Source organism: Pleurodeles waltl, chromosome 3_1 (assembly GCF_031143425.1).
Source record: "Pleurodeles waltl isolate 20211129_DDA chromosome 3_1, aPleWal1.hap1.20221129, whole genome shotgun sequence".
Taxonomy (NCBI): domain Eukaryota; kingdom Metazoa; phylum Chordata; class Amphibia; order Caudata; family Salamandridae; genus Pleurodeles; species Pleurodeles waltl.
The window spans coordinates 534,184,256-534,472,613 of NC_090440.1; the positions used below are offsets into that span (position 1 = coordinate 534,184,256).

The following is a 288,358-nucleotide window of genomic DNA, read 5'->3' on the forward strand; positions in this document are numbered from 1 at the left end:
TTGTTAATTGTGGGGGAGGAGGTTGGGGTCCACCGCCAATCCTCTGTACAGCTATCTGGTGTCTTGCAACCACGAAACGCACCTTCCCCCGTAGGTCGTTCCACCTCTTCCTGATGTCATCCCTTGTTCTTGGGTGCTGTCCCACGGTGTTGACCCTGTCCACGATACTCCGCCATAGCTCACTCTTCCTAGCAATGGATGTCTGCTGCACCTGTGATCTGAATATCTGTGGCTCTACCCGGATGATTTCCTCCACCATGACCTTTAGCTCCTCCTCTGAGAATCTGGGGTGTCTTTGTTGTGCCATGGCTGTAGTGTGAGTGGTGTGTGTGAGGGTGTGTGGGGCGATGTGTTGGGGTGTGTGCTGTGAGGTGCGTGGATGGTGTATGTGTGATGGTGTTCTATGGCTCTGGTTGTGTGGGTGCTCTTGCTGTCTCTCTCTGTAGTGGCAATTGTTTGTAGTCGTAAAGGGTTGTGGGTATTGTGGGTGGGTGTTTTATAGTGGTGTGGGTGTGTGGGTGTGGTATGTGTATGTGTGTATTTTGAATTGTCCAATGTGGTGTTGTTTTGTATGTGTGTGTGTATTTTGAGCACGCCGGTATGTACCGCCAATGGTTTACCGCGGTTGAATGTCCACTGCGGTGATTCGTGGGTCATAATGCTGTGGGCGTAGTTCTGTTGGTGTAACGGTGTGGGTTTTGGTACTGCCAGTTTATCACTGACCTTTGGGCTGGCGGACTTATGTGTGTGGCTGGATTGTGACGGATTGCTATGTGTGTGTCATAATATGGGTAGCGGTAATCCGCGGCGGTATGTTGGCAGCAGTCAACATGGCGGGAAGTGGGATTTACCGCCAATGTCATAATGAGGGCCATAATGTTTTGTTAATTCATGTAATGAGGAGATAATAATTTCCAAACTAATACTTTAGAATGTTATTTTTCTGTTATTTTCCGCTTCCCCTTCAACCTCTGAGTTGGTGGTAGGCAGGTTGGTTAAGAATCTATTACACTACCTTGCTGCTAAATTATGGGTACTGGGAAGTAACATTTTCCTTTTCAATATAATTCGGCTATGGATACAGATGCTTTGCTTAGATTTTCAAGTAGCATTCACATAACCAAGGTGGTGGGTGAATGACTGAAGTACATAGACCAGTCAACAATCCTTTCATACATATCTTAAGTAATCAACATATCAAATGGTGTTTTTGTGCCAAATACAATTAGGGGGTTATTCCAACTTTGGAGGAAGTGGTAATCCGTCCCAAAAGGGACGGTAAAGTGACGGATATACCACCAGCCGTATTACAAGTCCATTATATCCTATGGAACTCGTAATACGGCTGGTGGTAAATCCGTCACATTTGGGACGGATTACCACCTCCTCCAAAGTTGGAATAACCCCCTTAGTCTTTCAACTGGAATTCTGTACTAGAATATTCATTTTAGATTTTATCCATCTCAAAGCCTTTGTCGCTAAGGCTGTGCATTTCCTCCTGTCTTGACAAATGTTCATCTGCTGTCATGTGTTATCCTACCACTGAAGGGGACAAAGGTTTTGCCTTTCGTACACTTTGTAAAGTTGTTGACTAAAGGTTTCAAAATACCTTCTGTGCTCTTTGTACGGTATATCTGAAACCACATACAACATTCAATTAGTTGTTTGCTAATATGGAATTCATTTTTCAGCAGAAATTAAAAACATTGTAGACATAAACAAAGTCACAGTTGTAGTATCGTAATCCCTGTCTCTTGACAATATTGAATGAGATGTGTACTTGAAACTCTGTATGGGGCCTGCTTCCTGTTTAAATGATAGGCGGTGTCTATGTACATTCAGAGGTTTGGGGCACCTTGTGTAGTGTTTCATCTTCACTGCTTAGCAATTGATTTTTGTACTAGTGCTGCGCGTGTGTTTAGAGGCCCCCAATTAGGACACTAACCAAGGTTTATGCTGAGGCGCATATGAAAACCTGGCACCCAGAGAAAAACAGCAATTAATATGGAGCTGTGCTAAACAGGACTGAACGTTTATTATGGCTAATGTTGGCCTGTCCGTCTTATTTGTTGTATAGTTTACAAAAATTCCACACATTATCGTTTGTGTGCTGTATGCTTTTATCAGTTAAAACTGTATTTCTGTGCCATTTCAATTGAAGCTGTGTGCAGTGATGCATAGTAGAGTAGAAAGAGGTAAAGTGGAGTATGCATGGTGTAATAACATATTTCAATTTACCCCTCTCCACTCTACTATGCACCATTCCACACTACGCCGCTCCACACTGCTTCACTGCTCTATACTCTGCACCACTCCACTCTACACCACTTCTCAATACATCACTCAATTTTATGCTAAGGCACTCTACCCCACACTACTCTTCTATGCGCCGCTGCACTCTGCACCATTTCACTCTGACTCATTACACTCTACACCATTCCACTCTGTGCCATTCCCCTCTATGCCACTCTCCTCTGCATCACTGCACTCTTTGCCACTGCACTCTGCGTCAATGCACTCTACTCCGTACCACTCCACTCTAGACCAGTGTGCTCTATGGGAATCCACTCTATGCCACTATAATCTACTCTGCACTCTACGGCATGGTACTCTGCCATGCACCACTGCGCTCCACTCTGAAACAATCAACTCTGTGCCACTTCACTCTTTGCCACTGCGGTCTTCTCTGCACTGTGTGCCAATGCACCCTTCACCACTTTACTCAAAACCAATGCATTCTATGCCACTCTCTGCACCACTGCACTCTATGCTGCTATACTCTACTCTGCAACACTTTACGCCACTGCACTCTATGTCATTGTACTGTACATCACTGCACTCTATGCCTCTCTATTTCGCTCTGCATCACTGTACCCCAGGCCACTGCTCTCTACACCATTCTACTCTGCACCACTCTACACCACTACATTCCATGCCAATGCACTCTACGCCCATCAACTATAAACCACTGTGCTATACGATAGTCCTCTCTGCAACACTGTACTCTCTGCCCTGCACTCTCTGCCCCTGCACTCTGGCTCTGCACTCTGCACCCCTGCACTCTACGTCCCTACACTCTACAACACTCCACTCTGAGCCACTGAACTCTACTCTGCAACACTCTACTATGTGCCACTGCCCTCAACTCTGCACCACTGTACTCTGCGTCACTCCAAGGCACTGTAGGCCAGTGGTTCCCTACCTTTTGACTTATGTTAACCCCCACTTTATCATTACTGTATCCCGGGGACCCCCACTGAATCATAATTTGAATCCGGGGACCCCCAATGAGTCATTACTGAAAGCTGGGGACCTAATATGTTAACATTATTTAATTTTCTAAGCAATCGCGGACCCCCTGAGGAGGCTTCGCCGACCCCCAGGGTCCCCAGATCACAGGTTGGGAACCACTGCTGTAGGCCACTACTCTACACCAGTGCACTCCACACCAATCCACTCTAATCCACTCTGCACCATTGCACCACTGCACCACTGCGCTATACACCGATCCACTCTAACCCACTCTAATCTGCTCAGCACCATTGCACTCTATGACACTGGAATCTACCCTGCATCACTTCACACCACTCTATTCTACGCTGCTGCACTCTATTGCACTGCACTTAATGCTAATGCACTATACACCACTTTACGCAAAGCCATTACATGCTTACACCAGTCTGGTTTGCACCACTGCACTGTACACCACTGTACTCTACTCTGCAACAGTCTACGCCACTGCACTCTATACCATTCCGCTCTACATCACTTTACTCTGCAGCACTCTTTGCCACAGCACTCTATGCCACTCTGCTCTTCAGCACTGCACTCTACACCACACTACACTGCAACACTGCACTCCCTGCCACTGAATTCTCCTCTTCACAACTGCACTATATGCCACTGCACTCTACTCTACAAAGTTCTACTGCACTCTATAAAAATACACTCTATGCCACTCTAATCTACTGTGCACCACGGCACTCTATGACAATGGCACTGTACACCACTTCACTCTATGCTGCTCTACTCCACACTGCACCAGTGCACTCTACTCTGCAACACTCTACCCTGCACTACTGCACTCTAAGCCACCTTACTCTACTCTGAAACAATCTACTCTATACCAGTGAACTCTACACCACTACTCTATGCCACTGCGCTCTACCCTGCACCACTCCACTCTACACCACTTCACCCTACTCTGCGCCACTCTACTCTATGCCACTACATTCTACATTGCACCACTCTACGCCACTTCCTACTCTGTGCCACTGCCCTCTACACAACTCTACTCTAAACCACTGTACTCTACGCCACTGCACTCTATGCCAACTACTCTGCATCACTGCACTCTGCTCTACTGTACTCTACTCTGCACCACGCTAAACCACTTCACGCTACACCACTGCACTATACGCCCCTCTGCTCTGCCCCATTCTACTCGTGCCACTGCACTTTGATTCTCTACTCTGCAAGACTGCACCCTCTGCCACTGACCTCAACTTCACTCTACTCTGCACCACTTCACTCTACGCCACTGCAAGCTGTGCCACTCTACACCATTGCATGCTATGTCACTGCACTATAAGCCTCTGTATTCTACTCTGCACCACTGTTCTCTATGCCACTCTACTCTGCACTCCTCTAATCTGCACCACTCTACTCTACTCCACTGTACTCTACCGCACCGCACTCTACTCTGCACCACAAAGTCTATGATACTCTATGGATTCTACACCACTATGCTCTGCAACACTCCATGCTACTCCAATCTATTCTTCATCACTGCTTGCCACGCCACTGCAGTCTACACCAGTCTACTCTATCCTGCTGCACTCTACCCTGTACCCCTCCACTCTACCCTGAACCACTCCACTCTATGCCACTTCACTCTACTCTGAAATAATCTACACCACTGCATTCTACTCTGCACATTCTACTCTATGCTACTCTACTGTACATCACTGCATCTATGTCAATGCACTCTCTGCCAGTCTACTCTGCACCACTGTACTTTAGCCCACTTCACTCTAGGCCATTCTAAGCAAATCCTTCAAGCCACTCCATGTCACTTTACTCCACTCTATTCTACGACACACTGCTCCACTCTATGCCACTCCACTCAACTCTACAACACTCTACTCCACTCTGCCATTCCACTCTCCTACATGACTCCACTCCATGCCACTCCACTCTACAACAATCTACTCTACAATACTCTACTCAACTCTATGCAGCACCCACTATGTCCCCTCCACTCTGCACCACTCCATGACACTCTGTGCCACTCCACTCTCCGACACTGTACTCCACTAGGACACTCTACTCCACTCTACTCCAATCAGCTCTACTCCCCTCTATGACACTCTACTCCCATCACTAAACTCCACAACACTCTATACCACTCCATGGCACTCCACTACATGGCAGTGAACTCTACTCTATACCACTCCATAACACTTCACCCTACTGAACTTTACAACACTTCGCTCCATGCCAGTCCATCCCCACCATGTTTAGCCTTTGTGAACACCAGCCACGCTAGTGTACAACATGGCTGAAACATAGTGGCAAAGCCAAGAGCTTTTCCATTGGAGCGACCTATTGGCTTTGCCAATGCTTGTTGGTTCTTAACTATTTAGTTACTGGTTGAGCTATGAGGAAACCGTCATATTTAGGAAGGCCTTGTATGTTTGTAACAAACGTCCATCCTTTTGGGGGGAGTCAAATTAATTTTACACTAAATACTAATGCACAATAATTGGTCCAAATTTTCTATTCCATCAAGCAAACTGAAGTTTCGTTTATAATATAGAACGTACAGTTTGAGCACTCTCACCAACAGTGGCAAGCACAAGTTTCACCAACAAATGCAAAGTTAAAAAAAACATTTTTTAAACTATTTAGGATTATTTGTTTATGTTTATGGCCCTCATTGTGAGTGGTCCAGTATTGGAAGTGATTATCGCAACAAAATAATCTGATCTTGCGGGGATGGCAGGTGGGTGAGGCAAGGTTTTAGCCTATTAGAACATATTGTGGAAAAACATGAGGATTTTGGTGTGTATTGACATTTTTTCACAGTTAATGTCCAGAAGGTTTTAAAAAAAAATATATATATACTTTCTTTTTATAGTTTTCAGACCACCACTTGCATCAGTCAATGAGTTGTTACAGACAGCAAGAGTTGAGCTCTTAGATTTTGGGTTCCAATATCTGCATAGTCATACACACTTATATATTTCTCAGTAGCATCCATTGTACAGCATCACATAACATGCCCCGATTGTAGCCCTCCCCACCCTTCCTAGTTGCCTCCACGGGCCCCAGCGAAGTCCGCCTCCTCACTAGTAACTGATTCATCACCACTCTCTGATAGTTCTTCCACGGCCGGGACCAGGAAGGCCATGCACATTTCCCGCCACGTCTGGAGGTGCTCCGCTAATTTCTCATCCAGCCTGCTCTTCCTCATGTGAGCCTCTTCTGCCAATGCCCACTCCTTGACATCCCCATGCCAGGGTCCCTCTGTCCCATCCACATGATTGCCACGTGAAGCCGGGCCAGAACCAAGGCCAGCTGGAAGAACTTATAAGCCACCGCTGCATTTGGGTTTCTTGATAAGAACTAGTAGGCACTACAGCAGGGTCCAGTCCACGGGTATTCGTGTTTTATTTAATTCTGCCACTACCTGTGTCCAAAATGACTGAACTGCCTGACAATATCATGCTATATGCATGAGGTCCGCTCCGTCCTTGCTACCCCCGGGCATCTATCATGCCTAGTAGGTGTCATGAGGTGCAGCTTCTTGGGTGTGAGATACGTTCTGTGGAAAAAGTTATAATGCACTCATTTGAAGTGGGCGTTACTTGACCCTGCATGTCTAAGGCTGAAAATGTTAGCCCAGTCCATGTCACCCAGAGGTTTTGATAAACGTGTGTCCCATTCATTGCGTGCACGGCAGCCCTGACATGTCTTTTCTCATTGCCCTATTGTAGGAAGTTGGCTCTGTATGTGCTATTTCAAAGTAAGGAATAGCATGCACAGAGTCCAAGGGTTCCCCTTAGAGGTAAAATAGTGGTAAAAATAGATAATACTAATGCTCTATTTTGTGGTAGTGTGGTCGAGCAGTAGGCTTATCCAAGGAGTAGTGTTAAGCATTTGTTGTACATACACATAGACAATAAATGAGGTACACACACTCAGAGACAAATCCAGCCAATAGGTTTTTATATAGAAAAATATCTTTTCTTAGTTTATTTTAAGAACCACAGGTTCAAATTCTACATGTAATAGCTCATTTGAAAGGTATTGCAGGTAAGTACTTTAGGAACTTTAAATCATAAAAATTGCATGTATACTTTTCAAGTTATTCACAAATAGCTGTTTTAAAAGTGGACACTTAGTGCAATTTTCACAGTTCCTAGGGGAGGTAAGTATTTGTTAGTTTTACCAGGTAAGTAAGACACTTACAGGGTTCAGTTCTTGGTCCAAGGTAGCCCACCGTTGGGGGTTCAGAGCAACCCCAAAGTCACCACACCAGCAGCTCAGGGCCGGTCAGGTGCAGAGTTCAAAGTGGTGCCCAAAACACATAGGCTAGAATGGAGGGAAGGGGGTGCCCCGGTTCCGGTCTGCTTGCAGGTAAGTACCCGCGTCTTCGGAGGGCAGACCAGGGGGGTTTTGTAGGGCACCGGGGGGGACACAAGTCCACACAGAAATTTCACCCTCAGCAGCGCGGGGGCGGCCGGGTGCAGTGTAGAAACCAGCGTCGGGTTCGTAATGGAAGTCAATGGGAGATCTAGGGATCTCTTCAGCGCTGCAGGCAGGCAAGGGGGGGGTTCCTCGGGGAAACCTCCACTTGGGCAAGGGAGAGGGACTCCTGGGGGTCACTTCTCCAGGGAAAGTCCGGTCCTTCAGGTCCTGGGGGCTGCGGGTGCAGGGTCTCTCCCAGGTGTCGGGACTTGGGATTCCAAGAGTCGCGGTCAGGGGAAGCCTCGGGATTCCCTCTGCAGGCGGCGCTGTGGGGGCTTAGGGGGGACAGGTTTTGGTACTCACAGTATCAGAGTAGTCCTGGGGTCCCTCCTGAGGTGTTGGATCGCCACCAGCCGAGTCGGGGTCGCCGGGTGCAGTGTTGCAAGTCTCACGCCTTTTGCGGGGAGCTTGCAGGGTTCTTTAAAGCTGCTGGAAACAAAGTTGCAGCTTTTCTTGGAGCAGGTCCGCTGTCCTCGGGAGTTTCTTGTCTTTTCGAAGCAGGGGCAGTCCTCAGAGGATGTCGAGGTCGCTGGTCCCTTTGGAAGGCGTCGCTGGAGCAGGATCTTTGGAAGGCAGGAGACAGGCCGGTGAGTTTCTGGAGCCAAGGCAGTTGTCGTCTTCTGGTCTTCCTCTGCAGGGGTTTTTCAGCTAGGCAGTCCTTCTTCTTGTAGTTGCAGGAATCTAATTTTCTAGGGTTCAGGGTAGCCCTTAAATACTAAATTTAAGGGCGTGTTTAGGTCTGGGGGGTTAGTAGCCAATGGCTACTAGCCCTGAGGGTGGGTACACCCTCTTTGTGCCTCCTCCCAAGGGGAGGGGGTCACAATCCTAACCCTATTGGGGGAATCCTCCATCTGCAAGATGGAGGATTTCTAAAAGTTAGAGTTACTTCAGCTCAGGACACCTTAGGGGCTGTCCTGACTGGCCAGTGACTCCTCCTTGTTGCTTTCTTTGTTCCCTCCAGCCTTGCCGCCAAAAGTGGGGGCCGTGGCCGGAGGGGGCGGGCAACTCCACTAAGCTGGAGTGCCCTGCTGGGCTGTGACAAAGGGGTGAGCCTTTGAGGCTCACCGCCAGGTGTTACAGCTCCTGCCTGGGGGAGGTGTTAGCATCTCCACCCAGTGCAGGCTTTGTTACTGGCCTCAGAGTGACAAAGGCACTCTCCCCATGGGGCCAGCAACATGTCTCTAGTGTGGCAGGCTGCTGGAACCAGTCAGCCTACACAGATAGTTGGTTAAGTTTCAGGGGGCACCTCTAAGGTGCCCTCTGGGGTGTATTTTACAATAAAATGTACACTGGCATCAGTGTGCATTTATTGTGCTGAGAAGTTTGATACCAAACTTCCCAGTTTTCAGTGTAGCCATTATGGTGCTGTGGAGTTCGTGTTTGACAGACTCCCAGACCATATACTCTTATGGCTACCCTGCACTTACAATGTCTAAGGTTTTGTTTAGACACTGTAGGGGTACCATGCTCATGCACTGGTACCCTCACCTATGGTATAGTGCACCCTGCCTTAGGGCTGTAAGGCCTGCTAGAGGGGTGTCTTACCTATACTGCATAGGCAGTGAGAGGCTGGCATGGCACCCTGAGGGGAGTGCCATGTCGACTTACTCGTTTTGTCCTCACTAGCACACACAAGCTGGCAAGCAGTGTGTCTGTGCTGAGTGAGGGGTCTCCAGGGTGGCATAAGACATGCTGCAGCCCTTAGAGACCTTCCTTGGCATCAGGGCCCTTGGTACTAGAAGTACCAGTTACAAGGGACTTATCTGGATGCCAGGGTCTGCCAATTGTGGATACAAAAGTACAGGTTAGGGAAAGAACACTGGTGCTGGGGCCTGGTTAGCAGGCCTCAGCACACTTTCAATTGTAAACATAGCATCAGCAAAGGCAAAAAGTCAGGGGGCAACCATGCCAAGGAGGCATTTCCTTACACAACCCCCCCCCCAAACGAAAGAGGATGAGACTAACCTTTCCCAAGAGAGTCTTCATTTTCTAAGTGGAAGAACCTGGAAAGGCCATCTGCATTGGCATGGGCAGTCCCAGGTCTGTGTTCCACTATAAAGTCCATTCCCTGTAGGGAGATGGACCACCTCAACAGTTTAGGATTTTCACCTTTCATTTGCATCAGCCATTTGAGAGGTCTGTGGTCAGTTTGAACTAGGAAGTGAGTCCCAAAGAGGTATGGTCTCAGCTTCTTCAGGGACCAAACCACAGCAAAGGCCTCCCTCTCAATGGCACTCCAACGCTGCTCCCTGGGGAGTAACCTCCTGCTAATGAAAGCAACAGGCTGGTCAAGGCCATCATCATTTGTTTGGGACAAAACTGCCCCTATCCCATGTTCAGAGGCATCAGTCTGCACAATGAACTGCTTAGAATAATCTGGAGCTTTGAGAACTGGTGCTGAGCACATTGCCTGTTTCAGGGTGTCAAAGGCCTGTTGGCATTCCACAGTCCAGTTTACTTTCTTGGGCATTTTCTTGGAGGTGAGTTCAGTGAGGGCTGTCACAATGGATCCATATCCCTTCACAAACCTCCTGTAATACCCAGTCAAGCCAAGGAATGCCCTGACTTGAGTCTGGGTTTTTGGAGCTACCCAGTCCAGAATGGTCTGGATCTTGGGTTGGAGTGGCTGAACTTGGCCTCCACCTACAAGGTGACCCAAGTAAACCACAGTTCCCTGCCCTATCTGGCATTTGGATGCCTTGATAGAGAGGCCTGCAGATTGCAGAGCCTTCAAAACCTTCTTCAGGTGGACCAGGTGATCCTGCCAGGTGGAGCTAAAGACAGCAATATCATCAAGATAAGCTGTGCTAAAGGACTCCAAGCCAGCAAGGACTTGATTCACCAACCTTTGGAAGGTGGCAGGGGCATTCTTTAAACCAAAGGGCATAACAGTAAACTGATAATGCCCATCAGGTGTGGAGAATGCTGTCTTTTCTTTTGCTCCAGGTGCCATTTTTATTTGCCAGTACCCTGCTGTCAAGTCAAAGGTACTTAGAAATTTGGCAGCACCTAATTTATCAATGAGCTCATCAGCTCTTGGAATTGGATGGGCATCTGTCTTGGTGACAGAATTGAGCCCTCTGTAGTCCACACAAAACCTCATCTCTTTCTTTCCATCTTTGGTGTGAGGTTTGGGGACTAAGACCACTGGGCTAGCCCAGGGGCTGTCAGAGCGCTCAATCACTCCCAATTCCAGCATCTTGTGGACTTTCACCTTGATGCTTTCCTTAACATGGTCAGACTGTCTGAAGATTTTGTTCTTGACAGGCATGCTGTCTCCTGTGTCCACATCATGGGTACACAGGTGTGTCTGACCAGGGGTTAGGGAGAAAAGCTCAGGAAACTGTTGTAGGACTCTCCTACAATCAGCTTGCTGTTGGCCAGAGAGGGTGTCTGAGTAGATCACTCCATCTACTGTGCCATCTTTTGGGTCTGATGACAGAAGATCAGGGAGAGGTTCACTCTCTGCCTCCTGATCCTCATCTGTTACCATCAACAGATTCACATCAGCTCTGTCATGGAAGAGCTTAAGGCGGTTCACATGGATCACCCTCTTGGGGCTCCTGCTTGTGCCCAGGTCCACCAGGTAGGTGACCTGACTCTTCCTTTCTAGTACTGGGTAAGGGCCACTCCATTTGTCCTGGAGTGCCCTGGGAGCCACAGGCTCCAGAACCCAGACTTTCTGCCCTGGTTAGAACTCAACCAGTGCAGCCTTTTGGTCATACCAAAACTTCTGGAGTTGTTGGCTGGCCTCAAGGTTTTTGGTTGCCTTTTCCATGTACTCTGCCATTCTAGAGCGAAGGCCAAGTACATAGTCCACTATGTCCTGTTTAGGCTCATGGAGAGGTCTCTCCCAGCCTTCTTTAACAAGGGCAAGTGGTCCCCTTACAGGATGACCAAACAGAAGTTCAAAGGGTGAGAACCCTACTCCCTTCTGTGGTACCTCCCTGTAAGCGAAAAGCAGACATGGCAGGAGGACATCCCATCTCCTTTTGAGTTTTTCTGGGAGCCCCATGATCATGCCCTTTAATGTCTTGTTGAATCTCTCAACTAAGCCATTAGTTTGTGGATGGTAAGGTGTAGTGAATTTATAAGTCACTCCACACTCATTCCACATGTGCTTTAGGTATGCTGACATGAAGTTGGTACCTCTGTCAGACACCACCTCCTTAGGGAAACCCACTCTGGTAAAGATACCAATGAGGGCCTTGGCTACTGCAGGGGCAGTAGTCGACCTAAGGGGAATAGCTTCAGGATACCTGGTAGCATGATCCACTACTACCAGGATATACATATTTCCTGAGGCTGTGGGAGGTTCTAGTGGACCAACTATGTCCACACCCACTCTTTCAAAGGGCACCCCCACCACTGGAAGTGGAATGAGGGGGGCCTTTGGATGCCCACCTGTCTTACCACTGGCTTGACAGGTGGGGCAGGAGAGGCAAAACTCCTTAACCATGTTGGACATATTGGGCCAGTAGAAGTGGTTGACTAACCTCTCCCACGTCTTGGTTTGTCCCAAATGTCCAGCAAGGGGAATGTCATGGGCCAATGTTAGGATGAACTCTCTGAACAGCTGGGGCACTACCACTCTCCTAGTGGCACCAGGTTTGGGGTCTCTGGCCTCAGTGTACAGGAGCCCATCTTCCCAATAGACCCTATGTGTTCCATTTTTCTTGCCTTTGGACTCTTCAGCAGCTTGCTGCCTAAGGCCTTCAAGAGAGGGACAGGTTTCTTGTCCCTTACACAGCTCTTCCCTTGAGGGTCCCCCTGGGCCCAAGAGCTCAACCTGATAAGGTTCAAGCTCCAAAGGCTCAGTTCCCTCAGAGGGCAGAACTTCTTCCTGAGAAGAGAGGTTCCCTTTCTTTTGCTGTGTTGCAGTTGGTTTCCCAACTGACTTTCCTGTTCTCTTGGTAGGCTGGGCCATTTTTCCAGACTCCAGCTCTACTTTTTCACCCTGTGCCTTGCATTGTGCTCTTGTTTTCACACACACCAGTTCAGGGATACCCAGCATTGCTGCATGGGTTTTTAGCTCTACCTCAGCCCATGCTGAGGACTCCAGGTCATTTCCAAGCAGACAGTCCACTGGGATATTTGAGGAGACCACCACCTGTTTCAGGCCATTGACCCCTCCCCATTCTAAAGTAACCATTGCCATGGGATGTACTTTTTTCTGATTGTCAGCGTTGGTGACTGTGTAAGTTTTTCCAGTCAGGTATTGGCCAGGGGAAACCAGTTTCTCTGTCACCATGGTGACACTGGCACCTGTATCCCTCAGGCCCTCTATTCTAGTCCCATTAATTAAGAGTTGCTGTCTGTATTTTTGCATGTTAGGCGGCCAGACAGCTAGTGTGGCTAAATCCACCCCACCCTCAGAAACTAGAGTAGCTTCAGTGTGGACCCTGATTTGCTCTGGGCACACTGTTGATCCCACTTGGAGACTAGCCATACCAGTGTTACCTGGATGGGAGTTTGGAGTGGAACCTTTCTTGGGACAGGCCTTGTCTCCAGTTTGGTGTCCATGCTGTTTACAGCTATGACACCAGGCCTTTTTGGGATCAAAGTTTTTACCCTTGTACCCATTGTTTTGTGAAGAGGCTCTGGGCCCTCCCTCCTGTGCAGGTTTTTGGGGGCCTGTAGAAGACTCTTTACTATTTTTAGTTTTGGTTGTCTCATCACCCTTCTGCTGGGGAGTCTTTGTGACCCCTTTCTTTTGGTCACCCCCTGTTGAAGTCTTGGACACCCTTGTCTTGACCCAATGGTCCGCCTTCTTTCCCAATTCTTGGGGAGAAATTGGTCCTAGGTCTACCAGATGCTGATGCAGTTTATCATTGAAACAATTACTTAACAGGTGTTCTTTCACAAATAAATTGTACAGCCCATCATAATTACTTACACCACTGCCTTGAATCCAACCATCTAGTGTTTTCACTGAGTAGTCAACAAAGTCAACCCAGGTCTGGCTCGAGGATTTTTGAGCCCCCCTGAACCTAATCCTGTACTCCTCAGTGGAGAATCCAAAGCCCTCAATCAGGGTACCCTTCATGAGGTCATAAGATTCTGCATCTTGTCCAGAGAGTGTGAGGAGTCTATCCCTACACTTTCCTGTGAACATTTCCCAAAGGAGAGCACCCCAGTGAGATCTGTTCACTTTTCTGGTTACACAAGCCCTCTCAAAAGCTGTGAACCATTTGGTGATGTCATCACCATCTTCATATTTAGTTACAATCCCTTTAGGGATTTTCAACATGTCAGGAGAATCTCTGACCCTATTTATGTTGCTGCCACCATTGATGGGTCCTAGGCCCATCTCTTGTCTTTCCCTCTCTATGGCTAGGATCTGCCTTTCCAAAGCCAATCTTTTGGCCATCCTGGCTAACTGGATGTCCTCTTCACTGGAGTTATCCTCAGTGATTTCAGAGTTGTTGGTCCCTCCTGTGAGGGAACCAGCATCTCTGACTATTATTTGTGGAGTCAGGGCTTGAGAAGCCCTGCTCTCCCTAAGTAGGACTGGAGGGGGGGAATTTCCCTCCAAGTCACTATCTTCATCCTCTGAGTTGCCATCCTCAGAGGGGTTGGCCTTTTCAAACTCTGCCAAAAGCTCCTGGAGCTGTACTTTGGTAGGTTTGGGGCCCATTGCTATTTTCTTTAGTTTACAGAGTGACCTTAGCTCTCTCATCTGTAGATGGAGGTAAGGTGTGGTGTCGAGTTCCACCACATTCACATCTGTGCTAGACATTATGCTTCTAAAAGTTGGAATTCTTTTTAAGAAACTAAAACTGGTTCTAGAATCTAATTCAAACTTTTAACAAACTTTTAAACTCTAAAAGAAATGCTAAACAGGATCTAACACAAGGCCCTAGCAGGTCTTTTAAGAATTTAGAAAACTTTTCAAATTGCAAAAATCAATTTCTAATGACAATTTTGGAATTTGTCGTGTGATCAGGTATTGGCTGAGTAGTCCAGCAAATGCAAAGTCTTGTACCCCACCGCTGATCCACCAATGTAGGAAGTTGGCTCTGTATGTGCTATTTCAAAGTAAGGAATAGCATGCACAGAGTCCAAGGGTTCCCCTTAGAGGTAAAATAGTGGTAAAAATAGATAATACTAATGCTCTATTTTGTGGTAGTGTGGTCGAGCAGTAGGCTTATCCAAGGAGTAGTGTTAAGCATTTGTTGTACATACACATAGACAATAAATGAGGTACACACACTCAGAGACAAATCCAGCCAATAGGTTTTTATATAGAAAAATATCTTTTCTTAGTTTATTTTAAGAACCACAGGTTCAAATTCTACATGTAATAGCTCATTTGAAAGGTATTGCAGGTAAGTACTTTAGGAACTTTAAATCATAAAAATTGCATGTATACTTTTCAAGTTATTCACAAATAGCTGTTTTAAAAGTGGACACAGTGCAATTTTCACAGTTCCTAGGGGAGGTAAGTATTTGTTAGTTTTACCAGGTAAGTAAGACACTTACAGGGTTCAGTTCTTGGTCCAAGGTAGCCCACCGTTGGGGGTTCAGAGCAACCCCAAAGTCACCACACCAGCAGCTCAGGGCCGGTCAGGTGCAGAGTTCAAAGTGGTGCCCAAAACACATAGGCTAGAATGGAGGGAAGGGGGTGCCCCGGTTCCGGTCTGCTTGCAGGTAAGTACCCGCGTCTTCGGAGGGCAGACCAGGGGGGTTTTGTAGGGCACCGGGGGGGACACAAGTCCACACAGAAATTTCACCCTCAGCAGCGCGGGGGCGGCCGGGTGCAGTGTAGAAACCAGCGTCGGGTTCGTAATGGAAGTCAATGGGAGATCTAGGGATCTCTTCAGCGCTGCAGGCAGGCAAGGGGGGGGTTCCTCGGGGAAACCTCCACTTGGGCAAGGGAGAGGGACTCCTGGGGGTCACTTCTCCAGGGAAAGTCCGGTCCTTCAGGTCCTGGGGGCTGCGGGTGCAGGGTCTCTCCCAGGTGTCGGGACTTGGGATTCCAAGAGTCGCGGTCAGGGGAAGCCTCGGGATTCCCTCTGCAGGCGGCGCTGTGGGGGCTTAGGGGGGACAGGTTTTGGTACTCACAGTATCAGAGTAGTCCTGGGGTCCCTCCTGAGGTGTTGGATCGCCACCAGCCGAGTCGGGGTCGCCGGGTGCAGTGTTGCAAGTCTCACGCCTTTTGCGGGGAGCTTGCAGGGTTCTTTAAAGCTGCTGGAAACAAAGTTGCAGCTTTTCTTGGAGCAGGTCCGCTGTCCTCGGGAGTTTCTTGTCTTTTCGAAGCAGGGGCAGTCCTCAGAGGATGTCGAGGTCGCTGGTCCCTTTGGAAGGCGTCGCTGGAGCAGGATCTTTGGAAGGCAGGAGACAGGCCGGTGAGTTTCTGGAGCCAAGGCAGTTGTCGTCTTCTGGTCTTCCTCTGCAGGGGTTTTTCAGCTAGGCAGTCCTTCTTCTTGTAGTTGCAGGAATCTAATTTTCTAGGGTTCAGGGTAGCCCTTAAATACTAAATTTAAGGGCGTGTTTAGGTCTGGGGGGTTAGTAGCCAATGGCTACTAGCCCTGAGGGTGGGTACACCCTCTTTGTGCCTCCTCCCAAGGGGAGGGGGTCACAATCCTAACCCTATTGGGGGAATCCTCCATCTGCAAGATGGAGGATTTCTAAAAGTTAGAGTTACTTCAGCTCAGGACACCTTAGGGGCTGTCCTGACTGGCCAGTGACTCCTCCTTGTTGCTTTCTTTGTTCCCTCCAGCCTTGCCGCCAAAAGTGGGGGCCGTGGCCGGAGGGGGCGGGCAACTCCACTAAGCTGGAGTGCCCTGCTGGGCTGTGACAAAGGGGTGAGCCTTTGAGGCTCACCGCCAGGTGTTACAGCTCCTGCCTGGGGGAGGTGTTAGCATCTCCACCCAGTGCAGGCTTTGTTACTGGCCTCAGAGTGACAAAGGCACTCTCCCCATGGGGCCAGCAACATGTCTCTAGTGTGGCAGGCTGCTGGAACCAGTCAGCCTACACAGATAGTTGGTTAAGTTTCAGGGGGCACCTCTAAGGTGCCCTCTGGGGTGTATTTTACAATAAAATGTACACTGGCATCAGTGTGCATTTATTGTGCTGAGAAGTTTGATACCAAACTTCCCAGTTTTCAGTGTAGCCATTATGGTGCTGTGGAGTTCGTGTTTGACAGACTCCCAGACCATATACTCTTATGGCTACCCTGCACTTACAATGTCTAAGGTTTTGTTTAGACACTGTAGGGGTACCATGCTCATGCACTGGTACCCTCACCTATGGTATAGTGCACCCTGCCTTAGGGCTGTAAGGCCTGCTAGAGGGGTGTCTTACCTATACTGCATAGGCAGTGAGAGGCTGGCATGGCACCCTGAGGGGAGTGCCATGTCGACTTACTCGTTTTGTCCTCACTAGCACACACAAGCTGGCAAGCAGTGTGTCTGTGCTGAGTGAGGGGTCTCCAGGGTGGCATAAGACATGCTGCAGCCCTTAGAGACCTTCCTTGGCATCAGGGCCCTTGGTACTAGAAGTACCAGTTACAAGGGACTTATCTGGATGCCAGGGTCTGCCAATTGTGGATACAAAAGTACAGGTTAGGGAAAGAACACTGGTGCTGGGGCCTGGTTAGCAGGCCTCAGCACACTTTCAATTGTAAACATAGCATCAGCAAAGGCAAAAAGTCAGGGGGCAACCATGCCAAGGAGGCATTTCCTTACACAACCCCCCCCCCAAACGAAAGAGGATGAGACTAACCTTTCCCAAGAGAGTCTTCATTTTCTAAGTGGAAGAACCTGGAAAGGCCATCTGCATTGGCATGGGCAGTCCCAGGTCTGTGTTCCACTATAAAGTCCATTCCCTGTAGGGAGATGGACCACCTCAACAGTTTAGGATTTTCACCTTTCATTTGCATCAGCCATTTGAGAGGTCTGTGGTCAGTTTGAACTAGGAAGTGAGTCCCAAAGAGGTATGGTCTCAGCTTCTTCAGGGACCAAACCACAGCAAAGGCCTCCCTCTCAATGGCACTCCAACGCTGCTCCCTGGGGAGTAACCTCCTGCTAATGAAAGCAACAGGCTGGTCAAGGCCATCATCATTTGTTTGGGACAAAACTGCCCCTATCCCATGTTCAGAGGCATCAGTCTGCACAATGAACTGCTTAGAATAATCTGGAGCTTTGAGAACTGGTGCTGAGCACATTGCCTGTTTCAGGGTGTCAAAGGCCTGTTGGCATTCCACAGTCCAGTTTACTTTCTTGGGCATTTTCTTGGAGGTGAGTTCAGTGAGGGCTGTCACAATGGATCCATATCCCTTCACAAACCTCCTGTAATACCCAGTCAAGCCAAGGAATGCCCTGACTTGAGTCTGGGTTTTTGGAGCTACCCAGTCCAGAATGGTCTGGATCTTGGGTTGGAGTGGCTGAACTTGGCCTCCACCTACAAGGTGGCCCAAGTAAACCACAGTTCCCTGCCCTATCTGGCATTTGGATGCCTTGATAGAGAGGCCTGCAGATTGCAGAGCCTTCAAAACCTTCTTCAGGTGGACCAGGTGATCCTGCCAGGTGGAGCTAAAGACAGCAATATCATCAAGATAAGCTGTGCTAAAGGACTCCAAGCCAGCAAGGACTTGATTCACCAACCTTTGGAAGGTGGCAGGGGCATTCTTTAAACCAAAGGGCATAACAGTAAACTGATAATGCCCATCAGGTGTGGAGAATGCTGTCTTTTCTTTTGCTCCAGGTGCCATTTTTATTTGCCAGTACCCTGCTGTCAAGTCAAAGGTACTTAGAAATTTGGCAGCACCTAATTTATCAATGAGCTCATCAGCTCTTGGAATTGGATGGGCATCTGTCTTGGTGACAGAATTGAGCCCTCTGTAGTCCACACAAAACCTCATCTCTTTCTTTCCATCTTTGGTGTGAGGTTTGGGGACTAAGACCACTGGGCTAGCCCAGGGGCTGTCAGAGCGCTCAATCACTCCCAATTCCAGCATCTTGTGGACTTTCACCTTGATGCTTTCCTTAACATGGTCAGACTGTCTGAAGATTTTGTTCTTGACAGGCATGCTGTCTCCTGTGTCCACATCATGGGTACACAGGTGTGTCTGACCAGGGGTTAGGGAGAAAAGCTCAGGAAACTGTTGTAGGACTCTCCTACAATCAGCTTGCTGTTGGCCAGAGAGGGTGTCTGAGTAGATCACTCCATCTACTGTGCCATCTTTTGGGTCTGATGACAGAAGATCAGGGAGAGGTTCACTCTCTGCCTCCTGATCCTCATCTGTTACCATCAACAGATTCACATCAGCTCTGTCATGGAAGAGCTTAAGGCGGTTCACATGGATCACCCTCTTGGGGCTCCTGCTTGTGCCCAGGTCCACCAGGTAGGTGACCTGACTCTTCCTTTCTAGTACTGGGTAAGGGCCACTCCATTTGTCCTGGAGTGCCCTGGGAGCCACAGGCTCCAGAACCCAGACTTTCTGCCCTGGTTGGAACTCAACCAGTGCAGCCTTTTGGTCATACCAAAACTTCTGGAGTTGTTGGCTGGCCTCAAGGTTTTTGGTTGCCTTTTCCATGTACTCTGCCATTCTAGAGCGAAGGCCAAGTACATAGTCCACTATGTCCTGTTTAGGCTCATGGAGAGGTCTCTCCCAGCCTTCTTTAACAAGGGCAAGTGGTCCCCTTACAGGATGACCAAACAGAAGTTCAAAGGGTGAGAACCCTACTCCCTTCTGTGGTACCTCCCTGTAAGCGAAAAGCAGACATGGCAGGAGGACATCCCATCTCCTTTTGAGTTTTTCTGGGAGCCCCATGATCATGCCCTTTAATGTCTTGTTGAATCTCTCAACTAAGCCATTAGTTTGTGGATGGTAAGGTGTAGTGAATTTATAAGTCACTCCACACTCATTCCACATGTGCTTTAGGTATGCTGACATGAAGTTGGTACCTCTGTCAGACACCACCTCCTTAGGGAAACCCACTCTGGTAAAGATACCAATGAGGGCCTTGGCTACTGCAGGGGCAGTAGTCGACCTAAGGGGAATAGCTTCAGGATACCTGGTAGCATGATCCACTACTACCAGGATATACATATTTCCTGAGGCTGTGGGAGGTTCTAGTGGACCAACTATGTCCACACCCACTCTTTCAAAGGGCACCCCCACCACTGGAAGTGGAATGAGGGGGGCCTTTGGATGCCCACCTGTCTTACCACTGGCTTGACAGGTGGGGCAGGAGAGGCAAAACTCCTTAACCATGTTGGACATATTGGGCCAGTAGAAGTGGTTGACTAACCTCTCCCACGTCTTGGTTTGTCCCAAATGTCCAGCAAGGGGAATGTCATGGGCCAATGTTAGGATGAACTCTCTGAACAGCTGGGGCACTACCACTCTCCTAGTGGCACCAGGTTTGGGGTCTCTGGCCTCAGTGTACAGGAGCCCATCTTCCCAATAGACCCTATGTGTTCCATTTTTCTTGCCTTTGGACTCTTCAGCAGCTTGCTGCCTAAGGCCTTCAAGAGAGGGACAGGTTTCTTGTCCCTTACACAGCTCTTCCCTTGAGGGTCCCCCTGGGCCCAAGAGCTCAACCTGATAAGGTTCAAGCTCCAAAGGCTCAGTTCCCTCAGAGGGCAGAACTTCTTCCTGAGAAGAGAGGTTCCCTTTCTTTTGCTGTGTTGCAGTTGGTTTCCCAACTGACTTTCCTGTTCTCTTGGTAGGCTGGGCCATTTTTCCAGACTCCAGCTCTACTTTTTCACCCTGTGCCTTGCATTGTGCTCTTGTTTTCACACACACCAGTTCAGGGATACCCAGCATTGCTGCATGGGTTTTTAGCTCTACCTCAGCCCATGCTGAGGACTCCAGGTCATTTCCAAGCAGACAGTCCACTGGGATATTTGAGGAGACCACCACCTGTTTCAGGCCATTGACCCCTCCCCATTCTAAAGTAACCATTGCCATGGGATGTACTTTTTTCTGATTGTCAGCGTTGGTGACTGTGTAAGTTTTTCCAGTCAGGTATTGGCCAGGGGAAACCAGTTTCTCTGTCACCATGGTGACACTGGCACCTGTATCCCTCAGGCCCTCTATTCTAGTCCCATTAATTAAGAGTTGCTGTCTGTATTTTTGCATGTTAGGCGGCCAGACAGCTAGTGTGGCTAAATCCACCCCACCCTCAGAAACTAGAGTAGCTTCAGTGTGGACCCTGATTTGCTCTGGGCACACTGTTGATCCCACTTGGAGACTAGCCATACCAGTGTTACCTGGATGGGAGTTTGGAGTGGAACCTTTCTTGGGACAGGCCTTGTCTCCAGTTTGGTGTCCATGCTGTTTACAGCTATGACACCAGGCCTTTTTGGGATCAAAGTTTTTACCCTTGTACCCATTGTTTTGTGAAGAGGCTCTGGGCCCTCCCTCCTGTGCAGGTTTTTGGGGGCCTGTAGAAGACTCTTTACTATTTTTAGTTTTGGTTGTCTCATCACCCTTCTGCTGGGGAGTCTTTGTGACCCCTTTCTTTTGGTCACCCCCTGTTGAAGTCTTGGACACCCTTGTCTTGACCCAATGGTCCGCCTTCTTTCCCAATTCTTGGGGAGAAATTGGTCCTAGGTCTACCAGATGCTGATGCAGTTTATCATTGAAACAATTACTTAACAGGTGTTCTTTCACAAATAAATTGTACAGCCCATCATAATTACTTACACCACTGCCTTGAATCCAACCATCTAGTGTTTTCACTGAGTAGTCAACAAAGTCAACCCAGGTCTGGCTCGAGGATTTTTGAGCCCCCCTGAACCTAATCCTGTACTCCTCAGTGGAGAATCCAAAGCCCTCAATCAGGGTACCCTTCATGAGGTCATAAGATTCTGCATCTTGTCCAGAGAGTGTGAGGAGTCTATCCCTACACTTTCCTGTGAACATTTCCCAAAGGAGAGCACCCCAGTGAGATCTGTTCACTTTTCTGGTTACACAAGCCCTCTCAAAAGCTGTGAACCATTTGGTGATGTCATCACCATCTTCATATTTAGTTACAATCCCTTTAGGGATTTTCAACATGTCAGGAGAATCTCTGACCCTATTTATGTTGCTGCCACCATTGATGGGTCCTAGGCCCATCTCTTGTCTTTCCCTCTCTATGGCTAGGATCTGCCTTTCCAAAGCCAATCTTTTGGCCATCCTGGCTAACTGGATGTCCTCTTCACTGGAGTTATCCTCAGTGATTTCAGAGTTGTTGGTCCCTCCTGTGAGGGAACCAGCATCTCTGACTATTATTTGTGGAGTCAGGGCTTGAGAAGCCCTGCTCTCCCTAAGTAGGACTGGAGGGGGGGAATTTCCCTCCAAGTCACTATCTTCATCCTCTGAGTTGCCATCCTCAGAGGGGTTGGCCTTTTCAAACTCTGCCAAAAGCTCCTGGAGCTGTACTTTGGTAGGTTTGGGGCCCATTGCTATTTTCTTTAGTTTACAGAGTGACCTTAGCTCTCTCATCTGTAGATGGAGGTAAGGTGTGGTGTCGAGTTCCACCACATTCACATCTGTGCTAGACATTATGCTTCTAAAAGTTGGAATTCTTTTTAAGAAACTAAAACTGGTTCTAGAATCTAATTCAAACTTTTAACAAACTTTTAAACTCTAAAAGAAATGCTAAACAGGATCTAACACAAGGCCCTAGCAGGTCTTTTAAGAATTTAGAAAACTTTTCAAATTGCAAAAATCAATTTCTAATGACAATTTTGGAATTTGTCGTGTGATCAGGTATTGGCTGAGTAGTCCAGCAAATGCAAAGTCTTTTACCCCACCGCTGATCCACCAATGTAGGAAGTTGGCTCTGTATGTGCTATTTCAAAGTAAGGAATAGCATGCACAGAGTCCAAGGGTTCCCCTTAGAGGTAAAATAGTGGTAAAAATAGATAATACTAATGCTCTATTTTGTGGTAGTGTGGTCGAGCAGTAGGCTTATCCAAGGAGTAGTGTTAAGCATTTGTTGTACATACACATAGACAATAAATGAGGTACACACACTCAGAGACAAATCCAGCCAATAGGTTTTTATATAGAAAAATATCTTTTCTTAGTTTATTTTAAGAACCACAGGTTCAAATTCTACATGTAATAGCTCATTTGAAAGGTATTGCAGGTAAGTACTTTAGGAACTTTAAATCATAAAAATTGCATGTATACTTTTCAAGTTATTCACAAATAGCTGTTTTAAAAGTGGACACAGTGCAATTTTCACAGTTCCTAGGGGAGGTAAGTATTTGTTAGTTTTACCAGGTAAGTAAGACACTTACAGGGTTCAGTTCTTGGTCCAAGGTAGCCCACCGTTGGGGGTTCAGAGCAACCCCAAAGTCACCACACCAGCAGCTCAGGGCCGGTCAGGTGCAGAGTTCAAAGTGGTGCCCAAAACACATAGGCTAGAATGGAGGGAAGGGGGTGCCCCGGTTCCGGTCTGCTTGCAGGTAAGTACCCGCGTCTTCGGAGGGCAGACCAGGGGGGTTTTGTAGGGCACCGGGGGGGACACAAGTCCACACAGAAATTTCACCCTCAGCAGCGCGGGGGCGGCCGGGTGCAGTGTAGAAACCAGCGTCGGGTTCGTAATGGAAGTCAATGGGAGATCTAGGGATCTCTTCAGCGCTGCAGGCAGGCAAGGGGGGGGTTCCTCGGGGAAACCTCCACTTGGGCAAGGGAGAGGGACTCCTGGGGGTCACTTCTCCAGGGAAAGTCCGGTCCTTCAGGTCCTGGGGGCTGCGGGTGCAGGGTCTCTCCCAGGTGTCGGGACTTGGGATTCCAAGAGTCGCGGTCAGGGGAAGCCTCGGGATTCCCTCTGCAGGCGGCGCTGTGGGGGCTTAGGGGGGACAGGTTTTGGTACTCACAGTATCAGAGTAGTCCTGGGGTCCCTCCTGAGGTGTTGGATCGCCACCAGCCGAGTCGGGGTCGCCGGGTGCAGTGTTGCAAGTCTCACGCCTTTTGCGGGGAGCTTGCAGGGTTCTTTAAAGCTGCTGGAAACAAAGTTGCAGCTTTTCTTGGAGCAGGTCCGCTGTCCTCGGGAGTTTCTTGTCTTTTCGAAGCAGGGGCAGTCCTCAGAGGATGTCGAGGTCGCTGGTCCCTTTGGAAGGCGTCGCTGGAGCAGGATCTTTGGAAGGCAGGAGACAGGCCGGTGAGTTTCTGGAGCCAAGGCAGTTGTCGTCTTCTGGTCTTCCTCTGCAGGGGTTTTTCAGCTAGGCAGTCCTTCTTCTTGTAGTTGCAGGAATCTAATTTTCTAGGGTTCAGGGTAGCCCTTAAATACTAAATTTAAGGGCGTGTTTAGGTCTGGGGGGTTAGTAGCCAATGGCTACTAGCCCTGAGGGTGGGTACACCCTCTTTGTGCCTCCTCCCAAGGGGAGGGGGTCACAATCCTAACCCTATTGGGGGAATCCTCCATCTGCAAGATGGAGGATTTCTAAAAGTTAGAGTTACTTCAGCTCAGGACACCTTAGGGGCTGTCCTGACTGGCCAGTGACTCCTCCTTGTTGCTTTCTTTGTTCCCTTCAGCCTTGCCGCCAAAAGTGGGGGCCGTGGCCGGAGGGGGCGGGCAACTCCACTAAGCTGGAGTGCCCTGCTGGGCTGTGACAAAGGGGTGAGCCTTTGAGGCTCACCGCCAGGTGTTACAGCTCCTGCCTGGGGGAGGTGTTAGCATCTCCACCCAGTGCAGGCTTTGTTACTGGCCTCAGAGTGACAAAGGCACTCTCCCCATGGGGCCAGCAACATGTCTCTAGTGTGGCAGGCTGCTGGAACCAGTCAGCCTACACAGATAGTTGGTTAAGTTTCAGGGGGCACCTCTAAGGTGCCCTCTGGGGTGTATTTTACAATAAAATGTACACTGGCATCAGTGTGCATTTATTGTGCTGAGAAGTTTGATACCAAACTTCCCAGTTTTCAGTGTAGCCATTATGGTGCTGTGGAGTTCGTGTTTGACAGACTCCCAGACCATATACTCTTATGGCTACCCTGCACTTACAATGTCTAAGGTTTTGTTTAGACACTGTAGGGGTACCATGCTCATGCACTGGTACCCTCACCTATGGTATAGTGCACCCTGCCTTAGGGCTGTAAGGCCTGCTAGAGGGGTGTCTTACCTATACTGCATAGGCAGTGAGAGGCTGGCATGGCACCCTGAGGGGAGTGCCATGTCGACTTACTCGTTTTGTCCTCACTAGCACACACAAGCTGGCAAGCAGTGTGTCTGTGCTGAGTGAGGGGTCTCCAGGGTGGCATAAGACATGCTGCAGCCCTTAGAGACCTTCCTTGGCATCAGGGCCCTTGGTACTAGAAGTACCAGTTACAAGGGACTTATCTGGATGCCAGGGTCTGCCAATTGTGGATACAAAAGTACAGGTTAGGGAAAGAACACTGGTGCTGGGGCCTGGTTAGCAGGCCTCAGCACACTTTCAATTGTAAACATAGCATCAGCAAAGGCAAAAAGTCAGGGGGCAACCATGCCAAGGAGGCATTTCCTTACACCTATACACTAACGTTATAAGGTGTCGCCCCAACCTGCAGTTCAGAATGATGTCCAATGTGTGTGTAGTTGGAGGTGTGTCCAGATACGAGGGCCAGTTTCCTTTTGCCACCTCTGCAATTCCAGCATAATTTTGGAAGTTTCCTGGGCCTAATGCAAAGGCCTCACATGCTTGTTCATACGTAAAGTCCAGGAGTGTTGACCTGCCTAAACTTAACTCAAGGATTAGACTTTATCACACCCGGTAATTAGTACTTGTAATGAAGACCGCATTACCCATAGTTGTGAACCTGTGCATACCCCAAAATTTAACGGGCCACTTAAAATGAGAGCCCAAGTGTTTTTATTGTACAAAACATTTAAGCTGTGCTTATTCTGCTCGCTGTCATAAGCCCAATTTTTAAACTATATTTTTTCATAAAATTTCATAAGTGCCTTGGTACTTTCTATTTATACGCTTGTACTATCATCTAATTACCCGTGGAATCACTGATTACACTGCCCAGAATTTATCTCAGCTTACTGTCCATAACCAGAATAGTCCTTATACAAATGGATTTCTGAATAAATCTGTCAATGACCAATTCGGCATGGTTAGTCTTGCTCACGTAGTGCAGTTCTGATGCCTCCTAGAGAACCCGATGATGAAAACATACTATCTAAGGAACGACCCAATGATAAGGAAATTCTGAATCCTTGTCAGCATCAGGGGTGAGCCTTATTTCAGACACACCCACAGTCAACGCCCAAAATATTGAACTTTTGAGCAAAGTCACTTACAAGTCTGGGGCCAGCACTCTGATGGCAGAACATGTGTAAATATAATAGATTAGGTGTCTCCAACCAGTCGACCGCCAGCTACAGGTAGCTCGAAGACACTTAGAAGTAGCTCACACCCTTGAGTTCATTTTTAAATAAGCACAGGGTCACATTTCCCTTTTAAAGTTAAGGGAAGGTTGCGAATATTTTACAATACTATCTTCAGGCTGCAGATAGCAGGGCCTGATAATGAGCAGTGCTGGAGTCAGATTTATGACCTGAGGGCACAAAGGTGAAGAACTGAAGCACTGAGGCATTTAAATCTTAACTAAAAGTCACTGGCTACTAATGTGAGAGCAAAATGATGTTTCTGAATGCTTTTAAATGGGAGAAAATTAAAATGAAGTGTTAAATTAATAATTAGGTTAACATTTCATTTTACCTTTGTCCCATTTCAAAGTGTCACATTTGAAAACAGCAAGCCTCTTGCTTCTAGTGGTCAGTAGATACTGTGCTATATTTATAGCTAAAAATGAAGGAAAGTACCTTCTTTTGGCATGGTTACCCCCACTTTTTGCCTGCAGTCAGTATGCTTTGACTGTTTTCACTGGGATTCTGCTAACCAGGACCCCAATGATTGTGCACTCTACCTATACATTTGGTTGCCCAGGACTTTGCACACTCCACAATTGACATACTGATGCCCTCATATAAGTACCTAGTATATGGTTCTCAGGTACCCAGCTCATTTAGGCACCAAGGGTTCCTCATGGGCTGCAGCATGTATTATGCCACCCATACAAGCCCATGCAAAAGGTGTCTGTGGAACTACCATTGCGGCCTGCGTGAAAAGGTGCATGCACCCTTTCACTACTGGTCACTGCACCATGTCACTGTAAGTCACCCCTACAGTAGGCCCTCCTAGCCCAGAGGGCAGGGTTCAGGTACCTGTGTGGGAGAGCACCCCTTCATGAGCAAAGATTCCCATATGAACTCCAGCTCCATTGCACTGGACTTCATAAGTGCGGGGAAGCCATTTTACCCTTGTACTGGACACAAGCCACTACCTGTATCCAGCTACAGAATGGTAACTCCGAACCTGGGCATGTTTGGTATCAAACATGTCAGAATCATCCCCATGATTCCATGCACTCTGGGGGCTCCTTAGAGGAGCCTGAGCATTTCTCGTATCAGTCTTCTGGGGTTTTTGGGCAGCCCACGCTGCTGCCACCCCCCAGACAGGTTTCTGCCCTTCTGCTACTTGACCAGCCCAGGCAGAGGAAGGGAGAACAAAGAATTTCCTGTGGGAGAGGGAGGTAACACCCTCACCCTTGGAAATAGGTGTTACATGGCTTGGGAGGGGTAGCCACCCCAAGCCACCGCTATGCTTTAAAGGGCGCATTTGGTGCCCTCCTTACATAAAACAGTTTGCACCAGTCCAGGAACCCCCAGTCCCTGGTCTGGCGCAAAACGAGACAAAGGAAAGGGGAGTGACCAATCCCCTGTCCATCACCACCCTAAGAGTGGTGCCCCGAGCTCCTCCAGGTGGCCACTTGATTCTGCCATTTTGAATCCAAGGTGAGCAGAGGCCCCTGGGAGCATCTGAGTGGACAGGTCAGGTAGGTGATGTCACAGTCCCCTCCTGATAGGTGGTCACCATGATAGGTGACCAATCCCCCTTCCTGGCCTATTTAGGGTCTCCCTCCAGCAAGGAATCTTGCATGTCGAAACTTTGCAAGCTTGGAAAACTTTTACATTGTTTTTTTATATGACAGAAACGTTCACCATCTGTGTTAGCTGCCATGTGTTTTTGATTGTGTCTGACAAAGGTAAATGGATTATGCATACTACTGATTTCCATGACTCTACGTGTCTTGCCTTAGACCTTCATGCACGTGTAGCTTCAAAAGCATCGGTGGTGAAGGTCACCTGGTGAAAAGGTCAAGAAAGGCTTACCAGGCAAGAGGTTGTTGCTGTTCCTTCTAAGCAGAGAGTGCTGGGCCCTGCTCGTTAAAAATACTAGATCCTTTCAATATCCTTCCGCTTGTGTCCGTTTATTTTGCATTGAAAGTGAAACTTAGGTTGTAATGCAGCTAAGAGTGCTTTTGGAGTGAGCATGAGGCACTGTCAATCGTTACTTCTCTTGATCAGCCATTCATTTAAGCATGGAAAGACGTGTATGGCATTGCCACACAGGTGCGCAACTACCACTGCTAAGCACCATGTTAACACCTCTGGAGCTATAGTGACTTCAGAGAAAAACACCTTGAACTGGTAGTGTCATCCACTCACCAGGAGCTGAAGGTACTGGTGATGCACTGGGTGGATCGAGATGTGAAAGCACTTGTTATTCTGATCCAGCGCTGACATTAAATCGTCTTGGCACAGCAGTGGGACGATGTTCTGTAAAGTGACTATATAAAAGTATTCATAGACGATTAATTTGTTCAATGGTCGGAGGTCGAGGGTCATCCAGATGGAGCTTTCCTTTATGGGAATCAAAATATAGAGGGAATACACCCTTGCCCCACATTGGTGTAATGTGTATAACGTCCTTTGTTAGAAGCTCTTGTACTGCTTCCTCCAGAAGGTGAAGTTGGTCTGAACTAAGTATAGGGTGGCATGCTGGGAGGGGTTGTGTGGAATTCAAGGCAGTGTCCATCCTGCACAATGGATAGGACCCATTTATCTGAGGTGACGTTTGCCCAAAGAGCAAGGAGGTGCCTCAACCTTCTCCTGAGAAAGGGACGGGGAGTCATTGCTTTGCAGCAGAGGCAACACTTAAGGAGACACCTTTGCCTTTGCCAGATGTATGTCCCTTGTAACCCGCATGCAAGGTTTTAATCTGCTGGGGTTCCAGAGAGGATTTCTGGTACTGTTGATAAGGGGGTCTCTAACCTGAACCACCTGGCTTGCCTGCTCCTCTGATCTGCTGCTTACCAAAAGTAAACTTGGGACTGGGGGACTGTAGGGCACCCATGAATGTGGAGATGTTGGTGTCATTTTTGATTTTTCAGAGCATCTGGTCCACTTGGGGCTGAACAAACCAGCTGCTTCCCATCAAAAGGGACATTTAGCAGGTAATTTTGAGCCTGTGGCCTAAACTCTGACACCCTCAGCCTGGCTCACCTGCAGAGGAGGATGGTGGTGTTAACACCTCTTCAAGCCTTATATCCTGCAAACCCCCACAAATGGTGTTGGGCCAGTGCATGGCTGTGCCACCCGTTATCTGCATTGTTTCGCTTGGACTGCTTGTCAGAAGGAGTGGCATCACCAGTGGCCGGTGCTGAAGCCCTTTAACAGGTAGTATCCACTACCAAGGAATCTGTCAAAATCTGTCACGCATATAAGATGGGTCATCTTTCCTATACGTCGACTAACCACCCTGTCTTTCTCTCTCTTCTTGAATTATAAGAAGCTTATTTGAGCATGCACCTCAACACAGGGTAGTAGCGAACCCTATGCTCAGTTTTATATAGGGTTTTGATCATGAAGTCGCCCTCATCTACCACAGTGTAGAGGTTTACCTGGTGGTGTTGGGCATCCCCCGTACTACTGCATGGTAGTCTTGTTGGGGCGGCCCAAAGTATGGCTTTAGATCGGGGCCATCTTAGTGGTCTACAACATAGTCTTCTGAGGGATCATTGCCATTCTGAGGTCTAAAGAACCCAACATAGGTGTCCTGCGAGTAGTAGGTGCTGCCTGGTCCTGAGTGGCGGAGATTGAGGAGAGTGTGGGGGTTGGAAGAGGTGTGGATGGCAAAGGTAGGAAAGGTATAGGGCTGGTGGTCGACGCTGAGTCTTTTGTAGGTAGGAAGGCTTGTCTGGTGGCTCCTCTTCGAAGGTCAGCTGGGGCTTCTTTGGGATGCAGATAAGTCCTGGAGCTAGAGGTTTTGCCAAGATTGTTACTGTGTCGGATGAAGAGTATTCTCTGCTTTTCATCGAGGACCTCCGACACCCTTTCGAAGACAGACCCTGCCATGGTGTATGACCTCGACTGCAAGGTGTGCTTCAGCACCGGTGTCAGGGCCTGCAGCGACTGTGGTTTTAGCGTTGAATGAAGCTTTGCAGTTCTTCAGGGTCGAGGCTATGTGGGTTTCTGCTCGCAGTATGGCATGTCAGAGCCTTGGAGCCGAGCCAAGTACCCTGGCCGGAGGTGTTGAAGGTTTGTATTGTTTCTGGCTCAACTTGAGAGTCACTGCAAGACTACTGCGAGAACGGTGCGCTGTCTTTTTCGAGGCACATTTTGTGACTCAAGAATTACCTTTAGGTGCCATCAAGGCATGTGGACTTGGCTTTAATTTTGGTACCAATAGCTTTAGGGTTTTTGTGGGCTGCCTTGAATGCCACTGACCACACTGCATCTGGTCTGTACAGGGGGAAGGAGGGGCTATGTCGCGCTGTTAAAGCGCTTTGACTCTCCTGCAGCATGGGAATGGGTTTGATCTTTGTGAGCTGCCTTGGACTCCATTGCCTAGGCTGCACCTGGCCCGAACAGAAGGAGGGGGAGGGGCTACACAACACTATTAAAGTGAGTTGGGTTTCCCACAGTGACAGACATGCCTTGGTGCATGCCTGGGAAAAAAACGGGACAGGCCTATCGGCCAGCGTTTGAGGCTAGGCCACCCTCTTAATGGTGAAGATTATCATCAGGACAAAAGGAGATTTGGATCATCATCCTGAAACAGTTGGCCTGCCACTGAGCGGAAACTGGGCATCTCTGATATTACAGTATTGAATAGTGGCAAAAAGAAAGCGGCATGCCCTAACAAGGTAACTGATTAAAACTGTATCTCCCTGTATTATTTTCCAGCTGTAGGGGCAATTAAAAAGGAAATTGATTTGGCGTTGGGGTGACCCTCACCAGATTCATTGTTTGCACAGCCATCTCCAATCACTTTAAACGATGCTTCCAACAACTCTGCTTCCCAGCCGCCAGCAAGCCCTTCCTCACTCCCTACGGACTTGGCAACACTGTCAGATTTTCTTGCCTCTAGTAAGCCTCCACCCCAGCTTGATCGTATTCAGCCATTAACTTACCACCACATGCATGCCCATATGTTTCTATTCTTAGTAATGACCCGTCACTGAGGTCCTGCATGCCCAGGACAACCTCTCAATTAAAAAAGAAGGTCTATCAATGGCTCACCAGCCATCTAAATTTTAACATCGCTAACTTCCAGAACACCATCTACATAAGGAGGCTGGGATGGATAGGCCCTACTAGGAAGACTTTGTATGGGGATTGTGTGATAACTGCAGTTACCCAGCCTTGGCTCACATTATTCAGCAAAGGGAAAGATAGTGGCATTATGCTGCTTTTTTTTGTTTTTAGTTTGTAATTTAATTATAAAATCTCACTCAAAGTCCCTGGACCTTAGCAGGCTAAGATGCATTTTGACAAGGGGAGTCAGCAACTCTAGTTGGTGAGATTAGGTAATCACATTTCACTATTATCAGGTTTAACTGTGATAGATTCGCAAAACGTTAATGCTGACGGACACGAGGTTTTGCATATTGAAGTGGATAGACCAGAGTTGGATGTTCCAATATCAGCCGAGAGACCGTACAGTGAGACTCTATGCTTTGACCTGATATGATGCCACATTGCTGGTTTTGTTGCTAAAATCTCAAACGAGGACTGGGTAGATGATATTGTAACGTTCGATGTTCAGTTTCTGTTCTGTGCAATGAAAGACAGGTATGATGGATTTTACAGATTTTGTCTGCCGGCTGTTCCTTCTAAAGCGGGCAGGCCCAAGGTTGGGCCGTCATATTCTTACAAACTTGTTTCCAAAGGTTATTTTTCAATTACATCTATAATGTTCACATCCAGAAATAGAAAGAGAGCAGCAATGTTGCCCTGCTCCGGGTTCATGGTATCCTGAGACGGAGATCTTCTCTGGTACGTAACTGTTTCAGAATTATCCCAGGGGGAGATTTGAACTCTAAAATCGGTTGAGTACCACCGGTCATAGCCCTTTTCTCTTTAGGGATCTGATCATCCAAAAGCAGACCATGGTCACTAGAGGGGCAAAATGATATCGGAAGTTAATTACACGGAAATTGTAGTGGGCGTGGATCGCCAAATCCCTACTTTTATTGAGTGGGGTAGGACAGCATAATTGGCTACATTTTTATCTCAGGGCCTTTGTTTCCGTTTATTGTGTCAAGGGGCACAGTGGAAAACTGTTTCAGTGATCACAACCCCAATATTATGAGAGTTAGGGTCCCGACCCAGGACTATGCATCTTCCAGTGTTGGGCCCACGGGCCTGGCCGTGGTGGATAAAGGGTTCTGCCTTGAATGGTAAGCAACATGCACTAACTACTGATTCACAGCCTTCTTTGGGTCTAACCTGACCTTATTTATGATACATCTTATGTGTGGTTCTAGTGGATGCATCTGTTATCTTAAGGAAATTTATTTAAAAACTTCTTATGATTCCATCTGCTCATAAGTATAATCGGCACCCAAGATGGTTTAATAGTAACGATGTAATTGCTTATAAACGCTTACATAATGCACTTAAAGTTCCTAGGAACAGGGCTGCCATCTCTCTATTAAGAGCTGAATATTGTAGACAGTTTAAAGTGAGAAGCGTGCCATTAAATCAACACCTGGAACAAACTAATGAATGCCTGCACAAGTAGGAATACTGGGAGTTTCTAGAAGATTGTGAACTATGGTGATCCACTTATTAGACAGCATGATGACCTAGGAACGAAGGGCCAGATGTAGCAAAGGTTTCTACCCATTCTGTGTCTATGGGAAAAAATGTTCGTACATATGGCCCTAATATCCCAGATGACAAGAGGGTGTCGCAATTGAAATCTATGGATTAAATTCCTTAGCTGCTACTAATTGGGAGGGTACCACTTGTAGTAAACCCCTCACTATCTGACTTACAGATAAAGCCATGAGTCCGAATGGGATCCTGATGGACCAATACAAAGCTAGGCTGGAGTTTCGGGCACCTATCATCAACAATGTTTTAAATTCTACTGCTTGCTCATGGCTACTGGGTTCCTGGCACAGATCCATTTTCATGCATTTTTTTAATTTATTTTTTATGAAGGGCAGTAAACAAGACCCGGGGTTCTACAGTTTGGTTTCTCTACTGGTTACTCCACTGTCAAATTTGTTAGAAGTATAGTCCTGCAGAGAATTATGTCTTGGTTAGAGGCCTCTTGCATTATAGCACCTGTCCAGTAAGGCTGCAGAAAAGGCCTCGGTATACAAGAACAGGGCTTTAATTTAATGTTGATAATTCATAAAGACCTTGAGGTGAAGGGAGAGAGGGGTGTACTGTATCTCTCATTCATAGCTCTCAGTTCAGCTTTTGTTCGAGTGAACCGATCAATGCTTTTGGCTATACTAGAGGAAATAGGCATGGACCCAAAACTGATCAATTTTCGTAGAGATCTTCAAACAAGGCCTTAAAGCTTTTGTGCATTGTGGTCCTGGGAGGGAATGGACCACTATATTTAAGTTGGAACGGCGAGTGAGGCACTTAATGTCCCAAAGAAGAGATCTCCCAAAAATCAAATATTGACCTGCAGCAGCCTTATTATATGGAGAAGATGCTGTCCTGTTTTTTCTGACCCCTTCAGGTCTTAAAAAACAGACTGATTATTTTGTAACCTTTATGGATGGTCTCAATTTAGAGACCTACTTTACTAAAAGTCATACGGCTGTTGGGAGTGGTCCATCAAAAAAATACATATTTTTGTTTTGGGAAGGCACTTACAATGGGTGTATAGCCTCCTATATTTCAGCATTACTTTTCACTCCTGGTGTAACTGTGGCTCTTGTTTGATTACTAGGACCAGTAGATTCTCACAGGCAACTGAGGCACTTTTCAATTTCGCCAGAAAGAATTCAGTCAAAACCTGTCCGGCCATGATTGAAGTATATAAATACAAGTGTATGCCAGTTTTGACCTATGGGGCCCCTATTTGGGGATACTGTCCATTTGGTAATTTCCAAGTAGAGGAGAATAGATTCTGGGGACTTTTAGGGCTACCCATTTCATCATCCACGAGGACCTGGGATTAAAATATGTTATAGATGATATCAAGGTGGCACCGTTAATGTTATGGTAATCTGTATGGACAAACAAGAAAGCCAGTTGTAACACAGAGATTATAGAGGACTGTCTGAAATGTGAGCATGGCCACAACATACATTGGCTCAGTTACATTAAACAGTTGATTCCTGAGCTTTGAAGACTAGATTTGTCTTTCACACCAGATAAAATCACCATTAAAGGTAAAAACAAAATGGTTAACGAGATGTTATTGGGAAAGGATGGTGATGGGAAGAGTAAGTGTAAAGGTGCTCAGTTCTTCTGTCCTGGATTATGGTATTATTCATTCTTGCTCCTTTCACAAGCCCTATTTATACTGGGAAAATAATGCTTGGGCGAGAGACGTTTTGACGCAATTTCGGCTTGGCAGCATACGATCGTTTTTATCATTTCGTATGAGACAATACGGTATGTCTACAACTTTAACTTGTACTTGTGATGAATTTTCAACACAATGTGGGCATTTTAAACAGTTTGTTACACAATACTTGATTCCAGTGCTCAATCGTATGTTTCTTTTTCAATGTCGACTAGCTCTTTATTTTTTGCAGTCCCTCCCCAATGATTATGTTTGTCATGCTGTTGGATGTTTTTTAAAGTCTGCTGATCATCATCAAAAATTTACTTTATTTTGATTTCATGTCTTACCTCTTATGAATATTCAATCCAAATGTTGCTGTACTTTGTACTCTTTGCCAATGTTATAAACAGCTTACACAATTTATTTGATTTCAGTGCTGAAACAGTGTAATGTTTGTCAGTGTAGACCGGCCCTTTATTTCTTGCAGTTCCTCCCCAATGAATTAGTTTGCCATGCTGGCTTTTTCTTTTTCTTTTAAAGTGTGTTGTCCGTCACTATAAATCTATTTTATTCAGATTTTATAGCGTCTATTTGATGCCCGTCTTCTGTTTTAATTTGATGAAACTGCATTATTAATGTATGTATTTATTTATTTATTGTGCCTTTAGTGCTATGATTGCCGAATAAAGATTGATTAATTGAACTGTACCTCTATCTCTCTCTCGATGGCAGAACCCTTAGAGAAGATGGCCTCTGGACTTCTTTCTCCTTGAGCTGCTACAATGCCAGAGGGCCTGGTGTCTTCTTCTCCAAAATGTCGGAATTTCCCAACAACGTTTGCCTTTGAATCTTGTGATGGATCCATCTTCTTTCCCTCCAGTACCTCAGTGTTTTTCACAGTGGAAAGCTAGGCAGGCTTCACACACATGACGAGTTCTGGGGAGAGGCAGTGGTTACACATCTTTTGATGGTCACTTTACAGAAATGTTCTTCTCAGGGGCAGCTCTCGTCAGCGCGTCGGGTGCCACCACACTGGGTGCTGACTTTGGGTGGGAGTGCTGTGTTTGAAGGTATTTTATGGTTTTAAAAGCACCTGCTGCAGCATTCCTTGCCTCCAGCAATTTTCAAATGTCAAGATAACTTTGGTGATTAATGTTCTGTCTGGAGAGAGATCCGAGTTTTTTCTAGTGGTATTTTTAAGGTAGCCGAGAGGGTTAACATTCCTGCTGCAAAGAACGTGTACCGCAAAGTTCAGTGGGTTACTACTTTTGTAGAGAGGTCCTTTTGGTACAGTTTATAAGTTAAAATCCTGATATAAAGCAGTAAGCTATCAACTGCCATCAAAGAACTGCATGTCTACTGCAAGGCATAGATTAACAGCATTATGATTTTCCCCAGCCTTTCATTATCCTCATGTTGCAAAAAGGGTTCATTTAGGTAGAAATCAATTATTATTAAAGAGAACCTCCAACCATGGTGTTAAATTTTAAATTCTGTGTGTGTGCTTCTCCAGACCAAGCACTCTTAAACTAAACAGCCTACCAGTATGGATGATGTATGACTCCTACACCATGTAGTCCCCTGCCTTATGTAACATTTCTTGTACACTGATTTACACACCCATGACTGAATGTCTCTGTCCAATGTGTGTGCAATGTAAAGTGCTCTGAAACCCTACACCGGTATGAGTGGCGCTATAAAACTAATGAAATGCATCTGAGAAAGAGGGGTTATGGAGACTTGAGTGGGACTGTTAAAGCGTGGTAGTGAGGGAATCCATAGCGGAGGTGGTCATTGGGGAGCACCAACAAACATTGTCGCACAGGGCGCCACCAGCGCTAAGGCTGGCCCAGTTTCCATTACACCTAGGACTGAAGTGAAAAAGAGACCATTTCATTTTGCCGTCCTGAATGCATTCTCGAAGTGCGTTGTGGACCAAGGGTGGAGTTACAACAGGTCTTGTGACTCGGACTTCTTCAAAGAAAAAACAAGTTGCAAATGTCTGGACCAAGCACCAGATGTATGGGGTATGCAGATCATGAGTGTCTACTGTCACACATGCTGCAAACATGTATTTTACACTTTATTACATTTCAATTATTCCAGATTAAAATGCAGAGTGCATGAAAATGGTCGAGGTGTTCCAGCTTCATAGCCTTCCACTGGAACATGGAGTCACATGCACATCTAACCTTCCTTTAAAGAGCACCAGTGCAAAACTGTTTTCTCAGTGTCATTTGAAAACAACTAGGATGCTGATCATAGCTTGCCGAAGGTAAGCCAGAATCAATGCCATTGATGAGATGTGGCAAGTTCATTAAAAATAAAATGTTTTCACTGTTACTTTCATTTAATTGATTGGTTTTCTGTATAGCTCATACAATGCTCTTCTCAAGTGAAGCCTGATTGTACTCTGATATAGTAGCCTTACTGCAATCAGAATTGATTTTCTCAGCATTCTCATTACTGGATTATTACTCGTCATCCAGTTCAAGGACATAGCATTTGTCTAGTTAATCATGTGTATTCACATTCATGTCCATAAAGTGCTGTGGCCCTTTGGGTTTGCTATCTTATGTGACGGTTGGGACAAGCACACACTCCTGTCTCACCGTCAACATGGCAGTTCATTGTGTTTGCTGCACAGCCCATAATCCCTGAACATCTCACTGATGATGTAGGCCAAACAAGACAAGGCACCTTAATCGCACATTTTCTTGCGATGAATAAGGCTATGTTATCAAAAAATGTGGAGAAATCCACACAAGCACAATAAACAGGACCATCTCTTCCCTACGTGGCAAGACTCACCAACAACATTAAGGCTGCCGCACTGTGTATCATGATAGTCTCGGCACAAAAAACAGTTTACTGGCTCTCTAGATACTCCCATAGTTTAGTCATCAGGACTTTTATATAAGGCTAAAGATGGATAACACATGGCATTTTGAAGGTACATTTACGCAGTTTTTTTATGAATCAGCACTAGGACGGCCCATTGCCATAGTTTGGGAACATGACCGATTTCAAGAATTCCTCTGAACAGCACAGTCAGCATGAAGGACTATGGGGTAGCATGCCTTTTGAGATCATTGTTACAATTTTCTTATAGTTGTTTGTGTCTGTCCAATATACTTGATTATGCTGTAAGGTTTTTACACAATTGTTGTATTTGTATGGTTTGCTTTTTAAACAGTTGACAACTATTCCTTAATGATGCGCCAATGAGTGTACCAATGCAAATCTTAAATACATTTGTCCAGAAATATTACTTTTACTCTTTCCCTTTCAACATATCTCCAACCTCTCTCTAGGTTGATTGACCACCTTCAACAGGCACGTTTGGCAACTTATTTAGTACTGTAAAGCTACACCCTTCATCTTGTGGCTTGATATGCAAGGTATGGCCTTCCAATTAGGTTTTAAGTCTCTGGTCCTGTGGACCATCCAAAATGCTAGTGGAGCTCACTGTGCATTTTCACAAAGGACCAGTACTTGTATTATATCAAATATTTACAATAATTGCAACTGGAATCCTATTACGAAAAGAGAGGAAGGATCAGACAAGATGCTAAGTATCCTCCTACTATGCTCCAGGAGGGTAAACTTCCATTCCAGTTCAGAGCCAGCAGGCCCCCGCATCTCTTACACTTCCGAAAAGAGCTCATGAATATCTTCTTCAAGCAACTCCTTATTTTAGCCCACTCTTACAAGTCTTGCACGTCCTCTTTCTCACTATGTTGCTATATCATCCAATCTCCAAATTGAAATTCCCTCTTCCTTTGTGAATCATGATTTATTTTCACCTAATAAGTGTACAGTGTAATATTCTCTTTCAATATCACTACGAGACGGTCTTTTTAACCTCTGTGGGTCTACTTTCCATGCCACATGAGGTTTGCACATGACCACTACATACGGTGCACCTGGTGTTTTGCCAACCAAGTAAAAAGCAGGGCCCCCAAATCAATATAGAGAGAGATCAAGGGTAATTTACCAGAGATATAAGAACATCCCTCTCTTTCATGGTAATATGCACATAAACAAATAAACTAAAGATAACACTATCAAAACAAAAATCTAATTTATTTATGCTGAGAAAAATGATATGACACTTTTAATACAAAAGGAAACTAGAACTAGAAGGAGAACATGCCACACAGGAGAACAACATAGATAACACACATAGACACAGACACATCCCAAAAGGTCAGAAGATAGGACAGAAAGAACAAAAGAACAAATAAACAACTTCACAATAAAACATTATTTACAATGACCTAAACGTTTGCACATAATATCAAAATAAATACATAAGAAAAATAGCATACGGTTTATAACTATATATACACACAATTATTTTAATGAATCATAAGTGAGAGAACAAACTGCTCATTAGCTTAAATGTCCATATATTCCACAATATTATTCCTCCTTTGTCACACATCCAATAATCATATTCAAGAAAAAGATAGCGAGAGAGGTCATTCTATGTTCTTCCTAATCTAAAATTCTTTTATCCAGTCTGTTATGCAAGAACAAATTCGCCAAATTATTTCATCCAATCTGGTATGTAAGAAAAAGTTCACCGACGAGCGTTTCGGTGGATATACACAGACAATATGTTTGATTAGATTGACTCCACCTTCCTCAGGGCGTTTGAAATTCCAAAACTCATGGGGTCTCCTTCATACCAAGTAAATATGTCAGTCAAGGCTTCACTTAATGGCTCAACCATGCCCCAATGGTTAGGATGGCTTCTTGTTGCTCTGTCATAACTTTGATGCCCAAACTCAGAATATAAAAATATGAAATTTCTCATAGAATGCTGCCGGGCCTGCCAAAATGCTGTCTGAAGTACATTCAAGCTCTTGAAGTAATCTCATGATGTTTCGTTGTGCCTCAGTAGAGCCTCTCTTTCATCAACAGCAAAACGTAAGACACATCTGGCATAAAAAAAAATTGACACAGAAAGAATGAGGCAGAAGTAAAGAAGACAAAGCCTTTCTTCCCACTTATGATGTCAGGTCAATGAAGAACGAAGAGGTTACTCTCGAAAGGTTTACTCACAAACAAGGAATAACTGTTTGAAAACTTTCAAAAGGCATCCAGAAGACAAACGAAAAACACTTAACATTTTCAGCTTTTCTGGTGCTAGTGCACCTGGTCCTTAGTAAGTAAACTTACAAGGGGACGCATATAGGTCGATGAACCTTTTCAATCGCATTGAGTATTCTAGTCATGCAGTGACCACTGGACCAATAATCAAATCAATAATCATTGCAACATTTTTAGAAAAACACCTTAAACCATCTACTCATGAATAACCACAACTCATAAAGGAGTTAACAATTTTTATTTCCCTATTGATTGCAACTCTAAGTCATCTGTTAGTTCAATCTTTATTCAGTCAACTTAATTTATTAATTTATTAATTGTAAACATCATCTCTTGGAGAAAACATATGCGACAATGCAATTTTCATAAGCTAAGAATACCAACATTAACAGTGAAGTTCAGCAATTAAGTTCGTCAGTCATTGTCACTGTCAACGTCACCCTTAATAGCCTTATCTAACCAAGATTAGCATCAGCATGTGGGTCTTCATGCGAAAAACTATTTTAAGAAAACATCAATTTGAAAAAAATCTACCTAAGTGAGAATTTCTATAATCAGCGCAGTTGGTACCTAGAAGAAAAGGCATACAAATCGTCAGTCACATTTTCATAGCTACCTATCCAGGATGGATCAGCAACAAGTCAGTCTTCGTCTTCAGGTCATCACTTTGTCAGCCACGGATCAGGCTTACAAAGTATGAGCCCAATATGAGCACCTCGGACAGCGTCTCCTGATGTCATCAATTCTCTCCCCGCAACTCTTGATTTCTGCCCCTTGTCATGACTTTTTATTAGGGTCTCCCAGTCCGTCCCCCTAATTGCTAATTGGTCAGTCAGTCAGCAGATATGGCTTTAACCTATAGTATTTGTTTACTGAATCTACAAATTTTCATATGTCTGTTCACAAGATGTGGATTGGTTCTTCATGCGATGTTCTCATCATCCGGCTCATCAGGTATCAAAATTATTGCATATCCCTCTTCAGTCAGTGCTTCTATTGTTCAAGTCCTGGGAAAGTACATTTAGCCTGCTCTACACATAATTGTATCAAATTGTCTTCATCATCTCCTGTCCGCCGGTACATTGCAGAAAATTCTAGCTAAGTAACTTTAACATCGAGCGGGTCAGGATCATTGCAGGCTTCCAGTCCTTTTCGAAGAGTTTAGTATTTCAGTTTTTTGAGTGTGCGAGGTCCTTTAGTTCAGCTAACTTAGCACTACAAATTAATGCAAAACATAGGTTATACATCTCATTATGACATATTATTACATATTTCTCATATATTTTCATTATTTCACATAGATACAGTCATTTTAGTACACATGGTAATCTCACCCCGAGGGCACATTTTCAAACGTGCACATTATTTTCTTTATGATTAATTTCTCTACACATTTTCTCATTAATAATCACATATATATCATTAATAATTTTCGCAATTAGAATATCGGTTCAACACTGGTGTCATCATATATGGCGAAATGGATGGAACGGATCAGTGATTACATCACAAAAGGCACCAGTGAATTTGGTGCCATGACACAGGATTCCATCCAGGCACAAGTGAACATCATATGAGTGGAACTTTGCCATCAGGCAACGAGCAACAAACACTTCAAGTAATGTCCTCAAAAAGGGCCATCCACTGAACTCGTACTGCAAGTGGAATGATGCAGTCCTAGAGAGATGTGCATAAACACTCCACACACAACCTGGTAGTGTAGGTGAAACAGAGAGCAGAAATAAAAAGTGAATTCAAAGCAATTAGATTTAGAAAATGTAAACAATCAGTGCAGCTTCATGCAGGGAGTTGTGCTGTGGCACCAGAAGACCACACAGAAAAGTTGGATCTGGGGATTTACTTTTGTGCCCGAGGACCCACTGTAGAGCATTGGACTTCACTGACGTGGAGGACCCTATTAGGAAACTAGATTGCTTTGAATGAGGTAACACAAATTATTTTAATTCTAAAAGATAGAGTGTAATATTCTCAGGCATCTGCACAGCAGGTTCTACCGTAAATGTCTTACGTGGATTTTTTCAAATTTTCTGTCATTCCGTGTATTTTTTCAAGTTTTCTCTCATTCCGTGTTTTGCCCTTGATACCCATTCCTCTCTGATAAGGTACTAAAGCATAGTCAAGTAGGCCAACCTAACCAATCCAGACTATCTTGTGAGGTGGTGAAAAGGCATGTGAGCAGCCTTGCATGAGTTTCTGAAGGATCCCTGGTGACATCGAGGGCTGTATACTTCAGCCCTGATTTATTCAAAAGTGGTGCAACACAGTGCTGCACCAACAATAGCAGCGTGGCGCAGAGTCACTTTTGAAATGCAGGGAAGCGCCGTATTTACAGGAATACAGCGCATCCCTGCATTTCCCCCTGCGCTGGATTAATCTTCCTGCACCACCGCAGGCATCTTTTCACCATTGCGCAAGGGTGTCTACACTGAGGGGATAGATTGTTTATGTGTAGGAAGGTGCACATAAACAATCACCCATGGCATTTTGCTCTTTCTTTGTGTGCTACAGAATACAGCACACATGGGAAAAACAAAAATGAGGAGGGATAAAAGCATTCCTCCTCATTTTGCCAAGCTAACGTCACCCCTAGAGTGGTGTTATTTTTTGGCGCTGCCAAAGGTTTACTATTACTCATAAATCTGAGGCAGCATCAAAAGCAATGGGTGTTGCGGTGGAACGCCCACTGCAACACCCACTGCACGCCCCTCTGAAGCAGAAAACTGCATTGATGGGGCCCATATTTACAAGAAGGCGTAACGCCACAAACACTCGCGTTACACCTCCTTGTAAATATGGAGCAGGTGTTAGCGTCACCGGAGCATCATGAAAAGTGACGCTTGAGTGGCGCTAGGGGCTGTTAAATCTGCCCCTAAGTCCTCGGGCAAAGCCAGATCACTGCAATCTAAGAACCCAGTTTCTTGTAGGTAATGTAAAGGAGAAGAACATAATGTTCCTCAGACTCTGGAATCCTAATGCTGTGTCGTTCCTGGGGATAGATAAAAAAAATTGTCAAAGGTGTGTCAGAACATGCTTTTGACAAAAATGCCTTTCAAAAAGAGGATGTATCATAGTTTTTAAAGATATATAACGAGGTTTGCCCTGTGGTGGAATATGTATCGGGCTCTTACCTGTAAATGATTAGTCTTCCCCATCTGAACTAAAAAACTCAGCAATATACTATTGGAGCAAAGTGAACATTCTGGTCTAAGAACCTATGGAGGACCAGCAAGCGGTTCGGTCTGTGTAGATTAAAGGAGAGAGAAAGAGGAAAAGCATAGTAACGGAAAGGAACATTGAGTCCTGTTTTATCCTTTTATGCCTCAGTCTGACATTGTCTGGCAAATCTGAGCTACCTTCATAGTCTTCTGAAATCATCAAGTGATGAGATTAATCTCTTCCTTCCACCCTGTATGACTTTGCAACAAATAGATTACATCCCCCATGTAGCAATGAATCAAACTACCCAGAGAGAGTATGTCTCGCCATTAAGTGCTGCTTCCCACCACATTCACCACTAGACCTTATTCTGCTGGTACAATTAGCCTCACCACCCAATTATTAACCAGCAGACCAAACTCACTCAGAGGGTAACTTCTCAGCTTACATAGCCACCGAGCCCAAGCAGTATCCTTACTCATTCTGCTCTGGCTTGTCCATGTAGCGCTCAGTGTAGCCAGGGTTGTAGAAGTGCCACAGAGTGACGGGAGCTCCAGCAATAGCCACCTTCAATACAGGGGACAATGAACAACCAATGACATACAAGATGTATATAGAGATATACACACAAGCACCCTAACCTACACCTATCCCTGGCTGACACTCTAACCCATGGCCTCACCCTTCCCATGCTTTGCTGGACCCTTTAAAGTGCCCGTACCCTACTGACACCACACCAGCCAATTCAAAGTTTCCCCATAGATGCCATACCTAGCAGTGGCCACAATGTCCACCTTGATCATGCACTACCCATGGCTGCTGCCCTGCCTTTGCCCCTAAAGAACATCACCCATTATCCTATTAGCCAAATTGTGGAGTTGCTCCGCTATCTCCACTCAGGAACAACTGCAACTGTGAGGTGTGGGGCGAAGGGGGAATGTACGGAATCCTTTGGGCAAAGTAGGGGTGTTAGACAGGGGTGTGTTTTGGTCCCCACCATTTTTCTTTTATATACAAGTGGGCTGTATGATTCCCTAGTGGGAAAATGTAAGGTAGTCCCCATAATAAATGGAAGGAGTGTTCCGGTCTTGATCTATGCTGATGATGTGGTTCTTATGGCCCGCACTATGAATGGCCTTCGCAAGTTGGTTAAAGCATACGGAAATTTTAGGTCTGACCTAGATCTAGAGATTAATAGTAGCAAATCACATTTTATGGTTTGTGGCAAACCTCTGAGTAGGGTGGGTGTGCTAAAGATAAATCCTGCAGAAACGGCTCACCCATACTTCAGGGGCCATTTTACAGCCCAACCCTTCCGTCGTTTCTGTCCCATAGGTACCCCTATTAACAATCTTCCAGAACAGGCCTGGGTCCTTGGTGCAGGAAGCACGTTCCAAGTCTTCCCAGGCCTGCTCCTTAAGCTGCTGTTTCCTTTCCTTCAAGATATGTTTATATTGAGTCTTGCTCGGCTCACAAGGGCCTGGTCTCTCGGCTGTGCCTTTAGTGCCTTCTTCAGGGATTTCCTCGCCTCATGACAGGGCTTATTAAACCAGCCCCCCTGATGCTTAGCAGTGGGCTTTACAATGGTAGTCACACAGTCCTTAATGGCTCCATTCACACTATGCACGGCTTCCATAACATCCCCGGATACGGGGGATTCAGCCAGGAGGGTCTCTATAATCAGTTTTAAGTTTTGGCTCACAACTCTCTTCACTATTTGCGGGATATTCGCCTGTCTGCATCCAACTCTCCTTCCCTGATCTTTTATTCTCAAAGAAGCCGGTCCTCAAACCCCCGGTTTACATATATTAGGTGGGAAGTTAAAAGGGTTGCAACAGGGTTATGGTCACTAAAATGTTGCTCTACCACCTCACCATACAGGACGAGGTTTTTCATGGCTGGGGACACAAAGATATAATCCATTATCGACCCAGCCCCTCTCCCAACAAAAGTTGGCACCTGAAAATCACCTACCCCTTCCAAATCGCATATATTTACCAGACACAAGCTCTGTAGTCCCTTAATAAGAGACCTTCCCCTTGCATCCTGTATTCCCTCAGAAACATATGCCATATGGTCCTGCTCGAAGGGGTCCACCACAGTGCAATGCCCCCCTATCTTCGCATTTAAGTTCCCAGGTACAACAGCACAGAATTCTATGCCACACACCTCCAATCTACACTTTAATATCTGCAGCACTGAGAAGAGAACCCCAATTTGACATCCAGAGTCCCATACAGCATTGTAAAAATTAACCAGAAGGACATTACATTTATTTGGGAAAATTACCCAGATAATAAGAAGGCCCCGGTTATTACAGTTTATTTGATATGCTCTTGCTATCTTAGAAGACCAGATCAGAGTAACTAAACCCCCTTTTGGGTGTCCACCTAATAGTCGCTCAGCCGGAACTGCAAACCTTTGGAAGCTATCCCACACTGCAAGCCCCCAGACCAGGTTTCCTGTAATAAAATGAAGTCAAAATGTATCAAAAAATTTACCCATAGCCCATCCTGTAGTTTGGTATCATACCCTGCCACATTCCAAGAAATTAAACGAGACTGAGAAGTCTTCCCAACCTGACCTCTCAGGCCTGTAACTACATTGGCCGAGTATGCTTTTAGAAAAAACCAAGGGGGACCATACCAATCTTTTCTTTCACCTCGGGCACCCAACATTGCGTCGCAAGAAACCGTTGGGCCACACCTAGGTATCTACAGTTCACAATTATACAATCCCCTTTGCCTTCCTTTTCCCGAGGCCCAACCCACCCAATTCTTCTAACAAACAAAATATCATTAAAATCTTCATACGTAAATCACAGTTCTTGTCCAACTAGTGGCACGTCTGTTTTTCAATTGATCCGTTGACTCATTTACTCCTGGCATTAGAGATGGAACATTGGTAAGCACCACCACATAGGGGGCACCATCCGGAGGGAGCTCCAAGTTGACAGATGATCTGCCATTTGCCAGAGGCAAATTTTGTCCCCTCCTTTGTTCTTGAGATGTCGCTACTTTCTCCCTAAGTCCGCTCTCGCTTTTTCCTACAGCTCCAGACCTGCCCATCTCCCTTACAGCAGCAGGCAGATTTGTACGGGCTGACTCTGTGCATTCTATGCATCTGTCCGAAATCCCTAAATTGGAGCGATATATTGGCTGCTGAACATCACTTCTGAAATGTAATCACGTATGGAAAATATCTTCTCCCATTACGTCTGAACCATTTTGTCTATCGGGTGACATACTGGTTTACAAAAGATACCAAAAGCCGACATGACTTGACAGCACAAGTTTTTTGCAGACTCAGGTGGTTTAAAGTACAGCAATTAGCCTCAATAGGAGGAGCCGGAACAAAGGCACATATTGGCCCTCATTCTGACCCTGGCGGTCTTTGACCGCCAGGGCGGAGGACCGCGGAAGCACCGCCGACAAGCCGGCGGTGCTTCAATGGGGATTCCGACCGCGGCGGTAAAGCCGCGGTCGGACCGGCACCACTGGCGGGGTCCCGCCAGTGTACCGCGGCCCCATTGAATCCTCCGCGGCGGCGCAGCTTGCTGCACCGCCGCGGGGATTCTGACCCCCCCTACCGCCATCCAGATCCCGGCGGTCGGACCGCCGAGATCCGGATGGCGGTAGGGGGGGTCGCGGGGCCCCTGGGGGCCCCTGCAGTGCCCATGCCACTGGCATGGGCATTGCAGGGGCCCCCGTAAGAGGTCCCCTAAATGTATTTCACTGTCTGCTGCGCAGACAGTGAAATACGCGACGGGTGCAACTGCACCCGTCGCACAGCTTCCACTCCGCCGGCTCGATTCCGAGCCGGCTTCATCGTGGAAGCCTCTTTCCCGCTGGGCTGGCTGGCGGTCTGAAGGACACCGCCCGCCAGCCCAGCGGGAAAGTCAGAATTACCGCCGCGGTCTTTCGACCGCGGAACGGTAACCTGACGGCGGGACTTTGGCGGGCGGCCTCCGCCGCCCGCCAAGGTCAGAATGAGGGCCATTGTCTGTTTAAGCAGATTCCTCAGTGCTGCTTGCTCTATAAGAGTGGCTTGGCATTATCAGAACTTAATGGCTTTTCACAAAGATGCACAATGAACACCGCAATGCTACTTTTCAGACTGCAGCTAGTGCAGTGTCTCCCAGGAGACCAGTTCTTGCTCCTATTCTTGTTTGGAATTTGCTCTTGTACTGGCAGGCAGAAGCCACTTGCCTCGCTGGTAGCAATAATTGTCACATGCCGTAATCTACTGTGTCAGACAGACTAAATGGCAAAACAGACATACCACTTGCAGTTAGTTCAAGGCCTTCAAACTACTGTTTTGTATTTGTAATCCTCCGTGCGCTGTATGCATCTAATGTCAGTGCCTCTCTGCAAGAGAAGCGTATGATTCAACAGTCTGGTTGATGTGAAAATTAGAGCTAATGTTTGATAAAATGAATAGGTGTAAAATAAGAATACTTTCATTTCTGTTAATGATAGCAGAGAGTTAATCAACCAAAAAGACTTGCAACTAACAAGCTACAGGAAGAGATTCACAAAGGTAAAGTTAGCCCAAAAGTATTACTTAGCCCAAAAGTCTAACTTTACTGCTTTTCGGTACTCACAAATGTAAAGTTAGACCAAAAGTCTAACTTAGACCAAAAGTCTAACTTTACTGCTTTTCGACACTCACAAATGTAAAGTTAGAGCAAAAGTCTAGCTTAGACCAAAAGTCTAACTTTACTGCTTTTGGACACTCACAAAGGTAAGTTACTACATGACAGAGGGCCACATCGATACCAGCAGGGTGGCGTTTGGGGTTGGGGAGGGATTGGTGATAAAGTGAGCGTAAGGGAAGCAAGGCAAATACATGTAGTGTCTGGAATTAATCCCGGCACCTCCACTTAAAAAAATGCCTAGGATCACACAACCAGATTATTTCACTTTCTCTCCTTTACCTTCATTATCACATATGATGACCTCTAAATAAATGACTTCAGGATGTGTGCTGCACAAAACCTTCTCCTGTGTTTGTTTTAATGAACTACAACGCTGTTCGTGTATAATAGAATCTCAGGACACCCAAGGAGTGCACACAGCAAACCTGCCTCTTAGTGCACTACTGGCATTGTTGTCAGGGTAAGGGGCAGAATTCATGTTTGAAAATACTTTTCAATGCAGTGATATAATCTGATGTAATAAGGTGACACAGTTCTGCATGTGAATAAAATACACAATTTGAATTGTGAACATACTATCATATTTTTACACTTACTTCAAGGTGTCTTTAAAAATGAACTTGTTGCTAAAGCTAAGCTTTGCAAGACATCTTAGTTGCTTCCTTTCTTTAAATTCCATTAACATTTGAATAAAGGGGGGAGTGGCCTGTGAGGCAAGATGGCGGCCTAATCTGGTCTGGATCCGACTGATGCAGCATTGTCCTGGAGTGAGGTGATCCTGTAATGCTATCTGTATTTAACCATCTATCTTGACCACTGACTCCATTTTGTTCTTAGCTTAGCTTCAGATGCCATCACATCGGTGGCTCAGGTATTTTTCCACAAAGGTTGTTTCCTGCACTGAACGTGTTTTTGCTTCTTCTCACTAGCACCGGGTTGCACCGTGCAGGAACATAACATGAGGGATGTGAACTTAGAAATGATAAGTGAGTCTCAGCCTGGGAGTGGTTTCAATGTTTTTACTATGGAAAAGTACGGCTCCTCTGCCTCTGGAATGTGCATCAGGGCAGGCCTGTGCCTCCGCATGTTTTCAACACAGACTGAGCACAGCCAGCACTTGAATTTCACAACTTAACGCAAAGGGAGGTTGCCATAACCTTTCTCTTGGGTTTGTTTAAGGTATATAAGGTGGGGAGGCTTGGCACTGGGTTGGAAGGAGTTCTCCTGAGCGTGGACGCACGGTTCAAGTTAAAATATCTCATGTTGGAAGAATCTCCTAATGCCTCAGCCATCCAGGGCTCCTCAGCTTGATGCTGGCAAGGATGAAGAAGTCAACCCCCATGGTGATGCATTTTAATTCTTAATTATCTAGCTTTACTATGCATATATACATATGCACTGCACATATTAATTTTTGATGTATTGCACTCTTTCTACCTATCATTGTTTAACTGCTGTGATTATTTTAGTATCTACACGTTTTCCTGCATTGAAGTTAAATGCTCATGTTCGTATTTTTGTGTGCTTTCGTTTGAGATCTGGGAAGTGCTTTAATAAATGAATTACTCAGACTAAGAGTGCTGCATTCTTTGGCTTAGTTCCTTCTTAGTTTGAAGCTAAGCAGATCAGATCAGGATGCACGGCCTGACATCGAGGTGGGACCGAGGCTGGACTGCCGAGGAGGACCTAAGGGCAGTCCCTGCCCCACGTACACCTGGAGCTTCATTCATCCCCCCACCTCTCAGTTGTATGGCGATCATCCAATTCGGCATCTCTGATTTATAATTACTAGGGATGTGGCTGAAGAGTGACAAATACTCGGCACCTGGACAGTCGGGTCCGCTGAGACTTCTGCTCCTGGTTTTTAGCAGGACATCCGGCCCTTCCCACTGCTGCTACGAACATTTCATGTCTGGATTAAGTGCGATGAATATCAGCTGGAGTGCAGGGGAGACATGTTGTCTTTATTTGCTATAACCCAAAGAGCGCAGTGTACACAACCTGTGGACGCCCTGCTCCTCCATTGTGCTAATTCGGGACATCTACCTGCATGCGAGGGCATATGCCGATATATATTTTATTGCCTTGTTGGGCCCCACTGGGCTATCAGCAGGGAAGTAAACAGGGTACTGTTAACATGGGGTGCCCTCTTCTACATCTGCCGGCACCAGTGGGACATGCCGTGGAGGTTGCTTGGTGTTCGATGTCTCTACTCACCACCCTGAACCGAAGTGTACTTGTAGTCGGTCTTTTGGCCTCTGGGGGGCCCTGTGAAGATCGCCCTCATGAAACTACTGAGTGACACTCACTATCTACCACTGAATAATGGAGGGGCACATGCTGCTACACCAATTGCTGGGGTTCTCTCTTCCTCCACTGTACCGTGGGAGACCTCTGAGTGACTGCTCCGTCCAGGCCCACAGAGCTGCTCATGCTCCACTTTACCCAGGGCACAAGTGGGCTCTGCTTTCTGCTGGGGTTAACCCACATGCCATCTGGGTATGCTGTGGACATCAGGAGAAGCCCTTGATAAACATGACAGAGCTGTTGGTGCTGCACTCACTTAGAGACCGGGGAGTGCAAGCGGGTCCCACTCATGACTGGTATCGTCCGTCACACTGTGACCAGGCCCAACCGGGTTGCCCATTCTAGCAGATACTTGCCATGGGGAAGGACAGCCACCAGAATGGGGCTCAGCAGACTAAGATAGACCAATTTACAGCCCCAGGATCAAGCACAGGGTTCAACCCTCCGTCACAGGAGTACTCGGAATGTATGTTGGAACCACGGGGTCCAACCAGTGCCCAGATACTAGCCGCAATAGAGGCCTAAAGTGTGGTTGTTCAGACAGAAATTGAGGCTGTTTCCCAGAATGTGAGTTTCCTGCGTGCGGATCTCTATGGAGTGGTGGAAAGCACATTGTCTACTGAGCAGGAAGTTTCCAGTTTACAGGCAGAGGTTGCCTTTCTGTGGGCTGAGTTAGTGTCCTTATCAACCAGAATGAACATGTTGGAGGCCTGAGCTGAGGACGCAGAGGGTTGCTCGTGTTCTTGCAAACTCCGCTTCATAGGTTTCCCGGAGGGTGTGGAAGATCAGAGCCCCGAACTCTTTCTTGAACGCTGGATAACAACAATGGTCCCATCGGTCCAAATATCCACAAGTTTCGTGGTTGACAGAGCTCACTGTGTATTTGCACCAGGCCGCTGCAGAAGCCTTCCCAAGCACCCTCATAGCAAAACGACATAATTATAGAAACAGGGATGCTATCCTTCAAGCTGTCCGCCAAGATGGAGACCCCAAATTTGAGAACCATGTGATCCACATTTTCCCTGACTATACCCGACAGGTGCAACAGTTGTGCCAGATATTTGGGGGAGTTAAACAAAAACTGAAGGCTATGGGACTCTTCTATATGCTCCTTCAGCCAGCAAAATTGAAGGTTTTGCATAGTGACAGTTTGCAGTTCTTTGCCAGCCCTAAGGTGGTGTGGGACTCGCTGGAGATCCATCATGACGGTAGAATCCCAGCATTGGTAGAGGCTGTGACGGCTTCTGACTTGGACTCCAGCGCTGTAGATGTGGTGGAGGTGACACCGGACATGAGGCAGACTTGATTCTAGTGAATGGCTCGGCTGTTACAACTACCCTTATACACGATTACACTGGATGGGGATTCCCCCCTCTCCTATCGGGGGAAAATATACACTCAGCAGCTGGGAAGAGATATGGGGCAGATAGCCCCCCAGGGATCGGCAGTTGATACCATTGAAGAGCTCGTAACGTTGACAGTTGGTGATTGCCAGTGAGTGGGCTGTGCTGAGTTCAATGTGGCAGGTTGGACCCACGCCTCCCCCTCTTCGCTCCTTCACTTTGTAATTTTCTTTTTATATATCGACTCTTGAGATCGTATACAAGAATAGGTGGTGTGAGGGGTTGGGTGTGGTGTCATGAGTGAGTGTACTTGATGTGAGGTAGGTGTATGTACGGGGCTAAACAGGGTCTGGCATCGGCTGCCAATGTGATTGCCAGGCTCTGACTCCCCATTTATATTACTGTGGTTGAAAGTTGCTTTAAGTCTGTGTTGTTTGAGTTCTAGGATGTTTACAACGAGGTGAACTAGTGTTCGGGTGTGTGTAGTGGATTTGGGGGTATTAGAAGACACATGCTGTTCTGGAGTGTTTACCCAGTGGGAGGGATGGGTTATTTCTGTTTGAATTGTTTTTATGTTGCAGCTGTGACACAACGGTGGGTGGTGGGAGAGGCGGACAGGGCGGGACACTGAGGTTCACAAGGTAATATGGCTACACACTTTAAAGTTGTGACTTGTAATGTGCAGGGACTCAACTCCTACGTTAAGCGATACAAGGTTCACACATACATCAGACGGTAGGGTATACAGATTGCTCAGTTGCAAGAAACCCACCTTTTGGAGTGCAAGGCCTAAAAGGTGCAGAAGAATTGAAGGTGGCAATTTTACTCTGCTACATACTATAACTATGCCCATGGTATCTCCATTTGGGTTGCACGAGAAGTAGACCTCAGGTCCCCTTCCAGATGCAAAGTTTTAAGGCAGATATCGAGGGTAGATACCTTTTGTTATATAGCCTACTAGACGGACACAAACTGTTTTTACTGTATGTGTATGCACCCAACACAGATGATGGGGAATTCTATCATGATCTAGAACACAAACTCCTCCCCTACCTTGGAAACCCCCACTCTAGGCTTGGGACTTTAACTGTGTACTGGATGGTGATTGGGATAGTTACCCTCTCAGCTTGGGTACGAAGCCCAATATGGTGGCTGCGCTGAATGAGGTGATAGGCCGAACAGGCTATCTGAATGTCTGGTGCACGATGAACCCAGGTGACAAGGAATAAACATGCTATGTCCCAACACACAACATTTATAGCCACCTACACAGGTTCTTAGACACAGTGGACATAGCCACCCAAGTGGTGCGGACACAGATACTATGTAGATTCCTTTTAGATCATGCAGAGCCGCTACTGATCTAAGAGATGGGTGGCGAGAGACATTTGGTGCCCTTGTGGAAACTTCAGCCGGACGCGCTTATAGACCCCCTGTTTCGCAAGGAGCTCAAGTCGGTGACAGCCAGCTACGTTGACTGTAACTGGTCAACGTCGACCCATGGGGTATAGAGCTGGATGCACCTAAGGAGAATGGTTGTCACGTATTGGTGGCTCCAGGCATCGTCTAGAGGCTCAACTGCTGGAGGAGAGACATCTGACGGCCCTCCAGCGGAACGCTCCAGTGTTGAGGACCCAGAGTGAGACACACTGTCAGCCCATTGAGCGGTGGAGGGGATCTGGGGTAGGGTGGACCGACTGATTTGGCAAGACTGTCTCTAGTTACTGCATTGAGAGGGTGATAAATCGAGACACTTACTGACGTGGTTGCTCAGGAGGGAACAACCATCCCCAGTGATCCTCTTTTTGAGACGCCATGATGGCATCCTTGCTGGGTGACAGGATGCAGTTAGTCCCCTTCTGCGGGAATACATTGCATCAGTTTATGATGCGCAGGGAGTTAATAGATTATAGGGGGCATGCATCTTCCTAGATCTGCTACCACTCCCTTGCACTAAGGCTGAACCGACTGAAAATCTCGAGAGTGAGATCTCATCGGAGGGATGGCGCGTTGTAAGATGCCAGGTCTGGGTGGTCTGCCAGTAGAGTACTACCAAACATATCCGGAGTTGCTCCTCCCCCACCTGTGACAAATGCTCCTAGAGGTGCAAAAGCATGGGATACTGCCGCAGAACATGCACATAATTATGCTCCCTAAACTGGGCAGGGACCCTCTGGATCCCAGCTCTTATCATATCTTGTCCATGGTTGGAGTTGATGCAAAAATTCTTTCAAAAACCCTTGCTAAAAGACTACATGGTGAGGTCACTCATCTAGTGCATGATGAGCAGTGTGCTTTTATGCCACGATGGGGGACTCACACAAATCTGCAGAGGCTGTCACATGTCTTACACTCGGTCACTGATAGTGGGATAAAAGAGGCTTTGGTTACTTTCGATATCGAAAATGAGTTCAACACCCTCGATTGGGAGTACCTCTGGGATGTTCTTCAGAGAATGGGGCTTTGACTGATATTTTTGTGAAACTGCTTTATGCTAGACCAGTTGCGGACAGGCCCCGGGGTGCCAGAATGATTCCCCATTGAGAGGGGTACTAGAAAGCGATGCCCCCTGTCTCCAATCCTTTTCGCTTTAACAATGGATCCACTGGCAATATGCCTTCACCACGACAATGCTGAGTGGCGGATCAAACTGGGGGGCGACCACCACGTTGTCTTCCTCTACACAGACAACGCACTAGTGTATGTCACCTGCCCCAAACAGTCAGTAAACTGTTGCACACCATGTCTGAATTTGGAGTAGCGTCGGGCCTTCAGAACAATAAACAGAAGACAGTACAATTTTAATTTGCTGCACTGGCAAGGAAACGATTAGCTGAACTCCCTCTGACTAAGCTTCAGCTGGGAGAGGGCTCACTTTCTGTCCCTGGGGATTCAGATAGCAACTAATCTGGTAATCCAACATACTTTAACATGGGCTGGGTCCTTTTGCCTGTCACTGTCGGTGATGGGCAGGGTCACATTATGCAAAATGGTTTTCCTCCCCCGCTGTTTATATGCCCTGCAAAATGCCATGTACAAAATTCCACCATACTCCTTCCCTATACTCAATAAACACCTAGGGGCAGACTTAAGAAAAGTGGACCTGCACCCAGTGCAGCGTCACTTTTCTTGCCCCACTTAGCGCCCCCTACCGCCACCATGTGTGTGCCGTATTTAAAAGACGGCGCATCATGGCGCAGGGTATGGTGCAATTGCATCATAATTGTTTACCGTTAGACCTGGCAGCTTTTTGGCGTGTCTCCCCTGTCTTTTTGCCTTCTGACCTCCTGGTTTTGGACTCTGTTTTTGCTGGTTTATTGTCTCTGCGCACTTTACCACTGCTAATCAGTGCTAAAGTGCAAGTGCTTCCCATATAAATTGTACTGTGGACTGGTTTATCCATAGTTGGCATATTTGATTTACTAGTAAGTCCGTAGTAAAGTGCACTAGAGGTGCCCAGGGCCTATAAATCAAATGCTACTAGTGGGCCTGCAGCACTGGTTGTGCCACCCACATAAGTAGATCTGTAATCATGTCTCAGACCTGCCACTGCAGTGTCTGTGTGTGCAGTTTTGACTGTAACATCGACTTGGCAAGTGTACCCACTTGCCAGGCATAAACCTTCCCTTTTCTTACATGTAAGACACCCCTAAGTTAGGCCCTAGGTAGCCCCAAGGGCAGGGTGCAGTGTATGGTTAAGATAGGACATATAGGGGGTCATTCTGACCCCGGCGGGCGGCGGGAGCCGCCCGCCTGGAGGGAACCGCCAGAATACCGCTGCGCGGTCAAAAGACCGCCGCGGGTATTCTGGGTTTCCCACTGGGCTGGCGGGCGACCGCCAACAGGCCGCCCGCCAGCCCAGTGGGAAACACCCCTCCATGAGGATGCCGGCTCCGAATGGAGCCGGCGGAGTGGAGGATGTGCGACGGGTGCAGTAGCACCCATCGCAAATTTCAGTGTCTGCTGAGCAGACACTGAAATTCAGGGTGGGGCCCTCTTACGGGGGCCCCACGACACCCCATACCGCCATCCTGTTCCTGGCGGCCGAAGCCGCCAGGAACAGGATGGCGGTATGGGGGTCAGAATCCCCATGGCGGCGCAGTAAGCTGCGCCGCCATGGAGGATTCTACAGGGCAGCGGAAAACCGGCGGGAGACCGCCGGTTTTCCCTTTCTGGCCGCGGCTGAACCGCCGCGGTCAGAATACCTTGTGGAGCACCGCCAGCCTGTTGGCGGTGCTCCCGCCGACCCCGATGACCCCCATAGTAATGTGTTTTATATGTCCTGTCAGTGAAATATTGCTTCATTCGTTTTTCACTTTTGCAAGGCCTGTCCCTCTCATAGGTTAACATGAGGGCTACCTTTAAATTTGATTAAAGTGTAGATTCCCTTTGGGAGCGGATGGACATGTGGAGTTTGCGGTCTCTGAGCTCACAATTTAAAAATACATCTTTTAGTAAAGTTGATTTTAAGTTTGTGGGTTTGAAAATGCCACTTTTAGAAAGTAGGCATTTTCTTGCTTAATCCATTCTGTGACTCTGCCTGTTTGTGGATTCCCCGTCTGGGTCAGTTTGACAGTTGGGCTGCTCACACCTCTCCTCTAGACAGTGACACAAAGGGGGCTGGGGTGTAGCCTGCATATCTTGATTAGCCATCTGTGCTGGAGGTGGGGGGGAGTGGTCACTCACACCTGAAAGGACTGTGCCTGCCCTCACACAATGTTGTCTCCGACCCCCTGGTGAGTATCTGGGGCCTGGCCTGGACAAGGAAGGATCTTGCAAACACTTGAGACTTTGCTTTGAAGTTTGGAAACTTCAAAGGCAGAACTGGGTATAAGAAGAAGACCCAAAATCCTAGACTTTTAGAATCTTTCGGGAATCAAGAGGAACCTCTGCCCAGGAGAACAGCTGAAGAGCTGAAGGAGGAGTACTGTCCCTTACTGTGTTGCTTTGCTGGACTTGCCTGCAGTGGCTGCTTCTGCCTGAAAAGAGTGCAAAGGGTGAACTTTGCTGTGTGTCCTGCTTGAGAAAATTCTCCAAGGGCTTGGAGTAGAGCTTGCCTCCTGTTGGAAGTCTCAGGGACACCAAAGACTTCAGTTTCCTCGACCTGCAGCACTGGGAACTGTGTGTTTTGTGCTGTCCAAGAGGAGAAACCACTGCGACGCCGCCAACGATGCCGCAGGCCTGCACCATGACCTGCCGACGCCACACGGAGTCGCATTGCCCCGCTTCGCACCGCGACCCCGGTCTCACCGACGCCATCATCGGACGACTTCACCGAGCCGCTGCTCGCACCGCGACCTGTGGGCCCGCACTCTGGCGTCACCTGCTCACACCGCAGCCTGGGCATCCCCGACGACATCGCTCCTGCTGACACCGCTGCCTGCACCGTGGCCTGTGGACACCGCTCATGAGGAGCACGAAGCACCGTCCCGCGCCGCAGCCCCGGTCCACCGACGCCAGCACCATCGGCTCCAGTGTTGTCACCAGGCATCCTTGCCTGCACCGTGGCCTGTGGACACCGCTCGTGAGGTTCACGAAGCACCGTCCCGTCCCGCACCGCTGGCTTGGGCCTACAGACGACAGCGCTTCCACAATGACGCCGCCTGCACCGTGACCTGTGGATAACGCACATTGCACCGCCTCACTTAACACCGCAGCCCTGGTCTCACCGACGTCGCTGGACGCCGTCACCGAGCCGTTGCCTGCACCGTGACCTGTGGGCACTGCACGTCGCATCGTCCCGCTTCGCACCGCAGCCCCGACGCCATCCCCGCCAGCGCACCTGATTTCATCAGCCCAGAGTTCGATCCCCGAGGTGCGTGACTTCAAGGGCCCGACGACTCCTGCACCGACTAAGCCGCACTCTCGAGCTCACTGTGAGGATCAAGACGCACTGCGAATCCAAGGTACTGTTTGTGGGTCTTCCCGACACCGCAGCTGGCCCGCGACGCTGAGGCCAGCCTGAACTTTTGGGTTTTTTTGTTCACGACGTCGTGATAGCCCCAGGTGGAGTTATCGACTTCAAGGAACTGTATTGTTAAGTACATCTTGCAGCATTCATATTTTTATTACTGTATGTTGGATTTATGTCGTATTTGTTCTTGTTTTATATAGATAAATATTGGCTATTTTTCTAAAACTGGTATGGTGTCCTTTTAGTGTTTTCACTTATTACTGTGTGTTATGTGCAAATGCTTTACACATTGCTTCTGAGACAAGCCTGACTGCTCGTGCCAAGCTACCAAGGGTGTGAGCAAGGGTTATCTGAGCGGGTATCTCCCTTATCCTGACTAGAGTGAGGGTCCCTACTTGGACAGGGTGCAAACCGACTGCCAGCTAGAGACCCCATTTCTAACATTTACGCTATTGATGTACTGTTCAGGGTTAGTGCCAAAAGTTTGGTACACAGGGGCCCACTGTAACCAAAGGGGTGCCCCCTTTTAACGCCTGCTCTGAGCAGGCATTAAAAATGCAGCAAAAAAATGGCACAAAGAAATCTTTTATATTTCTTTGCGGCATTTTTTGGCCCCCTAACGGGGCAAAGCCCCCTTGCATCCATTATTCCTGGCACAGGTAGACTGTGGCACAAGGGGTTATAAAGTGGTGCAATGCATGCATTGCACAACTTTGTAAATCTGGCGCTGCGATGTTGGCCTTGTTGGGCCACATTAGCATATAAAATTACGCTAATGTGGCGCAAGGAGGAGCTAGGCCCTCTTAAATCTGGGCCTTAGTGTCCATAGTGTGGGCCTGGCAAACTCAGCAGAGTCAAGCTGGATCTACTGAATTTGGACACTGACCTAGGGGGTCTGGAACTACCGAACCTCAGACTGTACTGCTTTGCAAGCCTTTTGCAGTATACTGCTCAGCGGTGTTCTGATGGCCCAAGCATGAAGAAGACTCTATTGGGTGCGTGGGGTGCTGTGACAGACCATGTGCACAGCCTGATGCTGGGGACGAGTATACCTAACAACAATCCCTTTATTGTCCACCAGCTGGCTGTAGCATGGGAGCAGGTGGTGGCGCAGATGTTACGTCGGGCCCCTTATGCCAAACTCTTGCCCCTTTGGGGGCTGAAGCCCATCGGGGATGGGTCTGACACAATAGTTTGCAGGGGGTTAATACCATTGGAGACCTATACCTTAACAACATTTTCTTCATGATGGCAGAGGCTCAAGGTGTGTTTAATCTTCGCCAAGGGCAGTTCCTACAATACGGAAAGGTGTTCGAACAATTTGTGAGATCTGGTTGACCTTCCCTGCTGAGCCTGTGGAGTCTCAGACTCTACAGGTAATACTGGACCCTGGGTCGTCCCGAGGCCTGATCTCGCATTTTTCCAGAGCCCTTAGAGGGGATTGGCATACCAACATGATTGTGGTCAGCAGACAGATAGGTGGAGACGCTGACAGCACCCCTCATGGATGGCACCTGGAAGAGAGCATTTGCTCAGGTCAGGGAGGTGGCAAGGAATGTGAGGTTCAAACGACCGCAGATCTGTTACTTACACCAAGCCTACCTGACCCCTCTGCACTTACACAGAATCAATAGAGCTCTCTCAAAAGGCTGCCAATGCTATGGGGCGACACCGGCGACCTTTCTTCATATAACTTGGGATTGTGGCACTCTACGAAAGTACTGGGAGGAAGTTTTGAGGGCATTACGGGGAGTCACACGGGTGTCAGTGGAGGACTCTGTGGCACATTGTTTGCTTGGAGTGCTCCCGACGCCTAAACGTGGGGCCCAAATCTTCCACAGATTTGCCCACACTGAATCTGGTGTTGGCCAAGCGAAGGGTGGCAGTACACTGGACACAATCCACAACCCCTACGAGTAGTAGTTGGCTAGCTGATGTGCAAGAATGGGGAGTGGCAGAAGAGAGACATCTGCGAGCTGTATGCACGAACGAAAATGCTGAGCAAGATCTAGAAATGCGGGAGGATATGTTGAATAGCCTGTCGAAGGTTGAGTTGCTGGCACCTGTTTCTCACCTGGTTTCAGGGTGCCAGGAACAGGAGGCACCCTGCACAACTGACTCGAGAGCTGGGTCAGATTTTGAGAAAGGACGAATGCCTTCATGTTGTGGGCTTTGGGGTGGTTGGTTCTAATGTGTGGGGGGTAGTACAGCTGAGTCTGCCACCCCTCCCCTCCCCAGGCTGATTTCCCCTGTTCTACCCCACTCCCTCCCACTTCCGTGCCTGATCACAGTTGACTGCAGTTTCTTTTAACATAAATGTAAGATGTTCACGGATATGTTGCATTTTCTTGTTACAATGCTTATTCCTGCAATGCAGTTGATTCCTTGAACATTCTGTATTCTGTTGACTGATGCACTGAACATATGACGCCATGGTGCACATGATATCTATAAAAACCTTAACTCTGAACTAACACTAATAAAAACATGTTTTAAAAAAAACATTTGAATAAACACTTCCCTGTTTATTTTTTGTTTGCATGTTTGTGCTTTACTTTTGTGAATATAGAAAGGTAGTAAAGTTAGACTTTAAGTCTAACTTTACCTTTGTGAATCCCAAAAAGTAGTAAAGTTAGACTTTTGGTCTAAATTAGACTTTTGGTTTAACTTTACTTTTGTGAATTGGGAGCATAGTTGTTCACATTAACACAATTTTTTAAAATAAATGTCATGTTTAGAATCATGCAGGAACTCAGAATGTGCATCCATAATTTAGGAAACTTTCTATTTTTTCCAATCCCTTCACTAAAGAAGGTATACTGACACATAACTAACGAACAAAGTGCAAGGTTTTCACCAATTACACCTGTAATTGGGTGCTACCAATGGGTACACAATTGGGTTTTATTGCACGTAGTTGCATTGTTAGCCCTTCTCAGACCCTTGAAGAATAGACAGAGTGCTTTGCAGGCAGGTGGCACGCTAATGTGTAGATAGTACTTGGTTAGACGGATGTGAGCTTGTAGAGTGGTCCACTGCAGATCTGATGGCTCAGAGGACTAATGAAGGAATCTGAACTGCACCTCATGTCTGAAATTCAGTCAACCTTTCATCCTCCCAAGAGTCATATTATGAGTATCGTAGAATTGGTAATATTAGACCCCTGCTACTTAGCACTTAGATACCCATTAGGGTGAAAATGAACAAATCCACTTTAAGAAGGAGGCTTATGATCACCAGAATATTGGTCTCATGAGATGTCATGGCACTTGAGGGTGAAGTGGAATTATGACCGAATGCTTAAACCATACATTATTGTTGTGTTTAAGTGGAAGCATGTGAGTAAGGCTTATTTATAGTGTTTTGGAGTAATGATTTTGTCATCCCACAGCAATTGCTAAGTTCACTTATGCATGCAGTATATTAATGTAAAGTGAGAAGCAGCTACCAGTCTTGTGGTAGTCTTGGTTCCTGGTCCTGGATGGGTCTGACCCTGACACAACCAATGTCCATGCTCTCCCTTGTGTAGGATACTGGTTCTGGCTTCATGTTCAGTGATATCACGGACCACTATTGTGGAAGAGCCAGGACTTAACTGTCTTCCTGAATTCTAAGTGGATTGGCTGCATCCCCTCTTTCCTGGGAGGGAGGGCGTTCCATAATTTAGCTGTCTTCAAGGAGAAGGAGGTTCTATTGGTGCGTGCCTTCTTGAAGATTAGGTGGACAAGGTGTGAAGGCAGTTTAGAGCAGGTGTCCTATTCTACACCTGTTTAAGCTAAATGTGCTACATTGGCACACTACCAAAACACTACACAATGTCGAAATGCGTTATCCCTTGAAAGCATTGTCTTTAGGAAGGCTTACTCAGCATCCTTTAGCATTTATATAAAACCTGAAGAAAAATTAAAGGGACCAAAGACTCAGGAGCAAAAGGAGCAATGTAATAAGGAATATTCAGGTCAGAAATGGTGAAGTTCACCCTGGAATGTTACTCCTGTATTGGCAATAATTATTCTTGAGAAGGATATTCACATTTTGAAAAGTTTCAAAAACTACAACTTCTAGCTGCAGTAGTAGTGATCAAGGGCCAGATATACTGAAATGCAATTTTGTATTTCGTAGATAACAACTACATAGAAATCGCTATTTAGGAAATGCAATATGCCATGTACCAATACACCCGTTTCCTAATAGCGATTCCTACAAGGTAGGAATCGCTATTAGGAAATTGCAAATAAGAAATCCCATGCCATTTGTGTCAATGGGCTGGTTTTGCATTTCCCAAATAGCGATTTCCTGTTAGGAAATCGCTAATTGGGAAATGCAAAACCAAGGATGGCTATGGGCAAAAGGCCCGCCGAAATGCACCCCAAAAATAGTGATGCACGTGTAGAGCACACATATGACCAAGGGGCATGTGTGTGCTCTATTGCACTTTAAAAAAAAAACATTTTGGGGTGCCTTTTCTTAAATTACACATAGCTACCATTGACTTGAAGTCAATGGTAACTGCATTTCCTAAATGCCAAATTTGCATTTAGGAAATGCTTTGTACATCTGAAAAAGAATGACAAATAGTTCATTCCTATTTCTGATTTCCTATTCAGAGGATCGCAAATTGCGATTTCGACTGGGTAGAAATCGCAATGTGCGATTCCCTAAAGGGCCTTGGGCCAGATGTACGAAAAAAGCAATTTGCGACTTGCAAATTGCGAGTCCCTGCGACTCGCAATTTGCAACTCGCAAATTGCTATGCAGTACGGTGTCTCAGACACCGACTGCAACTCGCAATGGGGTCGCAATGACCCACCTCATGAATATTCATGAGGTGGGTCGCAAATTGCGGCCCCATTGCGAGTATAGGCACTCGCAAACATGGAGGCCTGCTGTCGTCAGCAGACCTCCATGTTTGCAACCTGCTTTTCAATAAAGCAGGTTTTTTTTTTTTAAAGTGTAGCCCGTTTTCCCTAAGGGAAAACGAGCTGCACTTTAAAAAAATCCGAAACCTTTAGTTTCGGTTTTGCAGGGCAGGGAGTGGTCCCTTGGACCACTCCCTGCCCTGAAAAATTAATATCTGGTCCAGTCACAAAGGGGAAGGGGTCCCATGGGGACCCCTTCCCGTTTGCGACTGGGTTACCATCCACTTCAAGTGGATGGTAACTGCGAGTCCATTTGCGGCCGCTTTCGCGGCCGCAAATGGAATTGCATACCAGTGCGAGTCGCTAATAGGAAGGGAACACCCCTTCCTATTAGCGAGTCTGAAATGCATTTTGCGAGTCGGATCCGACTCGCAAAATGCATTTCTGCATAGCAAACCCACGTTTGCGAGTCGCAAACGGCGATTTTCGCCGTTTGCGTCTCGCAAACGGGTTGCTACATCTGGCCCCTTGTGCATTAGGAAAGCCCATTTTGCCTTTCGTAACACCCCGAAAAAGCGATTGAGGCCATTAAGAAATGCAAACTGGCTTTGCACATCTGGCCCTGGATCATCAAAAGCAAGTATCATGTTTTACCGCTCCATTCTCTCCTGAACACCGTCAGGGGAGAACGTGTGCATACAAACATGTACCTCAGCTATTTGTTTAAGAGAACTTTCCCCAGAGACAACTTCTTTATGAAATAGGACATGTAAACTTGACATTTTGTTCTTCTCTAGGAGTCAAAAAGACCTGTACCTAAGACTTCACCACTAGCCCAAAGCTTGAAGTACACTACCTGTAGCCACACAATTCTGGAATGCTTGGAACTAACATCGTGGCGATCTCTTAGAGAGGCGATGTGTCAATTTCACATTGTAGTCTATCTAAATGACCACTGTTTTGTATATCACTACTAGGACAAATAACAAAAGTTAGTCTCAGCCCTCCGAGCAGAGCAGTAAGTAATCAATTCTATAATACTTTCTGTACATAGCAACAGAACCACTATATGAAAGGTAATTTGCATTTAGGTAGTAATCGCTTTTTTGAATGTGATGTACCTGATGGCTGTAGATTGTGGAAGAAATACAGACAAGACTAACCACTGCTACACAGGCTAGACAACTAAGGGCCAGATGTAGGTAGATTCTGAATTGCGACCCGCAAATTAAGAGTCAGAGCAACTCGCAATTTGTGAGTCGCAATTCAGAATGTTGGATGGTGTACCTTGCGAGTGGCGGCATTCACAGGGATTGTGGCCTGCTGCGGACAGCAGACCACCACGTCTGTGACTGCTTTTCAATAAAGCAGGTTTTTTGTTTGTAGTGCAGCCCGTTTTCCTTAAAGGAAAACAAGATGCATTACAAAAATGAAAAATGAAAAGTTTTCGTTTCATTTTTTCAGAGCAGGCAGTGGTCCATGGGACCACTGCCTGCTCTGAAAAAATGTTTGCAGTGCCATTCACAATGGGGAAGGGGTCCCATGGGGACCCCTCCCCTTTTGCGAATGGGTTACCACCCATTACAAAAGGGTGCAAACTGCGATTGGTTTGCAAACGCTTTCGCGGTCACAAAGCAATCCTGCATTTCACTGCGAGTCGCAATTAGGAACACCCCTTCCTAATTTCGACTCGCAAACCCGTTTTGCGATTCGGTAACCAGGTTACCGAATCGCAAAACGCCGTTTGTGCATTTCACAGTGCATTTTGCACGTGGCAAACAGCGAAATTCGCTGTTTGCGACGTTCAAACTGCTTCCTACTTCTGGCCCTTAGAATACCAACATATCTACATATTTACATTGGTGGGCGATGAGAGAGTATAGTAATGCATGATTATGGCCCTGATTCTGACCCCAGCGGTCTCGGGGCCAGGGTCGGCGGGAGCACCGCCGACAGGCTGGCAGTGCCCCGCAGGGCATTCTGACCGCGGCGGTTTGGCCGCGGTCAGATTCGGAAAACCGGCGTTCTCCCGCCGGTTTTCCGCTGCCCTTGAGAATCCTCCATGGCGGCGGAGCGCGCTCCGCCGCCATGGGGATTCTGACACCCCCTACCGCCATCCTGTTCCTGGCGGGTCTCCCGCCAGGAACAGGATGGCGGTAGGGGATGCCGCGGGGCCCCTGGGGGCCCCTGCAGTGCCCATGCCAATGGCATGGGCACTGCAGGGGCCCCCGTAAGAGGGCCCCACTCTGTATTTCAGTGTCTGCTTTGCAGACACTGAAATACGCGACAGGTGCCACTGCACCCGTCGCACCTTCCCACTCCGCCGGCTCAATTCTGAGCCGGCGTCCTCGTGGGAAGGTTGATTTGCCCTGAGCTGGCGGGCGGCCTTTTGGCGGTCGCCCGCCAGCCCAGGGCAAATCCCAAAATACCCTCAGCGGTCTTTCGACCGGGGAGCGGTATTTTGGTGGGGGAAGTCTGGCGGGCGGCCTCCGCCGCCCGCCAGACTTAGAATGACCCCCTATGTGTGTAATCATTAACTGTGACCACTTTCAAACTTAAGTACTTGAGAGATTAAGGCAGTTTTTAAAACTAAAAAGGGAGAAGACGGAGTACAGTTCAAGTGGGAGTCGAATCCAGTAATATGATCTGAGTTGCTCGAAAAAGTAGAAACATAAGGCGACACAGGGAGGTTTAGGCACAACAAGAAGATTTAAGGTTAGTCAAATGAAGATTGTGAGGCAGCACATATCTTGTTAGCAACCTAGTTGGTCATTCAGGTGATAGATCAGCTATAACTTTAAAAATCAGGATAGTAGCTCGTAAGTTGCCACATTTTTTCACATAAACAGACAATATGATGCAGAAAGTAGGATGTAGGAGCGTACTTCATGAGGATGTAAAGGGGTCCTACACCATTTTATATTATAGTACTTAGTCTAATGGAAGGAACTATTGTCAGAACCGACCAACTGATAGGCTACTGCAGGTGGCTTACTTTTTCAGAATAAGCAAAAAGGCTAGTGTTTTTGCCGGATGAAAGGTGATGTGGGGCAGTTTGTAATTGAGTCTTTGAAATCAGGCAGTGGTGGCTGTGAAGATGATGGGATTTAAGAGTGCTCACTGGGTTGCAATATACAACTGGGGAAAAGTGGAGCGATGAGAGTGTTGGGGGAAAGAGGAGAGCAATCAACAAATATGATAGTTCTGATTTAGCAGAAAAGTAGATTACTTCTGTCTTGGAGGACTTGAGCGTAATGAAACAGATAGCCATCAAGTGATGAATGGATATGAGGCAAGAAGATGGATGGCAAGATGATGTCTCCTGGGAACTTTGGGTCATATGTCCTACAATGCAATTGTGCATCTCTTAAATAGCGACTTCATAGAAATTGCTATTTAAGGAATGCAAAATGCTTTGTACAAAAGTCACCAATTTCCTAATAGTGATTCCTACAAAGGAGGAATCACTATAAGGAAATCGATATTACGAAATCCCATTGCATTTGAGTCGATGGGCAGGTTTTGCATTTCCTAAATAGTGATTTCTTATTAAGAAATCGCTAATTAGGAAATGCAAAACCAGGGATGGCAATGGGAAAAAGGCCCCCCTTGGTGCACACCAAAAATAGGGGTGCACCTCTAGAGCACACATATGACTAAGAGGCATGTGTGTGCTCTATTGCAATTTTAAAAAAACACTTTGGGGTGCTTTTTTAAAATTGCATCTGGTTACCTGGTTGCCGACTTCAAGTCGGAGATAATTGTATCTCCAAAAAGCCCAAATCGCATTTTGGAAATGCATGGTACATCAGAAGAGGAAATGCAAATAGGAAATTCCTATTTGAATTTCCTATTCTGTTTATTGCACATCGCCATTTCTACAGGGTAGAAATCACAATTTGCAACTCCTTAAAGGTCTTTGTACATTAGAAAAGTCCAGTTTGCATTTCTTAACGGCCGAAATACCAATTCAGGCCGCTAAGAAATGCAAACAGGCTTTGTACATCTGGCCCATAGAGCAAACTTTGGGGGTTATTCCAACTTTGGAGGAAGTGGTAATCCGTCCCAAAAGTGACGGTAAAGTGACGGATATACCACCAGCCGTATTACGAGTCCATTATATCCTATGGAACTCGTAATACGGCTGGTGGTAAATCCGTCACATTTGGGACGGATTACCACCTCCTCCAAAGTTGGAATAACCCCCTTTGTTTCTTCAAGTTTCAGTTACCCTATGACTGCAGGTCCTTCATGTACTCCCTCTTATCCAGTGACTAGTGTGAGACCCAAAGCATGATCATCTTAAAGGAATTCCCTCTGGATTTCACCGATGATATATTGAGCAAAATTTGGAAAACTATGACCAGCTTTTTTCAGTTTAGGACTGCCTGCGCCTGCAGAGCATTCAGGCAGTGATTCCATCCATAGCCTTGGCCTTGTAACCAGAACATCCTCACTCTCACAGCACTGCCACCGTGGACCTTAAAATGACCACAATGGCAGGCAATATGCTTCTCTGGGACACTCAAGTAATGGCTTGTCTGGGTCTGAGATGGTTTGTAAAGTCTCTTTTTTTGCGGAGCTACAACGCTGGCTTTCCTACAATGATGGTGAAATAACATGCAGGAGTGTAAAACTCTGCTTTTTGGCTCAAAAACATACATCTGGCGATGTGCCTCTAAACAGCAAATTATCTAGAAGGGAGGTAATGTGAATGCCTCATCTGCATTTAAGTGGGGTAAACAAGGCTAAGCATGCGGTAAAAACATTTGGTGCTGACCTACTGCAGAAAGGCTTATCATCCACATGGTATTTAATCTCTTTCACCACAAACCTGCAGTACTTCTGGAGACAAGCATGAATAAGGATGTGGAGGTGAAAATGTTTTAGATCTATCACTGTGAAATGTTTTCTGACAATTAAGTTATAGTCATATATATTGTTTATGAACAATCTTATTCAATTAGTAAAGATCCAAGAAAGAACACAATCTAGTGGTTACAGGAAGCGAAAATATACATTTTCCAACCCTATGGGGGTCATTCTGACCTCGGCGGTAAAAGGCTCTTACCGCCGGTCAGAAGTCCGCCATTCTACCGCCGCGGCAGCGGTAAACCGCCACGGTCATTCTGATCCACAACTGCCAAGCTGCCAAAAACCCGACATCCACGGAAGGCCGCCTCATCAGCGGGCAGCGATAAACTGGAGATGACCAAACCTCCACCGCCACGCCAACACAAACACGCCCATGCCATTACGACCCACGAATCTACGCGGCGGTCATTCAACCGCGGTATTCCATTGGCGGTACACACCGCCGCAGTCAAAATACACACCCAGCTCTAAAACACAGCCACATTGGACAATTTGAAATACACACACCTGATACACATACAAACACCACCCCCACACATCCAAGCAACTATAAAACACACACCCACATCACCCACAAACCCCCACTAGTTGGAAATCGGAGAGAAGGCGATAGAGAGAGAGAGAGCGAGCACAGCAATCGAAAACCCCAACACACACAGGAACCCAACATCATCAGCCACACCACATCTACGCACACATCACCACACACCACCACTCACATCACCACAAACACCACCCCACACCTCATCCACACCACCCCATGGCACCCCAAAGACACCCCAGGTTTTCGGACCAAGAACTCAGGGTGATGGTGGAGGAAATTATAAGGGTAGAGCCCCAGCTCTTCGGCACACAGGTGCAACACACCACAATAGCCAGGAAGGCGGAGCTATGGCAGAGGATCGTCGACAGGGTCAACGCTGTGGGACAGCATCCCAGAAACCGGGAAGACATCCGAAAGCGCTGGAACGACCTACGGGGGAAGGTACGGTCGATGGTCTCAAGACACAACATCGCTGTGCAGAAGACTGGCGGCAGACCACCACCCACTCCTCCCGAATTCACAGCATGGGAGCAAGAGGTCTTGAACATCCTGCATCCTGCGAGCCTCGCTGGAGTAGGCGGAGGAATGGACTCTGGTAAGTCTAGTCTCAACTACTCCCCCCCCCAACCACCAGCATGCCAACCCACACCCCAACCCTCACCCCCAACCCCCCAGCACACATCCTCCCTGCCAATGTCTCACCAGCACAACCCACCCAACCCAAAACCAAACCCTGAATGCCAACACAAACCATGGACACCCATCACCTATGCATGACCACTGCACATACCCATCCCCCCCCACAAACCACCCTCACAACTCCTGCCACAAGGGAATGCCAGCACTGGGGGACAAGGGCACCCACAAATCGCACGCCATGGAACACACAGAAGCAATAACCATACTCTTTCACCCCTGCAGGGCCCGAACGCCAACACACCGGCCAGGAGGGTCCAGATATGTCCATCCCACCCCCAGAACAGGCCCCCAGTGAGGACAGCAGCTCTGTCGACCTAGAACCTGATGACCAGCCCGGACCATGGGGGACCTCTGGACAGTCGGTTCCCCACACACAGACACAGGCCACAGCAGACCTAACCCCCTCTGTGAATATCAGCACAGCTCCCACCCAGCGGGCCCATGCCTCTGTCTCCAGGACAGGTCAATCAGCGGTGTGTCCGCCACTACAGGGCACCCAGGCTGATCCAACACCCCAACAACAACAGGGACCTGGGGGCAGTGGTAGTGGGCACACCGTCCAGGGGACAGAGGCCCGGGGAAACAGGGCAACTGGGAGGGCTGCAGTGCGACGGGGGGGAGGACAGGCCCAGGGAACCGACTCTCCAAGAGGCCCTCACCACCATCATGGGAGCATACCACCACTCCCAGGAGACGATGGCGACGGTACTGGCCAGGTTCCAGGAGATCCAGGCACAGCAGGAGGAACGGTACATGGGGTACAGAGAGGAGCTCAGGAACATCGTCCTGGCCCTGAACCTAATAGTCACCACATTGCGGGACCATGTGGCACCCCAAAGGGCCCCTGTCACCAGCCCGGACCAGGAACAACCTACCACCTCCGCCGGCGCTAGTGGACAGGAGGCCCCCACACAACGACGGGCCACCAGAACCCCCCCTCCTGCTGAAGATCAACCACCCCGCAAGAGGAGCCTGAGATCACAAAGGAAGACAGAGTAGGATGCCAAGACCCCCGCCAGCGTCAGATACCCCCGGATGTCATTCCACTGTCCCACATTGTCACCCTGTCCAACCTTGAACTGCCCCTGCTCCATCCTTCCACAGGCATATGGACAATGCACCTGTGCGACCGAGAACTGGACTCTGCCATGGACATCACTCCACCCCCACCCATCACCGTTTTACTATCATTGACCTATATGTAGCACTTTAAATAAATCACTAATTGCACTTAAAACACTCAGGAGTCTGCTTGTATTCTTAACAAATGTATTACATATAACGGTTCAAAAATGTTCAGTTACATTGTGATGACAACATACCAATGTCAATGTGCTTTACTCCATGGGCGAACAAAGCAGAAGTCACGCAGTGGGTCATACAGCTCTGAAAAGGGAAGGGAAAGTCACAATGCAGTTGAAAGGAACTGGGGGGAAACACAGAAAGTAGAGATGCAGGAGGCCAGAGGTAAATGTAAAATGGCGTGGGGGATTCTTACCTGGGTGCTACTGAAAATACTGTTGTATGACTGTGTCCCTGTTGTCCGTGTCTTCCCCGTCGTCTTCCTCTTCTTCACTCTCCACAGGCTCCACAGCTGCAACAACACCACCATCCGGACCATCCTCCTGCAGAAAAGGCACCTGGCGTCGCAATGCAAGATTGTGAAGCATACAGCAGGCCACGATGATCTGGCACACCTTCTTGGGTGAGTACATTAGGGATCCCCCTGTCATATGCAGGCACCTAAACCTGGCCTTCAGGAGGCCGAAGGTCCTTTCTATGATCCTCCTAGATCGCCCATGGGCCTCATTGTACGGTCCCTCTGCCCTGGTCCGGGGATTCCTCACTGGGGTCAGGAGCCACAGCAGGTTGGGGTAACCAGAGTCACCTATTAGCCACACACGGTGTCTCTGTAGCTGTTCCATCACATAAGGGATGCTGCTATTTCACATAACATACGCGTCATGCACTGACCCAGGGAACTTGGCATTTACATGGGAGATGTGCTGGTCAGCCAAACAGACCACCTGGACATTCATGGAATGGTAACTTTTCCTGGTTCTGTACACCTGCTCATCGTCTTTTGGGGGTACTAAGGCCACATGGGTCCCATCAATGGCACCAATGATGTTGGGGATATGTCCAAAGGCATAGAAGTCAGCCTTCACAGTGGCCAAATCACCCTCCTCAGGGAAAATAATGTAGCTACACATGTATTTCGTCAGGGCAGACAACACTCTGGACAAAACCTTGGAAAACATAGGCTGAGACATCCCTGATGACATGGCCACTGTTGTCTGAAAAGACCCACTTGCCAAAAAATGGAGGACTGACAGAACCTGCACCAGAGGGGGAATTCCTGTGGGTTGGAGGATGGGGGACATCAGTGCTGGCTCCAGCTGGGCACACAGTTCATGTATAGTGGCTCGGTCAAGTCGGTATCGAAGTATTATATGACGTTCCTCCATTGTCGACAGGTCCACCAGCGGTCGGTACACTGGAGGATTCATCCTTCTCCTCGCAAGTCCCAGCGGACGGTGCCTAGGAAGGACAACATGGAGTACAGAGTCAAGCAACCCACAGGTACGTAACTACAGCTTGCACAGTACACGATTCTCAATGCATTGAATGGCTTGTATGAGTGGCAATGCAAGGCCTAGGCCTGTGTGACGCAGTAGAAATTAAGCCATGTGGGCCCTTGAAATGGCGGCTGCCTGACCTGAGAAGTGTGACAGTGGGATGTGAGGTCAATGCGCTTGGGTGACACACCGTGGCGGTAGGCGGTCGAAGACCGCGGCGCCAAGCCGCATTGTTTAACATCGAACCCTATGGGTTTCACGAGCCAATGACTAGGTGCGCCGGCGGTCGCGTGACCGCCATTTTCTATCTGGTTAATCACTCGAGACCTGATCATCCACAGGATAGGACCTATACTGCAAGTGCTGCTGTGACCTCGGTCTGGGAGATACAATGGCTGCTGCGACTGGGGAAAGGGCCCCTGCCTTCACTACAGAAGAGTTGGAGAAACTTGTCGATGGGGTCCTGCCCCAGTATGCGCGACTCTACGGTCCTCCAGACCAACAGGTAAGTACACTGTGTGCACGTTGAATGGGCTATGCCTGGGTTGTGTATGTTGGATGTAAGATGGTGGGGTGGGGAGACAATGACGAGTGCAAGGCACGACAGATGAGAGCATGCGCCACATGGCAAGGTTGGGGAGGGGGGGCCAATCGCATCTATCATGCGGAAAAATGATGATATTTCAATTTCCACCTTGTACATGTCAAATAGGTCAGCGCCCATCAGAAAGTCGACATTTGGCGTGCCATCGCCAAGGAAGTCCGGAACCTGGGGGTCCACAACAGACGGGGCACCCACTGCCGCAAGAGGTGGGAGGACATCCGCCGCGGGACCAGGAAGACCGCCGAGTCACTGCTGGGGATGGCCTCCCAACCTAGGAGGGGTGCCAGTCGTACCCTGACCCCCCTGATGTCCCGGATCCTGGCGGTGGCCTACCCCGATTTGGATGGGCGCGTGAGGACATCACAGCAGACACAAGGGGGTGAGTAGCAGCACATTCAGCTATCTTTACGCGTAGTGGAGGTGCCTGGGTGGGGGAAGAGGGCTGTGGGTGACATTAGGCCAGGGCGCTTTCTGTAGTGTAGTCCTCTCCTTTAGCCATGTCCCTGTGCCCCCACCCCCCACCTCTGTAGGGTGACAAGTACAGCTATCCATGGTCCTGCATCACCCATGTGCGCGTTTGTTGTCCCAAGACCTGTTGGCCTAGTCACAAGTACTGAGTAGTGTACCCCGATTGCGCGGCTTAGTGCATGAGGCTCCTGTATCTGTCCTCTCCGCCAACGGTGTTGACAATGCATGCACTCAACCTGTTTTTATGTCTCCCCCCACCCTTTTTCTTTATCTTCTTGTGCGTGTGTGCATTAGCATCATCAGGTGGAGGAGAATTGGCACCGGAGCACGAGGGAGCTGCAACTCACAAGGCCCCGGTGGGCCATGGCACAGACACCGAGGCCACCAGTGATACGGAGGGCGAGGGGAGCTTCACAACGGGGAGCCGTGGTGACACCAGCGACACCGACACGTCCTCGGATGGGAGCTCCCTAGCGGTGGCGGCAACATCCGTGCCCCCCGCCTCTACAAGTACAGCCGCCACCCAACGCACCAGCTCCGCCCTCCCAGCAGCCCCTCCGCCTTCGCTCCGTGCCCGCTCGCCCAAGAAGGCTGGCGTCTCCTTCGCCCCAGGCACCTCAGGCCCTGCCCCTGTTACCCCTGCTGCCCTCAGTGAGGAGGTCATTGACCTCCTACAGACCATCATTGTTGGGCAGTCTACCCTTTTGAATGCCATCCAGGGGGTAGAGAGGGAGGTGCATCATAGCAATGCATACCTGGAGGGCATTCATTCGGGTCAGGCTGCCCATCAACGATCGTTCAATGTTCTGGCCTCAGCACTGACGGCAGCCATTGTCCCTGTTTCCAGCCTCCCTCTTCTAACTGCCTCCAGCCTGTCTCTGTCTCCTGTTCCTCTGCCTATCCCACCCACACCATCAGACCAGCCTGCACACACCTCAACACCCAAGGGCAGCTCATCCAGACATAAGCACCACAGATCACACAAATATTCACCCAAGCAACACCCAGATGCAGACATGCCAACAGCCACTACCACCTCTGTGTCCCCCACCTTCTTGTCTCCCTCCTCCCTCCCTGTGACGTCTCTACTCACACCTGCATGCACACCACCAACAGCCAGTACTTCCATCACCAGCACACCCTCCAGTCCAGTCCGCACACGTGCAGTCACCACCCCCACTGCCATTTACACGTCCCCTGTGTCCTCTCCCACTGTGTCTGTCACCCCCTCTTCCAAGACACACAAACGCAGGCAGCCACCCACCCAACAGCCAACCACCTCACGACAGCCTCCAGCCCATGGACCTTCACCCAAGGACAGCACACCTGACTCTCCTACAACCACCTCCTCTTCCTCCACTCCCATAACCACTACACCTACCCTTTACCCTGGTCCTAAAAAACTTTACCTCTCCAATCATGACCTCTTTCCCTCACCTGACCCCCCCCCCTCCATCTGCTAAGAGTCCCAAGAGCGCCTCAGCCACCACCAGCCCGGCTTCAAGGGTCACTGTAGTGCATGGATTTTGGAGTCCCCCCTTTGCCAGCAGTGATACATCGGTCAGCAGCAAGGGGACAGCCAGCCCCCCCCCCTGGAAAGAGGACCCGTAAAGTAAGGGGCCGCCGCGGGAAGACTGACACGGCTGCCCCCAAGGACCAAAGTTCTGCCACTTCACCTGCCACAACATCCAGGGGAGGCAAGGCACAGAGAGCCACATCGAAGGAGGGCAAGGGCAGCAGGGCGGAGAAGTCAGCCAGCAGGAGCGCGGAACAGGAGGGCCCCACAAGCCCCATCCCGGGTGTGAGGGAGGACACCCAGGTTCCCAGGACACCGTCACCGAAGGGTCCAGCAACTGCACGGTCGGAGGGCGACTGAGCAGGGAGTCGTGGCCAGGTCTGACTCCCTCCACTTACAGAACAAGCACCGCTGAACAGGGCCCCGCCGCGCAGAAAGGCACAGCTGAACAGGGCCCCACCGTGCAGAAAGGCACCACTGAACAGGGCCCCGCCGTCCAGAAAGGCACCGCTGAACAGGGCCCCGCCGCGCAGAAAGGCACTGCTGAACAGGGTCCCGCCGTGCAGAAAGGCACCGCTGAACAGGGCCCCGCCGTCCAGAAAGGCACCGCTGAACAGGGCCCCGCCGCGCAGAAAGGCACCGCTGAACAGGGCCCCACCGCGCAGAAAGGCACCGCTGAACAGGGCCCCGCCGTGCAGAAAGGCACCGCTGAACAGGGCCCCGCTGTCCAGAAAGGCACCGCTGAACAGAGCACCGCCGGGAGGAGCACCGCTGAACAGGGGCCCTTCATCTCAAGCACCGCTCCGCTGGGCCCCGCCGTCTCAAGCACCACTCCGCTGGGCCCCGCCGTCTCAAGCACCGCTCCGCTGGGCCCTTCATCTCAAGTACCGCTCCCCTGGGCCCCGCTGTCTCAAGCACCGCTCCGCTGGGCCCCGCCGTCTCAAGCACCGCTCCGCTGGGCCCTTCATCTCAAGCACCGCTCCGCTGGGCCCTTCATCTCAAGCACCGCTCCGCTGGGCCCCGCCGTCTCAGGCACCGCTGGCCCAATGACAGTGCCGTTTCTGTGTCGTGCAACTGTTCACGCTGCACTCGGGCCACCCTGCCTCCTCCATTGCCTGTGGAGACTGTTATCCACTTGATAGACTGTGGCTTTGCACTCCCCAGGATATGACAGTGGGCAATCCACCCACTGTAGAGACTTGAGAGACTGTGGCTTTGCACTCCCCAGGATTGAACAGTGGGCATGGTGGCCCCTTCTTGGATCTGGCGTCGTGGACTCATGTGGCTGTGGTGCCCCCTCTTCCCTTCCCCCTGAGGTGCCTGTAGTTTTATCATCTGATGCCCCTGCAGTGTTCTCTCCAACGGACTCAGGTCTCCTGTGTGGGCTTTGCCCATGTGTTGATACACTTTGGCCCACGGACAGTTGAAATTTCAGTGACTGTGCTGGACTTATTGCCTCTATTTATCGGTTACGCAATGTTTACACTTGGATTTCTTTGATTCATTTTCCTATTTTACCATGACTTCAATGAACCTAATTTATTCATAAATTCATTTTCGCACTTTAATTATATCTTTTCGTTATTCCGGGGGGTTTGGGTGGGGTCACTTTGACTTGGTGCTATGCATTGGTGGGTAGATAGTTGGGGGGTGGGTGTGATGCGTATGTGTGTGCCCGTAAACCTTCCTCCTCCCCCCCTCCCCTGTGTCATAGGTGCGGTACTCACCGTTGTCATCTGCGCCGGAGTTCGTACTCGTGGTAGATGAGCAGGTAGACGAGAGCAGGTAGGATGTTCAATTCGGGCTCCATGCTGTCCTCCGTCCTCGTGGAGTGTATAGAGGTGAGCGTTTTCCCGTTTGTAGTCTGTTTCCGCCGTGTTTTTATCGGCGGGGCTCCCGCCCCGGAAAAGGTGGCGGATTGGTGAGTTGTGATAGGGTGGGCGGTACATTGTCTGCCGCCTGCCTGTTGGCGGTGAGCGCCGCGCTGTTTGTGTGTCCCGCCGTGGCGGTCGGAGTGTTAAAGTGGCGGGCTGTGTTGGCGGTTCCCGCCAGAGTCAGAATTCCATTTTTTGGACCGCCAGCCTGTTGGCGGGTTGGCCGCCGCTTTATCACCGACCGCCAGGGTCAGAATGACCCCCTATGTGTCTAGTCTCTGAACTTTGCACCATGTAATATTGAATACACAAAATTCTGATTCAGTGAACTCCTGTGTAATGGTACTGCTGAAAGAATATTAGGTTTCGCTGCCCCCTTTCGACCTAGTGGCAATATTCTTACTGAGTGGTGAACTTTTTTATGGCAGAATACCTTTTACAAAATGTGACAGTGCCCTGGAATTCATTCTGTTCCAGTGGTAGGTGTTCCATGTCCTGATGCCTGCAGTCTAGCCGCGCCTTTACACCATTTCTGCAGTTGTGCGACAAGAGGGCTAGCACTTGACCTCTTGTGATGGGCACTTGACTAATTCTAGCACTTCTGCACATCTACAGGACACTTGCGCTCCACTTGTTGTCAGGAACTCCCTGCTTTTAGGTAACATAAGCAATCCTGGATTTGTGGTTACTTTCAAAATAACTCTTCCAGTTTGCTTCCATCAGTCATCATGTTCTTCGTTCCTATATCCTCTCACTCTGTGGTCCTGTGTACTCCAACATCTACATACCAGAAAAACAAGTTTCAATCTAGCTCCATGAGTACACTGGTGACTATTAGGAAGCTAAAGTTTCCAGTCTGATCAATGGTCACAGGCTTGAAGAGGCTGTGAAGACTTGCCCAGTTTAAAGGACTTGCACCAAGAACACCGCAAATACATTTCTCACTTGTTCTTCCTTTTCCTACGAGGCTCGGTTTTATAATAATGTATCCGTACATATATCCATCAATACCTCCTCTGAATGTACAATGTTCAAATATTGTAGTTTAGGTTATGTTGTGAGACCTTCACCTTCTAAGGAGGAGTCTAATACCTGAGTGTTAAAGTACAATGCAAGATATCAAATTCTCCCAACACACAACCTAAAAATGTATGCATCAACTTTGAATGGGAACAACTAAAGAAAGCACATGACAGGAGTAAGATAATCTGACGTTAAAGATTAGGAACTCAGGTAAAAGGATGGAGAGTCTTACGTTTGTTAAAGTTTTGACCTATTTGGTAGGTGGTGCACAGAAAGCTGAAGTTCTCAACTTTGAAGACCCTGAATACAACTTCACTTCAGAAGAGCATATAGAAAATGGAAACAAAGAGGAGAATGGAAGGCAGCCTCCTAGGCATCAGACTCCTAAACTGAGAAGATGGAAAATATAAACTCTTTTTTCTAGCCACTGCTTCTTGTCTTCTAATCTAGAAGTTGATACAGGCTTTACGTTTTTCATCTTGCCTGTAAGGTTTGCATCCAACTGGCACTCATTAGACACAATTGTTGTCACAATGACATGCTGTCTCCATCATAAAATTCTTGATAATAGTTCATAACACATTCATCTTTTTTTTGAGTACCTCAAAATTGATCTCAAATCAAAAAAAAACTTTCTTGAAGTAAGGCATTTTCCTGGGATCCTAGGATAGTCAGAGGTTACTGGGCAGAAGGCGGCAGGGCTATTGCCCTATCTTAGTAGTGTCACAGGGCTATAATAATTTTGAGCTCCAATTTTAGCGGCCAAGCATGCCCTGTAATAACTTAATTCTCTAAGGGTATTGAGGACGATCAGTAAAGGCTTACTTACGTCAGGAAATGAGGAGGCTAAGAGACTCAGAATATACTATAACATTTGACATAACACTTTAATTGAATATACAGTCAGTTCTTTACTGTATGAAAATGACATTAATATCTTAGAACAGTTCCTTCAGAATGTATGTCGGAACGACGCCTGCCGGAACAACGAATGCCGGAACAACGAGGTCGGAACAACGACCTCGTTGTTACTACTAATGCCTTTACCATAAATGCCTTAACAACTATTTTTCGTTGTGCATTCCTGTTAAAGGCATTAGTGATATGCATGCATTGTTCCTGCATGCGTCCCCCCTGGCCCCCCACACCCACCCCTAAAAATTACCACAACCCCCCTAAACCCCCCTAAAACCGCACCAACCCCCACCCTTGCCCCTAAAACTACCCCACCTCCTCCCTAAAATTACAGCGACCCCCACCCTACCCCCAAAACCTAAAAGAACCCCAAACCCCACCCCATCCCTGAAACCTAAAGTACCCCAACCCCCACCCCTAAAACTACTCCGAGCCCCCCACCCTGCCCCTAAACCTAAACCCTCCCAACCCCCCATCCAGCCCCTAAAATTACCCGACCCCCAACCCACCCCTAAAACCACCCCAACCCCCACCCCTAAAGCAACCCCAACCCCCACCCCACCCCTAAAATCACCCCAACCCCACCCCTAAAACAACCCCAACCCCCACCCCGCCCCTAAAACTAAAACCCTGCCCCCACCCCGCCTCTAAAACTGAAAATACCCTGACCCACACCCCGCCCCTAAAACTAAAACCCGACCCCCCACCCCCGCTCCTAAAACTGAAAATACCCCGACCCCCCACCCCTAAAACCCCAACCGCCCACCCCACCCCTAAAACTGAAAATACCCCGACCCCCCACCCGCCCCTAAAACTAAAACCCCAACCCCCCACCCCCACCCCTAAAACTGAAAATACCCGACCCCCACCCCGCCCGCCCCGCCCCTAAAACTGAAACCCCGACCCCCCACCGTCGCCCCACCCCTAAAACTGAAAATACCCGACCCCCCACCCCGCCCCCTAAAATTAAAACTCCGACCCCCCACCACTGCCCCCACCTCTAAAACTGAAAATACCCGACCTCCCCACCCCGCCCCTAAAACTAAAACCCCGGCCCACCACCCCACCCCTAAAACTAAAACCCAACCCCCCACCTCCTCCCCACCCCTAAAACTAAAAATACTCCAACCCCCACCCCGCCCCTAAAACTAAAACCCCGACCCCTGCCCCGCCCCTAAAACTGAAAATACCCCGACTCCCCACCCCGCCCCTAAAACTAAAACCCCGAACTCCCACCCCGCCCCTAAAACTGAAAATACCCCGACCCCCCACCCGCCCCTAAAACTAAAACCCAACCCCCCACCTCCGCCCCTAAAACTGAAAATACCCTGACCCCCCACCCGCCCCTAAAACTAAAACCCCGACCCCCCACCCTGCCCCTAAAACTGAAAATACCCCGACCCCCACCCCCGCCCCGCCCCTAAAACTAAAACCCCGACCCCCCACGCCACCCCGCCCCTAAAATTGAAAATACCCCGCCCCTAAAACTAAAACTCCGACCCGCCACCACCGCCCCACCCCTAAAACTGAAAATACCCGACCTCCCCACCCCGCCCCTAAAACTAAAACCCCTGCCGACCACCCCACCCCTAAAACTAAAACCCGACCCCCACCCGCCCCTAAAACTGAAAATACCCCGAACCCCCACCCACCCCTAAAACTAAAACCCAACCCCCAACCCTAAAACTAAAACCTTGCCCCCCCACCCGTCCCTAAAACTGAAACACCAACTCCCCCACCCCCGCCCCACTTACCTGAGTCGTCGCCTCATCGCGTCGTCCTCCTCAGCCGACTCCCTTGTTTGTGCCTTAACCACGCATGTGTGTTGTTCAGCACATGCATGGTTAAGGCACAAAACAACGAAGTCGTGGTTAAGGAAAGCGTAGTTCCGCTTTCGTTGCCCACGACTTCGTTGTTCCGGAGTCAGGCTCCAGGGCGTTTCCTGTTCCTTCATGCTAGGTGCAATAAAACTAGATAACATTGACTTAAGTGCTCAATGTTGATTAAAAGCGATGCTTCAGACTGTCTCAGATACTCTTAGAAGCATTTACATGCCTTGTAAAACTATGAAGAGTAACTGTGTCTTACTTTGAAGTACTTATGAATGTGAAGTCCCTAGATTAAAAGTGTGAAAACCTAAGCATCCCAATGCTTACGTCCAAAAACCCTCCACCCAAGGAACAAGGTCCCCAACCACAAGAAAAGTCCTGGATGCTTCACATGGCATACCAGTTGACACACTACCTCAACAATGGTGCCAGGTTCAGGCTGAACAGCCTACTTAACTGGTAAGCAATAGGCATGCTCCACTGTAAGTTAACAAAATGTCTCACAAGCGATAGCACAAGTGCTCCCCCAGGAAAGACCTTAAATTATTTACCTTTGATAACGCTTTTTCTGGTGGATACTCTAGCCGCATATTCCTCAGCTTTTGAATATTCCCTAGGGGTCAAACTGGATTCGGAACATTTCAAAACAGTATCTCTGCACACCAGTAGGTGGGGTCATGTGGCTCTGCACCAACATTGCTCTGCTTCAGAAGTGAAGTGGGGAGCCATATGTAAGAGTATAAGTGCTACTCATGAATGCTGATGTCAGTTGCAGATCAGTCCATACCAGTGTGTAGTTCTCTAGCCTTGAGACCTTTTTATATGAAAAAGAGTCCAGTTCACAAAACAAAGCGGATGGAGGATCAGTGAGGCATCTGCGGTTTAGACAGATTATCCACCAGAAAAAGCATTACAGAAAGTAAGTAACTTGTTCTTTTGATGGATACTTAGAAACACAGATTGCTCAACTTTTGAATAGATATCAAAGCACCCACTAGCAACCTTGATAATGTCCAGAACAGGTATTTTATGTGGAAATGCCATGGTTGCAGCCTTGGCTCTGGTGGAATGAGCCTAAAAGCTTTTTGAGTGCTGCTTCTTAGCAAATTTGTAGTAGATTTTGAAGCAGAGAACAATCCAGCGAGAAATTGTACTTTTCTGCACTACTCTCCCCCACTTTGCTCTGGCGAAACCAACAAAGAGATGAACAAATGTTCCCTGGTATAATCAATGTAGAAGCTAAGAGCTCTTTTGGGATCCAGTTAATGGAGCCTCTGCTCTCAAGAGGGGAGAGTTATGTTTTGCTTGATGTGAAAAGGAGTTACCACTTTCGGAAGAACGGAAGCTCATGTTCTTAATGCCAGCTTGTCTGGAAAGAATGAGATATATGGCAGGTTGACAGAGAGGCCTTGTAGCTCATCCACCCGCTGCACCAATTTTATGGTGATGAGGAAAACTGTCCTTAAGGTGAGGAGCAACAAGAGACAGAGCTGCATCGGGTCAAACGGAGTACACATTAGGAATGTGAGGACTAAGTACAGGTCTCACTGAAACATGATGAAAAGGATTGTGTGAAAACATGCTGCAGATCTTTCAAAAAATGAATCATAACAAGTGATTTAAACAAAAAAGGCTGGTGTGACAATCTCCAAAAACCCAACAGGGCAGATAAATAACCTGTAACTGTGCCCAAAGTCCTTCCTGGGCTAGGGACAACACAAAAAGCAACACTTTGGATAGTTTGGCTTGAAGTGGATTAATCTGCCAAGTACTGCACCAAACCACAAACTTTTCGCAATGGCAAGCATATACTGATTTCATTAAGGAACGCCTGGCTGCCAGAATGCCATCAAGGACTTCAGGAGGAAGGCCAAACGCAGTGAACTGCTGTTGCTCAATCTCTAAGCATAGAGATGAAGATTGCATAGGCCCAAATGTAGGTCCTTTTGTCCCGCTGCTTCAACAGAAGATCTTCTTAGAGCGGCAGCTTGATCGGAGCTTGTGCAAGGAGTTTCAGGTATCACATTCTCCTTGCCCTGTCCGGTGCTACTAGGATGACTTGCGCCATTGGCCTTGATCTTCTACAGAACTCACGGCAGGAGAGCCAGCCATGGGAACATGTACAGGAATCCCAAGCTCAACTCTAGGCAGAATACAACTCCACGAGAGAGAGAGCTATCTTGGGAACTTCAACATGCAAAAATGCTATCCAAGGATTTCCATACTCATGGAAAATACCCCTACCACATCCAGATATAGCTGCCATTCTTAAACTGCTAGGTGTCAGCACCTGAGTTCATCCGCCCTGGTGTTTAGAGATCCTGCGAGGTGGTGCACTACCAGGAAAATCCCTTGGTGATTCAGCCAATGGCAGATTCGTTGTGCCTCCTAACACAGCGTTCACAACCACACCCCTGTTCGTTGCAATACCACAGAGCAGTGGTGCTGTCCGCGGGCACATGTGCCAAGACCACCTTCGATGGATGGAAGAAAGACTTTCAATGCCAAATGGATGGCCCACAACAGGTTAATGTCAAGCTATGCCTCTGCCAGAGTCAGATGCCTCTGATCTCCACATCTCTCAGATGGCCTCCCCATCTCAGGAGATGCATCCATCCTCACTGTTAGCTTGGTTGGGGTAAGGAGAAGACACAATCTTAGCCCAGCAGACAATCGTGCATGTCTTTCGCAGTCTTCCCTGAAATCTGCACATAGATGGAGAGATTCTCCTTGTACTGTGCCCCAATGGACTTGAGATCCCACTGCAGAGCACACGTATGCCATCTGGCAGGCTTAGCCAACAGGGTGGAGTTGGTCAGCAATCCCAAGAGGTAGCCAAGGGACCATCGTCACCAAGACCCAGGACAGAGGTTGAAAATTGGGATCATAGTCCAAATGTCCTGGACTCTCACTTTCTGGGGAAGGCACAAAATTACACTCTCTGGAACAGCTCCAATGAAAGGAAGCATCTGAAAAGGAGTCAGGTGTGATTTCAGCATGTTGATAGTGATCCCCAATGTTAGGAATTTCGCTCTAATCTGGAGGTGGGTGTCAGCTGCTGGGGTGAGCTCGCCTTCAATAGATAGGGGGTCATTCCAACCTTGGCGGTAAAAGCCGCTTATCGCTGTCAGAAGACCGCCAACATACCGCCGTGGCCGCGGTAAACCGCCACGGTCATTCTGACCCACAACAGGCAAACCGCCAAAATACAGACATCCACAAAAGTCCGCCACACCAAAGGCCAGCGAGAAACTGGCGATGACCAAACCTCCACCGTCACGCCAACAGAAATACGCCCACACTATCACGACACACGAATCCACGCGGCGGTCTTTCAACCGCGGTATTCCATTGGCGGTACACACCGCCGCGCTCAAAATACACACACATTTACAAAACACATCCACATTGGACAATTACAAATACACACACCTGATACACATACACACACCACTCCCACACACCCAACACAATATAAAACACACACCCACATCACCCACAAACACCCACTTCTACAGAATCGGGGCCACGCACTGAGAAAAAGAGAACTGAGCACCCAGACGAGCATTTAACTTTCACCCAGCAATATTTCCACGCACTTCACACAACACACCAATACACATCACCACACAATCCACCCCACACATCACCCACACCACCCCATGGCACCGCAAAGACACCCCAGGTTCTCCGAGGATGAACTCAGGGTCATGGTGGAGGAAATTGTACGGGTAGAGCCACAGCTCTTCGGGACACAGGTGCAGCACACCACAATTGCCAGGAAGATGGAGCTATGGAGCAGAATAGTCGATAGGGTCAACGCTGTGGGACAGCACCCAAGAAATAGGGACGACATCAGGAAGCGGTGGAACGACCTATGGGGGAAGGTGCGTTCAATGGTATCCAGGCACAACATCGCGGTGCAGCGGACTGGCGGCGGACCCCCACCTCCTCCCCCAGAATTTACAACATGGGAGGAGCAAGTCTTGGCGATCCTGCATCCTGAGGGCCTCGCAGGAGTAGGCAGAGGAATGGACTCTGGTAAGTCTCATCTTCACTACTTCATCCCCCCCACCCCACCAGCATGCCAACTCATACCCCCACCCTCACCCCCATCACATCCTGATCCTTGCAAATGTCTCCACATCACAGCCCACCCATCCCAACACCAAGCCCTGCATGTCACCACAAACCATGGACACCCATCACCAAAGCATGCCCACTGCACATACCCATCCCCCACCAAATCACCATCACAAAAGCCCCCACACGGGAATGCCAGCACTGGGGTACAAGGGCACCCACCCATTACACGCTATGGCACACACAAATGCAATAACCATACTTTTATACCCCTGCAGGACCCGAACGCCACGTCACCGCGCAGGAGGGTCTACAAATGTCCACTCCACCCCCAGAAGAGGCCCACAGTGAGGACAGCACCTCTGTCGACCTGGATCTAGATGACCAGCCCGGCCCATCGGGGACAGTCGGTTCCCCTCAGACAGCCACAGCCCATAGCAGACCTTCCCCCCTCTGGGAACACCAGCACAGCACCCACCCAGCGGGCCCATACCTCAGTCCCCAGGACACGTCAATCAGCGGTGTGTCCACCACTACAGGGCACCCAGGTTAACCCACCACCCCAACAACAACAGGGACCTGGGGGCAATGGTAGTGGGCACACGGTCCAGGGGACAGAGGCACAGGGAAACAGGGGAACTGGGAGGGCTGCTGTGCGATAGGGGGGGGACAGGCCCAGGGAACCCACTCTCCACGAGGCCCTCTCCTCCATCATGGGAGCCTACCACCACTCCCAGGAGACGATGGCGACGGTCCTGGCCAGGTTTCAGGAGACCCAGCGCATGCAGGAGGAACAGTATTTGGGGTTCAGGGAGGAACTACGAAACATCAGTTCCGCCATGGCCACCATTGTAGGGGCTCTGAATCAGGTAGTCACCACATTGCAGGACACTGTGGCACCACAAAGGGCCCCTGTCACTAGCATGGACCAAGAACTGCCTACCACCTCCGCCGGCGCTAGTGGACAGGAGGCCCCGCCACAGGACCAACAGGCCACCAGCACCCCACCTCCTGCAGATGGAGAACCACCCCGCAAGCGGGCCCTGAGATCCAGGAAGAAGACAGAGTAAGATGCCAAGACCCCCGCCAGGAAAGGATACCTCCCTGATTGTCATCCCACTGTCCCACATTGACACCCTGTCCATTCTTATACTGCCCAGGCTCCACTTTCCACAGGCATTTGGACATTGCACCTGTGAGACTAATAGTCTGGACTCTGCCATGGACAATCCTCCACCATCACCCCTCACCGATTTGCAATCACCCACCAATATAGAGCACTGAAATAAACACAGTTATTGCACAAAACAATCAGGAGTCTGGCTGTGATTTTGTACTAATGTATTAGACATTACCGTCCGAAAATGCATATTTACATTGTGATGCCAACATACCACTGTCACACAGCTGTAGTCCATGGGGAAACAAAGCAGATGTCACACACTGGGGGCCACATCTCTGAAATTGGAAGGGAAAGTCACAACTCAGTTACCATACACTGGGGGAAAAGGTCAGACATTAGAGAGGTAGTAGGGGTTAATTATCTGTAATATGACGGGTTGGACTCTTACCTGTGTGTCATTGAAAATACTGCTGTATTACTGTGTTCCTGTTGTCTATGTCGTCCTCTTCGGCTTCCTCTTCTTCACTCTCCACAGGCTCCACAGCTGCTACAACACCACCATCTGGACCATCCTCCTGCAGAAAAGGCACCTGGTGTCGCAAAGCCAGGTTGTGAAGCATACAGCAGGCCACGATGATCTGGCACACCTTCTTTGGTGAGTACAATAGGGATCCACCTGTCATATGGAGGCAGCGGAACCTGGCCTTCAGAAGGCCGAAGGTCCGCTCGATCACCCTCCTAGTTCTCCCATGGGCCTCATTGTACCGTTCCTCTTCCCTTGTCCAGGGATTCCTCACTGGGGTCAGTAGCCAGGACAGGTTGGGGTAACCAGAGTCACCTATTAGCCACACATGGTGCCTCTGGAGTTGACCCATCACGTAAGGGATGCTGCTATTCCGCATGATGTAGGCGTCATGCACAGAGCCAGGGAACTTGGCATTAACATGGGAGATGTACTGGTCTGCCAAACACACCATCTGTACATTCATAGAATGATAACTCTTTCTGTTTCTGTACACTTGTTCACTCCTGCTGGGGGGTACTAAAGCCACATGGGACCCATCAATGGCACCTATGATGTTGGGGATATGTCCAAGGGCATAGAAATCACCCTTCACTGTAGGCAAATCCTCCACCTCAGGGAAAACAATGTAGCTCTGCATGTATTTCAGAAGGGCAGACAACACTCTGGACAACACCTTGGAAAACATAGGCTGGGACATCCCTGATGATATGGCCACTGTTGTTTGAAATGACCCACTTGCAAAGAAATGGAGTACTGACAGCACCTGCACTAGAGGTGGGATCCCTGTGGGTTGGCGGATGGGTGACATCAGGTCTGGCTCCAGCTGGGCACACAGTTCCTGAATAGTGGCTCGGTCAAGCCTGTATGTCAGTATGACATGTCTTTCCTCCATTGTCGACAGGTCTACCAGCGGTCTGTACACGGGAAGATTCCTCCATCTCCTCGCATGTCCCAGCGGACGGTGCCTATGTAGGACAACAGCGAGCACAGAGTCAATCAGCGCACAGGTACGTTACCACAGTTTGCACCAAACACAATTCCCAATGCATTGAATGGTTTGTATGAGTGTTGATGCAAGGCCTAGGTATGTGTGACGCAGTTAAAAGTAAGCCATGTGGGCCCTTGAAATGGCGGCTGCCTGACCTGTGAAGTGTGACAATGGGATGTGAGGTCAATGCGCAGGCGTGGCACACCGTGGCGGTAGGCGGTCGAAGACCGCGGCGTAAAGCAGCTTTGGTTAACATTGAACCCTATGGGTCTCAGGAGCCAATGACGATGTGCGCCGGCGGTCGCGGTACGCACCGCCGCGGTACGCACCGCCGTGGGCGTGACTGCCATTTTCTATCGGCTTAATCACTCGATACATGATCTTCGACAGGAGAGGACCTACACTGCAAGTGCTGCTGTGACCTCGGTCTGGAAGAGACAATGGCTCATGCGACTGGGGAAAGGGCCCCTGCCTTCACTGCTCAGGAATTGGAGAAACTCGTGGATGGGGTCCTCCCCCAGTATGCGCTACTCTACGGTCTATCTGTATCAAGATACACTGCGGCCACTAGATTCGGGAACGCTGCGGGTGAATGAGACCGCGCGGCGTTCCTCCTTTTTTCCGATATTTAGTCATTCTGACACTCTGATGGAGATAATATTCGATGACTACCTAACGATATGATTATTGTGAATATATGAAGTACAGTAAGCCCTGATGAAGTCCTTAATGAGAGATACTTCTCAGAGGATGAAACACGTGTTGGCTGTTCTTATGGAGGATATCTGAACATTTTAAATAGGCTGTTCTTTTGGAGGATTTCTGAACAGTACTAATAAAACTTGGACTGTGATACAAACACAAGTTTGGTTGATAATTTACGAAGAAGACTGGATATACGTACAACGTCTAACTCTGTTTTTATACCACGAGTGCTACGACTTTTGTTTGTATGCTTTTGTGTTTCTCTGGAAACATTGGAGGATTGAGGGAGATCCTCTTGTCAGAAGCACCGTGCCATGAACTAAATGTGTGATTTATTCTATGGACTTTCTGTGAGCGCCCATATCCTATGAGTATCTTCCTCGTTGTCACTGTTTTGATTACTACTCTACGGTCCTCCAGACCAACAGGTAAGTACACTGGGACCATGCTTTGGGGGCAATGACTGGGTTGAGTCGGGTGGATGAAAGATGGTGGGGAGGGGAGCGAATGAGGCATGCATCAGACGACGGATGACAGGATGTGCCACATGGCAAGGGTAGGGATGGGGGGGCCACTCACATTGAGGGTGCAGAAAGTGATGACTCTTTTTCTCCCCCTGTACATTTCACATAGGTCAGCGCCCACCAGAAGATAGCCATTTGGCGTGCCATCGCCAAGGACGTCCGGGCCCTGGGGGTCCACCAGAGACGGGGCACCCACAGCCGGAAGAGATGGGAGGACATCCGACGCTGGAGCAGGAAGACGGCGGTGGCTCAGCTGGGGATGGCCTCCCAACGTGGGAGGGGTGCCAGTTGTACTTTGACCCCCCTGATGTCCCGGATCCTGGTGGTGGCCTACCCCGATTTGGATGGGCGCGTGAGGACATCACAGCAGAAACAAGGGGGTGAGTACAACCTCATTCTGCTGACTATGCGCGCAGTGGAGGTGTCTGGGTGGGGGAGGAGGGCTGTGGGTATCCCTAGGCCAGGGCGATTTCTGTAGGCTAGGCCCCTCCGTAAGGCATGGCCCTGTGCCCCCGCCCCCCACCTCTGTAGGGTGCCAAGTACAGTTATCCATGGCCCAGTGTCATCTATGTGTGCAGTTGTCGTCCATAGGCTTGTAGGCCATGTCCCACGGATTGAGTAGTGGACCCCAAGTGCGCGGCGTAGTGCAGGGGGCTTCTGTGTCTGTCCTCTCCGCTAACTGTGTCGCCAATGCATGCACTCAACATGTCTTTATTTTCCCTCCCCCCCCTTTTTTGTGGTCTTCCTGTTCATGTGTGCATTAGCATCATCAGGCGGAGGAGAAGTGGTATCGGAGCACGAGGGAGCTGCATCCCACATGGCCCTGGAGGGCCATGCAACGGATTCCGAGTACACCAGTGGGATGGAGGGCGAGGGGAGCTCCACAGCGGGGACTCGTGCAGACATTAGTGACATGGACTCGTCCTCTGAAGGGAGCGCCCTTGTGGTGGCGGCAACATCCGTGCCCCCCGCAACAACAGGTACAGCCGCCACCCAGCGCACCAGCACCGCCCTCCCAGCAGCCCCTCAGCATTTGCCCCGTGCCCGCTCACCCAGGAAGGTGGGCATCTCCTTCGCCCCAAGCACCTCAGGCCCTGCCCCTGTCACCCCTGCTGCCCTCAGTGAGGAGGTCATTGACCTCCTGAGGACGCTCATTGTTGGGCAGTCTACCCTTTTAAATGCCATCCAGGGTGTAGAAAGGGAGGTGCACCAGAGTAATGCATACCTGGAGGGCATTGATTCGGGTCAGGCTGCCCATCAGCGATTGTTCAACACTCTGGCCTCAGCACTGATGGCAGCAATTGTCCCTGTCTCTAGCCTCCCCCCTCCAACTTCCTCCACCCATACCCTATCACCTGTACCTCTGCCTATCCCAGACACACCATCAGACCAGCCTGCACACACCTCAACACCCAAGGGAAGCTCATCCAGACATAAGCACCACACATCACACAAGCATTCACACAAGCAACATCCACATACAGACATACCAACACCCACTGACTCCATTGTGTCCCCCTCCTCCTCTTCTCCCTCCTCCCTCCCTGTCACGTCTCCACTCACACATGCGTGCACAACATCTTCAGCCACTACGTCCATCACCAGCACACCCACCAGAACCCCCAGCACACGTGCAGTCACCACCCCCACGACCATTTACACGTCCCCTGTGTCCTCTCCCACTGTGTCTGTGACCCCCTCTTCCAAGCTACACAAACGCAGGCAGCCACCCACCCAACAGCCATCCACCTCACGACAGCCTCCAGCCCAAGCACCTGCACCCAAAGACACCAGACTGAAGACTCCTACAACCACAACCTCTTCCTCCACTCCCATACCCACTACACCTACCCGCCCCTCTGTTCCTAAATTGGTTTTCCTTTCCAAACTTGACCTCTTTCCTACAACTCCCCCACCCCGTCCATCTCATAGGACTCCAGTCAGCACCTCAGCCACCACAAAAGCGGGACCTGGAATGACAGTGTGCCATGGACTGTGGAGTCCCCCACCCTCAAGGGCAGCCAGTTCAGGAAGGAGCCAAGGCACGGCCAGCCCACCCCCGGTAAAACATTCGAAGATTGTCAGTGGCCGGCGCGAGAGGCCAAAGACACCAGGGACCAAAATACCGACCATGGCTCCGGCAGGAAGTGTGGTGCCACCTGGCACACCGCCAAAGGTGGGGAAGGGCCACAGGCGAACAGGGAAGGCTGGGAAGGGCAGCACGTCCGACAAGTCTGCCAGCAGCCCAGCTGAACAGGAGGGCCCCGCCTGCCCCATCCCAGGTGGGCAGGAGGACACCCACAGGCCCGGTACTGCAGCCCAGGAGGGCCCCGCCAGCCACACAACAGATGGGCAGGAAGGCTCCGCCAGCCACAGGTCAGGTGGCGAATGACCTCCATGCCATGGCCGGATCCGCTGAGCTGGACACTCATCCGAACAGGGCCCTTCATCTCAAGCACCGCTGAACTGGGCACCACCGTCTCAAGCACCGCTGAACAGGGCCCTTCATCTCAAGCACCGCTGAACTGGGCACCACCGTCTCAAGCACCGCTGAACAGGGCCCTTCATCTCAAGCACAGCTGAACTGGACACCGCCGTCTCAAGCACCGCTGAACAGGGCACCGCCGTCTCAAGCACCGCTGAACAGGGCACCGCCGTCTCAAGCACCGCTGAACAGGGCCCTTCATCTCAAGCACCGCTGAACAGGGCTCTTCATCTCAAGCACAGCTGAACAGGGCACCGCCGTCTCAAGCACTGCTGAACAGGGCACCGCCGTCTCAAGCACTGCTGAACTGGGCACCGCCGTCTCAAGCACCGCTGAACAGGGCACCGCCGTCTCAAGCACCGCTGAACTGGGCACCGCCGTTTCAAGCACCGCTGAACAGGGCCCTTCATCTCAAGCACCGCTGAACAGGGCCCTTCATCTCAAGCACCGCTGAACTGGGCACCGCCGTCTCAAGCACCGCTGAACTGGGCACCGCCGTCTCAAGCACCGCTGGCCCATTGGCGGAAGGGGCAGGCCCGCCTCTGTGTCGGGCAGGGCTGCACGAAGCACTCTGGGCACCAGTCCCCCTCCAGAACCAGTGGAGACTGTTATCCACTGTAGAGACTTGAGAGACTGTGGCTTTGCACTCCCCAGGATGGAACAGTGGGCAAGCCGCCCACTGTAGAGACTTGAGAGACTGTGGCTTTGCACTCCCCAGGATGTAACAGTGGGCAACCCACCCACTGTAGAGACTTGAGAGACTGTGGCTTTGCACTCCCCAGGATGGAACAGTGGGCAAGCCACCCACTGTAGAGACTTGAGAGACTGTGGCTTTGCACTCCCCAGGATGTAACAGTGGGCAACCCACCCACTGTAGAGACTTGAGAGACTGTGGCTTTGCGCTCCCCAGGATGGAACAGTGGCCATGGAGGCCCATCGTGGATCTGGCGTTGTGGACTCATCTGGCTGAGGTGCCCCCCCCCTTCCCTTCCCCTGAGGTGCCTGTAGTTTTGCTATCTGATGCCCCTGCAGTGTTCTCTCCGTTGGAGTCAGGTATCCTGTGTGGGCTTTGCCCATGTGATTTGGGCCCAGTGGTCCACGGACAATGCCTGCTAAAATGATCTGACTTTAAAATGTATGTATATAAAGGTTTTAGATGTGTGATATATTTTTAAGCCAGTGATACAATATATTCCAATGTTTAGATTCATTTCCTTTTGTCTTTGCATTCTTTCGGGAGGTTTGGGGGGGGTAACTGTGATGTGTTGCTATGCATTGATGTGTGTGTTGTAGTGGGTGAGGGTGGGTGTGTCGCGTATGTGTGTCCACGTAATTTTTTCCCTCCCCCCTCCCCTGTGTCGTAGGTGCAGTACTCGCCATTGTCTTCTGCGCCGGCGTTCGTGCTCCTGGTAGAGGAGCAGGTAGACAATCGCTGGGAGGATGTGGAGTTCGGGTTCCATGCTGTCCAGATTCCTCGTGGGGTGTATGGAGGTGAGCGTTTTCCGTTCTAAATGGCTGTTTCCGCCGTGTTTTTATCAGCGGGGCTACCGCCCCAGAAAAGGTGGCGGATTGGTAGGTTGTGATGGGGTGGGCGGTACATTGACTCTCGCCTGTCTGTTGGCGGTGACCGCCGCGCTGTTTGTTTGTCCCGCCGTGGCGGGCGGTGTGTTGAAGTGGCGGTCTCTGCTGGCGGTTTCCGCCAGGGTCGGAATTCCATATTTTTCACCGCCAGCCTGTTGGCGGTTTAGCCGCAGGTTTAACACCGACCGCCAGGGTTGGAATGACCCCCATAGTCATTAAGATGGGGGAAGGCTCAAACCCTCATCCCCCAAAAGTATGCAGCAGCCACCATCATCACTTTCAGGATCACACAAGGGGCAATGGGGAAGCCAAAGAGAAGCACTGCAAACTAAAAGTACTTTTGCCCTACTCTGAAACGCGGATTGCACCTTTGGGCCTGCAGGATAGGGATGTGGAAATAAGCATTGCGGAGGTCCAATGCCATCATCCAGTCCCCAAAGCGAAGGGCAGACAAGACCTGGGCCAGAGTGAGCATATTGAATTTGTCCTTCCACAGGAAGGCATTAAGAGGGCGAAGGTCTAATATAGGACAGAAACCTCCGTGCTTGGTCGGCACCTGAAAGTAGTGGGAGTAACAGCTAGTTTCTACTTCTGATGCCAGCACCCTCTCTATGACCCCTTGGTCCAAAAGGGCCTGCACTTCTCCTGTAAATGGGACAAGCAGTTCTTCGTTAGCCGCTTTAAGGATGGTGGAAGGTGGGGCAGGGCAGACAGGAATGGAAGGGCGTAGCCCCATAAGACAGTTTGCAGGACCAGCTTGTCTAAAGGGATTGCTTGCCAACCTGAGAGAAAATGCCGGATCCTGCCTCTAACAGGGTGTCTGTATGCCTGAAGGACACACTGAAGGGGTTTTGAGGCTGTGGCAACTGGAGGGGTGAAAAACTCAGCTGCCAGTCTTTGGGATCCACTGCCTCGGCCACAAAATGGTTGTGGGGTTTGCTGGACTGACAGCATAGGCTGGTGCTGGCAGAATTGGAAGTCCATAGCGTCGCTACAAAGGGAACAAAATGTATGTTAGAACTGTTGTACTGGGGTAAAAATGCTGGAAGAGCGAGCTGTAACTCTGGTCTCTTTAAATTGCTCTAGGGTTGAGTCTCCTTTTTCCCATAAAGGCAAAAGCCATCAAAAGGCATGTCCATCAGAGAAGAATGGACATCCCCGGAGAAGCCTGTGGATGCCATCCAGGTGTGATGCCTAAGTGCCACACTAGTGTCAATCGCTCTGGCTATGCAATCTGTAGCATTTAGCCCTCATCTGATGGTGAATTTTGCTTCATGCTGGCCTTCTTGAGTGTGAGCACAGGAAGTACATCCTCTGCTACTGCAGGTAAAACCTGGGCAACGGAATTCCAAAGTGTGTTGAGTTAACTGCCAAGCAAACAATAGGCGCCAGACGAGCACAAGGCAAGGTTGGGGGAGGACAATACACACTTGCCAAATGTCCCTATTCACTTAGATTCTAGCCCAGTGAGGTAGTAGGGAAAGCATATGAGTAGACTTTAATGGTGGATGCTTAAACCACCAAATGTTCCAGTATAACATGTTGCAATCTGTAGTATTTAGCCCGCATCTGATGGTGAACTTTGCTTCATGCTGGCCTTCTTGAGTGTGAGGAAAGGAAGGACATCCTTTGCTACCGCAGGTAAACCCTGGGTAACGGAGTTACAAAAAGTGTTGAGCTAACTGCTGTTAGACCTGGCAGCTTTTTGGTGTGTCTCCCCAGTCTTTTTGCCTTCTGACCTCCTGGTTTTGGACTCTGTTTTTGCTGGTTTATTGTCTCTGCACACTTTACCACTGCTAATCAGTGCTAAAGTGCAAGTGCTCCCCATATAAATTGTACTGTGGATTGCTTTATCCATAATTGGCATATTTAATTTACTAATAAGTCCCTAGTAATGTTCCCTAGAGGTGCCCAGGGCCTGTGAATCAAATGCTACGAGTGGGCCTGTAGCACTGGTTGTGCCACCCACATTAGTAGCCCTGTAAACATGACTCAGAGCTGCCATTGCAGTGTCTGTGTGTGCAGTTTTAAACTGCCAATTCAACTTGGCTAATGTACCCACTTGCCAGGCCTAAACCTCCATTCTACTAAATGTCAGGCACCCCTAAGGTAGGCCCTAGGTAGCCCCAGGGGCAGGGTGCAGTGTATGTTTAAGGTAGGACATACACTAATGTGCTTTATATGTCCTAACAGTAAAATACTGCCAAATTTGTTTTTCACTGTGCAAGGCCTATGGCTCTCATAGGTTAACATGGCGGCTGCCTTTTAATATCCTTCAAGCACAGATTCCATTTGAGAGCAGATGAAAATGTGAAGTTTAGGGTCTCTGAGCTCAAACATTTAAAAATACATCTTTTAGTAAAGTTGGTTTTTAAATTGTCTGTTTGAAAATGCCACTTTTAGAAAGTAGACATTTTCTTGCTTATACCATTCTGTGACTGTTTGTGTATTGTCTCTCTGGGTCAGTTTGACAGTTGGTCTGTTTTGCACCTCTCCAGACAGTGACACAAAAGGGGGTGGGGTGTAGCCTACATATCTTGATGAGTCATCTGAGCTAGAGAGGAGGGAGAAGTGGTCGTTCACACCTGAAAGGACTGTGTCTGCCCTCCCACAATGCAGTCTCCGACCCCCTGGTGTGCAGAACAGGGTATTAGAAGAAGACCCAAAACCCCCGACTTTTAGAATCTTTCTAGAATCAAGAGGAGCCTCTGCCCAGGAGAAGAGCTGAAGGAGGAGTACTGTCCCTTTGCTGTGTTGCTTTGCTGGACTGGCCTGCAGTTGCTGCTTCTGCCTGAAAAGAGTGCAAAGGGTGAACTTTGCTGTGTGTCCTGCTTGAGAAAATTCTTCAAGGGCTTGGAGTAGAGCTTGCCTCCTGTTGGAAGTCTCAGGGACACCTAAGACTTCAGTTTCCTTGACCTGCAGCACTGGGAACTGTGTGTTTTGTGCTGTTCAAGAGGAGAACCCCCCGCAAAGCCGGCAACGACGCCGCTGGCCTGCACCGTGACCTGCCGACGCCACATGGAGTCGCATTGCCCCGCTTCGCACCGTGACCCTGGTCTCACCGACGCCGTCATCGGATGACTTCACCGAGCCGCTCCTCGCACTGCGACCTATGGGCCCTGCACTCCGGCATCGCCTGCTCACACCGCAGCCTGGACATCCCCGACGACAACGCTCCTGCTGACACCGGCGCCGCTGCCTGCACCGTGGCCTGTGGACACCGCTCGTGAGGTACACGAAGCACCGTCCCGTCCCGCACCGCAGCCCCGGTCCACTGATGCCAGCAACATCGACTCCTATGTCATCACCAGGCATCCTGCCTGCACCGTGGCCTGTGGACACCGCTCGTGAGGGTCACGAAGCACCGACCCGTCCCGCTAGCTTGGGCCTACCGACAACAGCGCTTCTGCAATGACGACAACGCTGCCTGCACTGTGACCTGTGGACACCGCATGTCGCACCGTCCCGCTTAACACCGCAGCCCTGGTCTCACCGACACGCTGGATGCCGTCACTGAGCCGCTGCCTGCACCGTGACCTGTGAGCAGTGCATGTCGCATCGTCCTGCTTCGCACCGCAGCCTGGACGCCATCCATGCTGGCACACCTGACTTCATCAGCCTGGAGTTCGATCTGCAATGCTTGTGACCTCAAGGGCCCGATGACTCCTGCACCTGCTCCAGAACCAACACCGCGACGTCAGCGAAGCCGCTCTCCGCAGCTCACCTCGAGGATCCCGACGCCCTGCAAATCCAAGGTACTGTTTGCGGGTCTTCCCGACACCATAGCTGGCCCGCAACGCCACAGCCTGAACTGTTGGTTTTTTTTATCACAACGCCGTGATAGCCCCAGGTGGAGCTATTGAGTTCAAGGAACTGTATTTTTGAGTAAATCTTGCAGAATTCATATCTATATTATTGTATGTTGGGTTTTTATCATATTCGGTCGTGTTTTTTATAGATAAATATTGCCTATTTTTCTAAAACTGGTGTGGTGTCCATTTGTAGTGTTTTCACTTATTACCGTGTGGTATGTGCAAATGCTTTGCACATCGCTTCTGAGATAAGCCTGACTGCTTGTGCCAAGCTACCAAGGGGATGAGCAGGGGTTATCTGAGCTGGTATCTCCCTTATCCTGACTAGAGTGAGGGACCCTACTTGGACAGGGTGCAAACCGACTGCCAACTACAGACCCCATTTCTAACAACTGCCAAGAAAACAATAGGTGCTAGACGAGCACAAGGCAAGGTTGGGGGAGGACAATACACACTTGCCAAATGTCCCTATGCACTTAGATTCTTAGTCCGGTGAGGTAGTAGGGAAAGCATATGGGTGGACTTTAATGGTGGATGCTAGATGCTTAAACCACCAAATGTTCCAGTATAATATGTTGCACCGCAATACTTGGATCACCTGGAACAAGACAATGCCAACATGCTCTCTGTCTGTTCACCAGGAGCCCTGCACCTGATTTGCCCATGACTCAATTAAGGTATCCAGCAAAGCCTCATTTAAAGTAATAAGAGGCTCTGAATTTATCTGTTGAGGTTTGAGGACCTCCGTGAGGACACTGCTTTTTAACTCCATAATGGGCAGTACTTCAGTCGCCCTCCACATCACCACTTCGGCAGGGGTGGCGTGAAGACTAGGCAAGTGTTTTGTGAAGTATCCATCCCACTGCCATCCTGTAGCTTTTCATTCCAGTTGTCATCTGTGTACTGAGGCACTAAGGGCCAGATGTAGGAAAGCTTTAGCGACTCGCAAAGGCGAAAAACGCCGTTTGCGAGTCGCTAAAGCCCATCTGGTATGTAGAAATGCATTTTGCGAGTCGGAACCGACTTGCAAAATGCATTTCCGAGTCGCAAATAGGAAGTGGTGTTCCCTTCCTATTTGCGAGTCGCACTGGTATGCAATTCCATTTGCGACCGCGAAAGCGGTCGCAAATGGACTCGCAGTTACCATCCACTTGAAGTGGATGGTAACCCAGTCGCAAACGGGACCCTTTGTGTCTGGACCAAAAAATATTGGGGGTTGTGGAGGACATGAACCTTTCCTTGAGGCAAGGGCAAAGTCTCAGAGACCAGTCAGGGCACTGCCTCATCCAAGGTTGGCTTAAAGCCAGAGAGCAATATTGGTAGTGGTTTGTCATCCTAAATTAATGTCATCTGTGTTGATGCTAAATGGTCAGGCACAAGGCACAGCAATGGGATCGAAGGTGGCATCAACAACGATGTGGGAATGTACCCTGTCCAGAGATTTCACCTGAGGCCGAGGATGGACCCACTTGCGAAATTCCAAGTGGAGGACCTTGTGGTTCCTTGATGCACAGAGAAATACCAAAGGGAGCTGGTAGCCTTCCAAAAAGATGCAGCATGGCCTCACAAAATTCTTGGATTTGTGCAGAGTTGCCAGTGGACCAAAAAATGCAGGTGGATCAGGACAAGATTTAGAATCAGCACCAAAGGAGTCTGAGTTAGGGAGCAAGACTGAGAGGCACATTGACTCCTTTGCGCCTTCTCTGGAGGTCAAAAGTGGTGGGAATGGGCTGAGTCATGCTTGGACTTCCTGTGCTTCTTTTTTTAACTTACCCAAAGACTTCAACAGCGGTGAACGTCTTCTGTGGGAATGACTTTGTGAATGGAACCTTTCGACCTGGATCGATCAGGGATAGAGTCTTCAGGTGCTTGACAACATATAACTTCACCTCATTGTACTGCATGGCCTTCAGATTCATCTGGGAGCATTCACTACAGCCTTGGAGACGTGGTCCAACCCTAAGCACTATAGGCATACCTGATGGGGATTTGTCACAGACATTTGCTTCCAACAGTCCCCACAAGGTTTAAACACTGTAGTTTTAGGGGGTGATATTTCCTTTGCCCGCTGGTATTTTGTTAATTTGATCAGTGTTGTCTTGTGAAGAGATGTGGGATAGCTATGGATTTGCATCTGATGAGTGAAAAGAAAGAAAGTGACATCAGCACACATGGGTGGTGCTTGGCTACAGCTCCCCATGTCACTTCCAGAGTGGAACGATGGCAGTTTGATGCCTGGGGAATATTTAAAAGGTGAAGAATGTGAGCTTAGAATTAACCATCAGAAAAACAAGGCACTAATACGTGCAGACTGGATCAGAAGCAGTCCAGGCTTAGGAATAGGAAGATTTTCCGACAAGCCCAACAGTCTGAAAGACAAACATGATTAATTCAATCAAAGACAGAAGGGTTGGGCAGCCTCTCATAGGCCCTGCCTGACAGGAATTCTCCCATTTTATATCAACAGCCAAGTTCCTAACAGAAGAGAGTCATACCCTGAAGATGTCTGGATGCTGAATGAGTGCCATAATGGACAGGTATCCACCATAGGGCCAGCCATGGATGCCCAACCGGTCTCTGTCGATATAGCTTTGCTTAGATGCCAAATATTGCAGACCCTTTACTTGCTCTTTGATCTCCACCTAACCCTGGTGACAGGACAGAAAGAGTTTGATTAACTTACTTTTTCACTGTAAACAGACTTTCGCACACAATATTGAGAATTTCATATCAAGTCCTTCCTCTGCTCGGCACTGTGGATTTCAACATCAGGAGAAGAGCAATAGTGAAAAAGTTCAAGTCACCTTGAATACTCAGGCACTTTATGGAATCCTAGTCACTGGCAAACGGCTCAGGTTAAGATTTGTTGGGAAGAGAAAATAGCTAAAACAAGACACATGAACTTTGGAAACACTGTTTTTTAGTGCCACTAGAGTTATGCTATTGCATAGATATCACAATAATGGGATATGGTGCAATGATTCACAGTTTATTTAACATTGTGCCTCCAGAGTATGCATTATGCTGGAGTGCATAATATGTTATCATGTGAAGCTCATCTGTGTTGTAAACAGAGTTATACTGCCTCAATAGACTGCCTGAAAATGTAGGGCAAAATCTAAGTTACGAGGGCTGGGAGGAATCTGTTGCATGCCCACATATGATTGGCTGTAATGAGATTATGGCCAGCATTGCAAGCATTACTACCTACTGTGAGGCTGCAAGCATTACTCCCTGCAGCAAGGGATGGTACATCCTAAGCTGGATAGTGTGCTTGCTTTCCATACAGAGTAGGTGTTAGTGGATAGCTACTGGTTTGCTTCATCAGTAGACTTTGCTCTCATTCCACCACAACAGTGCTTGCCCCATTGGGCCATATCTCCCATATGGACTTCTTTGACACTGCCCTCATGTCCTTGTGTCTTGCTTATCTTGGGTGTTGTGGTAGCTGCCATCATTACCTTACTCCTGCAGTTGTGCAGCGCCATACAAGGAGTCCCTGCTCCTTGGAGGATGGCTGGTGGGACAGTAGGAACTGTCAAATAAAGCCACGAAGGCTATGTGTCTCAGATCCATTCACCATTTCCATCATTCCTACAAACCCTCTTTCTCTGCATGAGAACATGGGTCTTCAGTACCGACTGTGATGGAAAATACATTACTTACCTGAAACTGTAGTTCTCCAGTATTGGAATCTTTCAAAGATTGCCATTCTTGAATCATTCCCAGTCATCGAAGTGGGAGTCCCAAGGAACCATAGAAAGCAGTACAGGGGCAAATCTGCATAGGAGTTAATGTTAGAGACATTCACTTCAATAGCTTATTAGTGTCATTTAAAAATACCCAAAATCCAGTCAGTCAGGCAATAGCACCCTTTAGAAGCTTCATCCCAGAGGCTCCAGTCTTTCATATTTTATAGCAAGAGAAATTTATATACATCATGAAAAGAAGGTGAGCCTCAATGGGGGGGGAGGGAGGGTGGGTCTCATGTGAAACTTTGAAAGGTACCAATACTGGAGAACTACAGTTACAGGTAAGTAAATTATTTTCTTCCCGTTAACTGGATCTTTCATAGGTTCACATGCGTGAATCAGAATAGTTGTCAATTAACATTTGAAACTCCAAAACATTATAATTATATAGCAGAAGGTGGGAAACAGTATTGGCTCACTTTATTGAAACAGATGTCGTAGAACTGTTTGCCCTACTGCTGAATCACTTGTTTCAGCAGGATCTAACCACTATTGCTGAGTAAAGGTGTTCCTGCTGGACCATGTTGCTGCTCGGCATATCTGTTGAATGGGCTCACTATTAAAGTCAGCTGCGGAAGTGGAGACAACTCTGGTGGAATGCGTCTTGACCTTTGCTGGTCAGTGGTTTTCCTGCCTACAGGTAACAACATTGGATGGCTGATACAATCCATTTGGCTATGCTCTGTTTTCTTAGGTCACCTTAGGCCACAAATTATTGATATGCTTTGCAGATGTGATGAGTCCCATGCAAGTAGAAATTTAGACATCTTTTGATGTCTGAAGTATGTAAAGACTTTTCAGCCGGTGTTTGAGGATTTGGGAAGAATGTTCCAGTATTACTGGTTCATTTAGATGAAAATCCAAAGGGACCTTAGTTATAAACGTAGGATAGGCCCTAAGTATTACACTGTCTGACTTGAATTAGAGGAAAGATTGTTTTATTGTGAATGCTTCGATGTCACTCACTTGTGAGTGCGACCAGAAGTGCTGTTTCCCAGAGAGATATTTCAATTCAGTACTGTAAATGGGCTCAAATGGATGCCTCATAAGTTGGGAAAGCACAACATTAAGATGCCAAGAAGGAGGAGGCAGTTTAACAAGAGGAAACATTCTGAATAGCCGTTTAAGGAATTATTTTATGATCCTGGAAGACCATAATGAAGGTGTAGTAATGGACTGTCTGAATCTTGAAATCACTGTTACATGAACTCTCCTGGAAGAATGGGAGAGGCCAAATCTTGCTAGTTGAAGTAGATACGGAAGTATCTGCTCTGGTGGTGATGTGAGAGGATGAACTTTGGACTCCATGCACCAGAGACAAAAGCATTTCCATTTAAGTTTGCATGGCATTCACAAGGATTTCTCTATAGTCAGATGAAATATCTATTATGGCAAACTCACTGAACTCAGGATCCAGACCGACAAGTGAAGCGATATTTGGTTGGGATGACAGACCTGGCCTTGGTTCATCATCAGCAATTTTGGTATTGGTCTCAGATGGACGTGAGATTGCTCTGAGAGAAGCAGGAGTTCCTGTGAACCAGAACTGTCTGAGCCACTTGGGAGCAATGAGGAGAATCCAGCAAGGTTCTTTCTTCAGTTTCCTGAGAAGCCTTAAATTTAATGGGATTGGGGGAAAAACATACGCATAGATCCCTGACCATCTGATAGCAAACGTACTCTCCCCACAATCCCTCCTGTGGTTGCCACCTTGCCAAGAACTGCCATTTCCGGTTCTCTCTTATTGCAAACACATGTAAGTTTGGTTTGCCCCAGCGATGGAAAAGGGCCTCCACAGTTTGTTGGTTGAGTTCCCATTCATGGCAGGGATGCTGGTTCTGCTCAACCAGCCTGTGAGAACACTGTTAATTTTTGGCACATGTTCTGCTCTGAGCGTTATTTGGTGCCAGAGGGCCCAGTTCCAGATTTCCTGCACATGTTGAGATACTGCTGGTGAGCGTGTTCCATCCTGCTTGTTTTTGTAGTGCATGCTGGTGGTATTATCTGTGTGAATGAGCACCGATGACTGTGCAATTGTGGGCAGGAAAGAATTAAGAACCAAGGCAATGGCTTTCAGCTTTAGTAAGTTTATGTGCAGTTTTGTCTGTAAGAGATTCAATTTTCTGCTGGTTGTCAGGTCCTGAAGATGAGTGCCCCATCTCTCCATGGATGCATCTCTTCTTATTATATATTCCAGAATCTGTGCCAGAAACGATAGATAGTTGGATAGGTTTGACCTGTGGGACCACCAAAGCACAGTCTGGATCATGGTTGGGGTAATTGGAATGACGTTGTTGAATGACCCGTGGGTTTGTAGCTATCGTTTGTCTAGCTCCTCTTGAAGCAGTCCACACGTGTTTCATCACAACATGTGATTTTTTCAAGGCTATGAGACGACCCAGTAAGTAGGGAAGTAAGTAAGGTGTTTCACGAGTCAGACTCCATTTCCTGCATAGATGTGGTCGACATAGACCAGGAACAAGACTTACCACGTTTTGGTCAGCAGGGTTTACCCTTCACCCTGTTCATTTTACTAGTGAATGACCTTACTTACTTCCCAACTTACTGTGTCGTCTCATAGCCTTGAAAAAGTCACCTGTTGTGTCAAAACACGTTTTGGCTGTATATATGGAACTATGCTCAACTGACTTCTTGGCTGTATTTATGGATCAATGTTCAATCGATCTCTTTTGATGCCCATGGCTACTAATTAAAGGAATCCACTACAACCAACTCAGCTGGAGGACATCTATATTGTGAACATTGTTTTGAGTGCTGCGGCTTCTGTTGAAATTTGCATTAGAAGTTATTTTAGGAAGGGAGGTGGTGGTCCTTTTTCGTGGAGTTTTGATGAACTCAAGGGTATGTCCCTGGGCTATGATATTGAGCACCCCCCTGTCGAATGTTATACAGGAAAATTGATGGAGGTAATTGGAAATTCAGCCCCTAATTTGAGTTGACGGTGTGTGGGGGGTAGCCGGCACCATGCAGAGGTCACTGTTTTCTGGCAGTGTCTCTGCCTCAGGAAGATAGTTTTGCCTAGGTTGCATGTTTGTACACCACCACCAGTGGTTTTCTGTATTGCTGCTGGTGTTGTTGGGAATATTGTGGACAATATTGACCATGGTAAGGTTGGTATTGCTACCTAGAGTACTGGTGTCCTCCTCTAAAAGGGGAGGTGCTTCTCCCTCTGATTCCCTGAAAGGTCTGAATTGCAGAGTTCCAACGGATTTGGCTGTGTCTGTGTCAGTCTTGATGGACTGAAGTGCATCATCCACATGTTTCCTGAATAATGGCTTGCTGTTGTAAGGCATAGCCAGTATCTTAGTTTGAATCTCCAGGTGGAAAGATGTGGCCTTTAACCATCCCTTTCTTCAGAGGAGAGCTGCACCTTCTAGTTGTCTGAATCCCATGGATGACACATTGATGGCACAATCTATGATCTCTGCTGAAATCCGTTCTCCCTCTTGCAGAATTTTTTGCACCTCAAGTTTTGTTTCTTCTAGCAAGAGGTCAATATATGTGGTGATGTCTGGCCACATTTGTAGGTTGTAACGGCCATGAAATGGCCAGGGAGTTTGCTGCTCTGACGGTTGTGGCTGCCATTGAGGAGTATCACTTCCCTATGTTGTCCAGCAGACACCATCTCAATCTGGTGCAGAGGAAAGGGGAGTGGATGGGTTCTTAGAGCGGCCCTCAGCCACTTGTGATATAACTGAGTCCAGTGTGGGCTGTCCAATCAAACATGCCAGAGAGTCATCGGGCACTTCATATTTTTTGTCCAGCCTAGGAAGAACTGCTAATACCCTTGCTGGATTCTTCATAACTTTGAGGCCTTCCTCCCATATAAAATCCTCAAAAGGAATTGCCCAAACAGACTCTTTGGTGGGCTTTTTAAAGTCATAAAGAAAACAGTCTGATTGTTTGGTGAGTATCAGGAGTTGAAATCTGTTGGCTGTCCATTCCATAAGATTATGGAAGCCACCAATGACCTCCAGTGGGGAATCAACTGGTGGTGGTTTGGAAAGGGATAGTGTTTGGATGAGATAGTCATTGCTTTTGTTGGTGACTGTCATCAGTGGAAGGAGCATCATCCACTGGAGAATCAGCTAAAGTAGCAGCCAGTGTTGGCAGAGGGTTTGCAGGTGCAGTAAAACGTCACGAAGAACGCGCTACTGGTGAGCGGGCTGGAGGAGATGGGCTTGGTTTGGGCATGTGTAGTAAAGAAGCTACAGCTGCTGAGTCCGGAAATCTCAGATAGTAATCATTTAGCATTTTTTGCAAGTTGGTTACCAGAGACATTGGAATCTGGATTGCAGGTGCATGATGTTCCTGTTCATCATGAATGGAGTATTGCTCCTGGTTGTGTCCAGACTGTTCAGCAGCAGTGTAATGCTCTTCATAATACTGTTGCTCCTCTTCGCCTTTGTCTTGGCACTTCACATGCAGTTTGGATGGGATCTGAGCCACACCAATTTGGCCTTCCTCTTCAGAGTCATTATCATCATCTAACAGATGAGCCTGGGTAACAGGTAAAACCTTACTGGGTGAAGTGGAGATGGTAAAATTGTCTCTGTTGGGGATTTGCATTTTACTGTTATCAAGGATAATGGAATAAATGATGTTTTGCCAACGGGATGGAATCCAATGATGTTATTTTTTACTGTTCCCTCATTGACTGTGCTGTCGACATCGTTGACGGTTCCCTCATTGACGATGCCATTGTCAATGGTAATGTTCCTGTCGACAGACTTTCACATATCAATGGAATCTCTTTCATCAATGGGCCTCTCGTGGATGTTTTCGTTGTTGTAGACAAGGCTGCTGTTGACGGTGATGACACCATCGATGAGGCCTTCTGTTTGGCAAGAATCCCTGCTGTTATGATTGTCGCCTACAATAGAGGTGATGACGAGATAATCATGGGCAAGCACGCCATAGTAAACGTCAACATTGCAGTAGTCAAAGTCACAGTAGAAACTGCAATCGACTAAGTGACCCTTGACGGCTGTGACATCAACAAGAAAGTAAATTGTGAAGTAGAGACTGCCAACAGAGATTTTGTTGACGATGGCAATGATTTTGTTTTCCTTGTATGAGCTTCTTTGACGGAAGGAGTGGATGGTTCAGAATGAACCGTTCCTGATTAAATGTTTTCCTTTTTTGAAAAAGAGGGACATTCTTCATTCTTAGAATGTCCAACAGAACTATGATGGGATTTTTTTCATTGCCTTCTGCAGTGATCTTGGACACCCTTTTCCGCCAGACCTTTCCCTTTTGCAGGATGTTACAGTCTTGGAGGACTCATCATTGTCCTCTTTAGATAGAAGGCCTTCTTTAGATTTTAGCTTCTGGATCGCCAACAGTAGCCTAGCCTCTCTATCCCTCAAAGTCTTGTGGAAAAAAGTGCAGCATATTTTGCAGTCTTTCACCTTGTGCTACAGAAAAAGGCAGTAGATGCAGTTCTTATGTGGGTCATCTGAGTGGTGCCTCACTTTCCCACAAGTGCGGCAGGGTCTAAATAATCCTTTTTCAGTCGGTGCAGACATGTTGATTTAGTCAGAATATGTGTAAAAATAAATAACAAAAGTTGCCAGAAGAGAAATCTTCTCAAGATTTGAGAACAAGGGCAGAAAACTGAGCAGAGCTTAGGGAGACTCCCATCACACGACATGCAGCAGAAAATCTAAGAAACTGGAACCTCTGTGGTGAGGGTTCTAAAGGGTGCTGTCACCTGATCGGGTGGAGTTTGGGTCTTTTTAAAATGACAGGGATAAGCTATTGAAATGAATGTCACTAACATTAACTCCTATGTAGATTTTTCTGTAGTTCTTTCTCTTGTACCATGGGACTCCCACTTCAATAACGGGGAATGATTCAAGCTGGAGACAATAAATACTGTGCTGCACATACTATGCCATGTCTGTTTGTGAGTTAAGCATGCACTGCTGCTGACTGAACTATGCTTATACTCTAGGCCAGACAAGCTTACTGTTGTCCAAACTGTGTCTGTTCTATGTGTGAACAAAGGTTGACTCACTCCAATCTGTGCTATACCCATTCTGTGTATGAAGGAAGCTTGCAATGCTGCTGCTCGTACTGTACTTTCTGCGTGAGGTAAGTTAACCTAGTGCTGCACTTTGTCCCTCTGTTATGTGTGTGAGGGATTTTCTGCTGGTGCCCCTTCTGCAGTCGCTCAGTAAGAGAGAAGCTTCTCTGCAGCTGCCAATGCCCTTACTGATACATGAGTGATGGAAGCTTCTCTGGTGTTGCCTTCCAGAGAAGCTTCCATCACACAAAATTCTGTCACATAACAGCATTTTTTCTGTGCATTATCAATGTTTGAGCTACTGCTGCCTGCTCCGTGTGTGAGAGTGCCATATATGGCTGCTGCCCAAGCTAATGATCATTTGTGTCAGTGAATCTTAGGAAACTTCAGCTGAGGTCAATTCACCTTCTTTCTGGGACACTCTCAACCATTTACCTTAATCACATACAAATCAGCTGGGCTTCAACACACACCATTTTATAATTAAATGCACTTTCCAATGCCAGCCCTTGATGACAGGAGCCCCTGTTATCGATGATGACCACCACATACTCCAACGAAGCCTGCATGTTTGAACGGAATACTTTGAGCCTTTAAAGCAGTTGTTCACCACCTGAAGCTGAAAGAGAAACAGCCATTTGTAAACAAACACAAAACAACATTATTCATTGACTGCGGCTCGTCAGTTCCACACTTGTACACTATGCACTTACTGTGCGATCGGATTTGGTGGTCTTGGAGTTAGACACATACCTGTACCGCATAAACACAGTCTACTCTGTGAAAGTCTCAGGCCTGTACATCATGCGCTTTGTCTATTCGGTTAGCCCCACACCTGTACAGTTTGCACCTAGTGTGGTCTACGATAGTGTCACTGCAGCAGGCAACTAGTGTGCTCAGATGGTTCCACGCCTGTTCAGCATACATTTATTGTCAATCCAGTGATGTGGATGTAGAATTCATAAAGGGCTGGATGACTGTCAGGCAGACACTTTCATGCAGGCGAATGAATGGATGGGGAGTTTAAGGAAGGTCTGAGGTTTTCAAGTGCCTTTTTGCCAGTTGTGGTTCGTGTGCTCTTTACAACAATGTCTGATACTATTTTGGGTAAGAACATTTGGAAATCCTCCCCAATATTGAAGAGCATCTGACAAACGATACCTGATCTTTGATGGGAATTAGATACGCCATTCTGACTCCAAAAGACTGAAAAATGTTGAAGGTTGTTGTAGTGCAGAGCATCACAAACATATTGCTCCTTCTAGGTCATGGTCAAGTGAAATGCAACAGAAGTGTTGTGGGGACACATTCCCACACTGTGAGGAGAGCAGTTCCAGTCTGCCATTTGTCTGTTCTGTACTTTGTTTTATCTCAATTAATTTGACATTTGATTGGGGGTGACACATATTGACTTTTGATGTTTTCCATCAGAGCATCTGGACTAGCTGGGCAGATGGTGCACCAAAAATGCACTAATGTTTGGAGTAGAGTGGAACCTATTGGTTTCTCTAATCAGCAGATACGGAATTTAAAATTTGCCAGTAGAATAACTGATACTTCAGGATCACAGTCATTTTCTCAGAAATTCTGGTAAATTCTACTGAGCCCCATTGCAGGGGTGATTCACTCCAGCTGCGAGTAATTAAGGGCAATATGCTTCTGCCTTGTGGGTTTGGGCTCATGTGCGGTGTGCATGCAGAATGGGAAATGCTCTACTGCTCTGTGAAAATATACTGCATGCAGGACAGGATGATGGTCCTCTTGCACATGGTAAAACCATTACAACTTCCCCTTCTCTGACCCCCAGGCGTGGCTATGTATCAATTTTTCCTCGGTCTAGTTTCTAGCTGTGAGAAACATTCACCCAACCCCTGCCTGAACACAGGCAACTGACAGAAACTGAGCTGGTGCTATTAGTATGCCTGGAGATCTGTTCAGATTAAGGCTGACAACCTCTCAAGCAGCCTTGTTTATATGGCGACCAATCCACTTCCAGTAGTGTCCCACATTGTATTATGCCAAGAACTGCCATTTAAAAATAGTAAGGATCCCACCTAGATAATCTGTTCAGCTCCTATGTGAATGCACATTACCTGACCATTTAGAGCTTGCCTTATCCCTCCTTCATGATTACCTGGGAGAAAGGCTTGAAGAGACACTATCTGCTTTGATTGTGGGGAATGGGAGAGGTTATGATTTTCTTTAGCCTGGCAACCTGGTGTGATTTGTCATGGCTTTTCACTTATTATGTTTTATGGAGTTTCTAGAACACAACCTTAAAATTAGGATTCCTAGACCCCTAGCATAAAGTACTTTGCCAACGTGCTAACCAGAGCCCCGCAATTTACTGAGCAGTGCTTGAATTAGATGCATTTCAAGCAACAATTGTTTCTATTGGCCTCAGTATTATTTGAATTTTTGTGCTTTTCTTTATGAGCACTATAAAACTGTTTCCCATTGTGCCTAGGCCTCAAAATCTGGTTTCACCTTCTGCTTCAGCTTGATTATCATATATTGTCACTGACTTACCACGCCTATATGTAAATAAGTTAAAACAGTTAGCTCTGACCGAAGACCAGCGTTTCTTAAGTGCCATTACTGTGCTACATCCATCAGAGTCCCAAAGCTACTACCACTTCATGGAGGAAACCATGACTGCTTGACTTCACTACCCTTGGGCAGTGAAGTGCATAATTGGAGCACAACTACACCTGGGGGTATCTGTGGTACATAACACGACCCCGCAGCAACGGACTGGTGAAGAAACCAGAGAAAATGTCACATCTAAATGTTAGTGTTTGTGAATGAATAAGCATATTAAATTGTGTCAAGAAACCTAGGGCTGGAACACGTTGATTCCACTTAACCTTTCTATTCAACTGAAGTGGAATGAAATCTTGTATGAGGTTGTAGCACAAAAACTCCACAATCGATGCAAAGGTAAGGAAACTTCTTGCGCATAAGTTTACCTGTCTTTAGTTCTTTTGTCATTAATGTTGGTGGTTTTTATATTTGCATTTGTAAAGTGTGTTAAGAGGCAGAGGTTCTTCTTTAACTTCTAGTTTGTTCTCTTACTTTTTTAACTGCTTTGAAGCATTTTTAGGGTGGCGTAAGCGCCATAAAAATATTGCATGTCAAAATGCAGAGTGCAAAATATTGTAGGGCTAAAGTTGTGAGGCCTACATATCGAGAACCAAAATATCATGAAGATAAATATATGTAGGTAAGTATAGATTTACTGTTCTTATTTCCTTATTGAATATCAGAACAACACAATAGATTCACCATTTATGCTTACATGAGAGCCATCATAAACGTAAGGAATTATCTCAATTTTGTTACAGTGCCACTGGTCACCTTCTGCCACAGTTCAAATAAGAAACTGGTTGAGAAAGAAGGAAAGTAAACTATAAACAAAATAAAAACTACAGTGTACAGTCAGCTATAGTGTGTGGTGTAGGTGTGTCAGGGTCAAGATATCTTCAATCGTCATGGTGGGGGAAGGGGGCAAGGGAAGGGGGAGCACCACTACCAGTGCCAGCAACCTCATCACGTATTTGGAATGCTTCAACTTTTACAAGAAGAGGGGTCCTGTTTAAAGGCCCGTCCTAGACCTGTATGTAATGTACATGGCTGTTGGCATTGAGACCTGGAATGTGGAGGAGAGTGGTGTGTAGGGAGCTAACATTCTTTTCAGAGCGGTCTTTCATCAGTTTTGGCTTTTACCTCCCTTAAGAGTCCCTCCCAATGCAGTGGTGTTGCAGGGTTTCTTGTGGGGGCTGGGCACTTCTCCAAGACGTTGAGTTCAGCGTAAATCCCCAAATATGCACCTTCCAGACACCCGTCGAATGAACGAGGTGAAGGGACTTCCAAGCTATAGCTATATGTCTCTTTGCTAAATATGAAGCGATGTCTAGAAACGTGTGCATGCATTTTGTGGCTTTGTGTGCTTCAAGAGTCCTAGCAGGTAATGCGCTCAATCTACTGTGACCTGTCTGCCTACTATCTCTGACGTTCTCTTTGACACCTTGCCCAGTACCCCGTAATTTGTAGGCAGAGCCACACCACATGATAAAAAAACCTCCATCTATTTCTGCGCATCTTGGGCAAGTGCGGGAGACTTCTGGGTACATCAATGTGAGGTGTGCAGGGGCCAAGTATGTGCGATTCAGGTAATTAATCTGAGTATATTTTAGGCACACATTAGGGGAGGCCCTCAAGTGTAAAGAGGCAGTGTTATGTCTGTCACTTCTTGTCCCAAATCCCCCTCCCATTTTCTTTTTAGTGAGGTCAAATCTGGCTTCTCTGACTCCCCCACCGCTCTATACAAGCAAGTCACCACTTTGCGAGCCCTACCATTTGTCAATAGGGTTTAGAATACCTGAGAAGTGTCTGGTACGTCATGGGTTTTGTTTCAAAGCATGGTTAGGTGGCGTGGCAAAGCAGAGTACAGAAAGAAGCTACCTGGTGGGATCCCTTCCTCTGTCATTAGTTCGTCCAGCCTCCGTCCAGAATTGGACGTTATGCTGGCTGCTCAGGTATCTGTAGCTGGGTGTTACCCACTGGGGGAGTTCGGGGGCAAATGGAAAAAGTCCATTTTTACCAGCCACTCCCTTCCTCCAGCACCGTGCGGCCACCTGCACGAGGCCGTTCCACTCAGAGGCACCACCTTTGTGGAGCACAACAGCCACTCCAATATAGCGTCCGAAGAGGAGGGAGAAAACCAGTTCTCCGGTTCCTGCAGACTGTCCCCTCCTAGCCACCGCATGGCCCATTATAGTTGCGTTGCCAGATAATAATTTGGGCTTCTGAGACCCCTTCCATTTTTGAGAGCGTACAACTGGGTGATACCCACTTTGCGCCTGCCAGAGCCCCATATAAGTGTGATTATTAAATACTGGGGTTCCAGCTGCACCAGGAGCGCCGAGGATGAAGTCAACAGGTAAGGAAGCACCAACATCTTAGGCCGGCAATGCGGCCCTTGAGGGATAGGGAGCGAGTTCCTGACTGCCATCGTGGCTCGACCCAGATTACCAGCTATCAGGCCATTGTTCGTGTTGTACACACAAACGGCCAGGTATTTCAGGGTGTCTAATTGCCAACTCAGTTGGGTAATAGGCAAAGAGGTGTGTTGTATTTCAGCTGGTGGAGTCAGAGGGAGGAGGCAGGATTTATTCCAGTTAATCTTGAGACCGCACACCTTTCCGAACTCCTCAAAAGAAGCAATCATATTGTTAAAAATGTCAACATTGTTTTGGAGATAAAGGAGACCGTTGTCCACATATGGGGATACTATGTGCCATCTTCTACCCATCTGAATGCCCTAGACCGGACCCTTGGCCCAGAGTGCACATGCCAGCGGTTCCATGGCTAATGCAAATGTGATGCGGGAGTGTGGGCAGCCATGGAGCGTGTCCCTACGTATCTTTATGGGATCCAAGGTAATGTTTCTGTTTTCACTTGACCCATCGGGGTTATATGGTAGCTAAATCCAATAAGAAAAACAGTATCCCAAGAGCAACAGGTATGGCCACCTTAGGGTGTCAAATACCTTCCAGAAATCAAGAGAGTCCACCCAGGGTCAGGTGCCCGAAGTGGCAAGTCCACTTCATTATCAGAAACAGGTGGTAGAGATTCAGGAAAGTACTTCTGCTTGTGATAAAGCAGCTTTGGTCCTCCTCTGCCAGGGACTTTGCTACAGGGACCAACCGATCCACCAGGACTTTACCAACGATCTTGTAATCTGGATTTAACAGTAACAATGAGTGGTAGGAGCCTACCAGCAATGGATTTCTGTTGTTTTTTGGGAGGACCGTGATAAACACCTCCCTCATAGACGTATTTAGAGCCACTGTATACACCTGAAGTATATTTAGGGGTTTCTCTGGGCACATGAAGCATAGATCTTAAGTGGTTGCCCATCCATTCCAGGTGTCTTACCTCTCGCCATTTGCTTAATATCTGTGTGCATCTCCTCTATCGCTAACAGAGTATTGAACTCCATCCATTGTAGTGGGAAGGCTGCAGGTAGGTAAGGAACATTCAAGCACACGAATATCATTTTCAAAGGACAGGATTTTGCAGTGCAGCACTCATCTGGCACCATAAACTGATTTAATGCAGATACGCCTGAATACATTAAATTCATCCCATTCAACTAGAGAATCCACTGCCCTGTTCTAATTTTCTAGAAAGCATTGATCCACCGCATTTCCTAGAGTGGTTTTAAAGACAGTGTTGCTGAGCGCTTCCACTGCGAGGCTTCAAATCGGTATGGCTGTAAGCCCATTGCTCCAGAGGGGATTGTGGTCTGACAGTGTGTGCCAAGATATTCAGCAGATCCAACCTTATTTACCAGCTCTGGGCTACAGTATAACAGGTTCATGAAAGTGTGTAGGTCGTGCACTTCTGAGTAGTGGGAATATTCTTGTTGCGTTGGCTCTCATTGTACCATGGGGCTGCTGGATTTGGGCAGCAGCATCACTTGAATTGTGGGGAAATGAGTTTGATTCCACACCATGTGACAACTGTTGGTCTAATCCATTTCCAGCCAGCTAGCAGCGCCTCACCTATGCCCAAGAGCAAAGGTGATTTTGTGGCAACTGAGCGCATGACATTGCGACTTCTAAAGGAAATCGTGGTGGGTGAGATCTCATCCTCTTTTCTCAGTTACATTCCTCTCACACATGCAAAGACAAACAGAAGCAGGGAATGGTTCAATAAGATTTATTGAATCAACTGCGTCCTAGATAAAATGACATGAACTGCAATAATTTGGATGATAAAGCATACTAGAAGCAGAATGGTGATAAGAAAAGTAAAACACAAGAAAGGTCCCACCATATTGTCACTATGCAATATGTGTTTATTCCTACCTACGCCACTAATGTTCTATGTTAGAGCACAGCAGGATAAGCCATAGTCCGCCCTTCAGGACCTTCACGGAAGGCATCATCCCCCATACTTGAGTATGAAAGTATCGAAGAGGGATGTTGTCTAATGAGACACCTTCCCCATATAGGCCAGGGAAATGGCACTCTCAGGAAGCAGCTGTAATCAGACAGCATGCAGTAGCAGTCATCTGGCTGGAACCTCCCTCTAACGTGCATAGTACAGAGAGATGTTTTTATAATAAAACAGTTAGTGTTCTGGGAAAAGTGCCCTGATGTAAAAATACATATGTGTCTGCAAAATGTTAGGGACGCAGTGTACCACTTTGTGCCAACAGCCCTATCTTGTCGCAGCTTTGAATAAAGCACACAGTGAAAGAATATTGTGCTAAGAAATGTAAAATGCTTTCCTAAGCGAAAGGACAGCAAGGAAAATAAAAGGAAAATAAAACATCACCACAAATGTGAGCGTTTCTAAAAAAAAAAAAAAAATTTAATAAATGAAGTGTTACTATGCTAAAGGGCACAGACAGCAGGCCTAATTGCTAAAATAACATACCCACAGGCATCACAAAAATGGCTTCACTACATCCTCCCCTTGTAAGTGGTAAAGCAGCCTTGTCCCTAAGTTAAAAGCAACTAAAACGCAATACTTAAAAACATATTTACATATACCAATTGAGACTAGTCAAAACATACTCAAGCAGGCCAATTAGAAAAAATTTGAAATAGACAATATAAAATTTTAGCAAGCGTGTCAATAAATCCAAATTTAAGTGTCATTTTGAAAATGTCCAATCACAGCCGGGACAATTGAATCAAGGAACTGTTCCACTTTGGCTGATGATAATGTGATTAAATCAGTGCTAAGGAAAACCAAAGAGCACTCATGTGCCAAAGCCTGCGCTCCAACCAAGGCAGCAGCATTGATCTACAAAGGACAGCTCATAAATGGCTTCCCGTAGCAAAAGCACCCTCAGTGGGCATGTCTGATAATGAGCCCTCAGAGAGAACATCAACAGATCAGCGTCCAAGGAAAGACAAACTTCTAGTGCACATGCGAAAAAAGCACCAGAGTCACTGAAACACAGGCTGAAGTCAATTCAAAACCAGATTGAATTACAGAGACCAGTTACACTCCAGTTCTATCAGGAGTGGTGCTCCGAAATACTGTATCATGCTTTCACGACACAGTTGCTCTGGTGGAAGCGCCATCAGTCCTCCTTATTGCAATGGGGCAGTCATTGCAAATAAAAAACAGCAACAGCAAGATACCACCTATTATAGCCAAAGTAATTGGAAATCCCCCGAAAATACTAAAAAATATCAAGTCTACGGCTGAAGGTATTATGCCAAATATAGAGGAGAAGGTGCTGACGAAAACAGAACCAGTAGCCTTAAAGAAATGTACGATCCCTGTAGTACTGGACGCATTAAAAATCCGTCCCTCTAGGTTAAAAATTTCTCAGAAAGTTTGTATTTAAAAGGGATTGTATCTCTGCAGATGACTTCCCCACTTGGAATGCATAGGTCTTGCTTTCAGATGTCAGCGCCACATGTTTTTGGAACAATAGAGCTTTCAATCTGCTTAACTTGTCAAAATTCACATTTTAAGTAATAATGTGAGGCCAGATGTCTGCTGCTTTCATCTGTTGTGTGCGGGAAAAAGAACATTACCACAACAGGTGACAATTTGGGAGACCAAAACTACATACACAAATCTGGCTCGCATTAAGCAACAGCTCTCACTATTAAGAAGCACATAGCTTCCATTAGAGAGGATGCTGGTCTAATTAAGGGCACTGGAACTCTCTTAAGATAGCAAGTTAACTTTGCTGCTGAAGAGTTGCATGCCCGTGCAAGTCAGATACCTACAAACCATCGAATGGCTCAAAGAAATCTCACCTTCCCTCCGCTAAGAAATACCTCATTCATGCCATTGAAACATTTGTGTGAAAAAGGTAGCTCCCACACCTCATGGATGTAACTTTCTCCTAGCCTTTCATATCTGCCCACTGGAATATGTTTTAAGCAAGATGTGAATTGCAGTGTTGAAATAGGCAGGTTGATAACCCTATGTATTAACCATTCAGCAGATAGAAATTCAGGCACAGTAAAAGGCAACTTTTCAAAATTTCAATGTTCAGCATAACATGAGTTGCTTCCTTCTTAGCCATTATTTGTTGTTGTTGGGTCAAATTAAATGCTTAAAATATGTCCTTTGCGCTATTGTGTTGCCAGGGAGCGCAAACATATTTTAATGTTTGTAGTGTCCATCCCAACAGCATAATGGACCTAAGCTGGCTCTATCCATGTTGTAAAAATGACATGTCACTTTGTGAAGATGAAACAAAGTTGTTTAAAGTGTATATGTGGTCGGAGAAAGTGTTAATCCCATTATCTACAATGGCTAATTCTTGCTGTAAATTTTCCTGACCTATTTGCCTTAGCTGGGCAGCGGCTTCTTGTTGGGAAAGCTTCCAAATTTCATTATAAATTGCATATAAAAAGTACTTTTTACATTGTCTCCTGGGGCCTAACAGGAAATCCCGCAAGTCTGTATTGTTTGACAGGAGACTGTGGTGTTCTTTAACACCATCTAGTGAGGAACTTTTTAACCATTGCTTTCATAATTTTCCTACACTGTATGTTGTTACTATACCTGAAGCTCTTCTCCATTTTGGCAATGTGGCTGTTACTTTTTACGGACCCCACTGGGAGGTGATACAATATTTCAAGGCATATGGTTCGAAGGATTGTTGGGAACATGTCTGAACTGACACACTCCTGGACCAATTAAGGAAGGGTTGAGCTGGAGGAAACTGCCTCAGGCTGACAGGAGCTTTGATCCGAAAATAGAAAAGCAACCTGTATCTGCAGGCCCTCTCCTGATCCCTGGGAACCCGCCTAATCATTCCTGCACTCCAGGGTCCCGCTTCACAAAAACCTGCTATCGAGCCTGCACTGCCCACAGAATTGGGGCGGCTCTGCTAAAAGCCACCGGAGCTCCTCTCCCGGCACACAGATCCACCCCTGGCACTGCAAGTTACTCTTGTTTGCCACCATTGGACGCATGACCTGCAGCTAGTCTCCCACTGCGTGGGAAGCTAGGAGTGTGGGGGGGTGGCTGTGATGGATCACAGTGCTCGCAATGCCTTGCAGAAGGAGCCACTTCCACCTCGTTTGGAGCAATTGGGCGCATAAACAGTCTACCGCTGCACTGGACACTAGGACTGTTCGGGGGCCCGTGACGGGCCACATTTCCATAGTGCCTTGTGGCAGGAGCCGCTTCCACCTTGTTTGGCGCCATCGGGTGCATAAACTGTAGCCAGTCTCCCGCTGTGTGGGATGCATGCGGGCCACGTCCAGGCAAAGCCCGGCTATGGGCGGGCCCATCCTCAACCGTCAGCGTCTGGAAGAGGCTGGCTGGGCCACCCCTCTTTCACTCAGCCGAGGACTTCTGTGGACTTTTTGTGGCTCTGATTTTGGGTATGCATTCCTGCAACTGCATTGGGGGGCAGGAAGCTACACTGGTTGAGTTTCTGATAAGGACAGTGGGGGTAATTGCCAAATTCTGAAGGCAGAATGCATATTGTCCTTTCCTCCTCCCCTAACAATGCCCACTAGCATCATCTTGCCCCCGAAGAGTCCTGTCAGGGCCCTGCATGTCTCCTACATACACACCAGGTGAGAGATCAGCTATCTGCAGTAGTAAAACATATGTTTAGTCATTCTAGCTGCCCTAACCAAATTAATCCTAATATTACTATTGCACCAATTACTATAGAAGGAGGGCCTGAGGAAGTGTGTGTGTCAGTGGGAAAAAGAAGGCGCCACCAGGAAAAAGACAAATCTAGGTGCAAAACCTAAGCGATTGTGTACCTCAAACCTTGGCTCTCAATCAGGCTAGCAGACTGGTATTTGCCAGTATAATGGAGGTATAACAAACACAATAGATAAAATGAATACACCCTTGGGTGAGGAATTAAAAACATTTTATGGAACAGTTTAATATGATCTCTGTATGAATGGGAAAAACTGAGACTAGATTGGATGGGTTGGGAACACTGGGTTTAGCACACAAGGTAATGAGCAATGAAGGCACCAATGTCAATGTTGTAACTGTTTGATAAGGAATCTGAGCCTTTACAAAAACCCTCTGATTCCACTCAGACCAATGATATGCTGCGCTTTGCATTTGCCAGTGGGAGGGAGCTCTATAAGCAAGACAGGGTGATGTCTCCATCTAGGAACACCGTGAGGCAGTCTTGTAACATCACTAGGCCAAATGTTGACGCAACACTGAGTGATGCAGCCACTTGAACTGCACGTGGCAGTATTGGCCCTAGGAGGCTTGAGGCGAATTAAAGCCTGCAATCTAATAAAGGGACAAAGTTGATGTCCTTTCTCCGATTGCCACCCGAGTATACACCATATGTACTGATTTAAAAAAATGTTCCAGTATTGAACCCAGCAGTGGTTGAAGACTTTTACAGTCTCAAAAATAAAGCCATGAATTGGCTTATTTGCCATGTGGGGAGTTTTATTAATTACCAGACAGAGATAAAAAATGGTAAGGAGAACACCTTGGATAGGTGTAGGACACAAAGAGGTGGTGGGAGATTGTGTAATGTTTTAAATCCCCCACTTCAGTAGAACTTTCGCTTAATGTCTTGAATTGGAAAGCATCCTAACAGTCAGTGGATAACATCCAAGCAGTCCAGTTAGGCTATTTTTATAAACTGAAGCCCAGAATACATGTATATCGCACCCCCCCATTCCAAATCACTTTCAATTAGAGAGTACTGCATACCCCACAGTTAAGACTTATAATTCATTTGAGCCTTTAGCCACCTTGGATGATTTAGACTGACACCAATATAATGGGTCCTCTATTATTGGTGAAAATGACAGAGAAATATCACACCATCAAGATGAGCCAGTGACTAGGGTGGAGTGGGCCCAGTTTAGTAAAGATAATGTTTCCTCCAATAATATGATTCAAGGCAGTGGAATTTTAGAAATAGGGAATGATCTGAGGGACCAGTGGTGTGGCTCTCTTAAATTCTCTTTGCCCTTAGTTCCTAAGAAGTTCAGAGTTCTTTCTTGGAACTTGGCAGATATTAAGTCCAAGTTAGGTTGTGAGAGTTAGGGAAAGTTTATAGACGGTATTGATGTCTGTATTTTCCAAGAGACATGGTCGTCCAATTTAGTTCATAGGGTTGGTTTTCCTAATTTTAGCACCGAAGCAACCCCCTACCTAAAAGGACAGCCTGTGGGTGGTCTTATTGTATGGGTCAATACTGCCTTATTTTATACTTAAAAAATATTAGATGTTAGTTCTAGAAATATATTGGCAGTTGAATTACATGACCCACGAAGGTCAAAGTCCGCCCTGATTGTTAATGTCTATAATAGATTTGTCTCAAAGCATTAGGACTCATCCACAATCACAGTTTTGGATAATTACTTAGAGACAATTGAGGATCACAAACTTCTTGGTGGCAGGAGACCTTTATTTTTTAAAAAAAATCTGTTTCTTAAACATTATGCATAAACAACAGTACAATACGCTATTAAAGATTTTACAATCTGTCTACACACATTTGTAGTCTTGTACAGTGCAATTGCATTGTGACGTGCTGAAATACAACTTAAAACTGTGCACCTAGCGGTTGAGTACCAAAATGTGTATGCTTATTACCAGAAGTAGTGCGTGCTACACCTGCCAGAGGGCAGGGGGGAAGGGGGGAACATCTGCTATGTATGTGAGCTGGGGAGCCGGAGCCGAGGTTGGGGTCGGAGGGACGCCCAATGCCAATAGTGTAGTGAGCGAGACAAGCTGAGAATTCCATGGGGTCGCTGCCATGGGGGAAGCACCTTAAGGCATTACGTTATTGCACTGAGGTAGGGTGTGAGGGTGTCAGGGCTAAGTGATTGGAGGGCAGCAGGGGGCTGCGTGGTGTAGAGATTAAACAGGGAGATAGCTCCCGGGCACCGGTTAGCTCAGGGAGGGTATGTGTCGTCCCTGGCTTCTATGCCTACCACAAAGATATCCCAGACTTCAGCACCGCCCTGTATCAGACCCTTGTGTTGTAGTTGGCATAATGTCTGCGCCTCAGCTTGCGAGCGACTATGCAGGTCGCGGAGCCAGGCAGTGTGTGGGGGAGCGTGGCGATCAGGAGCTTGAAGACTATGAATGCTAGGTCTATAAATCTGTGAAGATGTTTGTCAGCCTAAGCATGATGGCGTATGCCGAGTAAACAGGATTCCGGAGTGGGTGCAAGAGTGCGGGCCGCGATGTCTGCTGTGGTATCAGTAATTCATTGCCAAGCCGTGTTTATTGAGTGGCAACTCCAGACCATGTGGTAAAAGTTTGCTGCTGGGGTGGCACATCTAGGACATACTGGGTTTGTGTTCAGGTATATCCTTTGAATGCGGGCCAGGGATAAACATGAGTGGTGAATATAATTAAATTGGGTGTACCGCAATCTGGTATTGCTGGATACTGTCTTGATCATTGTGAGAGCTGCGACTCAGGCTTTTTGTGATAATGGTGTAGGGAGGACGGCGTCTCAACGTGCTTTAGCATGCGTCAGGTCCAGGCAGTCCTCTGCTAGCAGCACTTTGTATAGTTTAGTTATAATGCCTTTTGTGTTTCCTATAGTAAGGATTGCAGTGAGCAGATGGGATTCGCGTGGCTCATCGCTGCCGAGCCCCCATAAGTTATTGAGTAGTCTTTTAGTGGCACTGTATGCCAGGAAGGCCCCTGAGTGCATGACCCCTGTGGCCACAAGTTCTTCGAAGGTGCGCATTGTGGAGCTTGAGTAATAATCTCCCACGTTTAATGTGCTTATGTCGCGTGTATCATGATAGTGAGAGTGCTTGGGCTCCCGGTAATTGAGTCAGCGGCAGCATAGGGGAGTAAGGAGGTGAGGGGGCCTTGCCTTGGACGTATCTGCGCCAGCAAAATCTGGCTGCATCCAACAACATGGGCTTTAACGGCGGGCGGCGAGGGCCAGACAATAATGAGGTTAGGATCGATTGTGGTGCTGTGTATGCACGCAGCGCTTGGCTTTCTGGAGGTGGAGGTTCACTTAGCCATATAGTTAACCAGAGCAACTGAGCCGCAGCGTAGTATAGCTCGAAGTTTGGCATGCCCAATCCACCTGCTTCTTGCGGGTATTGCGTTATAGATAGTGCTACTCTATACCTGTCTTTGCCCCAGAGCAGGTCGGTCAGTAGGGAGTGCAGCTTGTGAAAGAACGAGCGTGGCAGGAGTAACGGGAGGGCGGTGAAATAAGATAGGAACCTAGGGAGGATGAGCATTTTGGCTATGGCTACCCGAACCATAGGGGATAGGGGGAGTGAGCTCCAGAACAACAGCGAGCTACGGGTGGATCTTAGTACTCTGTCGAAATTGCCCTATTTCAGGTCAGATATGGAGTGGTAAATTTGTATGCCTAGGTTTTTGAAAGTTGTGTGTGACCATGGTAATTGATATTGTGGCAATGCCAAGTGAAATTCGTTTGGTACGGGGGTAAGAGGAAAGATACTTGACTTGGACCAGTTAATACGTAGACCGGAGGCGAGTGCAAAGGAGTTCAGTATTGTCATCACCCCTGCCATGGAAGTGGTGTGATTACGCAGGTATATCAGGGCATCGTCTGCATATAAGGATATGATGTGATGTGCGTTGAATTCTGAGATGCCCCTTATGTGGGTGTAGCTATGAAGCTTGATTGCTAATGGTTCCATGGCTATTGCAAATAGTAAGGGGGATAGTGGACAGCCTTGTCTGGTGCCTCTGCCTATGGAAAGTGTTTTCGGAGATAACTTGACCTGTTTTGACACGAGCTGTGGGTTTGGAATAAAGTGTTTTGATCCATCTGATGAAGCCGTGTCCAAAGCCAAGCGCTTTAAGTGTGCGCATAAGGAAGTCCCAGCTCAGCGTATCAAACGCTTTCTCTATGTCTAGAGAGAGGGCCACCGCTTCTGCGTCTGTGACATTATGCATTATGTGGATTAATCTTCTGATATTTAAAAAGGTACTTCTCCCCGGGATGAATCCAGACTGATCAGAGTGTATTAAATTTGGTAGGTAGGGGAGTAACCTATTTGCCAAGATTTTTCCTAGTAGTTTGCAGTCCGAATTTAGTAGGGAGAGCGGTCTATATGATTTAACATCAAGAGGGTCACGGCCCGACTTTGGGAGCACGACTATCAGGGCTTCGCGCATGGAGTCAGGCAATTGTAACTTATTACGCGCTTCACTGAACACCTCTAAAAGTGGTTGTAGGAGGTGAATAGCATGGGAGTTAAAATAATCTACTGGCATGCCATCTGAGCCAGGGGTTTTGCTGCGTGCCATTTGTGATAGAGCTAGACGTAGTTCTTCGATAGTAATGGGGCCAACTAGTGTATCTGCATTGTCAATAATGTGTTGGTTTTGGGGAACTAATGACAGAATTCCAGCTAATTGCTGTTCGGTTGGGGGGGAGGAGGCGTGATAAGGCGCGATAGTATGTAAAGAAGGCCTTGTTGATTTCCACCTGGGTGTTGATGATGTTGCCTGAATTCAATCGTATCGCACCTATAGGCGAGGGTTGCGCTGGTTGGTGATTCAGCCATGCTAACAGTCTACCTGACCTATCTCCCTCAGCGTGTTGTTGCGTCATGTAGTGTCTATGATCATGCTTACATAGTGTGTCTGCCTCCCTGTAATCGTCTCTTAGCGAGTTCAGATCCTCTAATGTAGACTCATTCCTGGAGACCTTTACCTCTGCTTTGCGCAGTTTAATCTCCGGTGCTTGTAGCTCTTTGGTGAGTGTCTTTCTAACCCCCACTGTGGCTGTGAGGCAGTGTCCACGTATTACAGCTTTGTGGGCATCCCACTCAATAGCACGAGATGAGGTTGTGTTTTTGTTCAGGGAGAAATAGTCAGACAGGCACTTGGACAATTCCGCATGGAAGGGAGGGTCTGTGAGAGCTTCTGTCTGTAGTCACCATGTTGGTATGCAAGTGTGTGTGCGGCCCCAAACCCAGGTTGCATAAAGCGGGTTATGATCTGAGATGGAGCGGACTAGGTACTCGGATGTGCTTACTTTCTGGATTACAGCCGCGGATGCGAAAAGCATGTCTATTCTGGTGTGTAGCTTGTGCACTGAGGAGTAGTAGGAGTATTCTCGGTGAGTGGGGTGTCCAGATCTCCAGATGTCTCTCAAGCCATTATTGGAGACCCACTTTGCCAGGTCCAGTGAGGCACGATTGGATGGAGCAGTGTCAAGCGGGGGAAATGAGCAGTTTATTTGAGTGTCTAGGACGCAATTCAAGTCCCCCCCATACGCAATCTACCGTAGGGTCACTAAGGTTGCCAGTAGTGAGTGTACTCAGGAAGTCGCGTTGATTTGTGTTCGGGGTGTATAGCGCTACCAGTGCTAGGGGGGAGCCATCTAGGTCGCCTTCTAGTATCATGTATCTGCCATTGGGATCGCATTGCGTACGAGACGTGACAAATGGGACCCCAGGGGCGATCCAGATCCCCACCCCTCGGGCAAATGTCGAAGATATGGTACCGTGCAATTGCCCTTTCCATTTTGAGCGTGTGCTTTCCAGTGTGGATTTAGATAGATGTGTCTCTTGCAGTAGGGCTATATGTACCTGATGTCTCCTGAGAAATGTATATATCCGTTGCCTCTTGCGCAGTGCTGCCATACCTCTTATATTCCATGTGAGTATCTTATATTTTGAGATATATTGTTGAGTTTGAGAGGTCATGAGGTGTTTATAGGTTTAGCTAAGCGAAGGTGGTGCGTGGCCCCCGCCTCACTTGTGGTCGTGATGTGCCAAGTACCCTCCGAGGCTGGCCAGTTTGTGCCCTAGTTGTTGTTAAGCGTGATCCTATTGGCAAGACAAATGTGACGTGGTCTAATGTGAGCGTGGTCCTTATTAAACAACATGGGACATAACCATTGTGTGGGAGTGCAAACAATAACTGTATATAACGTTAACTGAGATTGTGGCAAGGCTAGAGGAATTCTAGCGGTTTCCAGCTTGGGAGAACAGTCCATATGGAGCGGGGGGTGCTGAAGGTCGTTGGTTCCGAGTCATTGGGTTGCCCAGCCCGAGTTGCTCTTGGTGTTGGATCCACCACCCAGGACCATAAATGTCTAGAGTGCTGCATTAAGGGACCTATGGTACTACCAAACAGGACCCAGACATCTGTTCGAGGCAGGCCATGTCATTATGGAATAGGCACGGCGCGAGGTCAGTGTCTTTTTCCATTTCCACCACCCTGTCAGCCAGTGCGTGTTGGTCTGTTCGCAATATGTTGACATCTTCTGCCACTGAATCTATTTTGGTTTCCAGGGTGGACTTGGTGTCAAGGATGACCTGCAAAATCTTTTCAAACTGCGTTGTGTGTGCCTGTAGAGTAAGTTCCATCTTCTGCAGAGCCAGTTGCGTGGCGGAGTGGGCCTCGGAGGAGGGGGGGCGCTGGGATCCATGTTACCCGGGGGTGCACGTGAGGTTTTTGGTTTACCCATTTGGTGTCCGCAGCACCGTGTGGCCACTCCGAGTGGCCGAGTGGAGTTAGCACGGCTAGGAGTGTGGTGTCTTGCAAAGGCCGGGACTACTCCTCAGCCGTTTCAAGGCCAGACGTGGATATTAGTTCTAGTTGAACATACAGTCCAGTTCCCGGTCGTTGGCAGTGTATTTTACCGCTGCACCGCGCCCTCGCCGTACCTCCGGGCCACAACCAGCGGGAGCGCCACGAATGCCGTGCGTCTGAAGCCCCGCCAAACAGCGACGTCGAACACAGTGCCAGGACGCCAGTGTGACAGGAGTGTGAGGAGTGCTATATGCAGCCGAATCAAGGAACGCACTGATACAGTAGTTCAGTTCGCCATGAGTGCTGTGGCCAGTCAGGGCGACAGCAGGCCAGCAATAAGAAGATAGGTAAGGGCATGGAACAGTGCTTATTCCCTGACCAGCTTGAGGTTGAATTGCGCCTTCGAGAGATTATATGTAGGGCCAGGTGGGTCAAAGGTGGTACCTCTTGCGCTTTATCAGAGCCGTGGTCCGCTCCGCGTAAGCTGGTCTAGAGGAAGGTCAGTGTCCCGCGTCCATACCGCGACTCGATTTGTGTCGCCGAGGGGCGCACCTTCTTTTGCAGCGCCGAACCCGCGTGGGCGCTTGGGGCCAGGCAAGGGGGTCCCCTGATTGGCGTTTCAGGCCTGTGGAGTCCTGTTGGCGGCCTCAAACATCCAGCCTCCAGGCCGCGTGTCGCGTCTTCAAGCCTCTGCGCTCGCAGGCCGCACCCAGGCAAGGCATGGCGTCCCGGCGCCTCGGGACCAAGTAGGTATGGTAGAAGCTTTCCCCTTTAGTAAGGGGGAGTTGGGGCCCAGCCGGGAAGGCAGCGCCGTGATGCGGGGGCCATAGGAGGTGGCAATCCTTTGCGGCAAGTAGGGTGCAGCAACGTGTAGGGCCCGGCGCTGCAGCGATACCGCCACTTCAGGAGGGGGTTACGAACAAGCGCTCACCAATAGCGCGACCTCTGGGGCACGGGCCCCCTCAACCTCTGGCGCAGCCGGTCCCTTCGCGGCCCCTCGAGTCAGCGCTGAGCCACAGTAGGCCGGAGGCAGAGCCGGCCTGGGGCGCCGGGCAGTGCACTCACCAGCCGCGGCCGCAGGTGTCAGCCCAGCAGCTCGCCAGTCCTCCCTCGGTGCGGAAGGCAGCATCGGCATCCGGAGTAAAGCCGCTGCTCCGGGTAGAGGTCCTGGGCGGCTGGGTGGATGACGCCTACCTTGGAGAGGGCGATAGGTGCCGTGAACAGGATGATATAGTGGGCCGGGAGCGGAGCTGCAGTTTATGCTGCCGCTCCGGTCGCCATGTTGGCCACACCACCGGTGGCAGGAGACCTTAACGTCACTTGTGAGCCCTTAGAGTTGGTGACCATGGCCATGGAGGAAGAAGATCAGGTGTGGGGTATCCCGGGGCTGGAGGATGACAGCCCGGTTAGGCAAACTAAAGTTGCATTCCAGGTCTACCCGCTGTCCGTTAAGTATGGTTAACGCACCTGTAATGGGCGGTATAAATCAGATAAATACCTTAACCATACTTTTAAGAGGGCTAACTGTCGCTCTCGAATGGACTATATTCTATTAAACCTACAATCTTGGAGACATGAGTGACATGGCCATTTTTGATAAATTAGATAGTGATCACAACACTTTGGTTTTAGACCTGGAGATGGATTATTCACATCATTTAACTGGAACTGCTTTGATTACAGCTACAGCCCACTCCATTGCCACAACTAATAATAGGAGGAGGGTTAAATGGCCTGTGATTGAAAGCTGTACCGAAGACATGGCCAACAATCTATAGGGAGGTGGTAAATACCCTTACTGAACTAAGGGACTGCGGGGATGAAATACATTACACTGCAACTATTTTTTGTAAATTGTTGAGAAACATTATGACTCCTTTTTATAATACTGCAGATGGTAAGGGGAAGGGCAATTATTTTTATAAAAACACTAAGGAATGGTATAATGATTCCTGTAAGGTTGCCAGGAAGGAAATGATGGAAGCTTAAACATTGATAACCTCCAAAAGAAAGTTTTATGTAAAGGCGTATAGGGAGGCCAAGAGGGAATGGGAAGACTTGCATTGGAGAGAATTGCTGCAGGCTGCAAATAATAAGGAGCGGAAATTATTTTGGCATCTTGTGTCTAACGGTTCTAGGAAGCAGGTAATTGAAGAAGATTTCTATATGCAACCACAAGTTTGGGAAAGGCATTTCAGTCCTCTATACGCTGATTTGAATTTTGCGTATAAGGGGATGACAGGGGTCCCAGGCTAAGATGACCTCAGGTCCCTGGGAACCCAGGAGTTGAAAGCTGTGGCTTTTAGACTTGAAGACACTAATGAGCCCTCCTTACATTACAAAGCGACAAGGTAGCAGGCCTGGATACAATTTCAGGTGACTTGTACCTTACAGAAAGAGGGGTCTGGTGTGTTATATTGAATCAATGCTTTAATGCTATCCTGGCAGGCTCACAGATCCTGGACAGATGGTTTGGAGTGGAGGTGGTTCCTATGTATAAAAAAGGTGACAAAACTGATCCTGCAAACTATAGGCCCATAAGCTTGATAGATGTTACCCCAAAATTGTTTAGCATACATGTATTAGGCAGGTTATAGGTTTGAATGGAGGAAAATAATATCCTCTCGTCCCTCCAGGCAGGATTTAGGGAAAATACTGGTACTATAGATCAACTGTTCAGATTCCGGCTTATATTTTCTAAATATGTATTAATTAAGAGAGAACATGTATATGTGGCTTTTGTGGACCTACGGGAAGCCTTCGATCTCATTCCTAGACAGAAATTGTGGGAGACATTGGATCGATTGGGTGTCCTGAAATATCTCTTACAGGTTATCATAAGATTGCATCACATTAACTATGCCCAGATCAGATGGGGCCAGAACAAGGAGCTTACCGATCATATCAGAGTAGAGAAGGGAGTTAGGCAAAGGTGTTTATTGGCCCCAGCCCTTTTAATTTGTATAATAATGGGCTCAAGGATTCTGTGACTGGCTGTAGAGGAGACCCCCCTAAGTTAATTGGTAATTAAGTAGCATCAGTGATGTATGCTGATGATACTATATTAATATCAAGGACACCGGTAGACCTAGAGACCCTCCTGAATAGATTTTCTGAGGCATGTATAAATTTGGACTTAGAGATTACCATTAATAAAACACAGTTTATGGCATTTGATCCACACAAATCCCTCAAGGCTAAGATTATGCTGGATGGAACTTATCTCAAGCAAGTCAAAGAATTTGACTGTTTAGAGGTAAGCACTGTCATGGTCTCCATAACTTGCCAAAAGCCAGCTCTCTCTGCAACAAATATGTTTTGCATTATTAAGAAGATGGAAAGCATGCAGATTTAGACCAGCTAGACTAATTGTTAAAACCTATCGGGCAAAAGGGGTTAGTGTTGCGCTTCATGGTGCAGAGCTTTGGGGCACTCTTCATCTGGGAGCACTGGAAAAAGTAGAGAACAGCTTTATGAGGTCAGTTGTAGATCTACCCCAGAACACACCCCTTACTCCTTTGCTCCTTTACTGCTGAATCATTGTTTGTGCAACATCGGTCATGTTGCGGTTCTGCGACCTTTGGTCTATTAGATGCGAGTGTGGGCTGATAAAACACCACTTCAGTTGCAAGAGTCATCGTCTGAGATTCTGGAGCTCAAATGCAGCAATAGCATCCCGTGGTTGAAATATGTGAAAACTTGGTTATACGCCTTGGGCATGAGTAATTTGCGAACTAGCCCCCATAATATCAGTGCAAACTCTACAGTGCTCCTAAAAGAAAGATTTTGGGCCCATGTGTGCAATACATGGTTGCAGAAGGCTAATAGGGGGAGCTTGATTGAGAGGTTTTTAGTACTTAAAGACCAAGGGCCTGATTACAACTTTGGCGTAGGGGGTTAATCCGTCCCAAATGTGACGGATATCCCACCCGCCATATTACGAGTCCATTATATCCTATGGAACTCGTAATAAGGTGGGCGGGATATCCGTCACATTTGAGACTGATTAACCCCCTCCGCCAAAGTTGTAATCAGGCCCCAAATGTATTATGAGGATTTTATGAGTATGACTGACCTCCCCCCCCCCAGCAAAATCGGTGTATCATAAATTTAAATATAGTATCCTGCCACTTAGCAGTTTCTGTAGTGGCTGGAATGGGTCAAGTACCTCCCCAGAATGACCACTCTGTTTTGGTTCTGAAGAAACAGAAGAGCATTTTCTTTTTTTTTGCTCTTACTATATAAAAATCAGGAGGACTTGGCTGTTACCCATCTGCCGAACCCTTGAATCTAGACAGCTGAGGTTCACCTTGTGGATCCTCAAAAGTGATACTAGAGGCTGGCTAGTTTTTGCCCTGTCTAAATACCTGATGAATGCCTGGAGAATTAGGTGCAAGTTGAGTTGGCCTGCTAATTTTTTTTTTTTTAAATTAAGTATTGTATTTGGCCTACCCAGCTACTGACTGGTGAATACTGTCTGTGGATGAAACATTTAATGGGAATTATTAATGCAATGTATCTGTGTTCTAATAACCAGCGATTACTGTGATTTTGTGATTAATGGATGTATCATATTTATATTTATATGCACATTGTTTTTATGTTTATAACTTACTTTATGTATTATTTTGGGGGGTTGTGTTTGTAATTGTATTTTAAATTACTCTGCTTTTATAGCTTTTTGTGCAACCGAATAAAGACTAAATATATATATATATATATATATATATATATATATATATATATATATAAGTAATGAAAAGAACTTCCACAAAAGGACGCACACTCGGGAAATCCCAAAAATTAATAGGAGTATTTAATTCAATGTGTGAATTAAATACTCCTATTAATTTTTGGGATTTCCCGAGTGTGCGTCCTTTTGTGGAAGTTCTTTTCATTACTTAAATTTTTCAACCGGAGTGCTCTGCCGGTTTATTACGCACCACCTCTCTCGGGCCTTCAGGAGCCCGGTGGTGAGCATTTTTGCAGCATATATATATATATATATATATACACTATACCTGAATGCTCTGATGACACATAGTGAGGATCTGATCTACTAGTTCTAAAAAACCCTTTGTGGAGTTTACAAAATGTGCATCACACTCATCTGTGTCCACTGGCCTCAATAACCACCCGCCACGATGTGAAAGTGATATCATAAATGTTCCATTTTGACCCACCTATTGAGCTGATCTTCAGCTGCACTAATGTATTTTTGCCATTTATGGAATTTTGCAGGAACAGGGATACTGGACGCATTCAGTACCTTAATTTTTGTCAAGCCTAAACAACTTGTCTGTTGTAAGTTTAATTTAAAAATATCATTTGTACAAGTATCAGGCATGCTCTTTCCCCTTATTTGTCAATTTTTAGTTCCCCATACACATTTAAGTCAATCAACTTCAGCCAATATTCATAGCCTTCTGTAGCCAAACGGGAAACAGAGGAATCAGAATAAATCAATTTTGTATCAGTCAATAAAACGTTGTGCATTTCCATCACAGGCAATTTAAAATAATATGACTCAGCATTCTTAACATTGTGCCCAGAAAAATATGCAAACTTTTCACAGTATGTTTTAGAACTCCCCACTGGGGGAGTTGGACAATGTTCCCATTGTGTGTAATTAAAAATAGTCTTTGGGCTACTTGATCTATGAATGAAATGATGTCCATAATAATTGTAACAGAACATATCTCCATAATTTTCTTTTGATTGATAAACATCTTCACTTTCAAACATGTTTAAATACTCAAGTTCAGATAACACAGAATCAACTCTTTTTACATCCCAATCATCAGAAATGATGTGAATGTTGTTACATCATTCACTGAAAGTTTAAATACATGTGGAATTTGAATAAGCTCTATCGGACCATATATATGAAAAGATACTTTATCCCAAACAATCCCATAAGGAATAGGTATAGCTGAAATGTTCACTAGGAACAAATCACGACGGACCTTATGGGAGGAACAATGTGTCAACACCAGAGCAGTACACGCTCTATTGGTGAGAAAAATGCAAAAACCCATCACTCTCAAAACAAAGTAATTTATGCATTGTGCTAATATGTTGTGGTTTAACCTTTTGCATTGCAGAGTTCAATCCTGAAAACGTATTTTTAATATGCTTACAAATACTGTTCCTTTGTAATGTATTGCTGCAGGTTTTCAGAGTGTGATTGGGTGTGGCCCCTTTCCAGGGCCTTCTAGAGACTTTCCCTGCAACATGCCTGGGCGTGGTTCTGGGCTGGGCCAAGACTCTATAAAAGAGAGCCAGCCCAACTCCCAGTGCTCACTATTCAGAGGTCCCGGTGCAAAGCAGCAGCTTCTTCCTGAGCCCCTGTTCCGGCGGCCTATTTGGATTTTCCAGTCTTCTGCCCTTTATCCTTCATTGGTGATCATTGTTCCAGGCGGTAAGACGGTGGTTGAACTGTCCCGACACCGTTATTGCGATTTTTCATATTTTTGTTTAATTCTTAAATGAGTAACAGATTGCTTGCGCGCTACCATTTCTTGACATTTATATGGTAGTTTACAAATAGGCAAGACGCGCGATTGGTTTCATAAAGGTTTGACTTTGTTATTCATTGCGTGCTACCATTTCTTGACATTGGCATGGTGGCTTAAGAATCGGCCAGATGCGCGATTCGTTTTATGGTGTTTAAACATTGTTGTCCATTGCGCGCTACTATTTCTTGACATTTACATGATGTTTTACGAATTGACAAGACGCGCAACTCGTTTCATGAGGATTTAACTTTGTTGTTCATTGCGCGCTACCATTTCTTGACATTTACATGGTGGCTTAAGAATCAGCAAAAGAAGCGCGATTCGTTTCATTGTACTTTGATCTTGTTATTTATTGTGAGCTGTTATTTCTTGACATTTACATTGTGTTTTACGAATCAGCAAGATGCGCGATTCGATTAATGATGATTTGACCTTGATATTCATTGCGTGTTACCATTCCTTGGTATTTTACATGGTGACATTCGAATCGGCAAGACGCACGATTCTCTCCTCAAGTTTATTTCATGTTGTTTATTGTATGCCACTATTCTAAGATATTTATTATGTAATATTCGAGTTGACAAGTTATGTGATTTGTTTCCTGAATCCAAATCGTGTTATTCATGGTGCACAATCCTTTTATGGTGTTTACTATATATATATATATATATCTGCAATATGCACAATTTGTGTTGAAACATTTTAGTACACAGAAGGCCAGAGTTTCTAGATGCAATATTGTATGGTCCTAGTATACATTCTCAAAAAAGGATTTATATGACTGGTTTAAAATTTAGTCAGAATGTTTTTCTGATTCTCATGTAAAGGAAAGTATTTGAATAAGAAAGTTTTCGTTTAATTCATCTTGATTCCTCTACAGGTATCCGGCCATCTTGAAACTTAATCGTTTTAAACTTAACTCTTAGATTGTTCATGTGTTCAGAGTGACTAGGCTTAGAATCACAGTCTAGTATTGATTTCAGGAGATATAATTTTCATATTGTGTGTTCTAACCTTTTTCTTACTACAGGTCTCCTTCCCAGCTGTTCCCTTCCAAATCCCCTCTTCCCCTCTTGAACTCTCTCAGTCTCTGTGATTTATCTATCAGAGTCTTGGAGCTGTTCAGTGGTGGACGTGTTGGGAACGTGCACAGACCCCGAGGATCTGGTGACTCTGACACAATGTGGTTTTAGGACCTCATCCATTAGTTCAACTGCAGAGCGTTCAGGAAGGTAATGACCATGTTCTAATAATAAAAAGACAATGACAAACCCAATCCATAAAAGGAAGGCAAGTACATTTAATAAGAGCCACATATAGGCCCTCATTACAACCCTGGCGGTCGGTGTTAAAGCGACGGTAATACCGCCAACAGGCCGGCGGTAACAAAAAATTGAATCACGACCATGGCGGAAACCGCTAACATAGACAGCCACTTTAACACTCCTACCACCACGGCGGTAGCAACAAACACAGTGGCGGTAACCGCCAAACAGACAGGCAGAAGACTGCACCGCCCACCCTATCACAACTCGCCAATCCGCCAGCTTTTTCGTGGCGGTACCAACGCCATCAAAACCTCAGCGGAAACAGGATTTGGAAGGGAACCACTCACCTCTCGAAAAGAAACGAAGAACCAGGACGCCATGGAGCCTGAGCTGCAGGTCCTCCCCATGCTGGTGTATCGTCTCATACACAACGGATATCAAAGGGGGCGGCGACGACCATGGTGAGTATTGCACCTAGCACACAGGGGAAGGGGGAGGAAAAAGAGAGTGACACACACACACAACACGCAACACCCCCACCCTCACCCACAACACCATACACACAAAAACATGCAGCAACATTACATTTACACCCCGTAGCCCCCTGGAAGAACATAAGGCCAAAGGAATAAAGTCGAATCAGTGATATATTAGAAATAGGCAGACATAGTTAACGTTTAGAAAAACAGTATATACAAATATTTACAATATGTACAGAAGGCCGTACACTGTCCTTTGCAAATGTCCATGGCCCACTGGGCCCAAAAATCATGGGCGAAGCCCACACTTGACTCCTGCCTCAAAACGGAGAGAACACTGCAGGGGCATCAGGTCGAAAACATACAGGCACCTCAGGGGGACAAGGAAGGGGGGGCACCTCAGCCGAAGGATGGTACTTCACCACTGCTCCTGGAGGGGGCAACATACCCACAGCGATGTCCTGGGGAGTGCAAAGCCACAGTCTCTCAAGTGGGTGGTTTGCCCACTGCTTGGTCCTGGGGGGTGCAAAGCCACAGTCTCTCAAGTGGGTGGTTTGCCCACTGCTTGGTCCTGGGGAGTGCAAAGCCACAGTCTCTCTAGTGGATAGCTTATTCCACTGGTTCTGGAGGGGGCATTGTGCCTAGTCTGCTTCATCCTGCCAAGGATAGGGTGAGTGGATGCCTTTCTCCACTGGTTCTGGAGGGGGGCTTTGTACCCAGTCTGCTTCATCCTGCCAAGGATAGGGTGAGTGGGTGCCTTTCTCCACTGGTTCTGGAGGGGGCTTTGTGCCCAGTGTGCTTCATCCTGCCAAGGATAGGGTGAGTGGATGCATGTCTCCACTGGTTCTGGAGGGGGCATTGTGCCTAGTCTGCTTCATCCTGCCAAGGATAGGGTGAGTGGATGCCTTTCTCCACTGGTTCTGGAGGGGGCTTTGTGCCCAGTGTGCTTCATCCTGCCAAGGATAGGGTGAGTGGATGCATGTCTCCACTGGTTCTGGAGGGGGCATTGTGCCTAGTCTGCTTCATCCTGCCAAGGATAGGGTGAGTGGATGCCTTTCTCCACTGGTTCTGGAGGGGGCTTTGTGCCCAGTGTGCTTCATCCTGCCAAGGATAGGGTGAGTGGATGCATGTCTCCACTGGTTCTGGAGGGGGCATTGTGCCCAGTGTGCTTCATCCTGCGAAGGATAGGGTGAGTGGATGCTTTTCTCCACTGGTTCTGGAGGGGGCTTTGTGCCCAGTGTGCTTCTCCTGCCAAGGATAAGGTGAGTGGATGCCTTTCTCCATTGGTTCTGGAGGGGGCATTGTGTCCAGTGATGCTGCACTTGGGGTGTGGCAGTTCACATTCCCTCACATGGGTGTCTGAGGCACGAGATTTGCAGGGAACAGGTAGCATGATACCCCATGGAGGCAAAGCCAGACTCCAGCCTGCGGTGACTAAAGCTACAATCTGGTGGTAGTGCCGGTGCTGGTGGGGGTGCTTCAAGTGGTGGTGGGACGGTCCTGGCAGTCTCCTGCAGCCCCAGACGGCTGCCCACTGGGGATGATGCTGCTCACAGTTGTAGTGGCACCGGCTGGGCATGTGGCGGTGATGATGGCGGTGCAGGTGGCGGTGCTTGCGGCGGGGTCTGCGGTGGGGATGCTGCCGGTGCTGGCCATGGTGCAGGTGCTGGTAGTGGTGGAGGGAGACACCAGGCCATCTCCTGCAGCCTCAGACGGCTGCCCACTGGGGATGATGCTGTTCACAGTTGTTGTGGCAGCGGCGGTGCAGGTGGCGGTGCAGGGGGCGGTGCAGGTGACGGGGAGGTGGCGGTGCCTGCAGCGGTGCTTTCCACGGTACAGGTTGTGGGGCTTTCGGTACTGGTGACCACTGACCTGACTTAAGGCCAGGAACCACTCTGCGCACCGAGCAGCTCCACCAGACTGCCCTCGTGTTCCTGACCGTGCCCTTGCTGATGCCGCGAGGCCCTCTACCACCCGCAGGCACCCGCCTGTGCCTCATCCCTGGTGTCTAGTGGTTGACGTAAGTATTGTGTGTTTGTCTTGTTATCTTGTGTGTTTGTCTTGTTATCTGTATCTGTGCTTTTGTGCCGCCTTCCTGCTTATTGCCTTTTTGCCTGTTTACTTTTATTGTCTCTGCCTGTTTCTGCCCATTTCTGCCTTGCTCTGATCTGTCCCGGTCTCTCCGTTCCCGCCGCTGCGTCCCCGTCCCCCTAGTGCCCCCATTCGCCACTGCCTCCCGCCTCCCAGCTGCTCCTCCCTCCCACCTCCCCTTCTTAATGGCGGCCGCTGCACGGTGCCCAGAGTGACCACTGACCTGACTTAAGGCTAGGAAGAACTCTTGACACCGAGCAGCTCCACCAGACTGCCCTCGTGTGCCTTACCCCACCCTCGCTACTCCTCCCATTCCCCCCGAAGGTCATCGAGAAGATAGTCAACAACCAGCTATCCCGCTTCCTGAAGGACAACAGCCTACTCGACGTCTCCCAGTCAGGATTTCGCTAGAACAACCACAGCACCGAGACCACCCTTATAGCCTGCACCGACGACATCAGGAGCAGACTCAACAAAGGAGAAACTGTCGCCCTCATCCTCCTTGACCTTTCTGCAGCCTTCGACACCGTCTGCCACCACACCCTTCGCACACACCTCTCCGATGCCGGAATTCGCCACAGAGCCCTGGATTGGCTCACCTCCTTCATCTCTGGAAGAACCCAGAGAATCCGTCTTCCCCCATTCCTGTCCAAGGCCAACAAGACCATCTGTGGAGTTCCCCAGGGATCCTCACTCAGCCCCACCCTTTTCAATGTCTACATGGCTCTGCTCACCAACATTGTCCGATCCCATGGCCTCAACATCATCTCCTACGCAGACGACACTCAGCTCATCCTCTCTCTCACGAAGGACCCCGCAAACGCTAAGAACAACCTCCACACCGGACTCCATGCCATCGCCAACTGGATGAAAGAAAGCCTCCTCAAGCTAAACTCTGAGAAAACTGAGATCATCATCTTCGGTCCCAACAGATCAGCATGGGACGACTCCTGGTGGCCTGCCACCTTGGTGTTGGCTCCAAAGCACACCTCCCACGCATGCAACCTCGGCTTCATACTGGACTCTTCGCTCTCCATGACCCAGCAAGTCAACGCCATCTAATTCTCATGCTACAACACCCTTCATATGCTCCGCAAGACCTTCAGATAGATCCAGAGGAACGGTCACACACGCCCTCGTCAGCAGTAGACTGGACTACGGTAACGCCCTATACGTGGGAACAACGGACAAGCTCCAGAAGAAACTCCAGCACATCCAGAACGCCTCAGCATCACTCATCCTCAACCTCCCTCGCCACGAACACATCTCAGCCCACCTCAGAGATCTCCCCTGGCTCCCTGTCAACAAAAGGATTGTCTTCAAGCTCCTGATCCACGCTCACAAAGCTCTCCACGACGCTGGACCGGCCTATCTCAACGAGCGTCTCAACTTCCACATCCCTACACGCCAGCTCCGCTCCGCCAACCTCGCCCTTGCAACCGTCCCCCACATTAACCGCACCACATCCGGCAGTAGATCCTTCTCCCACCTTGCGGGCAAAACCTGGAACTCCCTCCCCGTCAACCTACGTCTGACCCAGGACCTCCTGACCTTCAGGAAGCACCTCAAGACCTGGCTCTTTCAGCAGTAGCATCCCCCCTCCCCACAGTGCCTTGAGACCCTGCCGGGTGAGTAGCGCGCTTAACAAATCACTGATTGATTGATTGATTGATGGTGGGCACTAGTCCTTCACCTGGAGCCTCCGAGGCCTGAGGTTTCTTGGCTTGGGTTTTTTTCCCTTTCCCCACCTGTGCTGATGCTGCTGGGACCTAGGCACTGGCAGCTTGAGCCTTGCTGGGTGGGTCTTCCTTCTTGCCTGTGCTGCATGCTGGCCCCTTCTTCACCTTGGCAGGTGGCAGGATGGGTTGGTCCTTTGCAGGGGTCGGTGGCACACTGGCTGCCCTGACGGGTGACCCCGTTGATCCTCTGGGACTTGCAGGTACCACAGCGGACGGCGACTTGGTGGCTTAGGTGCTGGCCTGGGATCTGGACACCCTGGCCAGAGGGGAAGGACGGGGGAGGGGTAGAGAAGAGGTCAACGTTAGCGAGGAAAAGTTTTTTAGACACACTGGGACGGGAAGATGGAGAAGGTTTGGGAGTGGAGGAAGAGGGAGTGGTTGTAAGAGGTGTACATCTGCTGAGTTTGGGTGAAGGTGCATGGGTTGGATGCTGTTGTGAGGTGGATGGCTGTTGGGTGGGTGGGTGCTTGCGTTTGTGTACTTTGGGAGGAGGTGTCACAGACACACTGGGAGAGGACACAGGGGATGTGTGCATGGTTGTGGGGATGGTGACTGCCATTGAGGGGAGTGTAGTGATGGGCGTTCTGGTGATGGAGGTAGTGGATGAAGATGTAGTGCATGCAGGTGTGAGTGTAGATGCTACTGGGAGGGAGGTAGAGGAGGAGGAGGAGGGGGACACAGTGGCGGCAGTGGATGTTGGTGTTTTTGCATGGGCATGATGCTTATGTGAGTGCCTGTGAGATGAAGAGTGGTGCTTATGTTTGCCTGAGCCACTTTTGTGTGGTGATTTGGGTGCATGCTGGTCTGAAAGTGTGCTTGGGATAGGCCGATGTAGAAGGGATTGGGTCTGGGTAGTCGAAGTTGGAGGGGGAAGCTGGACGCAGGGACAACGGCTGCCATTAGTGCTGAGGCCCGAGCCTGAAATGCTCTCTGTTGGGCCGCCACGCCAGAGTGAATACCCTCCAGGTATGCATTTGTTTGTTGCAAATGCCCTGCTACACCCTGGATGGCATTCAGTATGGTTGACTGCCCAAAAGAGAGGGATCTCAGGAGGTCAATAGCCTCCTTACTGAGGGCAGCAGGGCTGACTGGGGCAGGGCCTGAGGTGCCTGGGGCAAAGGTGATGCCCACCCCCCTGGGTGAGCGGGCACGGGAAACACGCTGAGGGGCTGCTGGGATGGCGGTGCTGATAGGGGTGGTGGCGGCTGTACCTGTTGTTGGGGTGAGCACAGAGGTGTCCGCCACTGCCAGGGAGCTTCCACCTGAGGAGGAGTCGCTGTCAGTGGTCTCCCCTCCTGTCCCCGTCGTGGAGCTCCCCTCGCCCTCCGTCCCACTGGTGCCTTCACCTTCGGTGGATTCAGCCTCAAGGCCCATATTGGATGCAGCTCCCTCCGTCGCAGGTGCCTCTGCTCCTCCACCAGATGATGCTAATGCACACTAGGACAGGGTGACAAAACAAAAAGGGGGGGAGAGACAGAGGATACACTTGGTCAATGTCAGCAACACCACTACCGTTGGCGTAAACAACACACTGTGAGCTGCCCTATGCACTCGGCCATGCCCAACCAGTCACTAGGATAGTCACCAGCCCATGGGGTACAATGCCTAACGCCAGCATCTGCACACCTGACACCCACAGGACCTTGCCCAGTAGTAGATGGCCTTTTACACCATTGGGGTAGGAGTGCGCCTGAGCCTGCACACAAGGGACCTACCCTACCATGATCGCCCTGGCCTAAAAGCACCCACAGCCCACATTCCCCACTCAGCTACCTCCTAAAGCACGCAAAGTCAGCTTTCTGAATCTGTACTCACCCCCTTGTGGCTGCTGTGATGCCCTCAAGCGCCCATCCAACACCGGATAGGCCACCGCCAGGATGCGGGACATCAGGGGGGTCATGGTGCGACGGGCACCCCTTCCACGATGAGAGGTCAGCCCCAGCTGGGCCTCCGCCGATTTCTTGGTCCAGAGGTGCAGGTCCTCCCATCTCTTGCAGCAGTGGGTGCTCTGCCTGTGATAGACCCCCAGGGTCTGCACCTCCCTGGCAATAGCACGCCAAATACCCTTTTTCTGGTGGGCGCTGACCTGGAGGGAAAAGACAGCAGAAAAGGAAATCACTCACACGTCCGGACCGGCATACCCATTGCCCACCAGTTCCCATCCATGCCCTGCAGCACATACACTGACCACCTCTCATGCAGCACTCAGGCCAGGACGCATCAGCACCCCCCAACATGTGGCTTACATCCACACCACTCCAAACATGCATTGCCCACGCATCATGCTCACAGTGTACTCACCTGTTTGTCTGGAGGACCGTAGAGTAATGTGTACTGGGGTAGGACCCCATCCACCAGTTTCTCCAATTCCTCCGCAGTGAAGGCAGGGGCCCTTTCCCCAGCCACATGAGCCATTGTCGCTTCCAGACTCAGGTCACAGCAGCACTTGCAGTGTAGGTCCTCTCCTGTTGACGGTCAGGTAGCAAGTGAGTGAAGCGGTAGAAAATGGCGGTGACATCCGCGGCGGTGCGTATCGTCACCGCCGGCGTACATCGCCATTGGCTCCTGGAACCCATATTGCCCAATGATAACCAATGCGCAGTTGCGCGGCGGTCATCGACTGCTTACCGTGACGGCGCACAATGCCAGCGCACTCACCTCATTTCCACTTGTCCCTCCTCACAGGTCTGGCAGCCGCCATTTCAGGGGGGCACATGGCATGGCACCTAACTGCGTCACAGCAGACATTGGCACATCATCTGACTCTCGACTTCACATAAAGCTTCTGTGACGTAAATTCAGCAAGATTAATGCAATCTATGTGGAACTATGACCCTCTACTCACCGTTCTCCTCCATAGGCTACAACCGCTGAGGCAGATTATGAGATGGCGGCATCCTCCGGTGTTCAGACCCCTGGTGGACCTGTCGACAATGGAGGACAGACACATTATCATAATATACAAACTTGATTGTGCGACAATCCAAGAACTGTGTGCCCAATTGGAGCCAGACCTGTTGTCTGCTATCTTCCAGCCCACAGGAATCCCCCCTCTAGTGCAGGTCCTGTCAGTGCTCCATTTCCTGGCAAGTGGTTCCTTTCAAACTACAGTGGCCATGGCATCAGGGATGTCTCAGCCAATGCTCTCCACATGTGCAGCTACATTGTGTTCTCCCAGGTGGATGAATTGGCCACAGTGAAAGCTGACTTTTATGCCCTGGGACATATCCCCAACATCATAGGTGCCATTAATGGTACACATGTGGCATTTGCCCCCCCCCCCCCGGAGAAATGAACAGGTTTACAGGAATAGAAAAAGCTATCTCTCGATGAATGCGCAGATGGTGTGTTTGGCGGACCAGTACATCTCTCATGTGAATGCCAAATATCCGGGCTCTGTGCATGACGCCTATATCTTGAGGAATAACAGCATCCCATATGTGATGGGCCAACTCCAGAGGCACCCGGTGTGGCTAATAGGTGAGTCCAAGGTCCCCACCCAGTATAAGTAGGTGTCTGGGTATGGGGTTGTCCCTAAGTGTTAGTGTGTGTCTAACAGTTGTCCCTCGATATTTACAGGTGACTCTGGTTACCCAAACCTGTCATGGCTACTGACCCCAATGAGGAATCCTAGGACAAGGGCAGAGGAACGTTACAATGAGGCACATGGTCATACAAGGAGGATAATTGAGAGAACCTTCAGCCTACTGAAGGCCAGGTTCCGGTGCCTCCATCTGACTGGTGGATCTCTGTACACTCACCCAAGAAGGTGTGACAGATCATCGTGGCATGCTGTATGTTGCACAACCTGGCCTTGAGACGACAGGTGCCTTTTCTGCCGGAGGATGAGCCTGGAGATGGTCTTGTGGCAGCGGTGGAGCCTGTGGACAGTGACAAAGAGGAGGCAGAGGAAGATGTTGACAACAGAACATACATAATACAGCAGTACGTCCAGTGACACACAGGTAAGAAACTGTAACTCCACTTAACATTTCAGTAGTCTGTTGGACATTGTACATGGTAGCCTCTTATCCTATGTCTATGGCCACTGACTGTTCACTTTGGATTCTATATTTTCAGATCTGTGTGCCCCATTCTGGCTCCTGCTATATGTACTGCTGCCCACCAAAGGTCATCCTGTAGTATATTTCACTGTACATATACGTTGCAATGCTTGGAGAATGTTGTACTAATACATTTGAGATTCATTACACTGACTCCAGATTGGTATTTGTTTCAAGGGTGTTTATTTAGGTGCTAATACGTATAGGGGTATATACAAGGGGCTGGGGTGATGGTGGAGGAAAGTCCATGGTAGAGTCCAGTCTCTTGGTATCACAGGTGCATTGTTGAAGGGGGCATAGGAAGGGGAGCAATGGCAGTTCAAGGTGGACAGGGGAAAAGAGTGGGACAGAATGGTGACTATCAGTAGAGTCCTATTTCCTGGCGGGGGTCTTGGCAACGTTCTCTGTCTTCTGCCTGGATCGCAGGGACCATTTGCAGGGTGGTTCTCCTTCTGCAAGGGGTGGGGTGCTGGTGGCCTGTTGGTCCTGCGGTGGCAGAGGTGGAAGGCTGTTCCTTGGTTTGGCTGGTGTCAGGCGCTCTTTGTTGTGCCACTGCCTCCCTCATGGTCTTGCCCATGTCAGCCAGCACCCCTGCAATGGTGACCAGGAAGGTGTAGATTTTGGTCAAGTCCTCCCTGATCCCCAGGTACTGTCCCTCCTGCAGCCGCTGGGTCTCCTGCAACTTGGCCAGTACCTGGCCCATGGTCTCCTGGGAATGGTGGTATGCTCCCAGGAAGTTGGAGAGTGTCTCGTGGAGAGTGGGTTCCCTGGGCCTGTCCTCCCCCTGTCGCACAGCAGTCCTCCCAGCTTCCCTGTTGTCCTGTGCCTCTGTTCCCTGAACCGTGTGCCAACTGCCACTGACTCCAGGTCCCTGATCGTCCTGTGTTTGTGGAGTTGCCTGGGGTCCCTTTAGTGGTGGACACACTGCTGATTGACGTGTCCTGGGGACAGTGGCATGGGCCCGCTGGGTGGGTGCTGTGCTGGTGTTTCCAGAGGGGGGAGGCTCTGTGGTTTGGGACTGTGGCAGGGGAACCGACTGTCCAGAGGTCCCTGATGGGCCAGGTTGTTCATCCTGATCCAGACGTGCAGAGCTGCTGTCATCACTGTGGGCCTCTTCTGGGGGGGACTGGATGTAACTGGCACCTCCTCTCCGGTGACGTTGGGTAGGGGTCCTGTTGGGATACAAATGCATTGTTAATGTATCTGCGTGTGCCATCTTGTGCATGGGTGTGTTTCCCTGTATGATTGTGTTTTCCCTGTCAGCTTGGCCTTGTGTGAGTGGTGATTTTGTGGGCTTGGTGAGTCTCTCTATTAGGCATGCTGGGGTGATGGCTGTCCATGCAGGTCTGTGAGTGATGTCCGTGCATTGTTGTTGCATGCGGGGCTTGGTATTGGGATGGGTGGGTTGTGCTAGTGAGGTATATGTGAGGTGTTGGAGTGATGGGGGTGAGGGTAGGGGTAGGAGTTTGTGATGGCATGCAGGTAGGATAGGGGGGATAAGGTAGTTAAGATTTGACTTACCAGAATCCAGTCCTCCTGCTACTCCTGCGAGGCCCTCAGGATGCATGATCGCCAAGACTTGCTCCTCCCATGTTGTTAGTTGTGGGGGAGGAGGTGGGGGTCCACCGCCAGTCCTCTGTACAGCAATCTGGTGTCTTGATACCACAGAATGCACCTTCCCCTGTAGGTCGTTCCACCTCTTCCTGATGTCCTCCCTGGTTCTAGGGTGCTGTCCCACGGCGTTGACCCTGTCCACGATTCTCCGCCATAGCTCCATCTTCCTTGCAATTGACGTCTGCTGCACCTGTGATCAGAATAGCTGTGTCTCTACCCGGATGATTTCCTCCACCATTACCCTTAGTTCCACCTCTGAAAACCTGGGGTGTCTTTGGGGTGCCATGTATGTGGTGTGACTGATATGTGTGAAGATGTGTGGGGTGATGTGTGGGGTGATGTGTTGTTGTGTATGCTCTAATGTGCATGAACGGTATATGGGTGAAGGTGTTCTGTGCCTCTGATTTGGTGGGTGCTCCTGGCTTGTCTCTCTCAGCTATCTTTGTTTTCATTGTAAGGGGTTGTGGGTATTGTGGGTGTGTGTTTTATAGTGGTATGTGTATGTGTGTCAGGTGTGTGTAGTTGGAATTGTCCAATGTGGTGGTGTTTACCGACAATGTTTTACCGCAGTTGAAAGAACACTGCGTTGATTCGTGGGTCGTGATACTGTAGGCGTATTCCTGTTGCCGTAATGGTGTGGGTTTTGCTTTCGCCAGTTTATCACTGACCTTTGGTGTAGCGACTTGTTTGGGTGTCTGTATAGTGGCGGTATTCTATGTGTGTGTCATAATACCCACAGCGGAATACCGCCGCGGTCATGGTATGTTGGCGGCCGTCAGCATGGCTGTAGGCGGCATTTACTACCAGGGTTGTAATGAGGGCCATAGTTCCATGGACAAATGAAATAGCAAATTTTTAGACAATTTATCAGCTTACGTGATCTTGACAGTCTTGTTGCAGAAAGGCAGATGAGGCTGTGAAAGAGTCATTGATGTCAGCAAAATATCCAGAAGCAGTTCGTGCAAAAGTTGGAGCCGTGTTTAGAAGAGGAGAGCTGGCAGAAGTCTCTCTTGGTGATTCATAGTAAATGATTCTATCCGTTTGAGTTGAATTTCAGAACAATTCTTCATTGTTGTTGATGTTTCTTGCCGCAGGCGAAGTTAGTGGTACTAATCTAAGATCACTTTCCACACTCCCCAAGCTCAGGGAAGTGTCAGTGTTGCTGCTCAAAACCTGTAGAGGAACATTCTGGTCTGTAGTTAGAGGGAGTCGGGGACTACCCAGGAGTCCTCTAGGTCTGCTGTGTAGGATCAGCCATTTGATGTAACTTGACATTGTCGATGGAAACAAAGCAATTTTCTTTAGATCCAGGCAGCAGTGGTAGAATAACAGTTCTAATACCCTGTATTGCCAGGACTGGAACCGGTACACAATAAGAAGGATCATATTCCTTTTTCATAATTATCCTTTCACACACTAGGGGCCACATGTACGAAGCATTTTGCACAACGCAAACGGCGAATTGGACCGTTTGCAATGTGCAAAATGCAATTTGGGATGTATAGACCCATTTTTGTGATTCGGTAAACTATTTACCGAATCGCAAAAAGGGTTTGCGAGTCGCAATTAGGAAGGGGTGTTCCCTTCCTAATTGGGAGTCGCAGTCCCATGTATGATTGTTTTGTGACCGCGAATGCGGTCGCAAAACAATAGCACTTAGCACCAGTTTCAAACTGGTGCTAACCCATTCGCAAACGGGCAGGGTCCCATGGGACCCCTTCCCCTTTGTGAATGGCAGCAACATTTTTTTTTCATTTTTTGTTTTTGAAATGCATCTCGTTTTCCTTTAAGGAAAACGGGCTGCATTTCAAAATAAAAAAAAACTGCTTTATTTAAAAGCAGTCACAGACATGGTGGTCTGCTGTCTCCAGCAAGTCACCATCCCTGTGAGGGCGGCCATTCCCAAGGGGGTCGCAAATTGCGACCTACCTCATGAATATTCATGAGTTAGGTCATTTGCGACCCCCTTGTGAATCGCAAACAGTGTCATTGACACTGTTGAACATAAGGTTGTGCGACTCGCAATTTGCGACTCACAAAACCTATACTTCGTACATGTGGCCCTAGATTCCCAACTTTTTTAATCTAACCAGTAGGTGTTACTGGTACATCCCTTATTCCCAAGTAGGAGGCACTGGCAGATGCGTTGCCATCATGGATGTGTTGTAAGTCCTGCAAGACAGTGACACGTTTATTTATGTCAAAAGGTGTATCTGCCGCCTCAGCGCCAGGACCTTCAAGGTCTGGAACATACATTTGTGTTCCAAACAGAATTTCATATGGGTACGCCCTCCCTAGAACCTTCTGGGCAGATTATTCAGTGCTCTCTGGGCTTCATACAGGTGATTAAGCCAACTACGACACATGCCTAATACTCTTGCTTTTAAGGATTGCTTGAAGTCGCAGTTTCTTCGCTCCACAACGCTATTTCCCTCGCAATGATATGGAGACGAATAGTACTTAGACCCCTAATGAAGCCATGGTGTCCCTGTATGCCCTTGAGGCAAAAGCAGGGCCCTGGTCCAAGCGGAAAGCCACATCTGCATATGTGCTGATAAAGACTTTCAAATCTTTAAGAACAGTTCAAGCGCCAGCTGAGATTTGTGGCCATACCCATAGAAATCTGGAGCATGAGTCGACAGTGAATCAGATGGATTTGTATGCACCACTAGGTGTCAAGAGACCACAATGGTCCAGGTACACACATTGTTGAGGACTGTAGGAAATTAGGAGGGGTGTCTGCGGTAGGCGTTTGACGGTGGACCCGTTTATTTGCTGACAGATGTCAAAGCGAAGGACATACTGTTTGGTCTGTTTGTATAGACCTGGCCACCAATAACGTGCTTGTAATAGTGAAATAGTAGCCGCAACACCAGCATGGGAAGAAGCAACTCTCTCATGCGCTGCTTTGAACAACTCAGGTCTTTGGTCTTCATTGGAGATCACTGGATCACCTACTGCTAAAATTGTTGCTAGGGCAGTATTTAGGCTAGATGTGCAGTAGGAATATTTGGCAGGATATGCCTTTGGCATGGGCTTGCTTTTAGCTGAAGCTTCCACAGCAGCCAATGTGTCATCATTCAGCCTCGTCCGTGAACGAGTTATTGGAGCAACAGAAGCTGTAGCTACTGCTGATTTGGCCACTTCATCAGCCAAAGTATTGTCTGTAATGTGTATTCGAACATGTGTATTCCAACACGTTGATGCCCCAATATATGAACTACATGGACACTGAGTAGCATTTCTTTCAGATCTGCTACTTTCCCCCGCAGTAGACTGTGTTTGATGGTGTTGCCTTTTGAATCTCTGAACCCATTCTGGTGCCAGTAATGCAGGTATTCATTGAAGGACTGGACAAAATAGTACGAATCACAGATGATTAATGTTAATTGTCCTGGATCCGTGTGTTCCAGTGACATTAACAGAGCCTTGAGCTCTACCAGTTGTGCAGTGTAGTCCCCTAAGGTCTGCATGTAAGTATAATGTGGATGGAATTCAGCATCTTTCATGTAGCCCCTCACAACCACGCAGGAAGCAGAATTTTGATGTTTGGTCCCTATTGCTGGTTGGGTTGAACCATCAATGTAAATTATTGTATGATATTGATCAATAGGCAAAGTGTTTGCTGGAACTCTATTCTAGCTCATATTAAAGAAATTCTTGAGTTTGTAATTTAGGGTTGAAAACATAATTAACATCAGTGGCTGTCAGAGACGTTGCCCATTGAATCCAATGTGGATGAAGTGCCTTGGCGTTAGGAACTTTGGCTTTTGTAACAGCCTTGAGGGCAGGGATCGGAGATACTACAATAATCAGTTTCCCCTGAGCCAGAGGTCTCTCTTTAATGTGAACCATCTGAACAGCAGTCAGAATTTTTTCTGTGGCAGTAAAGCATTATTCAGCTGTGGAATACAGATGTGATTTGTATATTATAGGCATGGTATCATCCTCACTGAATGTTAGATGGGTAAAACCAATGGTACTATCAATTACTCTGATGACCAGATGTGTTTGTTGTCCCTTCTGTGTAAGTGTTTTGCTGCAAGCATGTCTTGTTGTAATGCTTTAAGAACACATTTGTGTTCAACTGTCCAATATTTGCTTGAAAAATCAGGACATATTAAGTCATATAATGGTTTAATGCATTGTGCTAAATCTGGATTGGAAGTTCTGCCAAAGTTTAAAAAGCCCAACAATGACTGGAGCTTTTTGATGGTGTTGGGTGGTTGCAATTGCGCACACTTTTCTAGAACGTGGGGAGCAAGGCTCTTGCCTTCGTCTGATAAGTCGTATCCAAAAAATAGGACACTAAGGAAGGCTATTTTTGTTTTTTTGAATTATATGTGTAGCCTAATTCAGCAAATCCCACAACAATGCGGCTCACCTGTCTTATATGTTGAACGAGATCATCATCCGTAAGGTAGATATCATCTACGTAGGACAATGCCTCAGGGTCAATGTCATGTAAAACTGAAGTAACACGAGCTGAAAACAATCCTCAACTGTTTTTATACCCCTGTGTGGAGTCTGCAAAACCTTTTTTGCGAGCCTAAAGCACTAAAACTTGTCAAATCCCTACTTTCAGGTGCTATATTTTGGTAGCAAAAAATGTTGGCAATATCCAAGGTTGTTTTGTATTTTCTGTGCACAATATTGTTCATTAGTGCTGTACTGTGCACATTTTGAATGGCAAATGTGCATATATGACTGTTTAAATGTCTGTAATCTAAGACTATTCTATATGAATGGCCCGGTTTAGCTACAGGGAGCCACGGGTTGTTCATTGGTGACCCTCAGGGTCCAATTACTCCCTGTTACTCTAACTGCATAAGGATTTCCCTCATGGGTGCTTTAGCTTCATGTTTGATTGGATATTGGGGTTAAGGTTGTGGTTGGGGCCTAATTGGTATTATATGGTAAGGAGAATTTTTATTCTACCCCACATGACTGCAATGTAGCACGAGTGCCTGAGCCAATGTCCAATCAATAGCGCAAGCCTCCCTGAGGTTTAGTGGAACTATTGGCAAGAAAAATGGTTCAATTACCTCTTACCTATATGGGTGATTAAGGACAAATTCTGGTGACCAATCTTTTTCAGCCAATAAAATATCATAAATGGTAGTTACGCGATCACAAAAGATAGCATCAATTGTGCACTCAATGTCTCCTTCTAATTGTATTTTCAGTTAATACAACCTGTCTGGTGTGGAGATGTGCATGTCCACAGTCTCAACTTGTAAAAAGTCATTAATAGCTTTCACCTGCAGATGCTCTTGAAAATTCTGGTGAACTTTGTGACATCTGCTGCGCTGTCTAGCAGGGACAGTGCCCACTTCCTGTTCTTCAGTAAAGCTCTCATCCTGAGTGGCATTCCACACAGAAATTGCGGCCACCTTCTTCTTTTTGAATTGAGGATTTTGTTGGGAAAGTTTCTCTTCTTCTTGACAGAAACTTCGAATGAGCATTGTGACTCCTTTCTCTGTTTCACCTACTCAGTTCGCTGTTCTGACTGCCCACCTCTCTCACTGCATTTATCCGGTGAGTCCAGAAAGGAATGAGATTGGCATGGATCATTATTTTCGTATCTATCAGGAGGTTTTATATTATCTCTATTTCTAAGACTCTCCCCTTTCTTTTTTAGGTGTTTGTTTTTGTTGATCCCAGTGTTTTTTAGAACTCTCAGGTGCTTGCTTGGTAGAATCCTTATTGTATTTTCCCTTTAATTGTGGCTTTACTAGGTCTGGCTCCAAGACTATCCTGACCAATACTAGAGTAGGTCTCTGCGATAATCTTTGGCAGCTTGTGTTCTTGATCCTGCAAAGGAACGTCCCAGAGCCGCATGTGCACTGCTAGTGCTACTGCTTCCCTTTTAATATAACTTAATATTATTGAAGACACAGTGCCAAAATTGCCCATTAAGTGCATCCCCATATCCGGGGCTGGGGCAGCCCCGTATTCATCTTGAATTTGTTTTAACAGTTCCAGAAGATTGGCAAGTGTTGGTGTACTGTTTGCGGTAGTGGAGCGTGGCAAATGCCGCACACCAAGTGTTGCAGTTATCTACCGCAGGAATCATCCCAAATGGCAAGCACATAGTGAGAATTCTATGTTTATCTTGAAGTCCCGTACAGGGAAATACTGCCTCCAGCGTGTTTATTTTTTGAGCTAATCAAAACGGAATTTCTTCCCATTTGGGGGGTACTTTACCTATAATTGAATGTACAGTTGCAGGGTTATTGCCTAGTGTGACTGTGTGCGGTTGCATTGCAGCCACGCATACTGGGTTAGTATTTAATGTTTGTATAAAAACCTTACTAAAAGTCTATATATTGCTGTATGCTCAAAGTATAAGTGGCAAACCTCAGCTACCGCCAAGGTACCTGCATCAGGATGCGGTGTGTATGTGGCCATCAAGGGCCAGGTAGGACCATCATTACTCAGAGCACCTAACCTAACATGAAGTATTGTGTGGGGTAGGGTGCCATCAAGGGAGTTATGGTGGTCTTGAAAGGATAGCGGTATCTCTAAATATGCATATGCTCTGTATTGTACAGGCATATTAGCAAGTGTATAATGATGAAATGTATTCGTGTTACCATCAACTGCTGGAAAATTGACCCAATAATATTTTTTTTCTGTTCTGTAGGCTGAATGAGCCTCACCTACAAAGGTAACAGGACCCCCCTGGGCTGTAAGGCCAAGGGCTGATGAATGAGCATTAAGGGGAGGTTGCATGTTTACTGCAATTACCACCCGTTGCATGTTAGTCATGGTAAATGTAGCTGTTCAGAGATAAGGACACCAAATGGGGATTGATTCTTTTAAGGTTCAAGCTTGTACAACCTACAGCATCGAATAGGTGCTACCTTTCTTGCTGAGTAAATCCTAAATACCATGGATGTCTCCGTCTATAGTATTGAGGTGCCTATAGCACGTAGTGAGACAGTGATACTCGGGAAGATCCGAAAACCAGTGCCTGACCAAATGTTGGCGGTGCCATGTCATGTTGGCCCTCATTGTACCAATGAGGCTGCTGGATTTGGGTGGCAGCATCACCTAAATTGTGGGGAACTGAGTTTGATCCTACACCATGTGACAACTGTCGGCCTAATCCGTTTCTGGCTAGTTAGCAGCGCCTCACATATGCCCAAGAGCAGGGGTGATTTTGTGGCAACTGAGAGCATGACATTGTGACTTCTCAGAGAAATCATGGTGGATTAGATCTCATCCTTTTCTCTCAGTTACATTCATCTCACACATGCAAAGACAAATAGAAGCAGGGAACGGTTCAATACGATTTATCAAATCAGCTGCGTCCTAGATAAAATGACATGAACTGCAATATTTAGGATGATAAAACATACTAGAAGCAGAACGATGACAAGAAAAGTGAAACACAAGAAAAGGTCCACCATACTATCACTATGCAAGATGTGTGATTCCTACCTACATCACTAATGTTCTATGTTAGAGAACAGCAGGATAAACCCTTATCTGCCCTTCAGAACCCCCCCATACTTGAGTATGACAGTAGTGAAGAGGCCTGTTGTTTAATGAGACACCTTCCCTATATAGGCCAGGGAACCGACAGTCTCAGAAAGCAGCTGTAGCGAAATCAGACAGCATGCAGTAGCGGTCCTCCTGCTGGAACCTCCCTCTAACGTGCATGGGACAAAGAGATGTTTTTATAATAAAACAGCTAATGTTTTGAGAAAAGTGTCCCCATGTAAAAATATGTATGTTTCTGTGAAATGTTAGAGACGCAGTGTACCAATGTGTTCCGACAACCCTATCTTGTTGCAGCTTTTAATAAAGCACAGAGTGAAAGAATGTTGTACTAAGAAATGTAAATGCTTTCCTAAGCAAAAGAACAGCAAGATAAAGGAAAAAAAACACATCACCGCAAATGTGATTACTTCTAACATAAAAATAAAATTAAGTGTTACTAGGCTAAAGGGCACAGACAGCAGGCCTAGTTGCTAAAAGAACCTGGCTACAGACATCACTAAATGGCTTCACTACATTCTCCTGCCTCTGGGTATAGTAGTCACCAGGCCTCTACCACCTGCAGGTGTGCTGCTCATTGTGTAGTTGTCACATTATCGTTACTTAGGAGACAACAACCTTGGGTGGTGGGGGGAATAGATTTATCCTGATCTGTGTCTGGCACAGTGTTGAGGTGACCTCCCCAGATACAAGGTGCTTGGGTATTAGAAAGAAAGGAGGGGCTTAGAGAGTCTATGAATGTGGTTTGTGATTCGAGTTAAGTGCACACAGTGCTACTAATGTGAGTGGGAGACCATACAAGCCCCTCCAGAACAATCCACTTCCCCTCTGGGTCCACTACAGGATTGTGCATCATGTAGGTGACTCCTGGGGCCACCCATATGAGTACACCCCGGCGTATCTCAAGTATTTGGTGCCTAGTACTATGCTTCTCCACCTCTTGTGAGTTTGGACGCTTCTTCACAGCTAAGATGAGCTTCTTGTAAGTAGACTGTGTAAGTGGCAGCATTTTAGATAGGAAAGGACCTTATAACATTAAACATAGTTTGTCATCCCTCTGACGTTCTATGTCAAAACATTATAACTAGGGCTGGTGATAGGAATGTTGTCTCTCATGACGTGAAGGGATATGCGGTGTGGCAGTATGCCCCCAATAATCAATTTAGCTGGGAACAGTAAAGTTTAGCGAGTGTTGCGGTCCCAGAGTCTTTGCTTTATCCTGTAGAAGGATTCTATCCTTCTTCAGACCTTGGACATATACTCTGGGTAGATGGTGATCTTGGCATTATCCACTGACTATGGGCCCTGTGCCCTGGTACCCTGCAAGATGTGATCTCTGTCAGGGTAGTTATATGTACGGGTCACCCCTGAGTTGGGCAGGCTCCAGGAGTTGAAGGACAGGCCAGCAGCCTGTGTGTCCTTTCTACTGAGAAGAAGGTGGTTTATTTCCCGCCCAGGGACCAACCAGTCCTCCAGGAAGAGCTCTATGCTGGGGCCTTGTGAATGCTATTACAAAATTAGTGACCTTTTGTCTCATCTAGTCTCTGTCTTAGTTGCCAGACCTCCTCCTGCAGAGCCTGGATATGTGACTGTGCATCCTTAACTGTAGGTCAGATTGTCATCATAGTGAATTCTGCCTCATTCCCCCTTTTCTTTCAATTTTGTGTGATCTGCTCATATGAGCCCCATGTCTATCGTGAGTGCATTTAGTTTGGGTTCGAGGGAGAGTTTAATGTCTAGAATGGTGGCAAGACTTTTGCTGAATTTCCCTGTATGGTCTTGTAGGGTCTCTTCCACCCCCATATTGTTGAGAGTGTGAGGGTCAGATGTGGTCACTGAAGGGTCACTGGTGCCACCAACCTGGGAGGCCTGCCCCCTTTGGGTGTCCCTTGGCGAGGGCCGGTGTAGTGGCTGGTGCGGTTGGATAAAAAGATATTGGTATTCTCTCTCTTTCCCAGCCTCCCCAAGGAGATGTAGCCCACTGCTTGGTAGGCCAAATCACACAGCAGGACCCTCTTGGCCACCAAAGAAATGAATGTGCCTCCCATGTGTATAATATACGGCCGCAATGAGAGGTGACAGTGGAAACCGCTCCCTGTCACAGTCCTGTGTGATCATAAGGGAATATTCAAGTGTGGCTTCTACTGACTGGGCCTTCCCCATCTGTGTGCTGCCCAGGCTGGTTGGGCCTCCCACGAGCCGGACCGTGAATGAAAGAAGTGAAGAAGGGGAGGAATGCATCAGAGAGAGGCTCCAGCTCTCCATCTACATTCCCCTTTGGCACAAGTGCCCCAGGCAGTTGGGGGAGGTCTGGACAATCACCCATGAATGCAGGCCTGTCATTGCTCCCCTCAAGTGCAGGGCTGTCATGGGTGAATGAAAGATATAGCCGCGTTGTGGTGCGTAGATGCTGGGCCTCTGTTTTGAGCACACGCCAGCTGCGTAGTTCATATATCAATCCTGAGTCTCTGGGGTCTCCACCATTGGGAAGAGGGTGTGCGGATGCCTTAATTGTGCCAGGTGCTCCCTCTCTGTTTGAAGTTGGGCTTTGTACTCAGCCTTCATGCAGAATGTCGACCTACATTAAGGATGTGAGAGTGCATTAATTCTCATAACACATCCATCACTGTTTTTAACCTTCATTAAGGTTACCATTTTTAAAATATGCTATACTGGTTGGTAACCTGAAGACAATTTTAACTCACCCCACCTTTTTCTGTTTAAAAAATTCCCCCTAAAAAAACCTGCTCTGCTGTAATCAGGTGATGCGCTAGGTGTCTCGGGTGGGACCCCTATAATGGAGCATGCCACCAACTAGGTTGGTGGGTGAAGGGTGTTTTAAAAAATACCTCATGTTTTTTATATTGGCAAAGAAGCATCTTAACAGACAAGTTATTGGGTATGGTGGCTTGGTCGTTTTTGGTGATTGTATGTGTATTTACAGAGGAATGTGAGCGAGCTCTCTTCTTACTCGCTTTTTTGTTGACTTTGGGTTTAAATCCCTACCAGTTGATCAGGAATGCATAGGCGGAAAGTGAAACAACCCAATTGTTTCATGCTGCTTGTTTGTGGGCTGGCTGATCCCCGTAAATGCCACGGAATTAAATGTGAGAAGCATGGCCACAATACAGAAATCTGCTGAGGAAAGAGTTGTAGAGGGACAATCCAAAATAAAGAGCTTACCTTGGCAATTACAGTCAGACTATATCAACAGAACTGTGGGGTACTTCTTGTCAGGCTGCAGGTGGTGGGGCCTGTACATCATCCCTAGAGAACTAAGCCAGAAGAAGTCTCGAATGAGAAGATCTCTGGAGAAATGTAATCGAAAAGAGGGCCTGAGTGAAAACCAGGAGAAAGGTAAAAATTCACGTGCCATCCCGGAAGAGACGATTAAGCAAATGCAGGTGTCAATAAATATTAAGGGCCTGATTCCAACTTTGGAGGACGGTGTTAAACCGTCCCAAAAGTGGCGGATATACCACCTACCGTATTACGAGTCCATTATATCCTATGGAACTCGTAATACGGTAGGTGGTATATCCGCCACTTTTGGGACGGTTTAACACCGTCCTCCAAAGTTGGAATCAGGCCCTAAGTGTCATGTACCCTCTTGTACTTCACTTACTACACCGTAGAGGGACATATCATGCAGTGGCCTGATTACTAGTACCCCTCTCTCAAAGAGGTATAAGGGGTAGATGCAACCTGTGAACTCTATCACTGGTTGCTGCCATTTAAAAAGTGTCAAATGAAGAGGCCATGATTTTGCGACTGTCAAAGGAGAAAAGCTGTGTCAGAATTCTATATTTGTGCTAAAAACAAATACTGGCTCACTAATTGCTTCATGGAATAAGGTGCAGTGAGAAAAGGCCATGTAGTGGAGTTTCACTTGTGCATGTATACCAAGTAATGTTCGCAAGGAAAATCATGACTTGTGTTGCCTGTCTTTAAATGGACTAACTCAGAGTGTAGAACTGGTAGAGAGACTTCTCTGATATGCAACTTCAGGCACAGGGTTCAGAGTGGAGACAGCATTTATTCTCTAGTTTATGATGCAAAAGATGCTGAATGGACTGCTGCCATCTTTTTTTACTGTCTGTCAAGTATGGCTTTGACCCATTGTGGACAACGTTTTATTATTTTTTTCACCAGAAGGACACACAGAGGAATCCCCTGTTATCAGCATTATTCATAAATATGCATAATATACCGGCATCTCAGGGCCTGTTCCTGAAGAGCAAAGAGGCACGCATAGTCTTGATCCTTTGAAACACGTGTCGAGTAGAGAGGAGCAGTACTGGTCTTCTACTGGGAGACCTCTCTAAGTAAAGCTCCTCGGATTAAAGTTATCCAAAGCCAATCTCATGTTACAATGAACTCTATACTCAATCACTGATGTGCAACAACCATACCAGAGGGCACAAAGCATGTGTGAGGCACTAGTTCAAAAGTAACTAAACCAATTCAGAAATATGCACAAGAAGTGTCTGCCATAAACATTACATCCAATAAGTAACGTAGCTGAAAGTCCACAAAGAAACAAATACATGTACAACTCCTGAAGTATTATCCAGTCCTTGTGATTTATTCATAGAATGCTCTGTGTTCCATAGAGTAATGAAACTTCCTCAGTTGGATACATCGAATTCAGGTAATGGAATAAATAAATTATCCGGTACACCGTTGATAAAGTTCATAAACAAACAGCCAACACGTGTTTCGTCTCAGGGGAATTGCCCCAAATGACTTCTTCAGGGCCGAAATTTCATCAAAACAGAACACTTTAAATAAATAATATGTTGTGATGCATGTCAAAGCCCATGCCACCAAACACTGTGAGTGAAGAACCAAAAAGAAAAAGGCTGTGAGTAAGAAAAAGACCTGGATGCCGAAATGTAGGAAACACCCATCAAAGAATTGAAAAATCAGAACAAACTACTCATCAATTAAAGTAATCACAACTAATAATGACCACTAACATCCCAGGAGATATACCTGTGAATCCATTAGCCATGAATATGATAAAAGACCCCTATGTCCAACAAACTTAAGTTAGCATGTACCTAATAAATTGTCAAGTGATAATCCTCCAGTCTGGTTAAAGAACGACGTTGTATATATCCAACCACACTCTCCGCGCCGGTAATATAAAAAATTCTGAGTGACTGGCAAGCTAAAAACACAAATAACACGCTCACTAATATCGGTAGGTCACCAAAAAGGACTCAATTCAGTAAAAAAGCCAATAGTACACCGTTATATACATCACAATCACAGACTTACCTACCCATTGCATATCCTGCACCTGAAGGGATATTGAGTCTCCACAACAGTGCGAGTAATGCTACCGTAACGCTGAGACGGAAGTGCTCTAAACGAACTCATAAACATAAACAGCGGACTAGAGCGAATGAGAAGAGAAAACAAACAACAGACTAGTCATCCTTAGTCTCTTCCGAACCATAATGGTGCGTCTCTTAAATCCCTTCAGAGATTTATTGGTATGTTAATTATATTATCGGTGGTTAAGCGAAAAACAAAATAATACCCCTGCAACGTTAAGGGGAGAGTGCTAGCGTCAAGCATTAACCTACAAACACGGACTAGAAAGTGTGTCTCAAGTTCAAAGAAAATAAAAACAGTTATCACACAAAGGAGATGTCCCAAAACATAAGATGCAATAAAACAACAATGAAAGAAAAGGCACCCAATGTGATCAGAAAATTTAAAACACAAATAAGAAGAAAGTTATCATCTAAGTTACATCAATATGTTATTCAGGCAATTGGAAAATAATGTGTCACGTCATAAATTAAACATAGCTCACAAAAATTGTGAGGCATGGTAGAAAATCCATACTATTTTCAATTTCAAGTGTGTTGTGATGAAATATCACCGTATGGTAAACATTACAAGTGGAAATCATGAATCACATAAGATCAATAACAATAACAACAGCATCCCATAGATAATTCATAATATTTCCGATTGCAATTGTGTTGTGATGAGACAACACCATAGAGTAAATATTACCAGTATATATCATGAGTGAGATAAGATCAATAACAATACCAACAGAATTACATCACAATTATTGTATATAGATGATTACACACTTGAGTCAAATAGATGACAACCAATTACTCTCCCAAAAAATATTCCAATTCCCTATCTGTATTGAGACCCATTTCTACTGCCTTTAGTCACATTATCCATGTTGCCTCTTTTTTACGAAGAGTGAGTTCCCTATTACCTCCTCTGGGGTCTCTTGGAACATGTTCAAAACCAAAAAATTCAAATGTTTTATGACTGTCCTGTGACTCAAAGGCCATAATGTGTGCCACTACAGGGTATCTCTCATCTCCATTTTTAAGTGCCCTGACATGTTCACTAATCCTGATTTTAAGAGGGCGGATAGTACTCCCAATATAAATGTGAGTGAATTTACAACGTATTAGGTAGATAACAAAGGAAGTATTGCAATCAATGGCTGACTTGATCCTATAAACATGGTCCATTGTTGTAGAAAACTCTTAATTGGTTTAGTTACTTTTGAACGAGTGCCTCACACATGCTTTGTATTCTTTGTTGTTTACTTAGTAAACTGGCTAGGGGTCTGGGTGTTCCCCTGTGAGTGCACCATTTCTATACACTATACCTTACTTAGCCCTTGAGCGCCTTTCTTTTCCCTAAATTCACACCCCATATATATTTTTTCTGCAAACCTTTCTTTAGGGTGGCAGCTCAGGATAGGTTCTAATAGGCCATAATGGATAGAACCAAATTAGCCGAGGAATGGTTTGACAGTTTAGCTAGAGGTGGTACATATCGAGATATAATACACAGCACTAATCGTTTACAGAATGAAGGCTTGAAAAACAAATTAATTAGACTTTAGAAATAAAAACAAATGAACTATCTAAATGGTGGGACGGAGCGACATTAAAGCAATATAAAAAATTTAACCGTATACCACGGGGTTTTAGGTTGCAAATATTCCCCACCTATGATGATTTGGAGGCTGATCTTTTGGCTTTATGGAATAACAAGTTAACATCTAGCTCGATGAGACTCATAGATATTTTAATTACTAACGCTGAGAGGAAGGTTACTACTTTCCAATCTGAGATTGCTGTTCTTGAAAAGGAGATTAAGGATTTGAAGTTAAAGGAAGCAATTGAGAGAAACTATAAGATTTTGGATGAGGTTTTACTAAAATTTCAAGAAGAGATCACACAGAGAAAGGCAAGAAATCTTAAGAGGGATGAAAGGGACTATTTGACTGATAGAGTCTTTACCATTGCAATAAAATATGACCATCTTGTTCATACAAATCCGACCCACAGAGGGTCAACTGTTTCTAATGTTTCTGATACTACTTCCATTAGCACTTCGATTACGAGTGATAGTGACACTGAGGGTGGACCAGGTACTCCTGCTCAGCTCGGTCCCATGACTAAGAGCAATGTTTTTTTCCAAGAACTCTTGAGGATCGAGCAAGGCAAATGTGATCAGAACAGAAAAAGACCAAACATAGGAGAGGAACTAACTGCAAAAGTAATAGAACAGGGTGGAATGAAAACAAGGTTCCGGGACAAGAGATTCTAAAGAGTAGTGATTCATCATCCATTAATGTAATTAACTTGTCTAATATTGAGCTCTCACCAGGCGCTAAGTGCCTCTTGGAGAAAGGTTTACATTTTTGTCCTACCAGCTATGGGGATCCATGTAGATCCAAGGTGGATTTATTTAAATGTGTTCGCAAACTTAAATTAAAGAAGTACTTTCTGTCAAACCCAGTTTGTTCACAATCACTTAGTTCTTCTACACAGAGGTTGGAACTAAGTGCTTTGTCCATTAAGGATATTCACGACACAGCAACATTACTTTCAATTGCAGAACATCACGAGGATCCTAATATTCTTTCACAGGTGTTTGAGGATTTAGACATCACATCCAACACTAGCATCACTAGTGGTTCGAGGAGGAAATCGCATTGGATACCGAAGTCACTTAGCAAAAACAATTTGGATGTGTTCTTTGACTTGGTGTGTAGAGATTTTGATAAACACCTATCCAAAAGCAAATTTTGGAATTCCACCCATAATTTAAGTTCTGAAGAACGTCAAGCACTTAGATCACTTCAGCAAGAGAAAGACATCATTATCAGGCAGGCGGATAAAGGTGGGAATGTTGTAATTATGAATAAATTGGATTATGAGAATGAGATTACATTGCAATTGAGTGACGTTTTATGTTATGAACATATTACATATAATCCAATTCCTGGTCTAATGAATAAAATAAATAGTAAATCACTGACATTGTATCAACAGGAATTACTGACCAAAGATGAATATCTATACCTTAAGGTTGATCATCCGAGGTTCCCTTGTCTTTACACATTGCCTAAGATCCACAAGAAACTACCTTTTCCACCAGGACGACCTATTATATCTGGTATATCAGGACCAACGGAGAAACTCTCTGAGTATGTGGATCTGTTTTTACAACCATTTGTATACAATCTTCTATCCTTCATCAAGAATATAACACATATTCTTAGCATTTTGAATGATGTAGAATGGGAAAGTAATATCTTGTTAGTTACATTGGATGTGGTTTCATTAGACACATGCATAAATCATGATTTAGGACAACAAGCTTTGTAACACTTTCTCAATAGGAGGTCAGCAAGTCTTTGGGAGCATACTGGAATGCTGATCGAAATGATTGATTTAATCCTTGGTAACAACTATTTTCTTCTTAATAAAGAGTGGTTTCAACAGAAACAAGGGGTGACGATGAGCTGCAGATTCTCCCCCTCATAAGCGAATATCTTTATGGGGTGGTTAGAAGAAAGGTGGATCTGGGGTCCAAATTTGACCCAATGGCAAACATATATATTGTACTGGGGACGCTACATTGATGATTGTTTCATGTTTCGGACAGGGAGCGAAGAGAAATTGATTGAATTTTGTGATTTCTTGAATTCTAATCTTATGAACATCAAATTTACTTATCCTTTTAGCTCCAAGATCATTGAATTTTTGGATGTAGAACTCGTCATTGAAAATAATAAGATACACAGTAGACTATTTCGTAAGGTCACGTCTTGTAACTCTATTCTGCATGCTGCAAGTGCACATCCGAAACATCAGATTGTGGCAATACCTTATGGTGAAATGGTGAGAGCAAGACGTAATTGCAGCAAACATGACTAATGCATTAATTGTGTTAATGAGATGAGTATAAGATTCAAGACACAAGGTTATTCTAAATATGTGATTAGGAAAGCACAGGACAGAGTTAGACAGATTGTTAGAAGTGACACACTGAAATCTAGGAGCCAGTGTAAACTCAGTAATGAGTTAGACAAGGTGTGATTTGTTACAGATTATACAAGTACGTCTCTGGCTCTTAGAAGAATTGTTAACAGGCATTGGAATATTTTATATCAAGATGAGGCCTTAAGGAACTTCATATCGGACAAAGTAACTTTTACATTTCGTAAGGGGAGATCCCTCAAAAGTATTCTCAGTCCTGGTTTCTCCGCGTTAAAACCCTCAAATACCTGGCTATCCATGCATAGGGTAGGCTTCTTCAAATGTGGGCAATGGGCAGTATGCCATTGGGCCTGCCATGGCACCAAAGAGTTTTCTACAACAATGGACCATGTTTATAGGATCAAGTCAGCCATTAATTGTAATACTTCCTTTGTTATCTACATAATACGTTGTAAATACACTCGCATTTATATTGGAAGTACTATCCGTCCTCTTGAAATCAGGATTAGTGAACATGTCAGGGCACTTAAAAATGGAGATGAGAGATACCCTGTAGTGGCACACATTATGGCCTGTGAGTCACAGGACAATCATAAAACATTTGAATTTTTTGGTTTTGAGCATGTTCCAAGAAACCCCAGAGGAGGTAATAGGGAACTCACTCTTCGTAAAAAAGAGGCAACATGGATAATGCGACTAAAGGCGGTAGAAATGGGCCTCAATACAGATAGGGAATTGGAATATTTTTTGGGAGAGTAATTGGTTGTCATTTATTTGACTCAAGTGTGTAATCATCTATATACAATAATTGTGATGTAATTCTGTTGGTATTGTTATTGATCTTATCTCACTCATGATATCTACTGGTAATATTTACCCTATTGCGTTGTCTCATCACAACACAATTGCAATCAAAAATATTATGAATTATCTATGGGATTCTGTTGTTATTGTTATTGATCTTATGTGATTCATGATATCCACTTGTAATGTTTACCATACGGTGATATTTCATCACAACACACTTGAAATTGAAAATAGTATGGATTTTCTACCATGCCTCACAATTTTTGTGAGCTATGTTTAATTTATGATGTGACACATTATTTTCCAATTGCCTAAATAACATATTGATGTCATTTAGATGATAACTTTCATCTTGTTTGAGTTTTACATTTTCTGAACGCATTGGGTGCCTTTTCTCTCATTGTTGTTTTATTGCATCTCATATTTTGGGACCTTTCCTTTGTGTGATAACTGTTTTTATTTTCTTTGAACTTGAGACACGCTTTCTAGTCCGTGTTTGTAGGTTAATGCTTTAGATGCTAGCACTCTCTCCTTAGCTTTGCGGGGGTCTTATTTAGTTTTTCGCTTAACCACCGATAATATAATTAACATACCAATACATTTCTGATGGGATTTAAGAGACGCACCATCATGGTTGGAAAGAGACTAAGGGCCACTAGCCCGTTGTTTGTTTTCTCTTCTCATTTGCTCCAGTCCATTGTTTATGTTTATGAGCTCGTTTAGAGCACTTCCGTCTTAGCGTTACGGTAGCGTACTCGCATTGTAGTTGAGACTCGATATCCCTTCACGTGCACGATATGCAATGGGCAGGTAAGTCTGTGATTGCGATGTATATAGTGGTGTACTATTGGCTTTTTTACTGAATTGAGTCCTTTTTGGTGACCTACTGGTGTTAGTGAGCATGTTATGTGTGTTTTTAGCTTGCCAGTGTAGGAAAGTACCATCTTGCCTGGCATGTTACCCCCATTTTTCACTGTATATATGTTGTTTTAGTTGTATGTGTCACTGGGACCCTGGTAACCCAGGGCCCCAGTGCTCATAAGTGTGCCTGAATGTGTTACCTGTGTAGTGACTAACTGTCTCACTGAGGCTCTGCTAATCAGAACCTCAGTGGTTATGCTCTCTCATTTCTTTCCAAATTGTCACTAACAGGCTAGTGACCATTTTTACCAATTTACATTGGCTTACTGGAACACCCTTATAATTCCCTAGTATATGGTACTGAGGTACCCAGGGTATTGGGGTTCCAGGAGATCCCTATGGGCTGCAGCATTTCTTTTGCCACCCATAGGGAGGTCTGACAATTCTTACACAGGCCTGCCACTGCAGCCTGAGTGAAATAACGTCCACGTTATTTCACAGCCATTTTACACTGCACTTAAGTAACTTATAAGTCACCTATATGTCTAACCTTTACCTGGTAAAGGTTAGGTGCAAAGTTACTTAGTGTGAGGGCACCCTGGCACTAGCCAAGGTGCCCCCACATTGTTCAGAGCCAATTCCCTGAACTTTGTGAGTGCGGGGACACCATTATACGCGTGCACTACATATAGGTCACTACCTATATGTAGCTTCACAATGGTAACTCCGAATATGGCCATGTAACATGTCTATGATCATGGAATTGCCCCCTCTATGCCATCCTGGCATAGTTGGCACAATCCCATGATCCCAGTGGTCTGTAGCACAGACCCTGGTACTGCCAAACTGCCCTTCCTGGGGTTTCACTGCAGCTGCTGCTGCTGCCAACCCCTCAGACAGGCAGCTGCCCTCCTGGGGTCCAGCCAGGCCTGGCCCAGGATGGCAGAACAAAGAACTTCCTCTGAGAGAGGGTGTGACACCCTCTCCCTTTGGAAAATGGTGTGAAGGCAGGGGAGGAGTAGCCTCCCCCAGCCTCTGGAAATGCTTTGTTGGGCACAGAGGTGCCCAATTCTGCATAAGCCAGTCTACACCGGTTCAGGGACCCCTTAGCCCCTGCTCTGGCGCGAAACTGGACAAAGGAAAGGGGAGTGACCACCCCCCTGACCTGCACCTCCCCTGGGAGGTGTCCAGAGCTCCTCCAGTGTGCTCCAGACCTCTGCCATCTTGGAAAGAGAGGTGCTGCTGGCACACTGGACTGCTCTGAGTGGCCAGTGCCACCAGGTGACGTCAGAGACTCCTGCTGATAGGCTCCTTCAGGTGTTAGTAGCCTATCCTCTCTCCTAGGTAGCCAAACCCTCTTTTCTGGCTATTTAGGGTCTCTGTCTCTGGGGAAACTTCAGATAACGAATGCAAGAGCTCATCCGAGTTCCTCTGCATCTCCCTCTTCACCTTCTGATAAGGAATCGACTGCTGACCGCGCTGGAAGCCTGCAAACCTGCAACATAGTAGCAAAGACGACTACTGCAACTCTGTAACGCTGATCCTGCCGCCTTCTCGACTGTTTTCCTGCTTGTGCATGCTGTGGGGGTAGCCTGCCTCCTCTCTGCACCAGAAGCTCCGAAGAAATCTCCCGTGGGTCGACGGAATCTTCCCCCTGCAACCGCAGGCACCAAAAAGCTGCATTACCGGTCCCTTGGGTCTCCTCTCAGCACGACGAGCGAGGTCCCTCGAAACCAGCGACTCTGTCCAAGTGACCCCCACAGTCCAGTGACTCTTCAGTCCAAGTTTGGTGGAGGCAAGTCCTTGCCTCACCTTGCTGGGCTGCATTGCTGGGAACCGCGACTTTGCAGCTACTCCGGCCCCTGTGCACTTCCGGCGGAAATCCTTTGTGCACAGCCAAGCCTGGGTCCACAGAACTCTAACCTGCATTGCACGACATTCTAAGTTGGTCTCCGGCGACGTGGGACTCCTTTGTGCAACTTCGGCGAGCACCGTTTCACGCATCCTCATAGTGCCTGTTTCTGGCACTTTTCCGGGTACTACCTGCTTTAGTGAAGGCTCTTTGTCTTGCTCGACGTCCCCTCTCTCTTCAGGTCCAATTTGCGACCTCCTGGTCCCTCCTGGGCCCCAGCACAATCCAAAAACGCCAAACGCACGATTTGCGACTAGCAAGGCTTGTTGGCGTCCTTCCGGCGGGAAAACACTTCTGCACGACTCTCCAGGGCGAGAGGGATCCGTCCACCAAAGGGGAAGTCTCTAGCCCTTTTTGTTCCTGCAGAAACCTCAGCTTCTTCTGTCCAGTAGAAGCTTCTTTGCATCCGCAGCTGGCATTTCCTGGGCATCTGCCCATCTCCGACTTGCTTGTGACTTTTGGACTTGGTCCCCTTGTTCCACAGGTACCCTAGAGTGGAAATCCACAGTTGTTGCATTGCTGGTTTGTGTCTTTCCTGCATTATTCCTCTAACACGACTACTTTGTCCTTAGGGGAACTTTAGTGCACTTTGCACTCACTTTTCAGGGTCTTGGGGAGGGTTATTTTTCTAACTCTTACTATTTTCTAATAGTCCCAGCGACCCTCTACAAGGTCACATAGGTTTGGGGTCCATTCGTGGTTCGCATTCCACTTTTGGAGTATATGGTTTGTGTTGCCCCTATCCCTATGTTTCCCCATTGCATCCTATTGTAACTATACATTGGTTGCACTGTTTTCTAAGACTATACTGCATATTTTTGCTATTGTGTATATATATCTTGTGTATATTTCCTATCCTCTCACTGAGGGTACACTCTAAGATACTTTGGCATATTGTCATAAAAATAAAAGTACCTTTATTTTTAGTATAACTGTGTATTGTGTTTTCTTATGATATTGTGCATATGACACTAAGTGGTACTGTAGTAGCTTCACACGTCTCCTAGTTCAGCCTAAGCTGCTCTGCTAAGCTACCATTATCTATCAGCCTAAGCTGCTAGACACCCTATACACTAATAAGGGATAACTGGGCCTGGTGCAAGGTGCAAGTACCCCTTGGTACTCACTACAAGCCAGTCCAGCCTCCTACATTGGTTGTGCAGTGGTGGGATAAGTGCTTTGAGACTACTTACCACTCTTGTCATTGTACTTTTCATAAGAGAAAAATATACAAAACAAGGTCAGTGTATATACACATAGCCAAAAAGTTTTGCATTTCCTCTTTTCACTCTTTTCTAAGTGCTGAAAAGTACTTCTAACTTTCTAAAAAGTTTTTAAAAAGTTTAAAAAGTTTTTTTCTCTGTCTTTCTAAAAGCTCTGACAAACTTTTTATCTTTTACTATCACTTTAACTCTCTCTAAAAATGTCTGGCACAGGCCAAAATGTTGATCTGTCCAAACTTGCATATGACAACCTTAGCTGGAAAAGAGCAAGGAGTCTCTGTATAGAGAGAGGTTTGAGTGTAGGGAAGAATCCTTCCTTAGAACTGTTACTTAACATGCTTAGAGAACAGGATAAGGCCATAGGTGCCTCATCTGTTGAAAAAGTACCTAATAGTTCCCAATCTGATTCAGGGACTCCCCCAGGAAAAGATTCAGGAAAGAAACTTCCTAGCCTGCCCATTACTAGACAGTCTAGCATAGTTGGTAATGATGATGAGCCACACCATACAAATAGTGTTGTCTCACATCATAGCAAAAGCATTTATTCTCACCATACTGGTAGTAATGTTTCTGTTAGCCAAGCTGTTAGGGTGGCTTCTGTAAGGGACAGGTCTCCTTCTGTTCATTCCCATCATACCTCTGTATCTAGGAATGTCCCTCCCACCAACCCTGATGACAGAATGTTAGAGAGGGAACTCAATAAGTTGAGGGTGGAACAAACCAGACTGAAGCTTAAAAAGCAACAGCTGGATTTAGATAGACAGTCTTTTGAACTAGAGAAGGAAAGACAGAAGTTGGGTTTAGAAACCCATGGTGGCAGCAGCAGTATTCCCCATAGTCCTCCTGCAAAAGAGCATGATTCCAGGAATCTGCACAAGATAGTTCCCCCTTATAAGGAGGGGGATGACATTAACAAGTGGTTTGCTGCACTTGAGAGGGCCTGTGTTGTACAGGATGTCCCTCAAAGGCAGTGGGCTGCTATCCTATGGCTATCATTTAGTGGAAAAGGTAGGGATAGGCTCCTTACTGTGAAAGAAAATGATGCTAATAATTTCCAAGTTCTTAAGAATGCACTCCTGGATGGTTATGGCTTAACCACTGAACAGTACAGGATAAAGTTCAGAGAGACCAAAAAGGAGTCTTCACAAGACTGGGTTGATTTCATTGACCATTCAGTGAAGGCCTTGGAGGGGTGGTTACATGGCAGTAAAGTTACTGATTATGACAGCCTGTATAACTTAATCCTGAGAGAGCATATTCTTAATAATTGTGTGTCTGATTTGTTGCACCAGTACTTGGTGGACTCTGATCTGACCTCTCCCCAAGAATTGGGAAAGAAGGCAGACAAATGGGTCAGAACAAGAGTGAACAGAAAAGTTCATACAGCGGGTGACAAAGATGGCAACAAAAAGAAGGATGGTAAGTCTTCAGACAAGGGTGGGGACAAATCTAAAAATGAGTCTTCATCAGGCCCACAAAAACACTCTGGTGGGGGTGGTGGGTCCAAATCCTCCTTTAATCAGAACAAGGAAAAGAAACCATGGTGCTATTTATGTAAAATAAAAGGCCATTGGACAACAGATCCCAGTTGTCCAAAGAAAGGCACCACTGCTCCTACCACTACAACCCCTACTGCTAAACCTAGTGTCCCTACTAATAGCAGTGGTGGTGGGAGCAAACCTACTAATAGCCAATCTAAGGGAGTAGCTGGGCTCACTTTTGGTAATTTAGTTGGGGTTGGCCTTGTTAGGGAGGCCACAGAGGCTGTGTTAGTCTCTGAGGGGGCTATTGATTTAGCCACCTTAGTTGCTTGTCCCCTTAATATGGATAAGTACAAGCAGCTACCCCTAATAAATGGTGTTGAGGTTCAGGCCTACAGGGACACTGGTGCCAGTGTGACTATGGTCATAGAGAAACTGGTCCACCCTGAACAACACCTACTTGGTCACCAGTACCAAGTAACCGATGCTCACAACAACACACTTAGCCACCCCATGGCTGTTGTAAATCTCAACTGGGGGGGGGTTACTGGTCCAAAGAAAGTTGTGGTAGCTTCAGATTTACCTGTAGACTGTCTATTAGGGAATGATTTGGAGACATCAGCTTGGTCAGATGTGGAGTTGGAGGCCCATGCAGCAATCCTGGGCATCCCAGGGCATATTTTTGCTTTGACAAGGGCTCACGCCAAAAAGCAAAAAGGACAGGGAAGCTTGGATCCTGGAACAATGGACCAAGTGCTCCCTAAAGCTAGGGCTAGTAGAAGCAAACCACTTCCTACTATCCCTCCCTCTACAGTGGATTCTACTTCTGAGGAAGAAGAATTCCCTCCCTGTGCAGAACCTACACCAGAGGAGCTGGAAGCAGACACTGCTGAGCTTTTGGGTGAAGGGGGGCCTGCCAGAGAGGAGCTGAGTGTGGCACAGCAAACCTGTCCCACATTAGAGGGTCTCAGACAGCAAGCTGTCAAACAGGCTAATGGGGATGTCAGTGACTCTCACAGAGTTTACTGGGAGGACAACCTCTTGTACACTGAGCATAGGGATCCTAAACCTGGAGCTGCCAGGAGATTAGTGATTCCTCAGGAGTACAGAAAGTTCCTCCTAACACTGGCACATGACATTCCCTTAGCTGGGCATCTAGGACAAATGAAAACTTGGGACAGGCTTGTTCCCCTGTTTCATTGGCCTAGGATGTCTGAGGACACAAAGGAATTTTGTAAGTCCTGTGAAACCTGTCAAGCCAGTGGCAAGACAGGTGGCACCCCAAAGGCACCCCTTATCCCACTGCCTGTGGTTGGAGTTCCCTTTGAAAGGGTAGGGGTTGACATAGTTGGCCCCCTTGACCCTCCTACTGCTTCAGGCAATAGGTTTATCTTGGTGGTAGTGGACCATGCCACAAGATATCCTGAAGCTATTCCTTTAAGGACCACTACAGCTCCTGCAGTGGCAAAGGCCCTCCTGGGAATATTTTCCAGGGTGGGCTTCCCAAAGGAAGTAGTATCAGACAGGGGAAGCAATTTCATGTCTGCATACTTAAAGGCCATGTGGAAGCAGTGTGGTGTAACGTACAAGTTCACAACACACTATCATCCACAAACAAATGGACTGGTGGAGAGATTTAATAAAACTCTCAAAGGCATGATTATGGGTCTCCCTGAAAAACTCCGCAGGAGATGGGATATCCTTCTACCATGCCTCCTTTTTGCCTACAGGGAGGTACCCCAGAAAGGAGTGGGCTTCAGCCCCTTTGAACTTCTTTTTGGACACCCTGTTAGGGGTCCACTCACACTTGTAAAGGAGGGTTGGGAACAACCTTTAAAAGCTCCTAAGCAGGATATTGTGGATTATGTACTTGGCCTCAGATCAAGGATGGCTGAGTACATGAAAAAGGCCAGTAAAAACCTTCAGGCCAGCCAAGAGCTCCAGAAGCAATGGCATGATCAGAAGGCTGTTTTGGTTCAGTACCAACCAGGGCAGAAAGTGTGGGTCTTGGAGCCTGTGGCCCCAAGAGCACTCCAAGATAAATGGAGTGGTCCCCACACAATTGTTGAAAAGAAGGGAGAAGTCACCTATTTAGTTGACTTAGGCACTGCCAGGAGTCCCCTTAGGGTGCTCCATGTCAACCGCCTGAAACCCTACTATGACAGGGCTGATCTGACCCTGCTCATGGCAACTGATGAGGGACAGGAAGAAGACAGTGATCCTCTACCTGATCTCTTCTCTTCCACAGATCAAGATGCTCTTGTGGAAGGTGTAGTTTTGGCTGATTGTCTTACTGCTGAGCAGAAAGATAATTGCATAAATCTCCTAGATCAATTCTCTGAACTCTTCTCTACTGTGCCAGGTACCACTTCTTGGTGTGAGCACACTATAGATACTGGAGACAGTTTACCTGTCAAAAGTAAGATCTATAGGCAGCCTGACCATGTCAGGGACTGCATAAAGCATGAAGTTCAGAAAATGTTGGAACTAGGAGTGGTTGAGCACTCTGACAGTCCATGGGCTTCTCCTGTGGTACTGGTACCAAAACCCAATTCTAAAGATGGAAAGAAGGAAATGCGGTTTTGTGTAGACTATAGAGGTCTCAACTTGGTAACCAAAACTGATGCTCACCCTATACCCAGGGCAGATGAGCTTATAGATACACTGGCATCTGCCAAGTATCTAAGCACTTTTGATTTGACTGCAGGGTATTGGCAGATCAAATTATCAGAAGATGCTAAACCTAAGACTGCATTTTCTACCATTGGAGGACATTACCAGTTTACTGTAATGCCTTTTGGTTTGAAAAATGCACCTGCCACTTTTCAGAGGTTGGTGAACACAGTCCTGCAAGGGCTGGAAGCTTTCAGTGCAGCATATTTGGACGATATAGCTGTCTTTAGCTCCAGCTGGGATGATCACCTGGTCCACCTATGGAAAGTTTTAGAGGCCCTGCAAAAGGCAGGCCTCACTATCAAGGCTTCAAAGTGCCAGATAGGGCAGGGTAAGGTGGTTTATCTGGGACACCTTGTTGGTGGGGAACAGATTGCACCACTTCAGGGGAAAATCCAAACAATTATTGATTGGGTTCCCCCTACCACTCAGACTCAGGTGAGAGCCTTCCTAGGCCTCACTGGGTATTACAGGAGGTTCATTAAGAACTATGGCTCCATTGCAGCCCCTCTTAATGACCTCACATCCAAGAAAATGCCTAAAAAGGTATTATGGACAGCAAACTGTCAGAAAGCTTTTGAGGAGCTGAAGCAGGCCATGTGCTCTGCACCTGTCCTGAAAAGCCCTTGTTACTCTAAAAAATTCTATGTCCAAACTGATGCATCTGAATTAGGAGTAGGGGCAGTCCTATCACAACTTAATTCTGAGGGCCAGGATCAACCTGTTGCTTTTATTAGTAGGAGGTTGACCCCTAGAGAAAAGCGTTGGTCTGCCATTGAGAGGGAGGCCTTTGCTGTGGTCTGGGCTCTGAAGAAGTTGAGGCCGTACCTGTTTGGCACTCACTTCATTGTTCAGACAGACCACAAACCTCTACTTTGGCTAAAACAAATGAAAGGTGAAAATCCTAAATTGTTGAGGTGGTCCATATCCCTACAGGGAATGGACTATACAGTGGAACATAGACCTGGGAGTAGCCACTCCAATGCAGATGGACTATCCAGATATTTCCACTTAGACAATGAAGACTCATCAGGTCATGGCTAGTCTTATTGTCCTTCGTTTGGGGGGGGGGTTGTGTAGGAAAGTACCATCTTGCCTGGCATGTTACCCCCATTTTTCACTGTATATATGTTGTTTTAGTTGTATGTGTCACTGGGACCCTGGTAACCCAGGGCCCCAGTGCTCATAAGTGTGCCTGAATGTGTTACCTGTGTAGTGACTAACTGTCTCACTGAGGCTCTGCTAATCAGAACCTCAGTGGTTATGCTCTCTCATTTCTTTCCAAATTGTCACTAACAGGCTAGTGACCATTTTTACCAATTTACATTGGCTTACTGGAACACCCTTATAATTCCCTAGTATATGGTACTGAGGTACCCAGGGTATTGGGGTTCCAGGAGATCCCTATGGGCTGCAGCATTTCTTTTGCCACCCATAGGGAGCTCTGACAATTCTTACACAGGCCTGCCACTGCAGCCTGAGTGAAATAACGTCCACGTTATTTCACAGCCATTTTACACTGCACTTAAGTAACTTATAAGTCACCTATATGTCTAACCTTTACCTGGTAAAGGTTAGGTGCAAAGTTACTTAGTGTGAGGGCACCCTGGCACTAGCCAAGGTGCCCCCACATTGTTCAGAGCCAATTCCCTGAACTTTGTGAGTGCGGGGACACCATTACACGCGTGCACTACATATAGGTCACTACCTATATGTAGCTTCACAATGGTAACTCCGAATATGGCCATGTAACATGTCTATGATCATGGAATTGCCCCCTCTATGCCATCCTGGCATAGTTGGCACAATCCCATGATCCCAGTGGTCTGTAGCACAGACCCTGGTACTGCCAAACTGCCCTTCCTGGGGTTTCACTGCAGCTGCTGCTGCTGCCAACCCCTCAGACAGGCAGCTACCCTCCTGGGGTCCAGCCAGGCCTGGCCCAGGATGGCAGAACAAAGAACTTCCTCTGAGAGAGGGTGTGACACCCTCTCCCTTTGGAAAATGGTGTGAAGGCAGGGGAGGAGTAGCCTCCCCCAGCCTCTGGAAATGCTTTGTTGGGCACAGAGGTGCCCAATTCTGCATAAGCCAGTCTACACCGGTTCAGGGACCCCTTAGCCCCTGCTCTGGCGCGAAACTGGACAAAGGAAAGGGGAGTGACCACCCCCCTGACCTGCACCTCCCCTGGGAGGTGTCCAGAGCTCCTCCAGTGTGCTCCAGACCTCTGCCATCTTGGAAAGAGAGGTGCTGCTGGCACACTGGACTGCTCTGAGTGGCCAGTGCCACCAGGTGACGTCAGAGACTCCTGCTGATAGGCTCCTTCAGGTGTTAGTAGCCTATCCTCTCTCCTAGGTAGCCAAACCCTCTTTTCTGGCTATTTAGGGTCTCTGTCTCTGGGTAAACTTCAGATAACGAATGCAAGAGCTCATCCGAGTTCCTCTGCATCTCCCTCTTCACCTTCTGATAAGGAATCGACTGCTGACCGCGCTGAAAGCCTGCAAACCTGCAACATAGTAGCAAAGACGACTACTGCAACTCTGTAACGCTGATCCTGCCGCCTTCTCGACTGTTTTCCTGCTTGTGCATGCTGTGGGGGTAGCCTGCCTCCTCTCTGCACCAGAAGCTCAGAAGAAATCTCCTGTGGGTCGACGGAATCTTCCCCCTGCAACCGCAGGCACCAAAAAGCTGCATTACCGGTCCCTTGGTTCTCCTCTCAGCACGACGAGCGAGGTCCCTCGAATCCAGCGACTCTGTCCAAGTGACCCCCACAGTCCAGTGACTCTTCAGTCCAAGTTTGGTGGAGGTAAGTCCTTGCCTCACCTCGCTGGGCTGCATTGCTGGGAACCACGACTTTGCAGCTACTCCGGCCCCTGTGCACTTCCGGTGGAAATCCTTTGTGCACAGCCAAGCCTGGGTCCACGGCACTCTAACCTGCATTGCACGACTTTCTAAGTTGGTCTCCGGCGACGGGGGACTCCTTTGTGCAACTTCGGCAAGCACCGTTTCACGCATCCTTGTAGTGCCTGTTTCTGGCACTTCTCCGGGTGCTACCTGCTTCAGTGAGGGCTCTTTGTCTTGCTCGACGTCCCCTCTCTTTTCAGGTCCAATTTGCGACCTCCTGGTCCCTCCTGGGCCCCAGCAGCGTCCAAAAACGCCAAACGCACGATTTGCGACTAGCAAGGCTTGTTGGCGTCCTTCCGGCGGGAAAACACTTCTGCACGACTCTCCAAGGCAAGAGGGATCCGTCCACCAAAGGGGAAGTCTCTAGCCCTTTTCGATCCTGCAGAAACCTCAGCTTCTTCTGTCCAGTAGAAGCTTCTTTGCATCCGCAGCTGGCATTTCCTGGGCATCTGCCCATCTCCGACTTGCTTGTGACTTTTGGACTTGGTCCCCTTGTTCCACAGGTACCCTAGAGTGGAAATCCACAGTTGTTGCATTGCTGGTTTGTGTCTTTCCTGCATTATTCCTCTAACACGACTACTTTGTCCTTAGGGGAACTTTAGTGCACTTTGCACTCACTTTTCAGGGTCTTGGGGAGGGTTATTTTTCTAACTCTTATTATTTTCTAATAGTCCCAGCGACCCTCTACAAGGTCACATAGGTTTGGGGTCCATTCGTGGTTCGCATTCCACTTTTGGAGTATATGGTTTGTGTTGCCCCTATCCCTATGTTTCCCCATTGCATCCTATTGTAACTATACATTGTTTGCACTGTTTTCTAAGACTATACTGCATATTTTTGCTATTGTGTATATATATCTTGTGTATATTTCCTATCCTCTCACTGAGGGTACACTCTAAGATACTTTGGCATATTGTCATAAAAATAAAAGTACCTTTATTTTTAGTATAACTGTGTATTGTGTTTTCTTATGATATTGTGCATATGACACTAAGTGGTACTGTAGTAGCTTCACACGTCTCCTAGTTCAGCCTAAGCTGCTCTGCTAAGCTACCATTATCTATCAGCCTAAGCTGCTAGACACCCTATACACTAATAAGGGATAACTGGGCCTGGTGCAAGGTGCAAGTACCCCTTGGTACTCACTACAAGCCAGTCCAGCCTCCTACATTGGTTGTGCAGTGGTGGGATAAGTGCTTTGAGACTACTTACCACTCTTGTCATTGTACTTTTCATAAGAGAAAAATATACAAAACAAGGTCAATGTATATACACATAGCCAAAAAGTTTTGCATTTCCTCTTTTCACTCTTTTCTAAGTGCTGAAAAGTACTTCTAACTTTCTAAAAAGTTTTTAAAAAGTTTAAAAAGTTTTTTTCTCTGTCTTTCTAAAAGCTCTGACAAACTTTTTATCTTTTACTATCACTTTAACTCTCTCTAAAAATGTCTGGCACAGGCCAAAATGTTGATCTGTCCAAACTTGCATATGACAACCTTAGCTGGAAAAGAGCAAGGAGTCTCTGTATAGAGAGAGGTTTGAGTGTAGGGAAGAATCCTTCCTTAGAACTGTTACTTAACATGCTTAGAGAACAGGATAAGGCCATAGGTGTCTCATCTGTTGAAAAAGTACCTAATAGTTCCCAATCTGATTCAGGGACTCCCCCAGGAAAAGATTCAGGAAAGAAACTTCCTAGCCTGCCCATTACTAGACAGTCTAGCATAGTTGGTAATGATGATGAGCCACACCATACAAATAGTGTTGTCTCACATCATAGCAAAAGCATTTATTCTCACCATACTGGTAGTAATGTTTCTGTTAGCCAAGCTGTTAGGGTGGCTTCTGTAAGGGACAGGTCTCCTTCTGTTCATTCCCATCATACCTCTGTATCTAGGAATGTCCCTCCCACCAACCCTGATGACAGAATGTTAGAGAGGGAACTCAATAAGTTGAGGGTGGAACAAACCAGACTGAAGCTTAAAAAGCAACAGCTGGATTTGGATAGACAGTCTTTTGAACTAGAGAAGGAAAGACAGAAGTTGGGTTTAGAAACCCATGGTGGCAGCAGCAGTATTCCCCATAGTCCTCCTGCAAAAGAGCATGATTCCAGGAATCTGCACAAGATAGTTCCCCCTTATAAGGAGGGGGATGACATTAACAAGTGGTTTGCTGCACTTGAGAGGGCCTGTGTTGTACAGGATGTCCCTCAAAGGCAGTGGGCTGCTATCCTATGGCTATCATTTAGTGGAAAAGGTAGGGATAGGCTCCTTACTGTGAAAGAAAATGATGCTAATAATTTCCAAGTTCTTAAGAATGCACTCCTGGATGGTTATGGCTTAACCACTGAACAGTACAGGATAAAGTTCAGAGAGACCAAAAAGGAGTCTTCACAAGACTGGGTTGATTTCATTGACCATTCAGTGAAGGCCTTGGAGGGGTGGTTACATGGCAGTAAAGTTACTGATTATGACAGCCTGTATAACTTAATCCTGAGAGAGCATATTCTTAATAATTGTGTGTCTGATTTGTTGCACCAGTACTTGGTGGACTCTGATCTGACCTCTCCCCAAGAATTGGGAAAGAAGGCAGACAAATGGGTCAGAACAAGAGTGAACAGAAAAGTTCATACAGGGGGTGACAAAGATGGCAACAAAAAGAAGGATGTTAAGTCTTCAGACAAGGTTGGGGACAAATCTAAAAATGAGTCTTCATCAGGCCCACAAAAACACTCTGGTGGGGGTGGTGGGTCCAAATCCTCCTTTAATCAGAACAAGGAAAAGAAACCATGGTGCTATTTATGTAAAATAAAACGCAATTGGACAACAGATCCCAGTTGTCCAAAGAAAGGCACCACTGCTCCTACCACTACAACCCCTACTGCTACACCTAGTGTCCCTACTAATAGCAGTGGTGGTGGGAGCAAACCTACTAATAGCCAATCTAAGGGAGTAGCTGGGCTCACTTTTGGTAATTTAGTTGGGGTTGGCCTTGTTAGGGAGGCCACAGAGGCTGTGTTAGTCTCTGAGGGGGCTATTGATTTAGCCACCTTAGTTGCTTGTCCCCTTAATATGGATAAGTACAAGCAGCTACCCCTAATAAATGGTGTTGAGGTTCAGGCCTACAGGGACACTGGTGCCAGTGTGACTATGGTCATGGAGAAACTGGTCCACCCTGAACAACACCTACTTGGTCACCAGTACCAAGTAACCGATGCTCACAACAACACACTTAGCCACCCCATGGCTGTTGTAAATCTCAACTGGGGGGGGTTACTGGTCCAAAGAAAGTTGTGGTAGCTTCAGATTTACCTGTAGACTGTCTATTAGGGAATGATTTGGAGACATCAGCTTGGTCAGATGTGGAGTTGGAGGCCCATGCAGCAATGCTGGGCATCCCAGGGCATATTTTTGCTTTGACAAGGGCTCAGGCCAAAAAGCAAAAAGGACAGGGAAGCTTGGATCCTGGAACAATGGACCAAGTGCTCCCTAAAGCTAGGGCTAGTAGAAGCAAACCACTTCCTACTATCTCTCCCTCTACAGTGGATTCTACTTCTGAGGAAGAAGAATTCCCTCCCTGTGCAGAACCTACACCAGAGGAGATGGAAGCAGACACTGCTGAGCTTTTGGGTGAAGGGGGGCCTGTCAGAGAGGAGCTGAGTGTGGCACAGCAAACCTGTCCCACATTAGAGGGTCTCAGACAGCAAGCTGTCAAACAGGCTAATGGGGATGTCAGTGACTCTCACAGAGTTTACTGGGAGGACAACCTCTTGTACACTGAGCATAGGGATCCTAAACCTGGAGCTGCCAGGAGATTAGTGATTCCTCAGGAGTACAGAAAGTTCCTCCTAACACTGGCACATGACATTCCCTTAGCTGGGCATCTAGGACAAATGAAAACTTGGGACAGGCTTGTTCCCCTGTTTCATTGGCCGAGAATGTCTGAGGACACAAAGGAATTTTGTAAGTCCTGTGAAACCTGTCAAGCCAGTGGCAAGACAGGTGGCACCCCAAAGGCACCCCTTATCCCACTGCCTGTGGTTGGGGTTCCCTTTGAAAGGGTAGGGGTTGACATAGTTGGCCCCCTTGACCCTCCTACTGCTTCAGGCAATAGGTTTATCTTGGTGGTAGTGGACCATGCCACAAGATATCCTGAAGCTATTCCTTTAAGGACCACTACAGCTCCTGCAGTGGCAAAGGCCCTCCTGGGAATATTTTCCAGGGTGGGCTTCCCAAAGGAAGTAGTATCAGACAGGGGAAGCAATTTCATGTCTGCATACTTAAAGGCCATGTGGAAGGAGTGTGGTGTAACGTACAAGTTCACAACACCCTATCATCCACAAACAAATGGACTGGTGGAGAGATTTAATAAAACTCTCAAAGGCATGATTATGGGTCTCCCTGAAAAACTCCGCAGGAGATGGGATATCCTTCTACCATGCCTCCTTTTTGCCTACAGGGAGGTACCCCAGAAAGAAGTGGGCTTCAGCCCCTTTGAACTTCTTTTTGGACACCCTGTTAGGGGTCCACTCACACTTGTAAAGGAGGGTTGGGAACAACCTTTAAAAGCTCCTAAGCAGGATATTGTGGATTATGTACTTGGCCTCAGATCAAGGATGGCTGAGTACATGAAAAAGGCCAGTAAAAACCTTCAGGCCAGCCAAGAGCTCCAGAAGCAATGGCATGATCAGAAGGCTGTTTTGGTTCAGTACCAACCAGGGCAGAAAGTGTGGGTCTTGGAGCCTGTGGCCCCAAGAGCACTCCAAGATAAATGGAGTGGTCCCCACACAATTGTTGAAAAGAAGGGAGAAGTCACCTATTTAGTTGACTTAGGCACTGGCAGGAGTCCCCTTAGGGTGCTCCATGTCAACCGCCTGAAACCCTACTATGACAGGGCTGATCTCACCCTGCTCATGGCAACTGATGAGGGACAGGAAGAAGACAGTGATCCTCTACCTGATCTCTTCTCTTCCACAGATCAAGATGCTCTTGTGGAAGGTGTAGTTTTGGCTGATTGTCTTACTGCTGAGCAGAAAGATAATTGCATAAATCTCCTAGATCAATTCTCTGAACTCTTCTCTACTGTGCCAGGTACCACTTCTTGGTGTGAGCACACTATAGATACTGGAGACAGTTTACCTGTCAAAAGTAAGATCTATAGGCAGCCTGACCATGTCAGGGACTGCATAAAGCATGAAGTTCAGAAAATGTTGGAACTAGGAGTGGTTGAGCACTCTGACAGTCCATGGGCTTCTCCTGTGGTACTGGTACCAAAACCCAATTCTAAAGATGGAAAGAAGGAAATGCGGTTTTGTGTAGACTATAGAGGTCTCAACTTGGTAACCAAAACTGATGCTCACCCTATACCCAGGGCAGATGAGCTTATAGATACACTGGCATCTGCCAAGTATCTAAGCACTTTTGATTTGACTGCAGGGTATTGGCAGATCAAATTATCAGAAGATGCTAAACCTAAGACTGCATTTTCTACCATTGGAGGACATTACCAGTTTACTGTAATGCCTTTTGGTTTGAAAAATGCACCTGCCACTTTTCAGAGGTTGGTGAACACAGTCCTGCAAGGGCTGGAAGCTTTCAGTGCAGCATATTTGGACGATATAGCTGTCTTTAGCTCCAGCTGGGATGATCACCTGGTCCACCTATGGAAAGTTTTAGAGGCCCTGCAAAAGGCAGGCCACACTATCAAGGCTTCAAAGTGCCAGATAGGGCAGGGTAAGGTGGTTTATCTGGGACACCTTGTTGGTGGGGAACAGATTGCACCACTTCAGGGGAAAATCCAAACAATTATTGATTGGGTTCCCCCTACCACTCAGACTCAAGTGAGAGCCTTCCTAGGCCTCACTGGGTATTACAGGAGGTTCATTAAGAACTATGGCTCGATTGCAGCCCCTCTTAATGACCTCACATCCAACAAAATGCCTAAAAAGGTATTATGGACAGCAAACTGTCAGAAAGCTTTTGAGGAGCTGGAGCAGGCCATGTGCTCTGCACCTGTCCTGAAAAGCCCTTGTTACTCTAAAAAATTCTATGTCCAAACTGATGCATCTGAATTAGGAGTAGGGGCAGTCCTATCACAACTTAATTCTGAGGGCCAGGATCAACCTGTTGCTTTTATTAGTAGGAGGTTGACCCCTAGAGAAAAGCGTTGGTCTGCCATTGAGAGGGAGGCCTTTGCTGTGGTCTGGGCTCTGAAGAAGTTGAGGCCATACCTGTTTGGCACTCACTTCATTGTTCAGACAGACCACAAACCTCTACTTTGGCTAAAACAAATGAAAGGTGAAAATCCTAAATTGTTGAGGTGGTCCATATCCCTACAGGGAATGGACTATACAGTGGAACATAGACCTGGGAGTAGCCACTCCAATGCAGATGGACTATCCAGATATTTCCACTTAGACAATGAAGACTCATCAGGTCATGGCTAGTCTTATTGTCCTTCGTTTGGGGGGGGGTTGTGTAGGAAAGTACCATCTTGCCTGGCATGTTACCCCCATTTTTCACTGTATATATGTTGTTTTAGTTGTATGTGTCACTGGGACCCTGGTAACCCAGGGCCCCAGTGCTCATAAGTGTGCCTGAATGTGTTACCTGTGTAGTGACTAACTGTCTCACTGAGGCTCTGCTAATCAGAACCTCAGTGGTTATGCTCTCTCATTTCTTTCCAAATTGTCACTTACAGGCTAGTGACCATTTTTACCAATTTACATTGGCTTACTGGAACACCCTTATAATTCCCTAGTATATGGTACTGAGGTACCCAGGGTATTGGGGTTCCAGGAGATCCCTATGGGCTGCAGCATTTCTTTTGCCACCCATAGGGAGCTCTGACAATTCTTACACAGGCCTGCCACTGCAGCCTGAGTGAAATAACGTCCACGTTATTTCACAGCCATTTTACACTGCACTTAAGTAACTTATAAGTCACCTATATGTCTAACCTTTACCTGGTAAAGGTTAGGTGCAAAGTTACTTAGTGTGAGGGCACCCTGGCACTAGCCAAGGTGCCCCCACATTGTTCAGAGCCAATTCCCTGAACTTTGTGAGTGCGGGGACACCATTACACGCGTGCACTACATATAGGTCACTACCTATATGTAGCTTCACAATGGTAACTCCGAATATGGCCATGTAACATGTCTATGATCATGGAATTGCCCCCTCTATGCCATCCTGGCATAGTTGGCACAATCCCATGATCCCAGTGGTCTGTAGCACAGACCCTGGTACTGCCAAACTGCCCTTCCTGGGGTTTCACTGCAGCTGCTGCTGCTGCCAACCCCTCAGACAGGCAGCTGCCCTCCTGGGGTCCAGCCAGGCCTGGCCAAGGATGGCAGAACAAAGAACTTCCTCTGAGAGAGGGTGTGACACCCTCTCCCTTTGGAAAATGGTGTGAAGGCAGGGGAGGAGTAGCCTCCCCCAGCCTCTGGAAATGCTTTGTTGGGCACAGAGGTGCCCAATTCTGCATAAGCCAGTCTACACCGGTTCAGGGACCCCTTAGCCCCTGCTCTGGCGCGAAACTGGACAAAGGAAAGGGGAGTGACCACCCCCCTGACCTGCACCTCCCCTGGGAGGTGTCCAGAGCTCCTCCAGTGTGCTCCAGACCTCTGCCATCTTGGAAAGAGAGGTGCTGCTGGCACACTGGACTGCTCTGAGTGGCCAGTGCCACCAGGTGACGTCAGAGACTCCTGCTGATAGGCTCCTTCAGGTGTTAGTAGCCTATCCTCTCTCCTAGGTAGCCAAACCCTCTTTTCTGGCTATTTAGGGTCTCTGTCTATGGGGAAACTTCAGATAACGAATGCAAGAGCTCATCCGAGTTCCTCTGCATCTCCCTCTTCACCTTCTGATAAGGAATCGACTGCTGACCGCGCTGGAAGCCTGCAAACCTGCAACATAGTAGCAAAGACGACTACTGCAACTCTGTAACGCTGATCCTGCCGCCTTCTCGACTGTTTTCCTGCTTGTGCATGCTGTGGGGGTAGCCTGCCTCCTCTCTGCACCAGAAGCTCCGAAGAAATCTCCCGTGGGTCGACGGAATCTTCCCCCTGCAACCGCAGGCACCAAAAAGCTGCATTACCGGTCCCTTGGGTCTCCTCTCAGCACGACGAGCGAGGTCCCTCGAATCCAGCGACTCTGTCCAAGTGACCCCCACAGTCCAGTGACTCTTCAGTCCAAGTTTGGTGGAGGTAAGTCCTTGCCTCACCTCGCTGGGCTGCATTGCTGGGAACCGCGACTTTGCAGCTACTCCGGCCCCTGTGCACTTACGGCGGAAATCCTTTGTGCACAGCCAAGCCTGGGTCCATGCACTCTAACCTGCATTGCACGACTTTCTAAGTTGGTCTCCGGCGACGGGGGACTCCTTTGTGCAACTTCGGCGAGCACCGTTTCACGCATCCTCGTAGTGCCTGTTTCTGGCACTTCTCCGGGTGCTACCTGCTTCAGTGAGGGCTCTTTGTCTTGCTCGACGTCCCCTCTCTCTTCAGGTCCGATTTGCGACCTCCTGGTCCCTCCTGGGCCCCAGCAGCGTCCAAAAACACCAAACGCACGATTTGCGACTAGCAAGGCTTGTTGGCGTCCTTCCGGCGGAAAAACACTTCTGCACAACTCTCCAAGGCGAGAGGGATCCGTCCACCAAAGGGGAAGTCTCTAGCCCTTTTCGTTCCTGCAGAAACCTCAGCTTCTTCTGTCCAGTAGAAGCTTCTTTGCATCCGCAGCTGGCATTTCCTGGGCATCTGCCCATCTCCGACTTGCTTGTGACTTTTGGACTTGGTCCCCTTGTTCCACAGGTACCCTAGAGTGGAAATCCACAGTTGTTGCATTGCTGGTTTGTGTCTTTCCTGCATTATTCCTCTAACACGACTACTTTGTCCGTAGGGGAACTTTAGTGCACTTTGCACTCACTTTTCAGGGTCTTGGGGAGGGTTATTTTTCTAACTCTTACTATTTTCTAATAGTCCCAGCGACCCTCTACAAGGTCACATAGGTTTGGGGTCCATTCGTGGTTCGCATTCCACTTTTGGAGTATATGGTTTGTGTTGCCCCTATCCCTATGTTTCCCCATTGCATCCTATTGTAACTATACATTGTTTGCACTGTTTTCTAAGACTATACTGCATATTTTTGCTATTGTGTATATATATCTTGTGTATATTTCCTATCCTCTCACTGAGGGTACACTCTAAGATACTTTGGCATATTGTCATAAAAATAAAAGTACCTTTATTTTTAGTATAACTGTGTATTGTGTTTTCTTATGATATTGTGCATATGACACTAAGTGGTATTGTAGTAGCTTCACACGTCTCCTAGTTCAGCCTAAGCTGCTCTGCTAAGCTACCATTATCTATCAGCCTAAGCTGCTAGACACCCTATACACTAATAAGGGATAACTGGGCCTGGTGCAAGGTGCAAGTACCCCTTGGTACTCACTACAAGCCAGTCCAGCCTCCTACAGCCAGTCACTCTGAATTTTTGATATTACCGGCGCGGAGAGCGCGGTTGGATATATACAACGTTATTCTTTAACCAGACTGGAGGATTATCACTTGCCAATTTATTAGGTACTTGCTAACTGAAGTTTGTTGGACAGGGGGATCTTTTATCATATTCATGGCTAATCAATTCACGGGGTATATCTCCTGGGACATTAGTGGTCGTTATTAATTGTGATTACTTTAATTGATTAGTAGTTTGTTCTGATTTTTCAATTCTTTGATGGGTGTTTCCTATATTTCGGCGTCCAGGTCTTTTTCTTACTCATGGCCTTTTTCTTTTTGGTTCTTCACTCCCGGTGTTTGGTGGCATGGGCTTTGACAATGTATCACAACATATTATTTATTTCAAGTGTTCTGTTTTGATGAAATTTCAGCCCTGAAGAAGTCGTTTGGGGCAATTTCCCTGAGACGAAACACGTGTTGGCTGTTTGTTTATGAACTTTATCAACGGTGTACCGGAGAATTTATTTATTCCATTACCTGAATTCGATGTATCCAACTGAGGAAGTTTCATTATTCTATGGAACACGGAGCATTCTATGAATAAATCACAAGGACTGGATAATACTTCAGGAGTCGTACATGTATTTGTTTCTTTGTGGACTTTCAGCAACGTTACTTATTGGATGTAATGTTTCTGGCAGACACTTCTCTTACATATTTCTTAATTGGTTTAATTACTTTTGAACGAGTGCCTCACACATGCTTTGTATTCTTTGTTGTTTACTTAGTAAACTGAATAGGGGTCTGGGTGTTCCCCTGTGAGTGCACCGTTTCTATACACTATACCTTACTTAGTCCTTGATCGCCTTTCTTTCCCCTAAATTCACACCCCATATATATTTTTTCTGCAAACCATACCAGAGGGGTCAAGAGCTCAGTGAAGTCTCTGGCTGATGATTTTCGTTCAAAGGAAAGGACTTAAAATTGTGAGAATATTTTCAGCAAACTCTGAATGGCCAGGATGGGAGGATGGGGAAACATTCCGAAGTTAAGATCGAAATCAAGAGCTCACTAGGAAGTCCCTTTCTGCATCATGATAGAACAGATATAAGGTGAAAAATATGAAATGTGTTTGCGCAAGAGAATGTTTAATCTCGGCTAGAAATTCTTAAGAGAATAATGATTTACAAATCCACACTTACAATGAAAGTAGTGCCTCAACAGTAATTGATTACTTCCTGCTAACAGTAGAATATTGGCATAAGTATCTGAATGGTGGTCTAACCTAGAAACCTGAGTGATCATGATAACGTGTCAGGACCTTGATAAGTAAACTTACAAGGCGACACGCCTAGGCCGATGAGCCTTTTGACCACGTTCGGAGACTTCCCAGAATGAGATATCTTTTTAACATCACAATCAATATGACAATAAGCCAATCAATGTTCACAATACCTAATCAACAAGTTAATCAATAACATTCAATAAGACTCGATAAAGTGAACTCACCATGACCTTTCAGTCATATATAACCACACCAATTTAGTTAAGTGTTAGGATTTTTATTCCCTATTTGTTACAATCTAATAGTCATTTCCGTTACTCTTATTAGCAATCAATCTCATTAGTAACTCGTCAAACTTGTAACTGGAACACACTTAATCTATGCATAGAGAATATTCATTCAGCCTTAACACTTCATTAATAGGAAACAGCTTGGCAAAGTCTCATTAGTATATAATTCAACAAAGCAAGAACCCAGTCATTTGTCTATTTGCGTCAGATTTTGGTGAACACCTTAACTAACCTCGAATTAGCATCAGCATGTTGGGCTTCATGCAAAACAATTTAGCAACACCAATTTAGAAAACATCTAGCCATGGCCTCTATCAAAAGAGCAGTTGGTACCTAGAAAGAAAAGACAAACAAACAGTTACAATTTGCATTAGATAGTTACCCCTCCAATGAATCGCAATCAGCATCAGTCTTCGTCCTCAGGACATCAGTCGATTCAGCATCAGCAAGAGCAGGACAGGGCAAAGTCTCAATATGGCATAGCTAAGAGTAAGGCACTTCCCTCATAAGGAGGAGAAGTAAGTATCAGGTAAGGATTTAATAGAGGATGGTTAAGATATCAGAACAGCAAAGTCTCAAAGAATAGTGGCAAAAGTGTCCCAATAATAGTCGAGTATGGCTAATAATGGCTCATAATAATAACATTTCTTCTCGGGTCCTGCGGTTATATCAAAACAGTTGAACTAGCCTTTAATTCCTCATTGAATCAATTTTGGTGCATCATTATCTCTGTCCAATAATTCTCCACGCGCCTCACTAGACTTTTCCACATAACACAGTTCCCATACAGTTGATTGGCTCCTGTAATTGACGTCTTCATCGGGTGGAATGTCAGGTAAGAAAAGTTACACTTTACGCCCCAGTCAGTAGTCCCATTGTCTTCTTCTAGTCTAGACAGCCTTGTACCTGTCACGAATTACACTGTTGCATTCGGCAAGAATGTCTCCTTGAGCAAGTCGGGTCCCATGAGAAAGAATTTACTACGGCTACACACATATCTCTAGCTTCTGGAAAAGTACAGCTTTGTGTCCTTCAGGCAAGCAGCACATTGCATGTTAGAAAAACACAGTTTAATATGAGACCATGCAGCTAGGCCCAGACCCTAGCTACCTAAGGCCCAGTGATTAATTTAGCAAAACCCTAACATATGACTCTAATTATAATATGCTAATACAAATCCATACATTAGTGCATTATTAATTCATCATTAATTAGTTTCATTAGTCTTCGTGTACCTTGGTGGCCACTCCCCGTGGGCACATTTCAAACGCGTGCATTAATTTAACACATTTTCTAAGCAGCATCTTTACGGAATATATTGCAAGCCTTTTACGTTAGTATTAATTTTAAAAGACACACTCCAACAATCCCTCCTCTGATGACTCTTGTCATTACACAAACCTTTCCCCTACATTTTACATTTTAGAATTCCTTCATTTCAATTTCTTCTCTTAATCTTTCCCCCTGTGATTTTGCCCTAAAAAAATTTCCCTTTGTTTTTCTTCCCTCCTCTTATTATTTTTTGATATCTTCAATGTAATTCTTTTACTAATTTTACATGACAGCCATAATTCAAATAAGCAAGCTATAACAATTAATATTCCCTGTATTATTTTCGCCAATATCCCATGCCAAATACTACGAAACCAATTTTCCACTGAAACAAGTCCTTTTCCGACCTTTTCCCATATGCCTGGCTCTTTTAGTTCCTTCAAATCCGTACTATCCCTAGTCAAGTTAGTAAACATACTTCCAATCTCATTACTATTGTCAGGTATATATGCACAAAAATGGTGCTCATTAAGCATCTAACAAACTCCGCCATTTTTTGAAAAAAAGAATGTCTAAAGCAAGCCTGTTTTGAAGAGTCATAGCTCTCTCCGCAGCAAGTTCAGTATCCATCAGGACTATAGCCCCTGTAAAATTTGTCAGCATGTTATCCACAATAGTAGACAACTTTCAAATCTTTATGGAGTTTAAGATAACTCCCACTGAAGGAATTATCGCCCCAAATATGTCTCCTACTACACCAGCAGCAGTCTCTCTCTTTTGTCTATTTCGCTGTAATTCAGACAATTTCGGAAACCTTTTCAGGTCCTCAAGTTGATATATCTTTGGGAAAACTATCCCCAAATAACATGTCCCATACCATCCCTTTGGAAGACGGTAATAAGCATTAAGTCCACATATATAATAGATCCCAGAGATCGCTGAATCTTGTCCATTTAACATGAACGTCCACTTACTCTGAAACAAAAACACATGCTGACATTCACTCATTCCCATAAACACATTGTCATAATACGACTTTGGTCTAGATATGCAAAGCTTGTCTACGTGTGGTGCATCTAAAGCTAACTTCCCCTGTTCCCAAACCTCACTGTAACTCTCACTACTAACGAAAGCTCGCTGCTGCAATCCTTTCTCTAATTTACCCTTCTATGCCCTTCTTCTATCTTCCGTGTGATCTAGAAAACTTTTCTCTACAGGTGTAAGCAAACATGTCAAATTATTGCGGTGTGCATAAGATGTACTAATTGTTAGTGTCGCCTCAAAGAATCCCTTAACTAACTTTATGCTATAGTATTTAGCTACACAACTCAAATCCTCTATGATAGGCACATAAGAAAACACAAGGTCGTGATTGGAGTAAAAATATTGGATCTCTTCCTGGTTATAGAATCTTGTTAGTAACAGACTACAGCTTATCCCATATGTTAATGGCAAACTATGATAGGTAACCCCTTCTTGTACCGAAACAGGAATCTGTGTGCACACATGACAATCGTTCGCATCCATTGTGTCAACATACTCACTCAGCAAGCGATAGAAAACATTAGTTGATAATTCCCCTTTCGCATTAGTCCCCTCATGCAAATATTTTGTATCCTGCTCAAACCTCTCCCAAGCTGTTAGTGCAGTGGCGGTCTCAGGAATTGTAGCATTGTTAGATCCACTCTTATCCACCAATGGCATACCCACAATCACAACTATGATGAATATCACACACACAACACCCAAACCGACACCCAAACATTTACAAAACCTACTTCCCCTATTATCCTCTCTAGTGTTAGCAATGATCTGTAAAGAATCAGAAAGTGAAGGATGATTTGTTCAAACAACAACCAACAGAGGATTGTTAAACTCATTATTATTATTTTTTCTTCAGCAAGATTAAAGCAAGAAAAAGTTTTCTTCAGCAATTATTCACAGCTTTTAGTTTCACTACCAGGATCCTTGTCAATTCAGGTTAGCAACTTGTCATAATCGTTTTTTCAAAAGTCTATTCAGGTTATCAGTGTCACATCCGGTAAGTTATCAGTCTCTTTTTTCAATTTTCTTCTTTAACTCAATTTTATGCCAACGAAGTCTCTCTGGCCATACTCAGGTGCCAAAGTACTGACCTGGGACTTCTCAATCAAAGCAAAACAGCAAGAACTCTTGCTGCCATTCAGCTGACGTTGCATACGCCCATTCAGGACCTGCGTATCTTCTGTTCGCTACTCTCTTTCTTTTCAATATGCAATCACCTTGCAACTCTCCTTCACTCAGCTCTTCCTTTATTGCGTCTTCGACAACCACCTTTCCCTTAATCACTTGCAATTCTGGCCACTTATCTCCTTTCAGTATCTCTCTGGCCTTTGATCTCTCCTGTGGCAACCCTTCGCCCTCCTCTGACTCTATGGTGTTTTCTCTTGATGGACCTGCAATCTGCTCAGGAGGAGTTTGGACACTCTGACACTCTTCCGCCTCAACTCCTTCGCCTTCTGGGTCTGTCAGGGGCTCTAGCACATTCCCATATTCGTCTGCTTCTGGGAGAACCTCCTTCTGACTTGGCCCTCCTGGTGCCTCAGTTGAGATAGGCTCACCGTCACCCCTCTGGGTCTCCTCTCCTTTGTCTCTAACTGGAGTGACTAAGCCGTCCTCAACGGGCTCTCTTTCTGTCTCAGTTACCCTTCGATCACTCTCCGGCCCTGAGACTTCCTTCTCTGTTGTTGGTACTTTCAACAACTCGACTTCCTCATCAGTTGGACACGTCACCTTTTTCGTGTGACTGGCATGGATCCAGTTTGGAATTCCCGCACACTTCGCAGCAGTTGTAGTTGTCAGTATTACTTGATATGGCCCCTTCCAACGTGGCTCCAAACACGACTTCCTTACGTGTTTCTTGATGACAACCCAGTCCCCAGCTTTCAGATTGTGCCCTGGATCATTTATCAGTGGCAGGGTGGTAGCTTCCACCTGGTGAGAGAAAGAGCGGACCACGTCAGCCAGACCCTTGCAGTAGTCCAACACCATAACATCCGTGATATTCACAAGAGCATTTGCAGGTACTGCGGGCAGTCTTATAGCTCGGCCCATGAGAATCTCAAGAGGAGATAGTCCTGTTTTCTTGTTGGGTGTATTTCTCATTGACATTAACACCAAAGGCAACGCATCAGGCCATTTCAAATTCTTGGCTGCACACATCTTTGCCATTCTCGACTTCAGGTTACCATTCATCTGCTCCACTAGTCCTGATGCTTCAGGGAGGTAACTTCAGTGCAATTTCTGTTCAATGTTTAATGCTGCACACAAGAGTTAAACCACCTCGTTGTTGAAGTGACTTCCCCTATCTGATTCTAAAGAGATCGGAAACCCGAAACGTGGTATCAGTTCCCTAAGCAGCAGCTTTGCAACTGTGAGACTGTCATTCCTATGTGTAGGGCACGCTTCAATCCAGTGATTAAAGATACACACAGTCACTAACACATATCTCAGACCTCCGCACACAGGCATCTCAATAATATCCAATTGTATTCTGCTAAATGGACCTCCTGCTCTCCCGATGTGGCTCAAATTCACCACTGTCCCTTTCCCAGCATTCATCTGTTGACAGATGATACACCGGTGACAGATCAATTCTGCGGCTTGTCTGAACTTCGGGTTAAACCAGTCAATTTTGAACAACCTGATCATGGCATCTCTCCCAATATGTGCTTGGCCATGGTAAAACCTTGCAAACTGTGACAGGAGACTGTTCGGCAAAACCATTTTCCCTTCATCTGAAACCCACAAATCATCTGGTCTTTGTACACATTACATCCTAACCCAAGACCGCTTCTCATCCTCGCTGGCACGTCCCTGCTTCTAACGTGTCAATCACCCTTAATGCGTAACCTGTGCATGTCTCATTTTCGGTTTCGGGTAACAATTCCCACTGATCTTTGAACGATATTCAGTTCAATGCACAAAACCTTGCGACTTGATCCACATATCCATTTCCCATTGAAACAAAGTCTTTTGATTTCAGATGACCACTGCATTTCACCACAGCAATTTCATGAGGTAACTGAATCACGTGCAACAACTCCTTAATTCTTTCACCATTTTTCACTGGAGAACCAGAAGAGGTCAGGAAACCCCTCTGTGACCATAGTTGGCCAAAGTCATGGACAATTCCGAATCCTTATCGGCTATCAGTATAGATAGTCACCCTCAGCTGAGCAGAAGCATGGCATGCTCTAGTAAGAGCAACCCATTCAGCCACTTGAGCAGAATATACTCTCTCAAGCCAAGACGCTTCCAGGATACCCGAGATCGTACGTACAGCGTATCCAGCTCTCAGCACTCCTATGGAGTCTCTCAGACATGAGCCATCAACAAAGTTAATTTAGTCATTTTCTTCCAATTGGGTATCCTTAATATCAGGCCTTGGTTTGGTGCATATTTCTGTTACCTCAAGACAATCATGTTCTACATCTTCAACATCTTCAACTTCTGTGTTTTCATTTGGAAGCAAACTTGCCGGGTTCAACACTGTACATCCTTTCAACGTTACATTTGGTGACCCCAATAAAATCGTTTCATATTTTGTCAGTCTTGCATTTGTCATGTGTTGCGTTTTTGTGCGGGTTAACAAAATCTCAACTGAGTGAGGGACCATGACTGTTAAAGGATGTCCCATCACTATGCCTTCACACTGTGTGAGGCTTTGACCAACTGCTGCTACTGCACGCAGACAACCTGGTAAGGCTGCTAAAGTAGCTGAAAAATATGCTACTGGTCGGTTTACACCTCCATGGACCTGTGTCAGGAAAGACAAAGAACATGCATCACGTTCATGACAAAACAGAACAAAAGGCTTCGTGTAGTCAGGCATACCTAAAGCTGGACCCGAACACACGCTTTCCCTTAACTCAGTGAATGCCTTCATTTCTTTCTCTGACAGTACTATGACATCCGGCCCATCCTTAACCGTCAGTCTCACCAATGGCTTGGAGATGGCTGAGAAATTCGGGATCCACTGCCGACAGTAGCCCACCATTCCCAGAAACATCCTAACATCTCTCCGTGTCGGGGGATTCATCTGCAACAGGGCAGTCACCCTCTCCCTGGATAACTTCCTCGACCCTTTCTCAATTTGATGACCTAAGTATTTCACCTCTTTCTGACAATATTGCAGTTTCTTTGGGGACACCTTGTGTCCGTTCTTTCCCAAATGGTTCAGTAAGGCAATCGAATCGTACTTGCACTCATCCCTCGTTTTAGATGCGATCAACAGATCATCAATGTATTGCACTAAAGTTGATTGGAAAGGCAATTCCAATGACTCCAAATCCTTCTTCAGTATCTGATTGAATATGGAAGGTGATTCAAAAAACCCTTGAGGAATTGGACACCAATTGTAAACCTTGTCCAGGAATTTGAAACTGAAGAGAAATTGGCTGTCCTCATGAAGAGGCACGGAAAAGAACGCTTGGGACAAATCAACTACTGTGAACCATTCTGCATCACATGGAACCTGGAACATAATCACACCTGGATTTGGCACCACTGGGCAACATTTTACCTGATAAGCCAGAGACTGGAAGATAATGAATCTTAATGTATAATATATCTTCCAGTCTCTGGCTTATCAGGGCCAGTCATTACTTCCAATTTTTGGATGTCATTGGCCACCTTTGAGACTGAAAACGAGGCACGCCTTTTACGGAACTCCTTTTTTTACTTTTGCCCATCGTCGCATATCCAAAGCCTTGATAAAGTCTAGGAGACGAAACACGTGTCGGCTGCTGGCTATATTTTGGTTTGTTTGTGACACATGTGGTCTTTGACCTGAATATTGACCACACCTTTCCATCCGTCAATAAATGTCTAGTTTCATTTGTTCTTTGGACTTAGACTCTGATTGAATGACCACTTGGATCAACCACACAGAACTTTCTTCGGTGTGCCCTGGCCTTTTGTTTATATAGTCTACGTAACCACTGACCGTTCTCCCGTCAGCGGTTTTTGGACACCTTGGGTGGTAGGTGCCCGGCCGGGTTAGCACCCATCGCACTTCCATTGCTGGATATGTTTAAGGACTGCTATGTATGGACACTGCTCAAAAACTTGTGTTGATGTGCAAGCGTGGTGGCATCTTCCACCTTTTTCCTCTTGTGTTCCACTGGAGTCACCCCTTGAGAGCTCCCTACAAACCCTCCTCTTGTCATCTCTTGGGTCATTATTACTTGATCACATACACTAGGCTTCGCCTGTGCATACAATGGTACCGGTGGACCAACTGTAATGGGCAAGGATATGGCAGCTGGTGTCTGCCTGCTTCCCAAAAACCTGTGGAACATTAACTCCCATATTCTGGTTCATTACTGGAGCTATGGCTGACTGCGGTCCTGTGACCGAAGTGTAATTCGGAATCATTTGTTGCTGTGCCTGGGGCAGTAAAGGTGGAGTTGGCTTGGTCTGTATCAGCTTTGGTCTCGTATATGTCGGGTCTGACGGCACCATCAAATTCGTGGTAGTCTCTAATATTGGGACATCAGGGTAAAGTCTCTGAACCTGTGGTGGCTGTATCTGAGGTTGCATCTCTGGAGCAGTAGACACACTAATACTACTCTGCACCGGAACTGGTGTAGAGACAGGAGTAACCTGTATTGGGTTCACTATCACCTTGTTCTGAATCGAACTCACAGGACCTGTACTAGTACTCGGTCTGTTGTCATCTATTGCATATGGCGGTGGTCGGTCGTTCAGTAACTGATTAAGGAACTCATCATTGTCTGAGTCGTCTATCTCTGACTAGGGCTTCTTAGCCTCTTTGTCTTAAGAAGAACTCTTGTCAGTCTTACAAGTAGCTTTCCCTCCTTTCTCTTCACCTTCTTGAGCTATTGCTGGAAACATCCTAACTCCATCTATTGTTTCTCTCCTCCAAACTCTCTGTGCACTCTCCCACCTAGCCTCTGCTAGTGTCTTTTCTGCTTTCCTCATTTTCCTCTTGAATTTCTGTTGCTGCTGTCGTATTGCCATCAGTTCCCAAATTGCTAGCGCCTCAAACTGTGCTGGCCTCGGAGGTGGCTTTAGCTCATTTAACACCCTTTGTAGATTTTCCAAAATCCTTATATTGAACGTTCCGTGCTCCGGAAACGCTAAACACCCTTCTTTCTCTGTCGCTTTGCACCATTGCTTTAGCCAAAGACATGGCGCGACTCCCCTCTCTTACATTACGGCATAAGCCGGTGTATCCTCTGGCAGTGTAGGCTCCCCTACACTCGCGGTAATGTACACATCTCCCCTCAAAGTGCTCTTTAAAGCCTTGAAAAAATTAATTTTTACGTCTTTTATTTTGTTCACAATCGAATCAGGAAGTGACTTTAGTTCCCAGAACTCTCTTCGCTTACCTTCTCAACCAATTGCCTCTCACGGACGGCTGCCAATCCGCGTGCGACCCTTCTTACTAACTAACCTATCACAGCGCGGCTCCAATGACATCACACTCACACACACACTGCGTCTGACAAAGTCTTGCGGCTTGTCTTCCTCACTCTCAATTCACACAAAACTAATGCAACATATTGCGAGCACCAACAAAACTCAAATTTGCCGGTTTACTACATGAAAAGGGTAACACAATCGCTTCAGAACATTACAGAGATTTTGCTTAGCCTCGGCTGCTACTCTCTCCTTCTCAGATCCCGCACTCGCAAGCAAAATTTGACCCGCAAATTCTACTCTCGACTTGTCAATGGGTCGTTCTAGTGCACTTTAGAACTCACCAAATCTCCATCTAAGTTTTCATTCACTCACGCTGACTTAAACCGCACAAATTACAACATAAACCAAGTGTCTCATACACTTATCAATATACTCCGGAGTCTTACACCACGCAGGGTCCGTACATCACCAACAACCACGTGGACAATTTTTAGCACAAAGCGCCACACTCACATGAAGTTCACCGACTTCCCTACTCTCATACTGCAGAGTACGCACACTCCTACTAAAACAACATCATTTGGCCTAAAATCCTCACAAACCTCACAGTTCACCTGCGGTATGCATAAACTGCGCAAGCGCAAAACCTACTTCATCCACACTATCACTAGAACGCCGAGAACATACCCAACTCACTTCAGCAGGCTCCGAGATTCCGGGAAAGTCATTTGGGACTTAGGGGCACATCATCTTTTCAATTTGTATCATTTAAAAGAATACAATTTTTCCCAAAACCCAATTTTCCAATACACCTTGCTTACTTCCAAACTACGCACATCAATTTCTACCAGACCCTTTGAGCCAACAATCTTATCAAACAGTGGTCCCTCGTCCTGGGGCCCCAAAGGGCCAAACCATTACCTCTGCTACCAAAAATGATAACGCGTCAGGACCTTGATAAGTAAACTTACAAGGCGACACGCCTAGGCCGATGAACCTTTTGACCACGTTCGGAGACTTCCCAGAACGAGATTTCTTTTTAACATCACAATCAATATGACAATAAGTCAATCAATATTCACAATACCTAATCAACAAGTTGATCAATAACATTCAATAAGACTCGATAAAGTGAACACACCATGACCTTTCAGTCATGAATAACCACACCAATTTAGTTAAGTGTTAGGATATTTATTCCTTATTTGTTATAATCTAATAGTCATTTTCGTTAATCTTATTAGCAATCAATCTCATTAGTAACTCGTCAAACTTGTAACTGGAACACACTTAATCTATGCATAGAGAATATTCATTCAGCCTTAACACTTCATTAATAGGAAACAGCTTAGCAAAGTCTCATTAGTATATAATTCAACAAAGCAAGAACCCAGTCATTTGTCTATTTGCGTCAGATTTTAGTGAACACCTTAACTAACCTCGAATTAGCATCAGCATGTTGGGCTTCATGCAAAACAATTTAGCAACACCAATTTAGAAAACATCTAACTGTGGCCTCTATCAAAAGAGCAGTTGGTACCTAGAAAGAAAAGGCAAACAGCCAATTACAATTTGCATTAGATAGTTACCCCTCCAATGAATCAGCAATCAACATCAGTCTTCGTCCTCAGGACATCAGTCGATTCAGCATCAGCAAGAGCAGGACAGGGCAAAGTCTCAATATGGCATAGCTAAGAGTAAGGCGCTTTCCTCATAAGGAGGAGAAGTAAGTATCAGGTAAGGATTTAATAGAGGATGGTTAAGATATCAGAACAGCAAAGTCTCAAAGAATAGTGGCAAAAGTGTCCCAATAATAGTCGAGTATGGCTAATAATGGCTCATAATAATAACATTTCTTCTCGGGTCCTGCGGTTATATCAAAACAGTTGAACTAGCCCTTAATTCCTCATTGGATCAATTTTGGTGCATCATTATCTCTGTCCAATAATTCTCCACACGCCTCACTAGAATTTTCCACAAAACACAGTTCTCATACAGTTGATCGGCTCCTGTAATTGACGTCTTCATCGGGTGGAATGTCAGGTAAGAAAAGTTACACTTTACGCTCCAGTCAGTAGTCCCATTGTCTTCTCCTGTCAGGAATTACACTGTTGCATTCGGCAAGAATGTCTCCTTGAGCAAGTCGGGTCCCATGAGAAAGAATTTACTACGGCTACAGACATATCTCTAGCTTCTGGAAAAGTACAGCTTTGTGTCCTTCAGGCAAGCAGCACATTGCACGTTAGAAAAACACAGTTTAATAAGAGACCAGGCAGCTATGCCCAGACCCTCTCTAACTAAGGCCTAGTGATTAATTTAGCAAAACCATAATACATGACTCTAATTATAATATGCTAATACAACTCAATACATTATGCATTATTAATTCATCATTAATTAGTTTCATTAATCTTCGTGTACCTTGGTGGCCACTTCCAGTGGGCACATTTCAAACGCGTACATTAATTTCTACGTTAACACATTTTCTAAGCAGCATCTTTCAAGAATATATTGCAAACCTTTTACGTTAGTATTAATTTTAAAAGACACACTCCAACAATCACAATGCACTTCAACTGAACATCAAAGGATATGTAATGGATAGAACATCTGAAGTAAGCGAGCTGGGCAATATTAATACATTTTGTACAGAAGTCTTGGTACGCTGGCATTGTGAAATGGAAATTAAAGTGGAAGAATGGAGCCACGAGTCTGAAACAAAGGAGCTTGTGTTCTAAGTAAAAGTGATATGATTTCAATGGAATTAAACCAGGCCTGCCCCAAACTACTTGTTACTACAGTATGAAAATTTGCAAACTTTCATACAATCAGAATAATCAGGATGATTGCAAAAAGGAGGTATGCATCATTGAGCTATATGGATGCCCAGAACTATCCTGGGTTGGTTATTAGAAAGATTCTCTGTAGCGCCTCGATTATGAAAAGTCTAATCTGGATAAAATACATCAATTTATGAAAATCAATGTAAATCGGTTAGTGTCCTGGAACCTTCTGAAAATGAACAATGTCTGAATATACACCCCATAGCATAGTCCTTCCTCATTGAGACGGGTCAGAACTGTTTTCCAGGCCTTTTGTAAAATCTACTTCATCAATATTACCATTGTGACAGGGCTCCACATCCAATGCATTGCGATGATGCATGAGGTGGGTTAAATTACACCTTAACAGTCCCTTTCGAGGTCATCTGCAAGTACACAAGCATCCAAAACGAAGTCCTTAAAAACAAGAAAGAATCCTCGCTAATCATGGCTCGGGAGGGCAGCGTTGTTGGGGTTTTTAGTGGGTTTTAAAAGGAGAAACTAAGGGATGCCTCCCTGTGCTACCGCTACAGGATTTCGACTGAAAGCATCTCTTTTTCAAAGAGAGGGCATAGCACTTAATGTGTCCCTCGGGTAGGAATGTTCTCCCTTATCCAAAGCCTTTGGCCTTGCCCTCAAAGGGTTGGGTACACTGCGGGTTCATAAAGGACACAATCAGAAAATGGAAAGAGGTCCTGTGGAGGTAGGTATGCTGACCTCTTCCCAACCTCCAGCCCCTCACATGAAGAATCCTCTGATCTGCCATCATAGCCCAATGGGTCAGGCCCACTGCTTAAAGACTATCATGGGCCACACCAGATATCAGTTTAGCCTTTGTTTCTATGCTAGACACCTGGCTGCAGGGCTGCTGAAAAGGACTGATAGTTCTTAACTAAAGACTGGGAGAAACAGAACACATAAGTCCCTAACCGGGTAGCTAGATTCAGTGACGTGCTTTTGGAAAATATTTAGTAAGTTAATGATACAATATTAAAATTGCATTTTGATAAAAGTATTCATATTTCATCTTCCCTTTAGAGCATTATACTAGATTCATACTGAGTACACCAAAAAAGGGGCTGTACCTGCCCATTCAAGTACTTTAGCCCAGAATTCATTGCTGTGATACATTGGCTGTGATGCAGAGCCTGTCAGTCTATAAAGATGCACGCAGTGTGGGGTCTCCCAGTTGCTGAACTTGCTGACAAGCATGCTGCAGTGCTACATAGGCAAAAGCATTCTATGTTTAAAATATGGCAAAAACACAACCCATATGTAAATCAGAACGTGTGCAAGATTAGGTATTTAAACAAAACATCTACAATTATAATTCTCCTTTTTAATAAAATCTTTCTTGAGATGTGGTTTTTTTCTGCATTGTAGATTTTAAGAAATGGTCAACAACAGTTATGTAAATCTTAAAAGAGAAACATTCTTGCAGTGAAGAAAGCCAAGTTGCTACAAAAAGCAAATACATCACTAATGAGCACAAAATAAACAAAATAGTATGAAAAAGAATGACATTTTGGCGTTACAAATACTTACTGTAAAATGTGTTCCTGCTGGACAAAAACTGGAAGAAAAATGCTTGCAATAGGATTTTTTTCTACTCGATTCTTTTTCTCTTATTTCATAGACACAACAAAAGACTCTATTCCATTATTAGAGGTCTAAATCTGGGGCAAGTATCACAATGCCCTCACCATTTAGGATTTCAGAATTGGGATACACTGAGAATGCTATTAGAATGCGTGTATTCTGCTGTCAGTTGCACACAAGTACAATATGTATCTCCTGTGTTAGCTCCACATCTGTACAGTAGACAACAATGTGCTGTCAGTCCCGCACAACACAGCATCCTGCCAGTGCCTGCCAGCTCCACCTGGAAAGTAGACAAATATGCTGGCAGGTCAACCTGTACAGCATACGCAACCTCACTTGTGTAACATATTCCACGCACAGCAAGCAGATATTGGGTTTATTCCTGTACGGCTTGCTCACTGTACGCAGTTTTGCCAACCACATTGTTCTAGATCATGCGCCTAGTGTGATTTTGGCTAGACCCACATCTATGCACCCGTCGTGCTGTCAGCCCCACACCTGTACAGCAGTCACCAAGTCAGCTCATTGCCTCCCCACCCGACCATTCACAGGACGCAGCTTTGTTAAGGGGCCAATACTGGCTAAATGCTGGTCCCTCTGCATACATATAAACACTCAAATGTTTCCTGCGATTCAGAGTCAAAATACGCTAGGTTAGCTGAAACAGTTAGGTCTCATTTGGCGACTTTTGTCCTGTATGGGCAATCCACTGATGAGCCACAGTTGTGGACATTACTTACAGATGTGAAATCCTGGAGGTCGTTTGGGATCCACTAAGATCCTTTATTTGGAGTTCTGACTGGTCACTAACACTTCAAGAGGTTACTGGGAATTTCTCTTGCCATAAAATGTTGGCATAAGGGCTAGTAAGTACACTCTGGACCTGTTTCAATGACACACACTGACATGGATTGACCTCGTGGGATTCTAAGGCGTAATAAAAATGTCTGACAGTGGAAACGTTACTTTTAATACTAGATCTATGTCAGGACCGCAGGTGAGGATAATGCTTTATGCTTTACCTTCTTCTCTCTCTCTTTCTTTGCAAAGAGAGAGAAAGAAGAAAGAAGGGAGAGTGAAAAGAAGAAAGAAAACGAAGAGGAGAGAGGGGAGAAAGTAAAGCATAAAGCATAATCCTCACCTCCACATCCTTAATAAAATTGAGACTTTCCCTTACGAAAGCTAGGCAATTTAATATTCTCCATCATGAGTATTCTCGCTGAATTCATAAACACTAGAATATCTACAGTTGTGTGGGATTCCATAAGTCCTTTTTTAAATGTGTTATTTTCAAGTTGGGAAATAATTTAACAAAGAAAACAAGACCATAGGAAGCAACATTTCTGCCTTTAAAAACAGCTATAATTATACTAAATTACTGAAAATAAAGACTATTCAAGTCAAAGAAATACTGTAGAATAATATTTAAAGATGAAAAATAAAGCTAGTAAGGGAGTTCCTTTGTATGAACTTGTGTGAAAATGGACACCGAAACACTAAAGGTTCTAGAAACTGCACTATCCATCTTGCAAAGCAGGGTAAGCCAGGCAGTCTGTTTAAAGAGGGCAGGCCCAAAATGGATACCCAGAAACCAGACTATGCACATGGCTCACAAGAAGGCTGCTGGGATATTTATAATTCAATACAAGTACTATGATGGAGAACCAACATTACAAATAGCATTTCCTTCTCCATCCTCAGAATACCTCTCACATTCATAAACAGTAAATGGAGGCAAGATCTTCCCTAGACATATGAGGTGGGAGACTACAAGTACAACGTGGTGACAATGTACTGAAGAAATGATCACAAAACATTATGCAGGCACAGTAAACCACAATGGTATCTGTTCCTGAGTTTGTCTATACAATAATAATTGAAAATATATGACATGACTTCCAGACAGGGCCCTGCAGATGTCTGAGATAGGAATATTCCTCATAATAGCAGTAGACGCAATGGACCTTAGGTATAGCAGGCAATGGTTGGTTAGCCCTCTGGTAGCAGGTGATCCTTAAGAAAGCTACCCACCTCACTACAGTCTCTTTGGAGGAAGCCAAGCTAGCCTGAACAGTTACATAGCTATCAAAGGACTGATTAGACCTATATATGTTTTTTTTTTCTTCTATTTTAGATAACATATTAAGGCTTTTGTCTAAGGAGTGGAAGGACCGGCCTGCTGGAGTGGTAGGATCGGGGAGGAAATCTGAGAAATAAACTGGTTAAATAGTGAGTTTGGGTTTGAAATACATGTGAATTCTCAGGAAAACCTACTTACGATGGAATGCGGAATATTTCAGATAAGTGCACAGAGTATGCCTCCCACTCTTGGCTGAAGTGAAAGCCACCAAGAAGGCAACTTTGTAAATATTAAGTTACCAAGTAGACAAGGGTCTCCTGTTTGGTAGAAAGTTCTAAACACCTTCCAAGTAATCTTCAATTATGGGAATGGTGAAAGGTTGCCTCAGAAGGATATTTGTTATATGTAGTAATTGCAGCCAAATGTACTGAAACAGAAAGAAAATCAAGGCTGTACAATTTCTAATTCCGCAGTTCCCAAGCCTACCTGCTTCTACAGACAAAAGATGCAGAAACTCTTCTACTAGAGATGCACAGTGATTTTTGGGAATCGTATTTTGCTTCTTTTAAGCAAAACGCATGCCAGATGGCACAGTGAGGTCAATGCTCGCCTATGACAAATGTACGAGTTTGAATCCCAGAAAAGCAGATTCAGCCATCCAACCTTCTAAAGTAAATAAATTGAGCACTATAAATTGGGCAATAATAACAACTACTATTTGCAGCACTTGGAAATAGCAGCAATGCGTATCCATTTCTAGTGCTGTATGCTGACATTGAGGAGGAGGTCTGAGTTCTCTGGGACCTTCCCTTACATGTTCCACTCTCAGATGATCATATGTAGGATACACCTAGGGCACTTCTCCTGTCTCTGGCCTCTTTTGTCTATGAATTTTCGACCTGGGGCTCCAGGACAGAGACTCGGGTGCTGCATGCTTGTTGGATAATGTTTGCAGTGCCTCAAGGGTGCTTTTTGTAGTGTAGGGCAGCTGAGGAGATGCGGTCACATGGGATAGAGGAGAGGGAACATGCTACCAAGTGAAGGCTTAGCTGGATCTGGAGAAGGAAGAGAGTTCATGTGCTCTTGCGAGAGGACCAAATAACTGATGCTGGTTGATAGCAGGCGCTAGACATCAAGGACTTCAAGGGCAATCAGTGACGAACAGTGCCTTATTGCAGAACAAGAAACCTCTGACGTGTTTATTATTGAATGCTGCAACCTCACAAATCTCAAATGGGAGCAGCAGCGGCTCTGATTTTTGCCCCATTAAAAGTGTAGCCTTTCAGATGTGGTCCACCAAGAGCATAAAGTTGAGGATTTCCCTCCCCTTAGCCTAATGCTGGAGGTTGGAAAAGAAGATCAATTTGCCTGCTAAACTCTATCAGCTTCGGTTTGCTGCAGACTTCATCTCCGTCTCCAGACAGATCTCACACTTCTCAATGGTATGGGGGTAGGGATGACAAATAATACAGAATACATGCTGACCCTTGCAGGATATTTTTCCACCTCAGGAAATACATCTATTTATAAAGTAAACAAGCGTTTCTATCTTCATAAAAAGGATGGAAAAATCAGCTTACAAAACTCAAGACTTTTGGTAAATGCGAAAAACAGTTTCAGTGAAAGGAAAGGCAATGAAAAGGCAGATGTGCTATGTGTAAATAGGAAGTGCCACTTTGTCCCTGCTATGCGTGATGGGATAGTGCCAGCAATACTTAAAGTGTGGGACGTGGTCGTCCAAGACCAAAGACAGCTGCATGAGGCTCCCAGCCAGATTCCTTCAGCTCAACTCATTCAATGCCTGCCAAAGAAGAGTCTCAGTGAGGAGCGATATTGCCCATGAGCTGAAAACAGAGGTCACACAGAGGAGATTGTAGCAGCATCATTCTCCTATCTTTCAGGTCAAACAGTAGAGGTTTGCAGCAGCAAACAATACCCACTGAAACTGGTGATAGCGGTCATGCTCGGCCTGTGTTTCCAGAACAGGCAGGGGCCAGCAGGTGGTCTACTTCCCTCCGACGTGATGTAGGTGGCGCGTGTGGACAGGAACATGCTTGTGCAACCCTGTCTGCGATGCCCCTGTGGAGTGAGCTAAAGTCGTGAGTGTCAAAGTGAGGCCTAAGCCTGAGAGGACATAGAAAAATGACAGACAGGAAGAAAACCACAGAGGGCTTCTTTAACATCAAAACGGCTTCATACAGGATATAACTGAGAAAAGCATAAAGAAACGAAAGTGAGCACACCAGTGAAACGGACAGGGGCGGCTCCTCCATTAGGGCAGAGGAGCGTCACTCCCCCCCCCCGCCAACAGCAGAAGCTGCAATGCTTTCACCACGAAGGAATAATAAACCTGGTTTATTATTCCTTCGTGGTGAAAGGGGTGGGGCATAGGGGATGACAGCCTTGGAGGGGAATGCACTCCCCTCAGAGCGCATGTGTGTTTGGCCAACCGCCTAGGGCCGGTCAAACACACATGTGCTGAGCTGGAGAGAGCCTGCACAGGCTCCCAGTCTGACCCAGCGAGGGTGCTCCCAGCCAATCCTGACGCTGCTCCGAGCAGCGTCAGGATTGGCGCAGGGCTGGCTGGGAGCCTATGCCTGCAGTGCCAGCGAGAAGGAGGAGAGGAGTGGCGCAGGGAGGAGCGAGGTAAGTTTTTATTTAATTTTTTTTATTATTTTTTTTAACCCGCTCCTGCTTGCTGCCCACCCACGCGCCAACCCCACCCCCCCTCCTCTTTAATGGTGCGAGCCGCGCCTGGAAACGGATCTTACAGCAAGCTATAATACCCTTTGGCATTCTAATATTGTGCTCTAAACAGATCACAAGCAGACAAAGAAGAAGAAGGCACAGTGGAATTGGTCCAAAGGACTCATGTGGAGAGAAAGTGAAAACCGTGGAGCAAGGACTGGAGAAAACAGGGACCAGGACAGCTACGGTGAAACCCAGTGTGTCCTGGTTAAACAATTGATTATGATATACTACATTTTAAGACTTTCGCTGTGAATAGTATCTTAAAACTAGACTCTAGAGTGGAGACCCTGAACAATCTCAAAAGGGGTGACCTATTGTATTGTGAGTGTGTGGGGTTTAATGATGCACGTTATTCTATTGTAGAAGTTCTACATTCAATGTTCAAGTTTGAATGTACATTCTATTCAGCTAGTTGCTGCTAATGCTCTGAGATGGTGACAAACCAGGATGGCACTTTCCCATCTCGTCTTTTTAGTGGCTACAATATGTAGAACTGCGAGATTTGAATCACAACATAGGTGCTGACAGCCAAACCCACCCCAACATTAACGAAGTATTGTGTACATTAAAGGGGGCTGAAGTGTTCACATCTCTGGATATAACAATGCATTATCATAAGGTAAAGCTGATTGACGATTCTAGACATCTCACGTCATTTGCAACTTCGGAGAAGTGCACGCCGGTATGGACTTGCTCCAAAGAACGATGAGTGTGTTGCTCCGAGATGCGGACAGAGTAGCATATTTGCAAGATCAGATCTTGGTGTATGAATAGGACCATAACTTGAGATTGTGAATAGTGTTGGAGATACTTAATAAGAGTGGATTGACGTAAAGAGAGGATAAGTGCAGTTTTCTGCAGGTAGGGATGGCTTATTTGGTCCATTACATGTCCGAAGGAGGTGCAGAACCAAAATGTAAACTTTTGAGAGCAATTGGAGAGGTTCCTACCTCATGTGACAAAGATCAGTTCATATTGTATTTTTGGGGCTTGTAGAAGATTATGGTATGCTTATGTCACATTTTGCTGATAAAACAGCCTCACTGCACAAACTGCTTATGAAAAAAAAAAGAACATGTGACACTACATTCTGTCAAACAGAAGGTGATATAATTGCAGCATCTCCTTTTTTTAAGAAGTTTGACAAAAAGGATGTATGATAGAGATGTGACCTGAAAGCCAGAACGGCCGACTTTGGAATTGGAGAACAAATTCAATTTCCCCCCCTGACCTTGTGTAATGTATTCAAGTGCTCATGTAAAGTGCTTCAGAGGGCTCTGGGCCAAGCCTGTGCTATATATAAACCACAAAAAATATGCATGTATCATTATGACTAATACCAGCAATCATAGACTGTGAGCAGTTTTGTTACAGCAAAAAAACAGTGGTAAAGAAGAAATCATAGCATTTGGTGACCATCATTTTAAAAACTTTGTGTGGGGGTCCGAATTTATCTTATGCAATGACCACAAGCCGTTGATAGATCAGGTCATCACCCACAGTGAAGGCAGAGCTACTACATGTGTTGCCAAGTGGCAGTATCTCCTCCAGAAATTCCATTATACCTCTTTGTGATTCAAGCTTTATTGCAGTTCAAAACCATAGATAAAAGATCACCTCATCATAAAACACATTTATTCAATTCTTAAAACATCAAGCCTCTCTTCTTCCTGATAAGCCCCACAATGTACAGATATTTACTAACTCCATATATGAAGGGTTTAGATTAATATTTATGCAAGACCCTTAATGCTTCTGCATGCATTCTAAAACCCAAATTACGGCAAAGTGGTTGTATCCATTTTACTCTAGTAGCAGTATAGGCCTGGCAAAAAATATAATGTGTGAATGTTCTCAGTTGCATTCTGAAAACATAAAGTACAATTAGTGCACTTTACTCCACCTACAGGACCCCATTTTGATGTAAACACATTAATAAATAAAGTGCAAAAACAAAGTCTCATATACAAGGTTTTGGTCATTGGTGGTTGTACCTCATCTAGGTATGGTTCCAAGCAGGCAATTGGCTTGATGGACAAAAATAGTTCTGTCAATTTTCCCAATCCTGGTTTCTGATGGAGCTCTGACGACAAATAGGTCCAATAAGCCTGCTTGAACAAAACTTTGCAGTGAATAGTCAGCAGGCCTGGTTCGTCCCAGAAGGAACTCAGGTTTAATTTTCTGAACCCGTTTTTAACATAGCACAGTCAAGGCAGTGAGCTGCATTTGTCCATTTTCATCACTTCCAACAGACCCTTCCTGTAATGGGCTAGATCTAGCATCACCCATATCCTTCACCACAAAAGTAAGGGTCTTAAGGAGGCCAGATCTTCTACCTTCCTAATTGCCAAATCTTGAAAAACTGGGATCAAATGGGTGATTTTTGGGAGATGTAGGAGGGACAACATGCACTTATTTTCTTCACTTTTCAGAATACCCAATCTGTTAATCCCCCACAATTCAGCCCCATATAGGGCTGCTGTTTGAGCTTTACTTTTGTATTTCTCAAGGGCAGGTGAAATTGCCTTACACAGTGAGGTTTGATTTTTTGTATAATGGCCCTGGAATTCTGGGTCAATACTGCCTTAGACTTATTTATCTGCAGGAAACAGGACATCTGAGAGTTCAATGTTACACCAAGGTAACTAAAGTTGTAAACAAACTCCAACTTGAAGCCTCTTTGCAGTTTAATTGCCATGCACTTAGTTTTCAATATGTTAATCATCAGACCTTTACTTTCACAATAACTGCTAAATGAGTTTAAAAGATTTTGGAGGCCCTTCGGCGTCTGTGATGTGAAAATGGTATTGTCAGCAAATAGTAATGCTGGGACAGGGGAGCCACATAGCCTTGGGTAGTCGTTTGTGCACTTCATAAGAAGGTCTACCACATCATTCACTTAAAGTGAAAATAACATGGGAACTACCACATACCCCTGTCTTACCCCTCTTCTAACTAGGATAAAATCAGTTTCTTCACCTTCGGGGCCCCATCGTACACTGGCAAAATTGCCCTGGTGCACCTAATAATTTGTAATGTAAGTTCCTCTGTTTTTCATTCATTCAGTTCTTTTTAGTGAGGCCCACAGCAAGCCCTTGGGTACCAAGTCGATCGCTGTGTTAAGATCAATAAAAGCATGATATGAATGCCCCTGTCTTAGTTTAACATACTTCCATACCAAGCACGAACATCTAAACACTTGGGGCCAGATGTAGGAAAAATCCAAATTGCGACTTGCAATTTGCGAGTCCCTGCGACTCGCAAATTGCAAGTCGCAATTTGGTATGCATAAAGGTGTCTCAGACACCTTCTGCAGCTCGCAATGGGGTCGCAAAGACCCACCTCATTAATATTAATGAGGTGGGTCGCAGTTTGCGACCCCATTGCGAGTATGGGCACTCACGGGGAAGGTGGCCTGCTGGAGACAGCAGACCACCATGTCCGTGACTGCTTTTTAATAAAGCAGTTTTTTTTTTTCAAAGTGCAACCCGTTATCCTTAAAGGAAAAGGAGCTGCACTTTGAAAAAATAACCGAAACCTTTAGTTTCGGATTTTTTCAGGACAGGTAGTGGTCCATTGGACCACTGCCTGCTCTGAAAAAATATTTTCTATTCCAGTCACAAAGGGGAAGGGGTCCCATGGGGACCCCTTCCCGTTTGCAACTGGGTTACCATCCACTTCAAGTAACTGAAGGTCGCAAATGGAATTGAATCGCATTGCGAGTCGCAAATAGGAAGGGAACACCCCTTCCTATTTGCGAGTCGGAAATGCATTTTGCGAGTCGGATCCGACTCGCAAAATGCATTTCTGCATAGCAAATAGGCATTTGTGCCTCGCAAACTGCGATTTTCGCTATTTGCGGGGCGCAATCTCTTTGCTACATCTGGCCCCTAGTCACTCGTGCTTGCATGCAACCTAAAACCAGCCTGATACAGGGTAAGTACTTTCGGTATGTCCATCCAAATAGTCAATCTATTTAAGATCTGTTTAACAAATTCGCTTATAATTTGCAGGTTCCTGCTTCTTTTCTTTTTCATGGATTAAAGCTATTTCAGCTCCTCTCTATGTATCAGGAATTGGTGCGCCTGAAGCAACTGCATTACAGAGGAGATTAAGGTTTGGCACCCATACTTTTTTGGCATGCCTTAGCAAGTCACCTGGGATCTTATCAAGGCCTGGTGCTGTATTAGATTTTATTGCCTCTACCGCCAGCATAGTTTTTTCCATGATAAAAGGGATCCACCCTAATAGACCCCTCTCCTCCCCACCTTCATTACAGGCCAGACAATCTTCCTGATGGGCCTCTGTTGTCACCAGGCAGTCTTCTATTCTATAGTGGTCACTATCCAGTTCATTCGTACATGCGTACAATTCAGAGAAGTGTCTGGTCCAAGTTTTGGGATCTATATAATAGTCAGTATATACACAAATATCTTTACTACCATGGGCTACAATCTTCTAAAACATTGTACTGTCTTTGCTTTTCCCCACTTCAACTAGGTCTTTCCAGTTGGAATTGTCTCATTTCCTCTGCGCTTCCAACAATACACTCTTATACTCTGCCCTTGCATCTCGAATCCCCAAGTTGCTCTTGGTCTTAAGCGCTACTAGAAGGTGCTTCTTAGCCTCTCTGCACTTTTCCGAATACTGTGGGCTTGTCCAAATCTTTCCTTGGGGGTTCACCTTGTTTTTATTCATAGTGGTTCCCGTAATATTGTTTTTTTTATCTCCTCGGCTCCTTGCATAGCTCCTTCTGCTGGAGGGCATTAGTCAAAAAGCCTTTCACTCCAGTACAAACAAAGGGGATTATGATTGCTATCTTGTCTATTTTCTGCTGCAAAATGTTTAACCAATTCCCGTTTCCCTACACAAAGCAATATATAATCTATCTGTGAGTATACAGCCCCCTTCACATATGTAAATGCAATAACAAAGGTGAGTTCCCATAAATTCATACTCTTGGTTAGGGCATCAATGACCCATAGATTTAATCCAGTAAGCAAGGAAACGTTATGTTCTGGTTGGTAAGTGTTCAATTCACCATATATGTCCGAAATCAACATAACACGTTGAAGAAATGCAGTGAACAGCCAACAAGTGTTTCGCCCTGATAAGTGTATCCACCAGGGCTTTCTCAAGGCATTCAAAATTGTAGAAACATCATGGATATAAAATACAAAATCCAATATTAGACAGTCCGATTGATAAGGAGAAAGCAGTCAAAAATAGAATAACGGGTTCAATCCCTCGCGTCCTTGGCAGCCGCCATTGAGGAACCAACCAGAACATAGCGTTTCCTTGCTTACTGGATTAAATCTATGGGTCATTGATGCCCTAACCAAGAGTATGAATTTATGGGAACTCACCTTTGTTATTTGATTTCCATATATAGAGGGAACTAAGGCCCAATCCCCTTGGTTTTTTAGCTCCCACTCTCACTTAACCACTTTGATAATGTGGCTTTTCACACAGGCAGTAAAAGGAAGTAAAATCTGGACCTTGACTTTCCTCACATATGTAAATGCACTGGAGCAATCTGATTCCATCCTGCCATTACATGCTTGGAGACTATGTTCTATTGCCAGCTTGGGTTACTGCATAGAAGCTACAGTATATGGTACAGCAGGTCCTGCATCAAGGGAAAGAATACCCCTAACCCCATCCTCCTCCAGTGACCACTGGAGATTTCACACTGAACTTTCTCTCTGAACAAAAAGAGGGTGGCCCTGCCCTGCCTTATCCTATCACTGACGTTTGCAGGACGGGCCTGCCCTTGGCAAGGGCTTTGCTCAGGCACATCCCATGTAGCGGGGTGGAGAGAGCACTTTTCAGTGCGTCAGGCGTCTATGCCCCTTTCGGGAGGCACGAACAGCAACCACACCTCCTGGTGTGTTTCAAGATGGATATTGTGGTTTGGGGGGGCCCACCAGATGCTCAGAGTCTACTGCCCCCCAAACACTGCTGGAAAGTTGTCCCACGCAGCAGGGTGCAGAGAGCGCTTTCCAGCACATCAGGCAGGTTGGCCATGCTCCCTCTGGGGGGAACAAGCAGCAACAACAACTCCTGGCGCATTGCAAGGTGAATGCTGGTGAGTTGTCCTGCGCAGTGGAGTGCAGAGAGCGCTTTTCAGTGTATCAGGCAGATCTGCAATGCCCCCTCTGGGGGTCACGAGCAGCAACCAAGCCTCCTGGCGCATTGCAAGGTGGATAGTGTGGTCCAAGGGGGCCCACGAGATGCCGGGAGTCTATTGCCCCCAAAGAAATGCTGGTAAGTTGCCCCATGCAGCGGGGTGCAGAGAATGCTTTTGAGCATGTCAGGAGGTCAGCCACGCTCCCCCCAGGGGCCATGAGCAGCAACCACGCCTCCTGGTGCATTGCAAGGTGGATATTGTGGTCCAAGGGGGCCCATGAGATGCCCAAAGTTTCTTACCCCCCCAAAAAATGCTGGTAAGATTCCCCTAAATTCAATTATAAATTGGAGCTTGTATCTGGTTCAAGGAACTTTGCTGCTGATTGCTTTTCCAGATTATCTGTGGAAGAAGACAAGATAGTGAGAGATGATGATGTTGAAATGGTGAGTCAAGAGACACAGGGGGTCATTCTGACCCTGGCGGTAATTACCGCCATGGCGGGCCATGGGGATTCTGACACCCCATACCGCCATCCTGTTCCTGGCGGTTCGCCCGCCAGGAACAGGATGGCGGTATGGGGTGTCGTGGGGCCCCTGGGGGCAAAGGCATGGGCACTGCAGGGGCCCCCGTAAGAGGGCCCCACAAAGAATTTCAGTGTCTGCTTTGCAGACACTGAAATTCGCGACGGGTGCAACTGCACCCGTCGCACCTTCCCACTCCGCCGGCTCCATTCTGAGCCGGCTTCCTCGTGGGAAGGGTGTTTCCCGCTGGGCTGGCGGGCGGACTTTCGGCGTTCGCCCGCCAGCCCAGTGGGAAAGCCAGAATGACTGCCGCGGTCTTTTGACCGCGGAGCGGTCTTTCGGCGGGAACCGCTTGGCGGGCGGCGACCGCCGACCGCCGCGGTCAGAATCACCCCCACAGTCCTGAATGGAGAATTGAATAAGGAAGAGTGGAGGACATGTTTGGAACACAATTTAGCACTGTACGGTGTGAGGAACTCTATAATCAAGGTGTGACCTTCTATTAGGAGGTTGCTAGAGGTTTTGGTTCCATTTGGGCATGCTGCAGAGTTAACTTGTGATAATGGCCTCATAAGATGTAGTGGTTTGCTAGGGGTGCTGGAAAAATTGCAAAATTAAGTGCTGAGGCTTTGAGGGCACATCATCATAAAGGCCTCAAAGTGCAGCATAAGAGAATAATTGTTTTGACTAGTGCGAACATGAAATTTTCATGTATCTATTTCTTTTAACAATTGGAAATTTGTGCTTATATCTGCTTAAAGCACATTAAAGTTAGCCTTATTATTTTTTAAACAATTTGCATTAGCATTTTTCATCTTCCATGCAGCACAAGAGCACTTTGACATGGACAGTGTATGTTCTGTCAATCATACTGTGCAGGGTAGTGAATGGCTACCTAAGAACTGATTATCTATACCAGAACCATCCTACCCTTCCCCGACATTTTCCACACCATTCCCCCATGCAGAGTCATTTTGCATATTGTCCAGCAAGGTCATATTGATGTGCAGGCACAGCTTGGCCAATGATATCATCAGCCCATCTAAGTGGATAGTGTCCTCTTTCATCCCAGAGGTTCCACAAGCGTAGCACAGTAATACTGAATTGTTACCGCTACTAAGCTGGAGGGTCTATACATGCAGTTACATTGTTTATGGATATTTTGCCAATAAAGCTATTAACTAGGTGCTGAATTAAATGGAGATAAGAAATTACCAAGCAAGGTGAATTGCCAACACCTCAAGGTAGCTAGTCATTACTCCTGCCCTCTTTGTACCTTTAGATTAGATTCTCCCAAAGCCGTATTATCAGTTTAGTATGCAAACCCCTCCGTTCTTCTCTACAGAGCACTCTAGTTTCTATGTCCATCCAGTAGAACACTTTCCTTTTCCAGCTATCTATTGTGGGAGGAGTGGCTGCCTTCCATTTCATCGTAATAGCTCCTATAGCCAACAATAACTCAAAGTTCACAAAGTTAATTGCTACTTTATCTTCCTTGGGTTGTGTGTGGATTCCTAGCATGCTAGTCTCAATGTTTCCTATGTATTCCCTCCCCACTGTATACTCTACTTTGCCAACAATTGCCTTAGCACTGAGCTGCCCCAACCCATATGTCTGAAGTTGGCTTCCTCAGCCCTACATCTGGGGCAGTTTGCAGAAGCTCCTAGATATATCTGTCCTATCCTGTGTGGAGTGAGGTATGCCCTGTGCAGTATACTGAATTGAATATATCTGAAACTGCCATTATAGGACACCTCCTTTGGATGTTGTAGGGCCCACTGCTTTCTTGATCATTAAAGGCTTGGCCAGCGGCGGCTTCCCACTTATCCGTCAGGATCTCTAGGGACACTCCTGTGTGCTCCAAACTGGACTTATAAAGCAAGAATATAATCCTGTGCCCACTACCCATAGTGTAGAGTGTTTGTATCAGTGCACGCGTCGGGGGCTCTGCATTGTGAATGTGCCACAGGTTTCTATTCTATTCTATTCAGCACTTATATTGTGCATGGCTACTCACAGGCATCCCAGCACTGAAGTGTCACGCAGAATCAAAATCAAGGGGAATTACAAGCAGCCTTCTCAGAAAAGCCAAGTTTTCAAAGATTTCCAAAAATTGAGTTCCTTTTTGATTGATCTTAATGAAAGGGGGAGGCTGTTCCTCAGTTTGGCCACATTATAGGCAAAAGATCGCCAGCCTATAATTTGTCCTTTTGATGATGGGAATCTTTGATAAGCAGGCATTTGAAGAGTGCAGCGATCTACCGGGAAGGAAGCAAGATTCCAGCGATCATGAAATTTGAAAGCCTTTACCGAGCAGAGCTCATGGGCAATGCAAAGAGATTTGAATTTGATTCTCTCAGTCATCGGGAGCCAGTGAAGGGAATGCAATGGTTGTCTAGCAGATTGGTGTCTAGGGATATTGGACAATAGTCGAGCTGCAGAATTCTGTACTATCTGTAGTTTTGTTATTGTGGCCTTATGAACTCCCAGGTAAAAATGAATTCCCATAGTCCAGGTGAGCCCAAATGAGTGCCTGAAATACAAACCTTCTTGACATAGAAGGAAGAAAAGGGAGAATTTTCCAGAGCATTCTCAGCATGCCGTAGCAAGTATCTGAGAGTCTTATTGCCTGGGCGTCGAATTTGAATTTGAAGTATTTATCCAGCCACATTACCCGACTCTTTATGGCTGTTTTTGGGAAGGAGAACTCTCAAATCTAAAGCAGGATTGGAGTTATTGCCAAGGGTCCTAAACTCCATCTTGTCTCCATTTACTTTGAGACAAGAGATCCTTATCCAATCGGCCACCTTCACTAAGCAGGGACACAATGAGGGACGGGGGGTCTTGCCTCGAATTGACTGAAAAGCCCAATTGGGAATCATTGGCATAGGAGACTAATGAAATACCAAAAGGAAAGACAATATCAGCAAGAGGTCTCATATACAGATTGAAAAGAGTTGGGCTCAGCGAGGAGTCCTGAGGAACTCCACATTTTAGAGGGAGGATTTCTGAGATACGTCATCGTCGAAGACCTGAAATGTCCTATCCTCTATAAAGGACTTCAGCCAGCATGGGGCTGTTTAGGATCCATATGGATATGGATAAGTATATACATATCCTACTAGCGGTAGCCAGTAGGGATTTACAGTTATAGTTAGGACGTACTTTCCACAGATGAGTTACAGTTATAGTTAAGACCCAATTCCATTAGACAAAGCAGTTTTTTTTGCCAATAACTTTGGCGCCGTTTGATGAATCTTCACAAAATTTTCCACAGTAGTTTACCACTCACTTCAGCTGCTGTCTTCCAAGTTTCAGGGCATTTCATCCTGGGGGGGGGGGGGGGGGGGGGGGGGGGTGAGGCGAGAAAAAAGGAGGGTATCCCAAAACTTGTTTTCCTCATGCAATTTCCCTTAGGGATTTTGAACATGACTACAGACCGAACCAATGAACGGAATTGCACCAAATTTGGCAGAAAGTTAGCTCCTGGTCCAGAAAAATGTCTTTGTGCGATTTGATGTAAATACGTTCTGTATTTTTTGTTATTAAAGGAAAAAGAAATTAGATACCTAGGGATGCAAACCTTTTGCGGATCCGCTCATGGAGGATCCACGGATCCAGGGGAAAAGCAAGGCCTTGATTAGGTGGCTGCAACATGGGAGGTAAGTTGCAGCCGCCATTTTGTTTGTTGCATCGAGCCAGAGGAAACAAAAAACATTGAAAAAAGTATGTGGGGGGTCTGGATAGAGGTATCCTGACCCCATAGGAGAGATGGAGGGGTCCCTGAGGGACCCTCTTGGAAAAAATTACCAACTTTTTTTTCCGCCACATTGCGGCTCTTCAGATCCTTTGTAGCGCTCAGCATGGTCCCCAGTGTATACTCGCAAAGCATCCACAGATCCTAGAAAAAATGAAGAAAAAACAGCCACAAACACACCAAAGGCCATGAGCGATGTGGGATTGGATGCCTGTGGCCAACCCCTGCTGCGCATGGCCAAAGGCTGTGTGTGGAGGTAGTTGTATAAACATTCAGTAATTTGGTATTACTTTACGTTAGAAAAAAACATAGAAAATCACTAAAAATCCAAAGGTTACAGGGACATTATAGTTAGGTCTTACCCATGCAAAACCATAGAAATTCCGCACTTATAGTTATACTTACGTGAAATAACTATAACTTGTGCCGTTAAGTAACTTTAGGCTATGAGGTATAGTTTCTTAACACCATAACAAATCAAAACAAAAAATCTCGTACAATTGAAATGAAAAATGTTTTAATAAAAGAAAGAAAGATAAAGGATTTAAGTAGGCAATTGTTCGGAAGCACATAAATGGTTATATATATGTATATACATATGGTTTAATCAGCTAAACAGCTCTCACTTTTCTTTAATAACCACAGATGCATTGCCTTTTGTGCTTATTGCAGTTGCTGACTGTGATGTATTATAGTTGATATTCTTTAGGAGGAATGAAGCTCCAAACGTTGGCCTATTCAAAACAGTCTGGATGTTAATGCAATATGGATGATCATAGACATTCGCATGCACACTACAGCAAATCGTTTATCAAATTCATCCTCAACTCAGTATAATAATGATTTCAGATATCCCAATATATTCCCTGCTCTCCCCTTCTAGATTCAAGCTCCTGCCCAGAGCATAATTTGCTAAAAAAAACTAACACATGAAACAACCTACAAGGATTTTTTAGGAGCGCACCACTGGCCCTGCAGAATGCCAGCATTGCTGGATACCAAGGATGCCTAGCCGAGATTCCACTGCATACCCGTTTCCTCCTTTATCTTCTGCCCCATCTCACTTTTTCACATTATGTTGCCAGTTTTCCTATCTTTCTCTTCTTCCTTCTTTTCCCCCTTTCTCCATATCTCTTGCTCTGACTCAAATTTATCATAAAAAATATGTTTCTGTCCCCAATAATCATCCGCAGCTCCCACCACCTGCCAGCACTGGCACAAGATAAGCTCTACTCTACCTACACTTTCTACTCACACCCACCTAACACCTGCCTGCCGCCAGAACTCGGTCTTGCTTCTTTGCTTGGCAACAGGTGGGGCGCAGTGCTCCTAGGGTACCAAAGATTGGAGATGGGACATCAAATGAGCATCTTCCTGATAGTCCTATAGAATACTGAGGTGACCACTTGCAGGCACGGACAAAGAAAAGAAGGGTAGCAAAAAGAACAATGAAGCCTGGCAAAGGTCCAGGGAGGGCATAAAGTTACGTGGCTGACCCAGCAATCATGGGAGTATCCCCTATCAGTTAGTCGCTGTACATCACTGGGGTTTGCGTAACTGACAACGTGTAGATGGTGCTCGAAGGGAGTATCCTTCGTGCCATGGAAATATACGTCGATCTGTTTAAAGAACAAAATAAGAGATCACCGTCTGCGTCAAAAAGAAAACAAGTAGGCACAACATGGCGGTGGGCACAACATGCCGCTAGGAGGTGATGAGATTACTGCTGAGGAATAGTGAGGGAAGAGATCTGCAACAGCCTCATCAATGTACCTGCAGGAAGCTATGAGGAAAGAAGAATGAAAGGGAGGACTGTAGATTTAAGTACAGACAATTTTAAAAGAATGTTTGATAAACAGAATCAGAATTTAGAAAAAACACGGGAATATAATCATAGTGAAGAGAACCTTTAGGAGGCAACTCCATACAATTTTTGGTATTGCAGCAAATGGGGAAATTTGAAGACTAGACGTGCCCGAACATCCATATGTAGTGAAATGGTTTATAGAATAGTCAAAGCAAATAGCTCCCTTAAAACTCCCTTTGTGTATTTTGGGTTCTGAATGATCACTTGGAATGATAGCTAGTCATTCTAAATTTTGGTTCTAACTATAAACAGCGCAGGTTCCAAATAAGAATTTTGCTATTCCTTAGTATTCCAAGATCAGCCAATTTCAACATTCTCCTACACAGACTCGGTCCCATGTTAGATGAGGTGAAAATAAACATTTTGTTTTTCTGTAAGACTGAGAAAGTTATGGGAGCAGAATGATCTGGAATAACTACATACATAGGAGCCTTGGGGGCCAAGCACTTCCCACTCTCCCTTGGTGAGAGCTAACTCCTCCTTTACTGGACACAGGAGGTCACCTGGAAATTAAATAAGAGTTGACATTTATGGAGATTCAACCAAATAAGGATTTAGCAGCATTGTAGCATAAAAGGAGCTGACTTATACAATGGCACTTTGACATAAAAAAGAATCAACATTAATCTCAAAACAAAAACAGTAAAGGTTTGAATGTAAATCACACATCCATGTACAAATTCAACTTATTTTAAAGCCGCAATGGACAATAAATGCAGAAAAGAACAAAAATGTGAGGCCTTTTCTCTGGGTCCTGGTGTAGTCATGAGATTTCTAGGCAGTATTCAGGGTGGGCACTGTGGCTTATTGCTAGCGCCTCAGGGCCTTGCACACATCCCACTCCAACTGGATTGCCAAGTTACTCTCCTTATTCACCCGGTTAAAGCTGACCCCAAGAGTTAGTAATATGTTTGAAACTCAGATACAGTATGGCACAGCACAGTAGTAACACACACAGCTAATCTTAGGAAACCCCTGATCACCAATCTTTGATCTTTTCCTAAGGTCTTGGCTCGTCGGTTATTGCTGGGCATTTTTTACTGGTGCTTTAGTGCTACTGAATCGTTTGCACTTCAGTTGGATAACCACGTTGTCCACTTTGGCATTTGACTCTCTTCAGGTAGAAAAGGTGTGCTGTCCAGGTTTACTCTAGTAGTGGGAGGTAGTGACTAGAAACTCAGTGTGGCACAGCATGTAATGTTAAATAGCATCAGTGCCCACGCAGTGCTATATCTCCAAAGCCGTTAATTAGCAGGTAGGGAAAGTGAGCATTTAAACAATACAAAACACACGCACACACAAATATAAGATACTCGAATTTTCTGTGGTAGAGATATATCCACAAAAATGTTTATATGCGTTAGAAGCTTTACCTTAATATAGCATTGTCCCATTAGCAAATGTTATCCTATGGGGCTGGAATCAGATGGACTCAGGATGCTAAAGGTCTCATTATGCTCTAGCTAGTGCAGGGATACACTTTTGTGCTAGGCATACCAATACAATGATTCTGACCAAGTTCTTGACGAGCTGCATCAGCTAGCCCAGCAAGAGATTCAGCTGTGTGGTTGGTTTAAGGTCCTAAAAAACACCGGAAAAGCCCAAAACTCTCACCTATTTGACTTTTGGCTTTACCAAAGTTTTTTGCTGAAGTTGTGCAGCATCATGCGTGATGACACTGCTTGCTGACCACATCATTATGTACACATGCGCATGCGTGATGACATAGGCACATGCATGCGTCACCACGCATGTGCATACGTACAGATAAATGCGAGCACCATTTTAAAAAAAATTTACTCACCATTCCAACAAGGCAGACGCTACATGACACAGAAAAGAAAAATTGCATTTTTACTTGTGCAAAAGTGCTTTCAGAAACCAGCGCAGCCCGCAGGAATTTGCAGCTGCGGGTCCCCTGAAAAAATGTGAAAAATGTTGCATTGGGAAGGATGGGGAAGCAAAGGTGGAGTGGATGGGGAAGAAATTAATGCAAGAGTGGGAGCAATGCAAAGTGGGTGAGTGAATAGTGGAGGAGCTTGAGCTGGGGGTAGAGGAAGGAAAACAATTCAATAAAACAGCAAAACAAAGACAGGAGGGAATAAAAATGGACAGGCAGCGAGACGAGGGAGCAGCACATAGTGTCTTCTTAAAATCTCTTATGAGACTGGGTATTTTTTCATAGAAGCAAAAAGCGAGTTGAGAGGAACGGTAGGTGGAAGAAACAAGCAGCACACAGATAAGAGGGATTTAAGAAGGTAGTGGGATGGGGAATGGGAAGTGCGTGGGAGAAGGAGGGCTGGCCAGAAAGAAGATATGGGAGGGTGGCAGGTAAGGTGAATGAGGAGTGTGCAGGAGGAGAAAGATCTGGAGAAAGGGAGATGCCCCAGGGTGGTGAGTGGGTGAAAAAAGAGAATACGTTGGCGGGAGGAAGGGGCAGGAAGGAATAGAGAGGAGAAACAGTAGAGGAACAAAGCAATACGAATGGGAAGAAGTCAGCAGTGAACTAAGAGGGCAACAGTTGTAAGGTGTTCCCTCAGGCTGATAAATACAAGCACCTGAGTGAAGCCAGCAAAATACAACCGAAACGTCACTAACATCAGGGGTATATAGATGAATACTCCATTTGACGGAACTGGGGCATAGTGGAAAACAGTTGCAAGCCAATTGGGAAAAAAGGTTGTCAGAAGAAACCTTTTGACTTCTGTGGACCCCCTCTTTATCATAACTGGAACCTGGGGACCCCCCACTAAATTATTATTGGAATTGCCGCCCCCCCCCCCCCCCACACTGAGCATTTACTAAAAGCTGGGGACCTAATCTGTTAATAATATTTAATTTTCTTAGCACTTGGTGACCTCCTGAGGAGGCTTCGCGAACCCCCAGGGGTCCCCGAACCACAGGGTGGGAACAACTGTTGTAAGCAATAGGTCTTTTTGATAGTTGTACTGTCAAAACCAAGATATTAGAATGGGCTAAAAAAATACACCCTTTGATTCATCTAGCTTAAGAAAGTTCATATTTGCTATAGGCATTAAAATCCCTGTATGGCAGCGAGGCTTTCTGTGCGTTAGCTTCCACTGTGCTCATTAGGAGCCTGGGGCTAGGGCAACTCGTGGGTCTTGTTGTGGGGTTACTTGCAAAACTTCCTGCTGAGTATTCCAGTTGGCTGCCACAAGGTTCCTGAATGTTTGATCGCTTGCAGTTGTTCTGGCAGAGGTATATCTATCATTAGTGCATCATGTGCAGTGACAGCGGGGCCAGAATTTAACAGGCCAACTGCAGGCAGCCTAAGGCTTTTTTACCTTCCCTCAGGATTAAAGATGGACCATTTCCCTTGCTTGTAGGGCCCCTGGCACACTGGTCACACCCACTGGGTTCTGTAGGGGACAGAAAATGTGTAGTCGGTGTAGTCGGAAAATACACGTACATATTGATTTGGGGATTGGCCAAGATATATTCTGATTGTGATATATTTTAGATAGTCAGATTATGGGGATAGCTAAGATGATGTGATTTTGGCAAATCAAATCTTTGCTTTAATTCAATGGCTCTCTACTGCTTCCTAATTCAGGTTCCACATCTGGCATTAGTGGTATGCTTGTTCGCAGAGTAGAAACATTTGCCCTCTACCACCTTCGGATCTGGTTTAGGTGTGCAGTATGCGTAACCATTAAATGATGGTGGTATCCTTCACAATGTGTTCAGAGTAGACAGCTTCTGTCTCCATCAACAGAAGGTCTGGGTGTTTGCCAGCTGTGTGGAGTTGGACGTGATAATATGGTGGGAGGGGAGAACACACACATCAAGAACCAAAAATACATATGTTAAAGAAGTTGCCCTCCTGGCCTGAACCAATTACAGATTGGAGGTGGAGGGGCATTATGCACCAACACGGAGCTGTGATATATTTCAAAAGATATGTAGATGTCAGAAGAATTAGTGCTAAACTTCACCTTTCACTTTCTAGAAGGAGGTGAAGAATGCAAAAACGGAAGCAGGACATTTAGGTAGCGTGGTGCAAATCCTGATTCTCCAGTGTCCTCATGTAAAGAGGAAGTGCTGCCTCATGTCTGATCCAAATACATGCTATCCCAGAAGGGACATAAAGGGGACAGAGTTCCTGATAAAAGCATCCAGATACCGCTCTCTTAACCAGATGCAGGTCTCGGAGACAAGGAAAGCAATAACCAAGTAGTGCAATGTCCACGGCAAACACACATGGAAACAATACGAACAATGCAATCAATGCGAACCTGAAACAGTATATCTTTGTGTATGCAGAGTTCTTGCAGTGGACTTTAAATTATAGTGCATTTGCATGAACAGTGAGCTTCTCTCCCAAAATAAACACTGAGGCATTTCCGAGCTCGGCTTTCCTATCACGCTGGTTGATGTGCCACTGCTGCAGCAGGATCTCAACTAACGTAATCTAATACGCTCTTTAGCGAAATAATAAGTAATTCTGTGATGTGCTTGTCTCTATAAACGAACTCCTTAGCAAATTAATAAATTAAGTAATTCTGTGACGCGCTTGTCTCTGTAAAAGAACTTGGACTGAGCAAACTGGAAAGTAGGGGGGGAGGGTGAGGGAATGTGAGGAGCTGTAAAAACACACTGGAGAGAGCAGGAAGTCATGTAACTCTGGACTATAATCTCTGCCCCCACCACCACGAGCCCTCGGTTGAGGGACTGCAGCCACAGTCTCTCAGAAAGGTTGTGCTTTTGCTGCCCCATTCAGTGCTGCACAATTCTGCTGATGAACAAGGAAGAATAAGCATTTGTAATGCAATAGGTCTTGCATTTGCGAGAGTTAGAGCTATTGGCATTGGAAATGACACTCTTTTACTGCTGTGTTTTGCTTTGGAGTCAAAGCCACTGACTAACCAGACCGTTAGGCGCCTCCCAGTTCCAACAGCACAGTCCATTATAAGCGCTAGTTGGAGCACTCATGCAGTGAGGAAGCCACTGCAAAGCGCAGCCAGAAAAGGATGTCACATTTTTTACATTTCAAAATAATTGCCACTTTTGTCATCCCTGATTAAACATGATGAGTTCAAAATACAAATTTTTCAGAGTGCACAGATTCTTAAGCAATCTCAGCATTCCTTAATTTATATTTTCAGTCCATTATTACATAGTATGCAAAGTATTATATTTGTAAATGTAGGTTTGCCTACTGCCAAACATATTAACTGGGTTCCAGTCAGAGACAACGAATAGATGTACATACATTGTAGTGATATTTAAATAGCGTTTTCCTACCGTTTACAGGTTAAATGTTATTAAACCCAAAATAAAATACTATTGCACAGACTATTCTGCAGTTGTGCCAGCAGGTGGCAGTAGATATAAACAAACGAATCAATGGAAGATTTTTGTGCTCTTACTAGTTGCAGAAACTGGGTTAAAGAAAAACAGCTTAAACTGCGGTGCGCAATTTGCATTGTTTAAGTAGGAGCGTGTCACGGTGCTAAAGAGGGGTGGAACACGTGCAGGTGTTGGGGTGGGTTGACATTAATAAAAAAAAAAACTTCCCAGAATCGCCGTAGCTGCCGCCGTCACAAGTGTGCTGCTCCTCTCCTGCGCAGACAGGCTCCCTGTGGCCAATCCTGACGCTGCTCAAAGCACCATTAGGATTGTCTGGGAGCGCCCAGCCCAGGTACTCCTAGGCGGACTGGGTACCTGTGCCTGCTCTATCCAACCCTAAAGGCCACCAAACATACATGCACAGTGAGAGGGAGTGGTGTGCACTCCCCCTCAGTGCTTATCACAGTCTGTGGCCCTGCCCCTTTTACCAAAAAACAATAATATAGTTTATTATTGTTTTTTGGTAAAAGGTTTGCAGCTGCTGCCGCTGGTGGGGGCACGACGCTCCTCCGCCCTAGCGGAGAAGCCGCGCCTGTGTTTAAGAGTACAAATTCACCCTTTTCAATGACATATCGTGAATTTGAAAGTGCAATAGAATACTCACAGTGTAAGTACATCTAACCACAGGGACAGGTTATAGGTTATAGCCTTTCTGAAAATCTGTGAACCCATTAAGCAGTCAGCTTGGTCTCAGATCTCAGTCGCAAAGGCGAAGCAATAGGTTAAAAAAAAAGAAAAGAAAAAGCCCGGCTGCAAAGGGACTCAGAAACATGAGCAGGATGCTCTCACTGAGGCTGTTCTACGGGATTGCAGCCCCAGCCCAGCCAGCCCGGGCTACTCAAGCTGACGGAGAGGGGCTGAGGCCCTTTTAGCCCAATGGGCATTGCGCCCCTGGGCATGTTGCTGCGAATATGCTTTAATTTAATTTATTGCTGCTCAGATCCAACACGCACAGCACAGAAAGGAAGGTACAGACGCAGAATGCACAACACATGAGTACTCTAAATTAATGCACCTCTCTCACGCCTAGAATCTGAGTGACTATCCTTTTTTCTTATTAATTTAAATAGATTTTTAGCAGTTCATAAAGAGCAAGTCAAAAGCACAAAACAATGTATCAAAATTAATCCAAACTTAAATTGGAAATGGGCTCATTATGCGTAATTTTAACACATACGTGTGAAATAACAAAACTATATAAACATTCACCTTTGATGAACATGGCAGGAGGTATGAAAGTGGTGCTGTGCAGACAGTGCTGATGGTAGACTGCTGCACTCCAGGCGGTCCAACTGTCCAATTTCAACCCTGGCGGGCAGACCCACCAGGGGACCGCAGTCCCCGCAGGGAACATTGTTCCAGACGGGCTGACGGCAGTCTTGGTTGTAATCAGCCACCACGCCGCTCAACTCAGCGCCACCGTGGTGATTCCAACCTTGTTCTCTGCCAGGCTTTTCATGGCGGTTTCCCCACCATGAAAAGGCTGGCGGAGAACAAGTGCGGGCCACCTTGGTTCCGGCCCATCAGCCCAGTGAAAAAGTCTTAATGGGCTTGGTGAGAAGACCTCCAGGACTGCGACGATCTTCTCTCCACAGGGCTAGCGGGCTGCCAGACGTAATGAGGCCCAAAATATGTATTCCCTGCATAATGGAGCAGGAGCGATAATTTGGCTCCCTATCCATTTCCTTTGCAACCTTGAAGTAATTGTTAAGTATGGCCACCCAAACATGGCAGTGGGGGGCTGCAGTGGCAGGGTCGCTCAGTTTACTGTATGGTGGCAGAGTGTTACTGGCTCTGGCGATCTAGCAATCGTGTCATGTTACCTGTGCCAAAGGTGGTGATCTGGGAGATTTGTACCTGTGGTTGTAGCAGTGGTGCTGGGACCTGCAGTTGCTTCATCTCCCTGTCATTGCGAGGTTGGTGAGTGGATATCGTAGTTTTTGTTTCCTTTGCTTTTACTTTGCAGCCTTGTTGTTCCTCTGGTGTGCTGCCACAGTGTTGCCTTTAACACTGAAACATGAGTTTCAATGAAGTGATGTAGTATCCGGGCCTGTGATATGCAGACTCAAATTTAAGTGTGTGTTAAGGTTGAGTCTCACAAAACCCTGATGCCCTCTGGTGATGAAGCGGTGTCATCGTCTAACATGTGTGCTCACAGGTGAGGTTGTGGGATTCTAAGTGGTAGGGGGTTTACTCAAAGTGCAGTAATGTATGTTTTTCGGAGGATGGAGCATGTCTATAGTGGGATGCACAGGTGAACTGGACACTGAGGTTGTCGGTGCCTTCTGCGCATCTGTATAGTGGGTGGCAGCAAGCTTGGCTATGGTGGGTAGTAGCAGGAATATGCCAGAGCCGACTGAGGTAGAAACCACTCTTTGTCACCAGTGTGAGATCATCGAATCGGATGCAGTGCTTGCCCTGCAGTGCTTGCCGGTGCAATAATAACAAAGTGGCACATGGAGGTAAGGAACATGGGACTCGACATCTGTGCATGGTAGCTCCCAATACATTATTAACTCCCCTGACACTGTACCCAGCGTCAGGATGCATGCATGCGCCTATGTGCGCGTGCGCTTGTGGGTGGGTGTGTGTTTCATGTGATGCTTGACTTACCTCACAGTCCTGGTACTCTCTTTTACCTTGCATATGCCCCAGTTCTGATGTTCATACTTTTGTCTCAAATCGTACTTTTTATTTCAACATTTGCAAAACAGTTCATGTCTGAAATGCTCCAGTTCTTTTTCTGAACACAGTGGGACTCATTACAAGTTTGGCGGTCCCTGCACCGCTATGGCGGCAGTGGTGGTTGCACTGCTGTCGGCTTGGTGGTTGGACCGCCAGATTACGAGTTAGGCGGGCCTATGGAGCAAAGACTGCTGGAGTTCCGCCGGCACAGACGGTCATGAGGCTGCACGACTCATTACGAGGTTGCACACCACCAATGTGACCATGGCAGTCCAACCAGCACCTATCAGCAGGCGGAAACGGACAGTATGAAGGGAGACACTCACCTGCAGGTAGCCTCACACCTCCGATGCCGCCATGGAGCCATCATACACACCCTGCCACTGTTGTTGCTCATTGAAGAACCACAAAATCAACACCACTGTGGGCACCACTGACTGTAAGTAAACACACTTACATGTATCATTAACCAGGTTGTAGCACTGTCGTCCACATCATATGGTGAGCAAGCCACAGGCATAAATAACATGTCTCATCACATACAAAGTCCGAAACATACATGAAGACGGACACGTTCACAGTCACAATACATCCCCTTTGGGCAGCAGACTCACACGGCACAGCAACACTACACAAAAAAACACGGCCATACATTTCAGGCACAGGGACAGTGAAGAATACACAACATTGTCTCACACATCAAGAACAACACACCAACAGCACATATACAGATACAACTCACACACTCACATTCCACACAGGCCAGGGACTGTCCCACATTTAACACACATATGTTTGGATGTGGCATGCAACACAAACAACACCACCATTGAACAGCCCTACAATAGACACATACATCACACACATCACAGCAAAAAGGAAGAACAATGCCATGCACAACTGAGAGAGACAAAGGGCACTATGGAAACAATACAAGTACAATTGGGATGGGGGCTTCAGGAACACTTAGAGAAAGAGGCTGCACTGGGACACATATCACTTTGCACACACCCCTCAAACAACAGTTGCACAGGAAATGGCCCTACATGGGTCTCAGGAACAAAAAATACTAGACCCAAAAGACATGCCCATCTGCACAATGTGGAAGTGCAAGTCAACAAAGCACACACAACTCCAACTGCATGGGGCATACTTCCACATGAACAAGCTGCAAGGGACACACACCTAAATGGACAAATGGACAGTCAAATGCAAAGAGACCCAGCACAACTGAACACACTCCATGTCTGCACAACCAAAAATCCAGATGACACACATCAGAGTCATACAAAAGCCATATCAGGGGGACACGTTTAACACCATACATGCTCACACTGGAGAACACAAGATGAAATACTTACTACAACAAACAGTGCACAATGCCATGACACCACCTTTGCATTTACACCCACATATCCATACATTCATCATATAGCCTTGTCTTGGGGGACAACAGCACTGCCCATAAAGTCAGATACTGCAAACAACAGCAAATGGAGCTGCAAGCAGGCTGAATCACACACAACTGTAGCCAGACAACACAAGACACTCAGGAACACCATTAAGAGAGAAAAGGAATTGCAGGACAAATATGTACCTGATACTAAACAACCCTTTGGGTTTATTTCAAAACCAAATGGGAAATGTTCAAGGTCATTGGACAGTCCATAATTAATTGTCCATGCACATTCATGCTCTCACACTTGTCCCCCAGTACTGTCAGGGAACCTCCACAGAAAGGGTCATCTAAGAGGCAGGCAGGCACCTCAGGGATTATCTGTGGTGTGGGTCAGATTTGGGAGGGGGATTTAGGCTTTAGGGTGGGGGGAGGTCTTCTTCTTGGGAGGGGTGGGCTGCTTTTTGATGGGAGGTATGGCTGCTTCCAGGGGAGGCATTGGAGTTGGAAGGGATGGCCTAGGAGCTTGTTGGGGGCCTCTTGGGTTTGAGACGGGGGTGGAGGAAACAGGGTAAAGGTCCAGGTCAAATAAAAAAGGTTTTTGGACACACAGGGAATGTCATCAGAAGGGGGGGTCAGGATTTAGAGGTCGAGGGAATGGTTGTAGGCTGTGTTGTTGTGAATGTCGTCAGTGTGTGCTTCTGGGAGTTATGCTTATGTTTGGTGGGTGTTTGCTGGGTGGGTGAGTGTGGGCATTTCTGTGTCTTGGGGTACAGGAGGTGGAGATGCTGGGGGATGGAGTGGTGGATATGTGTGTGTCTGTTGGGGTGGTGACTGCAAGTAGGCTGGATGTGACGGAGGTCTGTGTGTCTGTAGTTGTGGTGTCTACGGGTGTGGTGTTTGTGGTGGATGTCTGGGGATCTACTGGGGTGATGTCTGCAGGTATGATGGGTGTGGTGGGTGTGTCAGTGACTGTTGGTGTTGTGTCTCCAGGTATGCTGGATATCGTGTCTGTGATGCTTGGGGTAGTGGGTGAGACCACGGAAGTGGTGTATGTTGTTGTGCCTGTAGGTGGCTGTCGTTTGTGTGTGTTTCAGTGTGTTTTGTGTTGCTTGTGTTTGTGTGTGCTCCTCTTGCCTGTTGACGTGGTAGTCTGTGGATCTGTCTGCGTGCTTTGCTTAGGTAGGGGAAGGGGGATTTGGATTGGGAAGAGGACATTGGAGGGGGGAAAGAAGGTGGGGGGTGACTGGCTGTCGTCAGTGAGGGGGCCAAAGCCTGAAAAGATCTCTGTAGGCCAGCCATTGCACCATGAATGCCTTCCAGGAATGCACTGGTCTTTTCTACCTGAGTTGCCAATCCCTGGATGGCATTCACAATGACTGACTGACCCACAGAGTTACTTCTCAGGAGGTCAACAGCCTCCTCGCTGAGGGCAGCAGGGGTAATAGGGGCTGGGGCAGAAGGGCCTGTGGCGAAGGAGACGCCCACCCTCTTTGGGTGAGCGGGACGACAAACTTGGTTTGGAGTAACATGGACGGCGATGATAGATTGGGGGGTGGTGGACAAGGATGGTACTGGGGGATTCCTCAATGGGTCCACCACCACTAGGGAGTGGCCATTGGAGGAAGAATCCGATGATGAAGATGAGGGTGTTCCGAAATCCCCCATGGCACTCCCTTCGCCCTCCAGGCCACTGGGTCCCTCTGTGTCAGTTGTGTCTTGACCTGAGGTCCCGTAGCAAGATGCTTCCGTACTTGGCTCAGCCCTTGTCTTCTCTGCTTGCCGGTGCTGATGCTGCAAAGACAAAGAGGAATAGGGTCATCATATGTCCCTGATCACACTCGAACAACAGCTCTGATAATCAAATAATACCATGATGTCAAGTATGCCCTAGCAAAAATTTCCATCTAAGTGGCCCATACACGTCCCATACCTTATGCATGCATGCCACCTGAATTAACAATAGTTGCCAACAGGAAAATATGGATCCCAGACAACTGCAATTGCATGGCCCTAGTTGTGCAATCACAACACCCATTCAACAAGTAGGAGACCTCATCACCCTCAGAGGTGTGTCCCATGGAGTGGACCTCAGTTACCTGTTGGCATACAATAGAATCCCAATGTAAAGTCCATTCCCACATACCCCACACAAGTTCATGCAGACATATATTTGCCACATACATAATAACCCAACAGTAAGAAATGATTATCCAAAATTTAGCCATTTTGATCGCAACATTACAATAGCCTGGAGAAAGTGACATGGAAACACCCATGTCACAGTGGAAACATATACAAAATGTACACTTCACCAAGTGATATTTGTCATAATAGAGTCAAGGAAGTAGTATCAGTGTTACTCAGATAGGCCACACATGGCATGGAAATGAACACTGTAGACATCATGTCCAATATGTCAGAGAGAGATGTCCCCAAAATATACAACACAGTGATTCAGCAAGACACAGGATAGTCACCACTAATGTCTGGCAGCCTTTACAATGACATACTCTGAGTGCTTCGGTAGAAGCCATTAGTCATTTGCCTATAGGAGAGACACAGAATTTGCATGGACTTGTAGAAAGCCCTCAACATGTATGACAAAGAGATGCAACATCACTGTCCCTATCTTTGTCATACAAACCCAGATGTCTGTCTGTTGATCAATGCTGTACCCAAACAGATGTGTCTAAAACATGACTGCAAGACACCCCATGATGCATGCCAACAGTCAGGTTACAAACCTTAATCATTACACATGTGTAGTTTAGTTTTCAACATGATGCCACATCAAGGTCATAGATAAACACATTGTGGCTCTATATTCTAGCCCTTTCATGTCCATCATTGCTACTGCAGCTCTACATGCCAAATGATATGCAATGATGCATGAGGGAATGTGTTAGCCAATAAACAATGGTGACACATTCCTGTATGTGGCACAACATGACATGTACCCCTATTATAAATGTACCTTTCATTTTACAGTTTGCCATGCACATTTATATGAGGGAATACAGACATCATCCTCTCAACATAGGTAGACCATGCATGAAAATGCAGCTTACAAATGTTTCTCAAAGTAAAAAGGGACACATGCTGACATGTAGGCACAAGGAATGTTGGAAACAGTGATGGCACATAAATTATGCCAATGTACAATCCCCACTTACCAAGGGAAAGTTGTGTTCTATAGCTTCATTCAAAGAGCAATGTAGGGCCTGTCACATTTATGTTGGACACCTTCACTTTACAGACTGTAGTGATGCACCACCACCCATCATATACAGAAAGAAATACGCTTCTGGGTGGCAGATGCCAACATACACATTTACCCAGACACATGGCTGAGGACAGTGATCCATCACCTACTTACCTATGGCCTGAAACACTGGCAAGTAGTCATCTGTTGCATAGAAAACAACACCCACTACAACAACAAACAGTACATGATTTATCAATGTACACAGCCATATGTGGCCCTTTCATGGCTAATGGTTTGAGGATTCCACCCAGTTTTGTCCTAGGTCCCTGGTCCAATAGGCAAGGCACATCAGTAAAAAAACACAATATGTCAACACAATCTCTCATCTACTGTGTGACACATGACTCATCCCTAATTGTCAGGGAGAGCAGTCAGAACCTCACTAAATCACCTGGCAATGAGACAGGCAGGATATGCTTGTACTCACCTCCTTGTGGCTGCTGTGCTGCCCTCAGACGCCCATCAAGCTATGGATAGGCTTCCACCAGAATGCAGCCATTATGGGGGTCATATTCTGATGGGCACCCCGCCCATATTGGGAGGACAGCCCCAGCTGGGCCTCTGCGATTTACCGGACCCAGCGTCTCAGATCCTCCCACCTCTTACGGCAGTGGGTGCTCCGCCAGCTTTGGACTCCCAGGGTCCGCACCTTCTTAGAGATGGCTCTCCATATCCATTTCTCTTGATGGGTGTTGACCTGCGTGGATGCAAAAGACACATCAAGAGATCATGAACACAAGCTTCATCACAAATGGTTGAGTCACATACATGTCAGTAACATCAAGCTTGGAGTTTTCTATCTCGTCCATACTCCCCAAGTGTGAAACATTCAAGCCATTACGTACAGGGGCATGACTACAGATACACATTTCCCAATCTGCAGACCAACCTACCACCCTGCTCAGGCCCTGCAATGACTATGCAGGCTTACTGACATCATGTGGGACATGCTCTAGCAAGCTGTCTGAGATTTGAGCTAATATGAGACACATCACACCTCTGTAGCTTCTGAAAAGTAGGCATGAAAGGACCAACACATTCACAAACTGTGAGAATGATCCTCTGCATACAGTCCCTATAGGGTACTGCCAGAGCATACACTCTAGCACCACACATGGGTAACAATTTATGTGCATTTCAAGGGTGCTGGACAGGGGGAGCCCTGCACTGCCAATGACATGCGCATGGGCAGTGCAGCCCCCCCCCGGTCCCCTGCACTTGTTCTCCACCAGCCTTATCATGGCCATGAAAAGGCTGGCATCGAATAAGGCTGTAATCAGCAGGATGGCGCTTGCTACAACCAAGATCGCCATCATCCCGTCGGGAACACTGTTCCCAGTGGGGATGGCGGACCCCTGCTGGGTCCACACAGCAGGGTTGTGATTGGGCGGTCCAACCACCCAGAGTGCAGAGGTCCAATCAGCAATGGTCCTTGGACCATTACACTTGTAATTAGGCCCTATATTTTTGTCTTTTTTCTATATTAGTGTAAAACAATATTTTTTCCCCGATATTTTTATATTTTCAATTATAAGTATAGGAAAACAATATTTTTGTGCACAATAGTTTTTGCATGAAATTTTTGTATCACAATATTTCGATTTTCAATAATTTGTCAGTAAACCATTGAAGAGGTCACAGGACCCACCGCCTTAGTGTCTTTGATGCTCATCCGAAGAAACCAAACAATCTAGGGGAGTAATAATCTGTGTTTATATGTGATATACTAACAAATTGATAAGAGGGGAACGACATATCATACCAAGACATGATGACCTCACAAATGATCTTAGTCAAGCCCACTGGTTCTCCAAGCTGGACCTGAATGTGAGCTACCATCAGCTAGAGCTGAGAGAAGGCTGTTGCTATATTATGACATTCTAAATACACGTAGGACTCCACCAATACCACTGCCTCAATTTTGGTAGCTCTTCAGCGGTGGAAGTCTTTCAAAATATAGTCAAGAAAGTTCTCTCAGGCTTCTGTGTCAGCAAAGATAAATTCTTATATACTTACCTGTATGCACTGACCATCATTGAACACCAGAAAAGGTACACAGCCACCCTAAGTAAGATAAGTGACGTGGAGCTAACTCTCCACAAAAGCAAGTGCCAATTCCTGAAATAAAAAGTGGAGTTTTACAATTACATTTTCTACAGCAAAAAGATCCAGGTCAATCCAGGCAAGGTGGCAGACCTCAGAGATGCCGAGCCTCCATAGTTCCCATCCAAATTCAGGAGCTTCTTAGGGCTCGCAAGTTACTGTGGGGAGTTCATCTCCAGCCTTGCCCAATAGCTGGACCACTCCAAAAACTCACAAAGACATCAAGCATGTGGACATTGAGCAAGTCAGAGGGGAATATTTTCCACCAGATCAAAGAGGCCTTGCTACAGGAGAGAACCATGACCTACTTCGACGCAGGCAAAGAGACAGAGTTGATTGTGGACCTAAGCTTCATTACTAGGTGCTTTCTTCATGCAACACAGAAGGCATGATACATGAAGGCAAATCGCTTTCTCAAACAAAGATACACCCACATTAAAAAGGAAGTACTGCCAATTCTCTGTATCTATGCAGCCAGACCTTCACAGTAGCAAAGGATCACAAACCCAGTGAACAGCAGAATCAAGGAACAGCCCTACACCCACCCCCAAGAATAGAAAAGTGGGTCCTACAACTTCAAAAATATCAGCTGCAAATAAGTACAAATCGGGGTGTACAAACCCCACTGTCTATCTTTCCAGGCACTCCTAAAGGGGGAGAATGAGCTAGACAACACCTCTGCTGGATGGGATAAATCAATAAACTGCCCAAAATCAGTGGGGTTACCGAAAATCACAGAAGCCACTATGACTAATACTAACCATGTGCTGTGATTGGGTCCAAGCAATTGAGGGACATCCTGTTTAGTACAGGATGCGATGATACCACAAGTAAGACTGAACTGACAGTCCTATGGTGAATAAGAGGAAAATGCAGTATCGTCAAAGAAGGTGTCCTCTTAAAAAGTAAAAGAATAGCAATCCCTTGCAGCCTTCAAATCACTCATGCCTAACATCAAGGGGAGACCAAAACCAAGGTCAAGCTCAGGAGTAAAGTGTGGATCCCAGCAATGGATGACATGACAGAGTGCATATTGTGCCAAGTTCACAAAACACCTGACAGACACACCTCCTATTCTAAAAGAAACATAGGGCCTCATTATGAGTTTGGTGGTCCATGCATCACCATGGCGTTGGTGGCAGTCGGACCACTGTATTACCAGTCTTACGGGCCTATGGAGCAAAGACTACTGAGGTTCTGCCGGCACCACCAGACAGCGCAGACTGCTGCGGTGATGAGGCAGGACAAACAGGCCAGTGGAGCATGTGTTTCCGCCAGACACATTATGATGTTTCGCACCGCCAGTGTGACCATACTCACCCCCTTGTGGCTGCTGTGATGCCCTCAAGCGCCCATCCAGCTCCGGATAAGCCACTGCCAGTATGCGGGCCATGGGGGGGGTCAGGGTTCGACAGGCACCCCTTCCTCGTTAAGAGGCCGTCCCCAGCTTGGCCTCCGCTGTCTTCCGTGCCCAGCATCTCAGGTCCTCCCACCGTTTCCAACAGTGGGTTCTCCACCTGCCGTAGACCCCTACCGTCTGCACGTCCTTGGCGATGGCATGCCATATACCCATCTTTTGATGGGCGCTGACCTGCAGAAAAATACACACAGGAAATGGTATCAGTCAGACCGTCCTGCCTGTTACACTTATGGCCCACCATACCCCTTCATATCACCATTTACACACACATGGCCCAGCACACAAGCTGTACCCCGCCCAGGGGACATCCCCCCACCACCCCCGCCACATGAGGCCTTCACACACACCACTCCATGCATTCAAGTCACATGCATTGTGCTTACAATGTATTCACCTGTTGGTCTGGAGGCCCATACAGCAGTCCGTACTGGGGTAGGACCCCATCCACCAGTCACTCCAACTCCACCGAGGTGAAGATAGAGGCCCTTTCCCCAGTTACACACGCCATGGTAGGTTCCAGACACAGGTCACAGCAGTACATACAGTGTAGGTCCTCTCCTGCTGAAGGTCAGGTAGCAAGTGAGTGATCAGATTAAAAATAGTGGTCACGTCTGCGGCGATGCATACCGTCACCGCTGGCGTACATCACCATTGGCCACTGTACCCCATATGGCCCAATGTTAATCAATGAGGAGTTGCACGGCTGTTCCCCACTACCTACCGCAATGGTGCAGAACATCAGCGGAATTACCTAATTTCCACCTTTTCCTCCACACAGGACAGGCGGACACCATTTCAAGGGGGAGCAGGCACTGGATAATAACTGCGGCACAGTTAAGAATAGGACATACAGAACAAATCGCACTTATTCATTATAAATTAACATCATGCATTGTACTGTTGTGGCTCCAATGTTCAGTTTGTGACCGGCTTCTCACTCTTTTGTCCCTTAGACTGCAACCGCTGCGGATGAATAGGAGATGGAGACATACCCCTGTGTACAGACCCCTGGTGGACTCAAAAATGGAGGACAGGCACATTATCCTCCCCTATAGACTTGACAGGGCCACAATCACAGAGCTGTGTGCCCAACTGGAGCCTGATCTGATATCTGCTATCCGTCACCCCACTGGGGTTCCCCCTCTTGTGCAAGTCCTTTCTGTGCTCAACTTCTTGGCAACTGGTTCTTTCCAAGTGACAGTGGGCTTGGCAGCAGGAATGTCACAGCCAATGTTCTCAATAGTGCTGACAAGAGAGTAGTCTGCCCTGATTATAAACATGTGCCGCTACATTGTTTCCGCCCAGGTGGAGGATTTGGCCACAGTGAAGGCAGACTTCTATGTAATGGGACATATCCCCAACATAATTGGGGCGATTGATGGAACTCATATTGCATGTGTCCCCCCCCAGCAAAATGAACAGGTGTTTAGAAATCATAAGAGTTTCCACTCCATGAATGTACAGATGGTGTGCTTGGCGGACCAGTATATCTCCCATGTCAATGCTAAGTATCCAGGGTCGGCGCATGATGCCTTTGTCCTGAGGAATAGCAGCATCCCAAATGTGATGGGCCAACTACAGAGGCACCGGGTGTGGCTAATAGGTGAGCCCTGGTTCTCACCCAGTAGATGTTGGTGTATGGGTATTATGTGGGCCATATAGGATAGTGTGTGCCTAAATGTTGTCCCTCGATATTTGCAGGTGACTCTGGTTACCCCAACCTATCATGGCTACTGACCCCTGTGAGAAATGCCAGGACAAGGGCAGAAGAGCGTTACAATGAGGCACATGGGCAAACAAGAAGGATAATCGAATGGACCTTTGGCCTCCTGAAGGCCAGGTTCAGGTGCCTCCATCTAACTGGGGGATCCCTGTGATACTAACCCAAGAAGGTCTGCCAGATAATCGTGGTATGCTGCATGTTGCACAACCTTGCCTTGAGATGACATGTGGCTTTTCTGCAGGAAGAGGAGGCTGGAGATGGCCGTGTGGCAGCAGTGGACCATGTGGACAGTGAGGATGAGGAGGCAAAGGATGAGGATGAGGACAACAGAACAGCTGTGATATGACAATACTTCCAATGACACACAGGTAAGACAGTGTTACTTCACATTTCATTGACATTATTTAGATTATTTTTGGTATTGCATGCTGTTATTTCCCACTTCTATGCCCACTCACTGTACCCTTTGGCAATTCATTTTGCAGATGATGGTGCCCCACTATCGCTCCTGGTGTGATCACTGCAGCCAACTACAGGTCTTTACTATGCGAACATTACTGTACAGTTGAATTGCAATGTTTAAACCTGGTTAAACGAATACATACTTAAAAAAATTGACAAACTCATACTTGTATTTTTTCAAAGGGTGTTTATTTAAGTGCTAAAGGGATGGGGTGATGATGGAGGAAAGTCCAGGGTATTGTTCCAGTCTGTTTGGTGCACAGGTGCATAGTCCAAGGGGACATAGGAAGGGGAGTAATGGCAGTTCAAAGTGGACAGGGTGACAGGGTGGGACACAAGGGGACAATCAGGAGAGTCTCATTTCCTGGTGGGGGTCTTGGCAATAGTCTCCGGCTTCTGCCTGGATCGCGGGGAACGTTTGTGGGGTGGTTCACCTTCTGCAGGGGGAGGGGTGCTGGTGGCCTGTTGGTCCTGTGGCGGGACCTCCTGTCCACTAGCAGCAGTGGAGGTTGAAGGCAGTTCAGATGTCTGGCTAGTGGCAGGGGCCTGATGTTATGAGACTGCCTCCCTCATAATGTTGCCCATGTCTGCCAGCACCCCTGCTACGGAGACCAGGGTGGTGTTGATGGCCTGCAAGTCCTCCCTGATCCCTTGATACTGTCCCTCCTGCAGCCGCCTGTTCTCCTGCACGTTGTCCAGGATCTGGCCCAGCGTATCCTGGGAATGTTGGTAGGCTCCCAGGATCTCTGTAAGTGCCCCCTGGAGAGCTGGTTCCCTGGCCCTGTCCTCCCCCTGGTGTACAGCACTCCTTACAGTTTCCCTGTTGTCCTGTGCTTCTGTTCCCTGAACCGTGTGCCCACTGGTCCCTGATTGTCTTGAGTATGAGGTGTGCCCTGGGGTCCCTGTAGTGGTGGACACATTGCTGATTGACGTGTCCTGGGGACAGAGGTATAGGTACGCTGGGTGGGTCCTGTGTTGGTGTTTCCAGGTGGGAGAGGCTCTGTGATGGTGTGTGACTGTGCCTCGGTAACTGTCCAGAGGTCCCTGATGGGCCAGGTTGGTCATCCTTATCCAGGCAACCAGAGTTGCTGTCATCACTGTGGGCCTCTTCAGTTGGGGGACTAGATAGTGCTGGCACCTCTTCTCCACTGACATTGGCTGGGATACCTGTGGTGATGTAAATGCTGTGTTATGTTTTCTGTGTGTGACATATTGTGCATCAGTGTGTTGCCCACTTTGTTTGTATTTGCCCTGGCAGCTTTCACTTGTGTACGTTGGTTTATGGTGGGATGATTAGGTCTCTCTAGTGTGCATGCTTTAGTGATAGGTGTAAATGCAGGTCTGTGAGTGGTGTCCATGCATTGGTATGACATGCAGGGCTTGACATTGGGATGAGTGAGATGTGATGGTGGGGGGTGTGGGAGGTGGTGGAGTGATGGGAGTGAGGGTGAGGGTGGGGGTATGTGATGGCATGCAGGTAGGGGGGTGATAGTAGCAGAGAATTGACTTACCAGGGACCAGTTCTCCTGCTACTCCGGCCAGGCCCTCGGGATGCATGATTGCCAAGACTTGCTCCTCCCATGTTGTTAGCTGTGGAGGTCCACCACCAGTCCTCTGTACAGCGAGTTGGTGTCTTGCTGCAATGGAACGCACCTTCCACCATAGGTCGTTCCACCTCTTCCTGATGTCGTCCCTTGTTCTGGGGTGCTGTCCCACACGTTGACCCTGTCCATGATCCTCAGCCATAGCTCCATCTTCCTAGCAATGGATATCTGCTGCACCTGTGCTACAAATAGCTGTGGCTCTACCCTGATGATTTCCTCCACCGTGACCCTTAGCTCCTCCTCTGAGAATCTGGGTTGTCTTTGTGGTGCCACAGGTGTTGTGTGAGTTGTGTAGGTGAGGGTGTGTAGGGTGATGTGTTGGGGTGTGTGATGTGAGGTGCGTTGGTGGTGTATAGGTGTAGGTGGTGTGTGGCTCTGGTTTTGTCTGTAGTCGTGGTGTCTGTCTCATGCCAATGGTTTGTAGTCGTAAGGGGTTGTGGGTAATGTGAGTGTGTGTTTTATAGTGGTGTGGGTGTGCTGTGTGTATGGGTGTCAGGTGTGTGTTGTTTGAATTGACCAAAGTAATGTTTTGTGTGTGTGTGTATTTTGAGCACGCCAGTATGTACCGCCAATGGTTTACTGCCATTGAATGTCTGCCGTGGTGATTCGTGGGTCATAATTTGTTGGGCGTAGTTCTGTTTGCGTAACGGTGTGGGTTTTGACATCGCCAGTTTATCACTAACCTTTGGTGTGGTGGACTTGTGTGTGTGGCTGAATAGTGACGGATTGTTGTGTGTGTGTGTCATAATATGGTGAACGGATTTACCGCCAATGCCATAATGAGGGCCATAATGTGCAAATTGACAGGGATCTATGTCCCTAAAATACACAACACTATGAATCCGCAAGCCCCAGGGAAACCTCCATTAATGTCTGGTACCCCTTACTATGACATAGTCTGTTTGCATCATCTGTGCCATTAGTCCTTTGTATGTTGGAGAGGCCCAGAGATTTGCAGGCTCAAGATCCTCAAAATGTGGCCCAAAGGGAAGCTACATCACTGTCTCCATTTTGGTCCTACAAACCCAGATGTATGTGGATAAATGGTTGTACCCAACCACATGTGATTCCAATATAACTACAAGTCACTCCATGATGCATGCCAACAGTCAGGTTACAAACCTTCCCCATTACACATGTGCAGTGCACTTCGCCCCATGATGCCACATTGATGGCCTGGAAATGCACACTGTGGCTAAAAAATATAGTCATACACGTCTTGTCCCTAATTTCTACTACAGTTGTACATGACAAATAACATGCAATAACGGTTGAGGGTATGTGTCAGCCAACAATCAATGGTGATACACTCCTGTCTGTGGCACCACATGAAATGTACCCCCATTGCAAATCTCCTATTCCACACACAGGCTGGCATGCACATATATGTGAGGGCATACAGGAATCATCCCATTAACACACACAGGTAGACCATGCATGAAACAGCAGTGTACAGATTTTGTCAAAAAAGAAAGGGACACATGCTAACATGTAGGCACAAGGAATGCTGGCAACAGTGATGGCACACAAATCATGTCAATGGACATTCCCCACTTACCAAGGGAAAGTATTGATCTGTAGCTGCACCTAAAGAACAATGTATTCTCTGTCACATGTATGATGGCCATCTTCACTTTACAGACAGTAGTGAGGCATCAGGACCTATCATACGCTGAAGACAAGAAGCCTCTGGGTGGCAGATGCCAATATACTCATTTGACCAGACACATGGCTGAGGGCAGTGATCCATAACTTCCTTTCCTTTGGCCTCTAAATATTGAGGAGTAGTAGTCTGTTGCATAGAGTTTACACCTACTACAACAACAAACTTTACTTGATTAATGTACTAAGCCATATGTTGTTCCTGGAGAGCAAATTGTTCTTGAATTGTACACAGTTTTGTCCTAGGTCCATGGGCCAATAGGCAAGGCACATCAGCATGCACCACATGTCATATCTACACAAACAGTCACTCATCTCCTGTGTCACACACTGCTCATCCCTAATCATCAGGCGAAGATGTCAGAACACATTAACTTGGCAATGTGACAGGTGCCCTGTCCTAACCCCCTTGTGGCTGCTGTGTTCCCCTTAAATACCCTTCAAGGTCAGGGTACGCTACGGCCAGGATGCGGGACATTCTGGGTATCATGGTCCGACGTGCACCCCGCCCATGTTGTGAGGACAACCCCAACTGAACTTCTGCAATCTTCTGGGCCACACAGACTGCAACAACAGGCACACAAGAGGTCTAACTGACACACAGGGGTGCACTGTAACCTGTGAGGAGGGAAAGAATGGTATTGAACAGTCAGGTGTGCCAATGAGGTACTTACTCTCTCCTCTGGTGAGCTTTCCATACAGGGGAAGGACCTCATTAACAAGCCTCTCCAGCTCCTCTGGAGAGAAGGCAGGGACCCTATCACCCGCTGAACATGGAATGATTGCTCCCAGAGGCAGCACACAGCAGCTCACGTATTAGAGGTGTTGCTGGCAGAAGTGTCAGGAGTCAAGTGAGCGAATGTGCACAGTATGGCAGTCACGTCTGCCACATACGCTGTCATCACCGCCAGCAGACACAGCCATAGGGCTGCTACCACCACCGGAATCAATGTTAGCCTATGGCTCTGTCGGTTGGGATCGCCTACCGCCCAGACGACTTCTGCCTGCGGTCGCAGGCAGTTCCTAATGTTCAGTGGAGTAGGTCAGGCTTCTGCCATTTTGGTGGCCTAAATACTGTATTTGGCTTTGAACACTGTGTCACACCTACAATTTATGTGTTGTAGCATCACAAACATCCTTATTCTATCTTGTTATGTTGGTCCTTCTACACAGCCACCAGTTTAGTGCGTTGTAGAGTACAGATGGCAGGGCACAGGTGGCATTTGATGGCATTGCACAAACCACCACCACCGACCGTTTCTTTGGAGGTCCCAAATACAGTCACATTTTGAGGTAAAATTGTATAGCACATCTTTGAGTTGTGTCCAAATCCATGTTGTGGACACATGTGTTGACAACCATGGGGGTCACATGCGATTCTTGTGTAGTTGCCAGATGGAATGTGTACTGGCTATCATGTTTATCCAGTCAGAAATAATTTGTCACATGACATTATTGGCATGCATCATGTATTTTGGTGTGTACACACTGACTAATATTATAAATCATGTCTTGTCACACATAGGTACCCTGGGAGAGGGAGGATGTGACAACCTCCTGTCTACCGTCCACTGCCAGACCTTCAGACCATGGAGCAACAGCATATAATTATGTAATTATGTTATACTGCCTAGATAGGCATACAGTAGTGGACTTATGCCATCAGCTGGAACCAGATCTGATGCCAGCTATTAGTTCTCCAACCTGCATACCTCCCACTGTACAAGTCATGTCAGTATTGCACTTCCTATACACAGGATCCTTCCAACATACAGTGGCCCTATCTGCTGGTATGTCTCAGCCTACATTCAGTCTGGTGTTGAAGGATTTCCTCTCAGCCATTTTGAACAAATTGACAGCTATATCAGGTTCCCCTGACTTGAGGATTTAGCCAATGTAAAGGCTGACTTTCACTGCACAAGTCTATCGTAACAGAAATAACTTCCATTCCATCAACCTGCAAGTTGTCTGTTTGGCAGATCTCTACATCTCAAATGTGTGTGCCCGTTATCTAGGATCAACCCATGATTCCTTCATAAAGCTGCATTCTCCACAACACCGTCCTGCAGAGGAATATCTGTACATCCCAGAAGAGGAGGGGCCTGCAGTACCACTGGATGAGACATTTGAAATGCCACATGAGCATGACACTGTTGTCAGAAAGGTCCTCCTTCGGCCTGCGTAAAGTGGGCAAAATAAAATAAAGTGACAAGTACTTTTTTTGGTGGCATGATCACAATGATAAGGAGGTAGGTCCCGCTGCCAAGAACATTGTAACGGGAAGGTCACTTTAAAATTAATCAAATTATGGCTAAAATATGTTAAAAGAAGCTGATGGTTTACATTCTTTATCTATCTCAAATATGGCTCAAGAGATTTAACAGTGACAATCTGCAAATAAAAGTCTACCGATTTTATGTCCAAGGCACCTCTCAACCTCTCCTCCCCGCAACGGATTGCATGCCTAGATTTCACAATCAGTTTAGCAATCTTTGGGAGACATGTGGGGGATTTGAACCAATCAATTAATCCTAAAATCCGAAGACCCGAATTTACGTACATTATCAACAATATCTTATTCGCATTTTCTAGAGCTACACAATCTGACATATAGGCCCTGACTAATGCTGCTACTGGGTTTTGCCAACACTTAATCCACAATGGGAGTGGCAAGATTTTTATTTGGTCGGTTATATAAGGGAGGCCCACCTCCTCATGGCATATAAAATTTTATGTGTTTTTGGGACTGCAAGCAACCTACGTGTGAAGGCATTCTCAACATGTTGAAGATTATCTGATGTTTGGTAACACCAAACCCCTGCCCCATTAATAGTTGCAGCAATACATTTAGCTGTATACAGGGCAAACATCTCTGCCAGAGGTTTGTGGCCTAATGACCTAGCCCAGTGGTTCCCAGCCTTTTGACTTCTGTGGACCCCCACTTTATTATTACTAAAGCCCGGGGACCCCCACTGAATCTTTATTGGAATCTAGAGACCCCCCACTTAGTCATTACTGAAAGCTGGGGACCTAATCTGTTAATATTATTTAATTTTCTAAGCAGTCGCCGACCCTCTGAGGAGGCTTCGCGGTCCACCAGGGGTCACCAGACCATAGGATAGGAACCACTGTGAATTGAAAGATGCCCACCACCACATCCCGTTTCAGTTGTTGAGCTTTTGCAAAAGTGTGTGGTTTCCATCCTAGGGATGAGCTCAAAACTATACCTAAATAACTAAAATCCTTTGTACTTTTAAAATGGTACCCCCTATTCTAAAGTGCATAGATTTCATGCGTAAAGGCCCACAAGTCATGGTATAAGATTTTGAAAAGTTTACTTTCAGGTCCAGACCTTCCATATATTCAGTAAAAAGATCTAAGAGCTTCTGCAGTGCAATTGGGGTGCGTGGAATCAAAACTGCATCATCCACATACAAAAGTATTGGCATGGGATGATTCCTCACCTTTGGGAAGTCCACACCTATCTGAGATAAATAATCTGTGATACCATTAATATATATTAAGAACAAGAAAGGTGCTAAATTACAACCCTGTCTAATGCCGCTCATGGACTTTATTAGGGACGATAATTTCCCTTGTGGGGATATCGGACCAATACTTTAACCCCTTCGCTGCCAGGCCTTTTCCCCCTCCTGTGCCAGGCCTTTTTTTGCCTATTTGGGGCAGTTCGCGCTTAGGCCCTCATAACTTTTTGTCCACATAAGCTAACCAAGCCAAATTTGCGTACTTTTTTTCCAACATCCTAGGGATTCTAGAGGTACCCAGACTTTGTGGGTTCCCCTGAAGGTGGCCAAGAAATTAGCCAAAATATAATGAAAATTTAGTTTTTTTCAAAAAAATGGGAAAAAGTGGCTGCAGAAGAAGGCTTGTGGTTTTTCCCCTGAAAATGGCACCAACAAAGGGTTTGCGGTGCTAAACTCAGCAGCTTCCTTGATTTCAGGAACAGGCAGACTTGAATCAGAAAACCCAATTTTTCAACACAATTTTGGCATTTTACTGGGACATACCCCATTTTTGAAATTTTTTGTGCTTTCAGCCTCCTTCCAGTCAGTGACATAAATGGGCATGAAACCGATGCTGGATCCCAGAAACCTAACAATTTCTGAAAAGTAGACAAAATTCTGAATTCAGCAAGGGGTCATTTGTGTAGATCCTACAAGGGTTTCCTACAGAAAATAACAACTGAAAAAGAAAAATATTGAAATTGAGGTGAAAAAAACATCAATTTTTCTCTACGTTTTACTCTGTAACTTTTCCCTGCAATGTCAGATTATCGAAAGCAGTATACCGTTACGTCTGCTGGACTCCTCTGGTTGCGGGGATATATAGGGCTTGTAGGTTCATCAAGAACCCTAGGTACCCAGAGCCAATAAATGAGCTGCACCCTGCAGTGCGTTTTCATTCTATCCCGGGTATACAGCAATTCATTTGCTGAAATATAAAGAGTAAAAAATAGCTATCAAGAAAACCTTTGTATTTCCAAAAAGGGCACAAGATAAGGTGTTGAGGAGCAGTGGTTATTTGCACATCTCTGAATTCCGGAGTGACCATACTAGCATGTGAATTACAAGGCATTTCTCAAATAGATGTCTTTTTTACACACTCTTCTATATTTGGAAGGAAAAAATGTAGAGAAAGACAAGGGGCAATAACACTTGTTTTGCTAATCTATGTTCCCCCAAGTCTCCCAATAAAAATGATACCTCACTTGTGTGGGTAGGCCTAGCGCCCGCGACAGGAAACGCCCCAAAACGAAAAGTGGACACATCCCATTTTTTTTAAAGAAAACAGAGGTGTTTTTTGCAAAGTGCCTACCTGTAGATTTTGGCCTCTAGCTCAGCCGGCACCTAGGGAAACCTACCAAACCTGTGCATTTTTTAAAACTAGAGACCTAGGGGAATCCAAGATGGGGTGACTTGTGGAGCTCTGACCAGGTTCTGTTACCCAGAATCCTTTGCAAACCTCAAAATTTGGCTAAAAAAACACATGTTCCTCATATTTCTGTGGCAGAAAGTTCTGGAATCTGAGCGGAGCCACAAATTTCCTTCCACCCAGCGTTACCCCAAGTCTCCTGATAAAAATGATACCTCACTTGTGTGGGTAGGCCTAGCGCCTGCGACAGGAAACGCCCCAAAGCGCAACGTGGACACATCCAATTTTTTGAAAGAAAACAGAGGTGTTTTTTGCAAAGTGCCTACCTGTAGATTTTGGCCTCTAGCTCAGCCGGCACCTAGGGAAACCTACCAAACCTGTGCATTTTTTAAAACTAGAGACCTAGAGAAATCCAAGATGGAGTGACTTGTGGGGCTCTGACCAGGTTCTGTTACCCAGAATCCTTTGCAAACCTCAAAATTTGGCTAAAAAAATACATGTTCCTCACATTTCTGTGGCAGAAAGTTCTGGAATCTGAGAGGAGCCACAAATTTCCTTCCACCCAGCGTTCCCCCAAGTCTCCCTATAAAAATGATACCTCACTTGTGTGGGTAGGCCTAGCGCCCGCGACATGAAATGCCCCAAAGCGCAACGTGGACACATCCAATTTTTTTAAAGAAAACAGAGGTGTTTTTGCAAAGTGCCTACCTGTAGATTTTGGCCTCTAGCTCAGCCGGCACCTAGGGAAACCTACCAAACCTGTGCATTTTTGAAAACTAGAGACCTAGGGGAATCCAAGATGGGGTGACTTGTGGGGCTCTGACCAGGTTCTGTTACCCAGAATCCTTTGCAAACCTCAAAATTTGGCTAAAAAAACACATGTTCCTCACATTTCTGTGGCAGAAAGTTCTGAAATCTGAGAGGAGCCACAAATTTCCTTCCACCCAGCGTTCCCCCAAGTCTCCCGATAAAAATGATACCTCACTTGTGTGGGTAGGCCTAGCGCCCGCGACAGGAAATGCCCAAAAGCGCAACATGGACACATCCAATTTTTTTTAAAGAAAACAGAGGTGTTTTTTGCGAAGTGCCTACCTGTAGATTTTGGCCTCTAGCTCAGCCGGCACCTAGGGAAACCTACCAAACCTGTGCATTTTTAGAAAACTAGAGACCTAGGGGAATCCAAGATGGGGTGACTTGTAGGGCTCTGACCAGGTTCTGTTACCCAGAATCCTTTGCAAACCTCAAAATTTGGCTAAAAAAACACATGTTCCTCACATTTCTGTGGCAGAAAGTTCTGGAATCTGAGAGGAGCCACAAATTTCCTTCCACCCAGTGTTCCCCCAAGTCTCCCGGTGAAAATGATACCTCACTTGTGTGGGTAGGCCTAGCGCCCGCGACAGGAAATGCCCAAAAGCGCAACATGGACACATCCAATTTTTTTTAAAGAAAACAGAGGTGTTTTTTGCGAAGTGCCTACCTGTAGATTTTGGCCTCTACCTCAGCCGGCACCTAGGGAAACCTACCAAACCTGTGCATTTTTTTAAACTAGAGACCTAGGGAAATCCAAGATGGGGTGACTTGTGGAGCTCTGACCAGGTTCTGTTACCCAGAATCCTTTGCAAACCTCAAAATTTGGCTAAAAAAACACATGTTCCTCATATTTCTGTGGCAGAAAGTTCTGGAATCTGAGAGGAGCCACAAATTTCCTTCTACCCAGCGTTCCCCCAAGTCTCCCTATAAAAATGATACCTCACATGTGTGGGTAGGCCTAGCGCCCGCGACATGAAATGCCCCAAAGCACAACGTGGACACATCCAATTTTTTTTAAAGAAAACAGAGGTGTTTTTTGCGAAGTGCCTACCTGTAGATTTTGGCCTCTAGCTCAGCCGGCACCTAGGGAAACCTACCAAACCTGTGCATTTTTGAAAACTAGAGACCTGGGGAATCCAAGATGGGGTGACTTTTGGGGCTCTGACCAGGTTCTGTTACCCAGAATCCTTTGCAAACCTCAAAATTTGGCTAAAAAAACACCTTTTCCTCTCATTTCGGTGACAGAAAGTTCTGGAATCTGAGCGGAGCCACAAATTACCTTCCATCCAGCGTTCCCCCACGTCCCCTGATAAAAATGATATCTCACTTGTGTGGGTGGGCCAGGTGCCTGCAACAGAATAAGGCCCAAAACTTGTAGAGATAGAGGGGATAGCACAGCGAGTTTATAAGGGCATATTCTTTTATACATCTTTAGACGGACTCTGCTTTGGGGACCCACATAAGTGAGGTGTCATTTTAATTGGGAGACTGAGGGGAAAACTGGGGAGTAGGAAATTTGTGCTGGAGCGGTGATCCTACTAAGAAAAGTCAGGAAAATATGCTTTTTTATGCAAATTTTGAGGTTTAGAGAGGAGTCTGGGTGAGAAAATGTTGGGGGAGCCACGCAAGCCACACCTCCCTAGACTCCTTGGGGTGTCTAGTTTTAAAAAATGTCTGGGTTTTGTAGGTTTCGCTAGATGAAGGCCGCACCCAGGACCAAAAACATAGGTGGGCCCTCCCCCCCAAACAGAGGTATTTTTGTAATATATCATTTTGATGTGTGCACATACGTCCGTGATGTGCCAAACACTAAAATTGTGAAAAGAAACACACTTAGGTTACGTGAAGAAGACCCCTCACCCACCAACCAAGTTGGTGGCATGCTTCATCATCGGGGTCCCACCGAGGCACCTAGCGTGTCACAGGTGTGCTGCGACGCATGATTACAGCGGAGCAGGTTTTGTCATTTTTACCACACATACTGGTTGGATTTGGCACGAGGGTGAGTGATGGTTCAGTGGATCAAATTTTATTAACAAGAGATTTCACAAAAATGAAATGCACTGTTAATAACTGAAAGGCAAAAAACTGAACCAATGATTCACAGCTCGTGAGCTGTAAAGCCGCGACAAGGCACCAACCGCTTTACAGTCCATTCACACACCTTTCATACATGACACGCACAAGACCATTCACACCGCCAGCCACGGGCCCAGCACATTACAACACTCACATCGACAGACCGTGCCACTCAAGGGCCCATCACTTACATACGCCCACATGCCTGATACAAGAATCACACCAGCTGATGGGAGTGTGGACTGGTGTTTGGCTGGCACTGCCAGCCAAGCGCCACCCCAAGCACACCACCAGCCAAGCCCCACCCCAAGCACACCGCCTTCCAAGCCCCACCCCACGCACACCGCCAGCCAAGCGCCACCCCAAGCACACCGCCAGCCAAGCGCCACCCCAAGCACACCGCCAGCCAAGCCCCACCCCAAGCACACCGCCAGTCAAGCGCCACCCCACGCACACCGCCAGGCAAGCGCCACCTCACGCACACCGCCATCACTTTTTTTTGTTTATAAACAACAAAGAAACCACTAATTATAAAATAAGCACAAAACTACAAACACAAAATCTCTAACTAAATACATGACAGAGATGCCAACCGTGAAACATATGAAAATATAAAACAGACAGCTTACGCTCACGGTATTTCCCAGAAGTTTTTTTTGGTATGGTAACTTCTATAACAGCTGGGCACACACAGCCCAGGCTTTGAAGGGCATTCGGGGCAGTACATCCGGCTCTCCCTCCGGATTAATCTCCGGGCACATACTCTACATTTCTTTGTGGGCAAGTCTTTTTTGGGAGTGGGAGGAATGTGATCTGGAAAGTGCCGATCTTTCAATCTAGCCACATCCTCCACCACTTCCACTCTAGGAACTCTTGCCGGTTCCACCACAATAAGGCTTTCTATCACCGACTCCTGAAATTTAACAAATGTCATCCTTGACTCAGGTGAACAATCCTTGTATACAATAAAGGCATTACAAGTTGCCAAATGAAATAAATGTAGGGCCAACTTTTTATACGACACATAAGATTTACGAAGAGCAGTGTAAGGTTCCAACCTCTGATCTACTCTATCAACACCACCCATGTGCCTATTGTAGTCCAAAATGCACGCAGGTTTGCGCACTTCCGCAACCTGACCCCAAACAGCCACAGGGGAAGTACTCTCATCATGGATGGTCGATAGCATGTACACATCCCTCCTGTCTGAAAATTTCATAGCTAGCAGCTCATTATTCCGCAAGGCACTGCACTGTCCCCTCACAAGTTTGTTACAGACAAGCTCCCTTGGATAGCCTTTCCGGTTAGAACGGATTGTGCCACAAGCAACATTGTCCACTCTAAACAACTCCTTGAACAACTGCACTCCAGTGTAGAAATTATCTACGTACAAATGGTGACCTTTGTTAAACAGCCGTCTAGCAAGTTCCCACACAATTTTTTTGCTAATTCCAAAAGTGGTCGGACAACCAGGAGGGTCAATACTGGAATCCCTACCAGTGTAGACCCGGAAATTATACACATATCCTGTACTGCTTTCTGACAGCAGATACAATTTAATCTCATACTGTGCCCTCTTACTAGGAATGTACTGCTTAAAAACTAAACGCCCCTTGAAAAGGACCAAAGACTCGTCCACACTTATCTCTTTGCCTGGAACATATACCTCTGAAAACCGATCCACAAAATGATCAAGGACAGGCCTAATCTTAATCTCGTGGCAAGGCTAAAGCATTGTCTACAAAATGCAGCATACGAAGAAGCAGCAAATACCGATTACATGTCATAGTTGCAGGAAATATAGCGGTTGCCATCAATGGACTAGTAGACCAATAGGAAGCCAGTGACGGCTTCCTGATCAACCCCATCAAAAAAGTCAAACCTAAAAACCTTTTCATCTCTTCCAGATATGTGGGAACCCACTGAGTAGCTCTAGACTGAGGCTTAAGTCTGGCAGCGTTGGCCCGCAAATATTGCTCTGCATACACATTTGTCTGCTCCACAATCTCTTCCAAAAATACATCGTCCATAAACAAGTGAAAGAAATGGACAGGCAAAAAGTTTTCCGTATTAACTCTACACCCTGGGAGACCAGTAAATGCAGGTAACTGTGGCTGCTCCATGTTTGGGGCAATCCAGGGGTCAGGTCTTCTAATGGGAAACCCTTCAGCCCCAGGCTGCTGCACTCTTGGCACATCAATGTCCTCCTCTAACACAGGCCCTTCATCTGCACTGAGAGTAGCTTCCTCATCAGAAGAATACTCTCGGACAGAAAACTCACTTCCAGAATCTCCTGCTTCCTCCTCTGCCTCAGATGCAGAGTCAGTGTCGTAATCATGGTCTGAAGACGACTCAAAGAGCATGCGAACAACCTGCTGAGTGGTCACTCTGCGGCTAGCCATGATCCTCACTAACAACAAATGGATTGCCAACAACAACTAGCACTAAAATAAGTAATAAACAAAGTGTAGCTTTATCACAAAGAGTTATGTACTACAAAAAACTATACCATTCACTTGCCTGAAAAAGCTACTCACCAAGCAACTACTCTGCACAGACACAGCAATCACCAAAGATATCCCACTAAAAATAAAAAAGAAAAAAGCAAATTAGACATATGACAACACAAACATCACTGTGCTCAAATCTAAGGACAATGTCAAACACACAATACTGCATTTAGTACACCACCTACAAACATGTCATTCATGCATGTCAACAATACTCCTTTGGAGTAAACTGCTTTCACTCACCTACAACATGCAACTATGCAAACTGCAGGACAACTACTGCCAAAACCGCAAGGATCCACAGCAAAGTAAGCAAAAGCGTTGAACTAGAAGAAAAAGAAGAAATAAATTGTTATAATCACAAATACAAATACTTCGCCAGTTGACAAACACCCCACCACCAAGAACTTAGAAGTTGTCCCTGGTACCTAAGTGGATCCTGCCCCCCTCGGGGGTAGATGGACATAAAAAATTGGCCAATCTGCCCCCAAGGGGGGCAGAAATGGGCAACACCTCTGTGCCCCCTTTAGGGGGAGACCCTTCCCAAAGGGGGCACCCCCAGCACAAAAAAAAAAAATCCCTGGCGTATTGGTGGTTTCTGCCCTCCTTGGGGGCAGATGGGCCTACAAAAATAGGCCCATCTGCCCCCAAAGGGGGCAGAGATGGCCAATACAAACTTTCCCCACTTTAGGGGGCGACCGTTGCCCAAGGGGTGCCCCCAAACACACACCACACACACACACACCACACAATCCCTGGCGCCTAGTGTGCTTCCACCCCCCTGGGTGCCAGATCGTCCAAGAAAATGGCTGGTCTGCCATCAGGGGGGGCCAGAAAAAAAAAAATAGCCCCCCAGGGGTGCGACCTTGCCCAAGGGGTTGCCCCCAAAAAACACAATAAAAACAAAATCCCTGGTGTCTAGTGGATTTCGCCCCCCCCCCCCACCCCCCCGGGGGCAGATCCGCCGAAAAATCGGCGATCTGCCCCTGGGGGGGCGAAATACAAAAAAAATATAGCCCCCCAGTGGGGCAACCCTTGCCCAAGGGGTCGCCCCCAAAAGAAACTTTACACTAAAAATAAATCCCTGGTGTCTAGTGGATTTTGCCCCCCCTGGGGGCAGATCCACCGATTTTTTGGCGGATCTGCCCCCGGGGGGGGGGTGAAACACTAAAATAAATTGACCCCCAAAATAGAAAAACAAAACAAAATCCCTGGTGTCTAGTGGATTTCGCCCCCCCCGGGGGCAGATCCGCCGAAAAAAAGGCAGTCTGCCCCAGGGGGGTGCGAAACACTAAAAACAATTGACCCCCGGGGGGGGGCCCTTGCCCAAGGGGTCACCCCCAAAATAAAAAACTAAACAAAATCCCTGGTGTCTAGTGGATTATGCCCCCCCCCTGGGGGCAGATCCGCCGAAAAATCGGCGGATCTGCCCCCAGGGGGGCGCGAAATACTAAAAGAAATTGCCCCCCAGGGGGGCGACCCTTGCCCAAGGGGTCGCCCCCAAAAGAAACATAGGCAAGAAAATCCCTGGTGTCTAGTGGAGATTCCTGCTGTGCTGTGCGCGCGCTGACGTCATCGGATTGCCGGGGGGGGTCGGGGGTGGAAGGGGAAGGTCTTCCGCCTTCCATCCACGCCTTGGGGGAGAGGGGGGTGCATGGGGGGGCACGCTAGCGCTCCCCCAAGTTCCCGTGTGCCTTGGACGAGGTGACCATGTCCAAGGCACAGGGGAACTGTAGCCTTGGACGAGGTCACCACGTCCAAGGCACAGGACGGGTTAATATCATTGTGCAGGCATATCAATAAAATGAGCACATTTTAATCCACCCCCATTGTCTGCATGATCTTACATAATGTATCCCTATTAACCAAATCAAAGGCGCTTCACAGGCCAATGAATGCCATATGAATGGTGCCCCCTTAGCATTCACATATTTACTGGTAATCAAACTTAAATTTAATGTTTGCACCACAGTCCCTATGCCCGGCCTAAACCAGTGCCAGACAGGTGTTAAAACCTTATTCTTTATGGTCCATGTCTCAAGTCAGGTGAGAATCACCCTTCCCAGTATTTTAGTTGTTGCGTCTATTTGAGATATTGGCCTATAACAGGCTGGGCACGATTTATCTCACTTATTGAAATTGGGGACAAGAATGGCTATTTTCCATGAATCAGGGACTCATCCCCCTCCCTCCCACAGAACGTCTTAAAGCATTTGTCACAACTGGCCCCATAGATCTGTATTTGATTTAAAAATATCAACAGGGACCCCGTCCAGACCTGGGGCTTTCCCAGAGGTAGATTTTCCAAGTGCAAAAAGTACCTCACTAATTTCTATGGGAAAGTCAATAGGTACTGGGACTGGCTCTGAGGGGAATAATCAGAGGCACCATAAGGGGGCTGGCCACTTTCAGATGGTTGTAAAATACTCTTGAAGTGTGTCACCCACTGGGCCTCCGGAATTATAGTTTCCAGTTTGGGCATATCACACTTTGAAAAATAAGGATGATTTATGATGGCCCAGAACCTCGCACTAATCCTGAATGATGAGGCCAGAGCCGGCTCTTGCAAGGCCTTATCTCTTATAGACCTCTTCCTTTCTTCCACGGCGGACTGATAATCACACTTAGCCTTTTTAACATGCACAGGGTTGCGTGGTAACTTTTTAAGCACTGCTTTTAAATTCTTATGCGCCGCTGAGCAGGCGGCATTAAAACTGTAATGTGAAGAGATCCTGGGGCGTGGCTTATGGATAACTAAACCTTCGGAAATCCCCTCACATAGAATTTTGAACTGCCTCAGGACTGATCTATCAATATGATCCTTCTCCAAACATGCCTATATTATCATGGACGATTTTCTTGGTGAAACTAACAGGATCAAACTTTGCCCATTTAAGCTGAAGTCCTTTATTCTTAAAAAGGCCCATGTTGCATTCCGCCACTGCAGAATTTTTGTGAATTTTTGACTCCAAAGTAAAACATACGGGGTTATGGTCACTAAGACAATTTGCCACTATATTAAAATTCAAAACTAGAGACACAGCAGCTCCAGATATTAATATAAAATCTATAGTACTCCCTGTAGTCCCCCTGTAAACGTTGGTTTGGTCAGTATTGTTTGACTGGGCCCTGCCAAAAATTATAAAGTCATACTTCAATATAAGCGTATTCAAAGCAGCCCCCATCTTAGTATGTTTAAAATTAGCTCTATCCTCACATTCGCCCGGTAAGAAGCAGCAAGCATGATTATTTCCAATAGGACACAAGGTGATATTAAAATCCCCAACCCATATTAGGATTATGTTTTTCCCCTGATGAGCAAAAAAAGCGTTGATAAAATCATCAAAATCACTCAACCCTTTATCTACTTCATGGTGGGGAAGGTTATCATAAAAATGGTGAAACAAAATGTCACCCTCATCTGACCATTAAATCAATGATACCAAAAACTGTGGGGAAGACCATGTATGGGCAACATGAAAGGAATTTTAACAGCAACAAAAGTAGCAAGACCCCCACACGTCCTTCCGGACAGGAAAGCAAGAGCAGGTTGGAACAAAGATGTGAAACCATCTATATAAAAGGGATTTAACATCCATGTTGTTTTAACACAGAGAATATCAATAGGCGCAACCATCTTTTGCCAGTCTGGATTCTTTAACTTGGTATGAGCGCCTGCAATGTTCCACGTTGCTACTGTCACCCCCTCTGGTTGGGACTTAGAATCTTTAATCACCTCAGCCTCCAGATCTACACTCCCCTTTCCATGAGGGGGTAGAGTTGAGCTCCACTTACTATAGAGGCCCGAAGTTTGTAATGGGTCACATTGGTCCCGAGAAAAAGAGGGGGGGCTTTTTTCAAGGTTTATAATTCCCCCTTGATTCGGGTGATCCATTGAATAGGGCCTCAATATAAGAGGAACCAGACTATTACTAGCCTCTAAGGTGACTCTACCATCCACCTCTCCCAACATATGGTCAAACTCCCATGGTCAAATGGGGACTGGCCCACTAACTCCCCACACCATTTTTAAATACTTACCATTAAGAGGACCATCCATATCATTCTTGTTACTGTTTGGGCACCCGGGGGACATCTTATTACCTAGTCAGTCAACCTCATTGAGAATGTTGAAACGGTTAGACACTGGGACATTATATGGACCCACTGTCTGTGGGACACTGGTATCTGAAAAAGAAGGACGTGTGGGGAGTTGAAGGTCCTACCAAAGCCGTGTGGCAGTTTATAAAAAGCCGTAAAGGAAAAATGCGGATATTAGTATGACCTTCACGTAAATTCTTAGTGGCAACTAGCAACTTTTAACCAGGCCAGGGTCTTTAAAATTAGCTATAACACAGTCCCCCGGGCAATCCTTTCTGCTCCTTCCGATCCACCGTACTCTGCGCGTGAGGAGTATATTATGGGCCCAGGAGGTGGGAAAGTTCATATACTTCGTAAACCAGTGCAAACACTTATTAACCAGATTGTCATGTGATTCTGACTGTTCCTCTCTCAGGCACAGTACTCCCTCTACTTCCCAACACTTAGCAAACGGTATTCCTCCCAGGTGAGTACACTTCAATTGACAGTTAAGGAACAGGAGTCTTTGGACAAGTGAACACTGGTTTGGGGTTTGGAGTTATAGACACAAGGCCCTCATTACAACATTGGTGGTAAATCCCGCTTACCGCCGTGCAGAAGACCGACAGCACACCGCTGCAGCCGCGGAATTCCACCACTGCTATTACGACCCACAGCTCAGAATCCACCAAAATCTAGACACCCACACAAGTCCGCCACACTAAAGGTCAGTGATAAACTGGCAATAACAAAACCTCCACCGTCACGCCAACAGGAATACTACCACACTATCACGAACCACAAATCCACACGGCAATCTTTCAACCGCAGTATTCCATTGGCGGTATACACCACCGCGCTCAAAATACACAAACATTTACAAAACACAACCACATTGGACAATTCCAAATACCCACACCTGATACACATACACAACCACTCCCACACACCCAATAAAATTTAAAACACACACCCACATTTCCCACAAACCCTTACAACGAACAATTTGGAAGAAGCAGAGAGACAGCAAAGCAAAGACCACACCAGCATACAGAGGCACACAACACTATCACTCATACACATCCACGCACAAAACACCACACACCCCTAAACATCACCCCACACATCACAACACACACCACCTCACACATCACCCACACCACCCCATGGCACCGCAAAGACACCCCAGTTTTTCTGAGGAGCTCAGGGTCATGGTGGAGGAAATCATCCGGGTAGAGCCACAGCTATTCGGATCACAGGTGCAGCACACCTCCATAGCTAGGAAGATGGAGCTATGGTGCAAAATCGTGGACAGGGTCAACACAGTGGGACAGCACCCACGAACACGGGATGACATCAGGAAGAGATGGAACGACCTATGGGGAAGGTGCGTTTCATGGTCTCAAGACACCACATTGCGGTTCAGAGGACTGGGTCGGATCCCCACCTCCTCCCCCACAACTAACAACATGGGAGGAGCAGGTCTTGGCTATACTGCATCCTGAGGGCCTGGCAGGAGTAGCTGGAGGAATGGACTCTGGTAAGTCAAATCTTTAACTACTTCATCCCCCACCCTACCTGCATGCTATCACATACCCCACCCTTGCCCTCACCCCCATCACTCTAACTCCTCACATATGTCCCACTATCACAAACAACACATCCGAACACCAAGCCCTGCATGCAACAACGAAGCATGGAAACCCATCACCAATGCATGTCCACTACAGATACACACGCAGACCCCTAAACAATTATCACACAAGGTCCTACACAAGAATGTAAGCACTGGGGTACAGGGTCACCCACCCATTGCACACCATGGCACACACAGATGCAATAATCATGCCTTTAAACCCCTGCAGGACCCCTACCCAACGTCACCAGACAGGAGGTTCCAGACATGTCCACTCCCCCCACAGAAGAGGCCCACGGTGATGACAGCTGCTCTGTCCAACTGGATCTAGATGACCAGCCCGGCCCATCTGGGACCTCGGGACAGTCGGTTCCCCTGACACAGTCACAGGCCTCCGAAGAGCCTCCCGCCTCAGGAAACACCAGCACAGCACCCCCCCAGCGGGCCCATACCTCTGTCCCCAGGACACGTCAAGCAGCAGTGTGTCCACCACTACAGGGAACCCAGGCTAACCCACCACCCCAAGAACAGCAGGTACCTGGGGGTAGTGGCAGTGGGCACACGGTTCAGGGAACAGAGGCCCAGGAAAACCAGGGAACTGGGAGGTCTTCTGTGCGACAGAGGGAGGACAGGCCCAGGGAACCCACTCTCCACGAGGCCCTCTCCAACATCATGGGAGCGTACCATCATTCCCAGGAGACGAAGGCAACGGTACTGGAGTTTCAGGAGACCCAGCGGCTGCAGGAGGAGCAGTATTTGGGGTTCAGGGAGGAACTCAAGTCCCTCAACACCACCCTGGGCACCATTGTAGGGGTGCTGAAGCACCTCGTGAACACCAGGATGGACACTGTGGCACAACAAGGGGCCCCTGACACTAGCCTGGACGATGAACTGCCCACCCCCTCCGCCGGCGCTAGTGGACAGGAGGCACCGCCACAGGACCACAACACCAGCACCCCACCCCCTGCAGTTTGAGAACCACCCCGCAAGCGCTCCCTGCAATCCAGTACAAAGACAGAGAGCAATGCCAAGACCCTGCCAAGAAATGAGACCACCCTGAATGTCATCCTTCTGTCCCACTTTGTCACCCTGTCCATCCTTAAACTGCCCTAGCTCCACTTCCTATGCCCCTTTGGACAATGCACCTGTGAGACAAATAGACTGGACTCTGCCATGGACATTCCTCCACCATCACCCCTGCCCATTTTACAACCCCCTCCACTATTTAGCACTTAAATAAACACCCTTGAATCACAAAACAATCTGGAGTCAGTCTGTGTTTTCACAAATGTGTATTTGCAATAACTGAGGGAAATAGTAATGTCCATTGTATTGTCAACATACCTATGTCACACAGCTCTAGTCCATGAGGTAACAGCAGAGGTCACACTGTGGGACCCACATCTGTTAAATCGAAAGGGAAAGTGACAAATTAGGGTCCATACAATGGGTGAAAGTGACAGACAGATGATAGGTCGAACAATTTTATCAGATGTAGGAGGCAGTGATGTCTTCTTACCTGTGTCTCACTGGAAATATTGCTGGATCACGGTGTTTCTGTTGTCTATGTCCTCTTCTTCTGCCTCCTCTTCTTCATTGTCCACAGGCTCCACAGCTGCTACAAGACCTCCTTCTGGACCATCCTCCTGCAGAAAAGGCACCTGTCGTCGCAAAGCCAAGTTGTGCAGCATACAGCAGGCCACGATGATCTGGCACACCTTCTTTGGTGAGTAGTATAGGGAACCACCTGTTATATGGAGGCACCGGAACCTGGCCTTCAGGAGGCCGAAGGTCCTCTCTATAACCCTCCTAGTTCGCCCACGTGCCTCATTGTAGCGTTCCTCTGCCCTTGTCCTGGGATTCCTCACTGGGGTCAGTAGCCATGACAGGTTGGGGTAGCCAGAGTCACCTGCAAATGTCCAGGGACAACTGTTAGACACACCCTAACCCTTAGGGACAACCCCAGACCCAGACAACTATTCACACTGTATAGGGTCCTTGTCCTCACCTAATAGCCACACACGGTGCCTCTGGAGTTGCCCCATCACATAAGGGATGCTGCTATTCCTCAGAATGTAAGCGTCATGCACTGAGCGAGGAAACTTGGCATTCACATGGGAGATGTACTGATCTGCCAAACACACCATCTGCACATTCACAGAATGGTAGCTCTTCCGGTGTCTGTATACCTGTTCACTCCTGCAGGGGGGTACCAACGCCACATGTGTCCCATCAATGGCACCTATGATGTTGGGGATATGTCCCAGGGCATAGAAGTCACCTTTCACTGTAGGCAAATCCTCCACCTGAGGGAAAACGATGTAGCTGCGCATGTGTTTCAGCAGGGCAGACAACACTCTGGACAACACGTTGGAGAACACAGGCTGGGACATCCCTGGTGCTATGGCCACTGTAGTTTGAAAAGACTCACTTGCCAGGAAATGGAGTACTGACAGGACCTGCACTAGAGGGGGGATTCCTGTGGGATGGCAGATAGCTGACATCAGGTCTGGCTCCAACTGGGCACACAGTTCCTAGATTGTGGCATGATCAAGTTTGTAGGTGACAATTACATGTCTCTCTTCCATTGTCGACAGGTCCACCTGCGGTCTGTACACCGGAGGATGTTGCCATCTCATCACCTGCCCCAGCGGACGTGCTCTATGGATGAGAACAGCGATCAGAGGGTCAGCCAACACTTAGGTACTAAAAAGAACAACTTTATTGCACACATTTGTAAATCCGCTATGTGCCTGTCTTAGTGTGTATGCAAGGCCTAGATATGTGTGACGCATTTAAAATTAATGCCATGTGGCCCCCTGAAATGGCGGCTGCCTGACCTGTAATGTGGGACAAGGGGATATGAGGTAACTGCGCTGGCATTGTACACCGTCGCGGTAGGCGGTCAAAGACCGCAGCGCAATCCTGCATTGGTTAACATTGGACCCTATGGGTCCCAGGAGCCAATGACGATGTACGCCGGCGGTGACAGTACGCACCGCCGCGCACGTGACCACCATTTTCTCTCTGTTCACTCACTTGATACCTGATCTTCAACAGGAGAGGGCCTACACTGCAAGTGCTGCTGTGACCTCAGTCTGGAAGCGACGATGGCTCATGTGACTGGGGAAAGGGCCCTGCATCACATCGGAGGAGTTGGATAAACTAGTGGATGGGGTCCTCCCCCAATACACGCTACTCTACGGTCCTCCAGACAAACAGGTGAGTACACTGTGAGCATGCTGTATGGACAATGCCTGTTTGGAGTGGTGTGGATGGGAGATGGGGGGGGGATGAGGCGTGCATGATCCGATGGTGAGTGTATGTGCGTCAGGGCAAGGGTGGGAACGTGGGCCAATGACTGTGACGGTCCGGGTGGTTAATGTTGTACCTTTTCTCCTGTACTATTCCTGTAGGTCAGCGCCCACCAGAAGAAGGAAATTTGGCGTACCATCGCCAAGGACGTCCGGGCCCTGGGTGTCCACCACAGACGGAGCACCCACTGCCGTAAAAGATAGGATGACATTCGCCGCTGGAGCAAGAAGACGGCGGAGGCCCAGCTGGGGATGGCCTCCCAACGTGGGAGGGGTGGCGGTCGCACCATGACCCCCCTGATGTTCCGGATCCTGGCGGTGGCGTATCCGGTGGTGGATGGGCGCTTGAGGGCATCAGAGCAGCCACAAGGGGGCGAGTACAGTCACAATCATCTGACTCTGCGCACATTGGAGGTGTCTGGGTGGGGGAAGTGGGCTGTGGGTTCCCCTAGGCTAGGGCGAGCCTTGTAGGCAAGGATCCTTTGTGAGGCAGGCTAAGTGGCACCCCAACCCCACCAGTAGTAAGAGCCATCTGCACCTAGTCAGGCTCCTGTAACTTCCATGTGTGCAGCACTCGGGCATAGGCCATGTACCCCATGTCCCTGTGAGGAACTAGGGAACTCTAAGTGCATGGCGTAGTGCAGAGGGCTGCTGTGTCTGTAGAGTCCGCCAACGGTAGCGGTATTGCATGTACTGAACATGTCTTTCTACTTTCTTTCCCCCCCCCTTTTTGTGGTCTCCCTGTTCTTCTGTGCATAAGCATCATCAGGCGGAGGAGCTGTGCCACCGGAGCAGGAGGGAGCTGCATCCCACATGGCCCTGGAGGGCAAGACTCCGGAGTCAGAATTCACCAGTGGGACGGAGGGCGAGGGTAGCTCCACGGCAGGGACTGGAACAGAGACCAGCGACACCGCCTCCTCCTCACATGGGAGCTCCCTTGCGGTGGTGGGCCCCTCTGTGCCCCCCGCATCTACAGGTACAGCCGCCACCCCCCCTGCCAGCACCTCCCTCCCAGCAGCCCCTCAGCGTGTGCCCTGTGGCTGCTCACCCAGGAGGGTGGGCATCTCCTTCGCCCCTGGCACCTCAGGCCCTGCCCAAGTTAGCCCTGCTGCCCTCAGTGAGGAGGCCATTGACCTCCTGAGATCACTCACTGTTGGGCAGTCTACCATTCTGAATGCCATCCAGGGTGTAGAGAGGCAGTTGCAACAGACAAATGCATACCTGGAGGGCATTCATTCTGGCCAGGCAGCCCAACAGCGGGCATTTCAGACTCTGGCCTCAGCACTGATGGCAGCAATTGTCCCTGTGTCCAACCTCCCCTCTCCAACTTCCTCCACCCAGACCCAATCCCCAGTACCTCAGCCTATCCCAAGCACACCATCAGACCAGCTTGCACACACTTCAACACACAAGGGTAGCTCTGGCAAACATAAGCACCACACATCCCATAGGCACTCACACAAGCATCATACCCATGCACCCATACCAACATCCACTGCCTCCACTGTGTCCCCCTCCTCCACGTCTCCCTCCTCCCTCCCTGTCACGTCTCCACTCACACCTGCATGCACTACATCCTCAGCCACTACCTCCATCACCAGCACGCCCATTACCACACACCGCTCATGTGCAATCACCACCCCCACTACCATTCACACATCCCCTGTGTCCCCTACCAGTGTGTCTGTGAGCCCTCCTCCCAAAGTACACAAATGCAGTCACACACCCACCCAACAGCCATCCACGTCACGACAGCCTGCAGCCCATTCACCTTCACCCAAAGTCAGCAAACGAACACCTCCTACAACCACTACCTCTTCCTCCACTCCCAAACCCCCTCCATCTACCCATCCCAGTGTGTCTAAAAAACTTTTCCTGTCAAACCCTGACCTCTTCCCTTCACCTCCTCCACCCCTTCCGTCCCCTAGGGCCTGCCTTTCTAGGTCCCAGCCCAGCACCTCAACCACCACATCACCGGGCACAGTGCTGCCAGCAGTAACGGGATTCTGGAGTGCACCAAGCAGCAGGGCTGCCAGTGTCCCAAGGAGCGAGGCCAGGGACATTCCCCCACCTCCAAAACAGAAGAAGTTGCCCACATCCCGGAGGGAGAAGGCCAAAACACCTGCCACCAAGGGCTCAGCCAAGACAACAGGTGGGAGTGGCAAGACAGCTGCGCCACCATCCAAGATGGGGAAGGGCCTGAAAAAGAAAGGCAAGTCAATGTCGCCGCCAACCTGCATGGCGGACAAGACCGCCACCGGCATCGCCACATGCACTGAAGCCACGGGCACCGCCGCCAGCACCCAAGATACTGAGTCCTTCACTAGCACCGCAGACACTGTGCCCTTCAGCAACACCGCAGTCAGTGAACCCGCCACCAGCACCGCCGCTCATGACACCGCCATCAACACCCAGGTCAGGGAGCCCCCCACCAGCACCGCCGCTCATGACACTGCCGCCAGCACCAAGGTCAGTGAGCCCCCCACCAGCACCGCCGCTCATGACACCGCCGCCAGCACCGAGGTCAGTGAAACCCCCACCAGCACCGCCGCTCATGACACCGCCACAAGCACCACTGTCAGTGAGCCACCCACCAGCACCGCCGCTCATGACACCACCGCCAGCACCGAGGTCAGTGAGCCCTCCACCAGCACCGCTGCTCAATGACCACCGCAAGCACCGCCGCTACTGAGCCCGCAACCAGCACCGCCAGCGGCCACGCAGACATGGCTGCCATCCCCAGTGGTCATTCGTACGAGGCTGGTGGTCAGATCCAAGGGCCTGGGCAGCTTGCATGTTGCCCCACCGTCAGTGGAGTATCACATCCACTACCTCAGTCCTTGGCAGGATGAAGCACTCTGGGCATAAAGCCCCCTCCAGAACCAGTGGAGTATCACATCCACTAACTCTGTCCTTGGCAGGATGAAGCACTCTGGGCACCAAGCCCCCTCCAGAACCAGTGGAGAAAGACATCCATTGCCTCTGTCCTTGGCAGGATGAAGCACTCTGGGCCGAAAGCCCCCTCCAGAACCAGTGGAGGAAGACATCCACTTGAGAGACTGTGGCTTTGCACTCCCCAGGATAAAGTAGTGGGCAAACCACCCACTTGAGAGACTTGAGAGACTGTAGCTTTGCACTCCCCAGGATAAAGCAGTGGGCAAACCACCCACTGGAGAGACTTGAGAGACTGTGGCTTTGCACTCACCAGGATACATCAATGGGCATGGAGCCCCCTCGTGGAGCTGGCGTCGTGCACTCATCCGGCTGAGGTGCCCCCCCCTTCCCTTCCGCCTGAGGTGCCTGTTTTATTTCGATCTGATGCCCCTGCAGTGTTCTCTCCATTTCGATCGGGTATCTTGTGTGGGCCTCACCCATGCATTTTGGGCCCAGTGGTCCACGGACTATATTGGTGCAGTACCTGGACTTGAATTCTTGGTGAACATATTTGTTTATAGTGTATATTAAATTTTGATTAATGGATTTTACATGATTACAATCGTTCAACTCATTTCCTTTTGTCCTTGCGTTCTTCCAGGGAGGTTTGGGGGGGCGTAAATGTAATGTTTCAGCATGTATTGGTGTGTGTGTTGTAGTGGGTGGGGGTGTTGCGTGTGTGTGTCACTCTCTTTGCCCTCCCCTGTGTTGTAGGTGCAGTACTCACCGTGGTCGTCGCCACCGTCAGTCATGCTCCTGGTAGAGGAGCAGGAAGTCAATCGCAGGAAGTATTTGGAGTTCAGGCTCCATGGCGTCCTGGCTCCTCATGGGTTGTGTAGAGGTGAGTGTTTCCCCTTCCAAGTCCTGATTCCACCATGGTTTTGTACGCGTTGAATCCACCCCGGAAAAGGTGGCGGATTGGCCTGTCATTATAGTGTGGGCGGTACATTGTGTTCCGCCTGACTGTTGACGGTGACCGACATGCTGTTTGTCTGTACCGCCGTGGCGGTCGGAGTGTTAAAGCGGCTGTCTATGTTGGCGGTTTCCGACGTGGTCGTAATCCCATTTTTTTTTTCGCCGGCCTCTTGGCGGTATTACCGCTGCTTTAACACCGACCCCCAGGGTTGTAATGAGGGCCAAGGTCTCCTGGGTGTTACAGTCATGTCAATCCCTGTACTACACACTATACAAATAATATCCCCCCACGTGAGTCCACTTCAATTGAGAGTTAAGAAGCAGATGTATTGGGGCATGTGACCACTGTGCCAGTGGTTGGAGTTACAGCCACAATGCCTCCTGGGAGTTGCAGTCAGGCCACTCTCTGTCCTACACACAGTATACAAATGCTATCCCCCCAGGTGAGTAAACCCTTATTTGTGAATTTCCAAACAAGGGTCTTTTGACAAGAGAACACTGGGCTGGTGGTTGAAGTAAAAGTAACAGCCTCCTGGCCTTGGCAGTCATGTCAATCCCTATACAAATGTTATCTCCCCAGGTGAGTTGACTTTGATTGAGAATTAAGAAACAGATGCACTGGGGACCTTAGTAGCTGTGCTGCTGCGTCCAGCAATACAGATTGACAGTGTCAACACCCAGGTACTCTGGGTGTTGAATGTTGGTTGTGTATGTAAACAAGACAGTGGCAGAAGGAGAGCTATAAGCATGTATGACATAGCATTTTTGTGACAGTTTTTTGTTGTGACTTACCAGACTCCACTCCCCCAGGTATGCAGAATGGCCAACACCTTCGCCTCACAGGGAAAGATATGTAATGGGGCACTGGGAGGGCCATAGTCAGTATTCTTGGCCTACAGCTGGTCCCAGGAGACCAGGGAACGGACCTTGTCCCTCAGGCCGTTCCACCACTTCTTGATGTCCTCCTTTGTGTGCAGGGTGGTGCCTACAGCATCCACTCTGTCCATGATCCTGTCACACATTTCAATTTTCCCAATGAGAGGAGTATGCTGGACTTGTGCTCCAAACAATCATGGCTCTACTCTTATGATTTCATCCACCATGACTCTTAACTCATCTTCTGAAAAACAGGGATTTTTAAAATATGACATGGTGAATAAAAATGGGTGACAGTTACTTAATAAACAGGGGAAGTGTAAAAGGGTGTGAATGGACAAAGGTGTGTGCAGGGTTTTCTATGCGATGGTGAAAAAAGGGGTACCTAAACTATGAAGTATATGGAAAATAAGGTGCTCTGGCTTCTCTGTTTTGTGTTGGAAATGCAAGGGATTGCAGTCTGTGAAGGGGTGTGTTTCATAGTGTCCTTTGCAGGTGGTTCCACTTGGCCCATGTGTGTCAGCTATGTTGTTTTCAGTTTCATCCAATGTGCACTAGTCTGTTACTTTGCTGAGCACAAACTGGCATGGTTCAGACTATGAAGGGACGGCCACAGCAACTGTGTGATTATAATATGCTTGGTGGCTGGCCACGGAGCTGACAACGCCTGTATACCTCGTAATAGGGCAGTCTAAAAGACCGCTGGCATAGCGGTATTCTCAGGACCACCAACATGGCGGACTGGCAGTCCGACCACCAAACTCGTAATGATGCCCTTAGTGAGGAATGTAGCACATCACACGTCATGTGACGATGACGCACACACACACAAAAGCATTCTGACACGAGGCACAGCACCAGCTAAGTTAATAAAGTATTGGGACCTGCCATGCATGGACTGTGAGTGCCGCATTGCTTACTTCATGTGCTACACTGACCAGACATCCTGGATTTCCACGGACAGTCCCAGTTTCAGAGGACTGTCCCGGTTTCCCGGTGCTTTTGTTAATTTTAAATACATTTCCCGGCTTTTGGGACAAAGGCCAGGTCATCCTGCGAAGCAGCATTGAAAGGCATGCTCTCCTTTCAGAGACCCTCTAAGGTCTGAAATAATTTAAATCATTTATCTGTTTCTGCCAGGCAGCACATGAAGCGGTCGCTGTCTGTGCCCAGCAGAGACAGAGTGGCGAGGAGAGGGGTCGGGGGCACAGGGTGAAAGTCTTGCCATTGTTAATAATATGTAAAAACATACAGTGTTGTGAATGTGTATATATATACATATGTATATATATATATTTATATTTATATATATAACACACACACACATATATATTCATACACATACATAATATCTATACATACATATGTACACACACACACACATATATATATATATATATATATATATATATATATATATATATATATATATATATATATATATATATATATATATTTATACATATGTTTGTGTGTGCACAAGGATATGCAAAACAATGGGGTAGGCCAGATAAAGAAGTAAGACTAAAGGCGTTAGTCCTACTTTTATATCGAACCTGTCCCGTTTGTGCCTTTCAAAATCTGGTCACCCTACCATGTGCTGCTCTTATAATTATTTCGTCGGCAAGCAAAGCATCTAACGCTCTCACACACTGAAGCCAAAATGATAGGAGAATGTTTCAAGAAAACATCTGCTGTGGCAACAATCAGTTGCGCACACGAGCACTGCAGCATACAGGTTTCCAAACCCATAAGCATGTCGTAAACAGAAGAATCTTTAAGTGTTTCTCTAAGCCATAGATCAGTAGTATATTCCTGGGACAGGCACATGTCTGGAAGGACAAACAACAGTCACACTCTCAAGGGTGTGGCTATAATTAGTGCAATGGGTGGAGTACTACTGTAATGTGGCTTAAAGGCCATGGTCCCACTGCATCCAAATTATGACCATCATTTGCTACTCAAACTGTAGGTGGGGGAGGGGCATTTGCAATTGATTCCTTTACTTGTATTAGTGTTCTTGGCAGCCTTACTATGTCACTGGACACAGAGTCCTACTGACTGTAGAGTGCATATGAAACATAATTTCTTGAACTTCGAGGCTTCATCGACATAATGCAACAACCTTAAACATCACTCAACGAAGGTGGGATGGTGCAAGCATGACAGACTCTTCTGTAGAGTAGAAAAGGCTGATTTAATGAGAACAGGTCACACACCTAAAAATTAACTTGGCAAAATGTCTCAAATAAATTGACCCAGCCTTAATACAGGATCACGATTACTCCCTCTCTGTAGTGTTCTTTTGGACACACACCTTTGTTTTGGCACATAACTTTCCCAGCCACACCAGAGGGCTTGCTTTACACCCACCCCACACCCATCCAACACAGGTGTCACAAGTGACGCGACGCCTGCTAATTAAAGAAACAGCAGAGAGTGAGAAGGAAGCGTTTTCTCTTTTCACTGCGGAGCATCCCACAGTGAACATGTGCGGAGGCCCTAGAGATGAGAGGTCCGGCCGCTGTGTGAAACTGGTACCCTGTTGCAGCACTCCCCCCACTTTTTGCTTGGTTTCTGGATGCAACTGAGATCCTGCTAACCAGGTCCCCAGTGCCAGTGTTCTTTCCCTAAAATTGCAAAACTATTGACACAATTAGCAACATCTTTAGCTGCCACTATAAGTCCCTAGTAAATGGTACTGTGGTACCCAAGGCATGAGGTACAAAGGTTAGGCCCCTAAAGGCAGCAGCACAGATTGTGCCACCCTCAGGGACCCTGCATCCAAGTGCACCCAGAACTGTTGTTGCAGACTGTGTCCTGTGCAATTCTAAAATGAAAACCTGACATGGCACACAGCCTGCGTGACCTGTCCATTACACACTGCATGAAATATAAGTAAGTCACCCTTCTGGCAGGCCTTCCAGCCCTAAGGCAGGGTGCACTATACTACATGTGTGGGCATAGGTGCATGAGCAAGGTGCCCCTGCTGTGTCCTTGTCAAACCTGGGACATAGAAAATGAACAAAGCAGCCATTTTAAATGAATGTGCAGGACACGCGTCAGTATGTATTTCATAGCTACATGATGGCCACTCTGAACCTTGGGTTATTTGGTATCAAACAACTCAGAACAATAAATTCAAACTGGTACGAGTATTGGATTTGTTGAAAAATGTTCCCAGGGGCCACCTTAGAGGTGACCTCTGCAAATCTAACTAAGCAGGCCATGGTTACTGGCCAGTCACAACCAGCCTGCCACCACCAGACAAGATTCTTGAACCCTGAGGTGAGAGCCTCTGGTCTCTGGGTCCAGAAAACAAAGCCCTTCCTGGGCATAGGTTATATACCTCCTCCCCCAGGAATGTGTAGAGCCCTGCCTGCAAGCTTCAAAGGGCCTGCCGCCCTTGAAACTCGACCCACAGCCTGCTGCTAGAAGCAGATGGCTGCTCCATTGCAAACCCCCACGTTTGGCGGGAGCAACGGTAAGAAAATGCACAAAGGATAGGTGTAGTGGCCACCCCCTGCCTGCACCACCCCTAAGGTGTTGCATGCATGGTGACCCACTCCATTTCATTTTCCTACATCTTGCATGGGAGGAAAACAGCCAAGCAGGAATAGGGGCAGTGACTCTGCCCACAGGAAGTGGTCACATAGTGGGTGTAGCCACCCTAAGGTAGATGACCCATTGGCCACTACCAGGGCCTCTCCTAAATGCCCACTAAAAACACTAGTTAGTGTGCACCCCTAAACTTGCAAATCAGATTTGATGGACACAAGAAGGCCAGCGACAAAGAAGACCCAAGGCTAAATGAAGTCTTGCTGCACCAAGAAAAAGGAGGCAAACCCTGCCTGCTGCACCCAGGACTCGACAATCACTGCTGAGAGGTTGACTGGACATTTGACGGACTCTACAAAACCCCAAAGGACCTCCAGCTATCTGAAAATTGCCACGGACCTCCCTCGAGAGTGAAGGCAACACTCCCTGAAACAAAGAAGCAAAGACCAGTGAAGTCCAGTTCACTGACTGGCCACTGACCAAGGACACAGACACAGCAGCCAGACCAAAATCCTCCAGAGAGACTCAGAGGACAAACCCTGCAAGTGTACCATGTTTGGTGGCACTGTGTCCTCCAGTGACTGAACAGTGCAATGGCCAGGGGCACTGGATCCCCAAAGTCAGACACCCAGAAGAAAAGTCCTCTCCAGACTCTCAGAGGACCAGATGCAAGCTCCAGTTGAGGGACTTCAGCACACATAAGAGCCACCCCCTAAAGTGGCCCTGCTGACCTGCAATCTACACTCAAAGTGACCTGTCTCCTGCTTCCACTGGCCCCTTTACGCACAGCTCTTGGCTACCAATCTGATCTCCACCCAGCCTCCCTGGCCCCTGCATCAGAGAAACAGCTGTGCTCTAAGGGCCCCCACCCTTTGCATCCTCTACACTCCAAGGGGACCCACTAGACTCACCTTGAAGTCCACCTGTGCAGTGCTTTTTCGAAGTAGTTCCCCGCCGTTGTCCTGCACCACTTCCAAAGACTTTCTGCAGCTGCTCTTGCTCAAACCGGGAACAAACTGAACTTCTTCGGCTGGCCCACAGGACTCATTGATGACCTCGACCTAAAAACAGAAGGAGACATTTATAAGCACATTCCCAGATTTTATATACATCTTTAAAGTTTCCCCCTATTGGTACCTATTGATACCTAATCACGCATTGAAACAGAACATTTTCTAAATTTTTAAAAATCATAACTTAAATAGTATTTACCTGATTTTGATGATCTTGAGTACAACAAATACTCAGCACTTCTCCAAGACTTCTCCAAGATTGGCCTAACAGCTTGACCAAGCTAACATAAAAATTAGAGCATTAGGTGGTCTAGTTTTTACCTCTGTAAACCAAGGTGCGGTTGCTTGGACTCTCTGCACAGAGGACATCATTTTTGTACACTATTTAGACAGCCCGCCTCCTGTAGCTGCCTTTCGCTGTCTGCCCGCCATATGACCGGAGAGACTGAAAACACAGGTCAGCCCTATGCACATGAGGATCTACCCCGGCCGATCACGACAGTCAGTAAAAGGGCAGAAAGTGTTCACCCTCCAGGCCCATCATCACTCACTAGCCCATGGTAAGAAGAGAATCACGTCTGCTGCACAGTGAGAGAGCAGCTCCCCAGTTGAGTCTGCACATGGGCAAAGGTGGCCCTATGCAAAGCCTGTTTCTGCTGTGGCATTGGGGTCCTGTCACGCCGTGCACCGGAGGGAGTGGACATCTGAAGAAGAGAGTGGAGCCTGAAACATGGACCAGACTCATCTTCGACCTTCCTAAACTGACCCACATTACCCACACCTCATGAAGCTCCACTAGATCCACACCTACAAAGGTCTTCAAAATCAAGGACCGGCATACCTCAACCACCGCCTGAAATTCCACCAGAGCCCCAGACTTCTGTGCCCCTTCTCCCTCACACATATCACCCACATCTGCCGTAGCAACAGCAGAGAATGATGCTTTTCCTACCTCACAGCAAAATCACTGGCGAACCCCTGCTGATTTTCTCAACCTTTGAGTGTGGCAGTAAAATGGACTTTCAGGCTTGGAGCCCAAGGAAGAGGCAAACTGAGTTGACCTGCCCGTCACACTGTGCCGAGAAAACCATGTTAGTTAAAAACACATTTGGAAAGCCAGCAGTATATCAGAAGCTGCAAACTAGATGGTGCCATTTGTCAAGAAATGCGTGCCAAATGAAGGTAAGCAGTCCTCGCACAGGGTGCTAACAAAGCAAGAAGCACAAGTGACAAGCAGCGCCACAAAAACATGGGCCTGATTCACAAAGGTAAACATGGACTTTTAGTCTAAACTTGGACCAAAAGTCTAAGGGCCTGATTTAGATTTCGGTGGAGGGGTTACTCCATCATGAATGTGGCGGATATTACAATCAGCTGTATTGTGATCTCCATAGCATGTAATGGAATTGAAATACAGCAGACGGGATATCCATCCTGTTTGTGACGGAGTATTCCGAACCGCCAACATCTAAATCAGGCCCCAAGTTTACGACTTTCCATATTCACAAAGGGCATTTGCATGTAGTATCTTAACATCTGCTCTCGGGGCAGAAAATCTGCACTCAGGGTGGTATATCCGCACTGAAGCCGGAACCCAAAAATCTCAAGATGTACAACCAAAATAGCATATAACACATCACTGACAATATGAAATAACTATGGCCCTCTTTATGACATTGGTGGTAAATCCCACTTACCGTCATGCTGACTGCCACCAACATACCACCACCACGTCGGATATCTGTTCACCATATTATGACACACACAAACCAATCTGTCACTATTCAGCCACACACATAAGTCCGCCACACCAAAGGTCAGTGATAAACTGGCAGTATCCAAACCCACACCATAACGCCAACAGAACTACACCCATCACAGTATGACCCAAGAATCACCACGGCAGACATTGGCGGTACATACCACTGCACTCAAAATACACACACTCAAACAAAACAACACCACATTGGACAATTCAAACTACACACCCCTGACACACATACACACACCACACCCACCCACTCACACCACTATAAAACACATACCCACATTACCCACAACCCTTTACCATTACAAATAATTGCCAACAGAGGGAGAGACAGCATGACCACTCACTCAACCAGAGCCACATACTACCATCAACTATACACCACCCACACCCCAACACATCACCCTACACACCCTCACCCACACTACTCACAGAACACCCATGGCACCACAATGACACCCCAGTTTCTTTGAGGAGGAGATGAGGGTCATCGTGGAGGAAATCATCTGGGTAGAGCCACAGCTATTTGGAGCACACGTGCAGCAGATATCCATTGCTAGGAAGATGGAGCTATGGCAGAGGATTGTGGACAGGGTCAATGCAGTGGGACAGCACCCCAGAACAAGGGACGACATCAGGAAGAGGTGGAACGACCTACGGGGGAAGGTGTGTTCCATTGCAGCAAGACACCAACTAGCTGTACAGAGGACTGGTGGTGGACCCCTACCTCCTCCCCCACAACTAACAACAAGGAAGGAGCAAGTCTTGGCAATTATGCATCCTGAGGGCCTGGCAGGAGTTGGAGGAGGACTGGACTCTGGCAAGTCAACTCTATACTACTATCACTCCCCTATCTGCATGCCATCACATAACCCCACCCTCACTCCCATTACTCCACCACTACCCAACACCCCACCATCACAACCCACTCATCCCAATGCCAAGCCCTGCTTGCCATACCAATGCATGGACACCACTCACAGACCTTCATGAACATCTATCACTAAAGCATGCACACTAGAGAGAACTAATCATTCCACCATACATCAACGTACACAAGTGAAAGCTGTCAGGGCAAAAACAACCATAGAGGGCAACCCATCCATGCACAATATGTCACACACAGAAACAATAACACTGCATTTACATCCTCACAGGTATCCCAGCCAATGTCACTGGAGAAGAGGTACCAGCAACATCCAGTCCCCCCACAGAAGAGGACCACAGTGATGACAGTGACTCTGCTAGCCTGCATCTGGATATCCAACCTGGCCCACCAGGGACAGTTGGTTACCCAGCCACAGTCACACACCACCACAGAGCCCCCCCTGAGGAAACACCACCACAGCACCCACCCAGCGTACCCATACCCATGTCCCCAGCACACGTCAATCAGCAGTGTGTCCACCACCACAGGGACCCCAGGGCACACCACAAACCCAAAACAATCAGGGACCTGGGGTCAGTGGCAGTGGGAACACGGTTCAGGGGACAAAGGCACAGGACAACATGGAAGCTGGGAGGACTGCTGTGCACCAGGGGGAGGACAGGCCCAAGGAACCAACTCCCCAGGAGGCACTCACCGGGATCCTGGGAGCATACCAACATTCCCAGGATATGCTGGGCCAGATCCTGGACAACATGCCGGAGAACATGCAGCTGCAGGAGGGACACTACCAGGGGATCAGGGAGGACGTGAAGGCCATTAACACCACCCTGGTCACCATTGCAGGTTTGTTGGCAGACATGGCCAATATAATGAGGAAGGCAGTTGCACACCAGCAGGCCCCTGCCACTAGCCAGACTACTGAACAGCCCTCCACCTCCGCTGCCGCTAGTGGACAGGAGGCCCCCCCAAAGGACCAACAGGCCACCAGCACCCCTCCCCCTGCAGAAGGAGAACCACTCCGCAAACATTCCCTGCGATGGAAATGAGACTCTCCTGATTGTCACCCTTGTGTCCCACTCTGTCACCCTGTTCACCTCGAACTGCCATTGCTCCCCTTCCAATGCCACCTTGGACAATGCACCTGTGCTTCATCACCCCAGCCCATTGCACTTCCCCCTTTTCTTCATAGCACTGCAATAAACACACTTTAAAAAAAATACAAGTATGGAGTATGTCAAATTATTTCAGTGTGTATCCGTTTTACAAGGTTTAAACATTGCATTTCAACAGTCCAGTAATGTCAACGTAGGAAAGACCTGTAGTTGGCTGCAGTGACAACACCAGGAGCAATAGTGGGGCACCAACATCTGGAAAAAGAGTTGCCAAAGGGTACAGTGAGTGGCCATAGAAATGGGAAATAACAGCCTGCCAGTGACAATGTGAAACAAAAAACTGACAATGAAATGTGATGTAACACTATCATACCTGTGTGTCATTGGAAGTATTGTCTAATCACTGCAGATCTGTTGTCCTCATTCTCATCCTCAGCCTCCTCATCTTCACTGCCCACAGGGTCCACTGCTGCCACAGGGGCATCTCCAGCCTCCTCCTCCTGTAGAAAAGGCACAGGGCATCTCAAGGCAAGGTTATGCAACATGCAGCATGCCACGATTATCTGGAAGACCTTTTTGGGTGAGTAGCAGAGCGATCCACCAGTCAGATGGAGGCACCGAAACCTGGCCTTCAGGAGGCCAAATGTACACTCAATAATCCTTCTTATTCGCCCATGTGCCTCATTGTAACGCTCCTCAGCCCTTGTCCTGGGCTTCCTCACAGGGGTCAGTAGCCATGATAAAGTTGGGGTAACCTGAGTCACCTGCAAATATCTTTGGACAACTGTTAGCCACACACTATCCCTTATGACCCACACAATACCCATATACCAACATCCACTGGATGGGAACCAGGGCTCACCTATTAGGCACACACAGTGCCTCTGTAGCTGGGCCATCACATTTGGGATGCTGCTATTCCTCAGGATAAAGGCATCATGCACCGACTTAGGATACTTAGCATTGACGTGGGAGATGTACTGGTCCGCCAAACACACCATCTGCACATTCATTGAGTGAAAACCTTTTCTATTTCTGAAGACCTGTTCATTTTGCAGGGGGGACAAATGCAATGTGTGTTCCTTCAATCGCCCCAATTATATTCGGGATATGTCCCATTGCATAGAGGTCAGCCTTCACCGTGGGCAAATCCTCCACCTGGGGTGAAAACAATGTAGCTGCGCATGTGTTTAATCAGGGCACCCAACACTTTTGTCAGCACAATTGAGAACATTGGCTGTGACATTCCTGCTACCAAGCCCACTGTCACTTGGAAAGAAATAGTTGCCAAGAAATGGAGCACAGATAGCACTTGCACAAGAGGGGGGATCCCAGTGGGGTGATGGATATCAGATATCAGGTCAGGCTCCAATTGGGCACACAGCTCTGTGATTGTGGCCCTGTCAAGTCTGTGGTAATGTGCCTGTCCTCCAGTGTTGCCAAGTCCACCAGGGGTCTGTACATGGGGTGATGTCTCCATCTCCTATTCATCCGAAGCAGTTGCAATCTATGGGGCCACACACTATCCCTTATGGCCCACACAATACCCATATACCAACATCCACTCTGTAGCTGGGCCATCACATTTGGGATGCTTCTATTCCTCAGGATAAAGGCATTGTGCACCGACTTAGGATACTTAGCATTGACGTGGGAGATGTACTGGTCCGCTAAACACACCATCTGCACATTCATCGAGTGAAAACTTCTTCTATTTCTGAAGACCTGTTCATTTTGCCAGGGGGGGACAAATGCAATATGTGTTCCTTCAATCGCCCCAATTATGTTCGGGATATGTCCCATTGCATAGAAGTCAGCCTTCACCGTGGGCAAATCCTCCACCTGGGGGGAAAACAATGTAGCTGCAAATGTTTTTAATCAGGGCACCCAACACTCATGTCAGCACAATTGAGAACATTGGCTGTGACATTCCTGCTGCCAAGCTTACCCACAGTCACTTGGAAAGAACTAGTTGCCAAGAAATGGAGCACAGCTAGCACTTGCACAAGAGGGGGGATCCCAGTGGGGTAATGGATATCAGCTATCTGGTCATGCTCCAATTGGGCACACAGCTCTGTGATTGTGGCCCTGTCAAGTCTGTAGGTAATGTGCCTGTCCTCCAGTGTTGCCAAGTCTACCAGGGGTCTGTACATGGGGGGGTGTCTCCATCTCCTACTCATCCGAACCGGTTGCAATCTATGGGGCAAAAGAGTAAGGAGCCGGTCATAAAATGTACATTGTTGCCACTACAGTTCAATGCATGATGTGAATTATAAATGTATTAGTGGCATATGTTCTGTATGTACATTTTTGATCTGTGACGCAGTTATGTTACATGCACTGTACCCCCACCCCAAAATGGCGTCCGCCTGTCCTGTGTGGAGGGACAGATGGAAGTGAGGTAATTCCGCTGACATTGTGCGCCTTTGCGGGAGGTGGTCGGGATCCGCCGTGCAACGCCTCCTTGGATAAAATTAAGCCCTATGGGGTACATAGGCCAATGGTGATGTACGCCGGCAGTGACAGTATGGACTGTCGCTGACGTCACTGACATTTTCTATCTGTTCAATCACTTGCTACCCGACCTTCAACAGGAGAGGACCTACACTGCTGGGCTGCTGTGACCTGTGTCTGGAACCTACCATGGCCCGTGTGACTGGAGAAAGGGCCCCTGCCTTCTCCTCGGTGAAGTTGGAGAGACTAGTGGATGGGGTCCTACCCTAGTACGGACTGCTGTATGGGCCTTCAGACCAACAGGTGAGTACACTGTGAGCACGATGCATGGGGCACGAGTGCATGGAATGCTGTGTGTGAAGGCCTCGTGTAGGAGGGGTTGGTGGATGGGCCCTGGGTAGCGTACAGCATGTATGGTAGGCCATGTGTGTGTGAAAGGGGATGGGAAGGGCAATGGTGGGTCATGAGTGTAACAGGCAGAATGATCTAACTAATACATTTCCTCTGCAGGTCAGCACCCATGAAAAAAAAGGGTATTTGACATGCCATCGCCAAGGACATGTGGAGCCTGGGGGTCTAAGGCAGAGTATCCACTGTCGGAAACGGTGGGAGGATCTGAGGCGCTGCGCACGGAAGACGGCGGAGGCCCAGCTGGGGATGGCCTCCCAATGAGCAAGGGGTGTCCGTCAAACCCTGACCTCCCTGATGGCCCGCATTCTGGTGGTGGCCTATCCAGAGCTGGATGGGTGCTCGAGGGCATCACAGCAGCCACAAGGGGGTCAGTACAGTGCCAATCATTACAATTTATGCCTGGTGGGGTCGTGTCAGGATGGGGGATGTGTGTCTTTGGGGGCCCTAGACCAGGCCTGAACATTGCAGAGTAGATCCCATGTTGGGCAGGGTTCTGATTTGATATTCCTCCTAACTAACTAGTAGGCATCCACTACTGGACACGGCTGTGTGGGTCCCACCCCAGCTACAGGTACAGCTGCCACCCACCGCACCAGCACCGCCCTCCCAGCAGCCCCTTATCGAGTTGCCTGTGCCCTCTGACCCAGGAGGGTGGGCATCTCCTTCGCCCCAGGCACCTCAGGCCCTGCCCCAGTGAGCCCTGCTGCCCTGAGTGAGGAGGCTATTGACCTCATGCGACCCATCTCTATTGGGCAGTCAACCACTGTGAATGCCACCCAGGGGCTGGCAGCCCAAATGCAACAGACCAATGCATTTCTTGAGGGCATTCATACTGGCTTGGCGGCCCAACAGAGATCAATCCAGGCTCTGGCCTCCTCTCTGATGGCAGCCATTGTCCCTATTTCCACCCTCCAACTTCCTCTGCCCAGTCCCATTCCCCTGAACCCCAACCTATCCCAAGCACACAGGCAGATGAGCATGCACACAGGACAACACACAAGAGTGGACATAGCAAACACAAGCACCACACATCATCCCTCAGGCACTCACACTAACACCATCCAGATGCAGACATACCAACATCCACTGCCTCCACTGTGGCCCTCTCCTCTTTGTTCTCCACCTCCCTGCCAGTTGCGTCTACACTCACACCTGAATGCACTACATCCTCATCCACTACCTCCATCACAAGCACACCTATCAGAACACATACCTCACTGGCAGTCACCACCCCAACATCCATGCACACGTCCCCTCTGTCCTCTCTCATTGTGTCTGTCACCCCCTCTCAAAGTACACAAACGCAAGCACTCAGACACCCAGCAGCCATCCACCTCACAACAACATCCAGCCCATGCACCTGCACCCAAACACAGCAGACAGACACCTCCTACAACCACTCCCTCTTCCTCCACTCCCAAACCTTCTCCCTCTTCCAGCCCCAATGTCCCTAAGCAGCTTTTCTTCTCCACCATTACCCTCTTCCCTACCCCTCCCCCCCCGTTCTTCACGTCTGGCCAGGGTGTGTAAAACCCAGACAAGCACCTCAGCCACCCAGTCCACGGGCCCAGTAGTGTCCACAGCAACTTGTGGTGGTAAAGGATCCAGGCCACCAGCCAGCCAAACGGAAAGGGTGCCTGCCCCAAGTGCTGCCAGGAAGGGCAAGGAGCCCTCCCCAGCTGCTGACAGGAAGGTTAAGGTGCCACCCCCAGCTGCTGCCAGAAAGGTCAAGGTGCCACCCCCAGCTACTGCCAGGAAAGGGAAGGAGGAATTCCCAGCTGCTGCCAGGAAAGGCAAGGGGCCTGCACCAGCAGGCAGAAAGGACAAGCGGCCTGGTGCTGGGACTGAGTCGGAGCCCCCACCACCAACCATCGTGGTGCAGCTGTCCGAGGCTGCGGGGTATGGGCAGGAGCCTCCCCCCACCACCACCACCAGCAGCTTCAGCACCACCAGCAGCAATGGGCAGCCGTCCGAGGCTGCAGGGGATGGGCAGGAGCCTCCCCCCACCACCACCAGCATCAGCACCACCACCAGAAGCACCAGCAGCACTAGCAGCACCAGCACCAGTGGGCAGCCGTCCAAGGCTGCAGGGGATGGGCAGGAGCCTCCACCCACCACCACCACCAGCAGCACCACCAGCACCACCAGCAGCAGTGGGCAGCCGTCTTAGGCTGCAGGGGATGGGCAGGAGCCTCCCCCCACCACCAGCAGCAGCACCACCACTGAGCAGCGGTCACCACTGGTGGACAGTCTGTAGCTGGGCGTCCATGGGCTGTTGTGCAGCCTGTCCCCTGTAAATCCTGTGGGTTAGACACCCACCTGAGAGACTATGAACTTGCAGTCCCCAAGATCTGCATCACAGGGCTCAATGCCCCTCCAGAACCAGTGGGTATGGCACCCTCTCACCCCATCCTCTCCAGGATGAAGATCATAGGGCAAGATGCCCCCTCCAGAACCAGTGGGTATGGCACCCACTCACCCCATCCTCTCCAGGACAAAGATCAGAGGGCATGATGCCCCCTCCAGAACCAGTGTTGAAGACACCCACTCACCCTTTCCTCTCCAGGATGAAGATCACAGGCACGATGCCCCTCCAGAACCAGTAAGTATGGCACCCAGTCACCCCATCCTCTCCAGGATGAAGATCACAGGGCACGATGCCCCCTCCTGAACCAGTGTTGAACACACCCACTCACCCCATTCTCTCCAGGATGAAGATCACAGGGCACGATGCCCCCTCCAGGACCAGTGGGTATGGCACCCACTTGAGAGGCTCAGGCCTTGCACACTCCAGGACCAAGCACACATCATGTTGCCCCCTCCAGAGCCAGTGGGCAGATCACCCACTTGAGAGACTGTGGCCTTGCACTCCCCAGGACCAAGCACAGGGCATGTTGTCATCTCCAGAGCCAGTGGGGTATTCACTCACTTGAGAGACTGTGGCCTTGTACTCCCCAGGACCAAGCACAGGGCATGTTGCCCCCTCCAGAACCAGTGGGGTATTCACCACTTGAGCGACTGTGGCCTTGCACTCTCCAGGACCAAGCACAGGGCATGTTGCCCCCTCCAGAGCCAGTGGGAAAGTCACCCACTTGAGAGACTGTGGCCTTGCTCTCCCCAGGACCAAGCACAGGGCATGTTGCCCCCTCCAGGACCAGTGGATTTTTTCCATCTCCCGGCTGAGGTGTCCCCGATCTCCGTCCCCCTGAGGTGCCTGCCTATTTTCGAACTGATGACCCTGCAGTGTTCTCTCCGTGTTGTTGCAGGAGTGAAGTGGGGCCTAGGACTTTGTAACGTGTCTCGGTGGCCCACACAGATTGAGGACTGGGCAGTGTCCCTTGTTTGTACATATGTATATACTTTTAGATTTAATTTTCGGATTTCTACTATATTTATATTATTACACTCACTTTCATCTATTGGTGTTGTCCTTGCATTATTCCTGAGGAGTATGGGGTAAATATGTTATGTTACTGCATCTGCTTGTGTGTATGGTGTTGGGGGTGGGGGTGTTGTGTGTGTCACACTCTTTTTCCTCCCTCCCTCCCCTGTGTGCTAGGTGGCTGTACTCACCATAGTCGCCTTCACTGTTGTTGGTGTTCGTGGTGAAGAAGGACGTAGAAAATAATGGGGAAGATCTGCAATTCGGACTCCATGGCGACGTGGTTCTTCCTTGAGTCTCCAATGGTGAGCCATTTCCCTTCTGTGCAGTGTTTCTGCCAGGCTTTTGATGTCATTGGTACTGCCCCGGAAAAGGTGGCGTATTGGTCTGTCATATTACAGTGGGCGGAACACTGTCTTCCGCCTGGCTGTTGGCGGCTACCGCTGTGGTGGCTGTTGATTCCGCTGTTGGCGGTCGGTGTTTTAAAGTGGCTGTCTGTCTGAGCTCTTTCCGCCATGGTCATAATTTGGCGGTATTTACCGCCAGCCTGTTGGCGGTATTACCGCTGCTTTATCACCGACCACCAGGGTTGTAATGAGGGCCTATATGTAGCCACTGGGCAGTTACAAATGTAGATGGTAGGGCGTGCATTGCTGTGGTAAATGTTCGGTCAAAATGCTCAACACTACAACACTACAAGATTGTTGAAACACTAGATAATTGCAATTAAACATATTTTCTACAGTATCACATGTAACCCACAATCATGGGTCATGTAAAGTCTTCCACAAACAGTCAAACTGTGAAGGTAGTATACCACTCTAAGGGGGTCATTCCAACCCTGGCGGTCGGTGATAAAGCGGCGGCCAACCCGCCAACAGGCAGGCGGTCAAAAAAATTGAATTCTGACCCTGGCGGGAACCGCCAATACAGACCGCCACCTTAACACTCCGACCGCAACGGCGGGACAGACAAACAGCGCGGCGGTCACCGCCAACAGGCAGACGGCAGACAATGTACCGCCCACCCTATCACAACTCACCAATCCGCCACCTTTTCCGGGGCGGGAGCCCCGCCGATAAAAACACGGCGGAAACAGACTACGAACGGGAAAACGCTCACCTATACACACTCCACGAGGACAGAGGACAGCATGGAACCCGAATTAAACATCCTACCAGCTATTGTCTACCTGCTCATCTACCACGAGTACGAACGCCGGCGCAGACGACAACGGTGAGTACTGCACCTACGACACAGGGGAGGGGGGAGGAGGAAAGCTAACGGGCACACACATACGCCATACACCCACCCCCCCACCCCAAATACCTACACACCAATGCAGAGCAACAAGTCAGAGTGACACCCCCCAAACCCACCGGGATAATGCAAAGACACAAATAAAATGATCTTTAAAATATATGTATAATAAAGCTCCATTGAAGTCATGGGAAATATGCAAAATTAAAGATACAACATAAGGAATGAACATAGTTAAAAATATATACATAGGCAATAAGTCCTGCCCATTCTGTCAAAGTTCCATAGTCCGTGGGCCAATGTGCACAAACACAGGGGCAAAGCCCACACACGAGACCAGATACCATTGGAGAGAACACTGCTGGGGCATCAGATGATAAAACTACAGGCACCTCAGGGGGAAGGGAAGTGGGGGCACCTCAGCCACATGAGTCCACGACGCCAGATCCACGAGGGGCATCCATGCCCACTGTGCCATCCTGGGGAGTGCAAAGCCACAGTCTCACAAGTCTCTACAGTGGGTGGCGTGCCCACTGTGCCATCCTGGGGAGTGCAAAGCCACAGTCTCACAAGTCTCTACAGTGGGTGGGTTGCCCACTGTGCCATCCTGGGGAGTGCAAAGCCACAGTCTCACAAGTCTCTACAGTGGGTGGCTTGCCCACTGTGCCATCCTGGGGAGTGCAAAGCCACAGTCCATCAGATGGATTACCGACTCCACTGTTAATGGAGGAGCCATGGTGCCCAGAGTGCTTCGTGAAGCCCTGCTCGACACAGAACCGGCACTGTCAATGGGCCAGCGGTGCTTGAGACGGCGGTGCCCAGCGGAGCGGTGCTTGACAGGAAGGGCCCAGCGGAGCGGAGCTTGACAGGAAGGGCCCAGCGGAGCGGTGCTTGAGACAGCGGTGGCCAGCGGAGCGGTGCTTGACAGGAAGGGCCCAGCGGAGCGGTGCTTGACAGGAAGGGCCCAGCGGAGCGGTGCTTGACAGGAAGTGCCCAGCGGAGCGGTGCTTGAGACGGCGGTGCCCAGCGGAGCGGTGCTTGAGACGGCGGTGCCCAGCGGAGCGGTGCTTGACAGGAAGGGCCCAGCGGAGCGGTGCTTGAGACGGCGGTGGCCAGCGAAGCGGTGCTTGACAGGAAGGGCCCAGCGGAGCGGTGCTTGACAGGAAGGGCCCAGCGGATCGGTGCTTGAGACGGCGGTGCCCAGCAGAGCGGTGCTTGACAGGAAGGGCCCAGCGGAGCGGTGCTTGACAGGAAGGGCCCAGCGGAGCGGTGCTTGACAGGAAGGGCCCAGCAGAGCGGTGCTTGACAGGAAGGGCCCAGCGGAGCGGTGCTTGAGACGGCGGTGGCCAGCGGAGCGGTGCTTGACAGGAAGGGCCCAGGGGAGCGGTGCTTGAGACGGCGGTGGCCAGCGGAGCGGTGCTTGACAGGAAGGGCCCAGCGGAGCTGTGCTTGACAGGAAGGGCCCAGCGGAGCGGTGCTTGAGACGGCGGTGCCCAGCGGAGCGGTGCTTGACAGGAAGGGCCCAGCGGAGCGGTGCTTGAGACGGCGGTGGCCAGCGGAGCGGTGCTTGACAGGAAGGGCCAAGCAGAGCGGTGCTTGACAGGAAGGGCCCAGCGGAGCGGTGCTTGACAGGAAGGGCCCAGCGGAGCGGTGCTTGAGACGGCGGTGGCCAGCGGAGCGGTGCTTGACAGGAAGGGCCCAGCGGAGCGGTGCTTGAGACGGCGGTGCCCAGCGGAGTGGTGTTTGACAGGAAGGGCCCAGCGGAGCAGTGCTTGAGACGGCGGTGGCCAGCGGAGCGGTGCTTGACAGGAAGGGCCCAGCGGAGCGGTGCTTGAGACGGCAGGGCCCCTGTTCAGCGGTTCTTGTCACGGCGGGCCCCTGTTCAGCGGTGTCTCTCACGGCCGGGCCCTGTTCAGCGGTGCTTCTCACGGCGGGGCCCTGTTCAGCGGTTCTTGTCACGGCGGGCCCCTGTTCAGCGGTTCTTCTCATGGCGGGCCCCTGTTCAGCGGTTCTTGTCACGGCGGGCCCCTGTTCAGCGGTTCTTGTCACGGCGGGCCCCTGTTCAGTGGTTCTTCTCACGGCGGGGCCCTGTTCAGCGGTTCTTGTCACGGCGGGCCCATGTTCAGCGGTTCTTCTCACGGCGGGCCCCTGTTCAGCGGTACTTGTCACGGCGGGCCCCTGTTCAGCGGTGCTTCTCACGGCGGGCCCCTGTTCAGCGGTTCTTGTCACGGCGGGCCCCTGTTCAGCGGTGCCTCTCACGGCGGGCCCTGTTCAGCGGTGCTTCTCACGGCGGGGCCCTGTTCAGCGGTTCTTGTCACGGCGGGCCCCTGTTCAGCGGTTCTTGTCACGGCGGGCCCCTGTTCAGCGGTGCTTCTCACGTCGGGCCCCTGTTCAGCAGTTCTTGTCACGGCGGGCCCCTGTTCAGCGGTTCTTGTCACGGCGGGCCCCTGTTCAGCGGTTCTTCTCACTGCGGGGCCCTGTTCAGCGGTTCTTGTCACGGCGGGCCCCTGTTCAGCGGTTCTTCTCACGGCGGGCCCCTGTTCAGCGGTTCTTGTCACGGCGGGCCCCTGTTCAGCGGTTCTTGTCACGGCGGGCCCCTGTTCAGCGGTTCTTCTCACGGCGGGGCCCTGTTCAGCAGTTCTTGTCACGGCGGGCCCCTGTTCAGCGGTTCTTGTCACGGCGGGCCCCTGTTCAGCGGTTCTTCTCACGGCGGGCCCCTGTTCAGTGGTTCTTCTCACGGCGGGGCCCTGTTCAGCGGTTCTTCTCACGGCGGGGCCCTGTTCAGCGGTTCTTATCACGGCGGGCCCCTGTTCAGCGGTTCTTCTCACGGCGGGCCCCTGTTCAGCGGTGCTTGTCCTGTGTTTCTAGGGAGCCAGACCTGGCCAAGACTTCCCGCTCACTCGCCATCCGACGTTGTGGTCGCGGGGCCCTCCTGTGATGGAGTCCTGGGCCCGTGGGTGTCGTCCGTCACAACCGGAATGGGGCTGGTGGGGCCCTCCTGGGCAGCTCGCCTGCTGCCTGACTTCTCCGCCCGGCTGCCCTTGCCCTCCTTCGCTAAAGCCCTGTGGCCCTTGCCTCCCTTTGATGATGTGGCAGGTGACGGGGCAAGGCTACTGTCCTTGGTGGCAGCCGTCTCAGGCTTGTCGTGCCGGCCCTTAGTTTTCCTTGTCCTCTTCCCAGGGGGTGGGCTGGCTGTCCCCTTGCTGCTGGCCGATGTTCCTGCCCTAGGAGCTGGTGGACTCCAATAGCCCTGCACTATGGTCATAGTAGATGCAGGGCTGGTGGTGGCTGAGGTGCTTTTTTTACTCTTACCAGATGGAGGGGGTGGGTCAGTGATTGGAACGAGCTCAAGGTTGGAAAGGAACTGCACTTGGGAAGGACAGGGACGGGTAGGTGTAGTGGGTATGGGAGTGGAGGAAGAGGATGTGGTTGTAGGAGAGTCAAGTGTGCTGTCTTTGGATGCAGGTGCTTGTGACGGAGGCTGTGGTGAGGTGGATGGCTGTTGGGTGGGTGGCTGCCTGCGTTTGTGTGGTTTGGAAGAGGGGGTGACAGACACACTGGGAGAGGACACAGGGGACGTGTAAATGGCAGTGGGGGTGGTGACTGCACGTGTGCGGACTGTAATGGAGGGTGTGCTGGTGATGGAAGTACTGGCTGATGGTAGTGTGCATGCAGGTGTGAGTGGAGACGGCACAGGGAGGGAGGAGGGAGATGAGGAGGTGGGGGACACAGAGGTGGTAGTGACTGTTGGCATGTCTGCATCTGGATGTTGCTTGGGTGAATGCTTGTGGGATCTGTGGTGCTTATGTCTGGATGAGCTGCCCTTGGGTGTAGAGGTGTGTGCAGGCTGGTCTGATGGTGTGGATGGGATAGGCAGAGGAACAGGAGACTGGGACTGGGTGGATGGAGTTTGAAGAGGGAGGCTGGAGACAGGGACAATGGCTGCCGTCAGTGCTGAGGCCAGAGCGTTGAACGATCGCTGATGGGCAGCCTGACCCGAATGAATGCCCTCCAGGTATGCATTGCTCCGATGCACCTCCCTTTCTACACCCTGGATGGCATTCAAAAGGGTAGACTGTCCAACAATGAGCGTCCTGAGGAGGTCAATGACCTCCTCACTGAGGGCAGCAGGGGTAACTGGGGCAGGGCCTGAGGTGCCTGGGGCGAAGGAGATGCCCACCTTCCTGGGCGAGCGGGCACGGAGCGAAGGCTGAGGGGCTGCTGGGAGAGCGGCGCTGGTGCGCTGGGTGGCGGCTGTACCTGTTGTGGCGGTGGGCACGGATGTTGCCGCCACCGCAAGGGAGCTCCCTTCCGAGGACGTGTCGGTGTCGCTGATGTCTCCACGGGTCCCCGTTGTGGAGCTCCACTCGCCCTCCGTCTCACTGGTGTACTCGGAGTCTGTTGCATGGCCCTCTGGGGCCATGTGAGATGCAGCTCCCTCGTGCGCCGATGCCACTTCTCCTCCGCCTGATGATGCTAATGCACACATGAACAGGAAGACAAAGAAAATGGGGGGGGGGAGAAATGAAGACAGGTTGAGTGCATGATTGGCAACACCGTTGGCGGAGAGGACAGACACAGAAGCCCCCTGCACTAGGCCGCGCAATCGGGGTACACTACTCAGTTATTGTGACTAGGCCTACAGGTCGATGGACGACAAATGCACACATGGGTGAGGCCGGACCATGGATAGCTGTACTTGGCACCCTACAGACGTGGGGGGTGGGGGCACAGGGCCATGCCTAATGGAGGGGCCTAGCCTACAGAATGCGCCCTGGCCTAGGGATAGCCACAGCCCTCCTCCCCCACCCAGACACCTTCACTGCGCGCAAAGATAGCAGAATGTGCTGATACTCACCCCCTTGTGTCTGCTGTGATGTCCTCACGCGCCCATCCAAATCGGGGTAGGCCACCGTCAGGATCCGGGACATCAGGGGGGTCAATTGGCGGCTGGCACCCCTCCTATGTTGAGAGGCCATCCCCAACAGAGACTCGGCGATCTTTCTGGTCCCGCGGCGGATGTCCTCCCACCTCTTTCGGCAGTGGGTGCCCTGTCTGTTGTGGACCCCCAGGGCCTGGACGTCCTTGGCAATGGCACGCCAAATGTCGATCTTCTGATGGGCGCTGACCTATGTGACATGTACAGGGTGGTAAAGGGAATCTCATTACTTTTCTGCCTGGTCAATGTGAGTGGCCCACCCCTCCCCAACCTTGCCATGTGGCACATGCTCTCATCTTTCGTGCGTTGCACTCCTCATTCGCTCCCCACCATCTTACATACACCCCACTCAACACAGGCATAGCCCATTCAACGTGCACCCTGTGTACTTACCTGTTGGTCTGGAGGACCGTAGAGTAGCGCATACTGGGGGAGGACCCCATCAACAAGTTTCTCCAATTCTTCAGAAGTGAAGGCAGGGGCCCTTTCCCCAGTCGCAGCAGCCATTGTATCTTCCAGACCGAGGTCACAGCAGCACTTGCATTATAGGTCCTCTCCTGTGGATGATCAGGTCTCGAGTGATTAATCAGATAGAAAATGGCGGTCACGCCCGCGGCGGTGCGTACCGCCGCGGTGCGTACCGCGACCGCCGTTGCACATCCTCATTGGCTACTGAAACCCATAGGGTTCAATGTTAACCAATGCGGCTTAGCACCGCGGTCTTCGACCGCCTACCGCCACGGTGTGCCATGCCAGCGCATTGACCTCACATCCCACTGTCACACTTCACAGGTCAGGCAGCCGCCATTTCAAGGGCCCACATGGCATAATTTTTACTGCGTCACACAGGCCTAGGCCTTGCATTGCCACTCATACAAGCCTTTCCATGCATAGCGATTCGTGTACTGTGCAAGCTGTGTGAACGTACCTGTGGGTTGCTTGACTCTGTGCTCCATGTTGTCCTTCCTAGGCACCGTCCGCTGGGACTTGCGAGGAGAAGGATGAATCCTCCCGTGTACCGACCGCTGGTGGACCTGTCGACAATGGAAGAACGACATATCATACTTACATACCGGCTTGACAGAGCAACTGTACATGAACTATGTGCCCAGCTGGAGCCAGACCTGATGTCCCCCATCCGCCAACCCACAGGGATTCCCCCTCTGGTGCAGGTTCTGTCAGTACTCCATTTTTTGGCAAGTGGGTCTTTTCAGACAACAGTGGCCATGTCATCTGGGATGTCTCAGCCTATGTTTTCAAAGGTTTTGTCCAGAGTGTTGTCTGCCCTGATGAAATACATGCAGAGCTACATTATTTCCCCTGAGGTAGGCGAATTGGCTACAGTGAAGGGTGATTTCTATGCCCTTGGACAAATCCCAACATCATTGGTGCCATTGATGGGACCCATGTGGCCTTGGTTCCCCCCAAAGAAAGTGAGCAGGTGTACAGAAACAGAAAAAGTTATCATTCGATGAATGTCCAGGTGGTCTGTTTGGCTGACCAGTACATCTCCCATGTAAATGCCAAGTTCCCTGGGTCAGTGCATGACGCGTATGTCATGCGAAATAGCAGCATCCCTTATGTGATGGAACAGCTACAGAGACACTGTGTGTGGCTAATTGGTGACTCTGGTTACCCCAACCTGTCGTGGCTACTGACCCCAGTGAGGAATCCCCGGACCAGGGCAGAGGAACGGTACAATGAGGCCCATGGGCGAACTAGGAGGATCATAGAAAGGACCTTCGGGGTCCTGAAGGCCAGGTTTAGGTGCCTGCATATGACAGGGGGATCCCTAATGTACTCACCAAAGAAGGTGTGCCATATCATCGTGGCCTGCTGTATGCTTCACAATCTTGTTTTGCGACGCCAGGTGCCTTTTCTGCAGGAGGATGGTCCAGATGGTGGTGTTGTAGCAGCTGTGGAGCCTGTGGAGAGTGAAGAGGAGGAAGACGACGGGGACGACACGGACAACAGGGATACAGTCATACAACAATATTTTCAGTAGCACACGGGTAAGAATCACCCACGCCATATTACATTTACTTAAGGCCTCATGCATCTCTACTGTCTGTGTTTCCCCCCAGTTCCTGTTCACTGATTTGTGACTTTCCCTTCCCTTTTCAGAGCTGTATGACCCACTGCGTGACTTCTGCTTTGTTTGCCCATGGACTAAAGCTTATTGATCTTGGTATGTTGTCATCACAAAGTAACTGGACATTATTGCACCGTTATGTGTATTACATTTGTTAAGAATACAAGCAGACTCCTGTTATTTTAAGTGCAATAAGTGATTTATTTTAAGTGCTACATATAGGTACATGATTGTAAAACGGTGATGGGTGGGGGTGGAGTAATGTCCATGGCAGAGTCCAGTTCTCAGACGCACAGGTGCATTGTCCATATGCCTGTGGAAGGATGGAGCAGGGGCACTCAAAGGTTGGACAGGGTGACAATGTGGGACAGTGGGATGACATCAGGGGGTATCTTATGCTGGCGGGGGTCTTGCAATCCTACTCTGTCTTCTTGTGAGATCTCAGGTTCCGCTTGCGGGGTGGTTCTTCTTCTGCAGGAGGTGGGGTTCTGGTGGCCTGTTGTTGTGTGGGGGCCTCCTGTCCTCTAGCGTCGGCGGAGGTGGTAGGCTGTTCCTGGCCTGGGCCAGTGACAGGGGCCCTTTAGGGTGCCACATGGTCCCGCTATGTGGTGACTATCTGGTTGAGGGCCACGACGATGGTCCCCATTGCGGAACCAATGTTCCTCAGTTCCTCTCTGAACCCCATGTACTGTTCCTCCTGCAGTGCCTGGATCTCTTGGAACCTGGCCAGTACCGTCGCCATCGTCTCCTGGGAGTAGTGGTAAGCTCCCATGATGGAGGAGAGGGCCTCTTGGAGAGTCGGTTCCCTGGGCCTGTCCCCCCCCTGTCGCACAGCAGCCCTCCCAGTTCCCCTGTGTTCCTGGGCCTCTGTCCCCTGGACGGTGTGCCCACTACCACTGCCCCCAGGTCCCTGTTGTTGTTGGGGTGGTGGGTCAACCTGGGTGCCCTGTAGTGGTGGACACACCGCTGATTGACGTGTCCTGGAGACAGAGGCATGGGCCCGCTGGGTGGGAGCTGTGCTGGTGTTCCCAGAGGGGGTTGGGTCTGGTGTAGCCTGTGGCTGTCTGTGGGGAACCGACTGTCCAGAGGTCCCCGATGGGCCGGGCTGGTCATCTGGGTCCAGGGAGACAGAGCTGCTGTCATCGCTGGGGGCCTCTTCTGGGGGTGGGATGGACATCTCTGTACCCTCTGTGGCGGTGTGGTGGCGTTCGGGTCCTGCAGGGGTATGAAGGTATGGTTATTGCTTCTGTGTGTGGCATTTCGTGTGATGGGTGGGTGTCCGTGTACCCAAGTGCAGGCATTCCCTTGTGGGGGCTTTTGTGAGGGTGGCTTGTGGGGGTGATGTGTGTGTGCAGTGGGCATGCTTTGGTGATGGGTGTCCATGCTTTGTGGTCGCATGCAGGGCTAGGTGTTGGGATGGGTGGGTTGTGATGGTGAGCCATTTGCAGGGAGTTGGTGTGATGGGGGTGGGGGTGAGGGTGGGGGTATGATTTGCCATGCAGGTGGGGTGGGGGGAATGAAGTAGTGGAGATTTGACTTACCAGAGTCCATTCCTCCGCCTACTCCTGCGAGGCCCTCAGGATGCAGGATGTGCAAGACTTCCTCCTCCCATGCTGTGAATTCTGGGGGAGTAGGTGGGGATCCGCCGCCAGTCTTCTGCATCGCAATGTTGTGCCTTGATACCATGGAACGTACCTTCCCCCGTAGGTCGTTCCAGCGCTTCCTTATGTCATCCCGATTGCGTGGATGCTGTCCCACCGCGTTGACCCTGTTCACTATCCTTTGCCATAGCTCCATCTTCCTGGCAATTGTGGTATGCTGCACCTGTGCCCCGAAGAGCTGGGGCTCTACACAGACTATTTCCTCCACCATTACCCTGAGTTCTGCGTCACTGAACCTGGGGTGTCTTTGGGGTGCCATGGGGTGGTGTGGATGAGGTGTGGGGTGGCGTTTGTGGTGATGAGTGTGGTGCGTGTAGTGGTGTGTGGTGTTTGGTGCGTGGATTCTGTGTGGGTGATGGTGTTGTGTGCCTCTGTGTTGTGGGTTTGTCTATTCTGTGCTCTCTCTCTAGCGTTCGTCAATAATTTCGGGTCGTAGGGGTTTGTGGGTGATGTGGGTGTGTGTTTTATATTGTGTTGGGTGTGTGGGAGTGGTGTCAGTATATGTATCAGGTGTGTGTGTTTCAAAATGACCAATGTGGCTGAGTTTTCTATGTGTGTGTGTATTTTGACCGCGGTGGTGCGTACCGCCAATGGAAAACCGCGTTTGAAAGACCGCCGCGTGGATTCGTGTGTCGTGATAGTGTGGGCGTATTTCTGTTGGCGTGACGGTGGAGGTTTGGTCATCGCCATCTTTTCGCTGACCTTTGGTATGGCGGACTTTTGTGGATGTCGGGTTTTTGGAGGTTTGCAAGTTGCGGGTCAGAATGACCGTGGCGGTTTACCGCGGCCGCGGCGGTGTTATGGCGGTTTTCTGACCGGCGGTAAGCGCCTTTTACCGCCGAGGTCAGAATGAGCGCCTAAATCTTTGAAAAAATATCTGAATCCTATGTTTCTCCCAAACACACCACACGCACACCTAGATCAGTGGTTACCATTTCCTCACCCAGCTCCAGATGGAAGTGTATAAGCCAGTCACACCCTGGCTGAAGGCATAAAAGCTGAGCTGCCACACAAACTCTTTCAGACCTTTCAACATGTCACCCAATGTGTTTGTTGGGTTGCCCCTGCCCATTGTGGCCATATCACAGGCAAGCCAGTCCTGATGCTTGTGTCAGGTACTGCGCTGCATGAATGCACAGGGTTTCCAGGGATTTTTACATCTTATCCTGCTTCTCACATGTGGTTGGTGCAATTGATTGCACTTATGTGGCACTTCAGCCACCACACCACAATGCCCACATATTCTGCAACAGACACCACAGGCACTCCATTAATATGCAAGGTGTGTGTGAGATGCCAGTGGCTGCTTTATGGATGCAATATTCCCTGGTAGTAGACATGACAGCTACATATTCTGCAGGTCACCTCTGGCCCACCAGCGGGAGATTTTGGCAACATGAGGCTTCTGGGTGAGTACACAAACTACACAGAAGTTTGCATATGTGTAACTTTGTTTTCATAGACATTCATCACAATGTAAAAACATTTTGCTACACATACAATATGTCAACAGACTGCATGTACCATTTCATATCTTAGTAACTTCATAAATGCAATAGGAACATGCACAAAAATCTGTACTTTTCCTTTCTCAGGTGATGGTGCATACGCATCTCCTCACACCATACAGATATGCAATCACTGTACCTCAACAGAGGTACAATAGGGCACACATACGGACACGAGCCATAATTGATTGTACTTTTGGACTCCTAAAGTCATGTTTCAGGTGTCTTGACTGTACAGGGGACATGCTACTGTACACCCCTGAAGCTATGTGCACAATTATAGTAACCTGTTGTGCCTTACACAACATTGCAGTACACCATGGCTAACATGTACCTCTAAACCCTCACCTAGGTCTGAATCCAGGGAACCGGGCCATTATACCTGAGGGCAGGGTATGCAGGTGTGTGACCAGCTGTTTGACACTTTTTCTTTTGAGCCACTAGTTGTGTTACAGACTTTAGGTGGTTGCACAGTCTGTTGTCAATGATGATTGCTGGGCATTTAACCCTCTGTCCAAAAATTCCATCCTGAGACTTCTCTGTAAGTCACACACATAGTTTGTCAACAACAGATGTTTTCATGAGTCAAAAGTCCCTGCTACAGATTTTGTGCCCATCTCAGTGTAAAGTGTTGACAAAGTTGCAAGTATCTCCATTGCCTAAGGGGAGCACATGTCAATTTATTTGCGTGATCTTCCTGGACAATGGACATCTTAAACTTTCTATACACTAAGGACCATATTCATGAGCCCCTAGTGCCACTATAGCATCACTGTGACGCAATGGCGGTGCAGACCTTGCAACCATATCACTTTGCATGGCTTTGAATGGCCTCATAGATATGGAGTAAGGCAAGGCAGCGCAAATTGCTGCATTGCCTTACTCTGCACAAGGGAGGCGTTCTATGTTTTGACCCAAAACCAGAGGATTTAGATGCATACCCAGCTTTACAAGACCTTGTATACCTGGAGATGCGCCAAAACTTTATGCCTCCCAGGGGTGGTGCAACAAGGAGAAAAATATTTTTTTCTCTTCCTTTGTTCCTCGTTCTAATTGTGCTGCAATCTGCAGCACACATAGAAAGAGGAAAAAGCCTCCCAGTATTGCTTTTGTGCATGAAGGTGCTCCTTACTACACAAAAACAATCCTCCATGTAAGGCAGACACCCTTGCACGATGGTGCATTGGTTCCTGGGTTACCGCTAGGCAGCCCATTGTTAGCCAGTGCTGGTGGAAGGACAGAAATGCGCTGTATGATATAGTTACGGTGCATTACTGCCATTTCACCATGATTCAGGTCAACGCTGCAAAGTGACTAGCTCTGCACACCTGTGCCAAACCCTCAAAAATATGCCCCCAAGTGTCACAATGAACGAAGCTCATGCATGGAGCCATTTACTTTTGGCACTCTGTACAAGAAGGAAGAGTTAGAATTGAAATTGAAAATTGTACAAGTAAATGTCAACCTTAGAGTTTTTGAAATACCTACACTTCAAACAAGTACACCTTCTCCATTGTTTGGAGGAGGTTGTCTGTGTGCCAGACTGTACGGTGGAGAATGGCCCTAATACACATGTGACATGGGGGTGTCAGGCAGTGTTATGAGCTTGAGGGCAGTGCTGAGCAGCAAGTCACTGTGCTGCCCTGCGTCATTTGGAAATGTCAATGAAGGACCATATCTTAGGCAAATGGTGCATTCCTGTCCTCTACCCCTAAGCTGGTGGAAAATGGGATGCCTAGTACCAATGCAGGCATTGTGCAAGGGTGCCCATGTTGCATGAACAATTGGATTTGTGCAGGAAGAAGCACCTTCCTGAACATAGAAAAACCTGGGAGGTTTTAGCCTCTTTCTATCTGTGCTGCATGGTAAAAATAGTGAATTGGCTCCTTGTTGTGCCTTACCTGGGGAGGCGTATGAGTATTGCGCTTTTCCATGGTTACATAGACTTCTAAATTTGGGGATGTGTCCAAATCTATGTATGTTGCATGGGAATAACCAGCAAAAGCCAGGGCACAGTAGTGTAACACAGCAACGTGTGCAGCGTACCACTACTTCTAATTCATGAGGCAACCCTAAGCCACTCAAATTGGCTTTGTTTTGCTTCTTATATCTGACATCAAACTTTGCATCATGCAAGTACCACTTTGCATGGTGCTCATGTGATGCAGTGCAATTCTACATATGCATAATATAGTTTGGCCCTGTGGTACTGTATTCCCTGCCTTTCTGCTACCTATGTGTCATTTTCTTTAGTAAATCATTGTTTTGCAGCTTAAGCGCATAATCTCTGCACAAGTGCGGAGTCTTTACCCTGAGTGTGTACACACCGCACATAGAGCAGAGAATATGCAGTCGGAACCCAACAATATCAAACAGGATTATGACAAACAGGAAAAAAACAGCAGCACGTTCATGAAGGAAGTTCTGAACCATTCTCACCTGCAAACAAGATCATGTGCCATTCTGCTGCTCTGTGAACCTAACCTGTACCCAACATGGCTGAGGGACTTGATGACAAGGAACCCGTTTTCAGCAAGTCTGAATCAAACATCTTAACTAAAGGGGTAGTTAATAAGTACCCTCAGCTTTATGGGGACTCTGAACAATAGATGAGTATTGCAGCACGCACTCGATTCTGGGAAGCAACACACTGCAGTGGAGTGGGTGTTTACCACTGGCATGTCAAAAGGTGGGACCTGTGACACTGGACCAGAATTAGGGCCCAGGAACTATTGGGCCTGTACATAGTTCCCCTTAGCCACTGTACCAGAGTGTCCTGAGAACAGCCTGGTCGACCCTCCATTCTCAGCTGGAGAAGCATGAGCAGCAGAGATCTGGTAAGCGCATTAACTGCTTTATGTGTCTGGTAATATGATGTTAGTGGTGTAAGAGATGTTACTTCATGTTAATTTGTCAGCTTTTAGCCTATGTGTGTAACGGTTGCAGTATTTTTTAGGTCAGGGTCTCCTTAGAGCAATGTAAATTGCTTTATGAGGGCATTCTGGGGCTTGTAGTAAACAAAGCTGGGGAATTTGTCACTTACAGGTGCATTTTATTAAATAAATGCCCTTACAAAATCATAACTAGTCTCCAAAGGACCTCATAACTGTTGCATCCAATGGGGAATGAAGGGCTTGAACAATGTTTAGTGTTGGTATGTGAGGTGCTTGGGTGTTGGATGCAGTCTCATGTTTGTTTTTTTGTGCTTATTTGTTTATACTTTGAATAACATATTTTGTGTTGATGAAGTAAAGGCTGACATTATGATACTTGTCTTAAGCAAAATGATACAAACATATAAAAGAGGAAATACACACATCTTCAATGCAGTAGCGCATATGTAATGTCTAATTTCAAGGTCAAAATCCTAACTGTGCACATGTTCTTACCCGTATACAGCAGAGGCAGAGCTGTAGAGCTGTCTTAACATGCTAAATGAGGCACTTGCCATGTACACTGTCAAATGTTCTCTAAGGACTTTAAAGTATTTTGACTCACATATTTTACAGGGTCATATTCCAGGCCTTCTTTGTATCTGTACTCCCTATTTTGTACATATGTAGTGCTTCTGTAGGTAACACGGTAGATGACATTTGATAGTAAGCATATGACTGTTGACACTGCACACAACAGGATAATCCTGGATCCACTTTTAGGTGTGGATAAATTCATCCTGACTGTGCCCTATATCCACTTGTACACTTTTAAATTGGAAAATAACTATGTTTTAATGTCCTGAAGGTCACATTACACCAATGCTGAAGGCGAGTGTTGGTAAATATTGAAGAGAATACAGGGCAAACTTTAGATAGATGTTATTGTGTGTCTAATATCAGAACATTACATTGAAAATATACATTCTTTTGGCCTCCCAAAACATTAAGTTGCCTAGTGAGTTCAAAGGATTGCAAAGTCAGCACTTGCTTAATGTTGTTGTTAACTTCTTGATTATTTGTACACCAACTACATAATTGTTTGCCTTCTATTTCAGTGGACCCGGCTGGCCAAGGGACATCAACCCATGACCAAGGGCAGGAGAGTGGAACCTCAGTTTGTAAGCAGGTACGACGTCTTGATACCACCAATTAGGAGGAGGAGGGAGAAGAAGACCAAAGCAGGGGAAGTGCACCCACCCGGACTGATGATACAACAGCAACACTATCAGCCTGGGTGGAGACTGCAGACATTGAAGAGGGGGTGTTGAGAGGGACACCACCAGCCGGTGGGAGGTGAGGGGGAGAGGAGCAGAGAATATGGGTTTCCCACTGGGACAAATTAGCAAGATTTTGATGTTGTGTCCCCAGGCAGTCCGCAATGCCATCTGGGCCTGCAACTGACCTCCCCCCCCAACTCCTGAGGCCCCCATGCCACCTGGGCCTTCAGCTGCACCCCCTGCACTACTCCCCCTCCATGTACTGGCCCAGAAGAGCTGAGGGTGCCACTGCGCACAAACAACCCACATCCCTCTTGTTTGACCCAGCCCCCTCCATGTACTGTGATTCCAGAGGCTCCCTCACAGGAACTGGTGATGGCATATGAGTTTGAGGGGAGTGTGTCCTCTCAGATATTACAATGGAGATCAGAGATGAGCTCTGTATGTCCTGAGAGGCACAATTCTGAGACATGGTTCACCTCAGTGCCTCCATCACTTTTTTCATTCAAACTTTATTTTAGTTAAAAAACATGAAAAGCAATATACTATTAAAACATTCATATTAACATAAATACAATAATTGACATTTGAACGACAAGAATGAAATGCTTTGTTGCAGAAAGTGCTTATCATATAAAACTGTACACAATCCGATCCCCAATTGTTACAATTTCAGACCCATCCTCCTTACAAATCCTATTGACAGCAAGTATTTGCTCACTGTAAAGACAATACTTGAGGTGGTATCACTCTTCAGTACTCTTAAAGCTTCCACATGCTTTCTGAATCCAAGAGTTTTGCATAGCGGTCAAGTCCATTTCCCTCTCGCTTTTTTATAGGTTGTGCAAAAGAACAAAACATGTGCAGCATTCTCAATGCATCTCAAGGTACATAAAGTGCAATTTCTTTCATCCTGTAGCCTCCATTTGGCATTAATATAAAGTATGTTGTAATGGAACTTTATATATAGAGTCCTTGCTAGGTGAGTTTGAATTGCATCTAAAAAATCTTCAAAACATGGTATTGGTTTGAATAAAAGAAATTGAGATAAGAGTGTACCCAAATTTGGGATTCTATTGGTCATATGTAAAATATAATCCAAGTACACTTGCGTCAATTGGGCCTTTGAGCTCTGTGTCAGTGATTGTGACTCAGTACAATAAGAGAATAGACCAAGCTTACACAGCCATTTGTGCACATGCCTAAGCCATGGATAGGTGTGTCCACTGTTAAGAAGCATTACGTCTTCAATACCCTCTCTGTAATGTACCAACTCATGTGTGGACCATAGTCTGACCCAGTAGAGCAGCGGCCAAAGATTTGCTACATGCTCTATGCACTTGACATCCAAGTCACTGTACAAGGATGTTAAGGGGGTTGCCGCAGGTAAGCCCTTAAGTTTTCTCCTAAATGTATTTTCTCCTTTTGCAAGACAAGCAACATCACTTACCTTCCAAACTCTGACCATATAGCACAGACGACTGCACCTTATACTTATATATTTCTAAAGCCAGTGTAATCTGTCTGCTCACTGATACGTTATATATGTTGAGGACAGCCCTGGACCTATGTGTCATAACCTGTTGTATCCAAAAGAAGGGAAAAACGGAGAAGGAATATTCCTGAACACGAAGTTTATTTCCACATCAACACCAACGTCCTCACAGCTCCAAGTACAGCAACTGACTACGGGAGCCGATGAAGTCATCAGAACTCCACGCACCCAGCCTTCCATAAAGGTACACTGTCCACACCAAACAACGAATTACAATAGCACATTTTAAAACACAACATAACCATATTGGACTTAAGTAGTGCACGACACCCTTGAATCAATAGTTACATCTAGGTACATGAAGTAATTACGCTGCACACCGGGAACCAATAAATAGAATACGTTGTATATTTATTCTGATAAGCACAGGCGCGGTCCTTCCTTCAGCCAGCCACAAACCAACTGACTCGGAACGATCACACGCTGTACAAAGACCTGATTCTATTAGAATGTTGGGACGGATACTTCTTTAAAGAAGTACGACGTACTTTACAATACATAAAATTGGGGACAAGCTTTAAAGCTTGGCTACCAACCTTAATGTCCCTCCTAAATTTCCTGGGCGGTTTTATGGCCATATACTTTGGCTTTCCAATGTTTATTTCCAGTCCCTTTTCAACACAATATGAACTACGACTATCCAATAGGTTTTGTAAGCCCTTGGAGGTCTCTGAAATTAAAATAGTGTTGTCTTTAAATAGCAGCACAGGAACAGTGCTACCACCGAGTTTCATAGAATAATGCCTGCATTTACTGAGATAGTCCTCCACATCATTAATATAGAGCAAGAACAGGGTAGGCGCCAACACGCATTCCTGCCTCACACCTCTATTTATTGGGATTGGTTCATTCAATTCACCGCCCAAGCCCCAGCGAACTCTAGCATAATTGTCTCGATACAACCTTACCATCTGACCAAGGATGTCCAAGGGTACACTCTGCTTCTCTAATGATGCCCATAAGGCCCTTTGTGGTACCAGATCGAACGCCGATTTTAAATCTATAATGGCTACATGAATGTGTCCCCCCTCTTGATACTGATGTACTTCCATAAAATGCACTTCAGTCTAAATACTTGATTGATGGTACTTGTATGTGCTCTAAACCCTGCTTGGAAGGTTGATGAGACATTGCTATTGTCAATCCAGTCTCTCAATCTATTAAGGATCTGCCTCGCATAGATTTTCTGCATTATATTTATGAGACTGATAGGCCTGTTGTCTACTCCCTTGTTCAAATATAGGGACTATTATGGCCTCTTTCCATGATACAAGTATTGATGGACCAGATGCAACTCCATTCGTAACCTTGTTCACATAAGGCACCCAGACCTCCCTCTTGTTCTTATAAAGATCTCCCAGGATCTTATTCAAGCCTGGGGCTTTCCCTGGTTGGATACTGTCTATTG

The 288,358-nt window shown here is 47.4% G+C and overlaps 1 protein-coding gene across 1 annotated transcript; it reads right to left on the bottom strand.

The window, feature by feature from the left end:
* Positions 1-42,358: 42,358 nt before the first annotated feature.
* On the bottom strand, positions 42,359-221,450 carry DPP8 (dipeptidyl peptidase 8). The gene is given in 13 exon segments (XM_069221452.1): positions 42,359-42,487; positions 42,618-42,673; positions 42,676-42,728; positions 43,070-43,212; positions 96,974-97,126; positions 104,753-104,870; positions 144,748-145,002; positions 150,261-150,327; positions 150,330-150,392; positions 191,833-191,968; positions 209,076-209,207; positions 209,879-209,958; positions 221,420-221,450. Coding segments are annotated over 13 exon segments (1,416 nt in total).
* Positions 221,451-288,358: the final 66,908 nt, after the last annotated feature.